The sequence below is a fragment of the Clarias gariepinus genome, chromosome 23 (genome assembly GCF_024256425.1).
Source record: "Clarias gariepinus isolate MV-2021 ecotype Netherlands chromosome 23, CGAR_prim_01v2, whole genome shotgun sequence".
Taxonomy (NCBI): Eukaryota; Metazoa; Chordata; class Actinopteri; order Siluriformes; family Clariidae; genus Clarias; species Clarias gariepinus.
This window is the reverse complement of record NC_071122.1, coordinates 8,937,348-9,224,338: the sequence shown is the minus strand read 5'-3', so window position 1 is coordinate 9,224,338 and position 286,991 is coordinate 8,937,348. Positions and strand designations below refer to the sequence as shown.

At 38.9% G+C, this 286,991-nt stretch overlaps 10 protein-coding genes across 20 annotated transcripts in view; 1 reads left to right on the top strand and 9 right to left on the bottom strand.

Annotated features, from left to right (window-relative positions):
• Positions 1–3,525: 3,525 nt before the first annotated feature.
• Positions 3,526–9,031, bottom strand: terf2ip (telomeric repeat binding factor 2, interacting protein). The gene is made up of 4 exons (XM_053483643.1): positions 9,012–9,031; positions 6,553–7,476; positions 4,734–4,855; positions 3,526–4,301 (listed from the first exon to the last, which is right to left on the bottom strand). The coding sequence occupies exons 2-4, from the start codon at positions 7,460–7,462 to the stop codon at positions 3,708–3,710; spliced, it is 1,626 nt and encodes a 541-aa protein (XP_053339618.1). The 5' UTR covers positions 7,463–7,476; positions 9,012–9,031; the 3' UTR covers positions 3,526–3,707.
• A 9,136-nt stretch (positions 9,032–18,167) lies between these two features.
• Positions 18,168–43,524, bottom strand: lmcd1 (LIM and cysteine-rich domains 1). The gene is made up of 6 exons (XM_053484551.1): positions 43,430–43,524; positions 33,251–33,339; positions 32,523–32,778; positions 29,523–29,858; positions 21,159–21,374; positions 18,168–19,993 (listed from the first exon to the last, which is right to left on the bottom strand). Exons 1-6 carry the CDS (start codon positions 43,454–43,456, stop codon positions 19,868–19,870), a joined length of 1,050 nt encoding a protein of 349 aa, XP_053340526.1. The 5' UTR covers positions 43,457–43,524; the 3' UTR covers positions 18,168–19,867.
• Positions 43,525–49,304: 5,780 nt separating this feature from the next.
• On the bottom strand, positions 49,305–58,817 carry gmppb (GDP-mannose pyrophosphorylase B). Its single transcript, XM_053484630.1, has 10 exons — positions 58,576–58,817; positions 57,600–57,828; positions 56,260–56,340; positions 56,120–56,168; positions 54,610–54,752; positions 53,765–53,923; positions 53,461–53,539; positions 53,248–53,375; positions 52,897–53,079; positions 49,305–49,738 (listed from the first exon to the last, which is right to left on the bottom strand). The coding sequence occupies exons 2-10, from the start codon at positions 57,726–57,728 to the stop codon at positions 49,607–49,609; spliced, it is 1,083 nt and encodes a 360-aa protein (XP_053340605.1). The 5' UTR covers positions 57,729–57,828; positions 58,576–58,817; the 3' UTR covers positions 49,305–49,606.
• A 5,677-nt stretch (positions 58,818–64,494) lies between these two features.
• Positions 64,495–95,463, bottom strand: ip6k1 (inositol hexakisphosphate kinase 1). 4 transcript variants are annotated; one of them, XM_053484106.1, is made up of 7 exons: positions 94,615–95,463; positions 82,333–82,488; positions 74,673–75,114; positions 71,741–71,945; positions 69,983–70,164; positions 68,426–68,601; positions 64,495–67,245 (listed from the first exon to the last, which is right to left on the bottom strand). In XM_053484106.1, the coding sequence occupies exons 2-7, from the start codon at positions 82,414–82,416 to the stop codon at positions 66,775–66,777; spliced, it is 1,560 nt and encodes a 519-aa protein (XP_053340081.1). In that variant the 5' UTR covers positions 82,417–82,488; positions 94,615–95,463; the 3' UTR covers positions 64,495–66,774. The 4 variants fall into 4 exon arrangements, with proteins under 4 accessions (XP_053340081.1, XP_053340083.1, XP_053340082.1 ...); XM_053484108.1 differs by lacking the exon at positions 94,615–95,463 and adding an exon at positions 86,265–86,470; XM_053484107.1 differs by lacking the exon at positions 82,333–82,488.
• Positions 95,464–97,481: 2,018 nt separating this feature from the next.
• ccdc66 (coiled-coil domain containing 66) lies at positions 97,482–121,377 on the top strand. Of its 3 annotated transcripts, none has more exons than XM_053484168.1 (19): positions 97,482–97,638; positions 99,487–99,545; positions 99,642–99,679; positions 99,814–100,171; positions 100,259–100,343; positions 102,310–102,416; positions 102,603–102,715; positions 104,054–104,176; positions 104,424–104,555; positions 104,687–104,910; positions 105,055–105,139; positions 112,786–112,947; positions 116,861–117,014; positions 117,105–117,197; positions 118,066–118,508; positions 118,596–118,633; positions 118,814–119,022; positions 120,288–120,409; positions 120,502–121,377. In XM_053484168.1, the coding sequence occupies exons 1-19, from the start codon at positions 97,625–97,627 to the stop codon at positions 120,559–120,561; spliced, it is 2,619 nt and encodes an 872-aa protein (XP_053340143.1). In that variant the 5' UTR covers positions 97,482–97,624; the 3' UTR covers positions 120,562–121,377. The 3 variants fall into 3 exon arrangements, with proteins under 3 accessions (XP_053340143.1, XP_053340142.1, XP_053340141.1); XM_053484167.1 differs by having other exon boundaries at positions 100,253–100,343; positions 118,817–119,022; XM_053484166.1 differs by having other exon boundaries at positions 100,253–100,343.
• Positions 121,378–121,500: 123 nt separating this feature from the next.
• On the bottom strand, positions 121,501–157,975 carry tasora (transcription activation suppressor a). 3 transcript variants are annotated; one of them, XM_053484163.1, is made up of 23 exons: positions 157,544–157,975; positions 151,683–151,828; positions 150,949–151,035; positions 147,964–148,036; positions 147,760–147,851; positions 147,518–147,649; positions 146,676–146,809; positions 146,561–146,586; positions 141,287–141,392; positions 138,408–138,511; positions 138,024–138,130; positions 137,764–137,836; positions 137,577–137,651; positions 136,341–136,940; positions 135,526–135,896; positions 130,186–130,312; positions 127,810–128,792; positions 125,772–125,894; positions 125,476–125,635; positions 125,239–125,347; positions 124,893–125,071; positions 123,052–123,204; positions 121,501–122,937 (listed from the first exon to the last, which is right to left on the bottom strand). In XM_053484163.1, exons 1-23 carry the CDS (start codon positions 157,815–157,817, stop codon positions 121,760–121,762), a joined length of 5,412 nt encoding a protein of 1,803 aa, XP_053340138.1. In that variant the 5' UTR covers positions 157,818–157,975; the 3' UTR covers positions 121,501–121,759. The 3 variants fall into 3 exon arrangements, with proteins under 3 accessions (XP_053340138.1, XP_053340139.1, XP_053340140.1); XM_053484164.1 differs by lacking the exons at positions 150,949–151,035; positions 151,683–151,828; positions 157,544–157,975 and adding an exon at positions 148,245–148,298; XM_053484165.1 differs by lacking the exons at positions 146,561–146,586; positions 146,676–146,809; positions 147,518–147,649; ... (3 more) ...; positions 151,683–151,828; positions 157,544–157,975 and adding an exon at positions 143,402–143,754.
• A 7,151-nt stretch (positions 157,976–165,126) lies between these two features.
• On the bottom strand, positions 165,127–243,215 carry arhgef3 (Rho guanine nucleotide exchange factor (GEF) 3). 3 transcript variants are annotated; one of them, XM_053484170.1, is made up of 12 exons: positions 242,931–243,215; positions 224,216–224,282; positions 206,234–206,296; positions 178,435–178,542; positions 177,000–177,170; positions 175,426–175,488; positions 174,911–175,007; positions 174,698–174,774; positions 170,465–170,722; positions 169,972–170,142; positions 167,764–167,950; positions 165,127–166,784 (listed from the first exon to the last, which is right to left on the bottom strand). In XM_053484170.1, the coding sequence occupies exons 1-12, from the start codon at positions 242,963–242,965 to the stop codon at positions 166,507–166,509; spliced, it is 1,575 nt and encodes a 524-aa protein (XP_053340145.1). In that variant the 5' UTR covers positions 242,966–243,215; the 3' UTR covers positions 165,127–166,506. The 3 variants fall into 3 exon arrangements, with proteins under 3 accessions (XP_053340145.1, XP_053340147.1, XP_053340146.1); XM_053484172.1 differs by lacking the exons at positions 224,216–224,282; positions 242,931–243,215 and adding an exon at positions 210,661–210,892; XM_053484171.1 differs by lacking the exons at positions 206,234–206,296; positions 224,216–224,282; positions 242,931–243,215 and adding an exon at positions 185,014–185,366.
• Positions 243,216–245,005: 1,790 nt separating this feature from the next.
• il17rd (interleukin 17 receptor D) lies at positions 245,006–269,549 on the bottom strand. Its single transcript, XM_053483463.1, has 13 exons — positions 269,423–269,549; positions 255,623–255,680; positions 255,016–255,141; positions 252,203–252,321; positions 251,495–251,615; positions 251,310–251,354; positions 251,046–251,197; positions 248,372–248,437; positions 248,227–248,281; positions 247,936–248,046; positions 247,198–247,382; positions 245,870–246,824; positions 245,006–245,778 (listed from the first exon to the last, which is right to left on the bottom strand). The coding sequence occupies exons 1-13, from the start codon at positions 269,528–269,530 to the stop codon at positions 245,660–245,662; spliced, it is 2,220 nt and encodes a 739-aa protein (XP_053339438.1). The 5' UTR covers positions 269,531–269,549; the 3' UTR covers positions 245,006–245,659.
• Positions 269,550–274,063: 4,514 nt separating this feature from the next.
• Positions 274,064–277,803, bottom strand: hesx1 (HESX homeobox 1). The gene is made up of 4 exons (XM_053484601.1): positions 277,686–277,803; positions 275,264–275,424; positions 274,730–274,831; positions 274,064–274,159 (listed from the first exon to the last, which is right to left on the bottom strand). Exons 1-4 carry the CDS (start codon positions 277,801–277,803, stop codon positions 274,064–274,066), a joined length of 477 nt encoding a protein of 158 aa, XP_053340576.1.
• A 2,175-nt stretch (positions 277,804–279,978) lies between these two features.
• appl1 (adaptor protein, phosphotyrosine interaction, PH domain and leucine zipper containing 1) overlaps positions 279,979–286,991 on the bottom strand; it is a 13,486-nt gene continuing 6,473 nt past the window's right edge. The window contains exons 11-22 of one of the 2 annotated variants that reach the window (XM_053484482.1): positions 286,878–286,991; positions 284,771–284,813; positions 284,618–284,674; positions 284,396–284,487; positions 284,107–284,286; positions 283,478–283,530; positions 283,204–283,378; positions 283,073–283,109; positions 282,824–282,970; positions 282,652–282,702; positions 282,466–282,555; positions 279,979–281,440 (exon numbers count right to left, since the gene is read on the bottom strand). The exon at positions 286,878–286,991 is cut by the window's right edge and continues 75 nt beyond it. In XM_053484482.1, coding sequence (XP_053340457.1) covers positions 281,291–281,440; positions 282,466–282,555; positions 282,652–282,702; positions 282,824–282,970; positions 283,073–283,109; positions 283,204–283,378; positions 283,478–283,530; positions 284,107–284,286; positions 284,396–284,487; positions 284,618–284,674; positions 284,771–284,813; positions 286,878–286,991 — 1,189 coding nt within the window. In that variant the 3' untranslated portion in view covers positions 279,979–281,290. The remainder of the gene's footprint in view (positions 281,441–282,465; positions 282,556–282,651; positions 282,703–282,823; positions 282,971–283,072; positions 283,110–283,203; positions 283,379–283,477; positions 283,531–284,106; positions 284,287–284,395; positions 284,488–284,617; positions 284,675–284,770; positions 284,814–286,877) is intronic. The other variant, XM_053484483.1, reaches the window with a different exon arrangement.

The following is a 286,991-nucleotide window of genomic DNA, read 5'->3' as shown; positions in this document are numbered from 1 at the left end:
TACCTTGTGTCTCTTGGGATAGGCTTCAGTCCCCCAGCGACCCTGTACACAGGATAAGGCAGTAAGGACAATAAGTGAGCGAGTGACTATAATTTGTGTAATGGCATTTTTTAAAATATATATTTAGCTAAAATTATTAGGCAAAATAATGTGTTAAAGGTCCAAAAAAAAATTCATATGCATTTTTAATGAATGTGTCCGAAGGACTTGCGGTTCCAAAGATGAAACCCCTGCATACGAATGCACTCCCTTACGAATTTTTACCTTAAAAATTAAAATTTTGCAGAAATTTTTCCTCGACATACAAAGAACTTTCAGCATACCAATGAACAAATAAAACGCAAGTTAAGTTGTGCGTAGGTCCGGAAACTATTTAAAACTTGTTTGCATCAGTGAAAAGCCAAAAGCGAGTTTATGAACATGAAGTGAGCACATACCACCATGGGCCCCAAGAAAGTTAGCAAGGACGGTACCAAGAACAAAAGGGAGCCACTTTCAGTGTTAAGAAAGAAATCACTAAAAATGCAGCCGGTGACACGAGGTATCATAAATTACAGTTAAGTAAGGTGTAATGTTTGTTTAGCTTATATAGTATTACTTTATTTTTCTGACTTTTATAAAAGTTTTTATTGTTTTTATATGTTAAGAATTGTTAATATTCATAATATCTTTGGGCTACTGGAACAAATGATCTTCATTTACTGTACATTATTTCTTATGGGAATTAGAAATCATTTAATGCCACAATGCCATTCAACTACCTGCTGATAGCGGTGCAGTTGGATTCCTTATTTTAACGATGCTCATAAATTTCAGTTTATGAAAAAAATCTGAGAAGATAAAGCAGCTCCTGCTCTTTGGTTTTTAGGAGCTATCAGGGAAACACTATGGAATTTTTTCTGCTATTAAACAAAAAGAAAAGTTCTTGATGCTCATAAATCGACCCAACCAGAAACCGTGGATTACTGCGGAAGTGCGTGCACTTCTGAGGACCAGAGACTCTGCCTTCAAAGCGGGAGACAAGGTGGCCCTCAGAACAGCAAGGGCCAAACTTTCTCGGGCCATCAGAGAGGCAAAGCGCGCACACGCCCAGAGAATCCACAAACACTTCAGGGACAGCGGCGACACACGGCGCATGTGGCAGGGTTTACAAGCCATCACTCACTACAGGACGACATCAACTGCCTGTGACAGTGACGGCTCCCTTCCAGATGCGCTGAATAACTTCTATGCTCGGTTTGACAGGCAGAACGACGTGGCGGCGAGAAAGACCACCCCTTCTCCGAATGACCAGGTGCTGTGTCTCACTACAGCTGAGGTGAGGAAAACTCTACGCAGAGTCAACCCACGTAAAGCTGCTGGACCAGACAACATCCCAGGCAGAGTGCTCAGAGAATGTGCTGAACAGCTGGCAGATGTTCTCACCGACATCTTCAACATCTCTCTGAGCAGCGCCGTCGTTCCCACGTGCTTCAAGGCCACCACCATCGTCCCCGTGCCCAAGAAGTCTACTGTGTCCTGTCTCAATGACTACCGTCCCATTGCACTCACACCCACTATCATGAAGTGCTTTGAGCGGCTCGTCATGAGACACATCAAGACCCTGCTGCCCTCCTCACTGGACCCACTGCAGTTTGCGTATCGTCCTAACCGCTCAACGGACGATGCCATCTCCACTACACTACATCTTGCCCTCACATACTTGGACAAGAGAGACACATATGTTCGAATGCTGTACATAGATTTCAGCTCAGCATTCAACACTATCATCCCCCAACAACTGATTGGGAAGCTGAACCTGTTGGGCCTGAACACCTCCCTCTGCAACTGGATCCTGGACTTTCTGACCGGTAGGCCTCAGTCAGTACGGATCGGAAACTGCACCTCCAGCACCACCACACTGAGCACTGGGGCCCCACAAGGCTGCGTGCTCAGTCCCCTGCTGTTCACACTGCTGACTCACGACTGTGTAGCAACACACAGTTCGAACCACATCATTAAGTTCGCTGATGACACGACCGTGGTGGGTCTCATTAGCAAGAACGACGAGTCAGCATACAGGGAGGAAGTGCAGAGGCTAACGGACTGGTGTAAAGACAACAACCTGTCTCTAAATGTTGACAAGACAAAGGAGATGGTTGTTGACTTTAGGAGGACACGAGGCGACCATTCTCCGCTGAGCATCAACGGCTCCTCTGTGGGAATCGTCGAAAACATCAAATTCCTGGGTGTCCACCTAGAGAAGGACCTCAGCTGGTCCCTCAACACCAGCTCCCTACACAAGAAAGCCCAACAGCGTCTCTTCTTTCTGAGAAGACTGAGAAAGGCCCAGCTTCCACCACCGATCCTGACGACCTTCTATAGAGGAACTATCGAGAGCATTCTGAGCGGCTGCATCACTGTCTGGTTTGGGAATTGTGCCATATCGGATCGCAAAACCCTACAGCGGATAGTGAGGACAGCGGAGAAGATCATCGGGGTCTCTCTCCCCTCTATTGAAGACATCTACACCACACGCTGCATCCGCAAAGCCACCAGCATTGTGGCTGATCGGACACACCCCTCTCACACACACTTCACACTCCTGCCATCTGGAAAAAGGTACCGAAGCATTCGGGCACACACATCCAGACTGTGCAACAGCTTTTTTCCACAAGCCATCCGTCTCCTCAACAAAAAGGGACTGGACTGATAAACACACACACACACACACACACACACACACACACTAACACAAACATTATCACACAGCTTAACTCAACTACCTCAAAATATTGGGACTGGACTGACTAATCAACACAAGTGCAGACACACTGACCTACACCAACAAACTGTTTATCTTTTTGCACAACGATCATTACACCAACTACACCACTACACCAACAAACTGTTTATCTTTTTGCACAACGATCACTACTGGACTAATTTTGCACTAATTCCTCTTGCTGCTGTTTTTAAAGAATGTTTACGTTTACCCACTACCTCAACACAATATTTTATGTTCTGTAACTGTTACGTTTAACACCATATTTTTACGTTCTGTTATGTCGTGGTTGCGCACTGTCACTTTGTTGTTGCTTTTGTTTGCACATTTGCACGTGCACTTTATGTTGTCTGTTAAAATAGTTATACTTAGCTAGTTAGTTTTTTTGTTAATTTATGTTGTAATTTATGTTAGGTCTCTCTGTCCTGTCTCTGCTAGCCAGCTAACTAGGCCTCTTGGTTAGCTAGTTTAGTGTCTCTGTTAATTTATGTTGTAGATTTATGTTGCATGTAGCACCTTGGTCCTGGAGGAACGTTGTTTCGTTTCACTGTGTACTAACTGTATATGGTTGTAATGACAATAAAGCCTACTTGAACTACTTGAACTTGAAATCTCAGTTTTCTTTCATCTTGAATTTATAAATAATTTTATTAGTGTAGTAGGTTTAACTTGTTTTTGCAAAGAGCAAAAACTGTCAGGAACAACAGTGCGAATAAAATGCAATTTATTTCATAGCTTCATAAAGATGCCAACACTTTGAGATCATAAAATATATTTTATTATCCTGTTTTCAAAACAGTCATTAAAAGGCACTAAAAACATTTGTTCACAACAGATTCGGATGATAATGCTAGCAATACAAGAGAAAATGTGGTCTATAGCACACGACAATGGCTGAAATATACTAGTTCATGTTTTTTATGTAGTAGTTCATCTTTTTATTTTACAAGTCTGCTTTTAGAAAACCCGCTCTCTTGGACACTCGCTCGGCTCCATATTTCTCCTGAAGCATCTCACGATCAGCTGAGTCACCTGAAAGAAGCATTTGGTCGTCATGCCGAGTCCAGATTGGCCCATAGACTTCAAGATCGCATCCTTCAAGCAAATACGAAAGTGCCAGAGTGACATCACCGCTGGCCTTTAAGAGCGCCTTCATGACCTCAACCAAGTCTTTCTTAGATTCCTGCATCAACCTAACTACATGCTGCTTTGTCTCTAATAGGCTCTGGGAAGGCTGATCTTCCTTGGATGGCTGGCTGAGCTCTTCCTGGGACTCCTGCTGGAAGAGGAACATGTGAGTGTCGGACGTTACGGGTAGAGCGGCGCTGCTGGGACCCGGCTCATCGTCTTCTGGCTCTGGGGTGTTCCTCTGGTTTTGTGTAGCTGGTGCACACCCTTCTGTGTTATTTGGATGCTCTGAATTTAACTCATGTTCCCTTACAGCTCTTTCACGTGCTGCCATGAACTGAGACTCGTCTGTATCTGAGGTATTAATGGATAATGACTGACTCAGAGGCTGGTCTTCTTGACTTCCAATCTGTAAAAGAAGGTTAAAAATTATGTAGAATGTTAAAAATTATGTTAATTATGTAGCACAAGTTACTCTGTGAATTCAGGAATATCTCCGAATGAGAAATAATTTGCAAAGAAGAAGAAAGAAAAATGCATTGAATGCATTTTGGCTACAAAATGCATTCAAAAGCTGTGACATGTGTAATAGGAAGAGCTACCAAATACCTTTACACAATTAGTACATTTTCATAAGTATTTACCAACATTGACAGGACTTGACCCCTCACAAAAAAATCATTAATGAATAAATAAATATATATATATATATATATATATATATATATATATATATATATTCTTAAATATAAATATAAATATATCTTCTTTATGTACTGTATTCAGTGAAGCTTGAATAATAAAATCTTAGTATTTATTTTTAAACAGAAGTTAGTTATACCACTTGAGAGGCTTCGAATTCTCTTGCGGCTCTTTCAAGGATGCCAAGCTTCCTCCTGCAGGGTGAAGAGGGTGTGAGCGAGTTTTGCTTCTTGCTGGGTGTCGACATCTGATTGTTTGGTCCTGAATGCAAAAATGAATCAATAAATACATTTAAAGTTATAATGAAATATAAAGAAATGTAGAGAGTATAAAAAGAAAACACAAGCACTGAATCTGAGATTAAAGAAATTTTAGCATTTTTTAATCTAGTCTCCAGCCATGACATGTACAGTAGAGAGTGTGTGTGTGTGTGTGTGTGTGTGTGTGTGTACTGTACGATCACTGCAGCTATAAATCACACTTCACTTCAGTCAGGAAACCGAAGTAACTTCTTTATCCAAACTCAGATGTTTGGTGGATGTTTAAAAGTGTTCATATACTTCCAGGAATTTCTTAGGAGACCACCCAATACAATATTTTCACAATATCCAGGTGCCAATTGGATTTGTATCACATTCTGTAAAAATCGCGATTCTATATTAAATTGTTTTCTAAAATATTGTTATAATTCTAAATAAACTTGGCAAACTTGTAATTAGTTTGGCGGTACATGATGTCGATAAATAAAAATAAATAAATAGAAAATAATAAAAATGGCGATACGTAACTAAATCATTTTTTACTGTAAAAATATACACTATATTGCCAAAATTATTCGTCCATCTGCTTTCACATGGTTCTTCCACACCAAACTTACTCATCTATGTCTTTATGGACCTTTCTCTGTGCACTGGTGCACCGTCATGTTGAAACAGGAAGGGGCCATCCCCAAACTCTTCCCTTAAAGTTGGGAGCATGAACTTTTCCAAAATGTCTTGGTATGCTGAAGCATTAAGAGCTTCTTTCACTGAAAATAAGGGGCGAGCCCAATTTCTGAAAAACAACCTCACATCGTAATCTCACTTCACCAAACTTTACACTTGGCACAATGCAGTCAGACAAGAACTCAGACCTGTCCATCGGACTGGCACATAAAGAAGCGCGATTCGTCACTCCAGAGAACATGTATCCACTGCTCTAGAGTCCAGTAGCGACATGCTTTAACATCCTAAGCCTCTCTATGCACTGTACTTAAGCTAATCTGAAGGCCACAAAGTTTGGATGTCTGTAGCTATATGTAGCTTCACAAATGTTTGTAAAAGGGGTCTGATTGCCTTAATTTTATACCCCTCCAACCATGGAAGTCAGTGGAACACCTGATTTCAATTATTTGGATGGGTAAATGAATACTTTTGACAATAAAAGTATGGAACATTTATTAATATTTAATCCTTTAAATAGTGTCGTACTATGTCACCATCTTATCATAGTTACATAGGGTGAAGTTTAATTATGGGGGAAGAAATTTAAATACTTTGAAACCGCAATGCCTGGGTCCAGCCACTAGATGGCTAAAAAAAAATAATAAAAAAATAAACCTTATCTTGTATCTGATTTCTTACTGTTTCTAGACTAATAAAAGGGTGTTTGTAACACAATGAGATGAAATTTCATTTAAAATTTTCTTCCATCTTTGTCCAGTAATTTCAGCTAATATAGTGACAGAGGACTAAGAGAATTGTCCGACCACACAGAATATTATTTGAGTCTAATATTAACTGCTTGGATTTGTAGCATTACCATGTCATATCTTATTTGCAAAAAAAAAAATTAAGTAAAAATTAAACAGTTTAAGTTATGCTTCTTGTTTATTACCTAAAAATTGATTCAATCGACTCACTACCACTGCTTGCACCGTCCAATGTTTCGTCAAATTAAGATATATAATAAGTTATTACCAGATGATGTGGCCTCCGCTGGTGCATCTGTGTCCATCCTGGCTCTTTTGGGTGAGACCTCATGCTGTTCGATATCATGCTGTCGCGCTTTCTCAGGCACCGACTCATCGCCATAAGCGTCTTTCCTCGCCTCACCCGTCTGGCTCTTTTCTGCACCAGGATCTTCAGAATTCCTCGTTTCTTCATGTGAAGGTTGGAGGTCTGCTTGATCTGTCGATCCTCCCTCAGGCTCAGAGCTGATCTGTGTAGAGTCTGATTCAGAAGACGAAACTAACACCGCTTTTTTTTTAGACGTCTTCTTTGGCGTAGACCGAAAGATATTCTCCTCAGAAGAGGAGCTCTCTTTTAACAGGCTACCTTTCTTTTTATTCTCAGGCGAATTCTGCTCTAAGTTGTGCTGCAGGTGCTTTAGAAACCGGTCCTTCATGGACTGCCAACTGTGACCCGTGATGCCCTGATGCTCCATCTGCTGCCAGATCCGGTTGCCTTTCGCTTCTTTTCGATGGTTGGATATGAATTTTAAAATGGCTGTGTCATCTTCAAGGGAGTAGCCCATGCGTCCAGTACTGTGCTGTTTCCGTGATGCAGCCCTCGTCTGGACGGGCTGTACATTGCTTAACCTGTAGCTTTCAATGTCTAACTGCTGGCTCTGTGAGACACAGTCGTATACATACTGGGTGGAGATGTAGAAATGGCCAGCAGCTTTTACAGCATCAGTGATGTCACCAGGATCGGCTAATAAAATGGCGTTTGGCTCCTGGGTCCGACAGAGAACGCCTCCCCCATTCGATATTAAAGGTTGAAGCTGTACTTTGCTGGGACCGGGCCTTATAAAGAAACGCATAGGTTCACCTTTAATGTTCAGAAATAAAACCGCTGCTGCAGCAGAAGATTCTTTTTTAACAGACATTGTTCACTTAAAATCTGAAAATAAAGATGAATAATAAAGATTACTGTGATTACTGATTACAAAATTTTAAATATATACAAGGTGCATCCACCTTAAACCTATGATTGTGCAGAATAACAGAACACAGTTATGAGAGTAAAAACTCCCTCTATTTCTCAATATAACCCCCCTGTACACTAATGCACTTATCTCAGTTTCACTAGTTCTTGGATACCATTAAGATAAAAATGTTTTCTCAGTATATTTTCCTCAGTTTTCTCACAATGGCCTCTCCCAGGAACTCTTTTAAGAGCCCAATCATGTAAAAATGGCTGGGAGTGAGGTCAGGACTGTAATCCTGTAATGTGTAAGTGGTGTTGGTGAATAATTGTGTGTACAGTTCCCACAGACAGAAGCATCTCTTTCACAAGTTGTTAATGTCGATTTTTCAGGGATCAGGCGTTCCATTTGCTGAATGTTCACAGGAATGACTGCAGCGAGGGCACCCAAGTGGCGCAGTGGTAAAGTGCTCACCCCATCATTCGATCATAGTCTTCGGCCCTCCCTGACTGAACGGTGGTAGTAGCCTTAATGTGGAGGAATTAGATACGACTAAATAAGGACGAAAATCGCCCCTCCTCCCAAAAAAAAAAGAAGAAGAAATGACTGATGTGGGCTACGAGACATCCCGGTCGGGATCATCACTCACAGACATACGGCACTGTTCAAATGTTTTACTGTGGCTAAGAGTCTCATTATTGTACTGTGCTTGAAGGCTTTAAATGTCAATCTAGAAATATCTCAAGTACCGGTTTGACTTGAACATCGTCTTTTCCTGTCTTGTAACCAAACTAATCACGACTATTTAAACTCTTGAAAGTTAAAAAACGAGACCAAATATATATAATCTGAAAGAAACTGTTATGAGACAGGACAACTGCTTCTGCAAAACGATTGGATGCCAAGACTCACTCTCATCTCTGATTGGTTAAATTTTCAGCGTGTGAAACGTGAGCCAATTAACACCAGAGTAAAAGGTGGTACCTAAACTCTGGCGGTGTTTTAGCACAGTGTAGCTACCACTGTCTCACAAATATTCACTCAGTCAGTCTTAAACGCTGTCACGCATCATTTAAGTTTATTTCCTTTCTTTTTAAATAAAACAATCACGTGGTGTGTTAAAATTGTGCTGTAAACGTTACTAGGTCTGACTTTTTGAAGCAACATCACCTTTTTTACCACGTCGTGTGCTAAAAGCCTTTGTTCACTTCCTCGACTTTTCACCTCAGTAAAATATTAGCATTAGCTGAAACACAACGAGGTGTAAAAATGCCTTTGTTACGTGACCAGATACGCACCTCACAAGATTTAAATTCAAATTTAAACTCGCGCGAGAGAATTACAGTATTTAGCTGTAGACCTTAAACCAAGCGTACCCTAATGAATATAAAACATCCTACAATAATGCTGACTACGACTTTCAACGCTAAGGTCACACAGAATAACTCGTTTCTGGCTTGAAATTTCAAAACCACATAGTTTCCATAGTAGCTGAATAAGGTTACCTTACCTACGTTTTTTTATATATTCCGTGTGGGGAGGTGTGAAACAAGAAATAAAAAAATTCTAAAAATTAAAGTCCTAACACAACGCTGTGTGTTAATCAATACATTAATAAAAAAAAAACATAAAATATTACTTTTATTGCACGGTAAATTTGAAATATTTAAACGTTTAATTAATTTATTTATATGCACATCCTATAGTGTAAAACAGTGGGTGTAGTGATATATTGAATTTAATATTGTGGAAGTGAAGACTCTTATTGTGCCTTTAAGAGGAGGAAAGATAGTGACGTGGTTTGTTCTTAGCTTCAATTTTTAAGACCGCGAAAATTTAGCGCCAAAAATGTCATATAAATTTAAATTACCTTTTATAAATAATTCAAGACTTTGTAATAGTGCCAAAGTACGCCACCATACTACCATAACTACAAAAGGCGATGCTGACGTCTCCATACTGCTTTGGAACGGTACACTTGTCGACATGCAATGCCTTGGTTTAGCCGCTAGATGGCGAACAATGATCGTTTTAACTTTGTTCTTTATATTATTTCATTTGGATCCTTATGTTTCATACACGGAATCAGTCTCAGGATATTTTCAATTTTTTTTAATGTTTTTTTTATGTATGTGGCCAAAAGTTTTGAGAACGACACAAACATTTCTTTTCACAAAGTCTGCTGTGTCTGTGTTTTAAAATCTTTTTTTGTCAGATGTAACTGTGGTATAAAGAAGTATAATTACAAGAAAGTAAAAGATTTTTGTTGAAAATTACATTAGGTTTATGCACATTTTTACTAATAAATAAATAGATAAATAAATAACTAATTTAATTTTATGCCTTTGCCGTGGTACGCCACTATGTTACCATAGTTACAAAAAGGGACGTTGTCGTTGCCTTACTCCTTTATATTTGTTCACCTGCAATACTTTGGTTTAGCCGCTAGATGGCAATGATTGTTTTAACCTCACTGGGCATCCTCTTTCATTTAACAAAAGATAAAGCAAAACTACTAAAGAGTTTATCAGACATCCCTTAGTTTACACACAGCTCACAGTCCTCTGGCCTAGAAAAAAACATATTAATAAGTACAATGTATATTGGACCACAATTTTAACCAAACGCTGGTGACAGATCGCTTCACTTCTAAAAATTTAGGATCAATACGTGAGACATTGGATTATAAAGTCTTAAACAAATTCTGCACTACAACATTTATAATATAAACTTTTAATAATGCATTGGAACAACTAGGAGTGACCAAATTAGCACACACTTAGGAGCATGGGAGTAGCTGTTATATGTGCATACAGGGTTTTTGTTTGTCCTTAGTGGGAAGGAAACCACAAGACATAGGGAGAACATGCCGTATGAGTCTGCACACAGACATTAACCCAAGCTCAGACTCGAACCTGGGACTCCTGAGCCCTGACGCAACCATGTTACTCTTTGTGCCAGAGTACAACCTCATGCATAAACTCTACCTAAACTTTATCATTCTAGCATTGAACTGGTCTGAAAGCTTAAGCTGCGTTCACGTGACTAGGCTTCTTGCACAAATCTAATCTTTCTTTCTTGACAGTTCACATTTCATCATTGTGATTGGCATCTGGTATTAACAACATATTAAATAAAATTGCTTAAATATAATTAATTTGTCCTGAACGGGTTCCTTAAAGTTCCATGTCCAGAACAGAATTTTATACACCAGCACCACATTTAAAACCTTCTTTACTTCTACCCTGCATTTTTAAAATCCCAGCAGAATTTATTAAATAATGTAATTCAGAGCCACAGTCCAAATATTTATACTTGGGTTTTGAGTCTGAGCCTTCAATAACACCACACTTTCAGCCTCTTCAACCTCACTGAGTGCTGGTTCTTTACAAAACACAACAGTCTAAGCCTAACTTCTCCAGCTGGACTAGCGATCATGTTCGGACTCTGAAATCTCTCAGTCACAGCGCAGACAATGTTGACCATTATGTGGGCTTGTTGCTGTTGGCCGTGTTCTCACCAGGCTTGAGTTAGGCTGACTGAGAATGGCGCAGTGACCCTAAAGTCATGTGACTTTTTTTTTTTTTTTTAGCTTTACAGCAACACAGGTAATAAATTGTGAGTTTTGTGGTAGCAGTAGGTGTGATGTTTATGTTGGAAATCATATTATGTAGCTTTCAACAGTTTTTTTTTCGTACATCAGACCGTGGCTTGCAACAACAAGAACTGGATTAAATAGATATTAAAGATGATCTGGGAATAATGTTAAATTTAATGTTAAACATACAGTACCTTAATAAATCCCAGAACATAATCCGCCATGATGGATACATATACAGCTTAAATAGGATTCATATTAATGTAAATCCTGAACTGTTTAAAAAAAATAATGGATATAAATAATGGGCGCTTGATCCTTAATCCGCTCTCGTCAAGCCAACCAGGGAGAGTGCTTGGGCTTTCAAACTATGTTCAATCCAAGCTCATGTCAATTGCATCCAGTCTAACATACTTGGACGAACACCCTATCTGCTCTCTTCCACATACAGTAAATGCATAAGCTCCAGACTCACATGATTGGCTAGTGCTGCTGTGATTGACAGGAAAGGTCAATAGCAAGGTCAGTATGTGCTCTTTTGATCTCTATCCTTAGACGACTGATTCATTGTTGGCAATCTGACTGAATCTGGACCTACTGCCCTGATTATCGTTAATAATTCAAACCAGTATTTGTGCTAAAATTGCTTGTGAATTAAGGGGTAAAAATGATTGACATATGCAAAAGACTTTAAGCACAGTATGATGAGGCTCAAATCTGCAGGAAACATTTAAATGGTAAAAATGTTTTAAAGAAGCCCGTATGTCTGAGAACGACGATCCCGGCTGAGGTGGATCTGAGCCCAGCGCAGTCCTTCCCACAAACATTCAGCAAATGTGGAATGCCTGATGCTTGAAAATCGACAGATAACTTATCACCAACTTGCAGAAGAGACACATCTGTTTGTAGGAACTGTACAGACAATCACTCACGAACACCACTTGAACATTAAAGGAAGTCATCTGGGAGTTCTTGCCACATCCCCCGTACAGTCATGACCTTACTCCAAGCCACTTTTACATGTTTGGGAAAATAAAGGAGTTCCTGGGAGGTCAATATTTTAAGGGATCCGGTGTACTGAGAAAATTTTTACCTTGATGGTATCCAAGCAGTTTTAAAACACTGGGATAAGTGTAGCAGGGGATTATATAGAGAAATAACCGGATTTACTCTCATAACTGTGTTATGTTATTCTGCACAATTGAAAGTCCCAGTTTGATGTGAACGCCATTCGTACATTTAATTCTGTGGGACATCTGCTAAACAATCAAGAGTGTAAACATTCACCTCTTCACTTTCTCTTATACATAACAAGATAAAAAAGCACAACATCCTCTGATTTTCCATCAAGGAAAATAATTATAATTATATAATATAATATACTGCGATGGATTGGCACCCTGTCCAGGGTGATGGATTGGCGATGGATTGGCACCCTGTCCAGGGTCTGCCTCATGCCCTAAGTCTCCTGGGATAGGCTCCAGGCCCCCCGCAACCCTGAATACAGGATTAAGCGGTAATGATGATGAGTAAGTAAGTGAGTGAGTAATATAATATATAATATTATCATCCTTGCAAAAATGGTAAATTAACATAAATGTGAAATAAACATTAGTGAAAATGAGGTAAAATCCATAAACAAATTGTCACAAAACTATAGAAACAATAACGTATGCGGATGATGACGTTAATTGTCTGAGCTGCTGTTATAGAAAACTAATCAACACCTTATGACAATTCAAGAGCGATGTGGTATATATTAAATGCTGCTTACTAATTTCTGCACTAGAAAGCATTTTATCATACAGCTCCAAAGCCCTCATGCCCTCACATCCCCTCATACAAAACTCACTTTTAACTAGTTTAACAAGTTATTATAGTTAATTGCGTACATGCTCATTGCATTGTGCTGTTTCCCTAAAAATAACCAAAATCTCAATCATATCTCGTTATCATTTTCCACCCCAGAAGCTTTTTCTGATGATGATAAAATAGGCAAGGAATGTATGAAAATAGTTGGGATATTTACAGGACTTGTGTAAACACTCAAGTTTCTCCTCGCCGTTCAGCTTTTCCTCAAATAGAAATGTGGTCGAAGGACGGATCAAGGTTTTGCTCAGTGCTTCTAGCCAACTCCTGTGAAATCACAAATTCTTCGGTCTTAATGTCTTTATGGGCTGGTAGTAAAAATGCAACACTCGGCCAAACAACACACGCACACACACGGAGAGAATGAAGCCTGTCTGATTTAACCCTTTGTTCTAACCGTGTTTACTTATAGCACAGAAGCTTTAAATGTAAAAAAGGAAGTCTTTACATACAGTCAGTATGTGCACACTTCGTGTTTTAAAGGTACTCAAGCGATTTAATTTTAAATTTAAATGATCTATAATTCCTGATGCAAAGTTCATGTCACCAGCATAATCTCTGGATGATACAGTATAACATAATATACATGGTGGCCCAAAAATCCAGATCCATATACAAAAAAAGGTATTTCAAAGGATAAACTATAGCAAGTGCTTAGTTTGTCTATGTGGGCCTTGTGTATATGCTGAATATAAGAATGTTCAACATTTTATAAAGTATAATTAATGTTGCTGTTAAATGAAGAGATACTGTAGAGACTAGGGTGCATTTTTTGATTTGATACGTTTTATGCTGGATGTCCTTCCTGAAGCACCCCTTCCCAATTTATCCAGGCTTGGACCAAGATTTTAGGGTGTACTGACTTTTGCAACCTGTTATCTATGAGGTGCGGATATGTACCTTAAATGTGTTTTACAAAAGGACAGATAATGTTCACGAGTCAAAAATTGTAACCACTAAAATCTTGACTGTTCGAATAGCTACTGATTGCCTTTTTTGTTCATGCAGTCATCCATCCATCCATTTGTATAACTGTTTATCTATCGAATCATTCAGCCATATGACCATTCATTCATTCATTCATTCATTCATCCATCCATATACCTATCCATCCATCCATTAATTCATCCATCCATCCATCCATCCATTTGTATACCTGTTTACCTATCCATCTATCCATCCACTCATCCATTTAACTATTCCACCATTCATCCAATAACGATCACTCTATCTCAGTGCTGCCCAGTACACTGGTCCTGGAAAACCCCTTGCCCTGCACATTCTAGCATTTTCTCAGCTCCCTAATTTCAGCTGTTTTAACAACCTTTTCTGACAATAAAAAATGTGCAGGACAGGGGTCCTCCAGGACCAGCGTTGGAAACCACTGATCTATATCACCAGGCTTCCATCCATTCAAACACATACAGTGCATTCGGAAAGTTTTCCGCATTTTGCTACTGTATGTTAAAGCCTTATTTCAAAATGGATAAAAAAAAAATCATTATTTTTCTCAAAATTCTACAAACAATATCCCATAATGACAATGTGAAAGAAGTTTGTTTGAAATCTTTGCACATTTATTTAAAAAAAATAAATAACTGTGGGACCTTATATAGACAGGTGTGTGTCTTTTCATATCATGTCCAATATCTGAATTAACCCCAGGTGGACTCCAATCGAGTTGTAGAGACATGTCAAGGATGATTAGGGAAAACAGGATGCGCCTGAGCTCTTATGTATTATGAATACTTATTTACATGTGATTTTTTTGTATTAAATTTTTAATAAATTTGTAAAGATGTTTTGTTATTGTTTGTAGAATTTTGAGAAAAATGATGAATTTAATCCAGAAGGCTATAACATAAAATGTGTAGTGCCATGAATTCTATTCAGATACACTGTTTCTATCCATCCCACCATCCCACCATCCCTTCAACTCACCATCCATCCATCCTTCTGTTTTTTATTTTATGATATTTATTCTGCACTGAAATGTTCTTTAGGGCCATGATGTACTGTCATTGCCTTTGATATGTTTTTTTTAATCCATCTAAAGATTTATGCGTCTCTATAAATAGATCCAAGACTTGCTTTGGTCTGCGGACAACATCAACCATAAAGTTGGACCACACATAAAGATGGAAATTCAACCTCATGAAACAACAGATGATTTCTATCCCATTTCCTAAACAGGTGTTGAGATCACAAGATGTTGAGAGGTGTTGAGAGTGGTGTTGAGAGTTGGCAAGATGACCCATTGTGTCTGATCAAAGTTAGCACTCAAATATAAAACTACATCTCATTATTTTCTTACCAGTCCATGTTGTTACTCAGCAGGCTGAACAAGTTTGCTAATGAGAAGTGCGTATGTCTGCTAAGGACAAAACATCTGGAGAAGAAACATGTTCAAGCTGGCAGTGACAGAAACGGTCACGTAGATCAGTTTTTTATGCGTGTTTATCTTAATAACAACATCTGTCAGGACAGGATCGTGGACCGGATGAGGTCATTAAACTAAAATGTCATTTGTCTTGTGTCTTTTCTCACCTTTAGAGAAGAAATAACAGTGCTGTTGATTCTCCATTTAAAGGCGGTCATGATTAACGCAGCTTTGACGGTGCTTTCTACAATCTTTATAATAATGTGTTTGTTATAATACTATACCGTTTCTGTAGTAACAAGTCATTAACAAAGGTTTATTTATTATGAAAGGAGTCCTGGTGTGTGAGTGTCTAACTAATTTGTTCAACATTCTAAGTCTTAATGATTTAAAGTCTCCATGATTTTTGGGTTTCTCTGTAACAAGACTTGCTACTAATTTATATATTTATTTAAAAAAAAGAAAGAAATAAAGTGAGATTGCTATGCTATGAGACTGTTTACGACTTGTTACATGACACAATCTTTGATGGACATTTTATACCATTAAATGAAACTATAATTAAAAATGACAGTATAAGTTATTATATATTATATATATTATGATATCATTCCTTAATAAACAAACCAAAGATATTATCATTTGTGCAATATGCTGTGCAATAAAAGGATTAACCTAATGGGGTGTGTTGTTATAGGAAAGTAATCAATGATTTAATTAATTTCTTCATTTAAAGAATTATTTAACATTTATATATGCCTAGAAAACTACGAAAATTAAAAAATAAGCAATAAATAATAAAAGAAAGTCAAAATGTATTTCATGGTATTTATTCAAAAGTCAAGAAAATACATTTAAAAATAAAGGCATGGTCAGCCAGATCAACATCTTGAGACATTTTTAATTGGTCAAGTGCAAAAGTTTATATACCCTTAGGACAAAATATGAAAGAAAGGCAAAATAAAAGTAATAGTATAATAAATATGCAAATAGTACAATTAAAATATTAACAGTGAAAACAGTTAAAATATACCAGTTTAATGTTTTTATTTGATACAATAAAATATTCTTTAATACATTTGTTTTTTATTCTTGTATCTATTGTTTCTCGAATCAGCTTCTGTATCCACTCAGAAGCAAATGTAGTATTGTGGATAAATAGTAAAATGGGAATACATTAGTGTTTTTCCTCATTTAAAAGCCACGAGGGGATGCAAACTTTTGCACTTGACTGAAATGAGGGGAAAAAAAGAGAAAAGGAAAAATTCCCCAATCAACTGCTGCATAAATGCTTTGCATCATATAATGCCGTTTTAAAACAAACAACACAAATCATTCCCTCAGACACAAACACTGCTTTTAGATTTATACATGAACAGAATCTTTAAAAAGCTTAAGATTTAATCTTCAACAGTTAAAAAGAAGAAATTTGAGAATAGCAAACACTCTAAAGCATAATTTCAGTTAGTGTCCTTTATCCACTTTCCACTTCAAGCTCAGCCTTCCAGTTGATTTATTCAATGTAAGTCCATTAAGGTAATATCAAAGTAATTCATCACCAGTTTATGATAACAATGTTTCCAAAAATATGCAACTACTTCCCATTCCAGAAGTAATAAAATCATTTAAAAGGTAATAAACCTATTATACCACCTATATATATCATGCCCAAGACATCTTTTTATCCTGCTTTACTTCAATTTACAAAGTAAACATTCCAGTTCGAAATATCTTTTTCTACGTTTTTAACTAGCCTATATTCTTATACACATCTTCATAAATTAAGCACTACGCACATTTCTCCTTTTTAGAAGGTGAAGGCAAGTTTCTTATTTTCACATCATTAATAAATACAAACGCAAACAATCCTTAGTATCCAAACCTCTCTGGTTTCAAAGATCTTCCGTTTCGAGATGCCATTAGGGACTCGTGCACTAGATCATTTTGAAAGAAAAATAATCACACAACGTCACGTCTTCACGGCTACATGCATTAATCTTCCCTATAGGAAATTTAATATTCATAATAAAATAAGCACATTTACAGAAACTGGCACACTTTCACATATAAAGGCATTTATTTTCTCTATAAAAGCTTAACTGAAACATCTGTATAAACATTTAAAACAACGGCAAAATGATACCGCGTTACATTACTGCCAGAAAACCAAACCACTTGGATTGGATGCAGTTTCAGGCCAGGACTGCTGTTTAAGCCTGGTGTTGCAGAAATCTGATGCATTTTATATCTTAGAGAGAAATCAACATAGTTGGCAGGAAAACAACACAGACTTCCTTTAAAACACAGAGTTATAGTTTTTCCACTTTACATACAATATTAAAACCATTGAAAATATTCCATAATTTAAAGTTGTCCCTTTATATTAAAGGCATAGTTCAGGCTTGTTTCAAGTCTGTCTTAAATCAAAATTGAGCTGCATATACAAGAAGTACATTACAATAGGGTTTGGATGTTATAATGTTTTCCGCTCTGCATACACAAGTTTATACAACACAAGTAATCAGGAGCAAATTCCTCAACCGTCGTTCTGTGCAAAAAAATGCATTTCAATGATTGCATGCATGATTATGCAAATTATCATTTATTTAGTACAAATATAACTCTTTTTATAGCTAAACAGACTTAACCATATGTTTCATCCTGGGGACAAAAAAAGAGAATTTGTACTAAACATACTTGATTTAGTTCAGTAGGGATGCAACTGAACGAGTATCTCAGCTGGAATTTGGAATGCATTCTTGCACGGAACAAGGGTTGAGGAATTTGGCTCAGATTACTTACATTGTATTAACGACAAACTTCACAGTCAGTGTGCAGAGCAGGAATATTTATAACAACCAGGACCTATTGTAATGTATTTATATGCACCTCAATTTTAATTTAAGACTGAGTTAAAAAAATAGAAAAGTTGAAAAGTTGAAAAGAGCGATCCCTTTAAGTGTCCTTTAGTACTATACAGTTGATGATGTACTTAAAGCTGCCACATGTTGCATAGTTGCATGGCATGGTTGTTAGTAGCAGATGGTACGATTTGAGCTTTTCAGAAGGCGCTGATCTCCTGGGATTTTATGCTCAACCATCTGTACTCTTTAAACAGAACTGGAAAAGAATCTCAACGCACACATCATGCATTAAGGCAAATGAGCTACAACCAAAGAAGACCACATTGTGTTCCACTTCTGCCAGCCAAGAAAAGTAATTTGAGGCTATACAGGGTGGGTATGGGTTCACCGAAACTGGAACATGAAGGGATCTTCTTCTTCTATTGTACCCCACGGTTCAAAGTGTCAGATGCTTTTCTGCTCACTGTGGTTGTAAAGAGTGATTAGTTGAGTTACTATAGACTTGCTGATTAGTTAATGACATGTATGAGCATAGAGTATATCATCTTAAATAAAAATGTTAAGAGATGTACCCAAATTCCGCCCAAATATTTAACTAGTACTTTAACATATATAAATCTAAAACAAGTGCTTCAGTTTAATAATTTGCACTTACATAAAGTCCGGGGTAATTATTTACATAATACTTAAGGACACTTAGTATAAAGTGGGGCCAGACACATCGCTTCACACTCCTCCACCATTAGAACCAATAAGTGACAGGGCTATGAAATATTTACAAACACACTTGCATTAAACACCCTCACGCGTAGGCCGCTTTCACTCCGTGAACTCTTTACCCATGTGTCTATACGAGACAGGATCTGTTTTATCTCTGACAACACCAGCAAATGGCTGCATGTGAAACTCCCGCTCACACAGCTAAGCTGGCAGAAAGGAAGCTGGAACGTTTCCCTTTCACGTCCAGAACCACCGCCTCGCACAGTTAGCGCTAATCATTTTCTTCATCTCTTTCCTTGCTTCTCTCACCCAGTGAAGATAAAGAAATAACAACGGTGTCACTTCATGCTTTGAGCTCATGTTCTTATCGATGTGTTAAACCCTCATTCTTTTATCTGTGAGTCATCTACAGTACGTGCTCTGCGTTAACCAGACGTACAATGCAAAACGCTCACAGGCCTAAAGGTCCATCCTGTTCATCACATCAGCTCCGTTCTCAGCCAAGTTGCACCCATGACCGCGTTAGAGAATGACGTGACACGTTAGTGCAGTATGGCTTTTCTCTAAACAGTAGGGCGTGGGTCGCTCTGTTTTCTAATCATCAGTAATGTACTAAAACCGCCGTTTTGAAGCTTTGGAGAAAAAAAGAAAGCCATTTTATTACAAACACTCACTTTCTGCTAAAGAAAAGTTGACTCTTTTTAAACATAGACATACGTTTTTACTTAGATATAACTGCCACCAATGTTTAATGTAATGGTGTGACGTCATTTTCTATTTCTATTTCTAATTCATATATAGTAGGGAAATACAGTCTGGATGGCACATCAAGGGTGGGAAAAACTTGCAACAACAACAAAAAAAAAAAACAATGCCATGAATCCAAACTGGCCTTCTGCTTCCACGCAGCAAACCGAATCGATGGCTCGGCGCTTTCATTTTTGGGGTTTCTTGGTGCAGCCGCACTGAACGCGGAGATTCTGGCCACACTGCCAGCAGCAGAAATGCTCTTTATGCCAGGTCTGGCCATTTTCCTGATGGCATGTCTCTGAGAAGATCAGCTACATGAGCACGACAGCAAGAACAAGAAAGAAAGAAAGAAAGAAAGAGGGAAATATAGAGGTTAGGATTTCACTTTTGTCAGATTTCTAGTCTTAGGTTAAAGGTCTTCAAAGTTCACTGTCTTTATCTCAATCTGCAACATCTGGGTAAACAAGACAGCGAATCTCATAATGATAAAAAAAAATGGAGTCAAGTGGTAACAATCAAAATCAAACAGCTTCTCATTCCAACCCAAATATGGGGACAAAACTTAACGAATTGAAAATTGCTCATTTTAAAATGCTTGCATGAAAGGCTTAGGTTTATATTCACTCTTACTGGAAGTTAGCTCCACCCCTTTTGGAAAGAGGCGTGTTCAGCTGCACTCCCATATCCTAAAATGGCTCGCGTGAGGCTTTTTGATTGTGAAGAATAACAGAGCACAGTTCTGAGAGTAAAACCCCCCCTTTATTTCTCTATATAATCCCCGGCTACACTAATGCATTTATCCCAGAGTTTCACTAGTGTTTGCGGCCATGACCGGCCTGCCTGCTTCAGGTCTGTAGCCTCCTAGAAACTCAAACATGTGGAAATGGCTTGGATCGAGGTCAGGGCTTTACAGAAGAGGTTGCAATAACTCCCAGCCGAGTTCCTGTAATGTGCAAGTGGTTTTGGTGAATGATTGTGAGTACAGTTCCCACCGACAGATGCATCTTTCCCTTGACTTGGCGACAAGTTATCTGTCGATTTTCAAGGATCAGGCGTTACATTCAATGAATGTTGACGGGAACGACTGCACTGGGCTCCAGGATCGTCATTCGCAGACGTACGGGCTACTACATCATTCGGATTTGTTTACTGCAGTCTTATAGAACTGGGTCTGAAATATTCTTCTGTAAATGTCAATGCCTTCATTCACAAGAAAATTCAATCACAAGCCATACTGTAGGTTTGATCTACCGCCCACCCCTACCCCACCCCACCCCACCCCTTATTTTCCTATGTGTTAAGTTTTAAAGACCTACTACTGAGGGCTAACTTGGGTTTTTAACATTTATTTTGTAAATACGGCCATATATAGCAGCATGACTAAAAGCAAGTGCTAGTATCTGAGAAATGTATTATGGGTAAATATTGTTATCATTCGTGTGATTAGGGTTCAATGCGTCTGAAATACATGATTACCTCATCGCAACCGGGACAGCGCGGCTTTAGACTCTGGCAGTAATGCCGGCCACAGAGCAGCGTCTCTTTCCTCCAGAAGTACACCAGATCAACCAGCGCCTCGCCACACTCCGCACACACAAAACAGGTGGGGTGCCAGAGGCGCTCGTATCCCGCTCTCTCGGCATACACGACGGGACTGTCCGGGGCTGCCAACTGCCCGCAGCCGCTACAGTGCTGCAGAGGGGGGGAAAAAAAGAAAGCTGGAAAACAGGCAGACATATACAATTTAAGAGCACACAGCACAGGAGGCACCTAGCTGACTACTACAATTAAATAATGAAAAACTGGCGTGTGGGTTAATCAGCATTATTTTCTGTACTTCCACTTGGCTTTGGAGAAGAGTTGTTAAAGTGTATATTTGAAAGGTTAAATTAGGTCCTCATCCAAATTTCCTGGGAGGATAATCAAAGCCACATTGTCAGGCTAAAATCCCACATGCCCCAAACAGAGCATTCCTGTTATGATAAAAACACAAATCAAGCACAGATGTTCTTCGAGATGTAATTATTTTCAGATTCGAACTGACTCCTCACGAAGGAAAAAAAAAAATCCTTCCTTAAATAAAAGGTTAAAAGAGGAAGACGTCGAAAAAAAACGTGATGCACCGATGAAATTCTGTGTATCTATAATAAATCAAGTAGGAAGGTCTTCAGATTTGTACAGTAACACATGAGTGAGGGTTTATGGGTGTGCGTGGACACATTGTTCTGCTCTTGTACTCTATGTGGTCCTGCAATTAGTTAATGTGCATCGTAAAAGCCAGTTTATTGATGAAGGATGACACACCTTCCTAACTCTTTCTAATAGATAGAACTTATTCTCATTCAAAATCTAAAGCCTGCATCATTCTGTTGTGGGTTGAATTGTAGATTTAAACTAGTTAAATTGCTCAAACTAAATGATTCCAGTCAGGATAAATGAAAAAGTTACACCCATGGTCGCTTTCTATTTATCAAGCCTACTGTGACACATGGAACTGTGCTTCATTTCTTCGACTTCCCAGACTGTTCTCTGTTTCTTGTTGCTTCATAATTCTGTAAATGGGTTCCTGCAACACTGCTCCCTTTGTCAGGATTCACTAAAGCTTGGGACTCACCTGTCACCACCCGATACGATATTATCACGGTACCTACGGTAGCTGTACAGTAGGTGTACCTATCCTACCTAGGTGTATCACAGTTTTCTAAATATCCCAATTCGATATTAAATATTTCCCAGGTTTTGTTACAATTTTAAACCTTTAAAAAAATATAACGATGAATTAAATGAAGCCCGGTCCTTATAATATTTGTTCTCACTTAAAAACCAAGCGCAGCATTTAGACAATATAAAATAACTTCAAATACAAGCGTTTAACAAAGACTAAACAGGATGAAAATGTATAGATAGTTCAGAGTGTACCACCTTAATTGCCTCCTTGACAGTGAGCGCACGGGTACACCGGGATTCTGACGCACAGAATTGTTTTTTTGTTGTTGTTTTTTTTATATAGGCAGATCAGAGACTCTGATCGCACACAATTGTTTATAATATAATGCCATAAAAACACGTTTCTATTGCACCCTTTGGAAGCTCAGTGCTCAGTACAGAATCAGTGATATCTGAGGCTAATTGGCTGATCAGCAGTCTTAGGCACTTAAACAGAAAAACCAGTCAGTTCTGTTCATCTCTATTATAAAAAAATCGAATATAAAGTCGTGAATATGCTGATATGTGAATCACCAAACCAAAAAAAAAACTCAATTCATAACTCGATCGATTTTCTTCCCATCTCTAGCATGAACGACTTTTATCCTTTTTTTATTTTTTATCCAAATGCGATGAGCGATCTCTTTCAAGAGCCCACATCCACAGGGAAGAGGGAAACAAAGAACAGTCTGATGAAAATAAAAATGAGGTGAATCATATGTCATGGCCTTAGGTGTATCTGAGCTGTTGTGGTTTACTTGTGACGAGTCAGCACGATTACTGTACAGCATTCAGTATCATGTCTGGAATAGCAATCTGCCGAGCCGCTCAGCTGGAATTTCGTGCTGAATGTTTGTTTTTCTCTTGTGCGAAAAGATTGGCTCTGATTGGATCAGTCTCAGATTTCCATTAAAAAAAACAACCTTTGTGCAAACGCCACTTGAATGTTTCTGGAAATCCAGAAGCATCACAGCTTACTTATGTATGTCTCTCATAAAGAACCTTAGAGAACCCCCTCAGCACTGCCATCATTTACTGTACATCAAATCAGACAAAACTGTGGCGACAACAACACCAGCACTGAACTCAAGCTTGTGCATCCAGTGTTCCTTTTGCATGTGTTTTGAATAACACTCGATCTACACAGGAAACCTCAATTAACCTTGAACGTTTTATTTGTTCGCTCTGTCGTAAAACATGACCTCACAAACACGTAATTCCCTAAAGCGAAGAATCTGAGCATGGGCAGGAAACAAACGGGAATACCATGCAGCATTTAAGATTCAAGACAAAGAACCACTGAGATTTTTACAAGCCTATAAATGCACCCTAGCAAGGCAAACCTAAGACCCACACTAATTTAGACAAAAACTGTAAAGGGTAAATCACTATCTTCTGTCTGGGCGAAAACTAAAAAAATCATGTTTAATGAACCCTTTTGACTGTAAAGATCAGATCGTAGATCACTTTAGGCGTAGACCCTGGGCATACTCTGCAGCAGTTCTAAGATAATACTTTTAAACTGGAGGAGCGGTGTAGTAGCTCAGTGAATTACTGTTAAATCATTGTTTTAGGCTAAATTAACACCATAAGGGTTAGAGTTCAAATCCCAAGCAATGAGCAACTGCACGCACGCACACGCTGTATTCTTGGATCGTATCCTACATCAATTGTAAAGCAAACTGTCTGCCAAGACGTGCTGAGCAAATCCTACCTTGGAATTTAAAAAAACAAAGTTTTGAATTGAGAAATAGAGGGGAAAAAAAGGGAGGATAATTATGCCATTAAGTCCCTATGCATAAATCTGGGTTTAGCTAGTTCCAGGCAGACCAGCACTTCTGTAATGAGATTATAACAGTTAGGGATGGTGGAATTTGTTGCATGAGTTCTCTGGGCACTATTCAGCAATCATTCTCTCTTTAAAACAGAAGATTTGCTTACACAGCAACAGGCATTATTAGCACAAGATACACAAAACCAGATATTTCCATCGATAAGCCAACATTAAGTGAAGTCTAGAATTTGTCACAATAACTTGGGGACATGAGCCGTGTGGTCATAAGAAAACCACTAGTCAGTAAGAAGCATAACCATTAAACTACTGACCTTATTCCAGAGCACTGATGCATCAAAGTGAAAAGGGAAGTACATGAAACGATGCACACATGGAGTCAGTCTTATGATATGTGGTTGCTTCAGTTGGTCAGGTCTAGAATGTGATGTGGCAATAAAATGAAGTCAACTGATGACCTGAATGTACTAAATGACCAGGGTATCACATCTATGGAGTTTTTCTTCCCTGATAGCACAGGCATATTCCAGAACTCAAATTGTGAAAGAGTGGTTCTGGGAGCATGAGGAATCCTTTTCAAAAGTGAAATGACCAGCACATTGTGTGTCGCAATCAAAGCTAAAGTCGTAAAATGAAATATTAAAGTATGTGACTTTATTTTTGGCCAGGCAGCACAGAAGTAAATTTAAAGCACGTAGCAAGTTAGTGTGCCTCTACACTTTAGAAAACATCTGGTTAACCCGGCTACAAGTTCTCTTTTTATTTTACTTTCACACTGCAAAAAATTTATCTTAGCAAGTAAAAATGTATTGAATATATTTGCATTCTTTACTTTCTTAAAATAAGAAGCACTCAGGTAGACTACATCTTGTGTCGACGTTGTAATCTGAAAGAGATCAGTGACTGCAAAGTATTGGTAGGGGAGAGTGTAGGCAGACACCACAGGGTGGTAGTGTGTAAAATGACCCTGGTGGTGAGGAAGGTGAAGAGGACAAAGGCAGAGCAGAGGACAAAGTGGTGGAAGTTGAAAAAGGAGTAATGTTGTGTAGTCTTCAGGCAGGAATTGAGACAGGCTATGGGTGGTCAGGAGGTGCTTCCAGTTGACTGGACAACTACAGCTAAGGTGATCAGGGAGACAGCTAGGGACAGAAATGTACTGACAGATGCCTAGAGAGTAATGAAATGAGTACTTTGAGGAGTTGATGAATGAGGAAATTGAAAGAGAATAGAAGAGTAGAAGTTGTGACTGATGTGGAGCAGGAAGTAGCAAAAATCACTAAGAGTGAGGTGAGGAGGGTGTTAAAGAAGATGAAGAGTGGAAAGGCTGTTGGTCTTGATGACATACCTGTGGAGGTATGGAAGTGCTTAGGCGAGGTTGCAGTAGAGTTTCTGACTAGTTTGTTGAACAAGATCTTGGAGAGTGAGAGGATTCCAGGGGAATGGAGGAGAAGTGTATTAGTGCCGATATTTAAGAACAAGGGAGATGTGCAGAGCTGTGGCAATTACAGAGGCATAATGTTAAAGGGGTCATACAGCACTACATGCACTATTTTAAGCTGTTTGGACTGAACTGTGTGTTAGGAGAGTGCGTACACAACCACTCTACGATGATAAAGAGCCGCCCAGTGGTTTTCTTTTCGTTTATTACAGTAACATCCCCCTTCTGAAATCAGGCCAATCGCAAAAGCCTTGCCTTGTGACGCCACACCACAAGAGGGCGTTCCTACACAAGTTGATTGACACTGGTGTATTAGCAAAAACCCGCCCCGAGTGAGAAGACGCTGTCGGCCATTGTTTTTTCGCCGCTGGAGCAAAATGACGCCTAAGCGAGTGTTGTGTACAGTTGTTGGGTGTAATAGCGAACACAGCAGTCGTCATTCACTACCTAGGGTTAGTGACCTAGGGTACCTACCTAGGGTTAGGTATCTGAGCCACTGAGGAGGCAGTGGCTGAATTTAGTTTTTAAAGCTAACGTCCCCGCTGATTTACCTAAATGCATTCATGTTTGCGATAATCATTTTTCACCAGACTGCTTTATAAACGCGGGTCAATATAAAGCAGGTTTTACTAGGAAGCTGCTCCTAAAAATCGGATCTGTACTAACGCTTCGTGTTCCTGCTTCATCTTCACCAGGCTCAGTGAGTAATTCCTTTTACTATGACTCTTTGCAGATCGCCTTTTCTAATAATCACGATGAATGTGAAGTGTAAGTTAACTTATACTCTCATAGAACATGGTTATGGCTTCTTCTCTGTGTACATCCGTCTCTATATAATCCCTAATCGCACGTTTATAATAAACAATGCATTAAGGTGATTGTCTAGTTGCAAACTGTGTACGTAGTCGGAAAACTATATTATGCTTACCTCTGTTACGTTAGATGGTTTATAACGATGTCTGTCGAAGATTAAGAAGTCATGTAAACACATCAGTAAACACATCGTGTCCGTATCTCTCTCAGTAAGCTTCTCTGCTTTTGTTGTTGTTGCTCGCGGCAGCGCAACAGCCCGTTAATTCATGCACATGCAGTGATGAGAAGGACAAATCGAGTCGATCATGTCCATTCTTTTAATTTCTGCGTTGTCAGGCGATATTACAAACTTCCGCGTAGGTTCCGTATTTAAATCAAACCAAAAACGACTGAAGAAAACAGACGGGCTCTATAATCCATAGTTTTCCAGTTTGGACTGCATTACCCACAAAGCACTGTGTTGTGGCAATGCTTTGTGGGTAATGCAGTCCGAAGCATTGCCCGCACTGGACTACACTTCCGTGGCTATACCCCACGTGTCACGCCCCACAGAACGGTGGGGGGGGGGGGGCGGGCTCAGCAGAGGTCATGAGCATTTAAATTAGCATGTACTGAAACAGGTTGCTGAGAACAGAGCTAGTTTTTACCAGGTAAAAGTAGTGGTTTTTTTACACAATCCTTTTGAATTTTTAATTAACGTATAATACAAACTTTTCATTAGGACCCTAAAGATCATATTAACAATTAATGAAAAATATAATGTGTAGGACCTTAAATGAGCCATACAATAAAGCTTTGGGAATATGGTTTTATGCCTAGAAAGAGTACAACGGATACAGTATTTGCTTTGAAGATGCTGATGGAGAAGTACAGAAAAGGTAATTGCATTGTGTCTTTGTAGATTTAGAGAAAGCGTTTGACAGGGTGCCAAGAGAGGAGCTGTGGTGTTGTATGAGGAAGTCTGGAGTGGCAGAGAAGTATGGTAGAGTGGTGCAGGACATGTATGAGAGCTGTAAGACAGTGGTGAGATGTGCTGTAGGTGTGACAGAAGAGTTTAAGGTGGAGGTGTGTCTGCATCAAGGATTGGCTCTAAGCCCCTTTTTGTTTGCTCTGGTGATGGACAGGATGACAGATGAGGTTAGATAGGAGTCTCCATGGACTATAATGTTTGCAGATGACATTGTGCTTTGTAGCTTGAGCAGGGAACAGGTGGAGCAAAATCTAGAAAATTGCTAAGGTTAGCCATAGCAAGACAGAATACATGTGTGTGAATGAGAGAAACCTAAGTGGAACGGGGAGGCTACACGAAGCAGAGGTAAAGGAGTGCAGGACTTAAAGTACTTAGGGTCAACTGTCCAGAGCAATGGAGAGTGTGGAAAGGAGGTGAAGAGGCCGGTACAGGCAGGTTGGAATGGGTGGAGAAAAGTGTAAGGTGTGTTGTGCGACAAAAGAGATTCAGCGAGAATGAAAGGAAAGGTGTACAGGACAGTGGTGAGACCAGCGATGCTCTACGGCTTAGAGACAGTGGCACTGAAGAAAAGACAGGAGGCAGAGCTGGAGGTAGCAGAGCTGAAGATGTTGAGGTTCTTCTTGGGAGTGACAAGGATGGATAGGATCAAGAATGAGTTTATCAGAGAGACAACCCACGTTAGAAGTTTTGGAGATAAAGTTAGAGAGGCCAGATTGAGGTGGTTTGGACATAACAAAATTATTATTAATAAAGCTGCATGGTTAACTTTCCATCTGGTCAAACAATAGTGAGCTTGACAAGCTGTTACTCAGACTAAAATATCAGCTACAACTACGACCAGATACGTACTTGTTCATTTAGTCATTACTTTGTCCAGCAAATACATTATAAATCTACAGTAAAAGTGATATTAAATCGTAACATAATGTATGATATCATATATCCTAAAAGTGTTTCATGGTTTTGCTAATTATAACATTTATTACATTAATTATGTTTTCTTAATTATAAAATAATAACAATATGAATAAACACACAACTGTGAAGCATAACTAGCAGCACTAGAAGGCGAGAGCAATTCAATCAATAAATCAATCAAATCAAAAGGCAGTCAGAATGTACCCGGTTCCAGTCTCTGATTGGCTGATATTGTCCCTCCTCCAGTCTGTGATTGACTGGAGCTTAAGTGAAAAGTTTATTCATTCTGAAGCAAAGGTTTTTGTTTTGCAAGTAAGTTTTTAACCTACAAACTTGATATTTACTTGCAGTGTAAGACGTACAATATGCTTTCCAATAAAGGTTAATTATTTGTATTAAAAGGACACAATTAATTACTTTTTGTGAACTGTTGTGTTAGTTTTCCTTACTAATATAATATAGTGTTTGTGTAAAGCTCAGGGACGTCCTGTTACGGTAATTGTGTAAAAGACGAGCAGCTACTGTACAATCTCAGTGTGCCAGATGAACCTGCTTTCAGGAAGAACACGTACAACACACACACACCTGATTACACACACACTTAAGTGACCAGTTTAATTAAAACCTATTTTCAATGTTGATTAAAAACTAAAACATCCCATGACTTTTTCAAAATGTCCTGATACCCTTTATTTTCCCAATACTTTTCCAGGTCTGCAAAACATAAATTATAAATTCCTGGATTTTTCCAGGATTTTCATGACCCTACAAACCCCTTCATAGACGCATTATCTATTTTCGCATCTAAAAAGCATGTGGCGGAAACTTTAAGCTCTAATTTTAATTCCCAGAGCATCACAGTTAATTCCCAGAACACCACAGTCTCACATGGCTGAGAGAAATATTGGCTGTAAATGTTCTTAAAACGCTGACACTGGATGTTTAATGAGAGAGAAAGAGACAGAGAGAGAGAGAGAAACAGAGAGAGAGAGAGAGAGAGAGAGAGAGGGAGAGGGAGAGGGATTGATGAAGATAAATGATAAATGTTTGGAAACTTGCTGTCCAAAAATCTTGAACAAATTAAGAGTTTTCCAGTCTTTCCAGAATGACAAATTAGCATTTTTTTCCTACTGGCATGGAAGAAAAATAAAAGAACCAGTCTTCCTGTGCGTGTGTGTTTTTGTGTGTGTCAGTCAAACTTACATATTCACCCTTCTTGCCATTCTCTTCCAGTGTGCCGTTGGTGGTGGGTTCTGGGTTTGGCTGTTCTTTCTCATTCTTCTGTTTTCCACTACTGTCTTTAGACATTCCTCCCTCTCCTGGCAGCGCTACCTCCCCGACTCCCAACGCCTCCTCCTTATAACTTTGTACAAACTGAGCCATGGCTTTGACTTCAGCCTCCGACAAGCTGTGGCACTGTGATGGGTCCTGATCGTAGGCTGGGAGCTGCCTCATCAACTGCCTGCGCCTGTGCAGCGCCCCTTCCGTGCCAGCCACGGGCCTCCTTTCCTCTGGGAGAAGTTCCATATACTGCATGGCCTGGTCCATGAAGAGAAAATATATTAGATTCGCTCATGAAAAACCTTTCAATCCTGGAGTTGTAAAAGCTTTACAAGCCACATCGTACAAAATTCCTGAAAGATCAAGCTAAATGTATTAGCTAGTAATGATAAAAATAAAAAAAAGAGGGACTATTATAAAAATAAAAATAAATGAGACAAGCTAGCTGTTCATACAGGAGACCCAGCATCCTTACTTTTAAGAGTTTAAGAGACATTAAACAGCCAATATATGACAAATTTTTTAAAACGAGCTTCTTGGTAGATTTAGAAAAAAAGTTCAAGGGGCCAAATACAGATCCTTGAGGAAGCCCAGGACAGCCACTCTATTCTTCAAGTCCTAAAAAATGGACTTTTTGGTTTAATGGTTTACCAAACTCCTATATAGAAATAACAACAACTTGGCAGGCTAAAGGAAACAAATGCAAGAGATGGGTTGAGCATAATCCAGCCTGAAGAGAACTCAGAGAAGGGAGGGAGCAGAAGAGAATTTAAACTGTCAAAAATCCCCTCTTTCAGTCTGAGTTATAATGTGCAATGAGTGCTTGTTTTTCTTGTGTCCACATGCTGTAGTTTAAGTCCTGATCATGTGCCTTTGTTTTGCTTCCATTCCGATCCCTAGCCTTCTTTTATCACTCTTTTGTTTCCTTCATTTGTGCGCGCATTCTGTGTGCAGTCTAATAAATTAGTTTTTTTATACCCTGCTCTCTAAATCCCTCTTTGTGAAATCTTGCCAGTTGTATTGTTCATTTCTGATCCTCCTTAGATACATCCTACATGTGTATTTACTTCTGGAGTTGAATTTTAACTCTTTTCTATTGCAGAGAATAAATCGTAGTTTTAATTTTCATTCTCCTTATCAGAAATCTAAGTATGGTCACCCAGTTCATAAGTAGATAAGAACATTTTAGTTTACAGTAGTTCCATGCTAGTCTCCTACACTGCTTAACTGGACAAAATTGTCGAGCGAACGAAAAAAAAAATCATGATTCATTCAAGTATCTGTTTGTCAGTAGTTGAAAACCATTGTTTACCTAAGAGAGACTAAGATTGCTTACTCAGCAGCAGGCTTCCTAGCCTACAGTAGTTCTTGCCAACAGACTACTTTGTGGCCTAACTGTAAAGGAACACTTTAGTGGAGGAAATTTAGCAGCCGCCTTAGAATAAGTGGATAATTTGCATCCGTTTAGCCAGTTGGACAGCTACACACAAACATTGGTTTTCTATATGTTAATTCGAAACAGGTGGCAATTCACTGTGCTTCTCTACGCTTTACGCTAAACTCCCGAGGCCACGGGCTGTGCCACGGTCGTCGCCTGGCATCGTAAACTTCTAAAGCCATCTTAAAAGCGACCGCAGATATTCCTAAACCCACTAAAAGAAAACATGCCCGCTCTGTATAGAGCCTGTTTAAGTAGAACAATAGCGCTACAGTTCTTTAAGTACTTTAGAAGACGGGTGCAATGAACTCGGAGAGACAATCCTAATTACTGCAACAAAAGCCACGGCACAGCACGAAGTAAGACAAAAGTCACCCTGAAGCGGTCATTAAGGCAAGCCTGGTTCAGATTCACACTCCTTAAACCACTGGAAAAACATGTTGATAGAACTTGTAGTCCTGTACAGACCTTCTCATCTGTCTCGAATAGGCAAACCATAATTCCAAGCTCCACCGCAGCGTACCTGCCAGACTCACTTTAGAAAACAAAAGCTCCCTACTACACGCTAGGTTTCCGGAGGTTCTCAGATGGCTGAGAAAAACAGGCAGCCATCCCCCTTGAGAAATGAACGTTCCTTGCTTCGGCACACAGCGGACACGCTCGCTGGCAGCCCAGAGCGGAACAGTAAAGCCAAAGGCTTATTTCCAGATCGCCACCCCACCCAAAAACTAAAGCCACATACGGTGCCTCTGGCAGGACTAATCACTGCATTAAAGTCGACTGGAACGCCAGAGAAGTCTGGCCAGGGCGAATTAAAGCTCTGTATAAGAATAGGTGCAGGCAGTGACAGAGAGTGATCGCGATGGAGAAAAGGTCAGGCTCGTTCCCGCATTTTAGAGTGCCAGATTATTCCAATGATCAGCAGATATCATTCTGTTCCCCTGATACCAAACAACTACCATTCGTTCTGGTCAAGTGAAACCCAACAACTTGTTATTCAGCCAGAGGACGATGTGTATAATAAAATAAAGGTTCACAGGGAACAGTTGTAGCCTCAAACACGCTATTAGATTTCTTCTCTCGAACGATGAAAATACTGGATAATCATATAGTGCAATCAGTACTGCTTTGAATATGAACTCTGAAAGAATGGAGCATGCTTACCAGAAGCTTCAAGGAAAAAAATCCAGGAAACCAACAGGAAAAAGTCCAAAATATTTTATGAATGTACCAATCAGAAAGCTCATCTTTCCCATACAGAATTTATTCAAAGGAAGGCATGAATGGTCTTGAGTCTATGCAAACTAGGCGTATAACTAGGCACTCCTATAGAAAGAGTTCCTTATGGGTTCTTTAGAAAGTTCTTGGGTTTCTTAAAGTGTTTGTCTAGGAGCTCTGTCCAACTACATGTCTACATTTCCTCCACTTAAACTTGGTGTAACTCTTAATCTGCGTCAATATAAAACCTTTTGATAATTTCTCACCAGTTTTTGAGTCAGGCCAGGTGGGGCCCAGTCATATGTGATGGTGTTAAAGGTGGGGTCTTTGCGAGACACCACAGGGTTGGTGATGATCATGCGGTTGCGTTTGTAGACCCTCAGGCCTTCTCCACCTTTCACTTTGGCGGTCAGGTGGGCATATTTGGAATATGCTAATAATTGGCCCATTTTATGGTCATCCTGGAGGTCTGAGCTGGGTGCATGGTCTTCTTGGCTGCAGCGACACTGAGTGCAAGCTTTTCTAAAGAAAGACAAATATTGAAATTGTTAGCATTGTAAAAAGAAAGAAAAAACAAAAAGCTGCCCTGGCTTGATAAAGGATGTTTAAAAAAAAACAAAAAAAAAACATGATTTGTTACTATGAATTTGTGGGCCTGGAAAGCACATTGCTATCAAAGCTTGGATCAATCAACAAAATGCATTTGTATTATGAACAGCTTAAATAATGTGCACTTAGCGGCGCTCTGTATATATCATATCAAGTGCAAAGCCCTTTAAAAAACAATACAGCGAGCTTCGACCCATCTGCCTATTTGCTACAAATCATCTTTCAGGCTTAAGGAAATGTAAACAGAGACGCCCACAACGGCTACAACACGCAAGTGGTGAGGCGAGCGGAGCATTCCCCAAACATCAAGGGAAAAGGAGAATGGAGGGTTAGAGAGCCTCATGTCCTCGTTTTCTTTACGTTTTTAGCAGAGAGAGTAAATCACCTCCAGGAATGTGGCTGGAATCCAGAGCAGATCCCTTTACATGTCAGACACGCCGCACCCTTTCCCGCTGGCGGCTGCCCCACTGACATCTGGGAGAAAAAAGACAAAGGCAAAAAATGAGAGAGAGAGAGAGAGAGAGAGAAAATGAGAATTCAGAGAATAAAGGAAAAACCATTTTGTGAGTTTCAGGGTCTCAACACTAGAAATACTGATATTAATTAGATTTGAATTTCATGGTTTATCAAACTCCTCTGGTAAAGCAATGAATTCTCCACATATAAATGTAAATAAATCATGCCGTCAGTTTGCATTAAAGATGAGCTCTGGCTTTTTTCGTCTTTGAATGTTATGAGTTATGAAAGTGTTGAATGATAGCCTATAATTACTGCAGTACAAGAGGGTAATAATTTTCATCCGTGATATGTTTACAAAATCCAAACAGCACACATAATGGGGGCTCTATATTTCTTTTACACTGTCCATGTGGCATTTGTTGTACAGTGCTAGGTTAATTTCAGTCGGACTAAACCGCTACTATATGGATCTTTAGGAGACTTAAAGGAGCAGTTTATAATACTTAAAGCCAGGAGCCTGTGAAAGTAAACTGCGCAGTGAAATGCAATGGAACCTTATTATTATTTCACGCAAGAAGCTTCACCCTAGTGCTCAGTATTGTGATGAAGTGAAAATTCTACCTTAGTTAGGATTAATAAATGGTTAGGTGTCATAGTTCAATAACTAAGTTTGTATGGTAGATATATTAACTATTAACGGTGAGATTTAATTTTCCAAATAATGGATTGAAATGGATGGAGTCATGTGACTACACGTGCAATAGTAGGTTTTTTATGTAAAATGTTACAACTGGGCAAGATTACATCGATTTGAGGTTCTGAATGTTGTTTTAAATCATTTTTAATTAACCGCCCGGTCCTACAGTACGGCATGCTATACATAAAAAACGACACGTTTCTTATAGGTGATGTTTAGGCTCATTTCAGGGCCAGAAAACCTTTAATGTAAACCAAAAACGGTATGCACAAATTTGCTGCGAGTTTAGATACACTTTGAAAAGTTACATACTACACCTTTAATAATAATGCAGCAACACAGACACGGTATAACATGGATTCACACTGGTGCAGACAAACATGCCGTCACACTTTGATGAAAGTCCCTTCAAGTACATGATTTACCAAGTCTCCCATAACTCTGACTGTGTGTATTAGCCAGCCAGAAAGAAATGGCTAAAGTAAGCCTTCCAAACGCAGGACAAGTACACACTCGTCCTATTCACTTCTACAAAGGTAATTATATGTTCCACAGCACATATCTGTGAAAACAATACAACTTCCTGAAACCTTATTCCAGGTTTTGCTTCTCCTTCTTTTAAAACACGTTTTAAGTTTGACTGGGTTTGATGTGTGTTACAGCAGAGTAATCAATAACTGGACTGGACTCTGACACTAAAGGACATGGTTGATGATTCATGCCTTAAAACCAAAAAAAGATTTTTTGTCCCCCCACAGATAAAGAACAGCACACAATACAGGACTTAAGCAGCGTCGCCTTGCACCTCCAGGGTCCGGGTTCAGTTCCTGCCTCAGGGTCTGTGTGCATGGAGTGTGCATCTTCTCCCTGTGCTTGGTGGGTTTCCTCCAGGTGCTCCGGTTTCCGCCAATTGGCGTTCCCAAATTGCCCATAGTGTGTCAAAAAGCGTGTGAGTGTGTGTATGTGTGTGCCCTGCGATGGATTGGCACCCTAACCAGTGTGTACCCTGTCTCATAACCCAAGTCTTTTGGGATTGGCTCCAGGCCTCCCGTGACCCTGTATACAGAATAATACATTATAGACGATGAGTGAGCGAGTGAGTGAGTAACACTTGCATATGAGGACTGTTTATTTAACGAAATAGTTAATATTATGCAAAATCTAACATAATCCCATTCCAACCATATACTTGGGCAGGTACAGCGACAATTCAGTTTGTTAAATGTCAATGAATTCCGACACATACTGCAAAATGTCATCGACTAGCCGAGACTAATTTGCTTTTTAAATTCAGCTCCTCTGGTGTTTTTACTGGGCCTAAGATTGATGTAGTTAATAGTAAGAGAAGCCACCAAGTTCAATATTGTTCATGGATAAATAATCACATCTGACCCTTTAAGTCAATTGTTTTTCAACAGATTTGCCAAAGAATATATCGCACTGCTAAAAACACTACTCGTACTACAAGAAGAGAATTTTTTGTCTTCATTCAAAAGGCTTGTGTGCACATGATTGTCTTGAGCCATGTCTATTAAGGCGAGTGCAATGCGTAAACCAGAGGATGTCTCCAGCTACAGTGCTGTGAAAAAGGATTTCAGATTTTTTTTTTTTTTTTTTTTGCACATTTAGCACATTTAAATGATTTAGATCATCAAAAAAAATGTATTACACATAGGTAACCGGAGTGAATACTAAATGACGTTTTCATTTATTGAGGAAAAAAAGGCGGTCCAAACCTGCCTGGCCCCTATGCGAAAAGGTAATTTCTCCCTCTTGTTAAATCATGAATGATCTGTGATTAACCACATTTTTTTCACAGCACTATTTATTAACCTTGCGGCTGCAATGCAAATTTAAACGACTGTAAACAAGTCTTAAGTTATAATTTTGTATACTTCATTCATGGCTCTCACAACCTTCTGGGCAAGAGTACAGGCACTTAACTGCTGATCTACCCCAAAAATAGCACCTATGTTCTAGAATGACACTCCATTGTCCAGAAAAGGCGAGTATATGAGAGGACAGGTATGAGCAATGTAATGAGGACATGGGAATGTGAGATATGCAGCAACAGCAGCTTAGAACAACTCTCTCAGGAACCCATTTGTCAAATGGTCACTCGGTCAACACACACAAAAAAAAAGCCCACAGTCAATACATCACACCATGGCGCGAGTGTAAGATTTATACTGCAGAGACTTCGGCTTAAGCCCTGTGATTAATTGTCAGGTAAAATAATAATAATAATCACATCATAAATAGAACGTGAACAAAACAACACAGCGCGTAACCATGGCACTAAAGCCTTATATAAAAAAAGCAGGCATCATTATCTCAGGATTCCAGCATCCTCATGTAACAAGTCAGTGTTACTAACTCGTCTCGCACCGACTCGGCACACTTTCAGCCCTGTGACATGTAGTAATGGATGACTCCTGAACCGCTACAGTATGTTGTTTAGTTCGGAGGTTCAGGTTTCCACTAAAGTACACAGGTCAAGTGGATATTCATCACCCAGAATTACTCACAAGTACAACAAAGAAGCTAAATGACTCCAGACTCCGTCTCCGTATCCACAATAATCCAATAACAAAGTCATTATTCATCAGTCATACATGAGATTTATTCTGAATGAACCTCACAAATAATATAATAAATAAATATTATTATAATACTCCGTGCAGGCAGTTCATTCACACTGAACGCGTCATTGAATAAAAGCCAAAAGTCTTATTTAGAACTTGTCAAGTCCTTTAACATCATAATTTTAGTAACTTTTAGACTTATCATCCAAATGGACTTTTTTTTTATAAATTTGGAATTCATCAAATAGAGCACAGATATTTTAAACAACAGAATTTTTTCATATTGCAGTTTTTATTTAATCTGGTTTAATGCCGGATGCTGTTCCCGTTGCAACCCACCCATTTCTCCACACTGGCACTGTGGATACGCTTCATCTCTATACAGCATACAATATGCCATTTGGAGACATTATAATACTTAAATAAGAGGCTTTGATGCAGATCCTAAAGGTTACATAACTGTAGATTTAAGAAACATAACCTAAATTGCCAAAAAGTAAAAATATTTAACTCTGCATATGTAAATATGGAGATCGAAACAGTATTAAGACACTGAAATGTTTTTTTTGCCAACAGTCAAGCAGCCGCTTGTATCTGAAATGTTCCACATCCAGCTCAGCCGTAAACCCCTCAGTATCCTGTGAGCAGGCAAACCGTCTGTCCGAGTGTTGTTCCAGACAGTAGAAAATTAAACAGAGAGAAAGCCTGAGTCAGAAGGTTGATGGTTGAGTCTAACAGAAGTCATGGCGAGCCCGGGGGACCAGAAAGCACACAAATACCGGGACTAATGGGATCTGAGCAATAATGCAGGAAAATTAGCAGATCATTGACTTGAAAAAAGTAAACACAAATACGTCATAACCCAAAATACCCTAAATGGAAATGTTAAAAAAGGACTCCACAAACTACTTAAACAGAAATATGTATCAAAGCATTTTGAAGACCTTTTGTAAACGTGATATGGCGAATACCATGATGGCTGGTGAATGATAGCTAAATCTAATACTAGGTATATCCTTTAAAATCCACATAAACATCTGTTTATTTGTACATTTGGTTTTAAAGTATTACTCAAGCTACCTATAATTAATTGTGTATTAACACAAGCATAACATAGCTACAAGATCATGGCTGTTTGCTAATGGACTAGCAAACTGCTTTGCCAGCACCTAGCATGCTAGTTATCGGACAAAGAGGAAAATCAATGCAGTCGTGTAGTGCGATTCTTTTGTGTAGCAAAACTGGGTCCAAAATAGATTTTTAAAATTATTTAGACATTTAAATATTTTTGCAATTTATGTGAAAAAAATGTCCCTTAATAATACTACAGGTGGTGCTTTCTAAACTATTTACTTGTTGACAAGCAGCACAGCGTCCTGTGAGGTACAAGCAAAGTATTTAAAGTGCCCCTATTATGCCATTTTAAAGGTTGCTATTATTGCTTAATGAGTCTCTCGAAACAGGTTTACATGTATGCAAGGTCAAAAAATACTTAAGTTTTTTCCAAAAATAGATTTAATTTTACCCCATTTCTAAATGATTCGTAAACGACTCGTGTGAAGCAGTTTGAAAATTTAAGTCTGTCTAATCCCCTCCTTTCCGTGAGCCCTCGCTGCTGTGATTGGTCAGATGGTGCGGTCCTTTATGATCGGTCTACCGCTACAGCGTGTGTCGGAAAAAGAAACGTCCATGACCATAACTGAACGACGGCTCTGGAGACCCATCACTACATAGAAAAGATGGCATCGGTTTTACCCTATTAATTTGAGTCTGACGATGAAACGGTTGAAGTGGCACATCGACAAGAAACATTTCACAAGCACGACTGGAGCAGGACGTTTCTCGGTGGTAAGTGTCATATGTTGACAAGAGTGAGGTAACGTTAATTGTAAGATGTGATAGCATAGTCATTGTAATATTTGTTTAGGAGCACATGTGAAAATTGTACTGTTTGTGGGCGAGCAAGTTGTTCGCGACGTTAGCGGACATTATGCAAATATGTTATTTATCCGTAACAGAAAAAGATTCAAATTGCTAACGACTCGTTTGGGCAAATGTGAGCCGACTCTTTTTTTTCGTGCACTGTCGGCATCACAACTTTGCAAGGTTGAGTTTATGTTCACATACAGCTACATGACACACTGCATGAAAGATCATATTTCAAAATGCATAATAGGGGCACTTTAATATGTTTGTTTAGAATTGTAACAAACTATATTAAATTTTAGACAGAATTGTACGGAATCGGGATATTTATTAAATTGTGATTCTTATAAAATAGCAATACAGATACCTAGTACACACATTTTCTGTATCATAACATATGTATAACATATACAGTGGTGTGAAAAACTATTTGCCCCCTTCCTGATTTCTTATTCTTTTGCATGTTTGTCACACTTAAAAGTTTCTGATCATCAAACACATTTAACTATTAGTCAAAGATAACACAAGTAAACACAAAATGCAGTTTTTAAATGATGGTTTTTATTATTTAGGGAGAAAAAAAATCCAAACCTACATGGCCCTGTGTGAAAAAGTAATTGCCCCCTGAACCTAATAACTGGTTGGGCCACCCTTAGCAGCAATAAATGCAATCAAGCGTTTGCGATAACTTGCAACGAGTCTTTTACAGAGCTCTGGAGGAATTTTGGCCCACTCATCTTTGCAGAATTGTTGTAATTCAGCTTTATTTGAGGGTTTTCTAGCATGAACCGCCTTTTTAAGGTCATGCCACAACATCTCAATAGGATTCAGGACAGAACTTTGACTGGGCCACTCCAAAGTCTTCATTTTGTTTTTCTTCAGCCATTCAGAGGTGGATTTGCTGGTGTGTTTTGGGTCATTGTCCTGCTGCAGCACCCAAGATCGCTTCAGCTTGAGTTGACGAACAGATGGCCGGACATTCTCCTTCAGGATTTTTTGGTAGACAGTAGAATTCATGGTTCCATCTATCACAGCAAGCCTTCCAGGTCCTGAAGCAGCAAAACAACCCCAGACCATCACACTACCACCACCATATTTTACTGTTGGTATGATGTTCTTTTTCTGAAATGCTGTGTTACTTTTACGCCAGATGTAACGGGACACGCACCTTCCAAAAAGTTAAACTTTTGTCTCGTCGGTCCACAAGGTATTTTCCCAAAAGTCTTGGCAATCAATGAGATGTTTTTTAGCAAAATTGAGACGAGCCTTAATGTTCTTTTTGCTTAAGCGGTTTGCGCCTTGGAAATCTGCCATGCAGGCCGTTTTTGCCCAGTCTCTTTCTTATGGTGAAGTCGTAAACACTGACCTTAATTGAGGCAAGTGAGGCCTGCAGTTCTTTAGATGTTGTCCTGGGGTCTTCTGTGGCCTCTCGGATGAGTTGTCTCTGCGCTCTTGGGGTAATTTTGGTCGGCTGGCCACTCCTGGGAAGGTTCACCACTGTTCCATGTTTTTGCCATTTGTGGATAATGGCTCTCACTGTGGTTCGCTGGAGTCCCAAAGCTTTAGAAATGGCTTTATAACCTTTACCAGACTGATAGATCTCAATTACTTTTGTTCTCATTTGTTCCTGAATTTCTTTGGATCTTGGCATGATGTCTAGCTTTTGAGGTGCTTTTGGTCTACTTCTCTGTGTCAGGTAGCTCCTATTTAAGTGATTTCTTGATTGAAACAGGTGTGGCAGTAATCAGGCCTGGGGGTGACTACAGAAATTGAACTCAGGTGTGATAAACCACAGTTAAGTTATTTTTTAACAAGGGGGGCAATCACTTTTTCACACAGGGCCATGTAGGTTTGGATTTTTTTTCTCCCTAAATAATAAAAACCATCATTTAAAAACTGCATTTTGTATTCAATTATGTTATCTTTGACTAATAGTTAAATGTGTTTGATGATCAGAAACATTTTGTGTGACAAACATGCAAAAGAATAAGAAATCAGGAAGGGGGCAAATAGTTTTTCACACCACTGTATATACAGTATATATATATATATATATATATATATATATAGAGAGAGAGAGAGAGAGAGAGAGAGAAAATATATAATCAGCACCAATACTGGGTTCTGGGTTTTGGCCAAAAGGGTTTGGTTTAATGGTCCAGGGAGGGAACAAAATACCAAATATATATACCAGAAATATATATACCAGAAATATATATGATCTTATTTGGACTCAAACATCATAGAGTCCTATAGGTTGATGATTATGGAGAGATAAGACTAAAGTGGTGATAAAACAAACTAACTAACTAACATAACTACCTACAGAATTGGCATATGTTAAAGCCTGAGCTCACTCTCTATCCACTTTAATAGGAACACCTGCTTATTTATGCTGTTGTCCAATCGTGTGGCAGAATATGTATAAAAATCATACAGATACCAGCCAGGAGCTTTAGTTAATGTTCACATTAAACATCAGAATGAAGAACAAAATGTGCTCTTTGTGACTTGAACACAAAAAAAATGGTGTGCGGAGGGTCTGCAGCCTAAAACACCTTGTTGATGGGAGAAGAGTGACCAGATGGTCTGAGGCGAGCGAACATACAGTATATAGTAACTCCATCACTCTGTGGTGAGTAGGAAAGCATTTCAGCATTAAGAAAACTCCAAACCTTCTGATTGATGAGCCAAAAACAGTAATGATACATCAAGGCATGGATTCCACTAGACCTCTGATCGTGTGCTGTCGTATTTCCACAAATAAATACACACAAATACTTTTTCTCTATACTCTTCATTTATCCCGTACAGGGTTGTGGAAAGCCTGGAGCCTATCCCAGGAGACTGAGGGTACTAGGCATGGTACACCCTTGATGTGGCGCCAATAAATCACAGGGCGCACAAGTACACACACAATCTGGGCAATTTAAAAACACGAAATTAGTGTAATTTGCAAGTCTTTGGATTGTGGGAGGAACCCGAGAGGAAACGCACTCTCACTGACGAGAACGTGCAAACTCCACACACACACACAGACCTGGGACGGGAATTGAATCTTAAACCCCAAAGGTGCAAGGCCACAGTGCTAACCACTACCCCACCATGTCACCAGGACAAATACATATTTAGAAACAATTTTCTGATCATATTTGTAACTAAATGATCCTGATATAAGAATTTCATAAAACAACAACTATAAAATACTGTTCCTACATTGAGAAAAGAAAAAGTTATTTTATTACGTCCTATAAGCACCTGAATAAAGTTTAAGATTCTTTAGGCCTCTTTATTGCACATGCTCCAAGCTCTGGAACTCTAACGTGCAGCCGACATTAATGACTCTTTATGTAGCCTCTGGTGTGTGGCTATTAAGTGCCGGCCACTTTTCTTTCACCTGACTCTCTTGACAGGCCAATTAAAATAGTTTCCAACATTTCACTAGCACCTTTCTGAAATTCCCTTCCTGTGCATTGTGTGTTGTACCAGTGTGACTCAGCCTTCTGTTTGGGCACTGCTTCCAGCAGAGAAGAATGCTGATCATTCACATTTTCACAGACAAATTTAGAGAACTCGTTAGGATACAAAAGTCACTTTCATACTAAAGCTAGCAGAATTTTGCAGCCTAAGGATAGGAAATCATTCGGTGTATATATAATATATATATATACACACACATGTATGTATGCATATATACTATATGTATATACATGTGTGTGTGTACACCAAAACTATTCAGCACAGCAGGAGCCTTTTTCCTAATTCAATCACAGTCACAAATAGCTCACCAGGATCATCTGTTGTTTTATTATTGCATATTAAACTTACTTTAAACTGAACATTGGCTCACTTCGAGTACTAAATTCCTAAAACATATCAATAAAAATGATCAATAAAATTCTCCACATCTGCTACAGAAACATCAACATGTTTATTTATATAGTTATTACACCCTGATTCATATCTACAAATCCTGTAATGTTCATACACTCATGCATCACAATTTCCTTACTATAATGTAATGCACAGTTAATAATGTAATGTCAGTGTTGTTTGCACAGTCCCACACATCTAGACTTTTTTTAATAGTTGTTATTTAAGCTGTACAGTGTGTATTGTGTGTATATATATACCTATACCTTATACAGTAGATACTATTATTATATACGTAAGATGTATATGCATGAGTTGTGCATGTTTTGCAAATAATATGCCCATATGGTTTGTTTTGCTTCAAAGCCATGAGCAGCCAAAATTCCTTGTACACATACTTTGGCATAAAATTTTATTTTGATGAATGTAATTAAACTGGAGAGGTTAAATTAGGGGTTTAGTAATGCACATGCAACACAATGCGATAATTCAAATGTGATCCAGAGCGTTATATAAAACATTATTACAACCTGATTTATATCTACAAACTACAAATACTGTAGTGTTCATTCACTCATGCTTAACAAGTTCTTCACTATAATGTGACACATGTTGTGCACTCCTACTGTATACCTTGCTCGAAAGTCACGAGCAGCCAGAATTCCTTACTTGTGTTAACAGACTTGAGCAATAAATCTTATTTTGATAAATGGGTGAAAGATGTGGAATTAGGAGTTTAGTATGTGCATGCAACTTTTTATAAAGTTACAATAGCACATGGCAATTTATAATAAAATATTATATATCATTTAATTATTATAAATAAAAACATACACCCAAGAAAGTTTTTGCACCATACATAATAATATAATATGAAGTACAAATAAGTGCTGTTTATGGCATTTTTATGATTAAAAACTTTATGAACAATACTTTTAATGAGAGAGAGAGAGAGAGAGAGAGACAGAGAGAGAGAGAGAGACAGAGAGAGAGAGAGAGAGAGAGAGAGAACACAGATTCTCACCTTCTGTATCCCGGAAATCATATCCATTTTGTTGAAGGATCGTTATTTCTAAAGTCCAGACAATCTCAAGTGAGTGAAGTCTCTGTGGTCCAGAGCACTCTGTGTCTCCATGTGCTTCACACAGCTCTATTTAAACTGAATAGGGTCTGCTGGGAATCCCTCGCGCACTCCGCCCACCAATCACAGCGATCGGAACGCCGGCCAGCCAATCAGAGACGTCGCACACTTCCGGTATTAAACGAGGGGCGACGTCCGAAAATTGCGTCCTACCTTACTTAAAAAAGTGAGTAAGTGAAGCTAGTATGCCAAGAATTTGTCCATACGCACGGCTACATAATTCAAAGGAACATAATTAAATTTTAAAGTGCTAATTAGTACGTTTATGTAGGACACGAGCTCTCTGGTAACCATGGTAACCCATCGAGGCGTATTGTTGTATACTACTTAGTATGCGAGTACGCTACCGTGATAGCCCTTCAGGCACGCCCCTCCTCCAAAAGAGAAAGACATGACATCAGCCACGACCATGAATGTACGATATAAGCGTGGAGGAATGTACGACTCACATTCTTTTGTCATCAGTTACCTCCTGAACCGAGGGGAGGATGTTTCCTGTGTTCCAACTCAACACTTTCCTTTTGCCTTTTTATGGAAGCAGCCAGGCACAATGCGTTAAAAGCAGGAGAAATGAGTCCACTTGAGTTATTTTTAGGATCACAAAATACAAGATGAATTGGAACTTAGGTGCAGGTTACGAATCCGTGGTCTAGACTTCATAATAAATGAGAATTATTCAGAGGTCTGATGGCTGTAAAGCCAAACTGGCAAATAAACTCCAGTGATTTATGGCTTGTCAGGGGTTGTGATGTAATTAAGGATTTAAACACATTTGGGGCAATGTTGCTGTGGAACATTAATCAACGACAAGCTGGAATGTATCGTGTTTCTTTTCCCATAATGAACTGGACTGTTTTCCAATAACAGCATACCTCACTGGGTTTAATCCGGATATGACAATTCTGTGTTGATATGCATGGCATGCAGGTTTTTTTATTGCAATCTGAAGTGTATGGCATGAGGGTCAGCACCTTCAAATCCATGATTCGTGACCCTGAACCAGGAGACTCAGTCAAAAAGGGGTAGGTTGACCCCTTCAGGACAGCACGGTGGCTTAGTCACCTTGCACTTCCGGGTTCCGGGTTTGATTCCTGTCCTCGGGTGTCTATGTGTTTGTTCTCTCCATGCTTGGTAGGTTTCCTCTGGGTGCCCTGGTTTCCTCCCACAATCCAAAGACATGCAGATTAAGTGAACTGCCCATATTACCAATATCGTGTGAATGGGTGTGTGAGTGTGTGTGTGTGTCCTGCGATAGATTGGCACCCTGTCCAGGGTGTATCCTGCCTCGTACCCAAAGTCTCCTGGGATAGGCTCCAGGCCCCCCGCTACCCTGTATACAGGAGTGTTCACTTGAAAGTGAGATCTTGCCTCAAGTAAAGGGTTTTAGGTATCTCAGGTCCTTAAACATGAGTGAGGGTAAATTGTCATGAGTAAGAGGCTGACAGATGGATTGGTGCAGCAGTTGTGGTGAAGAGATGGCCAGGTCAAAAAGTGACTCAGTCAATATACATTTCAACCCTCACATAATGGTCACAAGCACTGGGTAGTGACTAAAAGAAGGAGGACGTGGATACAAAAGGCCCAAAAGAGTTCCTTTGCAGGGTGGAAAAGACAAGGTGAGAAGCTCAGACATTTGGGAGGAGCTCAAGTTTAAGCCGCTGCTCCTCCACATTGAGCAAGTTGAGGTGGTCTAGGCATCTGATAAGGATGCCTCCACGACGCCTATCTAGGGAGGTGTTAGGCATGAACAACAGACCAGAGAAGAGATATAATCTCTTCATCTAGTCATGAGAGTACCTGGGTGTCCCTGTGTGTGAGCTGGAGGGAGTGGTTAGAGAGATGGAAGTCCGGGCATCTCTCCCGAATAAGCAGTTGTAAACGAATGGATAGATGTATCATACTTTTTAGCTGTTTGTGAAATGCTTATTTCTCAAGTTACAGCACCTAATACAGTCCTTCCATTTTCCTACTTTTTCTAAAATTTCTAACAAAAGAAAAAACTGCTTAAATTACAGTTAAACTGGAAATCTGGAAGTTGAGTCATGTCATCTGGGCGTCTTTCCAGATAACCTCACTTGGATGACTGAGAATCTTCACAGACATTTAAACTGGAATATGTAAACTCCATCCTGAAGACATGATTAAAAAAATATACTTTGTTATAAGATGCTGACACTAGAGACTCCTTTCATAATATTACACACACATCTTATTACAGGTCCTCCATATCAACATCATAAGAACCCAACAGTGTGAACTTAGTGGAGCTGGGGCTTAAACCGGTGACTCTATAATAAGTAACCCACAGCATTAAGGCACTGAGCTTTCACTACAGCACCAAAACTTTATTCAATAACAATAAATTTTGTTTTGTTTATTATTAGCCTTAGATTATGTGGGGTTATCCATGTGAGTGGTTGTTCTTCTAAAAAAAAGGTACTGTGATAAAAGTTTGTTTAGTATGAGCATTTCTGAATAAGAGTCCTGAGAGAATAGTGTTTATGATTACCAAAGATTTTTTTTTCTAAATTCATTCACACATACTTGAGTTACATGTCAAGGAATATGATCAAGTTCAAGTTGAAATTTACAGTGATGTCACAGAGCAGTAAATTTAGTGACTCACATGTGACTTGTGGAGCAGATCTGAGAAAACTTTAACAGTGTAAACAAGCCAAAGGACTGTAATAACTAATGATTCTTGGGAAAAAGTGACTTCTATTGTCAAAGTTAGGTGGCTCACAGCTTTTACCTTATTTTTTGCTTTTTACAAGGGGCAGTCACACTGACTTGTGAATGTAAATTATTGACAGAAGACTTCAAGCCTGTACAGTCCTGGCCTCGCTCTAAGCCATTTCTATATGTTTGGGCTATTAAAAGTGTTCCTGGCAAGCCAGCGTTTTAGTAATGAAGCAGGCAATCCGATCATGTCTTCAACGTACTGAGAAAACTTTCTACCTTCATGGTATCCAAGCACTAGTGAAACTTTGGAATTGGTGCATTAGTGCAGCAGCGGATTATGTAGAGAACTTAAAAGAGAGTTTTTACTCCAAGAACCGTGTTCTGTTATTGTGCAAAATCAACAGTCCCAGTTTGACTTGAACTCTCCTTATATATAGCTTAACGTCATACTGTGTCCTAAACTATAAGCAAGTCTCAGTCAAAAAGTGCTTTTCCTTAAATTTAAAGTGTAAACGTGGAAAATCCTTCAACAACATTTGTTAAATTGATTCACATCCACCTACCCAATTAATTGCTGGCGAAGAATGAAACGTGATCAAGAGTAATCAACTTCATTCATAACACCATTATAAAGTTCATTATTTTTCAATAGCCACATGTCCCAAAGTAAATAAAAAAAAAAAGAGTAATAAAGTAGAAGGCATTTTACATTTAATTTGTTTCTAGTTACATTTAATAATGTGGAAAGTCTGCTAAACAAGTTTATTTCCATTTTAGCTGGTCCTTGCCTTTACCAGCCTCTGTTTTTTTATATATTTAAAGTTAACAAGACAAAAAATTGGATTGTCAGGTTACTACAGTAATAAAGAACAGTGTAAATCCTCTGTCCATGTGAAACTTAAAAATTACAGCTTTAGCTCTGACACTGGCGACTTCTTTAAAACATTTGGTAGAAAACATCTTATCAGTAATTATATATTTTTTAAACATCTACTTTGGTGTAGGTTGCTACAATTTACTATAATACTCCAAAATCCTCTGATTTGTCAAAACTGTTAAGTTTCCGATTAATCCAAATAGATAAATGATTGTACTGTGGTGTAAACTACAATTAACACTGTATACGAGTCTCTCTGATGTGTTTAAGAATAGCCTGCTTCTGCACTGTCTGGCAACACTGTAGTAGCTTTAAGTTTCTGTTCATGCTTGTACAGTCTCCCGTGGTTAACCAGTAACTGGCCAAATTTTTATTATTTGTTTTAAATGGGGTAACGCTTCAGAAACGCTGAAGCTGAGGAATTTATTTTCATTGAAACTTGATTTAAAAAAAATCTTCTCTATAGCTAATTTAATAAGCTCATAAGTCGTAAGCCAATCGGCCATTATTTTGTTTCTACAGGTTTGTAAATGAGCCATGAGTGTGTAAAATCAAGGGCCCTATCTTAAATGACGTGTCTACTCGCAATACAATGTACTACCTAAGGTGCACAGGTTTAATATTTCATTCCCTCCTGTAGTAAATGTGGAAGCTTCTTGGGATTTAGCTACTGATTTATGTAAACGTCAATATTACTGGCTCTTTTTCCGTCTTTCTCAGGAAGTGGGTCCAATAAGGCTTCCATCCAAAACAGTCTCAGGTTTTGACTAATACGCTGCTCTCTGGTTAATGGCTTTTATAGGACTCCTGACTGCCTTTAACACAACATGGCACAACAGAGCACAGACACATTTCCAGGCTTATGAGGTGCACATTGATGTATTTTACCCTGACGAAGACTTAATACCTGACATGTGGCAAGCATGAGCAAGATCGTTAATCTGACAGAGAAAGAAAGACCAGACTGATTGCTTGTATTATTTATATTAATTCTGATTTTAAAAAAAAGGTCATTAAAAGTGTTCTTATTATCCGGGCTGACATTTTAGTGGTAGCGCTCAAATACTTACATTGTCAGTTCGAGTTAACACGATGCATTCCAGTATTTGTTCATTACAATCTCGCAAACAGAGTGCATACATGATTCATAATGTGGAACAGAGATGAGCTTGGCTAAAACAACCATGCAGCATGATTTTCCTTTTTTAGCTGCTGCTTGTGAAAGACTCATGAATTTTTTTAAACCTTTAAACATTTCTTCAACCTAATCTCTACCTACTATGTCCGGACATTTATTTATTTGCCCATATTTTCTCCACTGCATTATAATTTTTTTAATGGATTTTGCACTTTTTGCAGTTCATTTTACTGTATTTGTTTACCATCACTTATAATGATGTCTAAGGGATACAGTAGTTGTTGAGTTCTTTCAAAAAACGTTTTATGCAAACGTTTATTTTTTTAAAGCAACCCAAATGACCTTTTACACTTTTGCTCAAGTGATATAATTTTTTTTTTTTAATGATCGCTCATCCTAAGGTGTTTAAAAGGTATGCAGTTTTATATTGGTATGATACACTATATGACTGAAAGTACGTGGACACCATCATACAGCAATATTAGTCCAAACTGTTGCACTTCAAACACCAGTGCTCTAGCTCACCATTGCCCTCCACTTCAAACACCATTTCTATATCACTTTTTTTTTCATTTCCTTTTGTGTCCGAGTAATCACACATCTCCAATCTCTAGTGGGAAAAAATAAACGACCGAAGGTTACGTTTTATTGCCCAGTAAAGCAGGGGCAATATTACTGCCAATGCTTTTAAAATGGGATGTCTGCGACTCGACAGTGTCCACATAATTTTTACTATATAGTGCATGCTCAAATACACTATAGACTTCAATTATAAGTGAATTTTCAGTAAATGTTCTGGTCGTTTGTTTTTTTCTTTATGCAGTATTAGAATCTGTATATGTATGTAATAATATAATACACACATACTGTACTACGTGCAGTGGATAGAGATGAGGTTGAAATACGACGGGATATTCCTTTAGCCTGTATTGAGTGGGTACTATGGCACTGAATTGTAAGCTTCACTCAGCTACTACATGTCTCGTACCATACATACACACTGCACAGGCAAACGTATTATCCTAAATCATCAGTAAGGAAAAAGACAAAATGAAGAAATATGAAGTTGCATAAGGGACGCCAGTTTTCCCATTTTTAAGGCAATGTGACATTTGATCCATCCTTCACTTGATCATATCATATACACAGGGCTGTTTCTTTAGGAACTCTAGAGTAACTTTCATTAAATACACGGACATCGCCGCCTCTCCTTTACAATACTTACATGATATTTATTATTACCCTCCTGTGTTTTTTTTTGTTTTGTTTTTTTTGTCCATGCTAAAATTCCACGACGCCCCATACGGCTAGCGCTCCCCTGATACACTCTCAAGAAGTACAAAAATGTACATGTATGCGATTTCTACATGATGATGCGGGGCTCAGGCACAGAGTCTGTGATCGACTTGTGGGGCAGAACGTTCGCGCCATTGATGTAAAGCTCGTCGCTGACGATCACATCCTCACCCAGAACGGACACATTCTCCATCCGCACCTGAAAGAGAAACAGGACAGAATAAAGTCACAACCAAATACGAGAGCTTCTTCAATAAGATCAAGTTGTCATTGTGCGATTCAGCATGTCGAAGTGTATAAATTCAACTCTGAACTGAGCTGAACTGATCTCTTTTGAACCGAGAGCCAACTAAAGTCATAAAAAAAAAAAGGCTTTTCTTCCTTTTTTAGATGCCAGTTTACACCAGCTCCAGTGCTCACACTCTGGCAGCCAATACACTCTCAGGTTAATTAACACAAGCCTTCTTTGTCTCAAAAGCTTTAGATCTCTGCGTGAGAGTAAAGGTCATCGGTTCCTCTAATATTTTGTTTCTGTTGCGTTTACTTTCATCTTGCAACCAACTGATACACCTTCAAAATCTCTCGGAGCTCTGTGGCGTTTCATACTTCTGTAGCTCTTCTCAATTCGCTTCAGAAGAACAATCTATAAAAATCTTGTGACAACTACATTTATCCGACCCATATCAGACACATTAGCTAATGAGTGCACAAGGATCGAGCGGCCCTTTACCCCATATGTATGCAGAAACCCGTCTATCTAATGCCTCTCTAAGGTCGGTTTACAAGGTCAGCTTCCACAAACACCTCTTCCTCTGGCTCAAAGCCTGTTGAAAGCATTGTTATGTCACATGGCCTATCCCATAATGATCTTAAAATAGAGAATGAGGTGATAACACAGGCAACGGGAGGCTATTATTAGCATGAGGCAGGTGGAGTACATAATTTAAACACAACAGAGGACAAGTTAAGACCATCAGGTTGGTGCTGCTCCTGCTCACATCCAAACTGACATCAGGATCTTTTAACACCACATAAGAGACATAACGCTGACTGCGAGCCTCAATGTGACTGATATCTTTTGGTTATAGGATAATCCTGGTTAAATAAATAAATAAATAAATACACTTCTATGTATTACGAATCTACTCAAATCTTCGATAGTAAATGCTTACTTTATACATATACCAACATCATGCTTTTACCAATTTTTTGGAATTAAACTTAAAACATATTTTAAAATAATTGAAAAGTTATAGTACAATTTCCAAAAATTGATTTGAAAGTTCAGTGTAATTTCCAATCCACATATATTTAAACTTCATCTTTCAATTTATTTTTGCCTTTTTTTAAGAAATATGCTTGAAATAATCATTGTAACAATGTACAGAAACCATACATTAAAAAAAATTTAAATAAACTGCAGTATCAGTATACTTAGTTAAGTTTAAGAGTATTTATTCATGATTATATTTCAGCGCACTACTCTCTCGCTAATCGTTTTTTTTTTTTGTTTGTTTTTTTAACATGTTTTTTTGTTGTTGTTTTTTTCCTCTACGCAGATCTCCTCTAGAGCAGTGATGTTTTGGGGCTGTCGCTGGGCAACACAGACTTTCAACTTCCTCCAAAGATTTTCAATGGGGTTGAAATCTTGCCACTCCTTTGTTGCCCAGGCGCTGTGTTTGGGATCATACCTAATGCTAAAAGACCCAGCCAAGTTTCATCTTCAATGCCCTTGCTGATGGAAGGAGGTTTTCACTCGAAATCTCACGATAAATGGCCCCATTCATTCTTTCATTTACACAGATCATTCGTCCTGGTCCCTTTGCAGAAAAACAGACCTAAAGTATGAGGTTTCCACCCCCATGCTTCACAGTAGGTATGGTGTTCTTAGGATGCAACTCAGCATTCTTTCTCCTCCAAACACGAAGTTCTATTTTGGTTTCATCTGACCATATGACATTCTCCCAATCCTCTTTTGGATCATCCAAATGCTCTCTAGCAAACTTCAAATGTACAATGTACTGGCTTAAGCAGGGGGACACGTCTGGAACTGCAGGATTTGAGTCCCTGGCGGCGCAGTGTGTTACTGATTGTAGTCTTTGTTACTTTGGTCCCAGCTCTCTGCAGGTCGTTCACTAGGTCCTCCCATGTGGTTCTGGGATTTTTGCTCACAGTTCTTGTGATTATTTTGACCCCACAGGGTGAGATCTTGTGTGGAACCCCAGATCAAGGGAGATTATCAGTGGTCTTGTATGTCTTTCATTTTCTAACAATTGCTCCCACAGTTGATTTCTCCACACCAAGCTGCTTACCTATTGCAGATTCAGTCTTCCCAGCCTGGTGCAGGCCTACAATTTTGTTTCTGGTGTCCTTTGACTGCTTTTTGGTCTTGGCCATAGTGGAGTTTAGAGTGTGACTGTTTGAGGTTGTAGACAAGTGTCTTTTATACTGATAATAGATGCCATTTATACAGAAAACGAGTGGAGGACAGAGGAGCCTCTTAAAGAAGGGAGTTACAGGTCTGTGAGAGCCAGAAATCTTGCTTGTTTGTAGGTGACCAAATACTTATTTTGCTTATAAATTACCCAATTAATTAATTAATTAATTAATTAATTAATTAAACAATTGTGTTTTTCTGCCTTTGCTTTTTCTTATTTTGTCTCTCATAGTTGAGGTATACCCATGATAACAATTACAGGCCTATCTCATCTTTTTAAGTGGGAGAACTTGCAGAATCGGTGGCTGACTAAATACTTTTTTGCCCCACTGTACACTGCCATATAGACATTATGTGTACCAAGTAAACTTGAAGTTGTTCCACTTTATCACATAAAAGTACACTTCATACACTTAAAATTATATTTTTGTATAATTTAATTACAACTTATATACACTTAGTAAAAAAAAAAGTTCTTGCTAGGCTTTAAAATACTCAGCATACTTTTTTTTTTCCCTGAGATTTTATGGCCACAAGCTTCAGAATCCTGATGTTCGAATTATGTAAATAAAAGACAAAATCTTGCGTCATTAAAAAAAAAATTCTATGTTTGCGGTTAAGCTCATAAATTTAAAGTTAAAGGTCACCTAGATAAAGTCTGGGTGAACCAAAAGTCTCGTGCCCTTTTCTTTCAGTGAATCCACTCCCACTATAATCACCATAGCAATAGTTAAAAAAAATTGAGAAGGTTACGACTAAACAGTTAACGCTGGCAAGAAACATAAGCAGCCTAATGGAGCAAAATACACCCTGTTTCAGACATGATGCGTAGGTGTATTTTTCCAAGATGGCATTAGTCATCAATCCCCACAGACTCTGATAGCAGCAGAGCACTGTGGAGTTACAGTACGAGTCCTCACCCACTGTCCTACGGAAGAGCTCCAGCCCACGATGGATGACTCGAGCCAAGAGTGTGAACGGATGTGAGCTCCCTTCAGCACGGTGCAGCGTTTGATCCTCACGCCGTCCTCCAGCACCACCCCAGCGCCAATGGTCACGTTCGGCCCGATTGTACAGTTCTCCCCGATCACCGCTGTTGGGTCCTGTACAACAAAGCGCTCATTTATAAACTCCTTAGTTGTGTTTTCTTTTTTTTTTTTTTGCAAAATGTTTCAAAATAATGCAAAATACATTTCTCAAAATAATGAGGTCATGCCGCCACCTAGTGGACAATGTATTTCCAAAATTAAGGCCGTGTGCGTGTTTCTTACCACTAACACGTTGCCGAGAAAGCCGGGTCCTGTGTGCAGCCTCTCAGGAGCGTTCTGTCTGACAGACTGGAGGTACATGCACATGCCGGTCAGGAAGTCTTTAGGCTGACCGATGTCCATCCAGAAGCCTGGTGTACATAGGGAATATGGATTAAGCAGAAAGCAGTGTACATAAATGTTAAAAAGATGTGAAGTGGGTGTGAGCTGATGTACCTTGAAGCTCCATAGCATAAAGCTGTCCCTCCTCAGCCATAACTGGGAAAATCTCCTTCTCAATAGAGGTGGGTCGCAACTATGGGAATTCACGGAGAGTGAAATTATCTTTTATATTCTTTTATACAATGGAAATTTAACTTAATGTCCTTTATATAAACAAGTGCATTCGTTAACAAAAAACAAACAAACAAAAAAACCTACTATTATAGAAAATGTATCAACACCTTCCACCTGATCAGACTGGGCAGTTTAACACCACTGGAGTATAATAATAATCATCCGTGCCGGGTTTCATTCTGACCTGTATTCTCCTCAGCATGCTCGGGCTGAAGATGTACATTCCGGCGTTGATCTTGTTGGAGACGAAGACCTGTGGCTTCTCGACGAACCGGTGAATGCGGCCGGTCTCTCCCTCGTACACCACTACACCGTACTTCGACGGCTCCTCCACTTTAGTTACCTGTCATATTAAGCCATCGTATGTCAATGGGTTAGCTTTGGATATAACATCTGACGTTTTTAACTCATAATTTCATAAGCTATTTAGATAGCTGTTCATGATATAAAATATTCAAATACCGAATAAAAAAAATATGGCAGTTGACCAATGTTATAAAATATACAGTATAGTGTAAAATGTTCATTTTTTAAATCTTCATATAGAGGAAGATAGATAGATAGATAAACACACAATAAGGAAATATAAAATAATAAAGCTAAGTGGAAACAAATTAATAAATACAAACATCAAATAAACAAAGAGGTAAATAAATTTCTTGGTCAGATATTAGAATTTATACGATAATCTGTTATTACTAGTTTATTACTGGCTATTTTCAAAACAGGTGACCGTTTACAAAACATTTTAGCACCTTGTTTTGGTGTGTGTGTGCGCGCAAGAAAAGAGGACTTCCTAGAACTATCACGATGCAATTTGTTACTTCAAATTCACAGTCAACCATTAAAAATAAAATGTTAAACAATAAACAATAAAATGTTAAACATCCTGGAGGTCAAAGAGAGTTCGTTTACTTGGAGCTCAAGAGCATTTGAAAAAAAATATGCGAGGTTTTGCAGCTGCGAGCTTAAGTTTAAAAGCTTACGAGCCACCTATGTCTTTGAAACTCTGGGCTGAATGTGACTTACGACAATGGTGCCTTCGTTCCCGTGGCTCTTGTGGAACTTCAGCATGTCCTCGAAAGGGAAGTCACAGATCACATCGCTGTTGAGCACAAAAAAAGGCTCGTCACTGTCTGTCAGCAGCTCGCGAGCCAGAGCGAGAGGACCAGCTGAAGGAGAACAGAACAGCAGATGCAAAAAAATAAGTGTTATTCTCAGTAATGCACAAAAATCCATGTATTAGTCATTCTTTTATTTTTCAATATATAATCAACTTGTTTCAAAGATGTTCCACAGACTTTATTAAATATAACTCTAAACTAGTATAGCATGTTTCAATTTATAATAACAAAAAAATGTTGTAAAATTGCGATTCTGTAAGTATTGTGATTTTAAAAAATGTGCAAAATTTCGACAACACAAAACAATACAATACAAGTGTCTAACTGAGCAGTAGTATTTATGTAATTATGTTCTAAACATGAGCATAATCATTTAATCCCACAACATCGGATGAGAAATAGTGCACCTCCCATAGGATTATAAAGAAACATTTTACCACCACAAACGCCTGCAAAGTCTCAAAACTCAACTTGAAAGTAAGTGAACGGGTTAATTGGCTGAAAGCACACCGGCGTGTGCGGCTTCTAATTCACGGCCGATCACCAGCCATGGTCAATCAAACTGAAAACCAGCCAATTCTGGTCACCAGCTGATTTGACCGGTTCATTTTCATAGTACAGTGAAACCTCAGAATACGAGTAACTCAGTTTATAAAATTTTGACTTGGAAAACGAGCATTGTCTTGGTTTACAAGCACCGATCATTATGTATCATGCAAGCGCTTCTTGATTTGACACCGAGCGTCACGTGATCACAACTGAGCCAACGTTTTTTTCTCTCTCTTGTGCTGCAGGTAATTTTCTCCCCTGCTGGGTCTTTGTGCTTGTCTCTTACTGGTATAATCAACATCCGTGTGTGTGTGTGTGTTTTTTTCTTTCTCTTGCGCTGCAAAGTGTGTGTGTTATGCGTGTGCGTAATTTGACACCGCGCCGGTTCGCACACACTCTCTATCTCGTTGTTAGTGTGTCAGTGTTTGAGTGTGTATGTGCGCGCGTAATTTGACACCGCGCCGGTTCACACTCTCTCTCTCTCGCCTTTAATGTGTTTGTGTGTGTGTGTGTGTGTGTGTGAAACAGAGAGGGGGTGCTTTACTCACACACAACAGGCACGGTGTCAAATTACGCGCGCACACACACATAAGACACACTCAGCAGCGCATTTTTACTTTTTTTAAGGTAACGTGCAGGTTAATTCGTTTTATTTTTAGTTTATGTTTTGTGTTAATTATTTTTATGTATTTATTTTTTTGGGGGCTGTGGAATGAATCATTTTAATTTCCATTATTTCTTATGCGAAAATGTGCTTTGATTTACGAGTGTTTTGGAATACGAGCCTGCTTTCGGGAACAAATTATGCTCGTAATCCGAGGTTCCACTGTATTGAGTGCAAGGCTCACAAGAGAGAGTTTACCTACCTGTCCCCAGCGGCTCCTTTTCATGTGAAAGAGAGATTTTAATTCCAAGCTGTGGAAGAAAGTACAGTGTGTTGAGAGATTTAGTGACAATATCAATAGCACAGTAAAAACATATAAACAGACCAAACATAGCGTCTTACTCTCTGTTCCTGCGCTTTCATCTCTCTCTCCAGAAGGTCTGACATGTAGCTGACGGCCAGAATGACATGCCGCACCCCGGCCTGTACGCACACAAAAAGAGACAACCGTTCAAACGTGAATTTGATCCACATGAATGTGACCAGAATGCAGCATTGGACCCCTTTATTGAGGAGATCATACAAATCAGAAAGAAAAAAGTGAACAAGTCCCCGCTACTCTTTTTATTCATATGAATAATATGATTAATAATCAGGCATTGGGCTGTAAGGAGAACTTATACTGGAGTTAATAGACATATGTTTCCTTGCTAGGCATACTCAATTCCAGAATAAACGTTTTCAGGTGCCAAGTCATCTACGTGAGGGCACATTAGGAACTGATATGAGGTTAAATATTTAATATATGTATTTAATTTTTTTTTTGTATTTTCCATGTGCCCTCCAGCATATCGAGTGATGAATACTCCCCACCCTGGATATATATCCGTAATTTCTGTGGCAGTTACTTAAGGGGTTGAGTTGCTAACTCGAAGCCCGATTGTGATGCCTACAGGTAATTTGGGAATGCAAATGGGCCTAACCTTCATTTCTTTGGACTGTGCAAGGGAACCTGAGTCCCCAGAGCAAACCCACCAAGAACGGGAAAAACATGCAATGTTTATGCACACAGACCCCGAGGTGGAAGTTGAAACTTTGACCCTGGACGACAGTGCTAACCGATAATTCACTGTGCCGGCATGTATTATTGGGCATATTATATTTACTGTGTTTATTTTCATGATTACTAGTGCATCATAAAAATGTACTGAAGATGAAAATTTCAATCGTAGTCTGTGCATCACATGGGTGCTCAGTGGTTAAGGCATTGGACTACGGCTCGGAAGGTCCCAGGTTCAAACCCCACAACCACCAAGTTGCCACTGTTGGGCCCTTGAGCAAGGCCCTTAACCCTCAACTGCTCAGATGTGTAATGAGATAAAAATGTAAGTCGCTCTGGATAAGAGCGTCTGCCAAATGCCTAAATGTAAATGTAAATGTAAATGCTATCAGTTGATTCACTCCCTACAATGTTAATCATGACGATTACCATGATTCAATGTGCATTCTTAGCCTTCTACAGGAAAGTAAGGCTGATGTGTAACCACAATTAAAGCTGATAATGTACCAGATGAACCTAATGTTTGTGTTGGACCAAATGTCACACCAAGGCTGAAATAAGCTTGTTAATCACTGTCAGTCCAGGGCGGTCTGAGATGGTGTGCCATGGCTATTGTTTGGCCTAAGAGGCTGCAAATATGATAAAAAAAGCATTTGTGTTGTGTTGTAAAACATGCACTGACCTTGACCAATGCTTCCACTTGATGAAGCAGGATGGGTTTGTTGCAGAACTCCACCAGAGGCTTGGGCACGCTGAGCGTGAGAGGCCGTAACCTCGTGCCGTAGCCTCCGACAAGAATCAGAGCTTTCATTATGAATGGGTAAAGAATGGGCAAAAGAATGTAGCGGTCAAATGTAGTCTGAATGAGTCGTGATGCACAGCAGCATCAGGTCCGACAGGTATAACCGCACCTGCAGGGAAACAATAAGGAGAGTCAACGATACAAACATTCTATTACACCTTTCGGTAGTCACAAATATATTTTAAAAAATTAATTAATAAATAAATAAAAAGTTTGAAACAGGTGATCCCAATCCAAAGAACACAAGGAGTTTACAATACTATGACACAGGCATTAAACATTACAAATAAGACAGTAGAGAAAAACATTAACAATATAAAAAACTTGCTATGAAGTAAAGTGAATAATACACACAACTATTGCTTTGTAAGGGAAAAGATATTAAAACTTTGTTTAGAGTGCATCAGTGGTTAGAAACCAAATTGAGAAACACACCCTACGTTTGTGCCCTACACCGAAACCGGAAGTGATAGTCATGTAGTGCACTACACTGTAAAAAGGAATATATTGGGGATTCAACCTTCTGAACTGAAAAAATACATACAAACTGCAGTGAAAGTGAAACTAATAATTAACGGACAAATAAGGAACAAAAAATACTGTATTTATATTAAATAAAAAATAAATTCAAAACAGGTGACAGTTTTGAATTAATACTTTGCTAGACAGTCCATGAATGAAGCTGTATTAGCATCCTACGATGCTAAACTGTCCAACTATACAGCGTCTAACCATAAACAAACTGGTTTTATAATAACCAAAAAACCTTAAACGCGAGTTTGGATTTCTGTAGTTATCAACTACAGAAAATAAATGTTTATAAAGAAGCTATTAGTCAGAGACTCGTCTCACTCACCGGCTCAGTGTAATGTCACACAGGCTAGCAGCCCTAATGTGGTGGAACTTGTAGACCTGGTCAGACTTTAGAGAAAAGAAATGTCTATGAGTTGTATCTCTGTAACTTGAACAGAACACTTGCTGCACCCGGGACACACCCGGATCTCCGACCAATTTACTCCAACAACAAACAGGTTTTTATTCAATGAATAAGCGCCGAGTTTCCTCCAGGATCCAGGCGAGTGGGCGTGGCACTGTGACGTCATCCGTGTCGTCGAAGTTCAGTTGGTCATCGGAGGATACCATTATCTCACAGGGCACGCGCTCACTCAGAACATAACTCGAGTCAAGTCATATGCAATACACACACACATACAGTAGAGACAAAGAGAGAGAGAGAGAGAGATTATATGCACAACTGGAAATTTCACATTTTTCTACTTGTGACTAAACATAATTGTTGTTTTTATATTTTTATTTTATATTCCTTTTTTGAATGTTTTATTTTTATACCCTTATTTATTTAATATTTTTTATTTGAATACTTTATTCATTTTTAGGTCATAGGCGGTCATACAAGCATTTCACTGCATATCATATTGTGTATGACTATGTGACAAATAAAATTTAAAATTAAATATATAGACAGTTATATGTAAAGTACTATTTAAAAATTTGGACACACCTTCTTGTTTAATTGTTTTTATTTTTATTTTAAAAAATGCACATGAATACTAAAGACATTAAAATTATGACAGAACAAATATGCACCTCCAGGGTCAGGGTTCGATTCCCGGCCAGGCTCGATTCCCGTCTCTGTGTGCATGGAGTTTGCATGCTTTCCCCAAGCTTGGTGGGTTTCCTCCCACAGTCCAAAGACATGTACTGTAGGTTAGGCTAATTGGCGTTCCCAATTTTCCCGTAGTGTGTGAATGGGCATGCGAGTGTGTGTATGTGTGTGTGCCCTGCGATGGATTGGCACCCTGTCCAAGGTGTACCCTGCCATGTGCCTTAAGCCTTCTGGGATAGGCTCCAGGTATCCCCGCAACCCTGAATACAGGATAAAGCGGTATAGACCAGTGAGGGCAGTGGGCAACATCATCTGCAATGAAAACTGGACTATCAGCCTGAGGTCATAGCTACTGAAACCCTGGATCAGACATTATATTATTCACACTCAAGTTACATTAACAAATTCTGTGAGACACACTGTTTTATCAACCCTTTCCTTTCAAGACTACTGTCTCTCTAGTCACTGTTGTGCAGGTGTGAATGTGTTACATCAGTTCATTTGTAACTGTGATGCGAGAAAAAATGGATGCGCTGCTTGTGATTTGCAAGAAAAGAAAAGCAGCATGCAGTGATTCGTGATTTATGCGAGATGAGTACTGAAATAAGGCACAGAAGAGCATAAAAAGAAACATTTGGATATCTAAAAACCAAATTTGGACCTCTAAAAAGTTTCTTAAAGATAATCATTATTTGTGATAAGACATAGATTAATCACTACCGAACATAAAGTAATGGCAAAGTATGGAACAAAAACATCCTAGTGTGCTGACCAAGAAAAAGATCAAAAGTCAACCATCAGCCGGAAAATTGATTAGGGTTAGTTTTATAGGATTCTTAAAGGTCAGTATTGAAACATTAACAGGAAAAAGGTTCAACAATCAACAGTGCTCGTTACGGGGAGATGCTTATACGTAGAAGGGCTGGAGCATAAACTTAGTTTAAAAAGCAGAGGACTGATATCCAAAAGCGTTGTTATATTGGTCCCCTGGAGCCCTACAAGGCTCTGATGAAGTGAAGACAGCAGGATATACAGTGGTGTGAAAAACTATTTGCCCCCTTCCTGATTTCTTATTCTTTTGCATGTTTGTCATACTTAAATGTTTCTGATCATCAAACACATTTAACTATTAGTCAAAGATAACACAAGTAAACACAAAATGCAGTTTTTAAATGATGGTTTTTATTATTTAGGGAGAAAAAAAATCCAAACTTACATGGCCCTGTGTGAAAAAGTAATTGCCCCCTGAACCTAATAACTGATTGGGCCACCCTTAGCAGCAATAACTGCAATCAAGTGTTTGCGATAACTTGCAACGAGTCTTTTACAGAGCTCTGGAGGAATTTTGGCCCACTCATCTTTGCAGAATTGTTGTAATTCAGCTTTATTTGAGAGTTTTCTAGCATGAACCGCCTTTTTAAGGTCATGCCACAACATCTCAATAGGATTCAGGTCAGGACTTTGACTGGGCCACTCCAAAGTCTTCATTTTGTTTTTCTTCAGCCATTCAGAGGTGGATTTGCTGGTGTGTTTTGGGTCATTGTCCTGCTGCAGCACCCAAGATCGCTTCAGCTTGAGTTGACGAACAGATGGCCGGACATTCTCCTTCAGGATTTTTTGGTAGACAGTAGAATTCATGGTTCCATCTATCACAGCAAGCCTTCCAGGTCCTGAAGCAGCAAAACAACCCCAGACCATCACACTACCACCCCCATATTTTACTGTTGGTATGGTGTTCTTTTTCTGAAATGCTGTGTTACTTTTACGCCAGATGTAACGGGACACGCACCTTCCAAAAAGTTAAACTTTTGTCTCGTCGGTCCACAAGGTATTTTCCCAAAAGTCTTGGCAATCATTGAGATGTTTTTTAGCAAAATTGAGACGAGCCTTGATGTTCTTTTTGCTTAAGTGGTTTGCGCCTTGGAAATCTGCCATGCAGGCCGTTTTTGCCCAGTCTCTTTCTTTTGGTGGAGTCGTGAACACTGACCTTAATTGAGGCAAGTGAGGCCTGCAGTTCTTTAGTTGTTGTCCTGGGGTCTTTTGTGGCCTCTCGGATGAGTTGTCTCTGCGCTCTTGGGGTAATTTTGGTCGGCTGGCCACTCCTGGGAAGGTTCACCACTGTTCCATGTTTTTGCCATTTGTGGATGATGGCTCTCACTGTGGTTCGCTGGAGTCCCAAGGCTTTGGAAATGGCTTTATAACCTTTACCAGCCTGATAGATCTCAATTACTTTTGTTCTCATTTTTTTCTGAATTTCTTTGGATCTTGGCATAATGTCTAGCTTTTGAGGTGCTTTTGGTCTACTTCTCTGTGTCAGGTAGCTCCTATTTAAGTGATTTTTTGATTGAAACAGGTGTGGCAGTAATCAGGCCTGGGGGTGACTACAGAAATTGAACTTTTAACTGTGATAAACCACAGTTAAGTTATTTTTTAACAAGGGGGGGCAATTACTTTTTCACACAGGGCCATGTAGATTTGGAGTTTTTTTTCTCCCTTAATAACATAATCTTCATTTAAAAACTGCATTTTGTGTTCAATTATGTTATCTTTGACTAATAGTTAACGGTTTTTGATGAGCAGAAACATTTAAGTGTGACAAACATGCAAAAGAATAAGAAATCAGGAAGGGGGCAAATAGTTTTTCACACCACTGTACATGGCCTAACACATTTTTAATGAGGGAATATGAATACGCGTGGTGACAGACAAAGTGTACTAAAAAACAAGGTTATGTCGAAAGTCGAAAAATGATCTTCTAAAAATAAATTAAAATCAATTCTACAGCTATAATTTGTGCGCATATTTTTTGACTCAACCTCGTATGTGTAAAAGTTTATATATTTTTTGTGTTTTTACTAATTGACCTATGTTGCATTAAAATTACTAAAAACTGCAACATGGCTATTTAGGGGACTTTTATGTATTTAACCAAAAAAGCACCCCTTTTACTTTTCATAATGGTCTGATCCATAGCCCTGATTTGGCCGCGCCCCATTCGTCCTTCCTCTCGACCAATCACAGCAGAACAACGTGGCCAGGAAGTAAAAACACGCAGTCTCTGTCTTTAAACAGCACTAGTGTGTTAAAAAATATAGAGCATCTTTTATTATCTGTAGCCTGAGCTCGCGCAAGTGTGTGCAATAGAATGCGACACGCGCCCTACCCATAAACCCCTGCTACTGTATCCAGCGACTTGCTTTATGGATCAACTTTTTTTTTTTTTTTTTGCGCTCCTAGTGGTACAGTGATAGTGATTAAATTCTAATAACGTTAAAAACATCATGTCACAAAGTGCCACCAGTATGTCAGGACATGCTACATCCAGTAAAACTCCACTGTATCCACCATTCAGTATTGAGAAACTAGGGCAAAATGTTTTTACTGGGAGGAAACTCTCAAGGGTAGGAAAAGTGATAGAACACCCCTAAAGTCATGCAAATTTTAAAACAATTACTTTTATGTGATTATTTTTTTTCCTTTACCTTTTGTAGTGCAAAAAAAAAAACATTTTATGCATCTTATTTCACATATGCAGGAAATATTTTAGTTAAGGCATTAACATCTGAAGACTAATATTGTTGCAGAAGACTGTTGAGTTTTGATATATATTTCCCAGAAAAAGATTAATATTTAGACACTTAGTTTTCACCATAAACCTTTGATTAATTTATATTATTTCGTGAGTCCGATTGGTTAAAAGAGATATGTTTTCTGTCACAGCTACTCTGACAATATTCCCTTCAGCTTTACAATAATTCATGGTAAATATACACATACAGTACCTAATCAAATGTTTGGACACACCTCCTAATTCCATACTCTTTCCTGATTTTTATGTCTTTCTACACTGTAAAACAATGCTGGAGGCATCCAAAATAGGCGATAATCTTCTTTGAACAGTTTATTGAGATCCTGGGATGGTCTTCATGAGAGCCAATTCCATCATGGCACTGGTTCTCACAGCCACGTCACAAGTCACATTTGCTGTATGTAATGGCGTTTTATGAGAACGAAGTATAAATAAAATTTTCAAATTTTTGTATATATTACATTTATGGCATTTGGCAGACAGTCTGATCCAGAGTGACTTTCAGAAGCGCATTTAGTTCTTTTTGAATTAATGAATTATATTCATGTTATATAGAATATTATATAATAAAAAATAAAAAAAATTTGTGGGGAATTGAATTGCATACTCCTCTTAACCAAATTCTAACACTACACAAGTACAAACAATGTTATTTCATCAGAAAACAATTAATCTATAAGAACAGAAATTCTGTTTGGCCAGTGTTTGCCGGTCTTTTTACGTCATCAACTTTTATGTCATACTGTGAGCATGTCACAGGTATTCCTCACCAACTGGTAATAGTAGGCAGCATCCTCATCAACTTGTATGTCACACTATAAGGTTATATCTTCATTTGATTACCAGATCATCATTAGGTGGAAAGAGGAACTGCTAATCAAAATACACAGGATGGGACTTGGAAGGAACGTCATTAAAAATATACAGTGCGTTCTGTTCCTTCCCTTGCACTCAAACAAGTAAAGATGTATGCAGGCAGAGCTCTAGGGGATGGTAAAGTCTTTCATAAGATGTTTGTTTAAAATGTATGCAAGTGAAGCAACAGTCTGGACTGTCTAATCCATCCATGCAGTTGTTCTGAAAGATTAAACTAAATTATAAATGCAAAGGGACATTCCTAATGTAGACCAAAAAAAAGTGTAATTGTCAGCAAATTTTTATTTTAGAACAGGAAACACTTGGGTGTGGTTAAAGTAACAATTTCTCTGGCTGCATCATACCACCTCATACTCAACTGTTTTATTACTTACATAAGGAGGTTCAGGGTACTTTATCTAAACCCAAACTGGATCATGATTAGAGCCATAATATTCTTCCATAATAAGATGTCCAGGAAACCCTATTTAACTCTAAAAGCACATTCTTAAATAATGTGCAAATGTTCTAGAGTTGGACAGAAATCAAGCCTCTTGTTACATTTCCAGTGTTTATCAGTAATCCCCATTTCTTTACATCAAGACTATTTGCATATTTCAAGACTAAATTATTTCAGTGATAAAAACCGGCTTGTTATTTACCGCTTGGTTCCCATGTGCGAAGAAATAAAGGACACTAAACCATTTTCTTAAAAAAATGATTTATAACTCACATTCAAAGATGTCATATATATTTTTTTTTTCTTAAAAAAATATCCATCCATGCAACAACAACAAAGGGAGAAATACATAGTTTTTTGAGGGAGGGTAATACAGTTCTCTCTCTACACATACAATCTCGCATCTATGGACAGACTAAAAACATCCACCACAGAGGAGACCTGTTTATGATTTCTTCCCAACACGAAAGACGTTTTTTGTTCACGAAAGACGTTCTCCTGCCCTGGCACAGAACAGATTCTCTGTTAAATGTTAGAGAAGCCAGGAATCGCACTCATCCGGCAGCGGGGTAACGATTCGTGACGTATTTTTAAACCTTCATATCCTGGTCAGCTCTCGAACACTAAAAGGCTGGACAAACAGAAACCCTGGGTAAGTATTTACACATGTGTAGGAGAGCTGAGCATTGTTTTGTAACCATGACGCTGAAGAAATCGAGATGTGTCTATAAATCCTGGATTGCTTTTTGTTACGCGAGTCTGCACAGCAAAACGGTCAGTTATTTCTATATTATATACTGTCTGTGCATACATATATACATATACATATGTGTGTGTGTATATATATATATATATATATATATAAATAACACACACATATATACATATGGAGATATGTAGGTCACAATTTATGCTTCACACTCGGACAAATGCTGATGAAACTGTTTCAGTGTGTGTTTTGCTATTACATGTGCTGAGTACATTCTGAACTCCAAGAGGTTGGGACGGAGCAGATTCCTGTGACATCCAGAGCAAGACGAATAGAATAATCTAATCTATTCTAGACTCTGTAGTGATGACCGCTCTTTTTTGATACAAATAACATACAAAAAGGCGGGACTTCTATAAAGTTCAGGGGTTACAATAGAACACCAACACGACACTGATGATCTCTGCATGTGCAGGACAACGCATTGCATCTGATAACACAGAGATGACAATCTAGATGAAGTAGAGTCTGTCTGTGGTGTGCCAGAGAGGGAAAAGGAAAAAAAAAGAAAGAAAGGAAAGACGATGGCTATAGTTCCGTCTAAACACAGTACATCCTACTCGAGTGGTGATGAGAGAAGGAGCGAGGACACGACGAGCAAAAGGGGAGGAGAAGGTGGTGTCTCTAATCATGTTGCTACATGTGCTAATGGACGGTTTGCTCTGAATGTGATATCGGGGTTGTTTATAAACAAACAGTCCTAAAAACCAGGAATAAAACCGTAAGGGTGAAGGTGAGGGGAGATTGAAGAACCATGCTGGGTGCTTTTAGAGCACAATCCAAATCTACAGTGCAAAAAGACAAGGAGGATCTCTTTCAGAATAAGCATAGTTAAAAAAATTAGGCATAAAGACGACGTCTACGGATATACACACACTGTCCTACAGACTAGCCTAGGACACGTAGTACTACCATAAACCAGAACAGAAAGGAATATTACAAAAAACTAAAAGAAAAAAAGGAAATGAAAAGAAAGGCAAAATAAAATGAATAAAAATGCAATGCTGTCTCTAACTGAAGTGGATAACTGCAGAAATTATACAATTTCCAAATAAAAATATATATATATTTAAAAAAAGCATGTGACCTTAAACAGGAATTGTTTTAGTTTGCACAGCTAGGTTGTGAATGGTGACAGATACTACAAGGTGAGCATCACCTTATAATTTTTCTAATTTTTCATCAAGGTGGGCTGGTAAGCCTCCCACCTTTATTTTACAGTAAAGCTTTTATAACTGCTCCCTTTTCTGAGCCCCTGTGGGAATACTGCAGCGAGGAATTATTCCCCGAACTTACTATCCCTGACACACACCGCTCCACTGACCCGATAATGTAAAGCCGACCTGACCCTGGACTTGCCCTGAGCTTTGGCTGCTTACTCCTATCTTGCTGCGAAACCTCAGAGGGCCACATGGTGGCGACGAATCCACAGGACATACAAAGTGCCCCCCCCCCCACCCAGGCTCCAGTTTCACGGAGCCATTTCTGTTCAGGGGGTGTGAGTAAAGACTCAGCCAGAGGTCACCTCCAGTTTCCCTCCCCCCATGTGAAAAGCGTCATGCTCTGGGTGCTGATGGCTGTATGACGCAGAGGCTGTGTCTCCCTGCTTGCAGCTTGTCTCACATAAACATCAGTTTTGCCCCGCCACCGTGTAGACGGTCCAGAAATAACTGAGGATGAGACAGGAAGTGGAGTTCATTTAAAAAAAAAAAAAGAAGAAAAAAAAAAAATGCCGAGGCAAAAGATCCGTTTTGGCTACGGGTTCTCTTCGCGGATTCTTTCGAGTATGTTGACGAGGCTCTCGAGTCCGAACATGTAGCCCCGGTCGGGCCCGTCATGCACCATCTGGTCATCCCGAAAGCCTTTGAAGGTGCTGTGGGCAAAGTCTATCATGCGCACGTCAACGTTTGGGGCAGGAGGTGGGTCCAAGGGTGGGGAATGGCCCCCTGTGGTGATCTCCTTTTCGGAGGGTGCCTCGACTCGCTCAGGTTCCTTGCCTTCATAGATGATGAGTAGAGAGCTGGAGTAGAAGCGGTATGAGGCTTGGCGCTCGAGGACGCCTTTGAGGCTGCGCAGCTTCCTCAGGATGGGTTCAAAAAGGTCCTGCCGCAGCTCGGCACCATTGTGCATGTACTGGTAAAGTGCTTGGCGGAAGCCCTCGATCGACAGACCTCGACCGTAGTACTTGTTGCGGCACAGATAGTGGCCAGTGTCCATCTGGTACACCTGGGACAAACAAAAAAATAGAAAGGCAAAAGTAATTTTAGGTCCGTTTATATGTTCCGTACGCGATATTAACGTAAATTCTGAATGTCCTTTTTCTCCCCCCACATCGGAATAATCTTATTTAATCAAAACAACCGACAGAATTAGTGCACTAACCCAATTCATTATGTATGTTGGTTAAGCAGGATATTGCATAACAAAGAGCATGGTGAATTCTACATAATGCCCAAACTCATCCACTGACACACAGAGACTCTGATAAGCTCCTGCGAGAGTTAATTAACTATGTGCAATTAGGTCACAATTATTATTGTACAATATTTTTTCTCAAAACACATTAAGTATGTGACTGTCACAGTCTTTATCATAGTTCTTACAGACGTCTGCCAAATTTATAGCATTTATTATTATTATTATTTTTTAAACCAGCCCTAATTATGACACCATCGTTCTTGGAGGTCACGTTCGGTGTTCAGACGTCAGGCTTGTATGCCCGTTCATCAATCAATATGGCCACGTGAAGCAGGGCAATAATTTGCTCAGGTTGTTTTGATCTGGTTCGTTGACTGCAAACAGTTATCAGAGCTCGACGCTGCATCAGTCAGAGTAAAACGGCTATTCCCAGCCAGACGGAAGCGAACAGCTTTAATGGGAGCCACTTCGCTCAGCCTAGCACAGCCTCATTCCTCACTTCACAGCCCCCTTGTCATGGATCTAGAATTAGGAAGCAGGAAGGCCATTAATGAAAGCCACTTCCTGCTTGAAAGCTTGACCAAAGGACCAGAGTGAACTCAACCAAGGCAGCGGGTATAACTTTAAATGCTGCGTGTGCACTTTAAACAGGATATGCGCTCTTTGTGGAGCTACATAAAAAAAAAAAAGGAGAGGGAGGGGGAATGATTAGCTAAAAACACACTCTGATGTTCCGAATCTTGTAATTGATTGTGTACATTTAACACCAGCTTAGGGACGTCAAAAAGCAGTGTGACAAAAAAAAACACGTTATGTGACTAGGTTATATTTGAACATCATATAATAATATAAAATATTTAAAATTCGAACATTACATTAAAATATGCACAAAAGAAATAAAACCAGGTGCAGGAATGTGTGTCCATACAGATGTAGAAAGCTCCTCGGTCATCTACACAATCACATCACGTAGACAAGACGCCTTTACCTGCATCCCACACACACGCACGCCCAGAGTGGCAGACGTGCTCTGCTCGCACTTCTTCATCTGACGAGCGGCCTTCTCCTCGGACGCGTCGTCGCCGTGCTGCCGCGTGCCCATCTTCAGGTCCAGGATGCAGGGGTAGCTGAAGTGATGTACTACATTTTCAAGGAGCAAAAACTCTACGGACAATCGGTCAAGGAACACTTTTAACAATTAAATCCATAAAAAAGGAAATTCAGCCGATTTGTCTGCTTAGTAAACAAGAAGTTTGTTTGTTTGTATTAGGGTTTATCAGCTTCACAGGCTAGTTTATGGCAGATACATATTAAACACTCAACCAAATCAATCTAATATTAAGTTATAAAAATAGGGTATTTAAATGTAAAATAAATAAATAGTGGATAAATAATAATAATATATTGACTTGGCCCGAAGAGCAGGATTTTACACAAATGTTTTTAGATGCACCACTTCTAGAAATTGTAAAACCTTTTTTTTTCTTCTTTAAACCACCTTTAATATGTATGTATGTACTAAGAATTTTGACCCTGATTTCTGAGTTTTGCAGCATAAACAAGTCATTGTTAACCCACTGCTCCAATAGCCTAAAGCTTCATTTAGAAAGGAGAACAAACCGACACCCATTTTGGACCACCAGTTTAATATGTCAGATTTCTGGGGCAGTCTGAATAAATTAAGCACCCTACCGCTAAATCCCACAGGAGGCTTTTAGAGCGAGCAAAAAACTGTTCATATAATTCTGTTCAACCCCATCTTTTCAACACTTGAATAGACTTGAATAGAATGAGCCAAGTGGAAAATCTTGGGGAAAATCTCTAGTTTCTGCAGCTGTATCGGACACATTATGTTTGCTTCACCTCTACAGTCAGCCCGGAACACATGAACTTGGATCACTAAGCTCGCAGCCAACTTCACGGACAGAGACAGAAAGCTTAGTCTTGTTCCTTTTTTTCCTCCTGTCGTCTTATTTTATTAGTGATTGCATTGCTAGAACATAGGGGCATGATATTTTAGAGAAAAACTGAATAATCTCTCACAGTGTCTCAAACATCTGGAACAGAGTTTGTTATGGAAACTACTGTGACCCAATTCCGCACAAAAAACAAGTCCATCTAAACGAGAGTTTCACCTTCAGCTGGTTGTCCTCACCCCTTTTTTCCACCAACGCAGCGACGTGTCTGGGAACCAGAGAAACCTTTTAAGAAGCAGCTCTTGTAGCCAGCTGTGTTCAGTCAAACTGTTATGTATTCAGCTGTGAGAGTTTTACTACTGAGTGGCGTAGAATAAAAAAAAAAAAAAAAAAGATCATGTAGAAGTCAAGTTACAAGAGCTTTTGATTTCCGAGAAAATACTTTCTGAAACAAACCTAAATCTTTCTTCATCTATGCATGTCATAAAGCGAACAATTATGTGCAAGAGATCTTCAAGCGATGAGCAGCATTCTTCACTTCTGTTGCCACTGAATGATTTCTTGTTGTAATGAAGCTGAACCATACCTTTGTCATAAGCATAAGCAAAGAACAAGACTTTAAAGGATACTGTAGAGCTTCCTGTCCTTGGATTCAGAGCGCATGCGGCTGAGCTGCTGCTTGTGGCAGCGCAGACTCCAGGGGTTGTGGCTGATTTTTTCCGAGCTCAGGCCGCTGTTGCTATCCAGCATTTGGAAGGGCACATCAGAGTAGATCTGCAAGTCTAGGCGTGGACTTTTAAGCTCTTGCAGACTAAAGACACACAAAAAGAGAAACAGTTATTCACAGCACAAGCTTGCTGTAGGCAAGACGTTAGGACAACAGCTAACTGAGTCCCTGGGTATCATGTTGCCTTATGGACCATGTTTGGATTTTTTAGAAGACATCGAGCATTTAAACGAGGATCAGAACAAGATGTTCAGTCATGTCCAATAATCCTGATTTCTACGTGTGACAATATTAATATAACAAACTCTACGTTATTTGGGGTGTAGATCATTTGCCAAGACCCTATTGTTCCTCTTGCAGCAGTCACTGAGCCCTGACCTCAACACTACTGAATGATTGAGGTAAATTAGGGCATTTTCACATTAGGTACAATTGATTTGGACCATGCCCAGGATTGCGCATTAACACTTCCTGATACAGCAGGTGGCAGTATGCACCCACTTGGTTCGTGGGCTTGCCATTAAACACAAGAAAAGGGGAATGAAAAAGATAACGTCTCCACTATACCCATTATTGAAAAAAATAAATAAATAAATAAAAAATAAAAAAGTAAGAGTAATGCTTTTGCATGCCTCCCTACTTTATTAGCTATGGCTGCAAAGGTCAAAGGATAAGACTGGTGCGTGCTGCGTCCACACAGAGATTTCAGAAGAGACAGACAGCACTGATGTCATGTCTAACCAGTGTATCAATCCGGGTAGACTGTAACATTCTCGAGACCACCTGTTCAAACAGACGCGCACATGGTTCCCTGAGCGCAGGACGATTGGGTTCTCACTGATAAAATGAACCAGACTTAGGAGTCAAGTGTTCTCAGAAACTATCCCAGTTAAAAAAAATAAAATAAAAAAATAAAAAACACGCCCTTAGAAACACAAGCTTTTTCACTGGACATCAGTTCTAACCTCACTAACGCTCTTGTAGCTAAATGAACACAAATTCTGACAGCCATGCTAAAAAAAATAATGTGGAAGAGTGGAGCTTATTAAAACACCAAGAGAGGCACTTTATCTGGAATTGGATGTTTAAAAAGACATTAATGTTGAAATTAATGTCATGATCACATGGCCACAAACTTCTACATACAATTTATTATGCATATAAAGACGACCGGTTTTCGATGACAGAACTGCTTTACAGGAAGGAAAAACAGTCTGAACAGAGGGAACAAAACAATTCGGTTTTGGGTGACATTAATTTGATCATACGTGATCCACGTTACATCACCCAACTAATTTCCTAAAGACAATACATGGCGTGAAATGAGGCTCGCATAGGTATCGTATAACCACTAGTAAAAACAGTATGAGATAATCCACTATTATTAGCAGTGACTGCATTCAATGCTTATTTCTTATTTAAAGTGGCATCTCTATGTACGATACGATGTAAATTAACACCGTTTTAAATGAACATCCTTAACTCTGTGCACAAATCCCAAGTATTGATTTACAGGACATTCGTTTTGCTCTGCACTTCTCTGGCTTGGGTAATCAATAAGAGAAAGGCAGCGAAAAGTGCAATAAAAGTGCAATGACGGTTTAGTTGAGCTGTCAGCTCTCGGACGATACTCTGCTCGAGTGATAAGATAAAGGCTTACTTGTCATTGCTATCACTTTCATGGGGCGCCCTTTCCTCTTTATGCTCGCTGCTAGAGCGATGCAGGCTGCGGCGCGAGTGTTTCCGCCGCGGTTGGTCCCGTTCAGGCAGCTCTTCGTGGTCTGTGCATTCGCTCTCCACATAAGGGTACGCTACCAGGTTAATGTAGCCGTCCAGGTCACCTTCAAAACACACCAGGACCACACCTGCATGAAAATGTATCATATTAGCTTAATTCAACAATGATTAGTCATTTATAATCTAATGCAATTGTAAGATTTTATCTTAGATGGAGGGGGGCATTAATCTATGCCCGTACAGCACAAAAAAACAACAACAACAAAACAACAAAAGAAATCAGCCTTTCCCACGGTGTTCCAACACTAACACTAAGTATTTAAGACATAACACATGCTCTGGGTTTCAGGAAGACTGACAACATTTGGAGAATGTCAGTGTGACTGAGTGCGTTTGCAAAGCGGTTTGCGTCAGCAGTCGGAAAGGAGAGAAGCTCGGGTGTGGAACATGATAGGGAGGGAGAGAGCGGAAGGTGCTACGAGGGAACAGACCATGCATCATCCAGCTGACTCGCAGCCTTTTTAGCTCCGTGATCCCTCCTTGGTGATGTCATCCCAGTTACTGGAGCTAATGAATAAAGACAATGCTGATGTCAGAGCTGAGCAGCCTATATTGGGGACAGTGTGCGTATGTCTGTGTTACATGTAGCAACCGCATCTGTTTACGAGGTGGGGAAACAAAGCTTCTGTAGCACGCTGTACTAATACAGGAAGGGTTCTGTTTAAGAGGCATTAACGATTCAGTGTTGGATTGTATTTAAGAGACTTTAAAAGATACAGTGAATTCACTGTACAGTGAACTTCAACTTCACACACTTCGGTCATATGGTTTATTTTAAGCACTACGGGGATCAAAGAGGGCCAAGTCTTTCCACATTAGAAAACCAAACGTGACATGTGGTGCAAATTCTTGCTTTGAAGCGGAGAATAATTTTGGAGCTTTCATCACCTCCTGTGGATGCTTTTAGCAATATAGTTTAGTGTTCAACTTCTTTTTTTAAATACAGTAGCCAGAAACAGAGTAATAAATAATACAAAAATATCTGAAAAACACTTGGCCGCATTTCCGTATTAGGGTTGATGTTTCCTTAAATGTAAGATGTGTAATTAAATCCAGCAGCAATATCAGCGTTGTGATCTACATTTCTGCCTACACACTGTTGACACATAGTTCTGAGGTCTTGAACCATCCTCCCAAGAGTGTGGTAATTTTTTAATGAGGGACTACAATAGCTTGTTGACAGATGGACAAAGTGTATTGAAAAGCAAGGAGATTCTGTAAAAAAAAAAAAAAATTTATGTATTCCTTTCTATTAGTTAACCAAAACAAATTTTATAGTCAAAGTGCAGATGATTTTTTTTTACTCACCCTTGTATAATGTTATAGGGGGAAAAAAGTGTGTGTGTGTGTGTGTGTGAGGCTACAAAAAATGAATCAAAATGTGTTCAGATCAGATGCCTTTGAAACGGGGTCATTTCACAATGACTTCAGCCATTGTTTGCACCACTGTTGTCCCTCCTCGAACCACAACCTCTGTGTATCTATTTATAGCACTTTACACCATTTTACACATACCTTTAAGGTTTGAGGGTGATTCTTCCAAGCGTGCCATCATGCGTAAACAATGTCGAGCCTGTAGCCCCCGTAGAACGGCCTATTTTTAAACTGGCTGTGTGGCCACCCACTGCAAGCTGCAAGGGGACAAATTCTCCCCAACGGAAAAATTCAGCCTTACTCGAGCACTTGACTGAAAATAGATGCCAGGACTTTAAGGTGTATGTGTTGTTTTACTCCAATCAGTGCTCAAGGTGAGCGTTAGTTCATGATGGAGACATGTTGTTTATCTTGTGCGGTAACTTTTGGGGCGAAGTAGAGACATGAGGCAGGTGTTGGACAGGCACTGAGAGACGTGCTTTAAACAATGTCACGTACGTTTCCGTGTTAAGAAGAAACAGTTGGCAGAGGAAGTTTCCAAATCTAATAATACGGGGTGTAGAAGGTAATGGCCTGGATTTAGTTTGAACACAAACAATGGGAACCTATGATCAGTGAGAACAAATGAGCTGGAAAGAAACTTAATCCTGTGTTTCTAGGAAACTGGTATTTAAAAACGTAAAGCATGTACATCTGGGATTCAAAGAGGGAAAAAACTAAAAAAACAAAAAAAAAAAAAACAATCCATGCTTTATATATTTATTCATTTTATTTATCCCATAATACATGTTATGCAGCATACCCAGTTTTTATGTCAAACTGCTTGAATTATATATAAAAAAATAAAACTAAATTATTTAAATGTCCATTTAATTTCATTGAACTGAATCTACTGACCATGTCGTGCTCTATACGTTATACCTCATGTAGAGATGTATACAGTAAGTATAGGGTCTATATTAAACATAGTGGTGCCCTCATGAACCTGTCACGAGGATGACACTGCACATGAACGTCTCTGTGAAACACTACATTACGTAAGCTCTGGATGAGTCTGGCAGTTACCTCGGGTGAATTTCATCAGGTTCGAGTAATCAGCCCTCATGTGCTGCTTTGTCTCAGCTGCTCTGATGCTGGATGTCAAAACATCTCCATGCAGAGCACCTGGCCCTTGTGCTCTGTTTGCTGTGGTTGCTAAAGCAGAACACCATCAGCCGTAACAAATCATAATGAGGAAGTGGGCTGAAATCTGGATTAATGGCTGTGACAAAACTGCCCTTGATCCCATCTGCCTGTTGAACATCCTGTTTAAGAGGAAGCGCTTTGTACCCTGCAGACGGGCTGTTTGAGATTTTCAGGTTGCAGCATATCTCTGGATCGAATTTTTAACTCGGATGCAGGCAAAATGATAAATAAAATACCTTTGTATTCTGGTGTAAACTCCTTCATCTCAGGCGGCAGGGACTCATAAAAGCGCTGCTCACGGCTGATGAGTGGCTTGCACACGGTGTGGTCATCGTAGCGCATCATGCTGCTGTGGCCGCCCACCTGGTGGACGAAAGGTTCGAGTGGCACCCCACCACCGCGCCTACCATGTCCATGCCCCTGACCCTGGCCCGTGTCCGATGCGTTGTGGTGTTTGCCCGTCTCCATTGTGTGCGGGACGCACATGGCGCTGACCGGCCGCGTGCTGCTAGGGGCATGGGCTCGGGCGCGCAAGCCAGGCGAGCGTGGATCACACTGGGGCGGCGGCTGGGAGCGCACGCTGCCGCCGGGAGGGGGAGGAGCCAGCCCGCCGGCCACACCCACCAGCCAACTGATCCCGGCGCCTAGAGCGTTTGGACACGCCCTTACCGCTGTCTCCTGAAAGAGTGAGAGACAGAGAATTAGTTCATAAATAAACATCACCACGCCAACAGAACACACATACACACAAAACAGATCGCAAAAGATCCAGCAAACAAAAATCACAGCCAAATACACAAAAGACTTACATAAACATAAAATTGTATACGCATGTCAAACAGCAACACAGGCCACTCAGCCCAGAAGCTTTATTACATTAATTTGCTCCTCATCAAAAGCACAAGCTGTCCATCAACCCAAACGTCGGGCATCAAATCATCCCAGCAACGCCCTGGATCCAATCAGGAAAACCTTTTTAATCAAACCAAAAATGTGATGCTCCCCATGCAGGTGATCTACAACTTTCATCATTGGTTAAAAAAATAAGTAGAGACAATTGGCACAGACAGAATAAATAAAAAACGATAAAATTCCGCAAAATACAAACGGATGTTTTATGATAGAAACATTCAGTCAAATTCTCTTTAAAAAAATATTCATGCAAAGTTCATGTTCGAAAAAATATTTATGCAAAGTTTAAATTCATGTTTTTGTTACATGGGCAATACACTCCTGTTTTGGTGGTGCATCGTGTCATATTCGAATTTATCAGTAATCCTCATTAAACTAAATACTGTTATGATGGCTGAGAAACTGTGATCGCCCACCACTGATAAATCTGATATACTAAAAAAGGCAAACACAGATTACCCCGTTTCACATTTGCACATGGACAGCGAATAACTGCAATGAACCGATCGAGCCATATGTGGAATTGCATTCCAGATATTTGCAATTAAGCCTCAGTGCCAGTATTAGTGGCTCCAACAGCAACGGGCACAAGTTGACCCGTCACACCTGGCTCCTCTATTCCACACGACATTGGCATTCCACTCAAAAACAGTGCACCATGTGCTCACCATGTACTCGGACCAGGTTCCAGTCAAACATGTTTAATGGAGGCAAATATGAAGAGCGTGATTGGAGAGAATAAATAAAACAAAACAAAAAAACAGGAACTGAATCCTTGTAAATTCATTAACTTACGACACTGACTGGAATGAAAGACAGGTGGGCTAAAAAGAATTGAATAAAAAAAAAGGGGTTATGAATTTGCACACAAGGCTCTGTGAGAGACAGGTTAATGTGTAAAGGATGTAATGATGACAGGAACACATTGAAGTGATGACCTTGAGAAGCACCTCAAACGATTGCTAATAAGACTGAGAGGTTTAAAATGATCGATCTTTACATATTTAAGCAATTAGTGCAAATTCACGAGAAACCCAAAACAATACTACTACTAAATTCTGTGAACTCAGTAAACGCTTCTAATAATAAATAATAATTCACTCTCTCAGATGCTCCCAATTCTGCCTTTTTATGTAAAGAATCCAAAGGAATTTTTGCCACGAACTTTGCTGGCAAACATGGAGGTGGGAGTGAATCTCAGCAGCAATTGGTTGATTAAACTATACTTGACATTACAAACTGTGAAACATCAGGTATGTAAAGTTCCTACTCGAGTCTACTTGAATGGGCGTTTAAAAAAACTGTTAAAGCCTCATTAAAAGTGTGCATTTTAAATGCTTGATATCCAGCCACTATGCTAAAAAAAATGAAAAAAAGAGGTGAGGTGGCTGGGAGTTTCACAAATCCATATGACAAATAAGGCACATAGCTTGGTTAGAGAAGAAGCGCTTCCTTGAGTGCATTAAATTATTGTTTGTATTTAAATCCGGGGAGAAAACAACTGCGAGAGTAAGACTGGACTGGGGGGTTAACTTTAAGCACAGCAGTATTGTGGATTTACACTGTGGTTGCTTGGCCATAGTGTCTTCATTAGTGACAAGTGTTTTACCTTCATAAGAAAAAAAATATATATATACACACACTAGTCACTGTAAGAGAATAAATCTTGAGTCCAAATAAAGAATGTCTGATACCGAGCCTGGAACAGGAGCAACTTCTTGTTTGTTTCCTTTTTCCCCCCAGATATTATTAATCTTATCAGTAATAAAAATGATCATGATTGTACATCAAAGCAACATGATGCCTTTTATCTTATTTTAAAAAAAATTCCATCTAGGCCTATATTATAAAAATAATAATATCTAAAGAAAAATAATCAGCAAAAAACAAATGTTGTTGCATAGAATAAAAGTTACAAAGCCAAAGAAACCCAGAATTTTCCCAACACACACACATACACACACACACACACACACACACACACACACACACACACACACACACACACACACACACACACACAGCATATCTTGTCACGGTCAAACAGCACAACACAATCTAATTGGCAAAGTGCTGGAATTAGATTGAACAGAAGAGCTGTAACAAGAGAAAGGTGACTTTGACTCGAATCAAAATTCCCAGCACGGTTAAACCATTACTACTGAAATAAAAGTCAGGTTAACAACTGATTTAATCAAGGTTAGCATTACACAAACAATGCAAGCATCCAATCTTATTCCATCACGACAAATACAAGGCTGGACAAATAATGCCTTTATTAGCTAGCACACCTGACAGACCCTAAGAAAAAAATGGCAGCTAATTTAAAGTTATTTAGCTGGCTAAATGCATCATTATTATTTTTTTTTTAAAAGCCTGACGAGTGTATTTCCTCCTGATGCGTTTGTTTATAATAAGGGAATGCATCTCTGCTTTGTGGTGGCATTTTGTTTCCACATACCTGTAGTTTCTAAATGTGCCTAGCTTTGAAATACCAAAATAAACAATAGTTTATTTATTTATTTTTTTTAAATGCCAAAAGTATGTTAACAACAACAGACAACAAACAATCTCAGCAGTTGTGTGTATGTTATAAACATCCCATTAATGGTTTAGTTTCCCCTTTTGGGAAGGCTTTCCACTACATTTTAGAGCTTTGCATTACAGATTATTTCAATGGTATACAATCAACTGTCAACTTTGATCAACTGTCCCCTCATGCCTTTTTTTGTACAACACTATGGTCATGGTCATACACGTTTGGATCTTTTAGCTCTAGTGACAACATACAAAGACATTTATGAGAGGTCCACAATAAGTGTGATGATCAAGTGTCAATGTCTTTCAGCTATCCTATGCAATTGACCTGCAAAAAAAACACTTAAATAGCCTCAGCATCACCAAGATGACACTGCTGGACCCTTGAGCAAGGCTATTAACCCTCAGTTTCCGAGGTGCAGAAGCATAACTGATCCTAATCTCTGGTCCGAGTAAGAAGCTAGGACATGTAAACACAGGGAATATCATGGTCCCGTAATGTACATGACGACGACAGTCCAATTCAGTCCAATGTAACTGCCACTGGCATCTAAACAGTCCGCTACCATCAGATGATTTGTACAATTTTATGGTGTTTCCAACATTAAAAAGAGTCATCCGAGGAGCTGAGCACAATTCTGGAGCAACGGTTGCCTAGCAAGGTTTTTCTTTTGGCATAACACTGAGGTTACTTTGCCTGCATCAATGGAAGCTGCTTAGTGTATGCCAACTCTGACAAAATAACCGAGGAACTTGCTGAAGATGGAAAACAAAATAAATAAAAAAAAACTGTCTGGAGAGCATTAACAGAAGCTACAATTTCTAAATCATCAAAAGTCTCTCAGCCTGGGTCTACTTCCTTTACAACAAATGTTAGGGAAACACAGCACAATGTTTCCAGGCTCTTCAGGAACACTCTTGAATGTAAGAATTGTTGGAGTGCAAACTTGGGGTGGGCCTTCCTCTACAGTCCTCACAGAAAAACAGTTGACCTCTCAGTTAAGCCACGATTATGGTGGCTTTATTTAGCACAATGCTTCTTGGGAGTACTGCTGGCCTAATATGTCCTAATTGTTTTTTCCTCCCTTAAGCACACCTGGTCCAACCAATCAGATAATTCATGGGGACTCCCTAAGGCTTAGTCCACAACAATAGGGCTGGATTTGGACAAAATAAATAAATAAATAAATAAACCATGAAAAAATGTTTATTGACCGCCTCTTTCTGAAGTGGACGTTTTCACAACATGCTGTGGATAAGCTTCTGGAAAACATTGACATCTGTCTGTCATGTATGGAGTGACCTCAAGGACGTGGGTCGCATACAAAGTGCTCATGTCTAACACACCATTTTTGGTTGCACCAATTTTGGACTAGGCCTAACTCTATTCAAATCAATTTCATTCTACAAAGGACGATGTCACGATGTAAGCAGCTTTACAGGAATAAATTCTGGATATAAATGAAAAAATTAAGACATGTACTGACTGATAAATGTTAAGCAATTCAGTTAGTCTTCAGCAAACATACCAGAGGCAAAGACATTTGTATCAAATGTGGTCCAATGCCATCTTGACAGTTTCTAAGTGAAACCATCATCAGCAGTTACCAGGCAAACCATACGAGTATCAAATAACTCAATAAAAGCCGGCTACAGCAGGTAAAGGTTAAAAAAATGGCAAGACAAGGGTACAGTCTAGGACTTTTTGGGAACCAACAAATTATAAAGTTAAATCAGACTCTGAACTTTTACAGTAGTCCTGACATGAGAGAGAGTGTCATTGTAAAGTAATCACAAATCAGAGTAGCATGGCTGTTTCGTCTTGGTGTCAGCATGGGGGGAAAAAAATCATGTTGTGTAAATACGTCTATTAGAACTAATGGAGCTGTATGTTATAGGCACAATTCCATCAGAAACGTACGACCAACAACAGCTTCAAGCTTGTGACACGTGACTGGAGATCAAATCATTGAATTGTGTTTGCACGCAAGAGCTTCTTTACCTACTTGAATAAACACTACTTATTTTAAAATTCTTAAAATAAGAATCTCATTAGATACTATTTTTAAATGTTTTGAGTAGAACTAATTTAATTTATTATTAAAGCAACTGTCAGGGACGTTGCACGATAATTCTTGTTATCCTCAATGGTGAAAAACTTAAAATATAAAAAGGCCTGGCCAAACCATTTCTTTGCTCTTGCACTTTGTGGCTGGAGGATCCCTGGAAGCAAAATCAATAGACAAGAGTTACACAAACCACAAAAATGAGCACTGTGTGTGACGGTTTTTAAAACATCTTTTTGCGGATGATGGATTCTGTTGTGGTAGAATGGCCTGTTTCATCCAAGAACAGATCCATTTCTGTATACATGCTACACTACACATAGAAAGGGTTAAAGGAGCTAACAATGGAAGCGTAATTCACTGCTCTCATTAGGAATCACTAGCGGGGATTGATATCCTTTATCACTAAAGAACAATCTTCATTATTCCCTCTGAAAGCCTCTCTATTTAATGTGACTGAAAAGCACACCCTTACAACAAGCAATGCAAATGTTATTCACAAGCATGCTAATCTGACAAACCTCAACAAAAAGAACAATCGATGTTCGTTAAAAGCAGGCGCAATGGAAATTTCAATAAAATCGATTAATCTGCCATTCGTTTAGACTACAATGAGATGCACGACTATTGTGCTGAAATCAGGGTCACTCCTCTCCACTTTCTACGTCCATAGTCCACGCTCTCATAATAATTAGTTGCTAATCAGAATCGCTGATGTTCATGACACCATGCGGAGGTTCATACACAGGCAGAACAATGCAACGCGAAAAAATAGGGGACCCTGTTCATTCCCAAATCCATCATCAACCCTCATTCAGGTCTGTGATCAAAACATCATAGTTGTAAGATCTAAGTGTGCATTTACTGATGCTGAGTAAAAGACAAATAAACATATAAACCTCCTTATAAATTCTGAAAAACATGTTTTTAACAAGACTAAAGGAGCAGATGGGATTTCACACACTGGGGCAAATCGGATGCCCTTGGGTGCATTCTCCAAACTTGACCCAAATACATCTTTGGAAAAGGCTGGGAAAATGTTGTTGCCCAAAAGAAAAGCCAACTATAAATATTTAGTATGAACGCCAGGCAAATTAAAAATAAATAAATAAATAAATGAAAAATCTCTTTGGCACTCATTACACACAAATTGTTACTACATAGAACTTTGAAGAAAGAGTTTAAATAGAAACATAACCAGGGTTTAAAAGCAAACAGTCTTGCCCGGCTTGAGGGTTTCGAGTGACACATTCTCCTCCTCACTTAATCTTTTACAAGTTGGACCGCGTGTGTACTCCTATGAGTGACTAGCGCAAGAGGAACCCCCCCACCCCTCAACTCGCAAGCCGGACTCCTACCCATCAACACTTTCATCTGTGATATCTTCATCAGAACAAGTCCATATGGAGAATCATACACTTGGCCACTCTATGGGGAGCCAGCGAATACCGAATCAAGTGACGGACACTGACGAGAGAAAAGCTGTTGGCTCAGGATAGGAGCATGGCGCAAACTCAAACATTTACTTACTTCAAGGTGTATTAGGCAATATTAGTCGGGCTTTAGTAGTTAAGTTCAAAGGACAGCTGAATAATTATTTTTTTTTAGATAGTCCTTGGTGCAGCAGCAAAGGTCCAGTGATGTTGGCGGACATTTTGCAACAACTCCAAAAACCTCCTCACCCAAACTGCAACCTTGAAACACACTTAACACAAAGTACTCAGTCTGAAGCACACCTGATCCTCAGGGTCCTTTCACATTAGGACATGATTTGTACTGGGCCATGCCCAGGAATGATTGCTGCGCCCTCCCTTTGCCCTCAATATTCTGCGTTCACATTATTAATTTTCTCCATACATGGATACGTGTGCAAATTTCATATTTCACCCTCTCATACAGCATACAGAAGTACGCACCTTGTTGGTTTTTGAGCCACCAACAAGGACGTCAATCTTCATGTTATGCCTAATATTATTAATATTTATCAAGAGCAATATTCATGCCCACATTCCCAAAGGATGGGACTGGCGCATGCAAATATTTTGGAGGAGACAGACAGCACTGATGACGTTGTGTCCACTTCCACTTTCAGGTGTGATTGGCTTCCACGTTTGTTCCTGCAGGTGGAATGATCGTTTTCTCAATGATCAAAATGAACCAGACCTGGGAGTCGTGTGTTCTTAGAAACGATTCCGGGGCCCTAATGCGAGTAGTACTTCGTTGCTCCTTGAACCTACCTCCCATTGACATACATGCACACAAAGCTATGCCCACTGAAACTACATGGGTCACAGTAGTCCGTCCAACCTCTGAATAGCTGAGTTAATACAATATAAACACGCAAAAACTCAGGTCATACTGCAAGAACGATCAAGAGTACCATCGCTGTCTTGAGAGCCTGAAGAGAGCCTGATGTCAGAGTCTGAAACTGATAAACTACTCCTGCTGTGATTCCTCTTGTCATCCAGAGCTTCCTGATGGAACCGCTGTGTGAATCCGTATGGCTGGTCAGACATGGAGGTCTTTCAGACTGCACCTTCCAGAAACAAAACCATGTATCTCAGTTTCTTAAGTGAATATTATTTAAAAATATATTAATAAATGAAATAAAAAAAAAAATCTGAAAACAAGAGCACCATATCAGTGCATATTTCAGGCAGAAAAAAAAACCAATGCAACAAGGCTACAAATAAAAAGTGGGAAGGAGGAGGGTGGGGCTTCTGGTCGGGTGGTGACGTTAGTATCCGCTGATCCTAGTAGGAGCTGTCAATCATTCCACACTGATAAGTGCATTATTTCTTCTGATATTTTTATTAAGGATAAAATAAAATAAAAAATGATTTTTTTCAAAAGCAGAAATAAATTTTATGCTAAAATCTATTTGCGAATTGAGAACAGGGATCATGTCTGCATTTGCACGGAAATAAAACATGGAGAAACAACCTCAGGAGCAACGTGGGGAGTGCAACTGGAGAAATCAGCATTTGTTCAGGCAGCACCCACTCAGGTATGACTCATTATCCTTGCATCACAACCTACTGAGTGAAGAACAGGCCGGCATACAGAAATGGAAGTAGTGGGAGGTTTAAATGTATAGATGTCATCCTCATCACCAAGCAATGAATATCTTTTCAGATTAACAGGCCTTACTAAATACAAATCCTTATTATGCAATTATGGTGGAAATTACCATCTCTCACAAGGATTTAAAAACTATTTTCAATACCACGTATAAGAAACGTGATCAGCGACGAGACGGGTCTTGCAAGAAAAAGGAACGTGTACTTCCTTGGCCTCCGAAACTTAATCAATACGACTTGTGTGTGATAACAGAAGCATTTTAATAAAGTGCCGCTCTATCGACTGGCCGAAATGAAAAACAGTCGAGGAGGTGAAACATCCTGCTTTTCTCTAAATAACACACGGAACTCTCGGCCAAGCTTTGGCCAAATGTGTTGTTCACACAATTGGTAAACACAAGCAGGCCTGGCGAACGTTCAGTGCTAAAATAGAAACATGGCCACATGTGATTTCAGTTTAATGGACCACTATCATTAGAGCATAAAATCCTTCAAACGCACCGTGTGAGCAGAGGAAGGGCCATTACGCTGAATTACATGAGACCATGTGTTCTTTCTATTTAGAGGACCGACATCCCTTGCCCTAAAGTGACTTCAGTGAGCGAGTCACCATATTCCTTCAAACATCTGGTACAACAGCCTTCTAGGCTCAGGATAAAAACAAACACACATGTTGACCGAGTGCCAGACTTTAGCAGTGTGTAAGGAACTAGACTTCGCCTATTTTCGCTCGTAGAAATAGCCTTAGTGCAGATGTTGTGTTTAACATTTATGTACTTTATGCCTGTTTTTAAATGTAGAACTTTCTGACCACTCTAATTCTTCATAATGGAATGAATGTTTTAGAAATCCCATAGTATATACTGCAAGGTTTAGAAGGCCAAAAAAAAAAACCACCACCACAACAGAACAGTCAGATGCTCATTGTTTCTTGAAATATGGACTGTTTTACTAAAGTGAGACTTGATAATAAATATAAAGCTACAGCTAAAGGTATACAGGTCCAGTGTGTGTGCTAGCTGGCCATATTCAAGTTCTCCATTGATTATCTGGTCTGATAAACACATCTAACAAAACATGCAGAGCCCAGCCAAAAAAAAAAAAAAAAAAAAAACTTGCCATTTTAGAAGGAGGCAAATTATTGGCCTGCATCAAACAAGGAAACCAACTAAGGAGATCTGAAATTATTGAAAGCGGAACTGGTTAAAAAACCCTTGAATACACAAAAAAAAAAAAAAAACTGGACGGATAGTGCTGAACTGTAAACTTTGTAAAAGAAATGTGGTCCCAAAAAATAAATAAATAAATAAATCATGACTGAGATCACTTGATGAAGTTGCATATTTAAAAAAATAAATAAATAAATCAGAGCCATGTTTAATAGTGAATGTAGGAGCATTTCAATATACTGTGCATAGAATTAAATCTTATGCGTGTGCAACTTTTTTTAAGCTGGGAACTGTAGATTTAAATGACATTAGGCGTTACCCTACTGCATTCTTCTCTTAAGTGACCTGGACACAATTCGGTGTCCAGGTCAAAGTTTATTTTAATAAACGTGTATGCACCAAAACACTAGATTTTGTTTACATTAGAGAAATTACTTGAGCCAGACATTAAGAAGTGGCTGCATTTTTACCAGTCAACGGTTTACAGCTATTTTTGGCTCACTCATTGTGTCCGGCTCACCTTGTGTGGTTCCTGGGTGAGAAGAGTAACCAAATTCTTGTGTGCTGGTGGAAACAGTGACAACATGGACGGTGGGTTAAAGTGGTGCCTGCCTACTTGTTTCCCCACTGTTAAGAATGTTACCTAGATCTAAGTAGAACAACTTATAACACTCTTTAAGATGCACTTAGCATTTGACACACAACATCTTCTGTTAAATTTGGCAAAAAAAAGCTTTCCGGTAAAAAATAAAATAAAAATTCAAACAAGTCTCATACGGTCATACTCTCATCACTGTCCGGTAGCTTCCAAGCCAAAACACCATTTAATGCACTTGCTCTTACAATATTGTTTATTCATGACTGACCTTGCTCCTTGTATCACCATCATGTATCACCATCATGTGCTTTATCAGCTCCTACATGTTGGCAAATATATCATAGGTTTAACCTCGAAGCCTACAATAAAAACGTTTAGAAATATTGTGTCTCCATAACGATGCAATAAATAAGCCAAGCTGAAAGTTAGTCTAAACAGTCAGTATGTTGCCACAATCCAAACACTTTACTTTGACACCCGGTCACATTCTCTAAACCATGTGTTTAAATGGCATCCTTGGCATGCACTATACGAGAGACAGGCCCTCTGGAACATCACTCGCGTCTCAGAAATGACCTGATGGCCCGAGAGGAAGCTTGGCACAAAAGACATTAATCTCTGCTTTGCGTCTTAAGATTTACAAACATGCTTTAACGTGGATAGGACACAGAAAATTGGATTTGGCACTTACGTCACCTGACTATTACAGCACAAGGTAGCTTAGTGGCTATTTTGAGTAGAAGGAGCTCTTTTCCAAGAAGCACCCCTTTTATCCCAGATTTCGGTAAAAATAAATAAAAGTTTTCCAGGAGCATGGGACACTGCATTCCATGGAATTAAAACCTTTATTTTTTTATAATTAATGTATGAAACTTCAAGAATGTCTGTAAATCATCTGTAAGATGTTCGGCTAATTATGAAATGCAGAAGGTGTTTTTAAGAACCAAGAGGAAATACTAACCAAAAACACACAACATGTGCTACTTTTAAAGGGCTGTTAGATGAGCCACCTCGATCACTCTGATTTGCATCATGTGTAGGAGATGTAAATGACCTAAACCACAGCCAATGCTTCAATGACCATAAACTGCAAGCAGATCACGTTACCTCGCACTATTTGCAGACTTGAAAGACTAAGCAATACAGACCTTGGTTTAAAAGTATATTTCAGAAATGACTAATCAGGAAGTTGCTTGCTTGCTTCATGCTCAAATAAAACAAAATTCAGAGGGGAGGGGAAAAATAAAATAAAATAAAAAGTTTAACCTAAACCATCACATGGAACACTCACAGTGCAAAGTACAAGTTATGGAATATGTAGAATATTAGATGGGAAAAATGAGAAATCAACAATGAATTATTCATAACCATACTCCAAGCTCAACATCAATAAAAATAAAAAAATAAAGGAATGATTTAAAAGCATATTAAAAACAGGATTTCCCTCTCTTCTTTCAGCACTTACAGGGTGTGTGGTTAAATCCAGCTGCAGTCTTTCCCAAACACTGCATTCTCGTTCCTCCAGTAAGGATGCAGCGAGACGTTGCGCTCCCCAGTCCAGTGTGGTTTGCCAGCGCTGCCTACTTGCTTCTCGTCTAAGGGATAAGCGGGGTAATTTAAGGCTTGCTGCGAGCAAGGGTGAGCGTGCGAGATGGCTTTCAGGAGGGATCCTATAACACCGGTGCTAAATTATCTTAAAAACCCATCTGGCTTCAGATCTCTTCAACACAAAGTCAGGGCCCCTTGCAGGCCTTGGTAGACAGTGAAAGTGAAGCTGAGAGTTCCTGAGACTGTACTGGCTGCTCAAACAGAATAACATAGTGGGAGTGGTTTAGACAAAAGGGAGGAGAGGGGAGAGAAAGAGAGAGAGAGAGAGCAGCGGCTTGAACTGAATGAAGTTAGTAGACAGATACGAGTGGGACTCTGATGAGCTCTCTAAGCCTCTTTCCTGTGGTGACCATTCTGTTTTGCGTGCAGCGGTGTTAGATTAGAGTGCCTGAGCGCCTCTCTGATTACCAGCTATGCCGCATTATAGAGCTAAGTATAGTTCTGACAATCAAGTGCAAATCAGACTGCCGTCAAAGCGGTCAAACGGTCGGTCAGATGGAGACAAGAGATCGCAGAGTGTGTTTTTGTTGTCACTACTTTTCTACTTGCCAAAGACATGAGCAAAACCTTTCAGGCACCCACTGCCATGTGCTGATAAGGGGGGAAAAAAGGATGAAAATGCCCAAGTCCCCAAAAAACACCCAGGTGTATACTGTTGGCAAGTTAGAAAAAAACCCTGCCGGTACTGTATACTTAACTAGCAAGTGCACACTATATTTCACTTACCCCAAGTGTTGCATCGTATCCAAGTTTTTTTATTTTCCAGTTGAATATATACCCAAATGATCACATGCACTTCAACACACAAGACAGCAATTGGCCAAGTGCCACCATCAGTTTATAAACAGTAGGGATAGGAATCACCAGTCACCCCCCGATACGATATCAAGAGTTTATTATTTAACAAAAATTTCATTAAACAAACAAACAAAACAAAAAAAGCTATCTTTTATCTTTTTACCCGGCACGGGATGAAAATAAGTAAATAGTTCAGAGTGTACCACCTGTAAGATTATAAAGGAAGATTATAAAGATTATAAAGTTCCGATGTTTTACCGCCCCAAATGCCTCGAAAAATCGCAAAGCTCAACTTGATTGTGAGCACGCTGGCACATGCAGCTAATTTTGATTGCGGCCAATTTTCACTGGCCGGCCTACCGGTTCATCTCCATAATAAATGGATATTACAAACCGGTTTTGGAGTCAGTGTAGCGATACGTGAATCATCACACAAAAGAATCCCATTTTTCAGCTACGGGATGTGACTCAGAAAAACATATCAGGCTTGACTATGTGGTTTCTGACACTGTCATGTCGACTGAGGGAGATTGCTTTTGCATAGAAAAGGTAAGTACATGGCACTCGATTTAAGTCTGGGGAGGAAGTCTGACCTTTTAATAGGACAACAATCCTATCGATGGCATCCTTGCCAAAACTACACTGGTGTAGATTGTGCTAATTCAGAGACCTTACCAGGTTAGAATGTCCCAGCTGCACACTTGACTACATTTGGTAGCTTGAATTCTTTTAAGAAGTTATTTACGATAAGGACGTTAACCTGACACAGAATGTTGTCAGGTGTGTACATAACAAGGCTGTGCTAAATCCGTTTAACACTAAATCAGCTGTTACCGCACAAGGCGACGTCCACCATTTACGCCACCTTTATAAATATTACAACAAAAAAAAAGAAAGAAAAAGAAAATGGGGGCGAGACCACAAGGCACATGAAACAAAACAACACCACTAACCCTAGCCACTTCCCATGCTTGCATCCTAACCACAGCCTGTCAAGAAGATTGAGAGAAGACGATCGACCAAAAAGCTGATAAATTTTCATGATGCGTTTCTGTTACAAAAAGCCCAAATAGGCAATCAGGCATCGCTGTGGATATGAGGAGTAGCTGCTTAACAACTTCCTGCAAGCAACTGTTTTTCTCCAAATATGAAGTAGTTGGATGAAGGAGCAAGGGAAACCTGGTCTGTTTAAACTTAACACATCCCAGGTTTTAAACGTTGCAGAGAGCAGAGAATTAAGCAGGTATGCAAGCATGGAAGACATTAAATTATGCAACACCGCTGGCTTTAGACACTCGTTCATTGTTGAAGGAAAATATTTGGGCTGGACGCTGTGCTGGGAGGTATGCAGTCATGTTTAAAGGAGGGATCCATCTGCAACTATTTCCCCTGGACAATGTTTATTACATCATGTTCCAGTAGACATAGCTCCAAAATTATTGGCACACTTTGGAAAGACGGGAAATGAAGGAATGCCTTCACGTATTAAGTCCCAAGTATTACAGAAGACGTCTCTGTCGTGTGCCACGCAGAGTGTTATGGCAGAGGTTCGGTTTTGTTATATTTATTATTATCATCTTGTTATTATAGCTTATGTAATAAGCTTTGGAACAGTTTCTGAGTCAATCATTCGTCCCTAAATCACTCTCGAGCTCCCGGCAACTCAGCGGAACCCTCATAAGAACACAACCTGCCATGAACCAGAGATAAACCAACAAGTGACTATAAACAGAGTCATGCTGCCTCAGCACTGAAGATGCACAACAACAATAGTGGTGGCCAAGAAGCCAACGACTACATGGCTGCTATCAGGTGACTGTTCCAACAGCTATACATGACAACATCCCAGCCAAAATCGGACCACAAAGGTCATCCTGTCAACAAAAGGAGAACAAATAAAAACAGAGGGCTCTGGGGAATGCTTGATGCACACCCATGAGCAGGAAACAGTTCACAGCTGGTAGTAAGGCGGTAAGAAAAAAAGGACAGCAGGGTTGAGGCAATGACACCAACTAGAGGATGAACATTTTCAGCATGCTAGCCATTGTATAAGATCACAAAGGTCTCCAGGCATGTCATGACCGTGACACAAATGTTTAATCGGCATGGATGTGATGGTAGGTCACTGTTTAATCCACAGCTCAACAAAATTCTTATCACCTTACAACATGTAGTTAAAAAACAAAATTTTGCTGAAATGCCACATTTGTCCATTTTCTCTAAAGTTTTTGTAACTACACTCTAATATTAAGTTGCATTATCCTACAGGAGAATGTCCGCAATACAGCCGTTTGGCTACAGCCGGAAACACAACGTATGAATTTATTCTGTTTCAGCTCATGCATGAATTTACAGGTGAAACTCAAAAAATTTCACGGCACTCGTGTCAGAGATTTTAGTAGGTTCCTAACATTTGGGGATAAGATCACAAGACGCGGCGGTAACTGTAAATCATTTTGTGTCATGTATGATGTATACAGCTGTAACTCGATAACATAGAATATCGTGCAAAAGTTCATTTATTTCAGTAATGCAGTAAGGTGAAACTAATATACGAGATAGAAACATTACATGCAAAGCAACATAGTTGAAGCAGTGATTTGTAATAATTGCGATGATTATGGCTTACAGCTCATTAAAACACCAAACCCACGATCTCAAAAAATTAGAATATTACATGCAATTAATGAAACAAGGATTGTACATAGAACATATCGGACCTCTGAAAAGTATAAGTACATATGTCCTCAGTATTTGGTTTGGGCCCCTTTAACAGCAATTACTGGCATTGAAGCTATCAGCATGTGGCACTGCTGAGGTGTTATAGAAGAGCAGGATGCTTCAATTGCGGCCTTCAGCTCTTCTGCATTGTTTGGTCTCATGTCTCTCCTCTTTCTCTTGGCAGTGCCCCATAGATTTTCTATGAGGTTCATCGGTCTGTGTGTGGTGGCTCTTGATGCACTGACTCCCGCCTCAGACCACTCCTTGTGAAAGTCCCTAACACTTTTAAATGGCCTTTTTCTGACAATCCTCTCCAGGCCTTGGTCATCTCTGCTGCTTGTGCACCTTTTTCTTCCACACAACTTTCTATTGATGTGTTTTGATACAGCACTTTGGGAGCATCAAACTTCTTTTGCAATTACCTTAGGGAGGCTTTCCCTCCTTATGGAGGATGTCAACGATGGTTTTAGCAGTCTTTCCATTGATTGTGCTTCCTACTGAACCAGACTGAGAGACCATTTAAAGGCTCAAGAACCCTTTTCAGGTGTTATGGCTTAATTAGGTGATTAGAGTGGGACACTGAGCCTAGAATATTGAACCTTTTTACAATATTTTAATTTTCTGAGATTTTCATGAGCTGTAAGCCATAGTCATCTCAATTATGACAAATCACGGTTTGAACTATCTTTCTCTGCATGTAATGAGTCTATCTCAAATATTACTTTCACCTTTTCAGTTGCATTACTTAATTAAATTAACTTTTGCACGAAATTTCTAATTTTCGAGTTTCACCTGTATATATCATACGTGACACAAAACAGAGTTACAGTTACCACCACGTCTTGTGATCTCATCCCCAAATGTTAGGAACTTACTAACATTCCTAACACGAGTTACTTTCTGTTATCACTAGTGTCACTATGTGAACCATTTCAGAAATAATAAACCACGACAGGAATGACAACACTCTTTTAAAGAGCAGGTTGTGACGATTCACCAAACATGGTGCTCATCTGACAAGTTTAGTCCTGAATGTCTGATTTGCTATAAAGATGCAATTTGGGGAGGGGAGCTGAGGATGTGGAAATGCAGCTAACCTATATATATATATATATATATATATATATATATATATATACACACACACACACACACACACAATATAGTGAATATTGTACCGTTTGCATTTGTGACCCTCTTCCAAACATTAAACTTCCCGAGAAGTGAGGGTTTATTTAGAAAATAATACGACTTGCTAAAAAAAAAAAATAATAATAATAATTAAAAAAAACACTCCTCATTCAGAAATATCACTGCCTGTCTGGACGCCATGATGTAGGTTTTTTTTTTTTTTTTTTTTTTTGCTTATCAAGTAAAAAATATTTTTAATCTAGTGAGTTTTATCTAATATTTTTTATTATATGAAATAAATAAACAAGTCAAATAAGGTGCATTTCTACATATATTTGACTAATTTTAAAATTAAATTTCTTCTTCTAATGGGAGATCATTTTGCCTATTCCTAGAAATAAATGCCAAAATTTAGCTGCCAAGAAAACAAGAAATGTGTGCTTAATTTATTTTACTAAATCTATAAAACTTAATGAAATATGTTTTAACACAGGCAGTAATCATACAATTAAATGTAGAAAAAAAGACAGAAACCACAAAGTTGTTTCAGGAACAAAATGTCTGCTTTACATGTGTTCTGCCTATGCTCAGTGTTCCCCATCTGACTCAGCTCTTCGACATGTATCCTTGTGTTGTCATTGAGAGTTCATGGCACTTGGCCACCTTCTAAATCCATTCGGAGACACACGGTCTGTCCCGTACGCCTTTAGACGGTTATGGTGAACGATTCTGGAGTGAGAACAAGCTTTAAAAATAAACATCAATTAAGCGATGATGAATTAACCGGGATATCATCCACTCCTGATATTAGTAGGTCAGAGTAGTATGTAGTACAATACCCACGAGAAGTTAATTTTTTGACACAAAATAAGTTAGGAGGAGAAATGCCATTGAATGTTTGGGATTCAGAATCAGGAAAATTTAAGTGAGGATTAAATATCCTGCGGTGTACATACTAGATGAAAATGTTAGCATTATCGCTCATATAACTTGCTTGCTATTGGCCACTACTATTACTGAGCTGCAATTTTATTCCTAAACGTGAAGTTTTAAGGTCACTATACAGCAAAACAGAATGAGTATCTGCTTAAGGCTCTAAATGTCAAAGCGTTATTTCAATAGCTTTTTAATAAGCTTTATGTGCTCAAACAAGAGACACACTGTCATGTGTGCATATCGCTCCTGTTTCTCATGGAGAACATAACTTGCACATGAGAACCAGGAAGAGTAAAGGCTAACCTGTGGTCAGAGCCATGTGAATTCAGGTAGCCCGTTTTCCTTTTATCACATATAGCACCATAGCAGCTATAAAAACATGTTATCTTATCAGCCTTAAATTTGCTCTCAATTAGAACAAGGCAAAAAATAGAAGCTACCATGGCACGTTATCAGGTAAATCATAACGTTTCCCATAATCAATGATGATATGCTTTTTTTTTCACTTAGCATCTGCAGGGGGGTAAGTTCTGTGTGCATGGAGTTTCCATGTTCTTCCCCATGCATGTTGGGGAATGTAATTTGCGTTCCCAAATTGGCTGTAGTGTGTGACCACGGTGCAATAGATTGGCACTTCATGCCTGAAGTCTTCTGAGATAGGCTTCAGGATTCCTGTGACTCTGTACAGGATAAGCAGTGTATAAAATGAATGAATAGAGCATCTGTTAGACAAGTGGAAATGATGAACTGGGAACAAGCTGTTGCTATAGAAATGGTAACATCAAAAATAACAACTGCTGTCTGAGCTGCTGGTTTAAAAGATAAACCAACAGCTTTCGGCAATATCATCATACCTGCACGCTTTAGTGTGTTTAAAGGACGCAAAGCAAATCCATATGAAACATTTCTTATGATTTTAAATAAAAGGAAAGATGTATAGATTAAAGTTAGAGTACATCATATGCCAGAGGCAATGATTATCTTGTGTTAATAATAAAAATAAATAAAATCCTACTCCTTTATCATAAACATCTCTGGATTTTGGAACAGCAGTGTGTCTGTATTTCTGTGCCTTACCTCCTCATGAACCCTGTCTGAACCGGAGTCATCCATACTGCACTGGCTCACTAAGTTAATCAACAAACACATACACCTACATGGAAACAAAACAAGCCTGGGTTTGGGGTAAAAGTTGCTAATTCAGTCACTGGTTATCTCCTAATCTCAGCGACCTCAGCCACATCCTCAACAGCCTGATACGTAGGAGGATGAGTAAAAAAGTATACGCTGTCCGGTTATTAAAACTTCTGTTGGCCGCACTGTGTCATGAGAGCTTTCCGCTCTAAGCTGCTGTCTCCCCAGTCACTGCTGTGCAGGTGTGAACGTACTGCATTAGTTTGTTTGTAACTGCAGTTTGAGCAAAAAAGGATGCACGAAATAAAAACAGCAGGGAAGGATCCATGGATTCGTGACATGGATTCATTACTACGGGCCTAAGAGAAAACAACAAAGTATGTAAAGAAAATATTCTCAATCACCGGCCGAGAAGTTGAAAAGTCAACTATCAGCTGAAAAATTCATCAATGCACTCAGGATTGAAGAGTAAACTTCAGATTAAATGCAGAGGACTGCTATCCAAAAGTGTTGTAATCTTGCACAACCAAACGCTTCTGCCCACACGGTTGACACTCTGCAAAAACTGTTTTGCGGTGATAAAGCATCTTCATCTCGCTCTATCTGGCTTTCACCTGTTTGTTCCCCTGAAAGCAGCTCTACATTGACAAACGTTCACTTCGGATGAAGTAGTGAAAACAGCGGTGCGTTCATGGTTCGCAGCTCAGCCTAAAACAGGTTTTTAATGAGGAAATACAAAAGCTTGCTGACAGATGGACAAAGTGTATTAAAAAGCAAGGAAATTTTGTTGATTTTTTATTGTATAAAAAAAAGCCAGATGTATAATTTTTGACTCAACCTCCTACATCCATAAGGTTACAACGTGTCTAAACCTACAGATCTCACACACATGTTCTGGGGCAAAAATAGCACAACTAGATCAGCCAACACGTTCAAAAACAAACAAACAAACCAAAAAACAGTACAGTTGTAAAAACATCCTAACCCTTACCTGAGGATTGATTTTCTTTTATTTATTAAAATCCTAAATATAGCTCCGCTAATAAAAAAATAAACCTGATGAGTAAATAACATCACGTATTACATTAGATTATTACGCACGGCGGTGACAAGGGAAACACAACAGTACAAGCGACGAAACATTTGCAATAACAGGCATTAGTTCAGGGAACGCAATTCATGACTATAACTCCATATTTTAAAGTAATAAATCGCATGAATTTACTTGCGTACCGTTTAAAATATTTTTTCCACTAACTTAATTAGCACAGCGACAGCTGTCAGCTAAACACACACACACACACATTTTAATAGCAGTTCGACTCCATAAACAAAAATAAAATAAGAGATTTATGGCGAAAAAAATAATATAAAAAAACACCACATACAAATTGCTAAATGACGTTAAGTTAACGAATAATAATCTGCTAGCATTAGCTCTGGCTAATGCTAACCCCCAATAGCTAGCTAGCAAAATATATACTTACAAGTTGACGTTGGTATTTCCTTCTTTAGTGGTAAATATGTTCAAGGTCCAAAAATAAAAATAATAATAAAATAAAACAGGAGGTTTAATTGAGATTTGGTCCGAGTGAAGTGCCGTGAAACCCGGTGTTTTGCTAATGCTAACGCTAATACAATATAAGCTAGGACCTACATGATACACTAGCGTTCTTAAAACACCTCAACACGTAAAGCTAAACAGCCCTGACATACTTAAAATATAATTAATATTAAGACAAAACAACTTGAATTTGGTTTCCTTAATTCCTTGAGTGTAGCCAGCTAGCTTGCTTAGCTAGCGATACTGAGCAAAAATAAATACATAAATAAATAAATAACCGTGTTTCCGGTGCAAGGAAAAGAAAAACATAACTGTAATCAGCTAAAATGTATATCTAAGTAAAACAAACTGACGAGTACAATGACTCAAAGAAACCAGGTCCAGCTAATCATCATAGCAACCTGATTAGCTCATTAAGTTAGCTGCAATGGTTCACATCGAGTTATTTTTAACCAGAGAAGTGACAGTTACTATCATAACCAGACCTGCCGCTCATTAGCGTATTAGCATTAGCTTTAGCATATGCGGTTCTGTCCTCCTGCTCCTCCCAAGTGCTTCAGGTTACACACTAACCTCAGACTCATACAGTAATGCATCTCAGATATATATTTATTTGCCTATAAACCAGCTACGAAAACTAATAACTCCTGTTTCCTCTGAACGATTTCCTAGCATCCGGCTTTGGTTAAAAAGTAAAATCCCTGAAATGTGTAACTCCCTATAAGCAGTGCAGCCCTGGAGCTCCAGGAGTCCTGACAGTGGAGCTACATCATCCCCTCCTCCTGCAGCAGAGTGTGAAGTGGGGGCCGGCTCGGGGTTTTACTGCCCCGCTTCTCTGCTAGCTCCACTCCTCATGAGAGAGCCACTGCTGCCATCCTCTGGGGCATTTAATCTCTCATACAACACCGTGCACTCCTGCTCTCTCAATCTCAACACTGTCTTCCTGCAGATAGGTTTATTGATTGACTGACTGACTGACTGACTGACTGACAGACAGACAGATAGATAGATAGATAGATAGATACTGCTGTATATAGACACAGATAGGCAGACAGACAGAGAGAAAGGTAGAAATAGTGTCCCAGGCTCAGGCTGGACAGCCCTCTAACAGCCTGCTCACTTAAAAAAAAAAACTATATTTTATACTCTATATTCTATCTATATCGTTTTTTTAGCATTCCACATTTTTCCACCTCAAATCTCTTGTTATCTGGAGTGTGTTACTATTTAAATGTAAAAAAAAAAAAAAAAAAAACCCGTCTGAAACCATTTGAAGCCAATTAATTTCCTTTTAGAGAGATGGCGTGTAATTGACGACAGCGGCCGGTAGGTGGAAATAAAACGCTGACTGACAAAATGAAACTGCTAACAGAGACAACGGCTTCATTCCAAATCACATATACTGTACTACATAGGCTGTCTACATTACAGTGCGAGTACTTTCTACGTACAAGTGATGGCTAAATGAAGCCACATGAAGCTTTATTTAAGGGCTCACTGTACTTGACATCCAATGGTGAAATTTTGTGCAGCAAATAGATCCTACAGCCATGTTCAAAAGTTACTACCCCCCCCCTTTCAATTCATGTGTTTTTGTGTAAAACATGATACAAATCATCTAAACATATAATTTTTTTTCACTGTGCCATTAGTTATTTAACAAAATTAAGCCTAAAAGAAAAAAAAATCATGTGGGCAATACTGAGCACTGACCATGATTCAATAGCATCATAGGATCACCATTAGCAGCGATAACTAGAAGTGATTGTTTCTTGTTTCTTTATCAGTGTCTCACATCGTTGTAGAGGAATTTTCCATTCTTCTTCACATCATTGCTTTTCTCTTAGTGTCCTACCACAGCAATTCAATTGGGTTGAGGACTGGACTAGGCCATTGCAAAACCATGATCCTTTCAGATTATTGTCCTTCTACATGACAGTGTTTCACTGAAGTTTTAGCCTTAGACAGATTAAGCATTAATGCCCAAACATTAAGGCCAAACAAATTCCCCCTAGTCTCATCTGTCTATAGGACATGGTTCCGAAATCCTCGGGGTTTGTTCAGATGTAGTTCTGCGACCCTCAGACATAACTGCCTAGTGCCTGAGACACATTATGATCAGTAATTTAATTTATGTTTTATCACAAATACACAGAATTAAAAGAGTGGGTAATAACTTTAGAACATATACATACACACATGCATACATACTGCATCCATCTGTCTGTCTGTCTGCCTGCCTATTTCTCTCTCTCTCTCTCTCTCTGGATCTCTTCTACTCGACACAGGCTACTCAGGAATGTCAAATGTTTACTGTTTCTCCTCCCACTACCTAAACTACAAAAGTACTGAAATGTGTTACGTTGTTGTGTTTGTCACTCTCTAGCTATTTGTTTGCACATGTGCACGTGCACTTTGTTTTCTATTGTTGTCTCTTTTTGTGCACAGAAGTAGTTTTAGGTTAACTTAAATAAAAAAAAATGTAAATCTGTCATATTTGAGCTAGTCGGCGAGCAAGAGAGTAGAAATAAATCCTTTATATATAAAATAATTCTAACATTAAGTCTCTTAGTTAGCCAGCTGGTTCCGGTAGAGTTGTGTTGTGACTGTATGTATGTAGCACCTTGGTCCAGGAGGAACGTTGTTCCGTTTCACCGTGTACTGAACTGTACTATATGGCTGGAATGACGATAAAAGCCGACTTGACTGGACCTGAGAATCATACAGAACAACACTGCGTAGTGCGCGTGCGCATTAAGGGGTAACGCGCTATTTGGGATTGAGCTCGCGCGACGGTTATCCAAACACCCCGGCGTAGGCTGCCGTTAGCAACCGAAATAACGACGCGACACGGTAGACAACCAAGACCGTCTGAATGCGGTGTTTATAGATATCACCGCGTCCTTTATAAAGCTCAGTGTGTGCAGGAGTGAATGATGAATCTGGGGTGAGTGTGTTTACCGTGTTTAAGGTGTTTGGTTTGACGGTATTTAAGATGCTGCTCGCTAGCTTACTGTCGAGCAACGGCGTCGCATTCAGGGCTTTTATTATATAACAGCTGATTTTACCGAATTAAATGTCCTAAACGAATCTTTTCCATTAAACACACTGCCTATTTAAAATGTTTATGTGTGGTTAGTAGGAGCGGAGTTAGGTAGTTTAGTGTTAAGCTGGTGGAGGAGTCACAGCAATCTGAATCTAACTTTATATATTATAGATTAGATTATAGATCCAACATACAGTTACTGTTTGGAAATATAGATAAGTTTAAGTTAATAGTTGTTTGAGCCACATGACTGATAAATGTCTAACTATGTACAGTATATTAATTGCTATTATCATGTTTTATTAATTTTTATAATACACTATATACTGTAACAGTTGCCATAACATTATGACCACCCTCTTAATATTAAGCAGGTTCCCCTTCTGCCGCCAAACAGCATGGACTTCACCAGACTTTTAAAGGTTTGCTGTCTGTCACCAAATAGTCAGGGGCAAGTTCTTAAAAGTTGCGAGGTGAGGTCTCCATGGATCTGAGTCTTTTTCCGATCCTAGTATCGCTTAATCTGAGTAGGATCTGCAGAATTTGGAGGCCGAGTCAACGCCTTAAACTTGTTGTGTTCCTCAAACTACTTTTGCAGTCTGTCAGGGTGCATTATACTGATGAACCATGCCAATAATGTTTCCATGAAGGGTTGTACTTGATCAGCAACAATGCTTAGGTAGGTGGCACGTGTCAAAGTAACAGCCAGATGGTTGGCCAGACCCAAGGTTTCCCAGCAGAACATTACACAGAGCGTCACACTGCCTCGCCCATAATGCATCCTAGTGATATGTCTTCCCCACAAGGCCATTCTAGACGCTTTTGGCAGTAGGCACAGGTCAGCATGGGCATCATGACTGGTTTGCAGCTACGCAGCCCCATATGTAACAAACTGCCATGCACTTTGTGTTCTGGCTCCTTTTTATTTGAACCAGCATTAACTATTTTAGCTACAATAGCTTTTCTATTAGATCAGGCCACCCTTCGCTCCCCACTTATATAAATGATTCTTACCTACTTACGACCATATCACCGGTTTTCCTTCTTTGAATAATTTTGGTATGTTTTGGAATTGCTCTGATCCTGTTGTCTTGCAACCACAATTTGGCCCCTGCCAGGTGCCACTGAATCGAGATATTCAGTGTTACTCAAATCACCCGTCAGAGGTCATAATGTTATGGCTGGTTGGTGTATAACTCTGTTATGTAAAAATATCCTTCCATCGTGCCTCTTAACATTGTCAGATCATAATTATTTATTATATCTATAATATTTTAGCAAGCATAGTTGACATGTAAAGTATAAAAATTTACCTAAGCTTTTATATTTTGTCATTTATGTCTATTTTCATTCCCTGTTAAGTCTTTTTTTTTTTTTTTTTTTCTTTTTTTTTTTTTATCTGAACAGGTTTTTCTGTAAAGTTTGTGATTAGGACCCTCCCACCATGTCTCCTAGAGATAATGTTTGTTTTGTGGATGTACTGAGCAGATATTATCCTGAGCTTCGTATGTTTTTGTTCAGGGAACGTTTTAGCATGATCTTAACTAAATCTTAATTATTCTCACAAAGCAGCTTGCAAGAAATGCTTAAGATCATGAATGAGCAAGCCAGATGTAAGAGTGGCAGGGAAAACCTTTGTCAGCCTTCATGATAAGGATGTGCATATTGTGCATAAGTGTCTTTAATTATACAATTAAGGTGTCTCCAGTTTAGATTATTTACTCATCCTGATTGTTGTGTTTGTTACAGTGATGGCCTGATGTTTGAACTTGAGAATGGGAAGCCCAAGCTTGTATTGGCCCATTGTGGTAAATAAATAATAATTTTAATAATGCGCTTTAAATGTGTGCACAGTTATCTAAAGAGTATTTTAATGCCTGTGCATTTTTCTCTTCCCACAACAGGTGGGTCAAAATCCAGTAATAAAATGGGATTTTGTCAAGTAAGTATGTGGTGCATTATTTATTTTTATTTAGATTATTTATTTTTTCTTCTTGCAAATTAATTCCAATAGGGACTTTTAAAACATCTTTGCAGAACTCATGCAGTCTAAATAATGTTTGTCGTTGTCACCAGGTGACTCAGAAGAACAGACTACAGAAAACTGCACCAACTCCCAAACCAGGACCTAAAGAAGAGGAAAGATGGCAAAGAGACAGGAAGTGCAGAGGTACCGAAGGTGTGAATCACGCTGAAAACGGCAGCAAAAAGACCAAAACCAAGAGCAGAATGGATCGCTGCAGCGTCATTGGGGTGGACAGGGTGCAGTCGGACAGCAAAACCAAGTCTACCAACGAGACGTCCAATGTCATCAAGAAGACTATAAAGGAGAGCTTAGTGTGTTTAACTCAGGAACAACTTCAGCAGCTTCTGGACAGCATCAAGTCATCAGAGCAAAAAGTCCAAGATCATACTTCAGCTCACATCCAGAATGGTGAGTGTGTAAGTCGGTGGCTTTTATGTATTGTCCTGAATGTAGCTTTGTGTGTGTGTGTAATCCAGCTCTGTGCTACAGGAGCAGCTACAAAAGAGGAAGAAATTGAAACAGTGACTAGTGAACATGGCAGGGACCAACAACTAAACTCGCAAGAAAAAGATGAGGAAACGTAAGTAATGCGTTCAGTATCACGTGATGCAGATCTGAACTGATTTCACCACAACAGCAACATAGCGACAGCTTAATCAGTGTGACATTGACTGCATGACGCAGTCACACTTAAAAATCTCTTTTTAAACAGTTTTATAACTGTATTTGTTAATATTTAATAAAAGTTCATGTATTGGAGTGTAAAAGCCACAAGAAACACTTACTCATCTTCTATACCGCTTTATCCTCTATCCTGTCTGGAAATGGCAGAATTGACGAATTTTGACATGACATGGAGTCAGTTTACTCTCTCTTTCTTATCCTATTAACGCTTTTTCTGTACAGCAGTGGTTGGCAATCATTTTGCACCACGGACTAACTTTATGTAAAACTATTTTTCACAGACCGCCCCACTGCACGCTCGTAAAAAGGAAAATAAAGTGCATTGTAAATATAGCTTACCATAATAAAAAAGTGTGAGCCCTTGGTTTGTTTCCATGAGATGGTCTAGGGGTGATAAGAGACAGTGACACCTGAAGTGTATTCCTTATGCCCAGTCTGCAGCATAATTTAATTTTCATTGCAGGGAACCCTGTTTCACAAAGAAAATGGGTTGTTGGAAATGGAAGCAGGGTTTTCAGAGCTTTTGTGGCTATCAACGGATATTCCACCTTGATTTTATTCCTAGTTGTCTAGTTATAGTTATAGTTGTCTCAAACATACTTTTAAGGCCAGATCTATTATGGAGAGCAGGCTTGGAGCATGTGACTCACCTGTTGCGATTAACCCATAATTTAGGTAGGACTCTAAATTATTTTTATTTTAAATGCAGCTATTTGTTGGCAGTCTGAGTCCCATCATTGGTTATGTTCCCTTTTTCAAATAAGCTCTCCAGAAACATTTGTTGTTTACCTCTTTTTTTTTTATTAGACGTAGCTTATAACATCAGGTTAATTTTATTAGGCAGTCTGTTGGGAAGTGTGGGCAAGAGGTACAGACGGAAGCAAACTGAAGATCATCTGATACTTTCTTCAACATAAAACACTATGGAGATTGATAGTCAATGAAATGGAAAAGCATAAATAAATAAATTTTATATATATATATATATATAGCCCGGTACCTGGCCCCAGCCAGGTGGTACCACTGGTGTACAGAGTTACGGGAGGTCTCGACTCTAGGTGTAGAACACCCTGGACTGTGGGATAAAACCGGATAAAACCCATTAAGCACGGGGGAGAAAACACCAATTTAGCACACAAAGACCATGAGGCAGGACTCTAACCCGTTGCGAGGCTCCAGTGGCAACCAAGTTCAAGTAGGCTTTATTGTCATTACAACCATATACAGTTAGTACACAGTGAAACGAAACAACGTTCCTCCAGGACCAAGGTGCTACATGCAACATAAATTTACAACATAAATTAACAGAAACACTAAACTAGCTAAACAAGAGGGTTAGTTAGCTGGCTAGCAGAGACAGGACAGAAAGACCTAACATAAATTACAACATAAGTTAACAAAGACTAACTAGCTAAGTATAACTACAGGTTTTATAGACAACATAAAGTGCACGTGCAAATGTGCAAACAAGAGCAACAACAAAGTGACAGTGCGCAATCACGACATAACAGAACATAAAATATGCTGTTGAGGTAGTGGGTAAACATAAACATTCCTTTACACAGCAGCAAGAATTGAGGAATTAGTGCAAAAAGTAGTCCAGTAATGATCATTGTGCAAAAGGGATAAACAGTAAAGCATTTACAGGTTGGTGTGTACAATAATTTGGTGGTGTAGATAGTGTTGCTCTTGTGTTGATTAGTCAGTCCAGTCCCAATATTTTAAGGTAGTTGAGTTCAGCTGAGTGATAATGTGTGTGTGTGTGTGTGTGTGTGTGTTTATCAGTCCAGTCCCTTTTTGTTTGTTTAACCAAAATTTTAAACGGTAGTGTACATTTACCCTTGTCTTTTGTCTTGTAACAGAACCCTGAGTGAATCCAGCCCAGCAGGTCTGTTCAGCACTTTGGGAGAAGGAGAGCAGAACAGAGACAGGCTCAAGGCTAAAAAAGCACAATGGAGAAGAGAGCTAGGTATTAAAGTGGGGTAGTGTCTGATTGCACAATCTCTACGTGAGGCCTTTGTGTAGAGACTGACGAGTCATTTAATATTAATTATTGCTTTGTACAGAAAGTTAAGTGATAAAGATTGACCGCTTGCTGTTGTAGTGGTTCAGATGGTGAGATGTGGTACAGTGCTTGTTTTCTGTTCATGTACAGATGAGCAGATGGTACTGAAAAAGCAACAGAAAGAGCACACAGATGTTCTGGCTCATTCTGAGCAACGAAGAGGTACACAGGCTAGAGCAACATCAAGTGACCAGCCATCAGGGGTAAGCCACTATACATAACCTTTATTTTTTTCCAGAGACATAAAATGTGAGATATATTGAACATGTGGTCATACTCCAGCAGAACAGAGTATTTAGCCATAATTTTGTATACTTTATGTATTTATATAAATATTTTTGCACAGAACATTAACATTAACTTTAAAAATGTTGGTATATTACTGTGATCTAAGAGGAATAAAACACTGTGGGATGTGATATTAATAGAAAATACTCAATTTCAGGGTGCTAATGCTTTACACAAGCTCTACAGCACACCCCACTGTTTTATATTCTGTACAGAACTCCTTAAGGAGTTACGGTTAAGTGAATGCCTATTTCATACTAGGCGTGCCGTTAATTTTATTCACAAACACGTTTTTAAAAAAAATTTACACGACCATCTGTTAAATTTTGGAATTAACTAAAATGTTTACGTGTTACTATAAACGGTTTGAAATAAAGGTGTGAGATCTGGTTTATTATATAGACTTTAATTGCACATTCATAAGCGCATATTAAAAAATATATATATATAATAATATATAAAAAAACATGTGATGAAACAAAGCCTGTTACCTCAAGCTCGGCTCAATACACCAGTAAAAAATGCGTTTAAACTAGTTCAGTAGTTTTTATGTAAAGCTTGCAAAAACAGACAACATTTAATCCCCCCTCAAAATTTTTTTTTTTTTTACAAATATTTTCAATGTATAGACAAGCCAACTTTTGGATTGTTTTTATATGCAAAAATATAATTAAATGTTGGAAATTATTCATATTGGTTATATTTTTTGGATGTGGTTTGAAGGAATCATCGATATAAGATCAAGGCCAAAATAAAATAGGCCTGAATGTTATGATGTTGCATACTGTAAGTTTCTCGAAACAATGCCATGGGTAACCAATGTGTAATCAAACCTGAAGGTGGTCCAGTGAAATATTACAGTGTGCCACTTTATTTGTCCAGGCACTGTATTTTCCCCAAATAAAAATACAAAAAAGTTGATAATTGATGGGCCAAATTGAAACTTTACCTAAATCCCATAGACTTTACAATGGACTTCATATGAAAAAAGCAGAGAGGCTGAACAGACCTGACACTGAGTATTCAAATGGGATATTTTATCATGCAGTGTCTGTTGTCCTAAAGTCAAGCAAACATTATACAATATAACAAGGAGAATGGACACACAAGTTGTGCATACAAAAGCGTATTGCCAATCGGGTATAAACATTATATAAACATGATTATGTAAAAAAAAAAAAAAAAAAAACTCTTTGAAAATGTTATCATGATGATGAAATAATTGTGATCTAAGTTAATCTTTGTCTAAATAGGTTGAAGAGGACAGATTAAAACAAAATGGCACAGAAATCACATATAACCAGCCTTCAGCTTCTCAGACACACAGCAACACAAAGGCTCTTCCTGCTGCCATTCGCTCTGCCTTTGTGCTGGGGGTAATGTTTGTTTATTTTACGTCTCTGCTAGGCAACATCAATTGAAAGTATACCACAATGTCACACCTATTGATGTAGACTTTCCCTTTCAGACATGTTTGCAATTAGTTATGTAAAAATGTATTATAGGATTTTATTTTATTAATTTCCAGGTAGATCAAAACACCAGGTTAGTTTTCAATTAGTCCTAAGTGGAACCATAAGCCCTGCCAAAGTACCTGTCATGTTGTATTTGATAACTGGTTAGGAAGCTGCACCACTGGAGCAGGCGTTCAGTGATGAGAAGAAAGAGCAGCAGAGACGCTGGCTGCAGGACTTGGAGCAGCAGAGAGAGGAAACCAGGCTGCGCAGGAAGTTGGAGAAACAGACCCAGAACCAGGTACTTTCCTCCAGACACTGCAGTTAGTCACCTCCTGGGATTGAGTTATTCCACTATGTGTACATGTATTCTACATATATGCTCGTTGTTGTTTGACTGCTGTAACAACGCATCGAGTTTCCTCCTCTCAGGCAGAGGATCATGAGCGCTGGGCCATGCACTTTGACTCATTTCAGCGGCGTCTCCCGGCACAGCCTCCTCCCACTGGAGAGCTCGATATAGGCAGCTCCCTCTCCCATCACCATGCCCCCTCTCAGGCTCTGTCCACTGCCTGGGAGGCCATGAGCACATGTGGAGGGGACAGTATGGGTAGAGCCAGTGTGGACAACACTCAGGGCTTTCAGCCAAAGACCAGGTAAACAATGAGAATTTGTAAACATGTTTACATGCATGCTAATTATATACATCTCGGATTTCTTCTTCAATTGGTCATATACAAAAATTTGACAAGCAAAAACAAAATGGAAAAAAAGGACTGTAAGGACTGTTCTTCCTGCAGCTACCTGCGTACCATGACGGCACTTTTAGATCCGGCCCAGATTGAAGAGAGAGAGAGGAAACGTCTGAAACAGCTCGAACATCAGGTAGGTTTAAGTAGAAACTACTCCTCTCATCACAAGGGGGCTATTCATGCAAACTAGTGCTGCACAAATAATTGCATAAAAATCGCAATATGGACCTGTGCAATTATTTAATCGCAAAAAGGCTGCAATTTATAGCAGATAATCCATGCATAGTCAGTAATTTATATAGAATGTACAGGGGTGATTCCATCTCAAATCAACCAGAGGGTTCCACCACATGATCACAGATTTTGCTGATTTTTACACCAATTGTTGATATTGCCATGAAAATAAAAAACCCCAATTTTTTTGTCCCAACTCCCACTCGTTAAAAAATGGCAGCTATCTCAATTTTTGGCCTCAAAGTGCTTCAAGACATGCCCCTTTTTGAAATCCTCTTTTCCTTGATAACTCACTTGCTATATGTCATATGGAGATGAAACTGGGTATATTTATGTAAGTTTTTATGTAGATTCAGATTCTGCAATCGGAATTTGGCTATCTGCTGTGGTTATGGAGATATTTCTGAAAAACCATTTTTTGGGGGTACCCCTTTTCGACCCCCCAGAACCCAAGGTCTGCATGTATATATGTTACTCAAAAAAATAGGGGTTACTTCACATCACCTTATCTTGAAAATAAATAAAAACCAGGGGTGTGTTATGCCCTGTTTTATAGAAATCATCAAAAATCAATTGTCCAGGTTTTGCAACATTAAATGATTTGACACACAGAAATGTACTGCAATATCTGTAGAATACTTAATGCATAAGTAAAAGTTACCTCAAGTTCTTCTGTAATGCATGTCTAGTCAAAGACTGATAATGACGTTATTCATGTCTCTACACTAAAAGGACTAATCACAGTTTTTTTTCATCACCCTGGGTATCTGATTCTGAAAGAACAAAGCCCACAAAAATGAGTTCAGGGAATAAGACGAAAAGGTACATGTACAGTGGTTAATCAATCGGAATGTAGGTCCTACCGTCGTCGTGCTCGGCGGTACCGTTTGGCTTTGTGCGTTTGCTGGCTTTTACCGTTGAGTGGCGCTATATAACTACAGGCTGACGCCTCATGCCTTAGTTCATTCTCTGCTGGATTAATGAGACACAGAGTTTTAGAACTGCAAGTAGTAGCGGATAAAATCAAGTAAAACATTGTAGTTAAACAAATTTATAATCACAGAACTAAAATGACGATACAAATGTAGAATTTAAATTAAATTAAATCTTATTAGGATCAAATTTAAACAAAATAAATGTTAACACAGTGAGCCTTTAAATTTTATCACGTGTAATTAGAAAAGACGCGTGTAGGGTTTTGTGTCGTCTTATATCTTGTGTTCTTTAAATTTATAGTAGATTTATTAACTAAAATAAATTACCATAAAAATTATAACATTGTCAGGACGTTCTACTGCGTCAGCTGATGTTGGTCGTTCAGCCCCGCTTGTGTTTGTGCGTTATTATAAGAATGAAATGCAGTAGACTGTTATGATCTGTAACGGATTCGACCCATGTTGCACGGGCGGCACCATAAAGCACGGACACGAGGCGAGGTATTACGGGAAAAGGGTAATTTATTTAGGTAAAATGGGGAAGGAAAGTGTTGAAGGAGGGAGAAAGGAAAGAAAGGGATAAAGATTGTGCATGTGCAGTTCCGGGGGCTGTGCCACACTGGCATGCGGGCACACAGCTGACGATAAGTGTTGGTGCGAGTGGCAGAACTGAGCACGCGGAGGCAGCGCTCCTGCACGCTCCCTCGTGACGGCGCTTCTCCCGCTGTCGATGGCCGGCGCGAGTTCTCGCTGACGCAAAAACCTAACCACACTTTTCCTCTTCGGCAGCGGGGCTGCGAGGGCGGGCACGGTGCGGGAGTGTAGATGCCGCGGGAGCTCGCGCAGCTCTTTCTCGCGCTGTCCTCAGCGCAGAGATCAAAGGGCGGAATTCTAGTGCCCTTGTTTAAAGCGCCTGGGCCGCGTCACATCTCCCCACTGACATGCTTCTTTTATATTCTCCATTACATCACGTACTTCCCAGACCTCAGACAAACCTCCGCGCCTTGCTTTTATAATGCGGAGCAAGCCCGAGATCATATTAACGTTAATTATCGCCAGCCGGCACAAATAGGCGGCTCCCGTCCCTTTGCCGCCTATTCAGGGAGCCTACGGAGTGAGGGAGTAGTTATAGTAGATTTGGGCGTACACCCATCACACGCGCACGCCGTGGCAGATCATCATAATTGTCCTAAACTTGTATTTCATAAGGTTTTCCGAGCGGTGGTACAGCGCAACGGGGGTTATTATTTACTATTAAACATTAAACGAATTTACAAAACTTAATGCGTGCGATTAAGCGCTGATTCTACGTAGGAAAGTAAAGAAGAGGATCCTGATGCTCAACATTCCGGAGACCAAACCCCATTTAAATTAAATTAACAAATATTGCATGTAAATAACAATAGCCCACGTTTAAAAAAGCATTTTTATTTAGATTATAAAAAAATAATTCTGCATCTGTTTTAGGTGTTCCAGCTGCCACTGTTCTAAAATTCAAATTAAATTAAATCTTATTAGGATCAAATTTAAGCACAATAAATGTTAACACAGTGAGCCTTTAGATTTTATCACTTGTAATTAGAAAAAAAAGTGTGTATGGATTTGTGTCATCTTATTTGTTTGTGTTCTTTAAATTTATAGTAGATTTATTAACTGAAATAAATGACCATAAAATTAAAACAGTGTTAGTACGTTCTACTGCGTCAGCAGATGTCGGTCTTTCAGCCCCTCTTGTGTTTTTGCGTTATTATAAGAATGAAATGCAGGAGACTGTTATGATTTGTAACGGGTTCGACCCATGTTACTCAAACAACTCAGTTCAGGTGTAAGTAAATGGATAGAAAGTAATTGTCTGTGCTGTTTGGGGGAGGGACGTGCTAATGATTTGGTCGGCTCTGTGTGTGTGTGTGTGTGAGAGAGAGAGGGGTGTCGCGGTCGTTTTCAGTGAAACAAAGGCTCAGCTGAAAAATGTTAGGCACATCAGTCACTTAACCCCCAATAAAAGGTATTTGAGTGTTATGATAGTTGTAATATAACAGATGCGCACTGAATACTAAACCTAAACCAGGCACGGAGATTATTGAACCAAGATAGCCCCCATACCTGTTTAAAAAAAAAATACCAAAGAATATTATTGTGTATAGACTGATTAAAAACAATGCAATTTATGCTATCATAAGGAAAATAACAAGTTCTTCCATTCCAATGATTAAAAAAGGTAACAATGTCAACTTTAGAATCTAGAATCCAGGAGATTAAAATTACACAAATTGAAATCACTGAAAGTCAGCCTCAGATTCAAGAGGTTTTTAAAGTGGGGAGAAGTGCATTTCAGTTCCTCTGAATGTATAGGTGAGAACAGCCGATTCACACCTGGGGAGGGTGAATAATTTGTATTTGAATGTTGTCTGGCATTGTAAAGCACTATAGTGACACTAAAAGAACAACCCAGGATTAATAGGAATTCTTATACTGCATAAACATTATTTAGCACAAAAAAATTTCTCGCGCTCGGGAAAACTATGCGTGCGGTTGAGCGCTTTTTAGACTATAGGAAATTCAATCGGAGCGTTTTTATTTAGACTATTAAAAAAATAACCTGCGTCTATTTTTAGGCGTGCCAGCTGCCACTTTTTAGTTAGAAGTTTTCAATACAAAGCTTATAATGCCCACATGACATGACGGAATAAGGCACGGCTGGTGATGATTGGGCTTTGTTGGGTTACAGTGGATTTTACTACGCGGTGTGAGTGCAATGGCCATCCGTCTGCTCGCGCTGACTCTGCTCTCCGCGGATGGCCAGACCGCCCCCCTCCCTCCTCTCGCTCCTTTGAAGTCCGTGGGGCGCGTTCCATTTGCCCTGCTTGCATGCCGCACTTCCGCGTTGTTGCACGCGCGCTGCATACACAGCGCGTAGTAAAATCCACTTTAACCCAACAAACCCCGAGTATTTTATAGCGCGGGGTGCAAGCCCAGGCAACGATAGCAACGATAGCTCACCAGTCATGTGTAATTCTGCGGTCCCGCTGCTTCGCATGTCTGAAGGGGAGGCCGCCTAACTAGTGAGCGAGGAGCGATATTGATTTGGGCGCACGCCGTGACAGGCTGAAAAAACTATGTCAGATTAATGTGCAAAAACTATATAATAAAACTATATAAGACTACATGCCTTTATAAGACTCAACTTTTATTTAAGCGCACTCAATAACGAAAAAACGTTGTGATTTTGTAAGTGTTGTGATTTTGTAAGCTGCGCTGCTCTGTATTGTTTTTGGTGAACTTGAGCGCGTCAGAAAATGAACGCAAACGTTTTTTTAAATGGTCAGAGTCAGTCTGCTTGCTGTTTTCCCGACGCGTTCATAATCATTAGTCTACTTCTGCCGGTGCGCTCTGGAAAACTCCATGCATGCGGCTGAGCGCTGATTAAAACTATGGAGTAAATTAAAGAGGAGAATTACGATGCCGAATCGAAGTCCTGAGCCCAAACCTCATTTTAAATTAAATGTTAAAATAAATATTATAAGTAAAAAAACAATAGCCCATGTTTAGGAACCGTTTATAAATTCTTTCCGACATGAGTTGGCCCGGTGTTATGAGCAAAGCGCCGGGAGATTTCCTGAAGCTCCGAAATCACTGGGCATGTTTTCTAAATAGCCGCTATCTTTAATAACTGATGGAGGTTTTGAGCTGTATACACACGCATTCCTGCCTAAACAACTCTAAAAACTACACCTGTAACACAATAAACAGTAATATTTCAAACATTCTGCAGGCTGATATTTGGAGAAAGGAAAGAATAATGAATAAACCAGTTGTTGGGTCAAAATAACCCAACCAGGTGTTCATTTGTAAACTACATCTCATATGATCCAACATGAGCAACCCAACAATGTGTTTAAAGTACCTGAAATAATCCAGAACTTAAATAACAATAAACCGATACAGAGATACGCTGTATAACGGTCAATGTTGTATTTACGGCAACGAGCGAAAATGTCACTTTGCGCCACCTGGCGGCCATTTTACGAATTACTTTGAAATGCAACTGATTTATTTTGGCCGCTGACGTTTTTACGCGGCGGTGAGCGCGACGGTAATAACCATTCCAATTGATCAACTACTGTACATGTACGAGACCTGTCAAGTTGCAGTGACACAAATAATATCAACTAGGAAAGGCATGCACTTTGTAGCTACCAAAGTCATTTTGATAGTAAATGCCTCCACAAATTAAAAAAATATATATATATAATTCTTGTACTGGCTGGCTGCACCATCTGAGAAGTAATGCACATTATTTAAATTTGGTAAAAGAACTTTCAGTGGATTTATGAGAACCTTAATAAACTTGTGAACAACAATAGCATTGTGTTCCCTTTCATTACTGACAACACAAAAACTTTTGCAACTTAGTGAACCATCGTTTTCACTACCACCCCTATAGTAAACCACGAAAGGATGCAGAATCACCTGGGATGTATCCCAATGAAAACCTTGAACAGCATCCTGACAAATAAAAAATACCATTCTGCAAAATCCATGAGGATAACGGCCTCCTTTCCAATGGGAAGTTTCTTTTTCAGCTCTTTCAAATAAGCAGCTTGGGCCTTGGCTGTATAGTGATGAGCTGTGCAGGAGTCACATTTTTCACAAAGTCTCATAATGAAATCCACTGCTTGAACTGAACAGTGTCATCTGGGTCCAAATCAGCATTTTCAAATATACCATCAAGATTAGGGCTGGGCCATATTATACCTTTCACTGTAATACCGGTACAATGTTAGGCAATGATAAGAAAATGAAATATCGCAATAGAATATGGGTAAAACACGCATGTGCAGTGCCTTTGTTTCCAAACGCTTATGGCGGAAAAAGCTTGGCGGCGGCGGAGAATAAGAAAGGCGAAAGTGGATCGTTGAATGAAACAGATGAACCAGAATTGGTTTGTAAGAATCGTGCAACTTCAGTCGTGTGGAATTTGCATTTGCCCGGTAAAAATGTATATAGCTTTTATGCACATACAAACAGCTGCTTTGTCTTGTGTCAATCATATTGTCAGTTATATCATTATCGCAAATTTTCAAATATATATCGTGATAAATATTTTTGGCCATGTTGCCCTGCCCTAATCAAGATAATCAGATAGTTTTGATTCAGGGGTCACTGCTCACACCTGTGCAACATATAGTCACGAGAATCCAAAGAACAGACAAGCTTTGCCATCAAGTCTTTGTAATCAGATTGTGATTAAGATAACAAACTACATTGGAAAGCTTCAGTTAATAAATTAACATAAATGAAACACACTCACCTGCTTTTGTTTTTCTGCACTTAATTAGCACCAAGAAAAAGATGATGCAATCACCAAGTTCCTTGAGTGGGAGGTCACTCATGGAGTTGGTTGGAGATAATTCAACTTTCTGATCAGTATGAACCTGAATGGTTCAGTTACAGGATACTGTTTGACAGTGATACATGTATCTTACATAGACCACCATAAAATGACACATTTACTGGTAGATAAGGCCTATTGTGTACATCCATGTACATTCTCTGTATATAAAATGTGTATCAAATCGTAAAACATTTGCAAAACCTGGACAATTGTTTTTTAATGATTTCTATAAAACAGGGCATAACACACCCCTGGTTTTTATTTATTTTCAAGATAAGGTGATGTGAAGTAACCCCTATTTTTTTGAGTAACATATATACATGCAGACCTTGGGTTCTGGGGGGTCGAAAAGGGGTACCCCCAAAAAATGGTTTTTCAGAAATATCTCCATAACCACAGCAGATAGCCAAATTCCGATTGCAGAATCTGAATCTACATAAAAACTTCATCTCCATATGACATATAGCAAGTGAGTTATCAAGGAAAAGAGGATTTCAAAAAGGGGCGTGGCATGTCTTGAAGCACTTTGAGGCCAAAAATTGAGATAGCTGCCATTTTTTTAACGAGTGGGAGTTGGGACAAAAAAATTGGGGGTTTTTATTTTCATGGCAATATCAACAATTGGTGAAAAAGTCAGCAAAATCTGAGAGGTGATGGTGGAAAATTTCTCTTTCATTGGTTGATTTGAGATGGAATTACTCACAGATAAAAAACCAAAAGTATATTTAATAGTTCTGTATCTCAGTTTGCAATATGTTGAATTTTTGACCAGAGCATGCAACCCTAATGCAAACATTTCTAACAAGAGTTTAATCATATATAATTTTTAATACTGTTAGGAGGGGAGGAAAATATTTCTAAATGAAAGCCCGTTCACACTTTGGGTACAGTCTTTGTTCTGCATTTTCTTTGATGCATAAGTAATTAAAAAAAATTCCAAGTTGTTCATCAGTAAAGGTAAAGTGCTGTCTATGTAATCAACCACCATGTGACCCCTCTCTGACATTAAGATGTTCAATATTAGTGTTATTGTTGAGAGTACATATAAAGTTCTTTCTTCAGTAAAATATGACCATGACAGAAGCAGGCTCAAATGAAGCTTGTGGCCATATACTATATGTAGTGTGTAAACACACACTACACGATCACTAAACTAATTACAAATTGTGAATTATAATTAATATGGGTGGAATTTTTTCCCTTTATTCATACTAGCGAGATATCGAGGCTCAGGTAGAGGAGCGAAGGCGACAAAAAGAAAAAGAAGAAGCGGCTCTAAAGGCCATGGAGCAGGAGGAAGAACGCAGAGTCGCTAGAGAGAGCGAACGTCTGCAGCAGCAGTACCAGAGAGACACTCAGCTTCAGAGACAGAAAGAGGTACAAAAGCCAGTGCTTTTATTTGAGAGCAAAAACTCTGATTGTTGTTGTTGCCTGTTCACCAATATAAGCCAGTCAACTCGAGAATTATTACCATTCTCTGAAAGAATGTACAAAATTTGGACCAAATTTTTTAGCACCCCCAAAAACTATTAATCTTTTAATAGTCTTTAAATTAATTCTTAATTTGATTTTTTTTTTTTTTTTATCCAGGGTAGGTCAAGCTGTAAAATTCAGCAGCAACGTCTTTGTGAACAATCTAGAAATTTTTTTTGTAAAATAAGAATATGTTCTATTTGAGCTTTTATTGTTAGTTTTAAAGCCTTTTTTAAAAAAGAAATCAAAATATTACATATTCTATATTGAAAATATGAGGATTTAAGCTTTAGGCCCATCTTGTATAATTAGTATAAAAATATACATATATAAAGGTATTAATATCAACAATAACGGTTTAATGTCGGCATGTTAATTGCAGAGGAACTATATATATATATATATATATATATATATATATATATATACAGTGGTGTGAAAAACTATTTGCCCCCTTCCTGATTTCTTATTCTTTTGCATGTTTGTCACACTTAAATGTTTCTGATCATCAAACACATTTAACTATTAGTCAAAGATAACACAAGTAAACACAAAATGCAGTTTTTAAATGATGGTTTTTATTATTTAGGGAGAAAAAAAATCCAAACTTACATGGCCCTGTGTGAAAAAGTAATTGCCCCCTGAACCTAATAACTGATTGGGCCACCCTTAGCAGCAATAACTGCAATCAAGTGTTTGCGATAACTTGCAACGAGTCTTTTACAGCGCCCTGGAGGAATTTTGGCCCACTCATCTTTGCAGAATTGTTGTAATTCAGCTTTATTTGAGAGTTTTCTAGCATGAACCGCCTTTTTAAGGTCATGCCACAACATCTCAATAGGATTCAGGTCAGGACTTTGACTGGGCCACTCCAAAGTCTTCATTTTGTTTTTCTTCAGCCATTCAGAGGTGGATTTGCTGGTGTGTTTTGGGTCATTGTCCTGCTGCAGCACCCAAGATCGCTTCAGCTTGAGTTGACGAACAGATGGCCGGACATTCTCCTTCAGGATTTTTTGGTAGACAGTAGAATTCATGGTTCCATCTATCACAGCAAGCCTTCCAGGTCCTGAAGCAGCAAAACAACCCCAGACCATCACACTACCACCCCCATATTTTACTGTTGGTATGGTGTTCTTTTTCTGAAATGCTGTGTTACTTTTACGCCAGATGTAACGGGACACGCACCTTCCAAAAAGTTCAACTTTTGTCTCGTCGGTCCACAGGGTATTTTCCCAAAAGTCTTGGCAATCATTGAGATGTTTTTTAGCAAAATTGAGACGAGCCTTGATGTTCTTTTTGCTTAAAAGTGGTTTGCGCCTTGGAAATCTGCCATGCAGGCCGTTTTTGCCCAGTCTCTTTCTTTTGGTGGAGTCGTGAACACTGACCTTAATTGAGGCAAGTGAGGCCTGCAGTTCTTTAGATGTTGTCCTGGGGTCTTCTGTGGCCTCTCGGATGAGTTGTCTCTGCGCTCTTGGGGTAATTTTGGTCGGCCGGCCACTCCTGGGAAGGTTCAACACTGTTTCATGTTTTTGCCATTTGTGGATAATGGCTCTCACTGTGGTTCGCTGGAGTCCCAAGGCTTTGGAAATGGCTTTATAACCTTTACCAGCCTGATAGATCTCAATTACTTTTGTTCTCATTTTTTTCTGAATTTCTTTGGATCTTGGCATAATGTCTAGCTTTTGAGGTGCTTTTGGTCTACTTCTCTGTGTCAGGTAGCTCCTATTTAAGTGATTTTTTGATTGAAACAGGTGTGGCAGTAATCAGGCCTGGGAGTGACTACAGAAATTGAACTTTTAACTGTGATAAACCACAGTTAAGTTATTTTTTAACAAGGGGGGGCAATTACTTTTTCACACAGGGCCATGTAGATTTGGAGTTTTTTTTCTCACTTAATAACATAATCTTCATTTAAAAACTGCATTTTGTGTTCAATTATGTTATCTTTGACTAATAGTTAACGGTTTTTGATGAGCAGAAACATTTAAGTGTGACAAACATGCAAAAGAATAAGAAATCAGGAAGGGGCAAATAGTTTTTCACACCACTGTATATATATATATATAATATATATATATATATATATATAAGGAAACATTCGGTATTATATATGTAATTTCATTTATTCCTATGTGTATGGTGATGTTTCTGTATTTTTGTCAAAAATTTATATTTTATCAGGCAGTCCTAGTCTGGCATTTCTAGTTTCCAGTGTGGCAACAAAGTTGCTTTTTGATCCTTCAGGCACTGAACAAAAGAAAGGATCAATATCGTTCTATGCTTTTTGTTGGTGTTTTTGTGATGATCCCTAAATCATTTGTTGCGCCGTAGAGAATAATGGTTTATGCTTTTAAACATGTATAATTTAGGGCGGATGTAGCTTAAAGACAATGTAGAGAGGAAATATATCTGGGTATCTTATTTGTGGGTTTATTTACGCAGCTATTGAATTCGGAGATGCGAATATAAAACTAACTTTACTGCGGACACAAACAGGTGTTATGCGCTAAAATGCCACCCTGCCACGGATTGCCCCCCTACATAATCTCTATCAAATATTATATTGGGACATACATTCAAAGGTTTATTATTATCAAATATATTATTACTATTATAATTAACCCTAGGCACGTGACAGCTGTCAAGACAATTAATACAAATCCTCAAAAATAATTATTTTATGGCACATTTATTTTGCAGGGGTTTGTCAATGTACAAATAACAAATAATTTATTACAAATTACACTAAATAAATATTGTTTGTGGTAAAAAATTACAGGAAACGATTTTTATTATAAAATAAGCAATATAAAAATATACTTGTAAATGAAGAAAATATATAATTTATATATTTTTTTCCCCCTATACAATTTTTTTTTATATTGCTTACTTTATAATTAAATTTGTTTGTTATAATTTGGCAATCCGTGGCCGCATTTTAGAGCATAACACCGGGTCAGTAGCGTACTGTATGTAGTGAGCATAATAACGTCAATGGGTACATTTGTTATATGGACCACAAAAAAAACAGGTGATTCAGCATCATCAGCCTAATCAACCAAAAAGCCAGCCGAAAGGAATCATCATGAAGCCTATGTTGCGCTTGGATTCATGGTGGGGATGGTGGGGCAGAGGAGAGACCTGTGTGTGTTTTGTGTCTTAAACCGCTGGCAGCAGACAGTACAAGACCAAACAAAGTAGGAAGACACTTAGAGACAACACACCCCAGTCACGTTAATAAGCCACTCTACTTCTTTGAATGTAAGCTTTAGATAAGTGACAAAGTAAGTGTATTTTATCTGTTTTGAACTTGGTGTTATTTATCTTATTGGTTTAGAAATTCATATTTCAATAAATAGTACACTTGGCCGTTTTTGTTATCATTTTGTTGACAAGTGGGGCTTGAAAATTCGCCCACCCCCTTAAGTGGGGAATGACAGAAAATGTTTGAGAACCACTGGGTTAGTTGATGTAAGGTATCAAATCTAACTATTTGGTGCCATCTTCATAAACACAAGCTGTCTAAAAGAGTTTCTCTGCAGTATGTATTTTTGAGAGCAACCTGGAAGTGTTATTGGAACCACACCTGGAACTGTTTTTATTTTTTATTTATTTATTTATTTATTTTTTTTAGCCCAGTTTACAAGACCTTAAAACCCATTGTAAAATTTGAACGCTTATTTGTTTAGTTTATTTTTATAAAGGGTGCGAATAATTCTGAAGTGATATGTACAGCATTCCATATTTTCTATGTTGTTCAAGTACAGATTTCTTTGTCATATTTTCACATGCTGACCTTTTGTTCATTGTGCTTTAGGAGTTACAGTCCCGCAAAACACAGGATCTGTATCAGAGTATGCAGAGGGCATCAGAGGAAGCACAGAAGGACAAACACCTACAGAGGATTAAAAACCTGGTGAAGAAAGGCCATGATGTTTCTAATCTGTTGCAGAGAGAGACTACCTCACAGGGTAGAGAAAAAAAACTTAATTACCTTTTCTACTCATGTTAAAAGTCAATTTCCATACTCACAAAAGTCAAACATTGTCAAACTTTTACAGCACTCATTGGGCAAGGGACAGAGAGTTTGACTACACTGGACACGATAACAGAGGCTGCACAGAAAGCCTGGAAAGACACTGCGGTTCAGACAGGTAACCTATTTTACTTGTATAAAGCAAATCATTTTGCCAAAAATGACAAATTCACAAAAACGTGACCAAATTTGCTTCTTTTTTCTTGCGCTGGCACAAAAACAAGAATATTGCTATAATTAAAAGCTTGTTGCTACCAATCTATTAAAATTTAAATAATTCTGACATAAACAGCCTAAGATAATGTTATCTTTACCAAAAAAAAACAAAAAAACAAAGAACAACCCCCAAGAGCTGCAGTTGTGGACTTGCCCTGACCCAGTTGTCCAGTCCTCACATTTTGGCCCTTGCCAAAGTCACTCTAATCCTTATACTTGAACTTACTGCTTCCAGGGTAGATACAGTTAGAATATCTTGTATGTAATAGCACCTGGAAGTGGGTGGGATCTATTAAGCAGCAAGCTACCTTTTTTTTTTTTTTTGAGAAATTGATTTGTTGCAAACTGAAAAAAAATGGGCAAGCGTAAAGATTTGAGTGACTTTAACAAGGGCATAGTTGTGATGGCTGGAGGACTGAGTCAGAGCAAATTTTGAAAAATTTGAGTACAAATTGCTGAACATGTTAATGTTGGTTCCAAAAGAAAGATGCAAAAAAAAAAAAAAGAAAAAAGTTCTTATTTTGGGAAAGCCTACTCAATATTAGGCTGGTGGACATAATGGTATGGCTGATATTTTATATACTGTACAGCCAGTGCAAAACTTAAACGAGCAACCTTCAGACAAGACAAATCTTACAGAATGATTGTCAACTAAATAAAATACCCGCCACACAAGAAGGACCATGGCACATACATGCAGGTATAATTTCTTCTAAACCTAATCCTGTAATCTGTCATCTTTTTTGTTGAACATTTGTGTCTAAAATTAGACATAAATCCAGCTCTCTCTCCTGAGACCAGCAGAGGATTTCAAGCTGCAGTCGAATACAAAGCTCCTCCTAACATTAAAAGATCCAAACGTGAAGGCAGACTAGACGAAAAGAACGGTGGAAAAGAGAACATGTGCATACCCATCAAAGGACCAGATCCTTACGAAGCCTACGCCCGAACAGACAGAACCCATGAACAGCAGCAGCCCCTCAGGAGACCAGAGTGGAACACGCACAGGCCCGGGAAGGCGTTTGTTCCTGCGTCAGAGCGTTACCCTCCTGCCCTACAGAGGAACAGGCAGGAGAACAGGATGCGCAGGCAGATGGAGCTCATGACCCTGGTGGAGAGAAACACGATTTCTAGAACGGCACAGCATGCAGTCCCTCCACAATCTGAAAATCCATCTCATCTTCAACGCCACTTGTACTTAGCTCAGCAGAAAGTAAGCAACATTGGTGTCCCTGGCTAGATCAGTGGAGTCATCATAATGTACAGGAAGGTGTTTGATTTAATCTGATGTTTGTTTTAGGATGAGGATTCGCATAGAGTACCGTCTGCCAGTCAAAGGTACGTTATCACTCCTCACTCACATTCCTGCCCTATTCAGTAGTTTATAAAACAAGTAGAGGAGTTAATTACTTAGCCATGCAAAATTTTGAATTGTGGAACTTTTAAGGCAAAAGCAAACGTCAAAGATAGTTATATGTAATATGGGCTTTCCTTGGATCATCTCATGTCTGTCTGTAGCAGAGTTCCCTCACCACCCGTCCCTGCAGTGAAGCACAGGCTCGGGCTTCATCCTCCTTCCCAAGCAGAAGAACAGGCAGGAAGCCACGGATGGCCTTCATCACCTGATTACGTACCATATGTGCGCACAAATGAGGTTTACCACCTCGATCCTCTTGCCCCGATCTCCAGACCCACCACACACGAAGGACAACGGCACATACGTGCAGGTATAGACTGTGTAGGAAGGAGTGCTAGGCAAACTACACTGATTATATACTTGAGTAAAATGGATATAGTGGTGTAAATGTAAAAAGCATTCACCAATAAATCTATTCAAGTAAAATACAAATAGGTGGAAACTGTACATTAGTACAGTAAAGAAATAAATGTTCTCAATTACCTTGCATCTTTGGTGGGAAGTAAGGAATAAAACACAGGGGCTGGTTTTTGCATGAAAACTAACTGATGTAAACTGACGTGAAGAGTTCTTATTACTACCACACTGAAGTTGATTGGCTTAAAATCAAGTTCCTTCTTGATATCTTATTTAAATTACAACAATAATATTAATGAAAAAAAAATTCATGCAATTTATGGAACGTTTTTTTAAGTGCATATAATTCCTCTTATGCAGTAACAGCTCAAATATTTCTCCAATTTCTGATTAGAGATTCCAACTTAATTGTTCATATGGTTTGCGTTGACAAGTATTTAATCAGAATATAACTTAAAAAATGCACACTGGTTCTACCTACTGTGAAGCATTTAATATGCCAAAAATACAACGTTACACCCAAGCAGTGTGTATGCTTCCCATCTTTTACCGCCTTCTGTGTTACTGTATGATTGGTTACAAGAACTCAGTCTCACCTATGATTGGCATGTAATATGCGAGCTCATCAGTGCTCTTTCCTGCATCAAAGATCTTTTTCTAAATGAGTTTAGTGATTTATGAACGAAAGCAAAACATCATGGGCTAAAGAAGTTAAAGGAAATGTTTGTTCTGAAGTCATTCCATTATGCATTTTTATTCTGATTGGGCCATTATTAGTAGACCAGGTCCATGTAAATGAAGGTATGGATTGGTTACCAATTAGTTTTAAGTATAATAAATTAATAAAAAATATAACTAATTAACAAGTTAATGTAAAGCTTGTATTTATGAGAAGTTATTTCCTCTTAAGCCTTTTTACTTAATTTGTATAAGAAAAATTTGGTCTATTACAGAGAAACCAGAAAGTTCAAAGGCTTCTCCATGATCCATGTATATTATATATAAAATATGGGGAAACGTTTTTTAACAACCTTATAAAAATGTTAAATGAACATGCAGTTGTGTGTAGTGTTATAGAAACAATAAGCCTATTAATACAATGCGCTATCAGAGCTGCTGTTATAGTTCATACAGAACAGGTTCTGACTGATTAGATCTAAAAATGTGATGGTATTCAGGTATACTTTGCATTGACTTAAAAGTACCTGTGCTATTTAGACATGAACAGCAGCAGACAGCACACCCCCGCGGTACAGCGGGATCCCCTCCTACACCCCGAGCTGCTCAAGAGCACAGAGAGACAGCAGGCTATTCTCAAGGGCTTGTCCGACCTCAGACAGGTATTTTTATTTATTATTATTTTTTTATCCAGCACATAATCACCGTGTATCGCTTACCTGCTGATGACGACTGCATGTGCGTCTTTTTCCAGGGTCTGCTTCTAAAACGGAGAGAGCTAGAAACCAGTCTAAGCCCTTTACTTCAGGAGTAAAGCAGAACTGAATTACCAGCTTTCCAGCCACAATAAGGAGAACCACAAAAGCACTGACAGCAGGATACACTCCAGCACTTTACTGTCCACAGTGAACACATACTGTAGCAGGGAGCATTTAATTTCAACAGCAGTCAGACTCCTACCACAAGCCACACACGCACTGTTCATTGACTCTGATTTGTTTTTAAGAAAAAAATGTTTCTGGAGGCCCTAAAGGTATGGTATTCCCCTTTCCCTCCATGTTGATGTACTGAATATAGCAATTATGATTGTAGTTGAAGTATTATTTATTGGGTTGCTCTTTACGATTGTGTTTACTTGAACTGCATTTACAACCTGACAGTGTGAATTTCTCATCATGTTCAACCAGGTACTTTAAGGTTTTAAATGTGAATTAAAGTATTTTTGACTTTGGTAAAGTTCAGGTATTGCTTTGAGCAAAGCACAAAAAAAAAGCATATTATATATAAAATATGCATATGTCTTTAGAAGGGGCAGGGGCAATTTCTAAACTTTGTAAGAGATTTAATTTCCTGACCCTGCAGTTTAACCATCTCCAGAGGTTTACTTAACATAAACTGGCTGGCTCTACAATAGTAGTAGTTTAAGAAGCTACTATACTGTATATACCCAAAACAAGTCCAAACCAGTTCCAGCTTTGTATTACAATCACTGATTTACTGTTCTCAAATTTTAGTTATTTGTCAGGCATTTTAAGCATTTAATGAGACAATTCCAAGTAAAACTTGTAAAGTGGGAAATGCAAATGATGGGAGTCAGTCACTTACGCATTCAACACTAGAGGAACTTAAATCCGAAAGTAGCCAATCAAATAATGAGCCCGTTTTGGTGATAGGGGAAGATACCCAGACTGAAAACTTGATTAAACCCCACACACTCACAAGGATCATACATAGAAGGCAGAACAAATGTTAATCAGCTGCTACAACTGTTTTAATGCACTTGTTTCTTCAGTTTAAAAAGGATAACATTAAAAGCAGGGCTGTAATTGCCTGTAGTGTTTTCCAAAAAGAAACATAAACCAGACAATTTAACAAAATATTTAAATACAAATATAGGAGTCTATACAAAATTACTTGAACATCCACTAGTGAAGATTTCACTTTTTTTCAGTCAGGGAATGTAAAAAAAAAAAAAAAAAGTTTCAAAATATAGCTATGTAAATAGCACTGGGTCACCAGCCGCCATAACCCCCTCTATGGGGAGGATGTCCGCCGCCTTGAAATGCAGGTTTCCCATTCCAGGCGTAGCTCTGGATGAACTGAGTCCGGTGAACTTGACCTAGACCTGGCTGTCCCCACATGTTTGGAACTGTCCCTTGTGCCAAACTGTTCCAGGCCATGTTGCTGCTAGGTATAAGGCTTTGTAGGCCTGAATGTGTGAAGGTGTTGGCCACCGAGCTGTTCACTATTGGGGATCTGAGGCCAATCGTGCTGTTCTGAGAACCTTGAGCAGCAGGCCACAAACTACCGCTCTGCAGCATTCTGTCCATCGCCACTAAAGTATTCATTCCATAAGGCGAACGTCCAGGCACTGGATGTTTTCCACTTCGGCGGTTCCTGCTAGTCACAGTATTGTCCCCAGCCCTTGCACTGGATGAGGTTGTAGGGGACATCAGGTGTTTTGTAGCTCCCTGTTCTGATGTCTTTATTTCCTGATTCAAGTCCCTCTCTGTACCACTGATATTCGTATTTATTAAAGGTTCAGCAGCGATGTCTGTGTCAGTTGTGTGATTCCAGGTAGGTTCAGTGTCAGTAAGAGTATTACTCGGATGCCCCATAATGACCGAAGCTGGCTCAGCCACATCATCTCGTGTTTCAGAGCCGACCCGATCTTGAGCTTGTGACATGACGCGTTCTGGGGCGCGTACAGTTTCTGCATGAATTTGTTCTCTTTGTCCGACTCCCGCCATTTGACTCAAAGCCTGTAGAGCAGCAGCTCCTTTAGCAGCTTGAAATAAAGAAACGACCAGATTCGAATGACTGTCGTCATCCAAACGTCCCTGAGGAACAGGAGAATGTCCATCGCTCTGTCTGCAGAAGCTTTGATTAGTGATATTGAAAGATCCTGGCGATGACTGGCCTGTGCAGGAACTTGCTTGCATCCGTGCATTTCTGAAATGGGAAATTACATCTCTGAGAGCTTTAAAGTCTAATTCGCTTGGTGTTCCAGTGGTGGGTGATGGTGAAGTATCTATCGTCACTTTGTCTCTTATCGGCTGGTCTGGTATGTCAGGGTCTGGGTCAGTTATAGGACCAGGATGTAGGTCTGTACAGACAGAGGGTCTTTTATCATGGGCAGATGACCTTTCAGTGGAAACTTCAGAGCTTAGTCCCATGTCCTCTTCCCTCACTAAGAGCAAAAGGAAAATTACACATTAAATACAAAACAGTAATCTTAGCAAGTTTTAATTATTTATGAATGCTTAAGCATAGATGTTTTTTTTTTTTTTTACTGTTTACTTACATATTGGGGATGTGGAACAGATATGTACATCAGAGGACACTGGTTTGTCACCTGCATCACCGATCAGACTGGCCATACTATACAGGATGTCATCAATGCTTGCAATAACAATGCCACTGTTAGAATACTGTGGAAACATCTCAAAGTGACGCTCTGTTAAACAAAATGAGGCACAAGCACGAGTTAGAGGTGGGCGATATGGAACAAAAAAGGTTATTTTCTAGGCAGTCCCTTCACTGAGAATGCTCTTTCATGTATTATTTAATTAATAATACCTTAATAAAAAAGTAAACTCTTTATAAAACAGGTTGTGTAACAGAACATTAAACTACATAAACAGTATTCTTTCATACTGTATCTCATTTAAAAACACCTTAATATACTGATCAAAAAGTTGATATACTGCTCACCCTAACAGGAGTTATACTAATTATTACACAAAAACCAAAAAGAACAAACCTAAATAACTGTGCAGCATAAATGTCTATAGTGCATGATTACACTGCCTGGCCAAAAAAAGTCACACTCTCATTCAGTAAACCTTTATCTTTGATTACAGTACAAAATGTGGTTGTCCTGTTCCCAAATCTGCTCTTACACAATCTTGGGCCATCAGGGGGGAAAAAAAAACATAGATGTGATACGCTGGTCATTCAGTACGTTTAGGGTCATCAGCTTGACCCTAAACCTGACCAGCTGAAACAACCCAAGATCATAACACTTCCTCCAAAGGATTGTACAAGGGGCACTGTGCATGTATGCTTCCTAGCGTAAAAAAAAAAAAAACATTAACAAGTGCTTTTCTTATAAAATGCTCTGACATTTACTATTAATAATGGCTGTTTTCTCCCCCTCAACGTTAATCCAGGTTTTGATAACGTGTTCTTGAATCAGAACAATTTCGAATCCTGGTAGTTGTTTTCTTTGCTCGAAGCAGCCCAATCATTTAACCCTTCAGAAATAGTGATTTTAAAAAAGCATTTTAACCAGTGAGTGTACAATATATGGTTTATTATGAGAGTACTACATGACAGTAATTGACCAAAGTTGATTATGGCTGGGCAGATACTTTATAATTTTGTTTGGAGCAACTGATTCAGGGCTAAAATCAGTCAGCTCAATCAGTGTATTTTTTTTATTTGCAGTGTGAGTAGGGCCCTGGTATCCAATTAATCACCCAGACATCTGGCTTCCCAGACAACAGGATGAATTCCGGGCCTGTCCGAAATTTGGTTGGCCGTTTTGCACTGTAAGCAGGTTCATCTGATTTTCGAGTTCCAAATGTGCCTCTCAATTCTCACTGCAGACAGACCATACTCCCTGTGTTCTCTTTCTTTTTTTTTTTTTTTTTGTATAATGTAAAACAGCTAAACAGAACTCTGCATTTTATTCATCTATTTATTTATTTATTTTTTTTTTTTTTACATTTTGGGGTTCTGGATCATGCGGTCTGAGCACGGAGGAGGTCGCAGATTATTATAATGCAAGTTAACAGGTCATACACAAGCAATAAAAGTGTCTGCCTGGCCTAAGGGGATCCATATGAAAGAGTCACTCACTTATCTATACTGCTTTATCACACAGAGGTCACGAGGGGCCTGGAGACTTAGGGCACGAGGCGAACACGCACGCACGCACTCTATCTCTATCTGGATATCTTTGAAGTTCAGGAGGAACCAGGAGTACCCAGAGGAAACCCACCAAGTACAGGAAGAACACGCAAACTCCATGCACACAGTCCCAAGATGGGAATCGACCCCCGGATCCTGGAGGTGCGAGGCGCCCATATGATAAAAGAGTCTGTAATGTAATGTTGTAAAATAATCTGCAAGCACAATCACCTGTGAGATATATTATATGACGCTGTCGGATGTTCTGAGCCTGAAGCTTCACCAGACAGTCCAGGTCAGGAGCTTGGTGTGATGGAGCATCGCACTCATGATAGGACAGAAACTCAACTATTTGTTTCTTGTGGTAGGTCTTGAGGAGGTTCAGAATGTTCAGGGCTTCATCTGTACATCTGAAAACACACGTATTGTTGAGAAACGATGAAGTGTGAAATATTCTCTTATCTACAAATGCTGAGAAAAACTAAGTCAAATCTATATCTACTGACACTAAAGATGGTGTGCATATTTTACAAAGAAACCCATCAGTTCATTATTTACAACATTTAGAACAACAAACCTGCTTTGCTCTTTGACCTTTTTGTGAGTTTTACAATGCACCCGCCATCTCCATGGACTTTCAGGTGTGTTGAGCTCCTCAAGATAGTGAAGAAGAGCCTGAAGCCTCTCTATTAAAGGAAAGAAAGTCCATCACACAAAATCAATGGAAACTTGCAAGCCAGTTAAGGTAAAGATTTTCAACCTCTTTTTTAAAAAAAGATTTTTTTTTTATTACATTTTCAAATAAAATCCTCACCTTGTGAGATGAAGTCAGGATTGAGGACGAATTCGTCAGACACGATGAAGCCGCCAGAAACAAACAGTTCGTTGTAGGTGTTATTTTTGATGTCGTCAACACTGTCTACTCCAGCAAAATTTACTGATGGCAGCTTCTTAAGAGACACTAATGCAGGAATCTATATGAACAAATCCCAAGAACAGAAAGTGTAAATTGTAACTAAAACAAGCAAATAAACTCTGACAATGAACAACATAGACAGAATTTGTTTACATTTTTTTTCAGGCAAGACAAATAAAGAAAGTTGATCATACGCTATGGATGTGTGCAGCAATGTCTACATTCTGGATGACTATTTGGAGTTTGTCTTGACTGTCTTTTTTCTCAAGAAAGGTCTGAGGATCACATTCCGTCTGGCCAAGCTTCGTGTAATACTCCTGTAAAAAAAAAAAAAAATAATAATAATAAATTGCAACAGTTCATTTAAACTGAGCTACCAATTTATTACAACAAATGAAAATTAAGCGAAATTTAAAGAGACATTATGTGGTTTAAAAATAAATGCCTAATGAAACATTGTGACTTTTCCAGAAAACCAACCAACATGATTAAATAGTGACACTGAATACCTTTCAATGTTTAAGCTTTAGTGTTTCGCTCATGGCGTTATGAATAGGACTCGTCAATGGTGCTTCACATTAGCACATCTGACTAGAGCCACAGACATCAGTGGGGAGAATATACATTTCTCCTTGTTAAAGTTCAGATTTTTGAGTTTCTTTTTCTAAAATGCAAGCCATGTTGTAACTAAAAAAGGTAAATAGAATGAAAACCCGAGTTAAAGCATCACTTGTTTATGGACTTAGTCTGTACAGTGTTTCCCAAAGCTAAGTGTGGGATTGTAAAGGTACTGCATGTGGGCTTCAAGGGGTCATTTACACCAAAAGTAACTGCTACTGCTAGTAATAATAGGAATAATTAATAATATTATTAAAAGTAGTAGTATTAAAAGTAAATAAAATTGTGAAAATGCATTTAAAATTATCATAAAACTTTTATTATAAAATCTTCACATTACACTGAAATTCTTCAGAGGTAGTGGTAGCTCAGAAGGTTAAAGCACTGAGTTACTGATTGGAAGGTTGGCAGTTCAAGCGCCAGCTTTACCAAGTTGCTATTGCTGGAACCGTGAGCAAGGCCTCTTGGCCGACCTGTAACCTGTTTCATGGCTGACCTCTGACCCTGTGCCCTGACCCCAGCTACGCTAGGATATGCAAAAAAAGAATTTCACTGTGAAGTAATGTATATGTGACAAAATAAGGCTTAATGTAAAAATGTAATCAAATTTAATGAAATAAATATGTACAGAAATACGTCATGTTTTCACGTTCGAACCAGCGATCCCCGGATGATGGGGCGAGCGCTTTACCACTGCGCCACTCGGAGGCCTGATTTTTAATTGGACCAGGATATCCTTGAGATTAATGCCATTCTCTAGCCCTACAGCTAGGCTCTGGTTCAGTTACACCTTAAATTATAAAGTGTGTGTGATAGTTTTGGCATTACTGCCTTGCTGTCTGCGTGCATTTAGTTTGCATGTTCTTGCTTGGTGGGTTTCCTCCCACAGGCCAAAGACATGCAGATTAGGCTAACTGACATTCCAAAACGCCTCGTAGTCTGTGAACGAGTGTCTGTGTGTGCATGCGCGCCTAGTGAGGGATTGTAGGATGTACCCTAAAAATCTCCAAGGACAGGCTCCAGGTCCCTGTGTATACAGGAGAAGCAGTATAGATTATTTTTTTGTTTTTAGACTTAACCCTTTTTCGTTGCGATTTTTGCTTATTTGTTGTATATAATCTATGGAACTGGCCAATGTAACGAGACAATTTCTCTTAGGGACTACTAAAGTACTCTATGAATCTCATTAGTTGCCTTTTTATCCAATTTATTTGTAAATCACAGAATTAAATGGGATAATAAAAAGAGACTGTAACAGCGGGTCTTTTATAGAAGCCAGCATGGTTGATTTTTTACATTTAGGGCATTTGGCAGATGTGACTTAGATTTATCTAGTTACATATATTAAGTATTAAGAGCCTTGACCAACAGTTGCAGCTTGGTAGTGCTGGGGTTTGACCCTGAGACCTTCTGTAATCAGTAGTCCAATGCTTTAACCAATGAGCTACCCCTACCACCTTTGTTCATCAGCTCACCTCACTAGTCAGTTTTCAAACACTGAGTGTTAGGTTTTTACGTAAAACCAAACGTAATATCACGTAATATAAAAAACTTAACATCTCAGTAGATATAAAATTATTAGTACAATTAAGCGTTTGACATTACAGGTTGTACCTTTATTTCCCAGCAAACATCGCTCTTCTCATCCACACAGTGGATGTAGAAGTGGTTGTTCTTCTGTACGTCCCTTATGATCTGCGCGAGGTTGGTGATCACCTCAGGCTGCAGCTGACTGATAATGTTGCTGATGGCGGCCGGAGCCGGTTCTATAGGTGTGGTCACGTCGTTGTTTGTAACTTTGCTGTTTACCGTGCTCTCTCTTGCGTCCGAGGTCATCCGGCTGCTAATGTCTGAAGTCTCGCCGTGGTGAGATTCAAGCATCACGACGACGCTGCTCTCTGCCTGCTTTAACCCGTTCATCGACTGTACATCGTGCACAGGTTGCTGGTGGTCTTCTCTCTGGCTCCGAGGATGAAAAGCAGACGCAGGTTGCCCTGCTGCGACCGAGCTGGGAGAGTGAGCAGGTGCATTAATGAGCGGAGAAGATGAGACGGGGAGAACTTCAGGAGCTGAAGAAGAAACCACCGTCACCCTATCCTGTCCATTTCTCCAGTTATCTAAAAAAGCACTTGCGCTATCTCGGAACGAGTTAACGTAGTTGTTTATGGGAATCGGAGTGATGAAATGTGAAATGTACTCGGAGAAAGGTACCAAGGGAGTCTGGGGTGGATGCTGCAGCGTTTGGGAATTAGAAGAGGGAATGTAGTACACATGCTCTTCTCGCAGCAGATCCTCGACTTCGGAGGAGAAGAGAGAGAGTTGCTCATCAAGCATGCAGTCGACCCAGCCGATTGATGCCATTTTCTGCTCCTGACTATCTGGTTGAACTATCGGATCATCAGAAACAGCCATGTCCTGATCCTCCACTGAGTTGATCTCTGGCTCAGCCTCCATGTTACTACTGCTGTCAGGCTGATGAGGAGGTGCGGCGTCCTGCGTCTCGGGACCGGTGTGAGTCGACACTGTGGGGCTCTGAATGAAACGAGGATCCTCGATATTTCTGTCCCTTCTGTGGCTGTATCTCTCGGTCTTCAGACCTATGCGAGCATTAGAGCGTTAACGGTCAGTTCAAAACTGTTTGAATTTAGAGAAACCTTATAAAATCTCCTGGATGTTAGGCCAACATATATCGGCTGCATGTGTACACGGTTATTGCTTTAATCTGTCTACAAAACTTATGCACAATATACGATAAAGTACCAGTCAAAAGTTTGGATTTACTTTTTACATTCTAGAAGGATACTGGAGATTTTCAAAACTATGAAATAAAACATATGGCAATAAGTTATTACTATTAAGTAACAGCAAGGAGAGTTCTTTAAGACCCAGTTCTTGCAAGAACAGTATTGCCAAGTGCTTCTGCAAAACCCATCAGGCACTATGATGAATATGGCTCTCATAAAGACCTTCCCAGGAAAACAAGACTAAAACTTACCTCTGCTGCAGAGGAGAAGTTCATTTAAAGTTACCAGCCTCAAAAATCACCAATTAACAAACAGCACCTCAGATTAGAGCCATTATGAAGACTTTATATAGATTATAAGTAGCAGATACATCTCAACATTAACTGTTCAAAGGAGATTATTTAGCATATTTTGGACGCCTTCTGCCTTGCTTTACTACCCTTTGCTTTAGTGTAGAAAGCAATAGAAATCAGTAACGAACATGGGATTAGAAGGTGTGTCCAAACTTTTGAATGGTAATGTACATCTAAACAGCTCATTTCTGACAACTTGCAACCAAAACTTACCACTCATGCACCTATATGGCCAAATTGTAGACACCTGACCATCACATCCCATTCCCGTTGCTGTTATAATAGCTGGCACTCTTCTGGGAAGGCTTTCCACTAGTTTTTGGAGCATGGCTACAGTCAGTTTGTGCTCGAGAGCTTTAATGAGACCAGTTCTTCCACTTCAACCTTGATAAACATTATCTTGTGCAGAGGTGCACGGTCATGCTGGAAAATGGAAACTACAACATGTACAGACATTCTGTACACCTTGAGAACCATTTACGAGTGTGATGGTCAGGTGTTCACCTTCCTTTGGCCATAAAGTCCAAGTAATATCTGGAGCCCTATGTTACAATCGTCTGCATCAATACTAATAACCTAGTCACTGATTTGTGCTTCTGGAGGGGTATATAAAATTTTAATTGTGTGCGCACACATCTAAGAGATGCCACTCCTTTATGAAAGCACTAAGTTTTATATACAAATCAAAACGCTCGTTCTCAAAATCAGCGGTGGAGAATTGTAAGTAATTGCGCAGACTAATTTTGCTAACTAAGTTAACTCAGGGAAAAAACTTTTTTTATGGGCCTGTACCTCTATGTCTACATAAAACATTAGTTTTTTCAATGAACATATGATGCAAGACTTATTGTTTTATTAAGTCCTGATTAAGACACTCAATATTTTTTTTATACCTGTTATGGGAATAAGCACCCAGGGGATTGATCTCTCTCCAGGCTGGTTGTCAGTGCGCTGCTGTGTGTTGCTATCAGAGCATGGACTGAAAGCTTCCAGGCTACTCAAGCTGCCAGCAGTTTCTTCCTAAAATTAAAAACGCCAGTCAGTTCAAAAGGAATTAGAATAAAGATCCAAGCTCGAGGAGGTGTACAGTATTAGGGTGAGGGTGATGGTGGTGTCACGGTGTACGACTGCATGCTATGAACGCTGATGCATTTCTGCCTACCCAATAAAGATGCACAATTTGAGCAAAATCTATCATTCTCACAATAAAACCCGTACTACCCTGATCTTCATTTTTCCACACTGGGGGACATGACTGTACCTAAAAACTTCGCCTCCGTGATCTACCAATATTGTGGACGCTACAGTGTTATTGCTGTTGCATTAGTAAAAATTTTTCATTATTTTTTTGCTCAGCTCCAGACGTTTAAAGCAAACTGACATGGTAAGAGATGGTATGGAAAAATCATTCTTAAAAGTGTATTTCTATAAAAGTATGTATATGTATTTCAATTACAAGGTCTGATCTTAATACCATATTTGACCACATTTTTATTCTAGTTGATCTTACCATGACCACAAACCCCTATACACATCTTGTATATTTCCTGAATATAATATTAATTCTATATTCAGCTGTATATAATTACGAGCAAGTTAATGCGTGTTAGGGATGAGAATCACCTCCCGATATTACAACATCTTTGTGCCGATTAGATTATTATAGTGTGATTCTGTATCACAATTTTATAAATATAAATTTTTCCCTGGTTTCGTTAAAATAAACAAAATAAATAAAAAAAGACCTTGAAAAAAAGTTGTCATAACACAAAGGTTTAAAACCTTAGCTTTATTTACTAGCTTTACAACTGAACCGAACATGAGTATTTAAATATGTCACTCCTTACACAGTAGGTATGAATGCCAACCAGAATGCCTATTACCGCTGCAGCAAAAATCACAGCAAGCAAAATAAATCAGGTGAGTGTATGTTTGAGTTGCATTTCAAATTCATTTATGAAATGACTGCCAGGTGGGGCAAATGGGCATTTGGCAAACTAAAACTAGAACCAACACCAATAGAGCAAACTTTCAGAATAGAAAAGTTGAATAAATGTTTCAAATATTAAACAGGAAATTATAAAAGATAATAAAAAAAATGTAACCAATAAAAATAAAAAAATCTTAACGGTGTAAAAAGTTTTACAACCGGTAACAAAGAGAAAGACAAAGCCGTATTTTTAATCTAATATTAGAAACGTCGGCGTCTAAAAGTGGTCCTCGGCAAGCGTAGAAATTCATTCACTCGGTCCTTGATCTGCTTCTTGTCTTTGTTTGTCAAAGCGGAAAACTTCTGGGCCACGGTCGCCATAACAAAATGCCTCAAGTTCTTGGGAAGACCACGTTTGCCTCTGGAACCATCCCAGTTTGTTTTGGATGCCCATTCTTTATAGACGGCCTGCGGTACCACGGTGCGGAACACCAAGCAACCAAGCCGATCTGGCCGCCCTCGACTCAGAATCATCAGTGATTCAAGGTGCTCTGCGGTGGGAGGAGTAAACTGAAGTTCGGGATGGCAACCCGTGTTGGATGTTGTGGCAGAAGCCGCATCCCCACTAGCAGTACGCCCGGTCGATGAAAGACAGGCTGTTATTGCTTTCTGCGCCTCTCTAAGATGCGTCATAACAGCAGAGTGCGACTCAACGAGTCCTTTGTGGGTAGCTTGCAGATCAGCAAGTGCTGCGTTTGCTTTTGCGCGTGCCTCTTTGCAGACTTGCAACTCACTCCTAAGGGCCTCCCTCTCTTCAACATGGGCCGCCTCGCAATCACGCAGCTGCTGTTTCAGCTCCTCGAGCTCTGCGTCAAGCTTCACCAGCTCAGGTCTCAAGTCCGCCACAGTCTGTCTTTGGCGTTTAACTCCTTTATACGGGGTAGTTGCCTATATTAGAATAAAGTATATGTTAATACAAATCTGTGTGTGGTTAAGTATCGTGAGTCAACTTCGTGTCCCCATCTGCCCTGCCCCGCCCCCCAAAAAACTTGGACAACTTTGTGCTTTGTGCGCACAGTGTGCTTACTCGACATCACAGCGTTTATTACCAAACAAAAAAAAAAAAAAAATACGCTGCTCAATTTTATTCCTTTTACTTACATCTTTGTATAATAATAAATATTAGGGCACTACTCAAATGGAATGGTTTAAACTGACATACAATATGCGCTGATTTAGAGATGGTAAAAGTGTGTGGGTCCAATGTCATTGGTCTTAAAAAGGGGGAGGGTCCCGTCCCACCAACATACAATGGTTTCAATGCTGGACGATGTCTCTAAATGTTAGTCTGTAACATTTTTTGAGCTCGAGTTTTCTGCCACACTGTCGACCATGATGAAGATTTCCCCTGAGATAAGCATCAGGATCAGGTCTCTGTGGACAGCAGGACACCTGTTCTCTGACACCAGGACATTCTTGAAACAGTCAGGTGTTCACGTCTCCGACAATACAGTCAGACAACATCAAGTCGTTCTCTTCGCCTGTTTCCTGCAACTAAAACACCAACTGTATTGAAAGTGATCAGATAGGCTATGTTAGTATTTGTTTCGTATAAAGACTAGACTGTGGGTTTATCGGACATTGAGTAAAATGCAATTTTTATTTTTATAGTGCTGTGCCTCATTGAAGAAACAAGGATGATGAACGGTCAGTTAATCAGACTTTAAATGAGCTTCAGACTCGACTGTAATTGAAAATATCAATTAGCACTATTCAAAGGTCCATAAAGAAACTTGGATGAACTTGTAGCAAACCCCAGCAAGCGCCTATAATAATTATAGCAACTATACATTATATTTTATATTTAAGAAAATTTATTTATTTATTTGGTTGATTGTTTTTTTGGTTGGTTTGTTTAGCACAGACCCTATGATTCGGGACAACAACGCAGCCCTGCGTCTTAGGCAAGTTCAGCAGGGGATGGCTGTCATAGGGACCTCTGGCAATAAAATCTTAGATTAAACAACTGTGGCTTTAGAGCGCTTTGCATTGTTGTTATACAATAAATACAAAAGTAAATAAATTTATTTTTTCTTAAAAGGGTCGGCACGTAGCGAAACCTGAGGCCAAACATCCCGTAAAATTTTACTTTGGGGCACCATATCCCGTCAGGGACCAGGACCAATAGTTGTCTTGAACGTTTAGTTCTATAAAAATGTGTTGTTGATGTCGTGGATGACTTGGTACTGGGCCGCACAGAATTTTTTTTTACATATAATATATATTTGATTTTAATTCTACTTTATTGACTATCGGAGACTGCACAGGCCACTTATTTTGAAGAATTGTCTGATTAATATATGCTCTATATAATAAATGTGGCCTTAAAAGTGTGTTTGCTATAAATGCATCCATTTCAAACAACCCATTTTCGTGAGATGAAGTTGTCTGCAGTTGCAGCAACGAAACATGCAATTACAGAGTAGACTGGACATGAGGAATACTCCTCGGGTGTCACTGCCCCCCCAACCCAACCCACTCACTCCTATATGTGAATGTCTCATCACAAGGAAACAAGCTCAGAGCTCACATGGATTCTGTGTTATGGTATGTTGTATATTATGCTTTGTTTTAAATGTGTGATAACTTGTAACAAAGCATAAAAAAGGCTGTGTAAGACAGTGAAAAACTGTAACGTAAAACTGGTCCGTGGTGCAAAAAAGGTTGAAGAACACTGCTATCACCAATGAGCCAAAACATACAGCCGGGAGACAGTGTATTGCTGAGGAGGGGACCAACTGGGTGAAGACATCAGCTGAGTACTTACTTTGTTTCTTACGCCCTGTGTTCCGTTATTTTAGATGAACTCGTTTTAATTTGTATTCCGTACATGCAGTTCTCCCGATCTCAACCCCATCAAAATGTGTTGGCACGTGCTGGAGGAGTTTTTCAGATAAGAGGCTAATACCCCTATCTCACCTATGCTGTTTGACTCGCGGTGAGATGCAATGTTAGGCACCCACCGTGAGGGACCGCCGGGGTTCCATGAAGTTCTGCAAGGTCTGTGCGCTTCTGCGAGGACCGTCAAGAAATTTAAATGTTTACTTTTCCGCATGTAAAGATGGAAACAATCACAACGCCAAAACCTGCAGTGAATAATCTTTGAATAATTGATAAACCGTCCTTACAGCCACCACGCGAAACCGTATAGGTGAGATAGGGGTAAAAGCCACGGAATAAAGATGAGCTTCTTCAGGCCATTGAGACGTTCTAGAGAAATCGCTTGACCAAAACTGTGTGCAGTAAGTCTTCAAAAAGTTTTTCCGGTGGTAGTACAACGCAACAGGAGTGCTATCGGAATGTAGAAATGTAATAAAAAAATTTAAAAAAAATCAATATTAGAGAAAATTATGATACTACTACTGCATTTCATTATTATAATAAGAACGCAAAATGTAGCACGTCTTAATGTTTCAATTTCATGGGCATTTTGTTTATTTCAGTTATTAAATCTACTGCAAATGAAAAGAACACAAAATGTATAAGATGACACAAAATCCTACACAGGTAGTTTCCTAATAATACATAATATAATCTAAAGACTCACTCTGTTAACATTTACTTAAATTCGATCCTAAGATTAAATTTTTTTTCTTTAAATTTATACTGTAATTTTTGTATTGTGGTTATGAATTTGTTCAATTACAATATTTCACTTAAAATTATCCCAGCTTCCACATGGAGCTTTTAATCCTTGAGAGAGTGAACTAAGGCCTGAGGCTTCAGTCTATAATTACATAGCGCAACCTAGCGGTAAAGCCTGCAAGTGCACAACCCTAACGCCGTTGCCGCGAAAACGATTATTCTGGTTGAGTACCTAGTAATCTGTAGCATTAGTTTTCTCAGTCTTAGAAATCAAGTACAGCATTTGAACAATGCTAACTGACTTTACATACCATAAAATTTAACTTAAAAATTTTAAAATTAAATTAAACAAAAAAGCTTCTATTATTTCTGAGCAGCACGCATCTCTTTCGTCAGTGATGATAATTATTTCTAAAACTATTTTTGCAAATAATTCGCTTCAGTTGGATGGATCCCACTACAGGAGAATCCACTACAGAATGCCAGTGTAAACAGTATCGAGTGTCCCGTCTGTTGGATTATAAAGAAACGGTGATGTTTTGAGACCAGTGTAACTGTGTGTAATGAGCGGGTTTAGAGACTAATTCGTGTCTCTAATTCGTGTCTCTTAGTGAGATCAGGTCCATGTAGAGAATCTGAGAACAGAACAATACGATACCTCAAGATCACGTTTTCCGTTCCCTCGTGCTTCTTGATCTTCCTCATCCGTAAATCGATTCCGGAGGTCTGTGTCGCAGTTAGTGGGGAGTCCCAGGCTGGTCATGCTGTCCTGTAGAGCTCTCTCAGGGTCTTTACTGCTCTTTCCATCTGTGCTAGTCCTGGACGAGCTGCGTAGTGTTCTTGATGTCTTGTTAGCCAACGCTGCCCGAGTGTTGTCCTTCCTTGAGTCTGTATCCTGAGTGGTTTTGTTGAGCTTGTCCAGTAACTCCACAAGCTTCTGTGACTCCTGACTCTTGTCCTTCCTGAGGTCTGTGTCTTGAAGGCCAATGCTGGTCAGCACATCAGTCAGAGACGTGCATGAGTTCTCAGCTTAAAAAAAAAAAAAAAAAAAAAAAGAGGGGAGCGATTATATATTATATATATTTATTCGACCTGTTCTCAAAGTCTCTGAGTACCAGCTAGAATCAATCTTTAAGTATTACTCAATTAAAACAGAAAATGCCAGTCTTTGACAGTAGTATATTACATTATATACGTGTGGGTTTACCCTATTCTGACAAAAATTATAGCAATTAACACATGCCAAGTTTATACTTGCTGTTAAATGCAAAAACAAGAAATCATATGGGGTAAATAAATGCGCATAGAGAGCATCAAAAAGAGCCAATCAGAGACAGCTGTTTTGAGACAGCTGACAGATGCAGGTTTTCAATGTGCAACACCTCGAGTGCATTCCATTTCCTCTCATTAACTGCATCATCAATTTCATCATGACTAATATTAACACTATTCAACCCACGTGTTTCCACCTACCTTCGGCTTCTCCGTTGCTGGGCGCGGCCATCCTCGAACACTTTGCACTTACATTCTGTGCATCTTCCTCCGACTTCCTCTTTAAGCCATGAGTGTCCAGTCTCACTTCATTCAACTTGGCTTCTTTTGTCTTATTTGTATGAAGCAGCTTTGAACCTTTATTCGTTCCCTCTGGCTTGCCATGATCCTCTGAGGAGTCTACGGTCTCGGGATCCGTACTATACTCAGGAACACACCTGAATTTCTCTGTAATGTTCTTGGCTTTTTGAACAGGCAAAGTGAACAGACCTGGGCTAAAAAAGTACGAACGGACGTAGCCTTCCCAGTTGAATTTCTGCCTTGGAGCGGGAAATACTTTCTCCCTGTCGTCCAGTTTGACGTCGTAGTCGAGTCGGACTCGCTGGATGGGTTTGGATTCCTGAAGGCTGCTGAGGTACTCGTGAACCAGCTGCTCCACTCCGGCACTCAGGTTAGGCGGGGGGTTACAGCGCACTTTGCTGAGAGCGTAGTGGTATGCTGGGAGGAAGCTGTTCAGCTGGGGCATTACAGTGTCCTGGGGCACTTGGGTCAAGGGCGTGAGTGGAGTTCGGGGCTCAGGGGCTTAAAAAACAAAGAATATTCATAAAATTGACAAATGTCACACATTTTATTCAAATTACTGTATAACTATAAGCATCAATGTGTGGGTATTGCAAAAATAAAGTAAATTACCCTAACCAAGTGGTAAAATGTGGTATACCAAACGAACAGCTTTTCACAAGAACAAAAAGATTCTCGTAAGTCCTACATAATTTAATATTCTTATTTAATTCTGCTCAATTGCAAGTTTATGCAACAATCCTGAGAACAGCATGATTTGACTGGCTTGTGTAAAGTAGGCGATTTGCTGTCAATCACAAAAAACATCATTTATTTAAAAGGTCCCTTTATTAAAGTTATATTGGGTCTTAAAGCTGAAAACTAATTAATGCAGCTGAACTAACACTCAGTAACACATTTTTATACATTCAATTGTCCATTTTAGATTAAAAGTCAAGTGATTATTACAGATAACTAGATGCACACAAAGGACGTGAAGTTATCACAGGGAAAAAGATAAAAGAAGAGTTTGGTCTTTGAGACACATTATCGCACCCGTACTTGACATTAGTGTTCCAAGAGTACTAGAGAGATGTCTTTAATATACACAAGAGTTTACTCAACAATTAGGATTTACCTCTGGGGTTAAATACTTACAGAATTTCGACACATCCCGGGCATGGGGATAGATGAACAGAGCTTGACAAGACGTTTTCCAACCTGACCTGCGTTCTTAAAACATTAATAGCAATAGCAGGATTAAAAAAAAAATTCTTCTTATATTATGCACATATTTTTGGGAGGTAAAAAAAACAGTGTGTGTCAGTTAGAAAAGGCAGCGTACCATTTGAGTTGGACAGTTGTTCAGAAGAAAGAAGGAAGAGAAAACTTTTGTCGTTCACCATGTTAACCAACACCTGCACAAAAATAAAAACAGATTAGGGACAAAAATTTAATTTTGCATAAACAACCACCAAAAATACACAAACTGGAAAACAGTTAGGCATTAAAATATGGTTATACAAATTACAAAAACAAATGGTTTAATCAGTTCCGGGTTAAATTAAATATTTTTGCACGTAGCATCAAAAGACCGACACGTACCAACCCCTTTCTTTCAAGTTCCTGAAACAACTCAGTCAGGCCCTCCCCAGGTTTGTTTTTCTCCGCCATGACCTCAAACAGACTGCAGTGCATTCCACTCTTGAACACTGCACACAACAAACACCATGAAAATCTGACTAATATCTCATATTTGCCAGGGATTTCTTGTGCTCTAAGCAGCTACAACACCAATAAAACTTTATTGGACTTTACTTTGCTTGGTTTGGTCAGCATTTCTACATACTCATGCTTTTTTTATTCTAAAATAATTATCAGTCATCCATACACACAAGAGTCAATATACGTTATAAACAGACTTAGACAACACCTCTTGTCGTGAGCACCTGCGTTACAAATTTCGATGGTAAGGACTGAACAGTTTACCTTCGTGGCTGCCGGAGTAAATATCCCAGGAGAACAGTGTAGGTGGAATTAACTGTTTTACATGGTCGAATCTCATGACATTACCAATCTCCAGCCTGTCTGGTCTGCAAGATTAATAACAAGATTGTTTAAACATGTGGGAGTATGTAAATCAACAAAAAAAGGAAAAAAAAAAATTCTAATCCAGAGGTATTAGACATAGAGCCCAGGGCCTGAAACTAGCTGTATTATAGTTTAAATCTGGCTCAAAAATATATTTAGTCGTGCGAAATAATTTCAAATTAAATGTTATCTCTTCAGTGTAAACACATTTAAAAGGAGAACAGGAGACTCGACGTGTTCTTGGTCGAATCAACTGATTTTGGTGAGCTTGAAATTAAACAAATACTGTGAGTCTAAGTCCCATATTGACTAAGCATTTCTGAGTAGAAAATTTTGTGGCCCGAAAATTTTTTTAGAGTGACGCAATTTTGGTGCTACTTTTACAAGTAAGATTAAGAGCAATTCATCAACATTCTTAAAATAGAAAATCACTCTGACCTCCACAAGAACTTAGGAGAACTCCGGAGTTGTCCTAAATGGTTACAAGGAGTAGTGAGGAAATGACGTTTACAAAGGAGAGACGTTTTGGCAATATTGAGTGACACAAAAATAAGTTTGGACAAAAAACAGACTATATATACACACACACACACATATATATATATATATATATATATATATATATATATTCTGTTATAAGCTATTTAAAAAATTTTTTTACTTTTCTTTTTATCTTTTACGTTTTTTTTTTTGTTTCTTTTTTTTTTACACTCCCTGGGGGTATGCATGGCAAGCTACTTGTCAGATAACTCGTCTACTCACACTTTTTATCTCCATTGGCAAGAGTAGGGCAGAATTTACCTTTAATTATTTCCTTTTCTTTCCATTTCACTACATTTTCTTTTAATTACTTATTTATATTTTACATCTTCCTTAAACTTTTTCTTTATATATTTTACTAAACTTTCTTCCAGTTTCGCTTTGTTCCCAGTCATTTTAATAAGATTATGACTAAGGTTGGGTACCGAAAACCGGTGCCAATACGACACCGGTACCTGTATAACCGGTATGTACCGGACTGAAACAGAACGCGAATTTCCGTGCGTCATTTCGGTGCCACTTTAATGCCTGAACTGTCGATTGACATTTGTTCTCTGGGTTCATATATTTTTGTAGATTAAAAGTTTATTAGGTTAAATAAAAAAAAATTAAAGCACTAATCATCAGTAAATGAGAGACCATCAAAGATGTGTGTGAAAGCAGCAGCTAATGTTACACTTGCTCTGACGGCAGCAGGCGGTCTACCGCTATCTTAGCTTGCTAAATTAAACTTTCGTTAAAATGCCTAAAACTAAACGATCGAAAGTGTGCCTATATTTCACAAGAAAGGATTCCGACACCGCTACGTGCAGCAAATGTTTTACAGCAGTTGCGTGTAAGGGGGAAACATGTCAAATCTAATGAAACATTAGAGGGCACACTTAAAAGCAGAGGGATGCACCATGTTTGACAGCTTGTGGACAACAGCTGGCACTATCGGTGAGGATGAACCCAGCCTCAGTCATACCAACCGTAGCAAAAGAAGGAGTCCACCGATTATGATGAGGACTGCAGCCTTTCCGCAGGTTAGTAGTAGGATATTGTAATGTTAATCACAAAATGCAAATCTTGCATTCATGCTAACAAATGGTCAAACGATTTGTAAAATACTAATGTAACATGGATTTTCTTTATGACTTTCCAGCTAGCATTAGCAGTACTACAATAGTATTTGTATATTCATATATACTTTAAACTTTTAATATATTGTTCAATTTTAAGCATTAAATGTTTTGTTCAATAAAAATGTATTCTTGAGTCATCCACCATCATTTTGTGGCTTTTGTAAAGTATCGGTTCAGGCACTGTTTTGGCACTGGTACCGTTTTAAAAGTATCGATTTGGCCCCGGTATCGATAAATCCTAATTATAACAGTCCTATACGGTTCTATTATAAGGGTTTGAAACAGTGGTGATTGGAGCAGTCTGATTAGGATAACCGAGTTAGGCATAAAGCTTTCATACAACTGGTCGATTTCAACATTTTGATTTTCCATAATTAAAGACAAAAAAAAAAAGATTTTTTTTAAAAAAGTCAGAACTACAATACCCACTATAATGTGAAGTCTACTTTGTGTCTCTCAGTGTCATAAACAGTGACATGTCACGCTTACCTAGGAGAGGTCCTACTCCTCACTGAAAATAAGAGCTGGAAGCTTTATAAATAACTTGTGTCCTATTCAGAGCTAGGGGTATTTTTAGTCCCAAATTAATTTTGTGTGTGATTCCTATAAGTAATTGAGATGTTTAGTAAACACGGGCCCTGGACTCGTAACTATGTCATTTATGAACTCAAAGTGTCTAAACTATTATGTCGGATGCCTCGGCTGACTGAAAAATATATATATTTATGTTCATCTAAACAACAATCTCCCTAAATGCATGAATTGTAAAGGGAATTTTATGGTGTAAACAGGTTAATATGTGTAGAAGGTTTAAGGATCCAAAGCAAATACTAGTATACACATCATAGAATAATTTGCAAGTTATAAAAAGGTAATAAGTGCTGCATTGATGACGGTTATTGTGAGCAGCCATTTTGGTTTGACATTAATTGCTGACCTCAGGAGGTAAAGAGCTGATTTTCCATATTAGAATCTGGAGAGTTTACACCACAGCCAGAGATGGAAAATTCTGAGTTTCAAATGGAGCACAAGTTATCATGTGTTCCGTTAACATAAGTGACACCTCTGGACTAATTGTTTAAATAAAAAGCTGCTGTAAAAGAAGAAACTCACATCTTGAAAGGAAGAAAGGGCTGAGAAACGGAATGGAGGCTTGCTTGATACGCTTCCTTTCCTCTGTTTAAAAAGTGTCCTTTCCAGACAGTGTAGCCACATCTTTCTAAAAAGGGAAAAACAAAGTGACAGATTATTCAGTTAAATTTAAAACTGATCATCTTTCTCAAGTGATTGCTATTCATCTTCAATTCTGTCTGCAAAGCTAAATGTTTCTGATTATACAGATCTGTTTAAAACACTTTAATTTAGTAGGCTATTTAGTAAAACTGTTTCAGGTTGCTAGGAAGCATAAAGATTGGACTCTGGAGCAATGGAATTAGGTCATGTGGTCTGTTGAGGGTAATAGGAGCGTAAGGGTAGAAGTGCATAATGGCCACTGTAAAAGCAGTCTTACGGCCTGAGGTTGCTACATTTGCTCAGGTCTAACCTCAGCAACGTTATGTGACAATAAAATGAAGTCAGCTGATGACCTGAATATACTAAATTACCAGGTTATCACATCTATGGAGTTTTTGTTCCCTGATGGCACGCCATATTCCAAGACTCAGATTGTGAAAGAATAGCTCATGAGGAATCATTTTTACACATGTAATCTTTGTGTGTATGATGTATAGGCAGGCAGTGTAAAGTAAAGTAAAACTGCAATGTAATGTAGAGTGAAATTCTCTCTTTGCATATCATGTTAGAAAGCTGGGGTCAGAAAGCAGGGTCAGCTATGACACAGCACCGCTGGAGCAGATAGGGTACAAAAGTGGCAACTTGGTGGAGCTGGGGCTTGAACTGCTGACCTTCCACTCATCAACTCAGAGCTCCAACCCTCTGGGCTACCACAGCCCCCACCTTTTTAAAAGAAAAACATGCAGAGCATGCACCATGGAAATAAGAATAGGCAAATCTAGAATATGGCCTGAATGTAAAAAAAAACAGGACAAAACTGCAGAGTTGGGGGTAAAACTCGGTTGCTAAGTTAGACCACTGGAAACTGAGCCACTCGATGCTTTTTTTTTTAACAGAACATCGTGCGCTTCAAGTCATCCACCATGTAGGACATTTCAAAGAAACTGTCTACAAAGGGCTAGAGGAATTATCAAAGATATCCCTCACACCAATCATGGACTGCTCACCATTCTCCCATTGGGCAGGTGCTACAGGGGCCACAGCACCCGCACAAACAGCCTGAAATAAATGGAGCTGCTTTCAGGGGAACAAACAGGTGAAAGTCAGGGGGAGCAAAATCAGGACACTATCACCTTAAAACAAAGTTTTCTGCCGAGTGTTGACAGTGTAGCCAGAAGTGTGTGGACATGCATTGCCGTGCAAAATTACAACACCCTTGGATAGCAATCCTCGGTGTCTAATTTAAAGTTTAGGCTTTGGTTCTTTAAAAAGCATCTTAATATAACAAGCACTGTTGATTGCTGAACTTCTTTCCTGATAATATTCCAATTCTGGCCCCTGAGATTCTGCAGCACTGATTAACTTTCCAGCTGATGGGTGACCTTTGAACTTTTTCTTCGTCTGCGATTGAGGACACTTCCTTACCATACTCTGCCGTTTATGCTCAGGCTGCAGTGATGAAACTATGTCTCATCACCAGTGACGATTCTCCTTAAGAAACTTTCACCTTTCTTAGAGCATCGGTTCAAATTTTGTTTTCAGATATCCAAACACTTCTGAAAAAAAAATCACGATCCTCTTCTTTTTTGCAAATCACAAGTGGAGAAACCATTTAAACTGCAGTTACAAATGAACTGATGTAACGCGTTCAGACCTGCACAGAAGTGACTGGGGAGAGAGTAGCCTCGAACATAAGGCGTTGATAAGACGGTGCCTCCAACAGAAGGTTTAATAATACCGAAGGGCATCGATCCTGCTCAACAGTGGCACAATGGATCACTTTAACCACCAAGTGACCACAGGAAAACCCACTGCATTCTCAGAGCCATCGACACTATGGTTACTATGGTTACTATCCTCCCAACAACAAGTGTTTTTCTTGTCGTGTGTTGTTTTTATCACCACACTGTGATGTATTTACACCATTATCCTGAGGAAACCTCATCTCGATCAGATATGTACTCGCTGTAGAGAGAAATGGCGACTAAAACTCACTAAACCTGGAGAGCTGGATGGGCGGGAGAGTCGGCCAGCTCAGGTTAGCTTTTAAACTAGCACGGACCCCCGCGCGCTTCCCGCGTTTCTGCTTCCTCTCACACCGCTTACGGCGCCTCTTCCCCGGGACACGCGGACCAGGCGACGCGGAGGCCTGCAGGCCTCGATCCCGCAGCAAGCCGAGAGCGCGCAGCCTCTCCAGCACATGATGGGGCAGCCTGGCTGCTGGGTGCTCTCTATACTGTAGCAGCGTCTGACGATTATACACACGAACAGCGGCGGCAGCCATGCTCCAAAATAATAATGATCATTAAAAAAAAAAAAAAGAAAGAAAAAAAGAATAATAATCGGGCTAAAAAAAACAACCAAACAAAAACAAAACCAGCACTATTTTGAATCCGAAAGCGCCACAGTGTGCCGTCATGTTCTTCTTGATTTTTGTTTTGTTTTGTGAGTTGCAAACCAACTTAAAGGTGCATTACCGCCACCTACTGGACTGAAGTGTGGAGCAGTACAAAGGGGAAAAAAAAGGCTCGCGTGCACTTGCATCTAACCACACAGGAAATTAACTTTTCATTAAGTAAACAAATGAAGAGCTTCATGTTCCTAATATACTTGTTTTGGAAATAAACAAAGTCTCAGGTTGGAATGTGTCATATACAGTATAATATACTCTCCCAGAAAATATATCTCCTTTGAACAGTTGATATTGATGTGTCTGCTGCTTCATAACGGCTTTAATCTGAGGTGCTGTTTGTTAACTGGTGATTTCTGAGGCTGGTGACTCTAAATGAGCTTCTCCTCTGCAGCAGAGATATGTTCTGTTCTTGCTTTCCTGGGAAGGTTTTCATGAGAGCAACTTTCATCGTGGTGCTTCATGTGTTTTGCAAAAGCACCTGACACAATACTGTTCTTGCAAAAATTATTCCAAACAACCGACCTTTGTGTATTAAAATACCAACGACTGTTGACATTGTTGTTACTCAATTACCTAATGCAATATTATTTTATGGTAAAAAAAAAAAAAAGGTTTAGTATTGTTCTAAAATGTAGACAATACAGTGTTTCCCCACACAGAGTACACATCCGTGGGCCAGTAATTAACTATTAATCAAAAAGGTGATTATGTGTCCATATACTGATGAGATGGCGAGAAACTGAAAGGACATATTCTAATCAGATGATGTGCACTGCTTCTTTAAAAGCTTATATCGATTTAATTCTTTCCTCATTCTTCAACTGACTCATGTGTAATGCATTTGAGCCTTTTCCTAGATGATTAAGTGTTTGATTATGTATGGCATGGACAATCCTAAAGCAGGTAATAACTACTTCTCTTCGGTTTCTGCCCATTTTTATAAAAATATTATAAAGATGCCTTCCTATGACAATGATATCCCAATATTCTTAGTACACTTTCTGCATTGGACTCCTTATTATAGTTTTGGCCTTGGACAAGGTGGTATCAAAAGGTTTCGTGACTAGTTTTGTAACATGCCAACAGATGGCAGCACATCATCATGGACAGCAAGTTAGATCAAAGAGCGAACATGAAATTCTGCATGAAACTGGGCAAATCTGCCACTGAGACGTTTGGCATGATTCGGCAAGCATAGAGCAATGCTGCAATCATTCCTTCCAGGTTTTCTGAGTTGCACACGTGCTTCAAGGTCCTCACTGGAAGACGACGAGAGATTAGGAAGACCTTTAATGCGCTCAACCCCCGAAAATGTCAATACCATTCAGGAAATTGTTCACGATGATCGTCAGAGAACAATCCACAACATTGCTTTTATTGTTCTTCCGGGAACAGAAGGCACATCACATTGATGTCTGCCAAGAACTCGGTCAGCGAGACATGTCCTGTGGAGGATCATTACGGGTGGCGAAACATGGGTGTATGGGTACGACCCTGAGACGAAGCAAAAGTCTTCAAAGTAGAAGAGCCGGTCATTTCCATGACCAAAAAAGGCAAGGCAGGTCACCAGCTCGACCAAGTGTGTGCTCATTGTCTTGAGCCAGACTGTCAATAGCGGATTCTACTGCCACGTATTAAGGTTAATAAACAAACAAACAAACAAAAAGACCTGTAAAACCTGAAAATCGGCTTGTGTTGTAAGAGATTGTTAGGGGATATATCTCATTCCTTCTATCCCTACAGGAAAGAAGCACAAAAACCCTTGTTATATTACCTGTAAGTATATAATGTATGTCAAACACAATACCTTGCACTGTATGAGATTATACCTGGAGCTGATGTTTGTACTTCATTAGAATTTTCTAATGCAATTAATACATGACTGCTTATTTTCCTCTATTCACAGCAGGGCCACCACTATGTACTAACTGTATAAACAAGAAGGAAGTGATGTTCTCTTTAATGATCTACCATCTTAGTCCTCACCACAGAGTACAAACAGCGTTACCAGAGTGGTGAAATGACAACAATCATTACTTTGATATCAGCGAAACCACAGAGATTATTGTCGACTACAGAAAGATGCAACCAAATAAATGTTGCATACACTACTATTTTGTTGGCTTGCCTTAGGCTTTGATTACTTTAATTTCAATAACCCTATGCAATGTAATAAACATTTATTTATAACCAGAGTTGGAAAAACCTATATCAGTCAAATCACTTCATAAACTTTTCACCAGAATGGGCAAAAAGTGATTTAAAAATCTTCAGTTTATGTGTGAAAACGATTCCTCCCGCTCCCAGAACCACTCTTACACAACTTGAGTCGTGGAATATGCCTGTGCCATCAAGGAAGAAAAAACTCCATAGATGTGATAAGCTATTAGGTTGGGTTAAGGAATTATTGCACGCGAATATATATTAAATCAATGCAATACTTATGCAAACAAAGTCGCATGTCAGGGTTAGAAGTTCCTCCGTGTGCACAGTCACAGACAATATTTTTTTATATTTCTGTCTGCAATATTTATAGGGACACTATTCCACTGACACTAAGGATAAGTCTTGTCTTCTCTTGTGCAATAAATTCATCATATTGTAATGTCTATTTAAATTGTTTTTTTTGTGCTACTACTTTATCTCCTTTTTATACTCTACCATGTGTGTACTATAGCTGTGCAATCATAACCAACACAATGTGCACATGACAAACTTAAAAGACGTAAGCAGACCAATACCTGTTCCTGATGGCATGCTGTTAGACCTAAGAAAGAAAAAAAGAAACAAAAAAAAGGATGTAACAAATACCAGCTTGATAAACCAGACAATAAGTTATTAGTTAAAGCGAGATACCTTTGCAGAGGCGAGGCTTTGGGCCCCGATGTTATAGCTTCTTTGGATTTGAATTGAAAAGACACCACAGCGTATGGACATGCATGCCTTGGTCTAGACGCAGGCTCAAAATCCACATATTCATAGAAATATTGCTGTTAAAAAATAAAAAGCTAAATTAACTGAAGACATTCATTAAAATGATTAGAACACTTTAAATGCAAAAAATATACAGAGCTATAATATAGAAACTGCACACACACAATTTTGCTTGAATATGAGGGATGTTCAAGTCAAACCGGGACTTTTGATGGTGCAAAACAACAAAAGACAGGTGTGAGGTGTGAAAATTAACTATTTTTATTTCTCTACATAATCCCCCACTACACTAATGCACTTTTCCTCGCGATTCACTAATGCTTGGAAACCATCAAGGCAGAAAAAAAATTTCTCAGTACACCGGAGACATAAAATATTGGTCTCCTTTACTGGTCCGAAAACGTGGAAATGGCTTGGAGTGAGGTCAGGACTGTATGGAGGATGCGGGAATAACTCTCAGCCGAGTTCCTGTAATGTTCAAGTGGTGTTTGTGAATGACTCCGTGCACAGATTCCACATACAGACGCTTCTCTTCTGTAATCTCTTCTGCAGTGAGCATACAAAACGTTTGCAACAATTAAATGTTTAACTAAGAGTCTCATTACCATACTGTGCTTGAGGTTTTCTGTAAATTGTTTTATGGCTTCATTCATTGAGACGTTTCATCTCAGCTCCTGGTTTGACTTAAACACCCCTCACATTTCTTTTCAGTTACACACAGAGCATCAAACTAAACACAAAGACAAAATGTATTGTTTTTATACCTGAGTATACTCGAATGCCTTGTAAGATGTCAGGGATGTCACTCTATTGGCATTCTTAGAGAAATGGCTGTCAAATTTAGGCGTAGGGTCCAAACCTCTTACCATGTTCTCATGTATGCTCTTTACTTTACCCTAAAAACAACAATACAACAAGTTTCTTTTTTACTAACGTGTTTATGAGCCAACACATTTTACGTGTTTATGGGCCATAAAACCTGGACATGAAATGTTTGGGTAGTTACTTTTATCACTTTAAAGATGATTATCTCTCCGACAAAGCCAGGCTCAATGGGACTGCTTTGTAGCAAATCAGAGAACTGGCACAAGTAAACACCTAAAGATAAAGAAGTGATTAAGTGAGTATACGCTTACTTAAGTCAGTCAGTCAATTGTCATATTGACTTGAAGTGTAATCATATAAACATTTTCAAATACTCAAATGTTACCTTTAGTAGAATATCCCAAAAAGTTCATCCAGCTGTTCCCGGCTGATAAACCTTTTTCACTAACCAGAAGTACCTGAAAATAACATTAAGATACAATTAAAGTTTGTTTTTAAACAAATCCAGGGCATTAAAGCAAGTAGATTATTTTAAAGTAGATTATTAAATCCGGTACATAGCTGTTCATACCATTACTTTTACTTAAAATTTTTATTTTATAGACTTCAGGCAGATATCTATTTACTACAAAAGTTTAACTGAATACAGTCCAAAGACATACACACATGCATACGAACAGAGAAAATTTTCAGAGAGTAGTTTTCAGGTGCTCCAATGTAGGAAACTAAAAGATATAATTGAAAGAGGGAGTTCTGACCAAATAACAGACAAAACTTCTATTTATATAGATGTAAATTATAAAGGAACTGAAACCAATAGATTCGCCTATGCTCGACTAAAGAGCAAAAACTTTCCGTTCCTTAAGAAGCATCAAGGGGATCTCAAACCCTTTACTTACTTGTTATGGCAGCATGGACCACCCCTACAATTTAGTGTATATTAAGTACTTTTTAATGTCAAAGTCTGAGATTTAGCTGTTCGAAACAAAGCAATCAATAAATATTGTGCTCAAAATTAGAAAAGATTTGAAAATTATGATTTATAGTTCTACGTGTAAAGAAAGCAGAAACATGTTAGGCATGACAGAGGTGGAAACCAGAATCAAAATGAATAAAAATGTACAGCATAAACTGCCTGAAATTAAAGTTGCCAAATGTAAGCCAGAGGAGTTACTACCAGAGCAGGCAATTAGATCATCAAAACCGAAGAGGACACCCCCACACCTCCCTTTGCATTGCTCTGATGTCGGGTGATGTTTTACATTTAGGTCCTGTCTGTTTTCCGTTTGAATAAAATTTGTGAATTCCCGAAAGCTTCATGCTGTACATGCTTGTGTTTGTGAAAAGTTTGGCCATTGTGTCCTTAACCTCCATACCAGGATTTAAACTTTCCTGGGCAGACAGGAAGAAGAAGAAAAGTGGTAAGAAGAAAAGTGGTGGGATTGCTGTGTATGTGAATGAGAGATGGTGTAACGTGACGGAGCGCCTTTGCCATCCAGATATTGAACTTAGCTGAGGGTATACGCCCATATTATTTACAGAGGGAATTCTCCTCTGCCATTTAATCTGTGCTTACATTCCACCGACGGCTGACCCGACAGTAGCATGCCACTGTTGCCAGGTTACAGTGTGAACACCCCGAGGCATTCGTGGCTATTACTAGTGACTTTAATTGTGTCAATCTGGACTCGACATTACCAACTTTCTACCAGTTTGTTGACTGTCCCACACGGGAAAACAGGACACTGGATCTTGTATATGCTAACACCAAAGACGCATACAAAGCCATGGCTCTTCCCCCACTCGGCAATTCTGATCACAATCAGGTCTCGTTAACACCTTTGTATGTCTTAACAGTTCAAAGGCAGCCTATCTCCACAAGGAATATTAGAAGACAGGGAGCCAGGGAGACCCTGCAGGGCTGCTTTGAGCATACGTATTGGAATGTGCTGTGTAAACTACACGAGGAAGAGATTACCAAAATCACAGGCTGTGTTACTGTCCATATCAACTTCTGCTACGACACCATTATCCCTTCAACAATGGTACACTTATCCCAACAACAAGCCTTGGATCACCAGCGACTTAAAAAAAAAAAAAAAAAACTGTTAGACAACAAGAAAAGAGCCTTTAGGTCTGGTGACAAGGATGAACTGAAAAGGATACAGCGGGAACTGAGGGTAAGGCTGAGGGAGACCAAGGACTCCTATCGACAAAAGCTGGAGAGTAAACTTCAGCATAACATCAGAGATGAATAGATAGGAATTAAGCAGAGCACTGGCTTAAATGTTAAAGACAATCAGGAAGGCGACAGCCTGGTCGGAGCAATTCAACAGGTGTAGCACAGGACCCCCGGCTGGGCCGTTTTACACAGGATCAGTCTTCACACCCTCATCACCATCAGCTGTGAGCAACTGCTAAGCACCCCTTCTCACAACCCCCCACCAGAATCCCCCACTGAAACCAGTACACCACCTTCACTGACCGTGAGCAACTGCTTCATGCTATTCTTCTTGCCATCCAAGTAAGAAGAAAGCTGGAAAAACTCAACCAAGACTATAGGCCCTGATGATATTAGCCCCAGGAATCTAACATCTTGTGCTGCTAAGCTGCCTGGTATCCTGCAATACATCTTTAAACAGAGTCTGATACAGGAAAGAATACCAGTGCTATGGAAAACATCTTGTGTAGTACTGATACCTTTGAAGGCCATCACTTCTGGTCTCAAGAACTTCAGACCAGTTACACTGACGTCACAAATCATGAAACTGTTTGAGCGCCTAGTTGTGCCACACCTACGTAGGACCACTGATAAAACCTTCCCTGGTCCCAATACCATTTCCGTATACATATTATTCCCAATACACCAGCCTCATGTATTGATGGGTGATGCGGTCATATACCTATTGCAGTGGGCTCACTCTTTCCTGGATGGCTGTAATGGTCCATTTTTTGTATTTCCCCAGTGCCTTTAATACAATACAACCATTTTTACTCAGTGAGAAACTGCCCAGGATGGGTGTCGGCACATCCATTGTGTCCTGAGTAGCTAAATAACTGTTAGATGGGCCCCAGTTTGGGAGGTTGGGTAATTCCCTGTCTGATGTGGTGGTCAGTAACACATGAGAACCTCAGGGAACTGTTCTTTCTCCATTCTATCCTGTTATCTCACTTTATACACTCATACGACATATACACTGACAATTTGCACATTTTATCTCCTTTTCTTATTTTGAAACTGCCAGTTTGCACTCTGTTTTTTCTATAGCGTACATGCAATACTGTATTAATTTATATAAGGGACATGCATATATACCAGGTATATACAAGGTTCTTTAGGGAGGCAATATCTGTGAGGTAACAGACTTACCTTGTCAGTAAGCAGGAAACAGAAAGTCTCCGCCAGTTCTTTGTCAGTGCGTCCATCCTGCTTCAGCTCCTTTCTCTTTTCAATGAACTGCATAGAAACATTGTGACATTTCACACCAACACTCCACACATACTAAAATGGACAAATCACTTCCCTGGAACAGTCAGATTACCATGTCTGGACTTCTGTTTTTTATTGTATTCGCCAGTCAGTTAATTCAGTAGGCTGCGATTTAAAGCCTCAGTTCAGGTATTTTACAGGCCCTTACCTTACACTGATGTTAGCTCAAACAACCCGTGCTTCGTCTCATGGTGGCACTTCACGTTACTGCTTATTATTACTTTGTTTACAGACCGTATGAGACAAACTGATTTTAAACCATCCCCATAAAGAATAAACATATAACGATCTGCCCATTAATCTTTCAAAGTTTGATCTTCCACAATATGCCACACCATGTCTATACATGGTCAACTATTGCATTGATGGAATCCGTGCAATCTGCTCTCACTAGGCTCTCGAATTAGAGAGCTTCAAACGTTAGTTCGAACTTGTTTTCTTAATCCTAAAAATATACTTTTTAACATATACATTTATTATTAGCCATAATTTATATTATCCACTACACAAGTTATTATGAACTTATCGTTACTACTAAAATAAATTAACGCCTTCTGACCAATCAGATGTCCGAAATCACTGACAAAAACAAATTGATTAGCAAGTAAGCTTACTTCTTTCTCTAGAGGCTCGTTGTGGATGAGGCGAGGTTTGGAGTACACAAAGTTCGCTTTTGAGGCAGGATCTTTGTAGCTAGAGGTGATTATGTTGAGGATTTCGGAAAACTCTCTGGACTCCGAGGACAAGTACTGGAACAGAGCTGAGGACAGAGACAAGACATTCAGTTAGCAGACCGTAGTGGGGAAATGATTTCTCTGAACTACTTTAGAGCAAAAACAGCCCCTGAATGTATTAGTGTGATAAAAAATCTTCCACATTATTCATTTTGCTTGGTAAAATAAATATATTTAAGCTGATAGTGTTTCTATTTGCAAACTTTAGAGCTGGACAAGGCTTAAGCTACTATGTAGAGTAATCTAGTATGATTCTCAATACAAAATTAGGTATGATGCAAATGATCAGCTTCAGTTAACTTCAGTTCCTGTCTGCGCCGTGTCACCATCCACCCAAACTTAGAAATGAAAGAAAAGGCAACAGCTTGTGCTTTCCTAAGTGCACATACAAGCACACGCCTTTAGTTTCAATTACAATACACATTATTATACACATTGATCTGCTACAACACATTTATGTAGCGGCCGTACAGAGATCTTGTATTGATGACAGTACGATAAAGTTTTCTCCAGACCATATACTAATTACTGGTAACAGGGTTATGTTGTGAAAATGTTGGCGTCATATATGGTGTCCCATCAGGGAAGAAACACTCCATAGTTGTGATCCCCTTATTGTTTAGTACATTCAGGTCATCAGCTGACTTCATTTTATTGCCATCAAGCTGCTGAGTCTAGTCCTAAAGCAATCCCAGACCCTAACACTGATGGGTGCATGAGCTTTCCTCCTCACCCGGATTGGCATCGCTATGAAATAGGCTCAATCTGGACTCATCAGATCACATGACTTTTTATAAGTTTAATCTTTATGCTCTTTAACAAATTGAACCCTTTTTTGAGGAGCCTCACTAACAAGAGGTTTCTTATGGCCGCATAGCTGTTTAGTCCGAATCCTCAGAGTTCTCATCATACTTTGTGTGGAAATGCTCTTACTTTCACCATTAAGCATGGCTGTGATTTTTACTGTCGATTTTTTTATGCTTCCACGTCAAGCATTTAACTGATTTCCAACCACCTTCATTTTTTTAACCATTGCTTCTGGGAGGTTGATGGTTCAGTGCTATCCTTCCATCCAGGATTTATAATAATGCACTGAACAGTTCCAATAAATTAAGCAAACTCTAGCTTTTTTTCTAGCTCTAACTTGACAGAATGCATCTTCCTCCATAATTGTTTAAGAATTGAGAAGCCACCAACTATTGGTCTGGGTCAAATTAACTGTTGCCAGCTGAAACATATCACTGCAGTAATTATCCGATTAAAAGGCTCATACACATTTGTTTATTTAAAACCAAACAGTGACTCTTTCTTTAGCCAGACAAAGCACATCAGTACCAAATTTTACACTCAATATAGACTTTTTTTTTGACCTAATAAACACATTTCTTGGTAACTTCAGTATCATCTATATATTTATACTCATAAAAACCCTGACGTTCTTCACCTTTCTCTCAATAAAGCAAAAGATATCTTTGTAATTATTTAGTTTAATTAAATTCATCCTGAACTGACCCCATTTTCTTCCTTATAGAAATATGATGTGCTTTTTTATCAAGATTATAAATATGGCCACATGTAAGAACCACAAAAATCTCTGCATGTGTTAAGTCAATGTTTTAACCAAGTTCCTCGTCATAAAATCAGGAGGCTTATCAGTCATCAGATCACACAGCTGTGTGGGTGTAGATCACAATCTGACCACAAACGCCTGAAGTGTCTCAAACATAGGAAGTCCCTCAAACCTTTCTTTTACTGTTCAAGTACATCCTGTTCAAACTACATGAACCGTTTAACGCACCAGACCCCTGTGGTCGATTAAACTGCAACTGAAATAAGATCCTCAAAAAAAAAAAAAAAAAAAAAAAAAAAAGTACCGTAGTATGCAAAAATTTAAGATACCATACAGCTTATACAAGAACGGTATCGGGACAGGAAGTGAACATGCACTTAAGATTTCACAGTCCTGTCGTCTAACCAGGGCTGAATAATTCTGAATAAAAATTTAATTTCTAGATTGACAGAAAACTAAATTGCTTTTAAGAAGCAGTTGAAAATTATTAATGTTTCATCAAGTTTCTTTGAATAATCCAATAACAAAGGCAACATCCATGCTGTTCACAAAGCCTTAAACATTAATGCTCTGATAAACTCAAACATTCAAGGCACATCACAACTGAGCCCCTTAAAAAACATAGAAAAAAGAAAAGAAAAACTAAATAAAAACTCTGAACAACCTCAGAAGGAACATCCCATTGAAGTCTACCAAGAACTCGGGCAGCATGCCATGGATGACCCGTCCTTCATGCTTTCGACATTGTGCATTCAGAATTAATTCTCATCAATTTATTAAGTGACTGGTTAGAAGAACTCTGTCTCGTCTAATATTGATTAGAAACCTAAGGCATGAAGGCGGGATCAAAAAGCATTTTTTAATTCAGTTTAACAGACCCAATTGTATACAAGTCAGGCCTTTTCTGTTTTTTTGTTCTAAATATTTGTAGGATTTTTTTTCCCTCCACATATGCTATTTATTTTTCTTTAGTCTCCCTTAACCTTTTAAGTGCGGCAAATTGTACCAAAGTATCATTTGTAACCACAATTTCGGTAAGCGACAATAAACCTACATGGCTATTTAGAGCTTATGGGGTTATACAGTATGTACACATTTAGATCAATCAATATATGGAATATATGTGCTTGTTAATCTATAACACTGACTATACAGATCACTGTTCGAAGTAAATATATACATCATTTGTGACCGTGAGCTAGCTTGGTGTTAGCAAAAAACAAGCATAAATTGTTTTCCCCTTAATACTTCTGAAGATGAACGTGCACAAGTCAAAAATGACATATTTCTGAGCTCAGACATGTTTACGGCATAACTCCGATTCAGCATAATACAAGCTAAGCATTCAGAACCCATCAGATGTTCGCTATGCTGTGAACGTGCTCCAGCTTGCGTTCTTGGTCTATGACCAGGTTTTATGCTAACGTTCGGCTGCTTGGAGACAACTCAATTTAACTGTTTTTTTTACTCAATCCTGAATAGAAAACCTTGCACATGTCAACAGAACAATGGCTGTCTCCCAATACTTTCCCCTACGGACATTTTCCCTAGGGCAATCCATGTTTCTATCCCAAGAGCTATGCTGAATCTTCAGTGAAGCTTTTTAAATGAGCCCTCAGAGGATCGTTGTAATTGTGAGCTTTAGAAGCAAAGGACAGACTAAACCCCACCTTTATCTGCAACCATCCAATGGTAGCTTAGCAACTGTATCCATATACGCAGGGCTCCATCAAGCTTTTCGAATCTACCATATGCCACAACATGTCTGTGATTATAACTTGGGAAAACCACTGAAGCTCGAAGATCGCTGGTCCCTCATGAGTTTTTGCTTCATTAACTTCATTTAAGCCACAGAGCTGTAAAAATCTTTAACTTAATAGGCCAGAAGATAGGCGTTTATTTTCACGGCTTCGGCAGTAGTTAAAAAAAAAACCCACGGGTTTACAATAAATGCGCACGAAACAGCCGATTCACAGGAACTTCTATACCACACATTACTTATTACATTAATAATACATTCATCGTTAATTCTTCCTTGAAAATGAACATGATCTTCGACATTGTTTGGACCCTTAAATATAGTAATAACGCAAGTGTGCTTCCCACTACAGCAATAAAAACCCAATCCATTAATCATCAATAAACATTCATTCCTTCTACAGATTTTCTCTCTTATAACTGAGTAACAATCCAGAGAAATCAACATCGTGAAGACTTCCTGCGAGAGAAAACGGTACTGTGCAAAAGTCTCATGCACTGTATTATCTGTAGTACAAATGTTAATATATGTTTATCGTGCCTGTATTATATACAAAACCATTCACAATTTCCAAACCTAACCTAATGTATAAATAAATAACATCAAGAATATTTGCATAACTGTAAAAAAAAAAAAAAAGAAAAAAAAAAAAAAAAGGAAGATACTTAATGACAGGAAGGTCTGGAAACATCAGATGGGTACGGAATATAAAAACCAAAACCTAATGTAGGCTCCTGGGTTTTGCATGAGAAATAAAAAAGAGCAAGTGTGACCTACGTTACCAAATGAACTCTGGCATATTTTCCAGCACGCTTAGTAAGACCTAACAGCTGTTTTACTTACAGTACTGTGGAAAATCTTGTGCACATAATTTTTTTTAAGTGGCTTTAAAAAAAATATTTTTACATAAAGAATTATATAAAAGGTAACTTTTTAAAGAATAGTAAAATACAAAAACCCAAACAATATCTGCTGTGAAAATACTTTGTTTAAAATTTAAAATATGTAAATACAGATTTGTGCAGTTTTTATAAGTAAAAGCTGTTAGGTTTTACTGAGCATGCTGGAGAATACGAGTTCTTCTAACTAACGGTCACACTCGCTCCTTTCCATTTTCATGCAAAACCCAGGAGAGTTCATTAGTGGGGGGGGGGTTTGTTTTTAGTTTTTTTTGTTTCCATTTGAAATCTGGTCCATCGTGCAATGTGTCACTTTCTTTACCGACATGCAAACATCATTCTGTAAATGTTATTTATTCATTTTTAAGTTATGTTGGAAATCGTGAATGATTTTGTACATAATGCAAATATGATAAACATGTATAACAATTTGTACTGAAGATAATACAGTGCCTAATAATTTTACACAATAGCCTATCATTTATATATTGAACAGCGAAAATGAAAAAACACATTTGAAAAAAGATTATGCATCGCAATTTTTTGTCTGGCAATTCACACATCACCACACTGACTGCAAAATTGACTTTTTGTTTTGTAATTTATATATGTTTGCATTTAAGGAGGTTAAATTTTGCCATTCTCTTTTGAATCCTGCAACTGTTGTGTAAATGGTTCAGAACACATTGGCAGGCAGCACAGCGGGGCGGGGCGGGGGGGGGGGGGCCTTTTTTGAATCAGAATATTTGTAAAAAATCGGTAAGTCAGATCGGCAGGTATCACGATGATATGTCAGGTGATCCATGATGATTCCCATCCTTAATATATGTACATTTTAAAGCAAGATGTTTTAGACTACAAAATATCACAATTTTCCAAGACTGCCATAACCGCAGTGTAAATCAGCTTAAGTCAAAACTATTTCACTTTTACTCTTTCCGCTAAGGCTCGTTTGGAGTTTTGTTGCATTGCATTGTTTTATGCATCATGCTATTTTTCTGCCACATTGTTTGTGCCGGTCATGTTCAACAGCTCAACACCAGGCCCAGATGTCACTGAAGGTAAACCTGCCCAGGTGTAGATGGGTGTGGCATGACACCTGGAGACCTCGCGGGCGAGGAACGAACAAACCACATCCGTCTCCCTCACCCGAACCGGTTTTTCGAGTTGCAATATACAACACGAATCAATTTTTCTCTTTTTTTTTTTTTTTGGACATATCGATTACCTGTCACCTGTCTGATCTGCAAATCTATCAGGTGAAATCTATCAGGTGTCTAAGGTACAATGAGTGCCATAGCAACCCGTGTGACCTCAATCCACCCACCTGGATGAGTTACACCTACGGTATAGTCAAAGTTAGCGAGTTATTTCACGTCACTACGTCACATTGCGTCACAGTCGCTCTTTTTAACCGAACCCCCACGTGACAGCCTCCATGTTTGTTTCAGAGGTTCCGAAAAAAAACAAAAAAAAACAAACCCCGTGAACAAAACGGCAAAATGTAAAGCACCTCTCTTTTCTTTGTTCCTCCTCGGGATGTGAAAATTGAGCCGCGGCGGCTCCTCGGCCGGTCTGTGAGCCGTATGAGAGGACCCGCGCTTCGTGTCCGAGCCTTTACCGCTCGGCGCGTCCCGACATTCCGCCGCTGGCTCTTCTTCCTCCTCGCACTCGGATGATCTCGGTTCGCCATCTTGACTCGGCGCGTTCGCGGCGCGCGACAGCTCGTGCGGGTTTCCGGCGCGAACCAGCGCTCGGTCTGCAGCTCTGCCACCGTGACACTCCATATCGAGGCTACTTCTCTATCTCGGGCTCTCGGTCTGAGGTCATCTGTGTGTGCTGCACAGCTCCAGCGTGTCTTCCCGCGAAACAAACACACGATTCTCCCGCATTCTCTCAACACGCACCCGCCATAACGTTGGTGTCAGGTGACGTCACTCGAGGGGACCTAACCGCCCCCTGGTGGTTGCACAGTGCTGCTGCATTAAATACCCGGACAACAATAAGCACACGCCTGATGTGAATGTCATTATTAACAAGTTCCCAACATTTTACAATATTTGATTGTAAAACTTTCTCTTATTTCTAAAATTGCATGCATATATATATATATATATATATATATATATATATATATATATATATTTGTATTTTTGGCATGTACATTGAGAGGATTTATGCCTACAGTTAAAAATCAAACAAGTAACTTAATCAAATCATAATGATAAAATTAAATCATATAATTTATATCTATATCTATCTATCTATCTATCTATCTATATATATATATGGAGACCTCGCGGGCGAGGAACGAACAAACCACATCCGTCTCCCTCACCCGAACCGGTTTTTCGAGTTGCAATATACAACACGAATCAATTTTTCTCTTTTTTTTTTTTTTTTGGACATATCGATTACCTGTCACCTGTCTGATCTGCAAATCTATCAGGTGAAATCTATCAGGTGTCTAAGGTACAATGAGTGCCATAGCAACCCGTGTGACCTCAATCCACCCACCTGGATGAGTTACACCTACGGTATAGTCAAAGTTAGCGAGTTATTTCACGTCACTACGTCACATTGCGTCACAGTCGCTCTTTTTAACCGAACCCCCACGTGACAGCCTCCATGTTTGTTTCAGAGGTTCCGAAAAAAAAACACACATCCGTCTCCGTCTCATTAATATACAGAATTTATATATATATATATATATATATATATATATATATATATATATAATTTATATATATATATATATATATATATATATATAGAGAGAGAGAGATAGATATAGATATATAGATATAGATATAAATTATATGATTTATTTTATCATTATGATTTGATTAATTTTTCAAAAATCAAACAAGTAAGGATGTCAAGACAAGGGAGTGGATTTAATTTATATAAATTTAATCCACTCCCTTGTCTTGACATCCTTACTTGTTTAATTTTTTTACTGTAGGCATAAATCCTCTCAATGTACATGCCAAATATATACATTTAGAATTTAACATCTCGCATATATTTTTACATTATACCTTTATACAATGTTTATTTATTATTATATGTTGTATTTTAGTTTTTTACCTCAAAGAATGTTTTTAGAGTTTGACCCTCAGTCCTAAAATACAGCATGGCATGTATATTCAGGTTGTGTTTTGAAAGATTTTATTACATTTTTATTTTTAAATGCACAATATAAACAATAAGACATAATTATAGTAATATACCTATAGTATATGATGGAAATACAATTTAAGATCACTTGATTGTAAGAATACAATACAATGTTAATAACAACAACAACAATAATAATAATAATAATAATAATAATAATAATCTCACTTCTATATTACTTTGCAGGTGGGCCCTGAGCCTTACACATGAGACTACAGGCATGAGGCACGGGGTGAAAACAAAAGTAGAAGTTCTACACAAGTAGAAAACAAAATTTATAATTATCATTACAATGTGCTTTTACATTTTATATGGCCTTTATTTTCTTTTTTAAACTGATAAAACGTTTTTAATGAAATCAAACAAAATAATAAGAATAAGAGTAAATTAATGTTAATATCTATTTTTAAATAATTATGAATAAAAAAAATGTGTGATATAAATATGTTATGTTTTGTTAGTGTGATTCAATTTGTTGCATGTTTGATATAAGTTCTATTTAATGCATTGTAAACACAATAATAATAATATAGTTGCAAGAAACGATAAGCGGGCACGAGCACTTTTCGTTGTTACCGCCCTGGTGCACCGCACAACTTGGAAACGTCATACAGTACACTATATAGGGCTGATGTCACCTTGGGCCCAAAGTATTTTTTAAGTGCGTTAGTGTCTTTGTTTGTTTGTTTGTGGGTGTGTGTGTGTGTGTGTGTGTGTGTGTGTGTGTGTGTGATGGATGAATGTTTGTTCATGTTTGTATGTGTGGTGTCTGTGCGTTAATATTTGTGATGTGTGTGTGTGTGTGTGTGTGTGTGTGTGTGTGTGTGTGTGTGTGTGTGAGAGAGAGAGAGAGAGATGTGAGTATGTGAGCGTTAACATCTGCGACGTGTACGTGTGTAGAATAGGGGGAATTTTTATTTTAATACCTACAAAAAGTTGCAAATGCTGGAAAAAAAGCATAACACTATGATTTTACTTAGTGTTGTCATTTAATGTGATGTCACTCAGTGTAATGCCATACAGAAAGTTATCATCCAGTTTAAGGCAACATCACGGCTGACCTTTTAGAGATATTAAAAAACCCTCTACAAGTTTGCATTCTCATTTGCTTTAGATCACATAGGCCTGGTTTGGTAGTGATTGTATAAATTCCCTAGGAAGAGTGTTTCAAGATTCAATAGGTGCGTTTTGCAAATGACCAAAAAAAACTGACTTTATGTTCAATTGATCTCATGACTTGCAATGCGAAAGTTGTTCATTTCAATAAGCTTTAAATGTGTATCAGGTTTCATGTGCATATGTGCAAGTGTGCATAAGCTATGCAGCAAAATCTTGTGTGAGATCCCCAAACTCTTGGGCATCCTAATGTAAGCATATTCCAACCTGTTTGCCAATTTTCATGAGTTTGTAAACATGTTAATACTCCCAAATGGTGTAAAAAAAGAATCCTTAGGAAAACAATAGGGCCTTTCACACACTATAGCATAGGGCTGATGTCATAGTGCTTGGGTGCTAATCACACACTATGATGACATAGGGCTGACGTCATAGTGCCTGGGCCCTAAATAAGAAGCAGGCAGAAAAAGAAGAAGAAGAAGAATATTTTGATTAAAGTTAATTTAATTTACTTTTATTCATATAGCGCTTTTAACAATGGTCATTGTCACAAATCAGCTTTACAGAATCATAAATTGGAGAAATGAGTATGAAATGTGTGAGAAAATATGTATAAATCAAAATAATATTAATAATAATAATAATAATTATAATTATTATTATTATTATATTACATTTTGTGTATAATAATAATAATTTCTCTCTAAAGCACTTTGCATAATGATAAATAATAAAAATGCATAGTTTTAATTATTATTATTATTATTATTAATAATAATAATAATAATAATAATAACAATAATAACAACAGGTAGGTGAACACAATGGCTCTGCTGGTTGTGTGGATCCGAGCTCCCCCCCTGAGATCTCTGCCTCCTCATGGGGACAAACCATGGCAGGATGAGCTCAGATGAGCCGCAGCGCCATATGTTTTTTTTCCTCATGTTGATTCTGATTGCTTCCTAGCCACAAAAGATATCCCAGCGGCCTTTTTATGATCAAGGTCACCTGAGTGGGAGAGGTTGAAGTGCAGTAGGAAAAGCTGTGCGATTTAGACACATCTCTCGACGTATCAGTATTTTGTTCATCTAAGGTCAAGGATATTATTCCATTACGTGTGTTACTGGAGCAGCTTCATACACTGCATGTCAGTGACACTTTTCATCAACTCACTTAGATTTATTTTTAACAACAGGTGAACAAATAGTGTTGACAAAGACCTTACTCCACTGAGGCTGGCCTTTATTGTTCCCTGCGGCACTAATTAACTTCTAACACACACACACGTGGACACACACACACACATACACACACACATACACACGCCAGAAAAACAATGAAGTCTGATGCAAACTCCCTTCTACTTACTTCCTTCCCTTTATAGCAGACTAACATGTTCATTAACAAGCAGACGTGCAAGAATTAACATAGAGCAGTTTGCAAACTTTACATCCTCCTTAACAACAAACATTCCCTTTCCGATCCCAGCCTCGTACCCTGCTTATTGCTTTATATATAGTACATCCTTAATTTAGGTATAAATTCTGAATACTTATAAAAAAACATTATTATTTCAGCAAATAAGTTATGGCAAGATTTTCAACCTTATGCCATTAAGCACACATGTACCTGGCCACAAGAGGGCAACAAAAGCTTAGTCCACTATGGTAATGAGTCGTTCATTCAACAATTAGAATTGGAATTAGAATTTCTGTCTATTAAGAAAATAAAATTTACAAGCACACAAATAATGTGTTTCACATTGAACACTGCAAGTCAAGTACAATACCAAAGAAAAAACACAAGTAATCTGGCATGGTCCTCATACACACATCAATCAGCCGTAACGTTACCATGCAAAACATGAAGCCCACTACAGTATGATGAAGTGCCACTTGTGCCAATGTGGTGGTTCTGTAGAGCTTCTAAGGCTGTGGTGTGGTGTCTGGCACCAGGACATTAGCACTCGAACCTTTGGGTGCTGTACTGTGGGTTGCAGGGTGAGGATCAGACCAAATGGATCAGACAGCAGGCTGTGATGCACTGAGTGTTCAGATCCATTCCTTTTTCTGACCAGCATTGACGTTTTTAGCGATTTGTGCTGCAGCGGCTATAGGTATATAGGTATATAGTTGATCTGGGTTATTCACTTCATCTGTCATGGGATCACTTTCTACCTCAATGGTTGTTCCTGCAATAATGCAATAATCCCTTTTGAACAGTTAATGTTATGGTTTATCTGTCACTCATGATCGGTAAAGCCTTCATAATGGGTCTAATCCGAGGTGTGCAAGAAAATTTGCAAGTAAACCCAAACTTTTGAGCAGTAGTGTATACATACTGTACATGTGAATGCAATATATATATATATATATATATATATATATATATATATATATATATATATATATACATTTGGCTTTAAAGACCTTTATTCTGCTATAAAGGACTTTAGACTGCATCCTTAACTAAATTACAAAATGCAACAATGAAAAAAAAATCGAACAATAATTTGTTTCTGAATCATCCAACACTACTCTATTGTATATCTTACATACGATGAACTTGAGGACGAGGAAAAGACCTGATTTGCCTTGAGCATAATGGCACAATGATAAAGATAACACTGGGGTAACTCCGCTCACACCACAGTGCTCCTGAATTCTTAAAGCTAATTGAATGAATTTTCTATACCCAGCATCTTTAAATGAATGCACTGGGTGAAACAGGTTACTGCTTTTTATGGTAACGGCTCATTCGCATGGTCTTCCATGGCTTCCTATATTTTAAGTGCCATCATAAGCAGATTTAAACCATTTACGTCATTTAACAAAGAGCAAACACTTGTTGAGTTGTTGATATGATGGAAAGTGACTTATGGAAGGTGGTTGATGTGCTAGAGGTTTATAAATGTTTTTTTTTCCGGTCAACAGTATCTATGCAGGGTTCGATTACGAAAAATGCAAGATGGATTGCAAACTGTAAACATCAGGCGAATTGAAATTCCTAACACATACAAGCAGGCATCAGTTCAGCTCAAAAGTATGACTGTTATGGTTAAAGGCCTTACCTGGATCTGATTAGTTCATTTTAAAATATTTAGCTGTTGCCAGGGCACCAGAAGGAGGACCATTTCTGTGAGCGATCATACATTATTCAGCAGCTAATTAACAGTGGCACATTTCTGAGGTTCCACCTTTTTTTAAACCAGGATTTTCTTTTATTAGCAAGAACCTTTCGGGATAGTTTTTGTGTAAAACGAGCTGAACGTCTTATGTAAGTTGTTCTTGTTCGCAATTAATATCTGATTGTGTCAAAATTTGGAAGAAAAAGTCAGGGGGTCTATGTATTACATTTTACAGAGTTTGAAGTATTAAAACGAATAAAAGTATCTAATAAACACTGAAATGGTTTATAACTTGTGTTGTTCGTTTAAACGTCATGTCTCAAACAAAGCGGTCATTTTTTTCCTGCCACTCCACACACCCGTCCAGTAGGTGGTGATGTTACCCCAACTGCCCAAAAAGCTCAAAGAAGAAGTGATTCTCTTATAGAACCAGACTATTATGTCCCATCCGAACGGGATTAGTATTGTCCAGGGACCTTGCGTTATTTTAGAAATGACTCCCTCACATCAGATTTTCGTGTGGATAAGCGAAGTCTGTGATTTTACTCCAATTTACTGACTTATCCCCCGCATATGATGTCAACATAAAAACATTTGTCATTATAGGTCTAGCTGTATGATATAACCAGAAGACTGTTCCTTACCACATGCTGCTTTCACTCTTCTGAGAAGTTTTAGCTTACTCTTACTGCACGTTGTATTGTTGTATGGTGTATAGTGATATGACCCAGCACCCAAAATACTTTCAAAGCTCTCCATTCATCGTGCACACAGGAAACAAAGACCTTAAACGACCTGCCAAATATTTTAGAGCATTTAACGCTAGTAAGTTTACTAGTGTAAATCAATTCTGACTCAAAAACTCACCCATTGATTCAGTGAATCATATTAACCATAAATAAATAAATAAATTATTCAATCATAATTATTATGCACTGCCCTGTTCGAATGTAATTTGTGTGCATGTTTTAAAAAAAAAAGTACTTTAAGGATGAGGTGTGAGAGCGAAATCTTTGCTCTCATCGTGAACTTGGCCATTTCACTTTGATAAGATTTTTATTTCAAGGCGCCTTCAGTGGTATGCTTTATAACAAAGATGATGTAGTAACATTTTTTTTTCGCATGCAAATGTTTCAGAAAGGGGTGCTTTGTAGTTTGACAATTTTTTTTTTTAATGATAAACAGAAAAAAATGGGGGGGGGGGGTTAGAACTGTTATAAATGATCCCCTCTAGACATAACAGGTTGAAAAATATATATGCTGTTCTTTAATTTAAAGGGACATATTATTACTAATATTATTATTATTATGTCTAGAAAATGCACTTTTTTAAAGGGATATGGTGGAAAAAGATCATCAGGGAAGCCAGAAGCCAAGATCTGAGTGGAAGACTTGCATTAACTTGTTACAAAGGGGTACACTAAGGTACCTTTAATCACTAAAATTGAAATAGCTGTGGTATAAAAATAAACTGCTTGTAGACATGCTGTTAAAAAAAAAAAAAAAAATTTCACGCTACCCTATCTTTATTTCCCAATAACAGCACATCCGAAGTGTTTTAAGTGTTTTATTCCTTACATACTCTGGATCTGAATCAGGGCGATAACGATCGTGTACCATAAAGACTTTTAGTCTTTATGGTAAAAGTAAGAGTCAGAGGAAAGAAACCAGAGTGTTTCAACTCATTTATTTGGTACTCATGACACACTTTCCAGCTTTCCATCAGTATACACACATACTGTGATAACTTTACTCGTCACATGATCACATATCCCTCCATATGGCTTTGCTTCCATTGCCTCAAACTGCGTCTTTCTGTATAAACTCTATTTCGCTCACCTGCAGTAACACTTTTCCTCTTCTATGAGCACTTAAAATAAAAGAACAGCATAGTTAGGTCAAGTGAAAAATTAGCTATAAATAAACACACTACTGCATAAATTTTAATACATTTCTTTAAAAAAAAAAAGGGGGGGGGGGACAAGAAAAATAATAAATTGGTAAAAACATTATACTGTATTTGAAATAATTTCTCTGGTGGCGATGCCTTTTCCCCAAGACGACGAGAGCCCACAGGTCAACTCACACAGGGTTAAAACACCTTTTTGGCAATGCTTTTCCTAGGCACACACACCAAAATACATATACACACTACACTTGGAAAAAGACAAGTTGTGCTGAGCTGCATGGCACAAGTGATTACGACTTTACACCAAGTGAGAGCATCGGCTACAGTTATTCTTTTTTTTTTTTTTTTATTATATGGTTACCTGATTAAAATTCTTTTTTTGTTGCCAAGAAGGCCAAGATTTTTAATTATCAAAGTGCTTTAAATCTCCATTGTCTGGTGGGACACCGCTTACCTAATTAACCCTGGTCTTTGTGGGAGACAGCATGATGGCTACAGCTTTGAGTGAATTAACATATAAACTGCTTTTCTGTACAACACAGGTTTATCTGTCAAGATACATACACATACACGAGACGTGTAGAAACACGCTCATCACCGAGCTGCATGCTTTTGGCTTTGTTCTCCTCTTGTCTTGCTTTTGTGATCTCGAGAACTTGATTTGTCTCGAGTAAGTGTAGAAACCTCCGTATAGGCTTTAAAACACTGTAAACCACCAAAACTCCGCTTCTTGATTGTCATGAAAACATTCCTCTGGTCGTTTTGTCTGGGTGGCTACTGTAGACATAACACAGTACATAAATATAATACATCAATCAATTAATATGGAATCTTTTCTCTCCTCAGAGGGCTGCTTTTCATTCTCGCTACGAGGAATGATAAACTCAGCGAGTCCCCTTCACCTCTTCCGAGTCCTGTTCAGACGACAGGGAAACCTGACACAGTTTCACAGTTGGAAGTGCGACAGAGTGCGCCACTGACGATAGAAAGAGACATGAAAATTAAAGTAGTGGTGGAAAATGTAGTGCTCTCTCTACTCTGTGGCTAGTACAGACGGCTTTCTCCATGACAATACTGTACAGGTTGGCTTGGTGAGTGGAGATGACTGCGGGTGACCGGTCACGTTACGGCGACAGTGCGGCGTTCACACGTGCGTGTGCTCCATCAGTTGCGTTCCAACCTCAGCAGTGGGATCGCTAGTGTCCATGCTACAGTCTGAGGAGTCGCTGTCGGTTTGGTCCATGCGCTCCTCGGTTTTGTCCTGAGCGGGAGCCGAGTGCTGGAAAGGCTGAGAGCCGGTCGCTACTTTCGCCTGCCGTATGCAGTTCAGCCACTGTTGCTTGTTGAAGGCATCACTGGCTTGAAAGCAGTGGGACTGGAGCTGACCTCCGCTCCGGAACGTCACCCGGAAAAAGTTCTTGGCTGGTAAAGGAAGGAACGGAAGTGTTTGTTATAAGGGAGTTTGAAGAAAACCATCACTTTAAACTTATGAGACTCTACTGTTGTACTCAACTTTTTATTATCACCTGAAAAGTATGAACTTAATTAATTTCATTAAACATAAAAACATTTGGCCAAAGAATCATATCCAACAGTCCTCATATGAGGATCATCCAAGGACAGATAGATGATAGAGTTGGGAGAAAATGTCAATTCATATGAGGACATGCGAGTCTGTTCCAATCATGGATGGTTTGCTGATTCCAGCTCTAAGAATTTCTCTCCAATGAAAAGAACGTGTTAAAAGATTGTTTTAGAAAATGCACATACTTGAACATTTAGCTCTAAGAATGTTATTATGCAAACAGCGTGTTATATCTGAGTGCATGTTATTTAAACCTTTAGTACAGTGCAAAAGTCTTGACCCCCCCTCATTTCTTTATATCAAATTAAATTCAATAAATGGGAACAAATGTTGTACTGTGACAAGCACCTAAACATACAATATAAAATTTGGTCGTTTATGTAACAACCTCAGCAGCCACCTAATTTTCCCCTCTTGTCTGTTTCAACCACTCGGCATTCAGTGTCACCAGTAGACTAATCACCGGCCTGATCATTTGTCATCACTTGCACCTGTTCATGCCCTAAAGTTAGAAGATGTTTTAAATTCCCTCAAATATTCAACACAAGCCTCCGTTTACAGATTTTTTAAAAAGTCTGGAGACCATTCCTTTCATATTTTGAGGACAGATTCATTCCAAAACACTAATTGCAAGCTCCCCTCCTAGCGCCCTTTAAAATTTTTTTTTTTTTTAATTGATGTGATTGTTGTGCACGTTTTGGAATGGAAACTCCATTAAAAGGATACGTCTACTACCTCTAGAAAGTGTTTTATGCTTGAATGATTAATAGGTCACTGTGAGGCTTAACAAACAAAAATCATTCATTTGAAACTCACTCCTCTCAGTGTTGCTGAAAGCCCCTCTGATTGATCCGCCTACACGGATCTCGCCATCCTGCAGGTCCTCCCACTCAAGATCCCGCACCGGGATGGGCTGCCGGTAGAGCTGATAGCAGAGCTGCTCGTTATGCGTGATGGCCCGTGTGATCACCAGGACGTCCTGGAACAGGAACACGTGGAGCTTCTGTATGAAGAACGAAAAGAGAAGAAATAGCTGTTACTGAAGTGCAAGTGAATCTCGCCGTACTTGTTCTCCTCATATTAATAGGAAAAATGTCAACATCATGGAAATGCTAATGACCAGACCAAGCTAGATGGAAAAGCAGCGAATTAAGTATTATAAATATTTCGCTTGATATTTTCCCACCAGCGAAAGTGCCTTGCGATTAGCTGAGCTACTTAACATACTTGAAATAATCCCTAGAAGAGGATAATGCATGTGTGTATGTCTGAGGCTAGCTTCACGGAAGTCTGTTTAATAAATATTTCAGGGTTGTGACTGTGGAAATTACGTAACCCCCGAGTTATCATGAAAGTAATGCAGAGCCCAGAGGTGAATTTGTCCACCGTCAATATTTCCATTTCGATAAATACTCTTCATGCTATTTTGGTCCATTTTGTTCCCACAAGCGTGAGTGTAATACGGACCGAATATGATGCTTGACCATGAAAGGAAGTAGACGTGTGTGTGTGTGTGTGGTGTGTGCATGCATGTGCGTGTGTATGCATGAGTGTGTTTAGATGAAGAAAACTGATACACAACCTGGCTCTGACTTATAGTCGGGGGTTTAGAGGAAACAGAGGACTTGACTTGACTTCTACCTTGTACAACCTTAGCATCACTGCTGTGTGATGAACGCACTCTTCACATTATCACATATTTGAAAGCATTTCTTAAATAGCACTAGAGCTGGACCTGGTAAGAACATTCTGACCCAAGCAGATTAAAATAAAACAGTGTACCGAGCCGTTTTCCTTCCTGTATGGTGCTCGTACTTTACTGGTTCATTGTTTAAAACCCAGTCAAGTTTCTCGACATGAAAGGCAAAACCGCCGTGTCTGCTCCTTGACCGCATTTTGATTAATGGCCTTTTGGGGGTTTATGTTTTCCTGTGATTAGCGTGTTTCCACAGAACTGCCCTCTTATTTTTTTTTCTGAGCGGACACAATTACGATGGAGGTCTCTTATTGGAAAAGAAAAGAAAGCCTTCGGATCAAACGTAAAGCAGAAACGAGATGAGCGACACGTGACGGGGAGCTTCCAATTAGCACGTAAAGAAAGTAAACAACTCTACTTAGATTACATAGTGAGTGAGGGCGAGATCACCCACGAGCCTGGGATACATTCTGAGGGTAATAACCAAACTAATTACTCAATACTGAAATGTTCAAAATTGATAAATGTCTACAAAAGAGACTACAACGAATTGGAGTTCATCATTAAATCCATCAGAGTAATAAACATCTAATACATAAGATTAGCAAATTACAGACTCAATTATTTTTCAAAATGAAGAACTACAAGTGATATTCAAGTCAAACCAGGACTTCTGATCAGGCAGAATAACAGAACACAGTTGAGAGTAAAAGCTCCCTTTATTTCTCGATAAAATTCCCTGCTACACTAATGCACTAGTGCTTGGATACCATCAAGGTAGAAAGTTTTCAGTATACCAAAGCCTGTCTCACGTCTGAAACGCCGGCCTCCCAGGAACTCCTTTAATGGCCCAAACATGTGGAAATGGCTTGGAGCGAAGTAAAAGCTGTACAGGGGATGTGGAAATATCTCCACTGATGGTGTGTACAGTTCACACAGACAGATGCATCTCAGGATCAGATGTTCCACTCGCTGAATGTTCATGGGAATGACTGCAGTGGGCCCCGAGCCACCTGGGCGGAGATCGTTGTTCACAGCCTTCTTTAAAACATTTGCACCATTCAAAGGTTTTTACTGAATCTCATCACAATCGGTTTCACGCATTCATTCACGATAAATTTCAGCACTGGTATGATTCGAACACCACGCGTGATAAAATTTTATTTTTAACAGATTATCTTTGTGGTCAATCTAACACTAAAAATGTGGAGTCCATAACCTTCGGGAAAAACGCGACTCAAAATGATTAACTCTGAAAATGAAGAACAAATCTTGCCAGGGTGTGATGGACAAGTGAACAGGCTCATATAAAGGTGTACAACACTCACAGCTCCTCTGTTGTTCTTTAGCTCTCCGTGGCAGCTGAGAATGCGAGAGCTGTCGATCAGCAGGTCTCTCTGGCTCTCCTCCAGGTAGAGCAGACGCTCTTTGTAATAGTGGCACTCCGACTCGCCCGTCTTGATGTTGATCTCCGCCACGATGCTTTGGATCATGTTGATCTGAGAAGAAAAAACACATTGGTTTGGATAATGGCTATAAAAGAGCCATGGAATAAACACAGGAGGAAAAACATTCGGAGAGAGGTTAGGCAAATTGGTGTTTTAAACCTGCCCATAGTGTGTGTGTGAGTGTGTGTGTCCTGAGATGGATCGGCACGCTGTTCAGGGTGTACACCTCTTAGCGCTCCTCCTGTGACCTTTTACATGTAATTGGAAATTCTTACACATGTATATATATATATTTCCTAGATCATGTCATTTGCAATGAAAAACTCCACAGTTTGACATTTATTCATTTTCCACATGGACCGTTTCTACTTACAGCCTCGTCCAGATGCTGCCGGTCCGGGTGGTCGTTAGGTGTGTGTTTGAGAATCTCACGCAGCAGCAGTGGATATTTGACAAGCCGGCTGCGCGGGATGTCCAGAAAGTTCCACAGGTCCAGCTTGCGACTGAAGGGCGACTCCAAACAACGCTGCAGGAAGTCGTGTACCCGGTGGTCCTGCTTTTTATGGTCCAGTAAGGCTTTCGCGGCCACCTGGTTACTGCAGTAGATGTTGTAGGAGTCTAGACAGGGCAGCTGGATAGGAGAGAGAAAAAAAAATTCAGTGGATAAAGTAATAAAATCCAGGTTTTCTCTCCAAAGCTGGCATCTGTTGCTTCTAAAGAGCGATCGTGGATGTAATTTGATTTGCACCTATTCAAGGCATTGCATGTTCATAGCTTTCAAATTGTGGTGGTTTGTTTATCGTTCCAGAGATCGAGGCGGGTGCAGAGTTTAAAAAGACAAAAACTATTTTTTTTTGTCTTCATGCCATCTGGAGTGGAAACCGAGAGCCCGAAAAACATGTGCAGGTTAGATAACTAGCCTTTGGCTAAGTTTGAGTATTAAAGCAGACCTTGCAGCTGCACCTCCCCTCTCCTCTCCTGTCCCGTCTTCTCTATAAGCCCAGACCTGTCTCCTACAAAGTTCGGAAAAAATGCTACCACACCAGTGTGATGAGATAATAACCAGAGAGCGGCACTCAGAAAGAAATGCCTTCAGCTGGCTTATAATCAGTCAGAGTTATGGGAACAGCTGTGCATTCCTACAGCAGGTAAAAGGACACAGTTTAAGTGAAGAGAGAGAGAGAAAAAAAAGAGGACATTTTAACAATTGTCCAGGAACAGGTGGATCAATATCAGATCAATCCTTGCAAACTGCAATTTGTACACGTGGTCGTCTCCGGCTGGATGCATGACTCATATACTTTTTGCTGTTTATTATTTTCCAATAACAGCGGAAGTAATTTATTCTTTCCGTATATAATATACACACGCGCGATACACACATAATTAATCTATTGCAAGTGTAATAAAAAAAGATTTCCTGATATAAAATTCCACTAAACAAGCTGGAAAAGAAACACTGCTCTAGACTGAGGCCACCCTGCATGTGTGAGAAAGTAAAAGCTTCTTCTGAGGTGAAGCAGCATTGAGAAATGTTTACACAGTTAGGCAATATGCACTTGATGGATTTTCCCAGTCCTGCTGTGGAAACCCTTCTCGGACAGATGAGGCTTGAAGGAAATAGTCTGAGGTAACAGCTACATTCTTTAGACCGTCCTTGTCTGGCATGTATTGTTCTCTTTTAGGAGTAAACAGGAAAGGACAGCCGTGCGGGACAGAATCAAATACCTTTACGAACAAGTGATGAAAGAAATGCACGACACGGACAAATCATAAACTGAAGCCTAGGCTGGGAAAAGGTTATCTGAACAAATAAATACATGGAAAGGAAGCAGAATGCAACAGGGAAAAGAGACACGACATGACACGAAGTCATGCAATATATAAATAGGAACATGACAGGGGTGCAAAAACTTAATCATCAAGCAATCCAAATTTTAGCAATGAAAGCCATTAACCCTAAACGGCATTATCTAATAAACTGCTCTATGTTGCATGGTCCATGGACTGGATTTGCATATGAAACCCTGATAGGCTCTTATATTTTATGATGTAATAACAGTGTTTCAAATAAACTTAGAGAATGAGCACAAGGAAGAAAGTAGTTAATGGGTTTCTTAAGAGTGTCGAGACTAGAAACGAAGATTTAAAGGAACATGAGGAAGACCAAGCCCAGTAGGTGGCGGTAATCCATCATAGTGGATGCCAACTGCTGGTACACACCAAGAAGACAAGACAATTAGCACCTTTAAAATCTGAAACAATATCTAAATAAAGAAGTACTGTGTAGTACTTTGTGTGATTTCAGAAGCATGCCCTAAGGATGGACTCAAACATACCAGATAATATGGATGGCAATCACCAGGGACCATAAGTTACGATGATATCAAGATGGGTGATAATAGGTGCCAATTAATACGAAATAATTCAGAATATTGCAGTTCTGTACGTACCGCGATTTCTCACAATTCAAAACAAACCTCTGCAAATAATTTACTCGCCACCTGTAGGATTAGAGAGGAACTGCAACATCTTATCACCTCAAATGCAAACGTCTAAAAATGTCAAATTAGTTTGTAAAAAATTATTTTGAATCATTGTGACAATACATGAAAAGGATCACGATACATGAATGAACCTTACATCTCTACCAGATAATGTATTGCATGCAAGATTAGATTTTTGATCACAACTGCAACAAAACGCTTTTACAAGGCATTTCTTTAAAGTAATGTGTTTGAGCTTTGGCTCGTTCCCTTTTTAATTGTTTATTGTCTTGCAAACTGGTCCAGAAAATGTCCCACGTAGGACAGGTTATACATAAATAAATTTTATACATAAATAAATATTCAACAATCACTCACTGTTAATATCCTTATATCCTGATCCTGATATCCTAGGAACAACCCATGCATTAAACCAGCCTCTTTGTTTTAGACCAAAAGCAAGACAAACTAATATTTTTTTTGGCTACTTATCTCGTTTCATTTCCTAATGGAGCAATTGGAGAACAGTCAAATAAACCAGCTAGACACAGCAGGTCTGTCTAGCATCATGTTCGAAAACTGAACGTAAAAAAGGCGCTTGTTGCTCAACAGCTTAAAAACAAAAAAAAAGTCCAATATGTTTTCCTTTAGTACACATAAATGCAAACAGACCTGAGGCTTTGAATAGCAACATTGGACGGAGCTGTCGAGTGAGATTAATAAAGCGGAGCTCTGAAAGCAGTAACCCCCTCACCACCCCCTCACCCCCCAGCTCTCATCCTTTCAACCCCACACACTGTTCGCTATCAAAAAGTTTTTAGGTCGCCGGTTAAAAGGACATCGGAGATTGTGATGCTTGGACGACCTGGATGATATGTAAACTCTGCGAATCACGTTTCACCGGAGTACTGACGTAGGGTCAAAAGTGCTCTCTGGATCTGCTGTGGTTTTAAGACAGAGCTAACGCACAAAGCTGACTGTATAACTCATGAGAGCATTCCGAGTTCTTCATGATGGCGTGATAAGCCTGAATAAATAAGCATCTCTGAGTGCTAAGAAACCACCACACTTTTGTCCTCCCATACACTTGTTATTTGGAGTGCTTCAAGTTGCTACTCCTCCAGCCGAAAGCCAAGCCAAGAAACACGATGTTACTGGCCGTACCAAGATGAAATACAGTCAGGTTCTGATATCAGGGTAGTAAATGGCCAGTATCTGATCTAGCCTGTGTGCTTGGGTGTAAATAATGCCATTATTAGCTCACATAAGTCAAAGAGAGTTGCAAGTTGTTATTTATACATATCTACATCTAGTCACACTAGACATGCAAGACATGATTTAAGTGATTTTGAATGTGTCGTGGTTGTTAGTGCCAGACAGGCTGGTCTGAGCTGATCTATGTTCCAAAAAAAAAAGTGCTGATCTACTGGGATTTTCATGATCAGGAATCCCTCTAGGATTTACATAGAATGGTTGGAAAACGAGAAAATATTCTGTGAGTGGCATTTCTCTAACAAAAAATGCCTTGTTGGTGCAAGGGATCATCATAGAAGAATGGCCAGACTGGTTCGAGCTGATAGAAAGGCAACAAAATAATGTCTTGTTATAAATGTTGTATCTTGAAGAGCATCTCTGACTGCACAACACAACAGCCTTGAAGCAGATGGGCTACAGGAGCACAAGACCATACCAGGTGCCAACTGATGCCACGGGAAACCAAGGCTACAAGTCACATCAGCTCAGCAAAATTTTTTTTAAATGTTGCCTGGACTGCTGAGTCTCGATTTCTGCTGCGACATTCGGATCAGAATTTGGCGTGAACATGAAAGCATGGATCCATGCTGCCTTGTAAGTGTTACCAAAGTGTACATAATGGACTGGCTGGTGGTAAATTAAGTCACGACCTGCTCTGACCATTTTTACGACATGCATATATTTTAAATACTCATTTCACATAACTGTCATGGCTCCCTTTATTTGACATAACTGTCGTGGAAACAGTGTGTACAGAGTTCCTGCTCCCTTTCCTTCTTAATACTTTGCTCATAAACACTGGTGTTACAGCCAAGTGGGTCAGAAGAAAAGAACACAAACCACACAACTCTACTTGTACAACTTACCCAGTTGACTAAAATGTGTCCCACGTGGTCTGTAGAGCCATCAGGTTTCCTGGCTTCTCGCAGTCGACTCAGCAGATCTACACGGCCAGACAGGAAGAGCAAAATGATGTCCAGCTTAGTGCTAAGCCTTGACTAAAATGTGAAGGGTGTACAAAAATAACAACACACCCTAAGCTATGACAGTTATATTAGGTAAAAAATCTTAAATCTTACCTTCGTGCATTGGGATGAGAGAATCCAGGGTGCCGAATATCTGATTGAGCTCGTGTTCCGTCATAATGCAGAGCTTCAGCATGGGGTCGTGGTAAGCCTGCGATTACATCACATAATCATTAGCCAGCGTCCACTTGGAAAAGCACTTTCGAGCTGTCTTTGGAGCAGGGGCAGAATTATGAAACATGACCCAGAAAAAGGGTCATCGTGTACTTAAGATAAACATCAAGCGACATTAAGGGAAAGTGCGAGCCCCAAATGTGACCCGAAAAAGATGTGATGAAATGTACAAGAAAATCCGCTCCGTCTTTATAGACTAGTATATTAGAGGTGTAAGTGCTCTTGTGTGCTTGCTCAAATCTCATTCTTCCCCCTCAACCCCCCTGTGAAGAGTGTGCCTCTGTGAGCTGAGGAGTAACCGGAGCCGAGGTTCCCACAGAGGGGGTTTAACTCGGTGTTTATACGGTGCATGAAGTGAGGAGGAAAAGGCCACTAATTGGAAAAGCAGAGCTAACCTTTTTGGCCAGCTTGAGGTCTTCAATCAGGTCCTGCTCTCCTTGAGTCAGCTCAAAAATGGCCTAAAGGAGAAAAAAGAACGAGAGGTAAGCTGGGTAATGGTTTTCAGAACTAAAAATAAAGCGTAGAAAGTTTGCAAATGATTTAAGTAGCACTTTCGATAATGTTGATGTATATACAGTACATAGTGCATTAAAAAGGAATATTTTTACAAGTCTTTCGTGTTTTAATTTTGATGATTACAGCTTACAGCTCAAGAAAAACCAAAGCACAGTATCTTAAAATAGAATATTTCATCAAATTCACAAATTCGAGTAAATTGCTATTAATAGGTTTATCTCTCAGTTCAATGTACGGAACCACAATCACAGGGAAGACTGCTGACTAGACAGGTTGTCTGACAGGACGATCATCGACACCCTCCACAAGATGGTTGAGTCACAGAAGGTCATCCCTGAAAGAGCTGGCAGCTTTCAGAGGAAAGTTGACTGGAAGGGAAAAGCGTGGTAGGAAAAGGCGGCAGCACTTAGTACCAGCCCACAGTGCAACAACTACCACGATATTACTGCGTTTGATTGGCCAGCCAACTCGCTTGAACTGAAACCCATGGAGAATTTATGAGGTTGATTGTCAAAAGGGAAGATGGGAAACACCTGACTCAACACAATACAGATGAGCTGGGCGCCGCTATTAAAGCAACCGTGTCATTTCGGTATCATAAATTATTGAACTTTTTATTGATCTTAGAAAGTAATCAAAAAATTTTAAGATCCTGGCTTTTGATTTTCATGAGCCGTAAGCCATAATCATTAATATAAAAAAAATAAATAAAAAAAAGGCTTAAAATATTTTAATGAATCAAAAATCTGTTTCACTTTTTGAATAAAAAAAAAGGCAGCACAGAAGTCGTATAATTATACGATTAATAAGAAAATAAGAAAATATATCACAATTTATGACTGCTTTATATATTTCTATATACAAAGTGTGGGAAGAAACCCCACAGGACCCTCTCGACCTTTGAAACACACAATATTTCCCCCTGCAGACAGCTGCTCCCTGTTATCCACACCGCATCCCTGAGACTTTGAAGTTTGTGCGGACACAGAAAAAGGAAGAGACTTGATCTGGAATGAAATTGGGGGGACGTGAAGAGGGAGAGGGGAGGCGGAGTGGGGGTGACACGAACAGGCCTCCCATGTTTCAACCAGGACTAATTTTTACTACCAAAATAACAGAGGCTACCGCAGTTTCAACTGCATGTGTGGAAAAGTTCAAGGAACACAAGGGAGCAATGAGGAGACGTTTCTGAAAGCTCGATGTCCTCCCCCACACACTTCAACAACTGCTCGGTTTCAGCCTGCCGTGTGTTTTCCACGTGAACTTGCAGGGTATAATTTGTACAGGGGATTAGCGAACTGGAACTCTGTTGTGTCAGTGGTGGCCTCCAGGGTCTACCGTGGGGTTTGTGCAGTTCTGCTTTGTCTGCGTTTTATATCTGATTACATTTAAAAACCAGCACGTCTAATAGTTATAAGGAAACGGCTATTTTGAACAAATACAGCTGTCTTACCTCCTGCCTTTTTATCTCTTTAGAGGACAGCATCTGTCCTAGTCCTACATCAAAGGTCTCACTCCACAGCTTGCTGTCTCTGCGCTTAGTGTTGGCCGCTGGTGCCTGTCTGCTCCATGGACGAGGAGGCATAATCTCGGTCCTGCTTTCACTTCGGAAGCTGATGGAGCGCTGCAAGGGCAGGTTGAATGAAAAGAGAGAAAGAGAGATCTAAAAATGTGGAATTACACATGGGTTTCGCTTCACTTTATCTACCTTTCGGTTAATATATCAACAGGGATTAGTGTTACAACATCCAATGTACAACAGAAGAACATGGCCTGATGTTTTGCAAAATTCCAGATGGATTCTTTGCTTTTAGCAGCTTGGGTAACTCAGTAAGTTTAGTCCAAGCCAGTACAGACTGCGAACAAAAACACAAATCTGCACAAAAAAAAAAAAAAAAAAAACACCAACACAGCTCTCTCTCTCAAAAAAAAAGACAGATAGCACGGAGATCAAGGCTGAATGTTTTTTTTCTAGTTGATAAACAGACTGCCGCATCAAGCACCATAACAACTATTGCAATCAAGGAATAAATGCCTCTCTGTGATTTGGTTCGAATTTAACTTTCCTTGCCAGTCTGCTACAAACGTCTATCAAAACACAGTGGCCGCTTCCTCCGTCCTCACAGAACAATGGCACGAGTGAGGAGCTGGCGGGAGCCAGACGGAGCGCAAACACGGGAAAACCCGTGATGAATCGTCGGCCTGTTCTCAGCGCTCTGGTCACGCCGAGACTCTCTCCACATCCAGACGGGCTAAACCAACCTTGGGCCTGTCTCATTTCCTGTCCCGGGCACTGGGCCTAGACTTCCCACTTCTGTCGTCTCTTTCTCCCTCACCTCTCAGAGCCAGATGGGCCGTGGCATGCCTAGCTTCCCCACAGCCCCTACTCAATCACACTGCAACAGCTGCTACCATGAGACTGGCTCGAGGGCTTAAAGCATAGCTCAGCTACAGAAACTTAAAAAATGAGCCAGACGCTTTGATTGATAAAAAAAACAACAACACAATTTTAATTTGCAATAATAATAATAACAATAAAAACCAAACGAGTAGACGAACAGTCCTGGTGTCGTACTTGAGTAGAAAAAGCATATCTGCTCACAATTATTATTAATTATGTAAAGATTTACCAATAATACTAGTGAAGACCAACATTGCAAATGTAGTCTTTGGCCTGAGACACTAGGCAAGGGCAAATTTGGACCATCTTGAGCTCGGGTCACTGTCTGGCTTAAACGGTCTTCCTTTAATAAAGCCACACCCCGCAAAGAATGGCCGAGCTGAAGGGAAAATCTGGGACATAATCTAACTTTGAGCAACTCTTAACGTATTATGTCATCCTGTAGTGTACTTGTAGTGCGTGCACTATGCATAAACACATGCAGTACCTGCAGCGTCTGTCCGATACGTTTCAGCGGAGCAGCCTTCACCGGCGGGATGAGGTTAGCCAGCGATGTGACCCGACTCAGAGGCTTCGCTCGCTTGTTGCTAGGCTCCTGCAAACACACATAGCAATATAGTAAGAAAATAAAATGTCACCACACACTCTTTCTCTTTCAAACACACCCGGTGCTACATGGAGACCACTGACTGTACCGAATTTTTTATGCTCAAAGATATGAGATGTTAATTAGCCCAAATAGTGTCCGAGATAAACGACTGGTGATTTTGGTGCAGGAAGCTGAAGAGATTCCAGACACATCACGCCAATCAGAAATCACTGCTCAATGTGGCAGGCATCTCTGTTTCATCGCTGATTTTGAGACACAGTAAGCACAGAACCACAATCTTCGCATTATTTTCATTAATCACATCATTTCATATTACTCTCAGTGCTCAGAATGTGTTAACTGATTCATCTTCTAGCATTAAAATCACAGGTTTCACATTAATGCACTCGTTATCTTGTTATATTATGAGTAATTTATGCCCAAATCCCCTAAACTGACCTCACTTACTCATTCACAAACACTCACGTACGCACTCGCTTGCACTCACTCGCCTTACACTCGCACACGCTCGCTCACTCACAAAAACATGTCTCTACATTAACGCCTCAGTGCCTAACTTTTACTCTTTCTCATAGCAACAAAATCACCCTTGGTGACAAAACTATTTATAGAAATTGCTTTGTTATACTGTGCAATATTACTGCAGCTCTTAGATCAGAAGAATCGTATCTGCATGTCCGCAAGTCTTCAATCAACATTTAAAAGCATGTTCAACTCTTATAGAGCAGATCACAGATATCAGTTACAACAGACCCTCATGACTGATTTTTGTATATATACATATATATTTCTAATGACGTTTGCAAGCAATATATAAAAAATAATAATAATAAAGAGCTCTGATTTGGAGCGTGTGCAATATCATTATGCAGGGCTTTTGAAATGCGACATGACATCCAGTTCTTATATACATTTATAGCATTTGGCAGAATTTCTTACTCTGGGCGACTTACTTGATTTATTTCATTTATTATAAACTAAGCAGCTGAAGGTTAAGAGCCTGGCTCAAGGATCCAGCAAGGGCAGCGTTGTTGCTGGGATTTGAATTCATGACCTCACAATCGTTTGCTGGACGACTTGCTAAATCACAAACCCATTCAAAAAAACCAGTGCAGCAAAATAAACTGAACTGAAAGCTTCAATCAGCAGCTCATTACTAAAAGTTTGGCAACACGATGACGTAAAACTGAAACGCAGATAAACCGTGTCGCAATATATTGAGCCAGCATGAATCACTATATCTTGTTAACACTTTAATTAGAGCACTTACTCAATTTAATCAACCTTTTTTGTGGTCGATTTAATTAGTTGAATCACTGATTGAGTTTTGGATTCAGGTAAACAAATAAATATACATCAAAAGATTGAAAAATGACAAATTCCTTGGAAATATACCAGCTTTAGCAGAAAATGGAAACTGTTCGCATCTTCTACACATGAGAAAATACATATGAATCAAAATGATCAGATGTGCATGTACATGCATCTTAGCGAAACAGTCAACCCAACAGAATGAAGATGAGCCTCAACACGGATATCCGCCCGACACGAGATGCAAATCACGCTACCTTTAACACGCAGCCAACATGACTCCGTACATAGTATTCAGAAGATTAATCGTCGATGTACACACACACACAAACACAGGTCCAGTCGTAACTCGCGTCGAGCACTAAATCCTGACCGGGTTGTTTGCTTTAGCCTCAGTCTTTACACACAACTGCTATCTTTGTTTTCTTATATGCAACTGATTAATGAACATCATGTAACATGGAAAGGTCTGTTATGATGCAAGCAGCGATAGACAGTAAATCTCTGAGCATCACCTTATAGACCTCCATGCTTACAGGGTGAAGGTCAACGCTGGGATCCTCATCATCGTCCTAATGTAACAGGAGACTCGATTATTGGTATCTGGTGATTCCCATCCTGAGTAATTATCAAGAGGATGTTTGTCAATACTCGTTTAGAACTTCAAAGGTTATTAAATAAACCTAAAGTAATGACAAATTACATAAATTCCTGTCCATCTTCACATAATCTGTAATAAGTTACCACATTTTGCAGTTAGATAATTACTCAGGATGGGAATCACCAGATATTACATAAATTCACCAGGAATTTATGTAATTTGTTATTACTTTAGGTTTCTTTAATAACCTTTGAAGTTCTAAACGAGTATTGACAAACATCCTCTTGATAATTATTTCTGCCATTGTTTTCCTTATTGTGCCAAAATAATAACCACTATCTGGTTTCTCGAAATCATATAGTGTAGAGATTTTAAGCATGTGTGCAGTAAAAGAACAAGCAAACAGATTTCAATTTAGAAAAAATGCTTCATAAAGTTTGATTTGATTTCATATTATGTGCATTTTCCATGGAACCACTTCAACTTTGACACAAAAACAGATGTTTAGCATTCACATTTCCTATAAATTTCCACTAATTTCAACAAAATGAGCTCATTTGATCATTTAAAAAGGGCATGTTTGCAAGAAGATGTAGCTCAATCTGTGTTTTCCACTTATCTGAAACGTCCCATCCTTTTTCCTGTCTGACTCACTCTTTCAATGGGGTGACACAGGGAGTGCTCAGATACCAACAAGAGTCCTGAAATAGAACACGATGCGTAGACTGTACTTAGGATACCCCATTGTTAAGCAATTCATCTGAGTGATTAAGTGTCACCCCACACACACACACACACACACACCCACCCACCCACGCACCAGATAATCTTTCCAGATAAGCTTGCTTTTCATCAGAATTTAAATCGGTGACAAAGCTTACAGTACATGAGATTACATTAATTACACTTGAAATTATTTCCACAAACACACTTGGCCTTTCAATCTCCTGCTTACATTAAAAGGTCCCAAATCTTCTATTACTTTAACAAGATAATGCATTTTTTCATTCCTCAAACTTTCTTTGTTTCACTCAGAATGCACTGTTTATTGTCTACGTAAATAAGCTACTGATGAGCCAAACCTTCCCAGAGATTAGCAGAGCTGAGCAACGAGCTGGCAGGGGGTATCTTCTACAAGAGGGCATAAATCCTGTACTTGAGTAAAAGCAGAGATTCCCTACAGCAAATATTATTAGGTAAAAGTCCTCCATTTAGCTGTCAAACTGAGTAAAAGTACACAAGTACTCACCTTATTTACTTTTGTAAGTATCTACAGGGCTTCTTAAAGCTCACAGAAATCTTTTAAATTAAAATAGCGATTTATTCTGTATACAGGGGGCCTGAAGACCATTCTAGGAGACTTAGGGCATGAAGCAGGGTACACCCTGAATAGAGTGCCAATCCATCTTTGTATTTGTGTTTGTTGCACACACAAACAAACACAAATACAAAACGCGCAACTTGGAAACACCAATGGACCTAATCTGCATGTCTTTGCACTGTAGGAGGAGTCTGGGACCCACCAAGCACGGGGAGAACATGCAAACACCATGCAGACCCGGGGCGGGACTCGAACCCTTGACCGTGGAGGTGCGAGGCCACAGCACTAACCACTACGCCACCCTGCCACTAAGTTAAGCACAAATACGTACAAGCGGTAGAGTTACCGCTAACTATTAAAAAAATGACAGCGCTTGAGTGACTTCAAAACTCACTTTGCAGTTTGTCTCTTGTAGCAATCGCTACTGTTGCTAACATGTTGCTATAGACACGCAACAGAGGCTAAAATTTAATAAAGTCTTTATACAACTTATCTATGATCGGATAACATAAATGAAGGCTCAGCCATGCTGACGTTTCGCCGTGCTCCGAGTCACACACGCTAGCGTGAATGTAGTAAATAGTAGTCTTGAAGTTAGGAAGAAACCTGCACCACACTCTAGGTTCCTGGTAAATTTAACAGTTCGGCACGATGCCACAACCACAAAAAACGAGGGAAAAGGACACAACCAACCACGACGATTATACTCTTACGAGCGCACAGTAACTCTTCCACAGCAAGACACTTGTGGAATGCTGCCTTGACCTGAGTTTTAATGCCCACCATAAAACTCCCCAAAAACCAAAGGAACTCCTCGTATTAACGCACGTGTGGTCAAACCGGACTTGTGTCCTGAGGAGTATTCGCCTAATGCCTCCACATTAAAAAACAAGGAAAAAAAAAACAAAACCTTCATCAAGTCAAACAAAGCAGGAGTTTGGCGCACGAATGGGGTTTAAAAGCATTTTGTATGGTTACATGGATCACAGACGCGCTACCATGTGTTTTTTCAGAAGAGGTTTGGTCTGGCAACGATGGTCTTAACATGAAAGCTTGATGACTTTTTTTTCTGCTGAAAGAGGCAGTTCAGTTCTGTGTGGGAACAGATGAATCATAGCAGCAGCTGGGTGGAACCAAACCTGCTATTAGCCAGTAACTGGGAATAAACTTTAATTTTCACACATATTTTCAAGAGATGAAAATATATCAACAGCTGACGACGAGGAAAGTACAATTTAGAGCAAACACGTCAACGTGTTTAAGTGAATGATGAATAGGTGAAGCAGTTTCCACTGCTGAGTAATGAGGAAGTCTGTTTATTCACAAGTTTCAGTCAGGGCTATATCGAGTTCTGCGGCTTCCCTTGCGATATGTGAATAGATCCGATTCTGCAAGGTCTGATAAACACCTGGGGAAACTGAACACACGAACAGCTAGTTGCTCAGTCATCACCCAGTGGAGGCTGATCTGCCATTGTGGTACGCAACAAAGCCGGGTACAGAGCGCCGCACTATGACTCAACATATTTTTGCATCTGTCCCAGGTGCATTCTTAATCACCACTTACACCACAGTGAGGTCTGTTTCATAAATCTGATTGGATGGAGACTTGCAGAGATCTTAAGTTGTGCAATAGCTGATTATGGTGACGTTTTCTGCGAGGAGAAGTTTATTCAGCATTTAAGGAAGGAGTCTCCAGTGTCGGTTCTTTGTAAGAGCTAGATGGAAAGCGACAACTTTTCCAAGCATGTCAGGCTCTGCGGTTTCTCAGTAATTTGAGAAGCAGTATTATTTTGTCTTGTAAGCTTGAAGGCAAAGAAACAAAGGTTATAGCAGAATGAACATGTAAATAACTCGAAGTCATTTCTGTTTATCAGTTTTATAAATAGATTTTCTTAAAATACAAAGACTTCATGTCCCTTCATAAGTAGAATCTGTATAAATTTTGAGATACACAAGTAGCTGACATTAGAACATTTTGTAGTTGAACAAGGCCAGGGTATATATAATGGAAGGGTCCTTTTTTTTTAGTTTTTTAATTAATGATGAAAATCTGATCTCTTTGCTGCTATATCAGATACACGCACGGCCCTGTTAACATAAACCCTGTGTTCATATCTTTCATCAGAAGGATCAATTCATCAAATGACCTTTTCACTCATTCAGCTGTTGTTCAAGCCTTTAAACTAAATGATGACCCTGTGGGCTGTGAAATCAATGTTACTGCAAGACACACACACACACACACACACACACACACACACACAGAGCGCTTGACTTTGAAAAGTTTACAACCCATTCTTTGGTGGCAGGCCGGCTCTTTAGTGTAAAATGATCCACTGATCAGAGGGTCCCCCTGTGAAGGCCTCCGTCGGCGCACTCTGAAGTGATCCAACGACAAACTCACATGTTCAAACAGACGTGAGAAAGCTGGGACTGCCCTGTTCACCAGCCCTATTCATCTACAAACACATCCACACACAGTAGCGCACACACATGCACGCACGCGCTCCTGAGTCAGAGCTTAATTTGAATGCATGGCTTTGTTTCTTGTGTCATATCCTTCGACCAGTCTTTGGTTTATGAAAGCCCTTATCACACCGGGTGATATCTCTAACCTAATCTGCTGACTGATCAATAATCAGTCAATCCGTCAATCCATCGTCAATCAATCACTCAGCTGTACATGGCGCAGGCTGAGCATGTCAGATGATCAGGTTATGACAAACCTTCCAGGTCAGTATGTGGCTTTGAAACAGCTCTGACCTAAGGATGGCCTCTCAACTCCAGCTCACTGTAAAACCTCAATCCCACATGAAAAAAAACAAACATCTGCAACAGACTGAGCTCACCCAAGCTCTTTTAAGCGGAACAGGCAGAAATAATTCCTGATGTCATGTCGATGTTAGACTAAATCTGATGCATAACAAACTTAACAAAACAATGCATCAAATCTAAGCACCAAATCTTATAACTCAACATAATTATTTCCCAAAACGCTGATCAGGCATAAAATCAGACATATATACAGATATCAGACGCATGGGTTTAAAGAGCTTATGTGTATTAATCTTTCTCAGGTATGAACGCATTTATGCAATTACGTGCACAATCATAGAGCACGCATGACCATGCACGATGCAAACCAAAAACAAACTAAATGCATGCAAACAAATCCTTAGAAGTCAATTGATAAATCGCGTGCATTTCGATTTCACCCCCACCTCGGCTTCTTTGCTCGCGCTGCTCACGGTCTGCACCTCGAGCGAGCAGTTCGTTCTCTTCACCACCAGGTAAAACGGGTAATCCTTGGCCACCATGCTGTTGCTCTCGGTTTCCGCGCCACACGGAGCGGCGGCTGGTTGAGGATGAGGATGATGAGGAGGATAATCGCAAGCCGACCTTCCAGCCACTGTGCCTGCCAGATCTACGCACGAGCGCTCCTGTGCACACACACCAGCCACGAGAGCATCCCTCGCGCATACGCGCTGCTGTTGCTGCTGCCGCGCCGCAACCGCTCGCGACTGCAATAGTGACTGCCGGGAGTGAGAGCGCGAGAGCTGTGGCGCGTGCGCGTCAGATTGGAGCGCGACAGAGAGAGCGCGCGCGCGAGAGCAGTTAAAAACTCCTCCTAGTGGGTGCGCGAGCGCGCTGTTGCCACTTATTCTCTCTCTCTCTCTCTCTCTCTCCCCCTTCTCTTTCTTTGTGTGTGTGTGTGTGTGTGTAAAAGAAGCCTTCAAATAAATATGATTTCATTATGATAGATATCTGTGTAGCCAAAATGAATCATCTAAAAAATGAATATGAGTCAATATGAGTAAAAATGTGTCTAACAAACTAGAAGAAAGCTATATAAGAACTACACGGAGGACGATTTAACACCTCAAAATAAAGTATTTGCAGACTGTTGACAGGGTGGGACGTGGATCGTCATGCAAGATCACGAAACACTTGTATAGCAGTCCTCTGCGCTTAATCCAAAGTTTAGGCTTCAGCTCTTCAATAAGTATCTCTATCTCTACTGTAACATGCACTGTTGCTTTTTGAACCTTTTTCCTAATAATATTACAATACTGGCCCGTGAGAATCCAAGAAAACTGTAAGCATTGATTATTTTTCCAACTGATGATTGTCTTCTGAACCTTTTCTTGGTCTGCGATTGAAGATGTTTCTGTTTCATACTCTGCCATTTACTAAATCCATGTCTCGTTACCAATAAGGATTCTCTTTTAGAAACGTTCACCTTCCTAAGAGCATCAGTTCAAATTTTGTTTGCAGATATCCAAACACTTTCCACGAAACTGCATACAGTACAAGTCTTCGATAAGAAACGACTCCAGGTACGCCCACAGACCACAAAAAAACTAAATCACTGCACGCTAATCTTTTTTTATGCAAACCTTTTCATTGCAACTTATATTTAGCTCATTTATACATCTGGGTATTTGAGGGTTAGGGGTGTGGCTCAAGAGGGCAACAGTGGCGGCTTGGTGGTCCCAGTGCCCATGACCACTGAGTTACCACTGCCCAGAGAACACTCATCTCAAACAGATCAGCTTCTAAATTTCTGTACTTTGAATGCAGAGTTTGCTTTAAGCACTACTTAATTATGCTGAATGTTCTCAATGGTTAAACATCAACAAAAGTAGTTCGTACTAGGTGGTGCTGTGGCCTTATTAGGTTTCCTTAATCCAGCATCCAGTGTCAGTCAGTGTGATGTCAAACGGTTAAAACACTCAGTCAAAATGACCAAATATAAACAGTAGCCCAGATGTTCCACATGTAGCTGTAACTGTTTGCCACACACATGTAGCTGTAGTGTCCTGATTGTACTATATTAGCTTTTGTTTTTAGCAGAAACGATTCAACCCACCATTTCAATTTCCACTGTTAAACCGACACAGACTGTTTGGACTAGAGCATACACACATCTTCCGGCTGCAGAGTCTAATAACTTCAGTGTGTGCAAGATGAAGAGACAGAAGGAGGGAAAAGAAATAAAACTGGTTTAATTCATTTATTTAACGTTTTGCATTTTCTACCCCCTAAGAACTATGTGTTCGCTGCCCTGGGGCAAAACTCAACTCTGTGTCAGTCGGGGTGCTTTTTTACAATTTGTTAATTGTTTGGAGAGATTGAAACAATCTCTTTCCCCAGATACACTCATTTATAGGAGCTCCTGCTCCAGTTGCCAGGAGCAGGAAATCGGTCAGAGTTTTAAGAGCCTTTGTTCTGGCTCAAGGTTCCTGCCATTGTGCAGCCATCAGGCGTGGGGAAGTGTGCAGTACTTGGCCAGGAGTGTGTATGAGGACGTCAGGCCGTTGTCTGGTACCCATAGGCAGCATGATGAGTATTAACAGCCAGCTCTGACCAGCTTTGGACCTAACATGATGACAAAAGAGAATTATGGACCACCAGGAAATTTGCAGATTCTCGGGCTGTGATACGTACTGGTATTTAATCTGAAACAGCTTCTACGTTTATTTAAAAAAAAAAAAAAAAAAAGCATATATGATTCATAATTACCTTGCTGCATTCCTTGCTTTGGCTTTTAGTAAAAATACTCCATTATGGGCAAACTTAACCACACTGACAAAAATCCCCTCAACAGGAATTGCTGAACTTGTTACTTTGCTGATTTCCATTACAGAGGGAAAAAAAAGCTGCATAGTGGTTATATCCTGTGGTCGAGGTTTGGGTTCCATACAGAACCTCGCATTTCTGTTGCGTCACCTTTCACTTTCCAGTCAGACGTACAGCTGAGCTGTATATGTGTGTGTGTGTGTGTGTGTGTGTGTGTGTGTGTGTGTGTGTGTGTTTGTGGCTAAGTGGAAATTGAGCAACAGTATCTAAAATTACATGACGTTGCTGTAGAGTTGTCATTGTAACAAACCTTGTTTATGCTTCTTTAGAAGTGCAAAGAAACGAACTTGCCGGAAGCATGGTGTATTAAAAGTTCAATGAGGGTCTGGGTTATTTACTTGCTTTTCCTCTCATCTTCTTTGCAAAGTCCCTTTTCTAATTCATGTATAGTACATATAAAGTCAAGTACAGTATATTAAAAAACAAAGAAAGAGGTACACAAATACATGTGCATCTTCTCAGGCTTTGTGCGATAATTGGAAAAATATTAAGATAATTGTACTTTATAAGTGGTAGTTTTTGGTCTGCTGTCAGAATTTATTCTGAAACAAATGAAGAAAAAGATGTACACAATCTAAAGACAGCATAACATAATACACTAAAAGTACACTTTAAAATGTATTAACATATACTGTATTATTGACGTCATTAGCTGATTTAACCCCATGATCAGACTTACTTAATATTATATCCGGTCTTTGAAACACAAAAATGAAACCAAGCTGAACAATCATAAATTCAAAGCCTGAATCTTCTCTTTGACCAAAGTCAGGTTTGTTTTCTAGTGACTTGAGTATTGCTAACCTTGAGCTTCCTCATGTGGAAGCGGTTCTGTTTTTAATAGCAGTGTTGTAATGGAAGTGGTCACTGGTTTAATTAATGACATTCCTTTGCTCCTGAACGTAAAACCTTGTGGTTTGTCTGCTCTTCTAAATAAACTATATGTTATATGCATGAACCAATAGTGAAAGTTGGGTAAAAAGAAAATAAATAAATAAAATGAAATACCAACATACAAAATTATACTTGGCTGAAAATGATGAGTTTAATGTGATTAAAACTTATTTGTTTAAATAAGTAGATAACTATTTGAACTGAGTTACATAAGGGTCTGGTGTAAATATAACATACGTTTCAGATCTCCAATGGAGAACTGTGGGCTCAGTAGGTGAATGTGGGTCCGCAATAGGAAATTAAAATCAACTTAGCAGTGATGCAAGCTGGTGTCAATTTGATCTAGGAAGGGTTTTCCACTGCACCGGACTAATAGTCAAAGTGCTTGCTTCGTGATCTGGTCAAATCGAAATGCTCCAGTGGTTAGAGCACAGTGTGTGTGTGTGTGGTGCGTGTACCGGAGGCAGAAAAAGGTCCGTGTAGAGGGGGGTTCAATTGGAAAAAAACAAATCCTTAAGGACATTAATTAGAGGCACAGCATGCATGGAAGTTACATTTAAGTCCGTGTGATCAAGTTACATTCTGGCTTTGTGCGTGGAGGAGTAATGTGGGGATATGCCCCATATGTGGGCTATATACACAAACAAGGCCCGAAACCTCAAACTTTTATTACATGCTTCATTACTTCAACTGGATAAAGGTCAAATTCTGACCTTTTTGGAAAACATGGGTTAATGTTATTTATGCCTCTGTATACAGCCGGTGTAAAATGTTATACCAAAAAAAGCATTTAAAAAAAAATCTACTTCTTATGTAGTATCTAGTTTGGGTTTAAAATCGATCTCTTCAAACACAGAACTGTCAGATGAAATACTCCATTCCTCCCTAACAATCATTAAAACCCCTAGATTTATAGTCATTCCTAATAGATTTAAATGTGTTTCTGCTTTCCTGTAATGGAAGTATAATGGAATGTTTTATCCCTAAAGGCTTACTTACTTTTAATTTGGTGATAATCATCTAACTATGGAAGAAACTCCTACTGGTAAAGTGGCAGTTCAGATGTTAATAAGCAAATACTTAAGAGCCTTTCATAGGATAATTACCACAGTGATTAATATGTTTCTACTGGCAACATGTTTTTAGCTCTAACTGATGCAGTGAGTAGCTTAATTTCTTAAACAACCATGACAGAAGGCGTATCACACTGTCGTAAAAAAAAAAAAAAAAAGTTTGGAAAGGTTAAAATATTGTTCTGCATCAAGGAGATTGCTTAACTACTAGTTAAGAGCTGTCCAACACATTCATCAAAACCGTTAAGGACAGGATTGGGACTAAACAGCCGTGAGAAAACCACTTGTTAGTGAGACTAATCAGAAATAAAGACTTCAGTTTGCTAGGGAGCATAAACAATGGACTTGAGATGGAAAAATATCATGTGGTCTGAGGAGATCAGATCGACCCTATTCCAGAGTGATACAGTAGGTGACATGCATCCTGACACAGGATAAGAAGGGAAGCCCATGAAGTGATACGCCCCTCATGCATAGTGGCCACTTTACAAGCCTCTGTAGGCAGTGTTATGGTGTGGTGTCGCTTCAGTCGGTCAGGTCTAGGCCCAGCAAACTTTATGTGGCAATAAAATGTCCTGAATGACCACATCTTTCACTATAGGAATCCTTTTCTCACATAAACTGGCCAATGATAAAGTTGATTAGTTAGATATGATGAAGTTAGATATTACTAATCATTCTTAAGCATAGGTCAGATGGTCTTGTTAAGGGAAGTAAAATATTCCTTATAGAGGCTCTCCTTTTTCGTCTGATTAAAGAAGGCCCTGTTTGAGAAGGTATTTATAGTTTGAGTCCACATGTTCTCTTAGTGAGATGATCACTAATACAAGGTTCTTTTGACTGTTTAGCTTTATTCTATGATGAAACATTTCTATTCTGATCGCATTAGTCTCTTCCAGCATGACTCCGCCCCATCCACCGGACATGAAGGTTTACTGAACAATTCAACACAGGTAAACACATCTAACAGCTACACGTTAGAAAGATATTCCCAACTGAAGTCTCAAGTATCTCCAGTTCCAGAGCTATGTACGCCCGTAGTGTTCCCAGCCACTTTCTGTTCATATTTCCTTTAATTTGTCACACGGTGGTTGACTGATCATGGAACCCTACTGGGAGAAACATCCCTAAGGAAGAGGTGTGCTTGACTTACATGGCAAGCAACATAAACAATTCAAAGAGGTTGGCATCTGCTTTGTGTCTAAAGAAACCCGTAGAGTGCTTGGATTGCTTTCTAATAATAGTCTGCCTCAAAGCCTGGGTGGTCTATGATGTTTGATTTCTAGTCGAAACTGGCCTATTAAAAGTCTAATCACTAAAACAGCCAGTGTCCAATGCATGCCACTATAAAATATTCCATTTCTGAAATTTTGTTTTTCACCTCTGTTTAGACTTTCTTAATACATTTTAAATGAAATGTATTAATAATTTTAATGAAGCATGACAAACTCAGCAAACTTGGCAAGATACCACACAAACAGAGACTACCAGTTTCTTGTAATTGTGATGCACTGAGAAAGAAAGGTTGGTTTGCTAAGAGTCTTTTCTTATTTATTTTCCAGAGCGTAAATCGTAGGTGGACTGTCGATTCAATCTGATAAATTTTAGCGCACTTTGAGTTTTGAGTCGATTCAATAGCAATAATGTTTGTTGTCTGATTGGCCTCGAGCAGCTATAGTTCTACTAGAATACTAGAAATATTAACAGATATATACTGTAACAATATGAACATTTAAATGTTGTACATGTTCTATTGCACCAACAGCCCATGAAATCCTATAAGATAGAATATAAATATTTTGCAAAAAGCTAGTATATTTTCAAGGAATTTGTTAACTTCAGACCATTTAATGTATGTAAAAAAAATGGTAAAAGCCTAAATTCTCATTATAAAAATGTTCTTTTTTAGAATTAAAAACTGACCAACAAAAGATTGATTACATTCTGCCTAAAATACACAACGCTAGCAGTAAAACACCAACTCTATTTCGTGTCATGCCATTTCATGACTTTGTCTCTCCAATAGTCTGTCGTGTTTTATACCTCACCTAATCTTATTCCTAACTGCAATCATGCAACAGAGTTGTGCTTTATTGCACACGGTTACACATACAAATCAACTGACTCTGCATAGACTGTGACAAGAACAACAACGCAATTGCAGTACAGGAGCTTGTCCACATGTCCACATGTCCACATTCTTGTGACTCATTTTTATTTCCCGGAGCTCACTGTTTAACGTTATTTTCTCAATAACAATAACACAATTTTCCTAAAGCCATAGAGACAGATGTACACTCCTACAGAGTTCAGTGTGCTTTACATCATAGCAAGGATTTATTACTTACTGGTTTTCCAGTAAAGACTGGTTTAAATAAGACGTCCCAACTTTTGTTTGGACACTAATAAATGACCACATGGTCCAGGAGGAAGTGACTTCAATCGCAACAAAGACAAGAACATTGAAGTGAGGTTGTTTAAGGTATTAAACGTTGAAAAGCCATCCCCAGCGGCTCTCAAGTGGTTCCCATAAGCTCTTCATGTCTCATTCAGATGACCTCTGAACTTCCTTTATTTACATAAATGCACCACTTAAACTATTTACCTCATATACAGGGTCCGTATGATTCAAAAGCTTATTACATACCATGTCTGACAGATCTTAAGTTAGACACTGATGTAGATAACTTTGATGTGGACATAAGAGCGAGTCAGAGACCCTCGGGGGTACGCTCAGACCCACAGGGACGAGTGTGTGTTAATTTGTCCCGTTCTGACAGCACCTGCGGCGTTAACCTTCTCGGACAGGCAGGATCAAGACCTTTCCTTGAACGTCTATGTAGATGAATTCAACGATCCTGATGTTTTATTAGGTCTCATAATAGAAAGTTCATTATCTGCCTCTAACCTTTGAAGCTTGTTCTAATAACCCGGTTATCATTATATGGATGAATAAGTTTTTTTAAAGGCTCAAAGGGATGTAATTACAGCCAGCTGCGCAGACCAGCTGAAAACAATAGGTTACATAAAGATAACTTATCAAAACACCATGGATATTATGATGCACTGATGAATGATACAATTTCAGTATCAGCGTATAATCTGAAACCCTTGTCCTTTATTTTGCACAATCAGTGCCTATAAAACATGATCAGAAACTGGAGAAAACCTAAAACATAAATGCAAGACAAGTACAGTGCTGTAGAAGTGGTCAGAACGTGTTTACCACAAGTGGGACTTGTATGGACGATGCAACAAATATTTCTGCAGAAGAAGCTGCAAGACCCGGCGCACATGGACGATGCGTTCCTCCAAAGAATTACTGAATATTAAAATATCAGTCAGGTAGACAAACAAAGAGATTGAGGGTCACCTGAAGAACCTCATTTGGAAAACTACAGAAAACAGCAGGTGCAATGGTTATAATAAAGGATTTGTTTTAAATAGGAATCAGGATTTGAAAACGAAATGCATCGGTTTAAGGAAACTATTGATTTGATAAGGCTTTTTCTAAGGAGGTGTATATTTCACAATTAAAAAAAAAAAAAAAAGAGTCTCCAGTGTTAGAACTCTGTAACTACACTGAGACAGAGGTTTTTTTTTTTTATTCTCTTGAAACTGGCTTTATGAAAGAATAAAAAACTTTTTATAACTGTATGTGATGATAGCACCTTACAAACATTGCCTCATACTAAATATTACTGTAAATTTACAAATTATTAATAATATTATTTTTAAAGTTAGTTTTAAGTTTTAGGAAATTGTTATGGTAGATTAAAAGAAAGAAAAAAATAAAGCGAGTTAAAATTAAAATAAAAAGACTATAGCTAGCTGTACCATTGAAAAAGTACAAAATACATTATACAATTTTTTTTAAACTTAAATAATTAATCAAACTTTTAACAAGCAGAAAATGATATTTTTCACTGTTAAATTCCCAGTGCATAAGCTTGAATTAAAAAAATGCTACACCCAAGTATAACCAGGAAATGGGGTTATCAGTTATTTAGTTGCCATGACAACAAAAACTCCATTAACATATGTTGTGAATGTTTAAAAAATTATTTAGGGATTTTTTTGAGCAATAATTAATATCCGTGCAATTAATAAATTTACTAATTAATTAATAAATTAATATATGCATCTCATATAATCTGATGTTGAAGAATTAGTTGTAATAGCGGCGGTAGCTTTAAAAAAAAAGAACAACAACAAAACAGCAGAAGCTCAAGCAAGAGCACTCCCACTGTGTAAGAGAAAAGGGGGTATAAGAGAGAAGTGGCACTTGACCTTCACTTTGTTTGATCTTAAAAGAAGTAGCGATCTGTTATAACCTGCTGGAGCTAGCCGCGGTTAAAACATGGCCTGATGACGCCAGCCATACATTTTCTTTAAAAGAATGAAAAAACAGCAAAACATACTTTTGATGTATCAAAAAAAAGAAGCTTGTGGGCTTCAAACCTGTGACGTAGAGCAATCCTGATCATTACTCGCTTACAGCTTTTACTGGACTTGGTAATAATAAAATCACTCCTATTAAAAAAGGCATGGTGCATTAAACAACCAAGAAGTAGAATAAAGAATCTTATAAAGAATTAATATGAATAGAAGATTCAATTATATGCAAAATGATAAAAGTTTTACTGCATTTTACTATTGAGTAATAAAAATTAAACAATCCTATACAGGAAATGTTAAAGACATAATCATACAATATCAAAAACATTATAATGTAATCTTAATTTTGATGACTCGTCCTGTACTAGTCTTTTGTTCATCCAATTAAACGCTCTCTACAGATGTCCCTCCCACTGGGGTGTGTGTGTTTCTCTACAGTAGCAGCTAGTTAACGGCAAAAAAATGGCCTGTTTTGTTGCTGTGCATCTCCCTGCACATTCGGACAAAAAAGGTTTGCAAGTTGGAGCTTTTTACCAACTTAGGGCTGGAATGAAGATGCTTTGGCAGACAGATACTGAGCAGAAGAAAGCAATAGTCTGGGGACCACGCGGCTCCAAAATCACCGTCATCTATTATGAAGTGGACAGGCGTGGGTTAAATAAGGTGCTGAAAAATCCTCCACAGGTGCCAAAAATATCTATAAATAAATAAAAACCTTTGGTAAAACGTTTCTGTATTAACAAGCTCTCTAATCTACTATCAGGTTTTTACAAAAAGTAAACATATGGACTGGAATCACAGTTCTTGAGCCACTTTATGGGGTATTTTATTGTTGTCCAGCTGGTCACGCAGGAAGAGTTTGGGATCAATATCCTTTAAAAATGTTTCTGAGGTTCTTTTCAAAGGCCATCGTGAAATGTCAGCAGTCTGGTCAAATTTGGGTCAGCAGGACTGAGTTGTGTCACGTCGCTTGCTCTTATCTCGTACCTCTCACCTCTACGGCATCTTGTTGTTCTACTGGATGAACACTTGTCTAGCTAAGAGATGGAGTGTTTGACACTGAGAGGCCTGCTTCTATAGGCATGCATACATCATCCGGCTTTTAGCCAGATATTAATTCCAACAAGCGTTGGACACTGTGGAAGACAGAGTGAATTTAGACAAGACTATTTATACGAGAGCGTAAAATTTATTATCTGCATTAGCTGGGCTTGACATGATATAAAAAGGGGAATAAAAGGGAGGAGATAAAAGACTCTTAGTGATATCTGGAAGTACCCTGGACATAATAACTCTCAGGCTCAGTGTATACTATAGTAAATTGAATACTTTAGAAGTTTTAATAAAGATTTATATTAGAAATACGCTGCAGAATAAATTGTGGCAAGTGGGTATTAGGCATTTTGGTATTAAGTTTGTGAAGCACAATGAGACGGTGTGAAAAAATTCCTGCAACAAGTTGAGTACTTAACATTCTCAGTAATGTGGATTTTAGTGTTGCACTATTTGCTTACAAATCTTACAGCATCGTATTTAATGGAATCGAAGATGCATTTAGTGTTGTTGAAACACCAAAAAACAAATGCCTCTTAAAAAGATTTTTCTTAAGCCGGAAGTTTGTATTGCAAAACACATTTTCCCATAGGAAATAATGTAAATGCAGATAATCCGCTCTAGCCACCCAAAAGTATTACCAATATTAACAATTTCCAACACTACAAATATAAAAACAATCAAAACACTTGGAAAAGACATGCAAATTAAGTAAAAGATTAAATCAATACACACTTAACCTTAATAATTACATGAACATTATTTCTCATGGCTTCGAGATAACAAAGTGGCGGATCGTTCTGCCGGTGCACTCGGGCCGCAATACACCTGTGCATCCAGGCCAAGCGATTTGACTTCAAAATAAAAGCTGTCGAGCTCAGTGATTTTGCTCGCCTCTGCCACAGACAATTGTGTTGCATATGAAAGCATGGGAAATTGGAAGTGTGGCGTAAGAGCGTGTGAAGATGACTAATTGTGCGAGTCACACTGCGTGAGCGCTGCCAGCTTTGGCTATTCCGACATGTTATTTTCAAGGGAACTTTTAGCTTGTTCAAACTGAACAAAGCCATCGGCTAACTAACATTAGCTCCTTGCCAAGCTTCAATAAAGAAACAGCGAATGAAAGTTCAGTGAGGTCGTTAACAATAATAAGCCTTGCTTGATTTGCTTCAAGATAGAGGACTTCCCGTTTCCTTAACAACAAGACGGGCTGCGCTTAAAAAGTTTAATCAAGTGCTGTTTTTAAATATAAAATTGTTAGTGTTGACACAGTGCTCTGGTAGAAAACACGAATAAAAATATTCATAACTTTTGGGATGGTTCCAGTGACTCTGCTTCCTCACAACATGCTGTCGTTGATTGTTTTCCTTTAACAGCACGTGTTCTATTCCTTTCATGATGCATCATATGAGCTCCTAAGGATCTTGTTTTATTTTATTTTATTTTATTTTATTGCGTTGACTACTGCTTAAAGGTCTCACTCCGTTCCAAAGCTATTTTATAGATTACTGAGTATGGAAAAAATGTCATCCTTGCTCAAGGGTGCTTTCATTTAAAGGAAACACTAGAAAAAATATCTAAACATATTTTAAATGATGTGCTGCACTTAAATAGTGACTCAATTGAAAATAAACGGCAGGGATTATATTAGAGCATGATTTATTGGTCTGCTCTGTGTCTCGCGATGGCAGCGTCTGCATTTCTTGGCTGATACTGAAGATGAGTGTGTGTGTGTGCACAGCGTCATTTAGGAGAAGACACAAGAACACAGATTACAATGGATGCATAGCAAAAGAGTTAGCTCTGCGGCACTGATGTCAGTAATCGTCAGAAGTGTTAGTCAGGTAGGAATAATAATAATAAAAAAAAAAAAAACTCAGACACATGCACACCTTCTGGCAGGGCTCCTGGTGTTTAGATTGCAGTCTGCTTCCCCCGGGGGGTGTGATGAGTAACGTGGTGAAACCCTCTCACTATTGCACGCTAGGTCAAGGAACGCACTGAAAGACACGCTGCAAGCTGATGATTTCAAAGCCGGCCTTTTCCACTCTGCACTCAGACTACAAGTTTTACGATTGACCTGAACATGACTGAGTGGAATAAATCTAACGTAAGATCCTGACAAATGAAGCGAGCTCTGTGTGAAATACAGACCAGTCACAACATGTTGTTTTTAAACCTTAAACAACAAAATTTCATTTTGCTTTCTATTCGTCACACATATAACCTGAAATCAACTTAAAGCAAGTCTTTAATGCCAATTGTTTAAATAATATATTAAAACTAAATACGTGATAATATTGCAGCATGTTTTTTTTTTTATAACATATTTCTGATAAGGTACCGACCACCTTCTTTTGAATGATAGTCAATGGGGAAATAATAATAATAATAAAAAAAAATAATAATTTGGATACTTTTAAAAATCATGGTATAAGAATAGCTGAGAATGGCATAAGGGTTTCAGATTACACAGATTATTGGCATGTTCTGGCAACCCTGGCAAATATAAAGCAGTGTGAGAGACTGTAAGAGCGTGTGAAAATACGATCAATACTGTATTGCACGTGAGAAAGTGTGAATATATGATTTGTGCACATGCAATTAACTGATTTTTTCAATCAGTTTATCACTTTTTCACACAATAATGGTAAAACTTTGCAACTAATCTGGGCAATCCCCACGGATCATTGATCAACTCCGTTACACCACTACTGGATAGATTCGTCTACAAATGTAAACAGAATGCAGTCATCTGCAATTACAGTGTGAGTGCAGTAGTCACTGATGACCCCCTTATGCTTAATCATGTGCCACTCCTTTTTCCTTTTGACACCATTCCTGTTACGCTTCTGAGAATTACAGTATTCGCACCGAACGGAGGGCCCACACCCACCTTTTTTATTAGTATTATTCTTTTTTTTAGGAAGACCACCTCTGACGCACCTGTCCTGAAATAGAGCTCGTACGAGAGCAGAGAAAACACAAGGTTGCTTTTTTTTTCTGGCTGGCAGCGAATCAAGATGCTTTATTTCTGACGTGTTTAACAATGCTCTTGACTTGACCATGAGTGTTCCAAATCATTAAGTGGACCTGAACATACTGTACCAACAAAGCATACACAATAGGAAGATGTTTCCCAGAGGACAACCTCCGGAGAAGAGATTTCATAACCGCTGTTATGGTTTTAAAAACTTAAGCAGACTGCGTGCATTCGATCGACTCTTCCAGATTCAGCTCGGTTATATTTTTAAATCACTTTTAGCAACAAACATTACATTAACAAAATACATTTAAACATAAAATCTTCATTTTAATGCATCCCTGATGAGTAAAGCCATTTTTGCCTTCAAATGACCCAAAGAAAATATATATTTAAATGTTGGATTCATTTTCCAATGTCACCAACAGGAGGCTTTTTCCCTCTATGATGTGCATCAGCTAAATAAAACATTTATTTAATAGCAGTAATCAACTAAAGCAATTAAAAAGTAAATAAATGCACCCATTTAACTGAACTATTAGGATGATATCAGTCATACTGGTTTTAACATCACATTAGAAAGGTTAACAGAAAACATTTTAAAATGAAATTAATATTAGAGTGGGCTAAAATACTAGTAAAGTAATTTTAGATAAGCCAGAATAAGTAATTTTGACCTGCCAATTTTTCAAAATGTATACTATAATTATTAATAATAATAATAATAAATAATATTCCATTATATATACATTTCAGTTTCATCATGAAAGTAAAAAAAAAAAAGAACTTAAAAAAAAACCCTTTAATTTCAATACCTCCATAATACCTTATTAAATACCTCCAAAATAAAATGTTTCACCTGCCTTTAACGAGCACAATGATGAATACAATAAATAACTTGATGCGTGATACGTCAGTTCCTCCTTAAACAGTAAGTGGAAAATTACAGGCGGTAAAAAACACCACTCCCCCTCTTTGTGCTTCAACAAGCAATCAATCGCACATATGGTCAGGATTAAAAGGGAATACTTCATTCTGTGCAGATGTATTGTTTTTTTTTTTTTTTTAGGACAAATCAGTTAATATGGAAATTAGTTTCCTGTCCACATCAATACCTTACTCAGAGCACTAACAGTGTGAACAGCCTGTGCAGTGCAACCTCAGTGAGGATCTTATAAATATTTAAAACCTATTAAATAGAATTTCTGAGCAATGCAAATGTGCCAAAAGCAAAGATCGGTCCTTTTTTTTTTGAAAAGCACGGTTTACACCGCATTTACACTAGAAAGGCACAAGTAGATCGTGTTGTCATTTGTGGGTGTGTATTTGTTCAGCAGAGCAAGGTACAAGTACACTTATTCAGTAGAGGTACCATCATTCTGTCTTTCTGGTATATCACACTTGATGTGTCTTCATATTGTCTCTTTAGACATTTAATAATGAGAGTTTGTGGAACAGGATAAAATTAAACCACTATTCACATTTATGCAGAGGCAGACAGTAAAGTTGTCATCGAGAAACCGAAGACGTTTCCAACCAGCAGAGCCATATGATTGGTCCACGGAATCAATTGAGGCAACTGATTGATGCCTTAGTGAGGAATGTCTCTAATCTTATATCAGTTGGCACCATGTTGCACACATACTGTATATAGAAAGTAAATGGGTGCCAGTCATATATTTTTTTTTCACTTACTTTAAAAAAATAAACTTTTTACTGGGTATGAAGTCCATCCGTTTGTAGATGATGTACCGAATCATAATTAACTCAATCCTTCTAAAGAATTCTTGTTGTTGAGGTCTAAATAATGACTGGATGCACATGCTATGCCAATCCTTCATCACAGCCAAGGGTTAGTTGCATTGACCCATGACGCCACACCACTATACAAGCACCACTATAAGGGAAAGTTATGTTGGCAATAACCCCAACACTAATTCCATGTTTTTGGACGGTGTGGAGAAACCGGAGTAAATTTCCGGAGTAGCTTTTGTGTGCAATGGCAGCTCAAACACCAAGGAGGTGCAAACTGCCTCCAGCTATATAGGAGAGTGAAAATATGCAAGTGTGCCCGAGAACGGGGACCAAAAACAATGTGAACAATGGAGTAAATGGCCAAATAAACAAAAAATCCCTGACTTTCTCTGTTCCTGCCTGTGCACCCACTACATCATATGCCATCGATAAAAAGACAGGATCAACCAGGGAATGTTTTTAGGTACAGTCATCCCAGGCACAGATCACCATCCCACATCACCATATACAGGTCAGTATTCAGTCATCATCATTAGATGATGCTAGCAAAGCACAGCTAACAAATTTTTGGTGTTATCCAAGTTTCCAGTGTAAATCAGGGTGGTTACATGAGTTCACCTGGTTATGTTATGAAAAAGGTCAAATTATGGCTACGAAAAAATTAGATTTGGCTCCTAAAGATTTTGGGTTTCTTGCATATACAGTACTGAAAGTTATTACAGTAGGTAAAGAGTTGCTTAATATTTCCAGCTTGTAAAAATAATAATAATAGTAATAATAATAATAATAGTACTACTAATAATAATACTACTAATAATAGTACTAATAATAATAGTAATGATAAACTTTTTCAATTCTAAAACAAAAACAAATAATGTAAATACTTAGGAAAAACATGGACTTGGCAGCACTAAGGCGCAGCTGGAATGTTTCGATGAGTAATATCAGTGTAAACATTGCGAAACGTGATGATGCATGGTGTGGCTACACAATATAAAATAAACAAATTTATAAATGTAATTTTCTAAGTAATCATTGGTGAAGAAACTCCCATGAAGCAAACGGTGACTCCTAAACTGTGGTTGGTCTCCGTTTCCACTTAACGTTCGCTCCAGTCAGGACCGTTTTACAGGCTGTCATCCCGCTGCACATTATAAATAGTCTTAATTGCGCATAATAGTCCTAATCTCCAGGGATAAACAAAATCCTATTTTAGGCACAGTTATTTCTCACCTAGTTCATTCTGGCTACTTTTAGAGTTTAAATACTGTACACGTGTCATTCTGACGAGTTATTTCCGTTAAATCACTACCCCTGTACCATTACAGCCATGTCGTGTAGCTATTAATCTGGATGACATAGCTCTATCTGGCCCTGACTGAGCTCAGCTCAAAAAAAACACAAGCCTCCTACAATCAGATGCGAATTTAATCAGAAGTGAAGTCTCTTGGTCACGGTTAAGGCCAGGTTAATACCAACAAGATGAAAAAACTAAAAAACATCAAACAACTTTTTTTTTTTTTTTACCAGTAAATAAATACAAATTACAAAACCAGTATTAACCAGAGGAACAGATGACATGTGGGTTCCACATGTTAAAAAAAAATAAAGAAAAGGTTGTTTGATGTTTTTCTGTTTCATCACCATATTTAGACACTTTCGCAGTAAATGCTTTAGCATGACTACCTATTTTAGATAAATAGCCTTAACCCCAGTTTAAGCACTTCGAGTACCAAATTATGACATCAGAACAACTAATTAGTGTCTAATCCCAAGTCAAAGAACTAAACTTTATCACCTGAGAAAACAGATGATCTCTGATTACCATCAAATCCACAGATATGTGAATTACACATCTCTTACTACATAGCCTGCGTGCTTCGTTCTATCCTCAGTTCACACGAGACCTCCAGATGTGGCTGAAAGACACCTGAGAATATTTAATGCAAGAAATCAACAAGGCAATCTGATTTTTTTTTTCTTGTTTTGCTTTGTGGCCAAGTCGAGTGTGGAGGATGAAATTCAGCACGGCTGACAGCAATGCAGGTGGGAGACTGTTCAATGACTCCTTCACCTTTGGCTTTCATGCAGGCAGAGCAGCGGTACAGCTCAACAGCTGTTCTGCATAATTTTTGATACCGATACATTCAATCGTATAATAACAGTAGCTATGATTACTAGTAATTATCGAAGTACACGGGGAAAGCTCATGCTTCCAAGAAGAAAGTAAGTAATAAGTTCAATACAAACATTGTTCCCCCGCTTGTGCCAACGTTGTCTTAGGCAGGATTTCAGAAGACATTTCCATGCATCTGTCTCATTTCTTGCAATTAACTTAACAGGCTCGTTCTGCTGTAATGAATGCGCCGATAGACGCTCCAGCTGCTTTGGCATTTGTAAAAGGCCAATGATAGTGATCGATATCTTGTTTTCTCTCATCTGTGGGTTCGCAAGTGGCCATGTGCGAAACAAGAGAACTGGCCCACTTTCCCAGCTTGGTTTTGGCAGCACTGAACTGGCTTTGTCGACATCAGCAAGGCTCCACATTGTGCTCTAGACCGGGTCACTGATCCAGCTGAACACATGCCAAACAAGCACGTGGCTCTGCTCCTTCCTCCCCCGCACCGACTCAGAGCTCACCTCGGCTCAGCTTAAAGAAGTCTGACACTCAGGTACTTTTACTGTCAGGGAAATAGGGTGAGATCATACCAGATGCCAGATACCAGGTGATGCTCATTTAGCATGCATTTTGGCTTGAGGTTTAGTCAGCAAGAGCTCATGATACTAATAAAAAGCAACGTATCGACACCGATGCTGGTAGCGGGAATAGATCTACTCGTAAAAATGACGAATATCAGATACTGCCCTGTATCGTAGGCTTTAATGAGCAATGCTGCATAGATTTAGAATTGGAAATTCACAATAAATGTTCAAAGCAAACTTGTTATCAGTGAAAATATCAAGAGAAGTTACTATAGCATTTTCCTACATTAACATTACAACTAATCTCATAAAACTATGTATTTTGTTTAACCATTAACACTCAAGCAGCATGTATCCGTGCCAGCAGCATGACAATAATTGATGAAAAAACACACATCAAAGTGAGGATTTGAGTTTCCAGATATGTTAGATAGAAACAAAGTAAGTAAGTTTTTTTTTATGATGTCTTTTACGCACAGTTCTCTAGTGATCCAGCAGTAAGCACCGGATTTCGAGTCCATCATTTTGGTATTAATACTGTTTTGAAGTCGTTCCTGCATTTGTCAGGGGCATTCGTTCAACGTTATCCTGACGTCATTTAGTCAACGTTGTTCCAACATCATTCCATCAAAGTGATTGTAAGTTTCAAAAGCATCCAACATCTATAATGTTTAATTTCACCACAACCAAAATTTCTTACTGGGCAGTCGTAAGCCATCATAGTAAAACGGTTTGTATCAAATGCAGTCCAAAGCCATCTTATGAATCGTGTTTTATTTTTCCTCCTGTGTTTTTTTTTTTTTTCAATGCATTCGCTTCTTTACACATTTTTCACAGGATGGAGAAATCCTGTGTAAGTCATACACTATCGGTCGGCTGGAATTTGGCACAACAAGACCTTTAACCTTCAACGACAACAACCAATCAATAAACTCCTTTCACTAACCTGTATTTTTGAGCCATCTGCCTGTGCTACTGCATTAATACCTATTGTTAACCTGAATAAATCCAAAACTTACTAACAAATTTTGTAGTGACACAAGTGACACATATAGATTGTAATCATGATTAATGATGATATTTACTGTCCTAATGTAGAATAAAGTGACTTAACATGGTTCCTTTCAACTTTCAACTTTTTTACATTTTGTTTGCTGATCTTTTGAAGTTTTATGACATTTATCGTCTTTTTTATTTAATTCCTCTAAACATTATTTAAATCAGAATTTAGATCATAGTGATGTGAAGTCCTAAATCCTTTTATTTTATTTTTATCTTTATTACTCCCTATCCCTATTGTGTCAAGATACAAAAGAAGGTGACAACCCAAGGAAAAGAAAGGGAAAAAAAAAATACAAAAAAAGTTCACTGATGAATCATGACCATGTTGTAAAAGGAGTTTCGTCCGAGTCATTTATACCGGGTAAAGGAGGAGTACAGTAACGTGCAAACAATAGCCAGTCCCATCCTGGCTCCCTGCACTTATCATGACACTGTAAACTTTCCCCGTCTCTAAGACTGCACTCGGAAGAGCTGCTCCAGTATAAGAAATACTCTTCCAGCCTCAAGTGTTCCTGTGAAACCATCAGGCTTTACGTAACCACTAACAATAAAACGCAAGAGTGAGTGTGGAAATTAAACAAAACCATCATTATTTCAATTGATTCAATTGAAATAAAAAGCAAAGCATTAACATAGTTTTTTATCTATCCAAAGCAATAAAAAGATCCAGAGATGACGCAGAGAAAGTGCGATTTATAATAATGTGATGAACAGTAACATAGATCGATAAATAGATAAACAAATAGTCGGACAGACAGACAAGCAGGCAGACAGACAGACAGACAGACAGACAGACAGACAGACAGACAGACAGGTTGATATTTCGCTAGACACACACCCAGGGAAACACAGAGAGACAGAAATGATTCCATGTTTTTTATCTGTACATATAATCCTACGTACACAATTAGGATGAATTTAAGAGTGCAGCCCTAAACAGTAACTCAATTTCTACAACAGAATGTTTATTTGCAATGACAAATAATATAATACTTCAAGTATAATAATAATAATTATATAACGCTGTTGTATATTTAGTAGGTCATTAAACTAGACCAGATGGATATTGAGATGTATATATAGGTAGTTTTTTTTTTCTTTGTCACATCTCCCTCCTCAGGAGTTTAATCAAAACTAGTGCACTAGTCTTAAACACATAATTAGTGGTGATGTGAAAACACACTGGACGTCCTCCAGTAAAGCCATGAAACTAAACTCCATCAGCATGAGCTAGATTAAAACAAATAAACAAATAAATCAAAACAGAGACCCTATTTCGTTTGAATTCTTGGAATCATTACACTAAAGTAATCTATGCAGGGTGCACACACAAACACACACACACACACACACACACGTCTGTTTGTGAAAAACTCATTTATAACTCTAGAGTTAAAATAAATAATTCTAGAGAAATGCCCAGTTGTTTTTGTAGAAACTTTCTAAACCAGAAGTGATATTTAACTTCATGTAGTTACACATTAATACTGACACTGTCAAAATGCTCCAGGTGCAACAGCTTAACACAATAGCAATAAATAAATAAATAAATAAACATATAATCATATGACATCACGAATACTTTACAGTAACGTGCCATTTAGTAAACGACCTTGGCGAAACAGACAGGAAGGGAAGTAGGCTTGCAAATTGCTTGACCTTTTGGGAAATTAGACTCGACATATGTCGCGTAATAGCTAAAGTGTTGGAAGTCATTTCGTGCAGGATATAGAGTGTAAGACTAATAGTGCTCTAGGTTCTCTTTTTCCTGGAGTGTCATGACATCCAACGAACTAGAGAAAGAGGTATAGACATGTGCCGGGAGTTACTACTGCATGTACTGGATGATCAACAGATCTGTGTGTGGTGAAGTCTGGGAGTCCATGCAAATTCAGTTTGAAATTTTTGCGAGCAATAAAAAGAAAACAGCCAGTTATAAATAAATAAACAAGTAAAAAAATAAAAATAAAAAATACAGTATTTATACATTAATATCCTCTTTAGAATTTTCAGTCGTATTTGTAATAATGTTCAGACATCAAGAATCAGTAATAATGTTACTATACACCTAGTAATGTGCAAATAATACTGTATGTTAAATGTTCATTAATCATGTAATAAAACATTTGGAGGCATGATATGTGCTATAATTACTTGGATGTTGGCGGATATCCATCCTACATATTACTCTTGGCCACCTCTATACCTTTATATACACCTCTTGGCTGGCTCACCAAAATATGCTCCAACTCCAATGATATTATATATTTATCAAACAAAACATCATACCTTTTTTCATACTCAAGGTTCTGTACCGTGCACACACAGTCAAATGCCATGTAGCAGAAACATGCGTAAAGTGTGCATGCGTATAAAGCCGATGACTACTCATAAGTGGCATGATTGTGTAAAATGATGGACAATAACTGTTATACAATACAGTACAAAAAGGCCGCTCCTGCATTGGGTGACCTTTGGTTTTACGAAATAATTATACAAGTAAACCTCTAAAATGAGCACAATACGCAAAACCTGTTACAAGAGCTATGCGTAAAATTGTTAATCCTAGTTCTGCTTTGACAGCTATGCCATTTTTGTAATTTAATATATAATAATTAATATATTTGTATATATAGTAATAAATAATTCAATATAAACATTTTAATATATATTTGGTGCTTATGCGAAAATCCTAGTTGATGTACGTATGTGTAATGTACTCCGGGTACAGTAATAGTGAATGGTGGCGGTTGTGATTGTCAGGAAACAAATAGATAATTGATTTGTTTACCCAAACCAAGGATCATTAATGAAATGTGATCACCATCCCTATTAATAACCCAAATCTTGTTTATTAAAAAGAGCACTGCACAGACTTACGTTGATGTCCAGACTGCAGAGACTGAGCGAGTCCACATCCCTTTTCCTTTGCTTTCGCTTTTTCTGTGAAAACAAGACAAAAAAAGTGCAGCACCATTAAACACAACTCAAATTCTGAAAAGTGTGAATGGAGACTCGTGATTGTTATTCTCTGACAGACACATTATTTCCTACACGCTGTGATATCCACCCACATACAAAGCACGACTGAAGCAGATTTCAGCTTTTAAGTAGTATTTACGACAAGAGTTCACTCACTAAGGTTCAAATGCTTACCCACAATACACTGTTATGTAACAGGAGTTTGCGTAAATGACAGCTAATGAGAACTGATTATATGCAAACCATGACAGAAAAACACATTTAAAAAAAAAAAAAAAAATCAACAGACAAAAACACTTTAATTAATACATAAACCTACTGAGTACATAAAGCTTTAGATAAATATGTACAGATTGGGCACTTGTGGAACATTTGGCAACCTTTCAGAACCATGACGTATTCGTGTTAAGGGTCGACTGTAAATTTTAATGACTGCCCACCTTTTTTTAAGACCCCCCCCCCATCAGGACAGACTCTAAACCGGTTGCTATTTTGATCGTTAATAGAGCCGTTTATTTAAATTGATACCATCCGCTGTTTTCCTTGTCTTGGAATTTTGAACAGCGCAAGGATCTATTGTTATTGTTGGTCCTTAACTGTTTATTCTCCATGACAACCAGCGTCTGAATAGAGCTTAATTCCGGGATCCTGCTACTGCTCGAGCCAAACAGCTATACCGAGGTCAGCCTGACGAAAAAAACAATGGCACACGTGAAGCAAAGAAAGCCGGTTCGAACTCCTGACATAAATGCAATGTATTTCACATGCATGGGCTGTAGAAGCTGGACCAACAATAATTCCAGGAAATGCATGATTGTATACTTGGAGTTCAACAACAACTCAGACGCATTGTAAGCAGACAGCTTAGTTCTGGGCTTGTAAAGTTCATGACATTATCAATGTCCACAGATGGTACGAATCAGGTCACATGACCAGAAAAAAAAAGGTTGCTTCACTTCTTGTCTTTTACCTACTCAAGACAGGAAGTGTTTGCTTTGATTCAAGCTGCAAAGCTGCATGGAACATGCTGCATGCTCCTCATTTACATACTTAAAGCAACATACTCAAAATGAAACCAAATAGTGGTTTTAGGCAACGGATGTCATCAAAGATCAGTGAACCAAAAACGTTAACCTGTGCATGAGGCAGAGAATCACTGGTTACTCAACATAAGTGAGCGTGACCTGAAGCGTAAAGCCATGCCATCATTCAGACCTGCACAAGAACACATTGAAGGGTCCTACACTTCCAGGTGGATTACAAATGAAACACTACACATTCCAGTCTTGTAAGCTCACGCTCATCACAGTGCAGGTGTGAGACGACGAGAGCTGATTAAAAAGCATGCGGTCTGTAAAAACACGTCTTGGTTTTGCGCATCTTTGAGATTCAATATTTGATTCGTGACTCTGCTCTTACGCATCGGTGTTCGCTAAAGCCAGGAGCGTCTCTGTGATTCCCAGCTCTTCCCTTGCCACCCACTGGTAGCTCACGCACAAGCGCTCAAACATAGCAGCCAAACTCTCTAGCCAGAGGGAAAGACTGCAAGACTGGAATCAAGTGGGGCTGCGGAGGCTCAACCCTAATGAACGACTTCCATTTAGACAAACACGCATTCCTCTAAAGAGCTTGAGGGATGTGGCCCTGCTCCCAGAGATCAGTTTCAAGAATCCTCCGTATATACAGGTCGCCTCCCACAGCCTTTTAACGCTCGTGCACCTCCGTTTTTTATCGAGACCAGATGGATTTGAACTGTAAATGACTTGGGGTATAAAGTCAACTAATGGGACTCCTGCAATTTTAATGGAACATGGATCATCCATAAACATAAGGCTTTGTAAAAAAAAAAAAAAAAAAAAAAAAAAAAGGGTATAAGAGGAAATCTAATACATTTCCAGTAAGCAGTAGGCTTTTTCCTTTTTTGTAAAAGTAACCAATCATAAATTTAAAACACACACACAGTTCAGTGCTGTTGCTAGATTATAAAGATGGCACCAGGTTTCCGCTTACCCAGATTTGTATGTTTCTTTAAAGGCTTTAATCATGGAGGTAAAGAAGGCAAGGCCTAAACAGGTGTAGCAATCTCCTCTACAAACCATTTCTCACAGTATGGGGAGTTCTTTTAAACCAGTACTGCATAGCTTTCGAAAAAACATTTGAGGCTGCTCGCCAAAAAAAAAAAAAAAAAAGCCTTTGTTTTGATGCGGGCACACTTTTTTTTTTTTTTTTTTTTTTAAGAATTGAACAGTTTGGTCCGGTTAAACAATTTATTACTTTCTAATTGGACAAGGCAGCGGCAATCCATGAGTGGGGATATCCTGACAAGGCCCACTCGGACTCACTCCATGTTGGATAAACTTCAACCGTTAAATTAGAGGCAGTAAACATTCCAGTTACTCAGAGAGAGCTAGCCGGATTACAGGCAGCGATTTCAAAACATTACATTTAACAATTGTCGAGTCAGAAAATGATTTAGGGGAATGTGTGACTTGTGTGAAACACAAATTAATGAGCAAACAGTTACCAACTGATACGGTAAAAATGTTAAATATAATGTTAAAAAAAGTTTAACATTTAGCTTAAAATTTAATTCAATGAAATGCTCAATTTTACTCAGCAGCATGTACTGTACTGTATCTCCATAATCAAACTCAGCAAATTATTCACTCCTACTACATGGAATAAAAAGGTGTGAATAGTTTAGAGTGTACCACCTGCAGGAATATGTATAAAGAAGCTGTAATGTTTTCTTGCCTTAAATACCTCCAAAGTTTCGAAAGCCCATGTGACAATGAGCACGTTGTTGAGCAGTTTGCGGACACGCAGGCGCACACAGATTATAAGGATAATAATGGCATGTGCGGCTTCTAATGCACGTAATTAACTAGACTTATTTGCACTTGTGATGTTTGGAGACTGGTGTAAGCGTGTGCAATGAGTGGGTTTCAAGACAAATTATTCAAGAATAATTTTGAAAAAAAGTCAAACCAAGGCTTTTAAATGCGCGCAACTTTTGATACTGTAAAGCAATTAAAAATGCGTTTCAGGTGCACAACTCAGAATCGGTTATATCCAGGGCTGATCAGTAATGGCCAATCCAGGGGAAAAAAATAAACAATTCCGGTCACTGACACAAAAAGTAAAAAAACTATTTTGGTGATTAAAAGGTGATACATTTTACAAAATTCCACGAAATTCCATAAAAAAAAAAATAAAAATCAAGAGTTAAATCTGAATCGATTTTTTTTCTCCCATCTCTAGAAAACATTAACTCAATTAAGGTCCCTATGTAATGTAAAAAGTATTTGTTCGTTGCTTGGTAACACTCTAAACCCTGTATGAACAATTTTTAAATATAAAAACACAATTTGGTATCTTCAAACACATTTTTTAAGTAGTAGAACTGTTGTATTAAAGCAATATGAAATGCGTGCACTTGGGGTTATTACAGTATATCCTCAGGGTACAGCCCTGATTACATTTGGGACAGACCAGTGCACTAATATACTGTAAGCTTCAGTCATTTATGGAAAAAAAAAAAAGTTTTGTGTTGATTTGGTTGGGGGGCGTGATGAGGCCACCAGCTGTGGTCCCCTGGAGGAAGCATGTTAGCCTCTGCCCTCTCTGGTTGGTAGCTGTCACTGATGTGGAAGTGGCCTAATAAGACGGGTGGGAATTAGGCATGAGTAAGTGCAAGTGTACACTGCAAGTGTATTATAGACATGGAGTCTTGATTTAACTTTGACATAGTTTTATCTTTGGCAGTCATTTGTTGTCCTGATTCTGCTGGACAGCGTTCACCGCGCACCTGATTGGCAAGAAAATTTGGATTTTAAGCTAAAAAATCTAGACATACTGTAATGTCAGCATGTAGAAATATATAGTGGTAAAGCAGAAGTGTTAGAGTAGCTGGTAGTGTTGTCACCCTACGGGCCCAGGATCCCAATAAATACGTCATTTTAAAATAAAAAAAATGTTTAAACTTTAACATTTTGTCGTAATATTAAGAAAGAAAGAAAGAAAGAAAGAAAGAAAGAAAGAAAGTACATCCCAGCTGCCAGCGAACAATGAAGCTGTTCACTTGTAGCTAAATTATTTCAGCTCCAGACAGCAGGATTGTTCAGACACCTCAGCAGCGGTTTCCCCCCACAAAAGGTAATGAAAGTTCATGTGGTTTTGATGTAAAACTGACAGAAAATCCTTCAGCGCTAATAAAGATGGGAGAAACTAATATGTTTTTAACATTAAGTAGCCTTAACAGTACATATAAATCACTAAAAGCATTGCTAACTCATTTCTTACTACTGCAGTGAGTCTACACTCACCTTGTGATGCACAAAAAGACAGCACCCCATCATCAGGAACTACTGCAATCTTCCTCACTGCAATAATCACAACCACCAATTCAGTGTATTTCCACAACGGAGCCTCAGTTTTAAGCCGAGTCTTAAAGCCAGTGCAGTCGTCACCCATTAGCCAGCCAAGTACGCAGAGAGGCAGGAGGCAGTGTCTGAAAGGGTGTCTGAGAGCACACAAAGGAGACGGGCCCTGTGCGCAGCAAACAGGATGTGCGAGAGGGGAAGCTGCTATATTGGGGTAAAGTCACACTCCCAGACAACCTTACCGGTTTTGTTTGGGCGAGTGGCGTCAAAGTGCTCTTTGGTCAGGGAAAGGCATCCTGAAACAGAGGGAGATTTTCTCCTTCAAATGACAGCAGTGTTTAAATTCAATGGTATTTTTGGAATGTAAACCTTTATTATAGATCATCATTATACTGTAAATATACTGTATTTGTTAGATTTTGCTAAAAATGTACCTATACTTGATATTATGGGAAAAAACACCCTGAAATGTTTTAATTATTAAAAAAAAAAAAAAAAATTATGTTGTTTTCTATTTTTATTAGATTATAATCAAGATCTTTTATTTTTATTAGGTAATGGGGTATAACTGTATGGGAAAATTCCCAGTTTGGTATAAACTGTGGTTTTGAATCCATGATTCATTATGTTTTCAGCACAGTTTCTTTTCATTTCGTTTATGAATTTTCCTTGTAAACATGTAAACTTGTACAAACTTGAAAACTGGCCATAATTTCCTGAATGCATAAGGAATGCACATAAAAGCACATACCTTCTTTAAAAAAAAAAAAAAAAAAAAGAAGTTATATAAGAGTACCAGCACTATCTATAGCAAATATTCCAAACTAACGGTTATTTTAAATAAGGGATATTTACTCGATATTTGAATCATTATTTGCGCCCCATGAAACCTTCAATTATAACAAAGTAAATGGGCAGCAGGTCTTTCATGACATTAAAATGCCACAGAAACACAAGTGAACTTGGTGGTATTCTTTCAGAAAGAATATATTTTATACTAGCATTAGTATGAAAATAGAGTTTTTAGAAATAGTTAAAGCTAAAAATAAGCTAATCAGCTCTAAAGTAAATCAGTCCTTATTATTTCAGGTTAAAGCCAACATATATTTTTGCATTTTATTTCTCTGTGTTAACTTGAGAAATAAAATTTTATACGGTTGAGTATCTTACGCCTTGTTTCGCCAAGTTGTATTTCTTTCGTCGGCAGCCAAATACACTTCCTGTTTAAGGTAGATTATTACATCTGGCACATAACTGTGAACAACATCACTTTTACGCAAAACTTTCATTTTTCAGATTCATTTTTTTCCTTATTTTGAGTAAGCCATGCTGCGTCTATACAATAATAATAATAATAATAATAATAATAATAATTTAACTTTCTCAGGCAATCCCAACATGTTACTCCAAATAATCCAGACTACACTGCAGGTATAATACTCATATAGTACACATTTGTTTTTTGCATTTGCTAGTGTTTGTGAGAACAGGAAACTGGGAAATCCCTGTGAAACACACTTCCTGGAAACAAACTGGCTTCCTGTTAGCACTTCCTGCATAAGGGCGACATGTTAGTTTATCTGATTATCAGCTGTACAGATGAACGTGCGCACAAATTAGAAGTCGTTCAAATAACACCATCGATACTACACACTAGCAGCTAGTGGTTTGTGGCAGTTAGTGTGGCTGACTAGAAAAACTGTAAATCTTTGCAACAGGTGTGAATGGAGCGTTTTACAGCATCAGGACTCCGGTAAATGTGTGCTCTAAAATTACTGAAACAGAATTCAGACTTTAGGATTTATAACTTTGGGTCATCCTCGGGGCAGAATGTCAGTCTTTCTGCGATGTTAAGACACTAAAATATCAAAGTGGAGGAGGACAGTGTTGGGGGGAAAAAAGTACAAACTAAGCCAGCGGGGAAATGGAACGGTTCTGAGTCGAAACATGTTTCTGTTGGTTGAACCCTGCAGAGGTGTAGAAGGGTAATAACCTCTAGAAGCTAGCACGAGCACAGAGAGGAGCTGCACATTCTGAATGCTTATTACAGCCTGCTGACAGTCACATGTAGCTCAGGAATTGCCTGTGGAGAGGCTTTTCATCACTTCTCGTGACAGGTACTTTATATGCAGGTGAAAAAAAAATGCTGCGTTTTGGCAAATATATTTACAATTGAAAGTTAAATATTAATTATTTTCCTGCCGACATAATCCCTGAGATATGATACGCTTTTGTGCGACTTCTTAACATCACATTTCAATAACAAATGACACACCTGTATGATTTAAAACAAGGCTGGTCTTGTGGAGAAAAATTCGAAATAATGTTATTATAAGCATTCGTTAAAGCTCAGATCTTAATCTATCCTTCATGTTTGTCCGAACTACTGTCACTACCCTTTCATCAGAGTACACTGGACCTTCGTCCTACATAATGGATTTCTAGCAAGAATACTAGAAAGAACCACCCATGCTTTTCTGCTACCTATACAGTACCTTTAATAGAGTTACTGTACGAGTTACTGTAGCCTTAATGGACCAGCCGGGACATTTCCATTTTATATACAAAAACAAAGCATCTTTGCATAACTGCCACTCACTAAATGTTTTTTGTTGTTTGCACCATTTCATGCATTCTCAGCAGTTTCAGAAATACTCAAATCATCCATCTAGTTTGGGCCAAAACACACAAAAAGTGAGGACAAAAAAAAAAAAAAAAATCCTTTTTCCATTTTGTATTGGTCAGGTTTTAAATAGGCAAATCAGATTTTCTCCAACTGTATAGTAACTACATATTCTAGGAGACGCTCTCATGTCAACGCTCAAAATTTCAAGTTATGCCCAGTTCCGCCTTTCTCCACTCACCATATTAAAGAGCTACAGTACAAGGCCTTGTTAGCGGTTAGCGACTAACCACTAGCGACTAACCTAGCGATGTTTGTCTCTCAGGAAAGACTAAATTAGCTGTTAATTATTAACCTCACCATTTTCCTAACTTAGTTCCCTTGTATAGCTAAATATTGAGGATTTCATCATAAATTAATGTTTTTACATATATTTTGTTTTTTAGAAATGTGGATTGGAACAGCCTGAAAAAAAAGAAAAAGAAAAAAAAACACAGGTGGGGTTAGAGTTTTATAAGGTCTCAAGTATGGCCATTTTTTTTATCCCTACATTCTGATTGGCTAGGAAAATTCACTTTCTTAAAGGGGCATTTGAGAGTAATTTATTTACAGCTACAGACACTGAAACATTGTGTTTGGAGAAGGAGCGAAACTGAAAGAAAACCAAGCATGGCAGAGTGCATGATCCGAGTTGTCTACAGACACAAAATCAATAGACAAATTTTGGAGCCCCCTAAGACTCCTTTTTAAACAGGTTAATATACGTGAGCTTAAATCCTGATTTTGATATGAACATTCACTAAAGTGCTTGCGTTATATCTGCATATTTTTTGCACTGACTTGCTGATTGAATAACTGCATGAAAATAAAGCATAGCCAGAGTGGCTAATTGGGAGGTCTGGTAGCACTCACGTTAGGCCGATTAACTATTGTGCCAACGCTGGCAGCCAGAAACAAAGCACTTTAGTTGGCACATTATATGGTGAATCGTCTAGTCTGGCAACTCCGGGGGAGAATCTGAAGATATCTATTCTGGAGGGTTACACAGTACAGGACAGAACATGAAAAGGATAGAGGTGGACCATAGAAACTTGAGGTAGACCTAGAAACTAGGACCTGTTCCTCTTGCAGAAATTGTGCTGCTTGTGTTTCTCTCACAGTACAATCTACTCACCTATGTCTACAAGGGAATTAGACTTACATACAAGTTTTTCTTGACACTTTCAATCATTTAATTTGCTTGTGAGAGAAGCATCTCAAACACTGAACTTTATAAACATCAGGCTTAGAAGCTCTGACTCAAGAACACTTGGAGGGTTATGCTAAGAAGAAGATCCTCATGTCTTTAAATGGCGACACAGTAATTAACAAAGTTGCCGAAACCAGTGCTCTGCTTGAGCGGTTGGTGATACTATAGGACTAGGCCATTACCAGGTATCTTGTGTGTAAACCAAAACTTACAAAAGGTAGGTTTAGTATTATATAAAGTTTTTGTTGTTGTTGTTGTTAAAACATGAGTAATAAAAAATTACAAATAGGCTGGTCTTGTTTATAAAACTCCCAAGATGAAAATTGTTCCCACTCCGGCCATGATGTAAAGGTAAACCAGTGTTCACCATAAAGCAAACTGTCACTGTATAACCAATATATTTTATCTGCATAATCCCCAAAAAGGTAAAATATGGCATAATATTTCCAGATGTGTGATGGCCATAACAATTACGGGTCTAAAATCTAAATCCAAATTTTATCTAGACAGAATAAACTGTAACTGTAACCTAACCCTGGTAATACTTATACCACCTTTTCATTGCATCAAGGCCTTCTGTTTTGGACATAACCTAAATACAACCAAGGTTACTCTACCATAACTGTTTAATTAAAACTATGGCACATTTTTTCTATAGAAATCCTATAAATACATCTTACTCTGAGATGCTTATATTTTAAGGTGGGCCAAGCCAATCAGAGTATAACCAATAATTCTGAAGACCATCGTCAGCTCAGTGTACATTAGATATAAGCCACTCCACATGCATACGAGGCTAAGACCATAACTACCTAAGTGGTTTATTTGTCAGATTGTGCAACCTAACTCTATATTTACCCATATTTAAATTTTTGGTCATTTTGTTTTTGAACACAATGAAAAATTATGCCCTAAAGCTTTATTTGCAACTTTTCCACAATTCCATATGGCAGCCATCTTGGCGATTGCTTTGGTTGTACTCCACATGAAATCTACATTGTTTTACTTAGCCAATTATCGGTTTGATTGGGGGCTACGCAATCATTTCCAGGTGTGGAAGCATCAACAAAGTACCCACGCTGCCTCTGTTTTCAAATACGAACAACATGTCCTGGAAGTATGAGATGGAGACCAGTGAGTTCCAGTCACGAAAGGTAGATGAAACTTCTCATTTCCTGTCTAAACTCTGATAAGAAAGTCATCTTGCCATCAAGAGGTGTAATATGATATCTGAATCCAAAGCGTGGAAGAAACAGCCTGATGCCCCAGTGTTTGATTTAAGGTAAATAATTTAGGGTACATAATTAAACCCTGATGAGAAAATGCAATCACTGCATGCAAGTAAAACAAAACTCTTGAATTTACAATCCAAGCAACAAAAAGATGTACAGATTTTTGGCATTTTTTTTTTTTACATCAATACAGTTGACATTTTAATATGGTCAATGGATAAACAGCAATTATTCAAAATCTTGTTTGTTTCTGGTATCTAGAACTGTATTTGTTTAACTGGCTTCACAGTCCTTTACTATGCCTTGCACTGTGCCTCTACTGGGAAATCACACTCATGACTTACACGGGACTTTATCACAGTGCACCGACAGCTAGGTTCATACGAGGTGAATCTCCCGGCATTTCATTATGATAACTAGCCTCGTTTCAAGCATGGCTTCCAGAATCTACACGTCTTCTGAGTCAGATAAATGAAAAGTGAATTTGTATGAAAATGACAACAACAAAAAAAACAACTAAATTTTAATGCATTCATAGGATGCAAATCAGCCATCACAGAGCCACGAATGTTAAGTTTATTTTAGTTCAAAGGTATTCAGTTTAAGACTACAGAGCACATAATTCAAATTCTGTCAGGGATGCGTCTTCTTTTTCATCTGCCTTAGACTCCAGCAAGTGCTTACATGAAATCCTGGCAAGAGGAAATCATGATTTGTTTTGGTGTTTCTATGTTCAGCAGTCTCGACTGGTCTTATCTCCAGCTCGGGCCTTTGTTAAAGATAGCACTAATTCCATACCAGTCACAGCAACTTGGCTGCTAATTCACAACACGGATGACAAAGTGCTCTTGCCTTTGATGGAAAGCCAGACAGGAGGATCGAATGGACGACGTTCATAAAGGATCAGATGAAAAAGCTGGTCCTGGGACTGCCTGTTACAGCCCTCGTATGTGAGAGACGACTGCCAAGAAATGTTCTGATCAGAAGAAAGGAAACTTACAAAACTCACCGACCCAGACCGAACTAATCCTACCGCTGCTGATTGGCCATCTGTAGCGACGACTAAGATCTTTGGAGTTGATGGCATGTTTTAGATATTGAACACGTTACTAAACAGTTTAAAAGTCAGTTAGAGATATTCTGAGAATGAACAGAATGTTTTCTTTGTATGCCTGGACTAACTGCATATTTACTCAAATCTAAAAAGCTTTAGGAACTTTAAATGGCACCATGAATCAGCTTTCACTGGAACAATTTCAAAAAATATCTAGCAGATCTTCTCATTTATCCCTTAATGCAAATCCAAACAATACTTCAGGTAAGCATCAATGAACAAGCTCTGCTGTTGGGCACAGAAATGATGACCGATTTTCATGTTGAGGACGGCGACAGAGAAGGTGCTCTGATACTAGCACGCTTGTGTTAGCGACAGGATGAAGATTTACATGTAGCGGCAACTGAAAAGTAGAAGCTAACAAAAACTGTATGGGATTTTAAAAGTGAACATGATTGCAAATTCAAGTCATAAAACCCCTTTTTTCTCAAGGCTTTAAAAAAAACCCACATTTTTACCTCATAAAATGTTGGCAAAGTTCTCTTCTGGAACATTTTAACGAAACCATTTTCGCTTTCATCCATGCGCACCTAATTTATTGACATAAAAAGACTAAGAAACTTTCCAGGCAAACTTGCATTCTCCAGTGTGTAAACAGTTCAGCCTATGTTAACTCGTCTTATAGTCTAATCATTTTTTTCCACTCAATGCTATGACAGTCTGCCTTTCTTTTCTATGCTCTCATCAAACTCATCAAAAATAGTGTATTGAAGCCGTCAGATCAATTCCTTAACAAAGCAGCCAACAATTAATTTTCTTTTAAAAAGTCACTACGTCCTTAAAAAAAAAAAAAAAGTATTTCATATTCGTTCTTTTGATCGTTTGGGGTTCTTAGCTGTCTAAACAGACTCTACTACTTAAAAACATTCTAATAAATATTTCCAACGGGTCAAACTGGAGAATATTTGTAGTTAACTCTAGTTTTAACAGTTATGCAACATATCTGTAATACATCTTGCTTCCATTCTGTTTTACGCCTTCATTGTACAGAAATTTCATTATAAAAAGTCCCATAAGTTCTTCATACGGTATATATGTATAAACATGCCATTGAGCCAATAGAGTGTGCTAGTAGTTGGACTTCACAGGCATTTAAATCGTACTAATGTTTGAAATACATGACAGACATACAGTCTATTACAAAAATGCCTTCCGCAATGACTAGCCCATCATCTTGAGTTTCAGAAATGTGATGTGATGAAATGATTTGAAAAACGTCTATACATTTCTAGAATATACCCATGAAAGCTTAGAGCAGTGATTAGATCCTGAATGTTGATGCATTACATTTAATAAAGAAGGTCAGACAGGGAGACCATGTCGAAGGGGTTGATAGATGAAGGAAGGGAATATGGGTTTAAATTCAATCCATTTTCCAGTGGTGGAGGATTATTTACTGCCAATTTATCATGTTCTTTATCCTTGAGCATAGACTTCCAGCCACCACTCCTCAGACTGGTACCAGGCCGTAGCTTGTATAAAGAAAAAGCCTGAAGTGAAGTGCAAGGCAGCAAAATGAAACTGTATTAAGACTAACAGCTGGAGCAATCAAGCTTCTTCTTAATACATATGAGGTTGTTTATGAGAATAACGCAGGAAGCAGCACTACTTCAATTATATGAATGATTCATGTTTGATGCTATCTGGTTGCTACGGTCCAAAACAGGGTCGCATATTAGGGAAAAAATTACCATTCTTTTAATATACAGAATATACTGACTTATTTTTGTCTACAGCACCAACAGAGCCATGCAAACACAACGACTTTAATTTTATAGGCTGGAAGGAGTCCAGTCAAATTCTTCTCATTTAGCATCTGAGACCCAAATCAGTGCGTCCAATGCAAGAGGAAGTCAAGAACTGGTCTCATGAGACATGCAACCTTCACAAAAATACACAGCAGATTGTAAACCGCTAGTGCCAGTGTGTCTGCAAGCTTCCATATCTATCAAACATCAGCCACAACTAACATCTGATCGAACATGAAGATCGAGTGTCAAGTTTGTGCTAGGTAGGAATAGTTGTAGAAACAAAAATGGCAAGATAAACCTGTGCAATATTTTCTGCTATGTGGTGAAAACAAGCTTCCACCACGTAAAAATATTCTGCTTGTTGTAATGACAAGGTGATATTTAAGGCATAAACCACAAAGCGCTGTCAATGCTCTATGCCCTATGCTAATGACAGCAACGAGATGCACTGATAGCTTTTAATGCCGTGCCTTTGAAATGCTACGTCTCCGGCTGACATTTCTCAAATGTCATTAAGAATATAGGGAGAAAATATTAAACAGGGCAAACATGTTTAAGGGGGACTCAAGCTCCTTCAAGCCTGGAGTCTCGTATATTGTCTGCTGACTTCTAAAGAAATACTTTGTACGTGTTTCTACAGGTTGCAGTCAGACGTGGTTATAAATTCCTAGAAATATGGCCTTATTTAAATGTCCATAAAGACTTACTCACCTCGTGGTCCTGCTGCATAGTCAGAATTAATGACTTTAGTTGGTTAATTGAATTTACTCTGGTTTTCACAAGACAAATTGTGTATTTTTTGTAGTACGTAATCAATAATTCGCATCTCCTAAAATGCCACCTGCAGGAAACATAGAAGAAATGTTTGCAGTTGGCAAGGTAACGTATTTATACTTTAAAAAAATTTATTCAAGTTATTTAGCATAATTGGGTTTTTTTTCCCTCACAAATGACTTTAAATCATTCTGGGAAATTCCCTAGATAAAAATCACAAGAACGTTGATCTTGTGTTGGCCGTGGGTTTATTGATGTAAAAATAACAGATAATTACACTCTTAGAAAAAGGATCACTTTAGGAATTCTTTTTTCAAGCCACATTGTTTAATTCAGTTTTTTTTTTTTTGTCAGATCATATTTGTCTTGGAGGTTCGCATTCATAATTACAAGTGACTTTCATCTGACACTAACATGGATGCATCTGTTCTCTGAAACGGCCCCCATGCGAACGTCGATATAACTTTGATCTGTGAACTTCTCAAACACTTCTCTCTGCAGGTTTCCTCCAGTTTTGCTTGGATAAACTCATTGCTCCAAATTTCACTTTCCCCCACTGACTATGTTCAAGACAAATTGTGTCTCTTGTGCAATATGTAAATAATAATTAGCATCACCTAAAATGTCACCTGTACAAAATATAAGAGAAAAAATGTTTGCAGTTGGCAAAGGTCACCCATATACATACATGCATACATACATACATGCCAGGTCGGTGCCAGGCCCTGGGTGTGTTTATATTGGCAGCCATAGGCAGCAGACTCTGAGAGTGTGTCTGAGAAGGTTGAGAACGTCAGAGTGATTTGTTGATGGAGTGAAATACATAGAATACAGCCAGGGTTAAAAAATGACAACATTATATGCTGATCTGAGATCCTGGTGTTAAGCAAGAATCATACCTGGGGTGAAGGAAGGGTGGGGCAAGCTGTTTTATCCTGTAGATCAGTTTAAAGGAGAACTAAATAGTGATTTCAGTCCATAATTGGAGATTACAGGAGTAAGCCATTCCTTCATGTTCTGAATGAGTTCAGTGCTTACAGTGTTAATGTACCGCACAAATTCAAACGAGAGCTGCTGAACGCTCCTAGGAGTTTAAATGGCTCTGACATCAGAACAACAATGCTAATGTTCAGCCTTAACTACAGCATAAAAAGGTTAAACCCATCAACATTAAAACCATCTAGTTTTAGGGTTCCCCTTGTTCCACCCGGGTGGCTTTGTGCCCATGATTCTGTCACCAGTTTACTAGTGTATAGTTGGTGATCAATGTTGTTTAATTCACCTGGTTATAATGTTGTAGCTGATTGTGTACTTTCCGAACTCATTTCTTTTGAAATTTAATAGCACTTTCACACATGCGCCTTTTAGACAGTTCAAACTCACACACTGGTGTGTTTTCCCCCTAGGTGCAGAAAGTCTTGGTGTGTTTCCCAGCAATCTTAAATGTGGTTGTGGTTAGAAAATTATTTAAGGTTAAAGTTTTCAAATTTGCCCCAAATGCTCGAGTCTGCATTAGATTGAGTCAAGGCCTGCAGTACTTCCAAAACTACATGTCACTTCTACTAAAGGTATATATCAGTCCAGATGACGTCTTGGATCCCTCAACATCTTTATATCTCCAAATGTTTCTTATGTTTCTTCGATACATTACTCCATAGCTCTTTCAGTTTGAAAAATGAACTAATTATTGAAAACATTCAAGATTCAACAATCGTTATTCGGAAGACCAAAAACCCAGAACACGGGCTTTCAAACATTTTTTCCGGTTTTACCAAGCCATCCAAAATAGTTGATGAGTCTAAGGAGCTATGAGGACTGTCCTGAGAACCAGTGCCCCAAAGAATGTTTATGTCTTCTGTGTGAACGTCCTTAAGCCTGGAAGAAACACTGAAATGTGAAAGAATGCTTAATGTTTATTTCATTACTGTGTCTTTACATGATGCATAGATATGATTTGGATAAATATTCTCAACATCAACTGGGGCATCTGTAAAATAAATAAATAATTGAATAATTTAGATCATTCCTGGGGTTACATAATAAACCCAAGCACAGTCGACATGTTATCAGCTCCACGAAATAAATATATACAAGACCTTGTGCATGACGTGAAGAGATAAGAGTGATAAAACTGCCACAACATTAAACACAGAAGCGTTCTTTCTAGATAGACTTCTTATCTTGTAAATCTAGGAAATTGTCTTTTTTGGGTTTTCTTAGAACAAACATTTCCGTAATGACTGTTAAGCCAGACTTCTCATTTCCCTCTCGTTTATCTTTGAAAAACCTCTTACTGCACAGGCATTCTTTACACTTTCAGTAATCGCTGTCGTTGTATCAGGCGCATTTCTAACTGCAGGACTCCAAGCAGTCCTTTAATCTACCTTTGCTCTTTCAGATACTAAGTCATAACCTGGCACAAATTTCACAGCGAGTCAATCATAACCTTGGGCGCGGGTCCAAGTAGCTCCACTCTCGATCTACTTAGGAGAAAGAAGTCAGCGTAGCACTCCTGGTATCTTCCGAGATACTAAAAGTACCCAAATGACAAAAAGGTCTTAAACCAATTAAAAAAAAAACTGCTGGTGTTTTTTTTTTTTTTTTCCTTTTTTTAAATAGCTATGCTCTACTCAATAGCACACTGAATTTATTGGTCAATCCAGAGCAGGCAGATAAGAGTTTATGCTACTCTTAGATCCGTAACGATGACATACAAAGTGACTACTGTCTTTTACTTCCAAAAGCCTGGCTAGTAAACAGTGTGCAATTGACACCGCTCATTATTTCCTGCGCCAGCTCAAGGGAGAGCATGAACTGCTCAATACTTTACATAACACAGTGTAACAGGAAACTAATCTTTTCCCCCCTCAGTGACCTATTTTAGGATTAAAGCCTTGGAAAATAGGAATGTAAATGACAACTATACATAGATGCTGTCCAAAGATGTGTGTTTGCCTCCTGCCTGTTATTCCTGTTACAGACACGTCCTCGTCTTCTCTGCTCAGGAACACACCGCGTGAATCTGCTGCAAATTATGTGAAAGAACTGTGAAAGAACCCATCAAATCTGGAAGTGGAACGAAGTCAGATGCTAACGGTTTTACAATTTGTATAGAAATCCCAGCTACGTTTAATAGTCAGAGTAATATATTATTCCCACATAATAAGTATATTATCTGGGGACCTCGTGTGATTTAGAAATTACCGCGTCACATTTGAGTTCCGTGTGGCGCAATCGCACGGGATAAGCGAAGCCTGCGATTTGACTCTAATTTACTGACTTATCTCCCGGATATACAAGTGTGTGTCTGTTAAAAGTGTTTTGCGATGAAAATAGGAGGGGAGTGTGTGTGTGTATGTGTATGAAGACTGTGTGTAAGACAGAGAAAGAATTTATGGATGTTCGTTAGATAGATTAAAAAATATATAGCGTATTTATCGTGCCCTGTGTCATTTATATTTCACCGGATAAAATCTAATAGCTCGAGCTGTACTCTTGATTTATCTGTAATACATTAACCTTGAATTATGCCATAAATCTCCTTGTTTAATTGTGCACTATTTTGATTTTATTTGGAAATGTCATTATAGGTCCAGAGTGTTTACTCTATACATGCTTCTATACATTTCATCCATCGCTTTCTAATCATTCTTTAAACTTTCGCTCTTCTGATGGTTTCCAGCTTTCTCTTTCTGCACATTCTATTGTTGTATGGTGTATAGTGATATGACCCGGCACTCTAAATACTTCCAAAGCACTGTAACGCAGCCCCGGTTCTACGTGGGATATGGATAAAAAGAAGAAACAAAAACCTTGAAAAATTGATATACGACTCCTCCAAATGCTGATTCGCACAGGACTAATATTATCACAGGATCTTTGTGTTCGGCAAAATATCGTAGATAATTTCACAGGAGGTCTCCAGGTAATACAAGTCCCATGCGAATTAGACATAAGTGTATGTTTACATACAATAAAACAGGGGACTAAACAGGTGTGTGTCCATAAGAAAACCACTTGTTAGTTAGACTCATAAGAAAAAAAATTCTTAAATTTGCTAGTGAGCATAAAGATTGGACTTTTGAAGCAACGTAAAAAGATGTGGTCTGATAAGTCCATCTGCGCGCCAGGGTAAAAAGGGACTATGCTTCCATCATGCATAGTCCCCACTGTACAAGTGTCTAAAGACAGTGTTATGATCTAGGGTTGCTTCAGTTGGTCAGGTCTAGGCTCACCAACGTAATGTGGCAAAAAATTAAGTCAGTTGATGACCTGCATGTACTGAATGACCAGGGTATCACATCTAAGGCGTGTTCCTCATCTTACGGCATGGGAATATTCCAGGACTCAAGTTGTGAATGAACTGGCCAACACATTGTAAAGAAATCTTAGTGTCTGCAACTTTTTTTGACAAATCAGCAAGAATAGGTTTATATATGAACATGGCCTGGATTTCATCCATCAATCTTTATTCTTCATTCAGAATTGCTGAGGATCTGGAGACGGGACACTGGGCACCTTGGATGGTATGGTACTTATTGTGGTTCCATCCCTTTCATACACTTAAGGGTAATTTAATGTCGCTAGCACTTAGGGCACGTTTTTGAGAAGGCTAGAAGAAATAAATACAGACAGAGATGGAATTTGTGAAACTTAAACAGACCTGAGAAAAAACCTAAGCTCAGGATCAAGATCTGTAGCCAAATTAGATGTTAAGCACTCTTTGCACACCACTATAAATATCTCAGAACTCACCCCTGTAAATATCCACGCCTCTGTTGCCGAGAAGAGAGAGAAGGAGCTCTTTCTTTGTAGCGTCGGCCTACAAAAGGGTACAGACAAAACAGGATGTCAAGTCAGCACATGTTTTGGATCACATTAGCTTCACCATTTAGGATCACAACCTGACCAAATACGACAACAGAAATCCTCAATCGTTCTGCTTAAAGAAGCACTTTAGCCTCGGCGAGCCACCGACACTAGTGCCATTAGCATGCGCCTTTGATCCTGATGGACACACAGGAGGTCCTACTGTCTGCAGGGTTGAAGGGCACGTGGGCTACATCAAAAGCCACGAACACGATCTGTGTGTTTACATGTACAAAGGCCGCAAGTCCGCAGAAATTAAAGTGGGGTTAGAGAAGAGCTTGGTGCAGACGTTTGATGTTATAGGGGATGATCTTGGCCCGTCTGGAAAGCATCTGAAATAAAAGTCAGTGTGGGCTTGACTCAATAACATTTCCTGAAATAATAGACATGAGTATAGACAAACTAAGTTCCATCACTATTCAGTCATATTACCAAAGATGAGAGTTTATCTTTTGCTATGATTAAACAGGAGGAGGTGTCCAGATACAGTTATGACTGTCTTTTTTTTTTCCCCCTGAGATAACGGTGCAGAAATAATCTCAGAATTTTCCCTTGGTGTGTGTGTGTGTGTGGAGTGCATCTGAGTGTAGGTATAAAATGCACAAGGCAACAGGAAAATGTGTTTCTTTGCTTGGTCACTGTAAATTATGACGGGTCGATTCTATCACAGCCCTGCTGACCGCTTGATCCTGTTTGGTCAGAAGATGTTGATTTATTTTCTATACACACCAGATATGACCCAAAATATTACAGGTTGATTGCTAATGTCCTCATTCGAATATGTTATTGTTTCCATAGTAACAGCTCATTCCCCAGGACTTTTATTGCTTGTCTAATGTGACTAATTGTTGATAAGGTGAGGTGTTCTGTTTATTTGACATGGAATGCAGGAAGGAGTCTTTTCAGACATGAAAAAGTCTTCAGCAAAGACGAATGTGTGCTTTCCTTTTTTTTTTTTTTCTCCATATCTCCAATTAACCCCTTTAAGAGACAAGGTTGCCTCCAGGGAACATGAACAGTTCTTGCTGGCTGCAGAATAAAATCTTAGTGAATTCTTCATGAAGAGGGTCAGGGGTAGCTCAGTGGTTAAGGCATTGGACTACGGTTCGGAAGATCCCAAGTTCAAACCCCACAACCATCAAGTTGCCACTGTTGGGCCCTTGAGCAAGGCCCTTAACCCTTAAATGCTCAGATGTATAATGAGATAAAAATGTAAGTCGCTCTGGATAAGAGCGTCTGACTAATGCCTAAATGTAAGAGCTGAAATACCAAACCTCTATAAACAAATGTCTATGTTTTCTCTTTTAAAAATTATCCCTTTATTTGTTTGTTTTTCTTAAAAAATTTTTTAACCAAGATCAAAATGTGAACATAAAATGGAATCACAATATAGCTCATAACTTACTTAAAAACTATTAAATAACTATATAAGTACTCAAGACTTATATAGTTATTTATAAGAAGTAGGGCAGTAGTGGCTCAGGTCGTTAAGGATCTAAATTACTCAAAGGAGGATTTCAGGGTTCCGACCTGACCACTGCTGGATTGCCACTGTTGGGCTTCTGGGCACGGCCCTTAACCCTATGCCCATATATAACACCCAGCAACTAGAGATGCAGGGCATTCTTAGTGCCAATCCAGCACCTGGAGAAATGGGCGGGTCGCACATCTGGCATAAAACGTCTGCCAGTAACTTGTAGATTGAAGAACTGATGTGGTTACCCAGAGAAATGGAAAAAGCCAGGAAGAAAGAAAAAAAGGAATGACTTTCTAGCTGCTGTTACATAAGTGAATACTACCTTAAAATATGACAAAGAATGAATAAAAAGTACAACGAGTGTGTTTTAATGAATAAAAACCGTAAAGGTTAGCACAATCACTGATTAAATAAGGAATAAAACACTTTAAATTATTGCAAAGTAAATAACTTTGGGGCGATAACCCCAGGGGGGTAATTTCATGTCACCTGCATCATTTCCCTGTCGCAAAGAGTTCCTTACAAAACGTCTAAGCTTATTTCATTACCTCTTATACACACTTTCACCTCACTCTGATCTTCCACACAGTTATCTGCTAGTAACTAGTGGTGAACAACTATCACGCAATACTTGGACTTGATTACAGAAATCTGTTGTCACACAAACAGCTGGCGTGTAAACGAAAGAAAGTGCTGTTTCGCCGTGTTTTGAAATACTTAAAAGGCATACAATCTTTATCTGTCGTACGCTGTGTTTACAGGCCACGCAACAGGGTAAGGACATAGAGCACTATCCACATCCACCGGGATAAACGGCATCCCTTCATGCCTGACAAGCAACAAGAACTTTTTCTCGGCACTCACTTTATTTAAGAAATAAATAAATAAATAAGTAAATAAATAAATAAATAAATAAATAGATCCCAGTTCATTGATTACATGTTTCTAGTCACGCAGTCTGACCTCTGGCTCTTTCTCTAGCACCTGGGATCGATCCGTCAATCGACGCAGTCCAGACAGCGTGTTTACTACCATGAATATTATCGTCGGATTATTCCAGACTTTGACTAATGTTTAAAGTGATGACGGAGCGTGTCACTCGTGGTCTACTCCGCTCCTCAGGCCTCTGCAAATACACAACATGTTTAAGGAATGCCTAAGAGACATGACATTTTTCTGGAAGCACAAGAAGGACATGGAAAAACATATCCAACTAGCAAGTAGAAAACAATCTTAATTTCCGTACAACTGCTGTTAGGTTTCTTCTTGGTGCAAGCTACAGCAATTTTAGTTTAAATCGGTATTTATTTGCTTTTTCAACAGCAGTAGGGTTAAACTCACTTTTTGGCATCATTTAATTACATAACACTTTCTAATATCCTATTTTTATCATTGTTACCAGTCGGAGTGTTTTCATAGTCTGACACACACACGCACAGATTGCAGTAAGCTCACGGCCCTCAGCCTTCTACCTTCTAAAAACACAACCACTGTGGCTTGCTAATCCCAGCAGGAGCTTTGTTTAAGTTCACATTCCGCCCGAGGAGAATCAGTCGGCCTGTTTATCAGTGTTTGAGGAAGCCCCCCCGCTGAGCCACGGCGCATTATCCCAGCCCCCACACCCCCCCCTTCCTGACGGAGTTCTTCTGTAGAACTTAAGCTGTTTATCCCAACCCTTTGTGTGGCAAACCAACTAACATCATCTGACTCTTTTCTCCTGTTACATCAAACAGACAACAGACGCTATGAGTTAAATATCACAGATTTGAAAACATTACTACTCCATAGCCCATTTTTACTATTAAATGATATTAATAAAACAACGTTTGATTCCTCTTTCAAGGTCACATTTATAACGTAAGACAAAAAAAAAAAAAAAAAAAAAAAAAGGACAGAAGCTTTACATGATCAGGGCTGAGGGGGAAAAAAATAACTAGATCACTAGGGTGAGGGGTGAGATGAAAATACCATGTCACAGGTGAGGGGTGAGGGGTGAGGGGTGAGGTGGAAAATCCCTCCAACTAAACCAACCTTTATACACAGAACGGGCAGCCTGAAATACTCTTCTTGCATCTGTAACATTTTGCCTGGTGCCTTTGTCTCAACAGATTTCTCCGCTTTCAATAATAAACACTGTCTTGTTGAGCCCTTGCTTTCTGTCCAGGTTAATCCATGAAGAGAGTATGTTGATATGAAATCAAATCATGAGTGATGCACGGAAAATATCCCAAGGAAAATTGACCAACTTTGAGTTTTAGGCAAAAAGGGAAAAATATGTTTAAACAAAACAATATTTTGTCCTTAAAAAAATTGGATTTTTCCCCTTATGGGAAAAATGGAAGATGGAAGAATTAAGTACATATGCATAAACGTTTGATGAGAAGATCTGAACATGATGGTTGCACTTGACTCGCAATATGCTGTCCAAGCCCCTAATTTTAAAATGCTTTTGATTGTGCAGAAAAACAGAACACAGTGGGTGTTTAATAAACTCCCTTTATTTCTGTATATAATCCCCTGCTATACTAATGCACTTATCCCAGCGTTTCACTAGTGCTTGCATACAAATCAAGATAGACAGTTTTCTCAGTACACCGGAGTCATGATCCGCCTGCTTCACACCTGAAACGCTGGCCTCCCGGGAACTCCTTTATTGGCCTAAACATGGCTTGGAGCGAGGTCATGACTGTACGGAGAACATGGCAATAACTTGGTCCTACAAAAACAGAACACCTTTCGTGATCAAACCAGGTAGATTCCATTCGCCGAATGTTTACGGAAACGACCGCAGTGAGCTCCAAGCCACCATGCCCGGGATCGTCATTTACAGAAATACAGCCTTCTTTAAAACATTTTCACTTTTCCCATGTTTTACTGCGGCTTAGAGTCTCACCACTGTAAATGTCAATCAGTTATACACCTTAAGTCAAAAGAAATGTCATCACAAAGTGGGTCCAAATGCAACTTTCCCAATTGTTTAAGTGATCTCCAGTCATGATTTCTTTTTTAAGCCACATTTCTTGCAAGAAGTTGGAAGTTTACAACTCTACGTCTAGAGCTCAATAATGAACTGGATGGTTCTTAACCAAATTTAATCAATTCGAAACTGCTTAGTTGTTTTCTTTGCTTGATGCAGACCAATAATTTGACCCTGTATAATTTTTTGGACAGGCAGTGGGTTTATTATTTAGTTTTTAAAGTTGTTAGCATACTAGAGCCTGTACAGAATTGTTTTTAGAATTTATTTTAAGAACCTATGTTTAGAACCCAGGACGACCTCAGGGATACCTGAGAACATTATTTGGACGATTATCAGGACAATTTATTTATTACTTGTTGCAGTAAAACTTTGTCCACAGACACAGTAATATAAAGAAAAACCATGATACAAAAAATCCGTTAGCTGAGCTAACACTCTACAGATTAGCAGGTCATTATACACTGCTTGCTGGTGTTGTGTTAGAGCCCTGCTGCCATTGTGAAATCCTGATTTATTGCCCTGCAATTGCTGAAACGCAGATCAATAATTAAACCAAAGGTGTTGCTCACTACGGGCTGTCGCGTTTGCCAATTCACGCAGTGTCGATTTGCACTAAGCTGTTATCTCTGAGACACCCCGTCTTCCCCCGGTGTCTCGTGATGAAGCTGTCTCTTCCTCCTTTATCTGCAGAATCCTCTTTCCCGCAACCTTTAAAGGTCACGATCTGGAGCACTGGGTTTGATATCTATACGCTGACCAGAGACCAGAAAGAGGATGGTGATGTTTGATAAATTGCATACTTAGATAGCCAGTATTGGGGCACACACAAATTCACAATCTCCAACTCTCTTCCTTTCCCATTTTCATTTCCTGAACCTTTTTCCCACTTGGTGTAAAAGTTATCACTACAGTGCAGAAGTAAATAAATTGATGATCCATGTCTCCGCCCTTATAAAAGGACAATAGTTTCAACACATTTCCCTGAACTGAGGGCTTCTCGTGCCTGGCTTCCAGTGTTCCAGGGCTAGGCTTCCGATCCACTGTGATAAATAGACCTTTACTTTAAAAAAAAAAAAAAAAAAAAAAACATCCCTGGCCTAACCTTTTAAAGTGAGAAACAGAAAAAATAAATGTGTTCCGATAACATTAGGACAACCTGGAAATGTATGCACATGAATCATCGCAAGCTGAGGCCTGATGATCTGGACTGAAAACCCATCGTAAATCTGGGGCTCATCCTTGTAATCAGATCACAGCACTGAACGAGCATGTGGACAAAACAGGATCTGGACCAGTGTTCCGTGGCTTGAGCACGGTTTCCTCCGAGCAGAACAATGGAGTCGATATTAAAGCAGCAGCGACTCAAGCTCCTGTCCCAGACCCCACTGAGACTCCCGAGCTCAGGAAATGACCATAAATGGACTGATCCGCCTCCGGCCTGCGCTGTAAACACCGAAGTCTAATATGCACTTGCAGGCCACACTGCGTGCTGCTCTACCCACTTACCTTTGTGCACTCGGGCTTTTATTTTTGGTTTGGCTGAGGTGCTGTACAGTATAATCACCTCTGGAGTGTAGGAGGCTAATGCACGATATCACCCACTCGAGCCGGAGTTGGTTTGCCCTGTGCACTCGGGAGACATACTAATCCATTTGAATAAGGATTCATAAAATAACCACCACACACTGGCGGAGATAATGAAAAGAAAAATAATGACATTTGAGTTTTGTTTTATTTGGAAAGGGAGAACAGGACGAATCCTCGTTCAGGTTCTGACATTACAATGGCTTGTTTTCGCTCATCAAAGTGAACTCATTCTTGGAATAAACACTTTTCACTTATTCACTCTTAAATCAAGAGTCCCCCTAGTGGTTATCTTTAGCTGCCGTCTCAAGGAATAGTGTTGACGAATTAAATCGTACACCTTACTTTGGAACATTCTGTTCCAAACCATGTTTTTTTTTTTTTACAGAACTCATGCATTTCCCAGGAATAAAGTAAAAAAAAAAAAAAAAAAACATGCTAATAAATCTTGTGCTTTCATGACAGGCTGCGTGAGAAATATTCCTGGACGGAATACCCGTCAAGAAGTGTCAGGAAAAAAAAAAGAGGGTGACCAGACGTCCTGTGTTTTCATGACAAAACGTTTGCAAATTCATAACATTTTCTTAGAAAATGCGCAACATATTTGAGATGTTTCCTTCGTTACTGCAACATGACAGACTGACATACCCGTGACATACAGGAGGACGTTCACTCCCCAAATATTGTGTTGCTTCCTCACACAAATATTCACCCTCAAATATGGGCCTTTAGAATTTTGTCTAACAATATTTCTAAAAGTATGACTTTATTACAAAACCGGGCTGTAGCTCTACTGTTGAAGGACATGAAAGCAGAACCCGGGTTTGAGATGAGAGCAATGAGAGCAACCATGTGTGTGTGTGTGTATGTATGTTTTAATTTCAGTCAGAAAAAGTCAGCAGAGATTAAGCGAGCTGTCCTGTAATTACACACTCGGCTCATGAGAAAGGCGTCTGTGCCTCGAGCGTGCTGTAAACACTGCCACATGTGAGATCAGCTCACAGAGCAACAGGAGCTTATTATACTCTTACAGTCCCGATACGTTTCTATTCAATATACACTGCGTGTGTTTACTATCGATATTACGTCCTAGCTGAAGACAGATACAGCAGAGGAGCTCGACCTAAAAAACTATTTATCAGCTTATTGTTGTGCTGGAGATAAACATTAAGATCTGGAACATTGTTAATTAAGGCTGCAAGAATAACAGGAATATTATTTTAGTGATGAATTAAGTGATAGTCAAGGGGTAAGCTTTGGATTCGCCTGCATACTTTATATAGTCTTTTCTTTGGATCTGGCTAGTTGAAATGCAGGTAAGTCCTTCCGCAAGCTAACGGATTCTTCGAGCAAATCCGTTTCATGATTTTATGATGGTTTGACAAGCAGGCATTTCAACTTCTAATTGGTTTCATTCCATCAAGAAAAGTTCTAAAAATGGTGAATATAAACAGGGGAGTCCTTTTCACTATGGGAAACTGACTCCATAGCTTTGGAGTTGGCTTTGGGGGGGGGGGTCACACACTGCTATTTTGGGAGGAATCGACACGCTCTTATTTTTTTTAGGCAGAAAGTCAATTTTTTGGGGGAGAAAGACACCTCTTTTTTTTTTCTTGTTTTTTTTTTTTTTGGTAACCGACTCTTTTGGGGAAGTGATCCAATATTTTTTGGAGGGGGAAACAGACACTTTTTTTGGCCGAAGCAACTCTATTGCTAGACAGAGTTTTTTTGGGCCCACCTTTTTTTTTTTATTGTGGTGATGGTGGGGGGCTCTGTTTTTAGGGGAAGCAACTCATATCGAACTCTCTTTGAGAACTGACCATTTTTAGGTTTAGAGTCTTTTGCGGGACAGACTTTTTTTTTTTTTTTTTAAGAAAAAAGTTTTTTTGGTGGGGATTATTTTTGAAAAAAATTTTCTGGCTTAGGGGGGCTTGACTGTTTTTGGAGGGGGACCCTATTTGTTTTTAAGAACAGGCTCTTTTTAGAGGAAATTTGGGGTACTTGTGGTGTAAAGCGAAACAGCATGCTTCACATGCGACTAAACTAATTAGCGATGCATTTTTTATTGGCCAGATATTTTTTTATAATTTAAGAACGGCTCAAAGATTTACAATGTTGTTATTGTACTGTACTAATTCTGAATTATAGGATTAATCCTTTAAGTTTGATTATAAACTATATATCTTGTGCTTCGTTTTTTAATGAGTCCGTTACAGCAGTTGCTGTGTGCATGTAGTGTTTGCAGTGCGGTGTGAAAGTAATTACTGTTTTGCACTTTTCACTCTACACTTTCAACTGTGGTTTTAAAACACCATAAAGCTGTTTCCTGAACTCTGGCCTGTTACCTGCAGAGGAAACACGCACACCCACACACACACACACACACACACACACACACACACACACACACACACAAATATACACACACCCCTATTTCCCTGCACACCTTCTCCTAAACCAAACACAAGTTGCCATGACAACAATAACAGAACCACAGTTTCGCCTCCTCCTCTTTTCTTTTTTAGTCTCTCTCAAAAGCTGCCACAAGGCTAATTAACAGCACTGAAACCCAAGAACAAAATAATCATCAGTTCTGTAATCATTCCTTTCTATATCTTGTTCATTCTGCTGGTTAACGCTTGGGGACATGATGATCTTACTCCTCTTGTGATGAGCTTTTCTTACTTGATTATTTTCGCATAAAGTGCGTCTCGGAGTGTCTCACTCAGGATTTCCACTGGGTACAGATCTATAACATCGCCTTCAGCCTTGACTACAGCGTCAGGGAACCGCATCACAGCTGGACCATGACAAGGACGCTCCTGGTGGAAATCGGAGACTTAGTCCCCTTACACCACAGCAGTTTTCCAACAGTTACAATTTTTATTTGAACCAGATGTGTACAACTGATCAACTGAGAGTTCCCAAAAACCTGGTCCCAGTTTATTTCCTGTCTAGTGATCTGTGTCTCCCTCTGTTGGACAATTTGAAAATGACAACTAAATCAAGCGAATTGAAAGTACTGAACTGAATTCTGCCAAACAGGATACGCTCAGAACTCAATCTAAACTTCATTCAATGGTATATGTGGACTAAAACTAGCACAGAGTGCCCTAAATACCCCGCATACTACCGATAATGATGATAAACCCTTCGTACTAGGACTAAATAGTTAGTAAGAACATCATACTATTAAACTATAGTGCAGCACATTGCTGAATAAATGAGTCGCCTTTAAGCACTCTCTTCCTGCTGCATTATGATGGCACGATCACATGCTCAACCCGTGTCGTGGAATTCAACACGGCACAAAGTCTGTCAACAGATCAAATGAGAAAACAGCGAGGGTGTGTGAGGAGGGCTTTACGAGGGTGTGAGATGTTCCAAGAAGAAGCTGCTTTGCTGGCACTCAAGAGCCGATGAGTATAGGGTTGGATTCTTGTGGAGGAGAAAATCGGCTGTTCGTTTGCTTTTAAGATTCACGAGGATTTAATCCGCCGAGCAGGTTTTTACACGTTGCATTCTCGGTCTGCTGATTTTTCCATTTTGAAACTCGGCACTTTTGTGAGCAGAACGGTTATGCATGACCTGTGGGGAACTGATGTTTAACTTCTCTTTTTCTGAATGTGAGACGAGGTATATAAGGGCAACTGTAGGCTGGTTTGGGTGATGGCTGTAGAACTACTTTTGGCTCTGGGTGTGTGTACGTATGTTAGTCAGTGGCCATGTGTGTGTGTGTTTTCCTATCGGTCCTGCGGGACCTGTTGCTCAGTCTTTCCAACTCCATAAACGTTCCAATAAGCAGAAAAGGAAGCCTGGGCTCACGCCCGCCCACACACACACACACACACACACACACACACACACACACACACACACACACACACACACCACACAAACGATACAGAAACAAAAAAAAAAAACAATAGGAACCAGGCAAATGTCCCCAAAAGGTCAAAACTATCCCCATCCTTGTGGGGACATTTGGTTCCCACCGACAAACGAAAAACAACCCCACATAAAATCCCAACCCCGGCGACAGACTGACACAAGACTAACCATTACATCATGCACCATGCTACTCCACCCCACGAGCTCAACTCATCTCAGTCACAACACAGTGAAGGTTTACAAATTCATCTGGAACATCTAGTTCGAAATCAGGTCCTTCTTTAGATCACAACAAATATTTAGTGCTCATGTTTCACTGAAGTTTTGCAAATTTGAAAGAAATATACAGTTCTGTGAAAACATATAAAGCCCCCTGTTATCTGTAGTACGAATTGTATTATATTATCATGTCTGCATTATTATGCACAAAATCATTTATTATTTCCGGACATACCAAAAAAAAAATGATCTATACATATAATAAAACTGTAAAGTTGGCATGTCTGTACATTGATGATATTGACTAAGATATTAGCGAAAAAATAATTCGGGGGACGTAAGATGAGTAAGAGAACAAACACATCAAGATGGATTCTGGAATTTTTGTCTTGCATCACATAAAAACTACTCAGTGAATTTTAATGGGGTTTTCACTGGTGTATTTGGCCGAGCTTGAAGTAACATATAGGCTTAGTTACATCGCAATCGGCCCACGGGAAGAGAAGATATGCTCATTTGAAATTTACATTGAAAAAGCCCTTGTATTATTAAAATAAATAAAATAAATAAAAATAGACCATAAAATCGAACACATGGCGCTGTAAATTTTTTATATGCACTTAGGAGTGTGCAATTAAAATCTACTTACTAAACCAGAGCCCAACCCTTCATTCCGCGCACTTCACTGTAAAGTAATCATTTTAGTTCATTCCAAAAATCAACAAATGCCATTGTACATGTTTTAAATCTCACTGTTAGTGTCTAATTAAATTCCATGCAAACGAAGTTTCAGGTACGTCTAGTAAATGAATAAAATTACAGAAGAATATTTGCATGCTTGTAAAGAAAGCAATATTTTACATGACAGAACTCATATTCTCCAGCATGCTCAGTAAAACCTACCAACTGTTTTACTGATAAAACTGCAGAAATCTGTATCTGTATCTAGCACTTCACACCAAATTTTCACACCAAATTTTGCTTCTGTTTATTTTAATATTCTTTAGTATGTTATGCACGGCTACTTTCACAGAAGCAGAAAATTGTTTCAAACTGCTTTCATGAAACTGACCAGGGTGTGTCACCACTGTCCCTGTTCACAAAGTCTAAATGTAGTCCATTTAGGATGTGGTAAAATAGAAGGACTCTGGTATAAACGCGCAGCAGAAATATCAGCAGTAATTAAGTCGCTTGCGCCAAAACCTTAAAGAGACACCTTGTGGAATCCATACAGGAAGTAACAATGCAACAAGTGTCTACTGAAGACATTGATTGCTTCTATTCGTTACTGAATCCTGTAAATTTTCTTTGGTTTCTAGTATAATTTTGAAGTTCTTTAGTCTCCAATCGATAAAAGTTCTAAACGAAGGGAACAATTTGTTACCCAAGATGGCCGCCCACCCCACAAGATTACACTGGATCACAGTGTGTCCTAGACTACATTACAATGTCTATCTGATATCCTTGTATTTTGTTCTCATTTGCACACTGTACCCAAAGACAAAGATGTTCTTAAAAAATCTACATACAGCACTTTTAACAGACCATATGACACCAGCAAAAAATCTTGATGAGGGCAAATAGTTGAACTTAGTTTGGACTTGGATAAGTTATCAGAACAAGGTTATGCACTGTGGTCACCTTTAATCTTTATAACCCGGCTATCAATGTTCATATGACATCCCAGATGAAATAAGGCTTTTTCAGGACAAAACATATGCGGCGTGAGGGAGAGGGGCGTATGGCAAGACGACGTAGGCAAAAATCCACCTGGTGTTAAATGACAGGCTTTTTCATCACAGCTGAGAGAGTGCATAAGCCACAGCGTTCCTGTGGGATGACAGGTGTTGGAGAGAGATAGAGACAGAGAGTGATTTAAAGATACAGACAGACAGAGAGAGAGAGAGAGAGCAGCAGCTTGCAAGTCTAATCTAAGCACAGCTGCAGATCCAAAATTACAGAAATGCCAACATCATGAATGGCATTGACAAAGTGTAGGGAGGTGGAGTTTTCGAACAAAGCCCCTCGCATAATAAGAACCTTTCTGTCCTCACCAATCCTTTGCTTCCTTCAAAGCAAAGAATTGGTTTATTAGTGCAATAAAGCATAATATGATACACATGTAACACTCAATCACTCATTCTCTATACCTATTTCTAAGCCTGAATCCTATCAAAGGAAACTCTGGGCATTAGCCAGGGTACAACCCAGTTGGAGTGCCAATCCATTGCTGGGCACACAAGCACACACTGAAGAGGCACTGGGAAACATGCGAACTGCATGCACACAGACGAGAGGCAAAGCTAGAACCTTCAGTTATGGCATGCTAACCACTATGCCACCATGCTGCATATGCAGCTCTTATTAATATAGAATAGCTTTCCATTTAGCTCAAGTCAAATAATGAATTCTTGAAGGTCACCATCAGTTATAAAGACCTCTCACAGGAAATACAACAACTTCCATAAAGCATTAACAGTAATTCGGTCCTCAATAACCCTGGTACAAGAACTCATTTTCCCTCCCAGAGTGAACCCTTAAAGAAGTTCATAATCACTACTAAAGAACAAATTTAAACCACAGGACATATATCGACCGCTTGCTAACAACTCAGCAGCGGTGGCTTTACTTGCACTTTCCTGTGAGAACTTTTCCTAAGCCTGCGCCACAAAGTCCTGCTTTCACATCCTTGTACATTTTTGCGCAGAAAGCAGGTATTGTTTTCATATAAAAGTTGTTATCTTTTAGGAACTGATACGTACAATCATTCTTAATTCCTACACAATACTTAGAAGCCATAACATTATGACCACCCACCTAAAATTGAGTAGGTCCTCCTTTTGCCATCAAACAGTAATGCTAAGAATGCAAAACTGTTCTAAACCTTTCTGTGGCAACCAGCATGAACCTTTTCCCCAATTTAAACTATAGTAGAAGTTCTATTGGATCGGACGACACCGACCAGCCTTAGTTTAGGCTTTCCTTCCTTGGATTACCCTTGGTAAATGTCCTGACCGCTGCATCCCTCAAGCGCTGCAGTTTTGGAGTTGCTCTGACCCAGTTGTCCAGCAATTACAATTCGGACCTTCTTACAGTAGATACATTTTCAATATCTCATTACAATAGTAGCTGAAAGTGGGGTTGGTTGTATTAGGCATCAAGTGAACCTTTTTTGCTGAAGTTGATGTCATGGAAGCAGAAAAATGGGCAAGTGGGAGGCCTACTTAATAATAGGCCGCTGGTCATAATGTTATGAATCTGGCACAAATGCTGGTGTTTAGTGTTCAGCGAGGTTAACTTCTTTGTGCAGGATTCTCGAGTTCTTTCACAACTATGACTTCTTAATTTTTACAGGGACATTCAAATGAAACTGGGACTTTTACAGAATAACAGAACACAGTTATGACAATAAAAACTTCCTTTATTTTTGTATATAATCCCCTGCTACACTAATGCATTTATCCCAACATTGCACTAGTGCTCGAATACCATCAAGGCAGAAAGATTTCTCAGTACGCCGGAGCCACTGCCTGTTTCACATCTGAAACACTGGCTTCCCAGGAACTCCTTTAACGGCCAAAACATGTGGAAATGGCTTGGAGTGTGATCAGGAATAAATGGGTGATGTGGCAATAACTCCCAGCTGAGTTCAGTACAGTTCCTTCAGATAGATGTACATCTTCCACAAGCTGATGACAAGTTATACCGTGATTTTCATGGATCCAGCATTTCACTCACTGTAATGTTCCCTGAAAGGACTGCAGTGGGTTCCGAGCCACTTCGACCATACTTTAAAACGTTTGCTCCATTCAAATGTTTTACTGCGGCTAAGAGTCTCATCAACAGAGTGTGCTTAAAGTATTCTGTGAAAGTCAATTGGTTATGCACCTTCATTCACCAGTAATGTCATCACAAGTCCAGATTTGGCTTGAACACCACACATACACACACACACACACAGTATACATGCATACAGAGACATTCTAGGTGTTTCCAATTATGTGGCAACAGTTTGACCTGCACATGACCGTGAAACTCAGGCGTCCATCAAAATGTTCTCTCTGATACCAGGAATTCTTTACAATTTTTTCATTTAGAAATTTAAAAACATTCCAGACATTTCCTATATGGCATTTGTTAAAACCTTCCCAGTTTCTTTTTATTAGTCATATTAGTAAAAAAGCACCAGAGAAACAGATAAACATTCAAATCTGGCAAAAAAGCACAAAACATTTACCAAACTCCCACACAAACACAAAAAATCCACCTAAATGGCATTCAAGTTCCTCTCAATCAACTTCCACCCTCAAGAGAAAGTTCCCCAAGGATTCAAATTGGGAAATCCCACCACCATTTCAATTTCTACAGAATCTACCATTGCGGTTAATTAGGATGCAAATGGTTATGCATCAGTACTTTTCTTTCTTTCTGGAGATTCCCTTTATACAACTCAACTGCCAGGAAGTAGTTCTTCTGATTTTCATCTGAATGGTATCCTATCATAATGCATTATGGGAATTTGATATTCCAGTACGAGACAATATAATATGATAAAAACAATGCACTACATACTGTACTGGACAATGTTTATATGATTTTTTATTTCTCCTTCAAAAGAGGAAATTGTGGAATCCCCATTATCTGTCCATGTGGCTTTCACTTTCATAGTGTCCCTTTGGTATTTTATTTTAACATCTGACATTTCTTTCAATTTCATACACAGAAAAAGAACACAATTCACTGTGGTGGAACTGTTAGTTAATCGTTATAAAACTTGGAATACGACTTCAATTATATAGTCACTAATAGTCTTTAGTCTGGTGGAGAATAACGTCCTGCCCACAAACTAGGCATTGATACTGGAGACTGATACGCCATAAATACTACATAAAAAAGCTTTTTAAAGAAAACTTTGCCTTTAAGGCTTAACATAACCTTACTTAACCAATTCTCAATGAACTAATTCATACAGTATCTACTCACGCTCTCGAACTCTTAAATGCACTTCTGCTATCTGTCTCATGACATTAAGATTCATGTATTTGTCAGTTTTGAAAAGTAGCATACTGAATTTGATTCTACTTTAAATCTTAATTATACCTTCTTTTTTTATTATGGTAATATTGAATTGCTATATTAATTATATAAACTACTAGATTTTTCTTTGAAATTTGTTAGATTTTTTGGCAATACGCTAATTATTAGTCTTCATTTTTTTAACTGTATAGTGTCTGCCATACAAATCCATGGCATTTAACTACAGAAACCATAACCACATAATCCACATAACAAGCACAATAAATTAAACTATAAATAATGATTCATGTGGTACAAGGTTTCTTTTTTATCTTATCTAGATACACTACCTGGCAAAAAAAAAAAAAAAAAAAAAAAAAAAAAAAATCGCCATTTTAGAAATTCAGGGTGAAATTATTAAGCTCCGTCATGTGAAGAAAACAACTTAAGAGATTTTTAAATGACTAAAACTGGGTTAAAAACCTTTCAACACATTAATAAATAAAATAAAAATGAATGAAGATTAAACACTTAAACACTTGGTAAAGTTGCATGGTATATATATATTTTTTGTTTGTTTGTTTTTTTGTTTGTTTTTGTTAAAATTAAAAGCATTTACAAACGCACAGACACACACAATGTGATAAGAACTCATAGGACTGGGATTAAACAGCTGTGTATGCATAAAAAAAACATTTGTTAGTGAGGCTAAAAAAAGGCTTCAATTTGTTATGGAGCATTAAGATACAATGGAAAAAGGTCATGTCATCTGATCCAGACTGATTCTATACCAGAGTGTGAAGAGAAGAGCATGAAGTGATGCACCCATCATGCATAGTGGCCACTGTACAAGACTCTGTATGCAGTGTTATGACCTGGGGTTGCTTCAGTTGATCAGGTGTAGACTCAGCAATGTTATGTGGCAATAAAATGAAATCAGCTAACGACCTGAATGTACTAAGTGACCAGATGTGAATGATCACATCTATGGAGTTTTCCTTCAGTGATGGCACAGATATATTTTATGACTTTGAAAGAAAAGAAAATATAAGATTGTGAAAGAGTGGTTCTGGGAGCATGACGAATCATTTTCTCACATGAACCGGCCAGTATATTGTGTGCTGTAATCAAAGCTAAAGGTGACTGAATGAAATTTTAGATTATGTGACTTTTTAAGGCCAGGCAGTGTATCTGGTGCACCGGTACCAAAAAAACTAAAACTGATGGTCCTGGCAGAAGGGCATTCAGGAGACAGAGATATGTCCAGAAAATAAATCTTCAGAGACATGAAATTCATGAAACTTCATAGAGAAAACTTCAATAATCCCACCAAGGATGAGTGCAGCGAGGAACTCCGCAGTCACAACCGGTTAAAAGATCATTTTGAACACATTCAGCTGGGATTAGTCCAGGGCTTATGAATCAGCATGCTCTGGTGCTTCTGTGCCAGCACGGGGTTCATTTTAGCTCAGGCAGAATGACAGAAAAAAATAAAAAAACAACCAAGGGAAACCCTGTACAGAGAAAAGGCCTGAAACATGCACACTTGTTGATAAGGCAACAGGTGAACAATCAGCCCAGATCACACGTGACCTTGAGGCTTACGAGCTAATCATATCTTGTGACATGGGTCAGCCTTGTGCACGAGACATATGCTGCAGGCTCTAAATATAAATGAGGGTCATTTTATTTTATATCTGCATTTAAATCAATTTGACTCTGATTCATTTGTCGTCATAAAAAATTATATCAATGATCCTTACTGTATGTATGAGCTTCGCCTTCATTTTAATGGCACCAAATTGGCTCCAGGTTTAAAGCTCTTACAACACAAAGATGATGACATGGTACCCAGACACTACTTAACGAGCACAGCTGTCTAGCAATAGACAATATGATGGTTGTTCTAGTAGACAGTTTTAAGACATTAAATGAACAACACAAACTGGGCTTTAAATACAGACATCCCACTCATCATCACTGCTAGAGACAAACGTAAGCTTAGCATTGTCTACGAGCATTTGCTGACCAGCTACATTAACCTGATAATTCATTACTCATTAATTGTATACTCATAAGTTTTCAGAAATTATAAAAAGATGAAAGGTAAAAGATATCATTACTAAAGTAAATGATGTGCATCTTTTTCAGTATGCATTTTCACATCTTCAGTGGTCACCAAAGTGAGAAGAAATACATTTTTAATTCCATTTAGAGTATGTTTTATAACTATGGTATTTCATACTTGTTAGAATGCTTTGTCTATATACTGTATAGGAAAGACATTGTGTTCAGATGAGCCTGATTGTTATGTACATTATGCATCATGAAAATCTTTGGGAATAAATTTTTGTGATATTGCACACTTTAAGTAAAGGTCTAGCACATTTCTTAGTAGTTTTGAGACTTAACACTTGATAGACTTCTGCTGAGGCCAAAGCTTAATGCATTGTTTGTATCCAATTCTTCGTATCTTTTGGGTTATTTCTAAAAGTAAGGAATATAAAAAAAAAACTTTAATCATTTTAATTGATTTAAACTTCAATTAACCATTAAATTGTTTTGTTGGTGGTCGACAAAACACTTTGATACAGGGTTAAAAACATCAAATAAGATTCAATTTGTCAAATGTACCTTACAGAACAAGAAAATGTTTTTGTTCGCATATCCCAGTTAGGAAGTTGGGGTCAGACCACAGGGTCTGCCAGGATATAGCGTCCTTGATGCTAACAGGGTCAAGGGCTCAACAGTGGCATCTTGGCGAAACTGGGGCTTAAACCCCTGACCTTCCAGTCAATAATTCAGAATAAAACCATAGTGAAGCTTGAAATTTACAATACAATACATGTTGGAACATACTGTATATAAAGGTTCTTCAGCTTTCCATGGTCAGTGAACTCACATCTGCTGAACAACCCAGTTCACAAAGAAGCGGTAATTCACAAGCTGATGCTATGTTCGCGCCAGGACACACATTGCAACCGTCTGAGCTGTAAATATGTGTGCGTATGAGCGAGGTCTGGTTCCAGAGGTCATGTGAGAAGACATGAAGAGGAAAAAGAAAGAGCAGATCTTATTCTAATAGGTTTGTGGTGCACACATGAGGCACATCCAAGTCTCCAAAACATGGTGTTGTATTAATATAACTGTTTTTGTTTGTTTTTACTGATGATGGCTAAAATTAAACTAAAATGAAGGACATATTGCTGCAGCGGTCACTTTAATTTTACTTTAAGATACAAAAAGATAATTTTTTTTTTTAAACATGACTATTTCAAAATTATTTAGATTTAGTTTGATTGCTTGATTAATTAAAAGTTTAATTATGATTGTGTGATTTAATTATGTTTATTCTCATTAGAATAAAGTTGATGTTGCAGAAACATTCAGCATGTTATTTTTAAACAAGGAAATAATAAGGTATTTGTTCTTACCCTGATACTTCATGGCTTCTGACACCAGTTTGCATGGAAGCAGGATTTGTTTTTTTTATCTTTTGAATTTGAAAAGGAAATAATTAGACATCCAGTTCAGCTCCACAAAAGAATCTGGAGGGGAAATCCTCACCACACAGACAGCCTTGTTAAATAGTTCCTGTCTAATTAAAAGTCTTTACAAACTAATAAAAGATTAGATAAAGAAAAGTGGTCATTATAAAACCCGGTAAACTGACACTGTTGTTATCCTCACAGCTGTTTTTTCCTTTCTTCACTTCTTTTCCGCAGTTGAAAACTAGACGCGTGCACCCGCCTCAACGCGCGCCGCCGACACAACAGGGCGGAGTCTTATTTGTAATCCCCGCCCACTCAGTGGGAGCCACAAACGGTTAAAATCCATCTAAAGATGTCCTGTCTGTCAACTACAAACTAAAACGAGTATGTGAATAAAGGCTCACAAATATGTCAAAGAATTAACAACAGTATTAGATTTATGTTTCAGTTTTTTTGGCTTTTATTTTTGTTTTCTTTTCCGCGTTCGCGCATGCCACAATGGGCGGGGCCGTGTCAAATAGCCACGCCCATTAAAAAGCCCAACTTAAAAGGTTGCAAAAAATAACCTAAATGATTAAACATTTATAAAAAAAAATTAAATTAATAAAACACTTGCCAATATAAAATATTACACTTACCTTAATTTTTGTTTAGTAATTGTTTACGGTGGCCTTGCACCTTCAGGGTCCGGGTTCGATTCCCACCTCGAGTCTGTGTGTGTGTGATAAAAACTATGCTGATTGATTGTGTGTGTGTGTGTGTGTGTGTGTGTGTTGGAGCGTGCCTTGCAATGAATCGGAACCCTGTCCAGGCTGTACCCCGCCTTGTCGCCAGTCTCCTGGGATAGGCTCTAGGCCTCCATGACCGTGTACAGGATAAATAGTATAGTAGATAAATTAATTAATGAATAAATTTTCCCTCAAGACCTCAAGAACAAAAAAAGAATGGGCTATCACATAAACCCTGCCCATAATATTGAAAACCATTTAATAAATTCATTTTCATGTGTATTACTACATTGGGGTACACTCACACACATACTATGTGCAACTTGGGAACACCAATAAGCCTAAACTGCATGCCCTTGTGTGTTTTCTTTGTGTGAACTACATCTGCATGAGCATATCTCTGCTTCCATCGTGTGGCAATACACTGAAATTACGAAAAAAGGAACTGTGTGGGCCTGAAAGATTACACTCCAGGCATGCAAATATAGCACCAAAAATTATTGGCACTCCTCTTATGGGTTAAACAGTTTGTATAAAACCATTTCAAATACCATTTTGCAACAAAGTTTCTCTTATGACATTGCAGTAAGACTATTGATCCTGCTAGAGAGTAAATACCAGATGAGAAATCAATCCCAGTGCTTAGGTGGACGGGTAAAAGAGTTGAAAACAAAAAGAAATTCAGATTGGAGCAGTCAATACCTGTATACTGATGAAGCACACCTATATATTCAGTGAGTTAGTGACGTGATGGCTGAGAATATGATTGGTGTACCTTAGCATAAATGAAAATCAAGTATAACAGTATATAACAACAAAATGATTTTCTCTTCAATCAGCAAAAGAACAAAGGAAGCACCGAGACCATCCCCCCCACCCACCAATTCTCTCACAGTGAGAGCAGACTGTCTACAGGCTTCTGTTGCCCAGTTATGCAAAACATCCAAAGCACGTTGGAGGTGTTGCTTTTAGACAAGTTGCGTCCTGTGTTCACGTGCAAGAGGCTACTTCTTGTTTTATTGGATTTTTTTTTTAAAAGAAAAAAAAAAAAAAGAGTCTGATCTGTCATTTATCCAAACCAGTTTCACTGAAGTAGCTACCAACCCTACAAAAACAACATCTCTGTGCAACCATGCATAACACACCAAATCACGAAATCAAACACCAAACAATCAGTCATAAAAATTTTAGTTTTATTTACATATTTCCTACATTAAAGTACTATAAAACAGTACAAAGTTCACATATATATATATATATCTATATATATATATAATGTAGAAATCCCTTCTATCATTCTAAATAAAAGCTGTACAAAAATAAACATTCTGCAAATTGACAAATCGGAATCTTGTCAGTTATTTCATTTTTCCTTTATCATCAATTAATTCATTAATTAATGCTGATTAATGAACAACTTTTGTTCTGAAACTCAAATGGTAGGTGAATGCAATGTATGCATGAATGCAATTAACTTTTAGTTTAAAAAAACAGAGAAAGACCAAAACTGACCAAAAGTAATTAAAATATTTGTGAAGTCTACTAAGAAACCATGATAAAAGTTAATACACAATCAATAAATAAAATGTTTTATAAAAGTTTGCCAAGTTCCAAATTGACAATATGGTTGTCCGCACATGCTCCTGTGCTGTAAACTCCGCCTGATGATGTGGTATAGAGCACTTGGTTACGTGATTGTTCTGATAAAACCCCGCTTTCTGTTCAACCTACTCTAATGCTTCATGCTAACGAAAAAGGCTGGACTCGAGAGTTCGCAGCTGCTTTGGTTAGACGGCGTACCCGTCCCGACGTCTCCTGATGTTTCCATGAAGAAAACCACAGGCTTCTTCATGTCTACGTGGGACACGCAGGAATTAAGGCTTGTGATGAGTCATGTGATAAACGATGCAGTAAAGTGGCGATGCGCAGCAAGGAAAACCGCCACTAGGGGGAGCCTGGTGCTACAAGTCCTTCACACGGCTCCACAATGTGATGAAGCTCTGCCTTACAGATAGTGGGTGTGGTGCAATGTAGCGAGCTAACAGCAGGCGGTTCCTCATCACCTGAAAAGACAAACAAGAATAAACAAATGTCCGATGTGAAGAAATTCCACTCGTAAGAAAAAATTCTCGTAAATTATTTTTTTTTTTTTACCTAAACCCGAGGAAGACGACACGCTTTCTGTCAAGGAAGACGAGTCCGCCAGGTCTGGTGAAAGTCCCTCCATCAGTGGGATTGACAGCTCTGAAGATGGCACTGATGAATCATAGATTCCAGAGTCTCTGGGCATTTCTGAAGGGCTCGCTGAGCCGTCTCTATGGCATAGGGTACTTGGTAACGCACCTGCCTCCTGACCTGATGATGACTGTGAGGAACTTTCCCCCATTTCCTCCTGTGCTGAACCCGATGCCACGCTGGAGAGCATGAAAGTGCCTGGATTTGGCATCGTGGGCGGGATGAGAATGTTCATGCCGGGAAGCTCGTTCTCCAAAGGCCGTTTCAGAACCACTTCGTTGAGCACGAGCCCCGAGTCGGGTTTCTCGCGCTTGTGTGGGATGGGAGCGGAAACAGGAGGCATGAGCTGCCGCTCAAACCAGTCGGGTTCATGGCTGATGTGCTGGTGCATGTTGCAGATGGCGACGTAAAGCGAGCGGCCCGCCTTGCTGCGGAAATAGTTGCGTTTGCTGACGGCGGGGATGCCGAGCTGACGCGAGTGCAGCCGCGCCAGCAGCTCAGGCAGCTGGTCCATCAGCTTGAAGCGGGGTGCTAGAGAAAGCGAGGCGGGCACGTCGCTGTCACGCGAGTAGTCGAAGTACACGGCCATGAAGCGCGAGAGGTCACCCGAGCCCTGCTGAGCCTCGCGCAGCTTCTCGCTGATCATGGCGGCGGCTACGACAAAGAGGTCGTTGCTGCTCAGGTCTGGTATAGCCAGCTCTTTGTTTTTTTCCTTCGACGTGGCCTTGCCTTTGCGGTGCTTTTTCTCTACGAAGTATTTAAATCCTTTGGAGCAAATAGTGATGAGGAAGTGAGCCTCGTCTATGTGCCGGCTCAACCATGACATCTGACCTTCCTTACAGATTTCCAGATGCTCCCACAGATCCAGAACAACCTGGATACGTAAACAAGGATACAGACATTAGGGACTGGGATTAGCTGGAACAGCACTGTTTCATTTATTTCCGGATTTAAACATGCAATTTGCATCAAAAGTTCATAGAATTTGTTGTATAAATGGTTCAGATTTATTTCCATAATAACTCTTATGATCATAGATCCAGCACACAAAATGTTTTAGGAAACATTTAATCTTATACACCAGCAGGTGGCAATCTGTACACATTTCCCTCACAACTCCTCAGTGCTTGAATTTCACAACCAACCCTAGGGCGCAAACTTTCCAGCATGCCTGTGTGACCCCTAACTATACATCTTGCTAACCATTAACCTTTTCGTAGTGAACGCAAAGCAGACCGAGAGCTCACCGAACAGCCGCAGAAGTCCTGCAGGAAGAAGGCGAAGCTCTGGATGACCGTGAGATGTTTGGGGCAGTCTTTAGTGGAGTAGCAGATGAAGACTTTGGGCCGAGGCCACGGTCTCTCTGTGCTCAAAGCGGTGGTGTGCGAGGACGTCTCGGAGATTTCTTCGTCCAGGTGGGAGTAGATGTTCTCTGCGGAGAGATTCGAGATGAAAGAGTTCAACCAGGGCTCGGGGGAAGATTCAGTGTTACTGAGGGGGCGGGTGGGTGAAAGATGTCAGTAGATTCCAGTACATTTATTATTACCATATGATGAAAAGTTCACTTGGGCTGACTGGGGAAATAAGGCTGAACGTAAATGCTGCATGCACAGTAAAATACATTCATCTTTGAAGGGACTGCATAACCACTAGACGGACAGGGTCCTAACCATAACGGCACAGAGGGCGTTAATTATCTCATGTTGGTGCTTTCCACTTTGAGATTCCTTGCACGCAACCAGCCTTACAAGGAGTTTCCTTTTGTCCGTCATGAGCAGCGCAACAGTAGAACGGTGCGAGTACAAATGCTTAGATTTCTCAAGCCATTAATCCTCATCTGTGCTGAGAGATTACCAAGATCAGATTACAGGCACAGGACAAAAGTGAGTTCTGGAGGTAAGAAGATCCTGACTAATGACGGGGAAGAGAGGAGGGTGCGTGTGTGTATGTGTGTATGTGTGTGTGGGGGTGGTGTTAATAGGCACCTTGCTGTTTCTTGCGGCACATGACTGTAAAGAGAGTGGCAAAGGCGGACATTATGACCAGAGGCACCGTGATGGCCATGGCACGGATGGGTCCAGCCCACGGAGAGTGCACTGAAACGGAACAGAAAAAAGAATTAAACGATTGATTTTATTATTTCAGCATAAATTTTTTTTTTATGGTTCACCATTCTATAAATCTTATTATTATTAAGCTGTGTTGAGTAATTACTACAGGTGCCAAAACTTTTACTAACCCTTAAGACCGTTGAGTAATTAGACGCTGTTCCTTACCTTGGCTTACATGATACTGAGCCTGTCTCCTGGTGTTATTCTGGTCATCACGGAGCTGTGGAGGAAATGCATAAAGACGACGCTGGATAAACCTACATCGATCATAGTTTCGGGTTCGGACCTCATACTGTTGTGTAAATTTTACCTCAATCACGTATGTTCCCGGAGCAACATCTTGCAGAACGCAGGTTGTTTTAGGGCCATTCAGCTCCTGTAAGATACCGACACAGATATTTCAGTTTCCAGTTAAAGAAAATATCATATATATGGAAGATTATCCAAGATAACTGAATATGTTTATTTAGGAGTTAGCACGGACGATGAAACGAATCCACCGTTTAAAACATTAACAGCAACAGAAAACACTGGAATCCCCACACAGTCCAGACGCAGGTCATATTTCACCCTATTATTGGTGCTACAATGGACGGTATGTTAAAGCAAGCATGAGGTATAGCGGTCTAGATTTCCAAGAGTGAAATCGACTCCTTTTTTAAATCATTATCCCGAGTGGGACCGAGTGTTACAGCTGTGCTTAAAGGTATGGAACAGAAACTGGAGTACTCACAAACAAAACACCCTATGGCCCAACCATGTAAAATCTAGTCACATGATCTGATCGTAAAAGCTATTCAGGTGAAAAGACAGCTTTCTCTGTAGGAAAAAAACCAAAAAAAAAAACCTGAAGGTAAAGATTTGCACAGGTCTCTAAATCCCTCGTAAGATATATACAACCGCGGAGTAAACCTGGCCAAAAAATGTCTTCTAAAAAGTTCATTTCCAGTTCCCATCACACAATCCGAGTAACAAAGTGGGGCTGGGAAAGCACTCAAGTTTTTCAGTCTTGCCAAGAGTGTACATCTCCCGCGAGGCAGGAGGAGTCGGGAGCGATCCACAGAGGTACAGGCCTGTTAGCCAACTTGCCCGACACGTCTATATATTATTCCTCCATCTGCAAAGAACATTACATGCTGCTGAATGCATTAACCCAGAACATCTCACTCCCATTTGCACTAGCCTGCGCCCTGCTCCTCTTTGTCCTCCTCCTTGGGATGATCCCAAACTAATACTCAATCATATTAGAATACCCAGACACCACACGGAGTCAAGGTTAAACATCCCTAACTGGTGTTAGCTAATTTAAAGGTCCCATATCTTACTTTTTTCTGTAAAAAGTTAACATCAGTCTCAGAGCTCCCACAAAGTGTGGGTTAACACTCCAGCTAAAATATCCCTCCGATAACGTCCTTTTTTCCGTACCACCAAGTTTTTGTTCCACTTTTGGGGAGGTATATCTTACATGACGTCATAACAGGGGGAAATCCAAGTGACTTGTTTAAGCCCAGGCCAATACAACAAGTGGATAAAGGGGGGAAAAAAAACAAACAACAAGTGAATGCGCACTGCAGATCTGTGTAATTAGCAAAAATAGTGAATTTTGCATTAAAGGTCCCCTTTAGTCTAATATTACCTCTAAAAATCTGGAAGAAAAAAAATCACTTAATATTAAAGCTTTTAATATTAAAGAGATTTTACTAAATAAATTTCCTAACATGAACTCTCAATTCGAAAGAAAGCGCCCATGTGGTTACACCTACGTTCCAATCCATTTTAGGTTGCGGCTCTTTAAGTATCGTGATCTCTTAAATATCCAGATTTGTTACAAATAGTTTGTTCAGGATGCTGTGCTGCCCGCCAATGTGTGACTAGTTTAAAGTGCTCCACCTCTAAGATTTTAGAGGAAATGCAAGATCTTACCACCTCAAATACAATCGTATGAGGTCTGTCTGAGAAGTATCCAGCCAGTGTTAGTGTAACGAGCACTGTGTGCTTGACATTGATCTAACCTGGCAGCCAAATAGAGTTCACTGTAATGCACATGCATGAACAATGACGACTTTACTGTTCTAGTCAGTGGGGCGCCATAGACTGAACATGTGTACTGTGTGCATGTCGCATTTGAAACACCTGAGCGTGTACAGTGACGAATCTGTGTTAAATTTTCCGTTAAGCCTGAACATTCCTCCGTGGAAATAATTTGGATGATTCAAAAGGGTTTCAGGGACGATGCGACCAGTGCTCGTGATACGTAATTTCCCCCCACCTTTACTTATTTTCCAAAAATGTATTTTAAACTTATAGAAGACTTGAAAATCAAGCATCAGTCATGTCACATTATTTCCCTCCTTTATTTCTATTCTTTTTCTTTAAAGAACAATCATTTGTCACATAATAGACATCGACTGAATAAATTTGTTTATTTTAGCACCCAACATGGATTTTTAGTTTTAGGCACAACCGTTCCAAGCAAAACCATAAGATAAGCAAATCCTTAACAAGCTCTCAATGGAGGAAATTACTACTAGCAATGGTTCTGGAAATATAAAAGGCTTTGAAAAGAATCCTGAAAGATCAGAATACTAGCTACTTACACCAATATTGCAAATACAGCGGGTAAGGCAAATAAGTAAGTGCTAATATTTCTCCGAGAAGACTTTTATTTCTGGAAATCTGCCAACCTGCGGACAAAAATCTGACCAATCCTGTAGTGCACACCCAAGCCAGCTGTTTTGTACGACATAAGCTTCCTGATTCTCTCTATTTTTATGAATCACAGCACTAGATAATAAACTCATTCTTTCCATTCAGGATGATCTAGCAAGATCGTTATGTTGTTAGCAGCAGATGACACTGAAACATTCACTACATGCGATCCGTCATCCGAATCTTAAAAACGCAGCGGAAATCCACTGAGCCTACAACAAACAAAAATGACACAACCCTTCGTCCTTGCTTAATCCGAGGGAAAGCGTGCTAACCGGTTTGCAGCGTTTGAGCTTGAAGTGGCTCTCCTGTCGAAGCTTGTAGTACAGGTAGTAGGTGTTGAAGCCAAAAGTGGGAGGAGCATGATCGAAAACGACATGCAGGTTGGAGCCGAGCTGCGAGACGTTCAGCGTCTTGGGCTTCCAGACTGTCGAAATTAGAGAAGGGAAAAAAAAAAAAGAAGAGAACTGAGATTTCCGAACAGGTCATGGTGCGAGATGTAGCAGACGAATGCCAGTTCTCAGGCCTGAGTTACTCACATGGCTTGCAGACGAGGTTATCCGGGCCAAGAAGCACTTCGCAACCTGTGAAAACAAGGCGAAAAGTAATTCATGACTCCCTCCTGAAATTCTTTATTGTCAAAGATCTAAAAAGAGCATGGTTTATGGGTTTGACAAGCCAACATATAGGGAGTATATATATATATAAAAAAATAAACACTCACTGTTAGTGTGCAGGAAGGAAGGGGGGAAGAAGCTGTCGTTCATGAAAGTAGGAAATGGAACTATCCGGACCATGTAGTCCGTCTCGAAGGCCAAACCAACGAACGGTTGTGAGCTCAGCTTCTGTCGAACCAATACAACACACTTTCATTAGCATCAACCTGCTCACCAATGACACTGATGGACAAAGATGGAAAAAGGTCCCACGGTCTGATGAGACCATGTGCACGTCAGGGTAAGAATGCAAGCACTGTACAAGCATTTGGAGGCAGTGTTATGATCTGGGGTTGCTTCAGTTGGTCAGGTCTAGGCTCGGCAATGTTATGTGGCAATAAAATAAAATCAGATACTGAGTGTACTGCATGACCAGTGGGAGCATGAGGAAGCGTTTTTACACAATGAGTGTAGCTTACTGTGTAATAGTAAACCTATACACAATTTGTAGAATTGGATAAAACGTATCTCATGCTCATCATTAATAAAACAACCATTTATAATATTGAAAAATAGATATAGTATATGAGGAATCAATCCCTTCAGGCTGTGGAATAACTTCCTGCTGGGTCCCATCACCTCATCCCATCTTATTTTGCCCCATCTGATTATTTTCCTCCAAAACCTTGTCTCCAAAAGACATGTCTGCTTTGAATTTAGTCAAAGGACATAATACGAACAAAAGTGCAACCTTTAATCCTTTAATTTGAACTTACGACATTCTTGAAGGAGAAATTGAGCTGTCGCGGGTCCTTGAGGATCATGTGCTGGCACTGTTTCCCCTCTGGATTCTTGTCCTCGAGGTAAATACGAAATCCCTTTACATGCTCAATACCTGCATGCAGAAACATGGCGGTCATGACATTTAGGCGTCTTTACACAGACTCTAATACTCGATCAACAATGGAAATATTAACTTGAACGGAATAAAAATGCACCATGTAAACGCCTCAATCAGAGCAGTCTGACTGTGATACTCTTTTCAACAGGTAAATTGTACCCATGTCATCACTTGATCTGACTGTTACTTTCTTGATGAAACAAATAAATTTCTTTTGGGCATGTTTGCTCAATGTTGGGTAACATTGGGAGACCATCCACTAGATCTCTGCTTGAAGAAGGAGCTCCGATTGGGTCACTTTTCACCCGTAACGCACCTAACAAATCATAGATGAGACTGAATTCTTCTAACCAACCATAGGCAGGATTTATCAAAAAAGATGAGAAGCCTATCCTAACCTCAAAGTTCAGGAGAAATATTCTTCTGTCCAGCAGGTTTAATGCTTCACTTTGTGCATGTCAAAAAAGTTTAAATGTGATTAAATGCTTTGTGGATGTGAATGCACATCTTATCAGATCATCCTGTTGGAATCTTGAATCAGGATGATTTCATGCATTGAAGAAACCAATATCGTCCATATAAATGTAGCCTACAATAACAGTAATGTCACACTGGCTTTTTAGAAAGCTCTGCACTTGGATTGCTTGGTTTCTTTTGTCTTGAGTTAACAACAGATTTCTGTGCAGAATATGTATTTGTACGTCATACACATTGGGTATTCATCACCCACAATGGAAAAAACTGTTTTTAAAGTCATGGTTGCAAACTGGGAGCGCCAAAACTAGCGTGTTTGAAAGGAATAATATTTTCTACCCAATGTAGACCAATTAAGAGGTACGTGCTATAGAATTATTCCTTATTAGTTCCTTTATGACAGAATTAACAATAAAGGTTCTGGTATACACTAGAAAAACAGTAAGCACCAAGTGTTACCTCGAGCAAGATTGCGCCAAGGGATCATTTTGTTTAAGGAGGAAGAACTGAAACTGAAAGGTAAACAATACTGTTGCCCTTTGCAAAATACTGCTTGCGTGATCCTTCAGATCGTGTCACTGATTCCGAGTCGAGCAGGGAACCTGTATCGGACAATCTTTCAAAACCATGAACGGTAAATCACAGCGCTAAGAGACGACCGTCGACCTGTAATTAAACGCGACACGTCTTTCCGCTAATCCAAACTGGAGCGCTGTCTAAACCCTTCACAAAGAACAAAATCTGCAAGTCCTTTTATACAACTCTCCCTCCTTTTCTCCTTTTATTGGCACCCCTGGAGAGGGAGACGAAGCCTTTAACACGCATACAGGACAAGTGTGCGTGCCAAGGGAGCATTCTCATGGCCTTCAACGTGTGCCAGTCTTCCTCCCTTTTAATTACATTTCTGCCTTATCAGTTGCAGCGGGAGAAGAAGAGAGAGAGGGTTGGAAGAGGACGAGAAGAGAGTTGTGGGGTGTGGGATGGATTGGGGGGGGGGGATGTAGACTGCACACATTCCATGTGGTTCCGATTACCTCGGCAGGGAGCAGAGCTGAAAGAGCCTGCTCTTCAAGGCGGCGTGTAACTCCACACCTCCACCGGCTCACAGTTACCTCCATCGCTCGGCCTCAAAAAGTCACCGGAGGCGAAGCCAAAAAAAAAAAAAAGTTGTCTGACTGGTTGAGACTCTAACTCTCATGGTGAGTTCTTTACTTGGAGCTTGGTAAGCGCTATACATGGCTTGGGAAAGAAAAAAAAAACAAACGAATAAAAATATTCAAAAGACCCCGGTCGTTTCGATTTTAACAACCCTTTATCGTTATGTTTCTTAAACATATACCCGCGTCATATCAACTCCTGATCCAGTCCAAAGGATTAACCTGAAGCAGACAACAGGGCGCATTGTGCTGCTGCTCTCAGGGAAAGGACTCGCATTACCAAGTTCAATAGTGCCTCGACAGACGGAAGCCAGGGACACCCCGGTGCTCCCTCCCCTCATCCTCCAAAATACACACACACACACGCATTCTTCAAAAAAAAAAAAAAAAGAAATCACAGGGCTCCTATGTGCAGATCTCATCTCCTGCTTGAGCAGATTTGTGAGACTGTCAGGCCTGAAGAAAAAACCTTTGAGGGGAGGAAAACCTGCGCCTTTGATCAGGACAGGCCCAGCACTCTCTTTGAAGACGAAGCCTCACTTTCAGCGTGGCTCTCCTGTCCGGTCTCTTATTTCTCCACCGCTGCCAGTCAGTCAGAGACAGAGAGAGACACAGAGACAGGTAGGCGAGAGAAATGACCCCTGTGTGCAGTCAGGCAGCTCGGACACATACTCTAAAACGCATTTGCTTTGTTATGGGTTTGTTATTCGGTATCGTCTTGTCTGGTCAGGACTTAGTACAGGAAAATACAGGCTGACGTAATACCTGTTGCAGAAGTCTGAAGTTTGAGCACCTTGAACCACATGATAAAGTCTTCTGTGTGCATCGACTACCTTAAAATTAAGTCGCCGCGAGATTAAACCGTAACCTTAAATGATGGAAAATATTTATAACTGCAAACTGCTGTCCAGGAGTGCTGGCCTTTTCTTCTTTTTTAACTCCAGTATCGATTACAGACGCACAGTATAAAGAAATACAAAGAATAACTCTTAGTTTGAAAAAAATGATTAGTGTTTGATTTGTGTGCATGTGAAAACACGGCAAAAAGGGGGCTCACCGAGGGGACTTGGCATCCAGTGGACCATCACGGCAGCCTGGTTATCACAGGACAAATGAGTGAAGCTGATGTTGTTCACTTCGTGGATGGCATGTTTCCCCCACGGGTTCCAGTTCAGAGAGCAGTCTAGGTGGGGGAGGGGGAGAGGGGGGGGGACAGAAAACAACAACAAAAAGACAAGAACATTTTTTATTGAAAGGGCATTGGTGAGATTCTTTGGCAAGCTCAAGGATGCAGCCATGCAAGCAGGCCCCTCTCCCCCCTCCTTTCTCGAACCCCTATTTCACTGCTATCGGAACTAAAGATCAGCAGGTAGAGAAAGAAAGAGGAGCAGTCATTTGTGTCGCTCACACCCCGTGCCTTCTTGTCGGAGCTGCTGCTATTGTGATGCTACTGAGGGTCGGATTTTAGGCCGTGACCGTTCCTGTGCGTGGTCGCGCACAATGGGGGCCGAGTGAGAATCGGGATTAGCTACAGGCAAAAAATGTGACTTCTTGGCATGTTTGATAGTTTAGAAAGCTGGGGAAGGGATCGGGTGAGGCTCAAGCAGGGAGCAGAAAACTGTTTTTGCGACATTCTTTTCGAAATTAAAACAATGGTGACTTACTGTCATTCCGGTAGGTGACAAGTTTGCGTCCGGTTTCGTCCGAACTAGACTGGATTCCCTGCAACAGAGAGCGAGAGCGAGAGAGAGAAATGGCACAGTTAACGAGGTTCGGCATTAATAAATCGCTTACTTTCACTCCAAACTATGTGACATGTAAACTACTCTGAGGGCATGAAGAACATTCCTTAGAGACTTGAGAAAGAAAAAAAAAAATGCCGGCGCTTCAAGTGGTGACAGCAACACTAAAGTATCCTGCAATTACAAGGCTTCTGGCTCGCACAAAACTTCGCTCAATGCACTCGGTGCCAGCTCTAGAAAAACAAGCCTGGAGTTGTGAGACTCTCTCACGCACCCGTGTTCTGTCCTCGATCCGGCTACCGGTGCAGAATCAGGCGCTGATAAGCGTGCTTTAATTTCAGGTCACTTGACTGAGGCGGTTGCGACTGGCCCGAGAACAGTGGTTCGAGGCGTGTTATCGTTCAAGTCAAAACAAAACCGGTTTGCGTGACAGGAGCTAAAACGAGACAAGAGGAAGCTATAGGCTGCGTGTCAGATCAAGACCGATGGTAAAAGGAAAAAGAAAATAAACAATGCCTCGCAGACATGAAGGCAAACAATAACCGAGGCTTCTTGGTAGAAGAAGACACTCAAGCGGTGCACTAGGATGCCTCTGAATTTCAGTGCAGGCTTTTTTTTTTTTTGGAAAGATCTTATCATCGTTATCTGGCGGCCTGATTAGAGGAAGTTGTTCAACATGACAGGAAGGGATATAGTCATTTCTTTAACACAGCTTGGAGCTTGAAAACCATTAGGAATAGTATTAAGCCTTATCACGTACACACAATTAAGCAAATCTACAACATATCCCATGTTAGTTTCGACTTAATTACAGCCATTCATTTCTCAACACAATCTGAATGTTTCAAGTGTTTATCAGAACATAATAGTATTATTATTATTATTATTAATAATAATAATAAACACACTAAAAGCTGGATAAACCTGTTTGGAGTGCACCACTGAACGTCGATCCTAACGCTCGCTCACTCCTTCCTCCACTCCTTTTCCCTTTGCAATTCCCTCAGCAGCCATCTCGGCTCTCCAAACTCCTCAATCAAGCCTGGTTTTCCTTCCATGTCCCCTGCGGGGAAACCCTTCCATCGCGCAGGAAAGACGCAAAATCAACAACATAGCTGCCAGTTTTTGGTTTGCTCAACCGAGCATCAAAAAGTTTTTGGTGGTTATAATTTGACTCGATGGCTGAGAAGCAAAACCACGAGGGGTTTAAGGAAACGTCCTTCCTAACAAACTATTTGGATACTTTAATATCATTTCATTCATGTTCTATACTCTATCCCATGCAGGGTCACAGAAGGCCTGAAGGCTATCGTATGAGATTTGAAGCACGAGGCGGAGTACACCCTGGGCACCAAGCAAACACGGGGAGAACGCACCAAACTCCACCCACACAGACCCGAGGTTGTCTATGCCACTTCAAAATCAAAAAAAGTTTCAAGTTTATATATGTTTGTATAGGTAGGAGTAATTAAAAATTATGGTGATATATAGTATAATCATTTATATTGATAACGCTTATAGGTAAAAGGCTTTAGAGTTATGATGCAACATTTTTCTTTAAACATGGTTCAAAAGTTTGTCACAATACAAATTGAATCGTCACCTTGGTATCGTGATAATATTGTATGGTATCGTATCAGATACCGGACAGTGATGTCATCAGAGCAACCGGGCTGGCTCTGTGTAAGCTCACGGGCAAGTTGTGTCATGTACTCGTGCACATCATGAGTTGTTAGTCAACATAATACAATGCACTCATAGCATAAAACTCATCTGTTAATCTGTTTTGTCTGGAAACGTTGTTAGATCTGACTTGATAGCAATCCAGTAAAGTCTAATACTGATACCTCCTTACGGTTAGGAATGATCATCACTCGTACATAAACTGTTACAGACAGTTTTTTTTTTTTTGTACATTTCTGCAAGATCAGCAATAGCAAATGCACACATGGCAATAAAAAAAAACAACACCGGACTATGAAGCAGTCCCCCATCTGGCCCACATGTTCGTTATGCATGCGCAGTGGCATCGGGACAGCGAATGAAAACAACATGGATTCGAATTGCACTAGAAAGCCTAGAGGACGTTTCAGTAACTATTACTTAACGGTGTGTTCGCCTACTTCCGAAAGATAACGCGATGAACTCCACACCCAGAGTCATTTGTTTCCCCAGGAGTAGATCCTGACCAGATGGCAGCTAAGCTCAAGTACTCAGATAACAAACGTTACTCCCGAGACCACCGTGATTGACGTCAAGAACATCCTGACTGTAGCTTAATGATGGCTGATGCTCATCTCCGTCCAGCACACAAGATTACAAAGTCATGCTCTCAGGAGGAACTGTCCCAGACTACAAGGACTAATTGGCCAAGGCCGCTTTGTATCACCGGGTCATGAAAACATTTACAGCCAGGGTGAAGATGAGAACAGCACACTAATGCCTCATTTAGCATTCCAAAATCAAGGGAAGGAGAGCGTGCTCTTGGGGCACTTTAACAGTCCTGGGGTTTATTCCACGCCATGAGCGCAGCGGGGTCCTGTGGGTCACATCGGACAGGCAGCTGCCAAGGACGCCTGAGCACACCTGCAGCCAATCAGAGGGCCCGAGGTTCTTACAACAGCCTCACACCTCAGCAGGAAGAGGTGGCAAAACACCTCCTAACAAGCCCGGCGCATTCCCCCAACACTCTTTCAGCAATCCTCCATCTGTATTTACAGCCTTCCACAACAAGCAACAACCCCCCTATGCACTTAATTTACCTTCCCTTTGTTCCTCCAAACAGGGCTGATCCTGCTGGGAAGGCAGCCTGGGCCCGAAGACCTTCGACGGCCCCTGTGATGCCCTCGCCCTCGGCACTCCTAATAGCCCTAGAAGTCATTTGGCATCCTAAAACTTTAAATGGACGGTTTGGAGTTGGAGGAAGAAATGGGTTTTGGGGGGGGGGGGGGGGGGTGGTAGAGCTGTAACTCAGGTCCATAAACTTGCAGCATCCCATGGGGCAAACGAGCAGAAATGCTGGCCGTAAGGTAAAAAGCGGGGTCAGTCACCGGTCAAACAAGAGCCGTTACACTTTATAGGGGCTTATTAAGCGAGTGTGAGAGAGAGGTAACTCTGTGGGGAAAAAAAAACTCAGCCTTTTGCTTAATGACCTGTTCATTAAAAACCAAATGAAAACACAAGCACGGGAGAAATACTGAAGACATAGAAGCAGAAAGCACTGTACACCCATTCCTATAAGTCCAACACTTTAACCAACACACACTTCAGTCAGCAGCGCTAACGTACGACGAGAGGGATTTTTTCACTGGCTGGTAAACGATTAGACGGTGCCCAAGCCGTGCAGACTCACGAGAGACGGACATGTCAGAACAGCAGCCAGAAGCAGGTGAGCCCTGATAGATGTGCGCTTCCTGTCCATGGTTCTTTCAACCAGGTGTTCCCTCTCTATCTCTCTCTCTCGGAGTTGGAATAATAACAGTAATTATAATCACATGAGAAAACAAGCTTCAAAGACGAGCGCTCATCAAAACAGTCTCTATTTCATTCTTCCTACTTCTTGGTCACACAAGCTCTAGCTATAATAGACACGCTTCCTAGCTCAGAGCCATCTCGATTCTACAAACATATCAAGCAAACATTGATAGTTTACTCATGTTGTTGTATTATTGTACTCACAAGGGGACCAACTTGCAAGGGCCTGTTTTCACCCCCCACCTCCCCACCGAACCCTCTTGTCTTTTGGCATCCAACCTCACACGTGAAGTTAATTTAACAACAACACAGCCAGCTCTTTTACAAGTGGAGATGGTTCTCTTTAAATTCCCCCATTAGCAGCAAGCCATATGGAGACAACTCCAAACGCTGAGCTTTTTTTCTCCAAAATAAAAAAGGAAGTATTTGTTTGATCCTCCAGCTCCCAAGCCCTTACCCCTTACACACACCACCATGACCTTGTTCTGAAAAGAAAAGGGGGAACAAAATGGGGGGATGCCGTTGGTGTTAAAACTTTTCCCCTCGTCAGAAAAGAAACACATACACGCTCATCTCATATTTACGGAATAAAAGACAGACCTCGCAGGGGATACTCTGGCGACACTGATTAATTATACTACAATTACTGCTAGTCTTGAAACAGGAGGTGTGTGTGGGTGTGTGTGAGGGGGGGGGGTATGGAAGTTAAAAATGAAGGGGGACTGGAGGAAACTACTAATCTAGGAGCCCTGGGGGAAAACAAGTGCTTGCTTAATTAGAAGGCAACATTTGTTGGACGCATGTGTAAAGTTCAAAATCCACCTTCCTACTCCACCGAACTCTTTAGAAAACGTAGCTGGTTTCCAAACCGGTGGGTTGGTCCCTGTCGAAAAAGAAGTGGATCAACTCCATATGCCTCACAGATGATGCACAGGATGAAATGCATACATAAAAAATAATATAGCTATAATAGCAGGTAACAGACATGCTGTTTTTTTGTTTTTTGTTTTTAATCAACCTGGATATGTAAGGATTTATTCGTAAACTGTTATTAGGAGGATTTTCACAAAAGGTGGCAGATAAATGATTAACTTGTCTACCCTGAATTTTTCTTGCCGATCCATGTATCACCAGAGTGACTAACACAACAGCAGGCAGTACAGCACCCCGTGTGGAAGGAGCAAATTATTTGCAGGTTTGTAGAAATTTAGAAATAACAATTATGGTGTGCCACATTTTGTAAAATTTTATGTTAAGTACTTTTTGTAATAAATTATTTTGTATTATTTGAATAGGTAAAGTATATATGTATAAACGCGTATAAACACGTATCGCCATATAAATTGAATAATAGGTAGGTATTATGATGTCATATCGGATGGGCCTTACTGATTTCCGCTCTTACTAAACGTCCCCAATAGGAGGCGGTCTGCTGATGCAACGGTATCATTTTTAGATTTTGCCTATTTATGCAAAACTGTATGCATCACAAATGTAAATCAGTTTTGTTGTGAACATAATTTAAAAGTCATAGAAAAAAAAAAAAAGTTAGTGCTCGCAAAATTTGGGTTTTTTTTTCGCTCCATCCCAGCACTGAATTTAAATCCGGCATTGCGATCGATACAGAGCAAAAATTCACTAAGTCATTAATCCATCCTCCCAGTGAAGCAGGAAGCTCTTGCAGCCTAACAAGTGGTTAAAGGTGAAGGCTCTCACTCTTGATCGGCTACCTTATGGTGTATGCTTTTATAATTTTCCTTTTCAGATCCTCCTGATCGGGTGATGTTAAGCTGCTCCCGCTGGGCTTGTTCCTCAGCTCTAGCAAAACAAACATTACCACAAAGCCACTTATCACTGTTTTCCTAACAAATTGGCCGAGTTTTTAGAGCAACACAGAGGGAGCAAAGTCCCGATCCGTCCCATTTGAAGCAGGAATGATAAGCCGATGAATAAAAAACTCGTCGCCACACAGGAGAAAATAATAAGAAGTAATAAGCAGAAATTTGAATGTGAGGAGCACGATCAGGTGGTTTGGCTTTTTAAACTGTTCGGGCTGAACAACCTCACTGTCTGCCTTACTGAGAATTCCCCTTTCCCCACATCCATTTCAAAGTACAAACCCTTTAAAGTTGTCTAAACCTATGGAAAGCCATGATGGAAGAAACGAAAGAAAAAACAATTATTCAGGCAGTGATTTTTTTCTTTCGTTCATATTTGTCTGTGCTGTATATACAAATACGTTTTCATTGTTTTTTGTCATCAGTTCACTTTATCATGATTCCCAAGTGTCAAATTGCTATATGATGTGAGCGTATAAATATATATATTTTTTAAAACAAAGCTGTGTGCAATGTTCCCGCTGAGATTCCCACCCACGCCCCGATCCCGGTCCTCACGACTCCAGCAGGTCCGATTAGAACAAATACGAGCACCTTTAAACATTTGGCTCGACAAACCTGACCACGAGTCTATGACCAGACCAGACATGCGGTTCTCATTATCCCCAACATGTGTCTCTCATTTGACGCCCCCTTTAAAAAAAAAAAAAAAAAAAAAAAGAAAAGGTCATTTTTTGGCACAACTGCCTTTGTGTCTTCTATCTGAGCCTTGCTAATACTCATTAATCAGCAGTTTCCTCCGTGCTATCAAATCAGGACTGCTGGCACGCTTGACTGCACAGATTCGTTTTGTGTGCCTTAAGGGGACTTGAGAGAATTACACGACTAATAGAGGAACAGGATGTCAAGAAAGACGTTGTTGTTGTTCTCCTTAAAAGAGGAAAAAAGTGACTTTTCAGCATTCTAAAAGTATACAATGAATAGCTCATCTGGAAAAGATGTGCAGAGGCAAGCGCTCGAATCCGAAGAGAACGGAAACAAATCCGAGTGTCATACAAAACTGCTATTGTTTCATTACAAACTTGTTTAATACATCTGCTCGGACTAGCCTGCCGTTTATTAAGGGCAATGAAATTCTTGCGTTCGAGCATCCCACTCGCATGCAGTTTGCTGAGTTGCATTTCCTGCGAACGCCACATGGCTGCAGGTGATCATATGGCACCAATGAGGTAAGGACCGGTTGCCCAGATCTCTGCAATTATACTCCAGTATTTAACTCGATGCCAATTGCAAACATCCTGATAACGTGGATGTAATTTCAAAACACGAAGGGTGGGGGATGGGCGTCTGGTTGAAGGAAACCGTGATGGTTTCAAGAACCCGCAGCCACGTCGATGAAAAGGAGCCGTGTTGACGTTGAGCACTCGTGTGTATCGCAGATGAGGGCCAAACAGTAGTCTTAAATTAGAGCTGATCACGTTCAGGATTTTAATCATGCTAATGTTCAGAGATGCGTTCACATACCAGAGCCTTAGTATTTTCGTAAAATTAGACACACGTTACTTTTTTATATAAAAGAAGCATGGATTTTATTAATTTTTTTTTTTTTACACTAGGATGGTCTTTCTCTCACGAGCAGAAAAAAAAAATCAAGAAAAAAGCCTTGTACACGAACTCCGGGCGGGAATTCTTTTGGAAAGACAGGACGAGAGGTCAAAGAGGTCACGTCTGATGAGGGGCTTTGCGTGGCAGGCGATCAAATGCTGCAGGGCAGTCTGGCTTCAACGTTCCCTTGCTCTGTTTTGCTTAATGCCTTTCCTGTTTCGCTCCAATCAGCATTTGTCGCAGCCAGGCCTCTTTCGAAACGCAACCATATGCTATGACATTAGCGCTGAAAAACTCTTTTTTTTTTTTTTTTTTTTTCACGAGGTGTTTCTCAAGCACAGGATAACGTGAGCTTTTTTAAAATCCTGTATAAAAATACGTTTCAAATATCCCAAGTAGCGAATAACGCTTTAAGGGGACTCGAGAGGGACATTGATGAGCATGTGAATTTCTAAAATGTATGTGTTTAACAGGCAGGGATGTTCCTCAACGGGAAACTCAGAGACCTGATTGCTTTTCCAGTTCCCTCCGTTCCGGATAGAGGTCCCCCCATGGCAGTGATACATGACCACGATCTAACCTGATGGATTGGAGGAAAAAATGTTGTCATGCTAAACATCCTCCAGATTTCACAGATCCCTGCTCGATGCCCTCTGAACCCTGGGAGGCATCCTGAATGGATTTCGGAGGCTCTCAGGGATGACCTCGGAGTCATGACGTACACGTGTGAGGGCTGACCTCGGATGCTACTAGAGAAGTGGGGAGGGGAAAAGGGGGGAAAAATCTATTTAGTTAGGCCTTGTTCACACGGGCGTTAAAATCAAGCGTTTTTCTTGCGTTCATAGCGTCCGATGAGCGCGAATCAAGCGGCGAGTGTTTTCTACACGTAGGAGTCAATGACAGTTTTCACACGAGCTTTGGTGACGTGCATTTGTCCGGCTGCGCGTTTATACAGCATTAAAAAAAAAACGTTGCATGCAGCTTTTTCTTGGCATTCAAAACCCAACGAATGCAAGGAAACCGCTTCTAGTTCGTTTTCTTCGCGTTCATTTTACGCTTCGGGGGACCGGATATATCCCATGATCCTACATGCTATACATAGGGGAATGTGAAAAGGGCAAGATAATTTTTTTTTTGTTGAAAAACGTACGTGTAAAAAAACTTCCTTTAATCCGACGTTGTGCAGTCAGAGAGTGATCCCAGTAGCGGCGGGCTTTCATATCCAGTTCCCGACACACTGCCCCCACAGGTTAACACACAAACTACAATTTGGGCTGCAGGCTGACGTTAGACAAAGACAAACCCACCCCAGTGTAGACGTCAATCGATCGCCACTACAAAAACGCAACATAAACGACTAGGATGTTCAGAGCACGTTCGTTTATCCAAAAATTTAAGCCTGTGTGAACAAGGCCTTAAGTATTGTTTGATAACTTTTGTGTAAAATGTTGCAGTTCCTCTACAATCCTAAAAAAAAAAGGTAGGGTCTAAAATAGAAGCTTGTTTAGAATTGTAACAAAAAGTTACAGAATCGCAATACAAATTGAATTGACGCCTAGATATCATGATGATATCGTATCGGGACGTCCCTGGTGATTCATGTCCATATAGTGCGATTCTTTTTTAAAACTAAGAATATGACAAATAATCAGCTAATTAATAAAAACAAGCGAACAAATGCTACAACTTAAAGAGCGATGGTTGGAATTTATAAGACGTTAAACTTTTTTGTCCTCAATGTTATTATTATTTACCAACGTATTCAAAAGGTCAAAATCTTAACAAGTTTAGCTTGAGTTTGAATTTAATCCCAGCCTTTGTTAAGTCCGTTCTTGTTTGCCTTATCTTTATGTGCATAATCGTATCCCGCTTTCTGTGTTGACTGAAATGAAGCTTATGAGAAGTGTAAACAAAGCGCTGCCCCGAAACAAGCCCAGACATGTCCCCTCGATTCAGGAAGGACATGACAGGAACTGAACCTCAAAGTTTCCTCAAAGGATTTCACTGAACCTGGATTAATTGTTCCAAGCACACACACACACACACAAAAAAAACCTTTTGAATGGAGGTTTATTATGAATAGAACCTGATGTGGACTCAGTAGACTGAGCAGAATGAGAACACATCAGGATTCAGAGGCAAGCAGCACTGCTTGATGACATTACAGAACAATAAATGTCTTCATAGGAAAGGATAAGAGCTTGTGGGATTTGGAGTCTTGGATTTCATGCTACACGAAAGCACTACAGCTCAGCGGCTTTCCAGAAACTCCTTGCGCATGAAAAAACAAAACAAAAAAAACATTGACCGGCTCACATTCTCTAATGGAAAACACGGGGCAAACAAAAGCACTCATAAATGAGACGCTACAAGAAGACATAGTCCGGCCAGACACACACCCTTGTAGAGTAACACACACAACCCAAGTTTCTGATAGCGATTCCAAGACCAAAAGATGGGATAAATTACTGAAATAATAAGAGAACTCGGAGACGTCACGGTCATGCCCAGCCTGCAGCCGAATCCTGAGTTTTGTGCTCCGTCCCCTGAAGCGCACACACTCGAACGCTATCTCGTGTCATTGCCTGAAACCTAGGCAGGAAGTTCTTCTGCATGAGATCCTTGATTAGGCCAGAGGAAAGAACAGCTAATTGATTGTAATGACTTCAATCCGTGGGCCAAAAGAAAAGCTTTGGAATAGCGTAAGCGCTCCGTATCGAGTTACGATCCCAAGGGTACGGCCTTTCCCGCATATCTCTAACGGTAAGAAGCTCCAAATCTGGGTATTAGATCGCTTTACAAACAGCTCGCTTGCTTCAAGAGGATTACTCTAATTGAATTAGACATTTTACTTACCCAGTTCAACAAATCACCGCTAAGTCTGCAGAGGATCTCTATATATAATTTATTATATGATCATAAAAAAAATCTATTAATGTATCTCCAAAATAAATTTTATTGTTTTATAAAGTTTTGTCTGCATTTAAAGTTGTAAAATATTGCTCTTCCTTTATAATCCTATAGGTGGCTCTAAACGCTAAGCTAATATTTCCAAACTAAGAACTGGAACAAAATCAGAAAAAGAAAAAAAAAAATGCCATTACAGAATCGCTATACAAATCGAATTTGCATCTAGGTATCGTGATAATATCTAGATGTCCCTGGTGATTCCAGTCCCGGCTATTTCCAGAGACTTTATTTTAAAGTTAATAAACTTTATGACTATGGTATTGTAATCTTACGACATTTCCAATCTGTTTAGAGAAAGAAAAATGAAAAAGAACCTTTACAGACCCCTAAAGAAAGACTTTGGCACTTTACAAACATAATTTCAGCCCTAATGAAACCCTGTTTTCTTCTTAAGCACACAAACTTCCTGATACAACTGACTTCAGAAGATGGGACAGGGCAAAAATTATGCGCCCTCTAAGCAGCTGGAGGAGAAAAAAAAAAAAGAACCAAACAAGCCTTTAACCAACTATTGACACCACAGAGGTGAGCAAAGAGGCCAGCCTTTTAATTCACTTTCGACATAACCTCTGATTACCGGCTACATCGCTCCATTCACGTCGAACAGCAGGACGCTTGGCTTGTCAAAGGCCGGAGCTTCAGCTGAAAGCCCCAGGACCCCACATTCAGGACTAGCCAACCAGGGATTTTCCCACCACAGTACAAGGCATGGCCTCCAAGGTTACGGAGTTGCTTGGATGGTTTTCAATGCTGCAGAATCAAACCTATCCCTCCACACACACACACACACACACACACACACACACACACACACACACACACACACACAGAGACACAAACACACTTTCTGCTCTATCCACACCCCTGAGCGCTATGAACCACTCCTCCTGTTTCACCATTCAGCAGTCAGATGGTAGGAGAATAAGAGGAGAAAACATGCAGGTTCTTTTGAAATAGGAGTGAAGAAAAAAGGAAGAAGGTGTCCCACAGGTGCACTCATGCCAGAGCTTGCTGAGGATTCAAAAGCCTGTAGTAATAAAAGGCTGTGTGTGTTTGTGTCCAAGGACAATGGAAAACTTTTTCCTTTGTGCTGTTTCAGTTGCCTTGACACGAAATGTCGATTCGGCCTCTAACGCCTAAAAGCCTTATATATTATTAGCGTTAAGAACTACCAGTCTGGCGACTTCTGATTATATATCATTTGCAGAAAAAAGTACTGGCTTTTCTTTTATTTCTTTCAATAAGCCATTAATCTTTGTTTGGAGTTCTTTCATAACTAAAGATACAAAAAAAAAAACTCTCCAAAAGACGAGTAAGGCTGGATGACTTCAAAGCCGGCGCAGGGTTTATGAGTTAATGATCTTTTTTTAAGAAATAGCAACCTTCTTACACAAAATAAATAACACTAGCTTAGCAAGACAAACGCTTAAACAGGCCTAGCACTTCTAAAAGCACACCTGAAGCAAAGCTCATGTCCACTGCATACACTAAAGAAGAAGAAGACTGAACTTGTAATTGTGTCTGTTACTGTTGCAATCATTACTCCAGTGTCTAAAGTGGTACTGATTTCTATATGGGAGGAAAAACTAAGACACAGATTTCCCCTTCATGCTCCACAGACAATAAACAGCTCATGTCTCCTTGAGCGACAATCACCAAGTTTTGCCATTGCTAAATCCCCTTGGAGGGAAAAAAGTGATTTGGAAATCTGCTCAGTATCCTGGCTGACGTTTTTTGGCGTGTTTGGTTGACATCACCTTCACATGCTGTTCCTATAACCTTACCAAATAGACAGAAGAGAGATTTTTTTTTTTGTTCTTACTGATTATGCAAGCCAGTAATATCTGCCCACTGATAAATTCTGACTTCATTTCTTTTACAGAGAAGGCTAAAATCAATCACAGCGAGGAAAACAAGAGAAAAGGGAAGGGGGGAAAAAACTCCGGCTGTTGTTAGGGCTCGGGGTGTCTGATGGAGAACCAAAGGAAAGATGCTATTGTAGAGTCTGGAAGTTTCCGGAGGTTAGGCACTTTCATCCAAAGCCAGCCAGCCCCTGCTGGGGTTCGACATGAAGGCTTCAACCTCTCTCAGCAGGAGGGGCGAGGGGGTGCATGGGATGAGCAAAGCCCCGGAATAAATGCAGCCAGATTTAAATATCCATGTTTCTTTTCTTTCTTGCAAATCAAGTTAAGGCTCATAATTTCTTCTAAAAATATATATTAAAAAGCTAAGGGTTAAAAAGTAAACCCATCACATCATAAACGATTACCTAAGATGTTTATTTATAAGGTTAAAAAGTAATAATAATAATAAAAAAAACTGCATCACTAGTAAAGCCGAACATTTTAATGCAGCCCAACACTTTTGCCCGACAGCCATTTCTTTCTGCAGCTCAACAACCTTTGAAGTGGCCGTGGAAAGAGCTGGCCTGTGGTTCGAAGGAGGAAATGCCAAAGCATGTTAATAGAGCAAACAGTCCCCTCACTTCCTATAGGAAACGGCTTCAAAGCAGCCGCAGAGGTCGGAAAAACAATGTACACAAGAGTGAGCACTAAAGTCAACGGCACTTCCGATTGGTATTTACGGGCCAGTGAATCTTAAAGCAAACTGCCAGGCACGAAAAGCAAACAAGGTGAGGAAGTCCACTCGACATCAGGTGGTAAGATCGGTAAAAGTACTGTACTGCATAAATTCTTTTTTTTTTAAAGTCATATACGCTTACAAAAATTTACAAAAAGAAATTAAATAAAAACGCATTAACGTTCCAGATCTGGTCGGGGTATAATTTAACACTGTATACTCCACATTTAAAACTCTCAACATGTCTACCACAATCTTAAACTAGACAAAAAAATAATGAACAAGAATGAAAGGTTTTCCACAATTTTAAGCAAAGTGTCTAAATCAACAAGATGTCTAAGAGAACAACAGAGGAAATCCTCACCAGTCTGTTAAGATGTACACATTTAAACACAACTAAGGCCATATAAGGTGGTGTAGTGGTTAGCACTGTCGCCTTGCACCTCCAGGGTCCGGGTTTGATTCCCCGGCCAGACTCGATTCCGTCTCTGTGTGCATGGAGTTTGCATGTTCTCCCCATGTTTGGTGGGTTTCCTCCGGGTACTCCGGTTTCCTTCTACAGTCCAAAGATATGCAGGTTAGGCTAATTGCCCGTAGTGTGTGAGTATGTGCCCTGTGATGGACCCTGCACCCTGTGTCTAGTATGAACCCTGCCTCGTGCCCTAAAACCCCTGGGATAGACTCCAGGTCCCTGCGACTCTCAATACAGAATAAAGTGGTACAGAAGATGAATGAGTGAGTAAAGACAGATAAATATCGCTCATATATTTAAGTCAAACTACGATATATATGTTAAGTCGTTTAACTGGTTCACCTTTACACTAAATTTCTTGTAGCAGATGGTCCTGAAAAGTTTTCATTTATACCTTAACGCATAACGTTAATATAGAAAAGTATATAATATTTTTTTACACAAACTGACGATTTTAGAGACATAATAATTTTTTTTTTAATTATTATTCTAGATGAAATAAACCTGAAGTTAACTACATGACGTAAGTCCATGACAGAGTCGCCTGAGAGTCAGAGTAAACCTGCTACATTCTGGAACCTTCAGCTACTTTGTGTCAAACAAACATTTGGTTTTTGAAGAAAAGCTGCTCCAATCTTTGAACTCTCCGCCTCAACAGAAACAATGTTGCGACCTGCCGCGACGTAAAAGAAACAAAATGTCCCCACGCACACGACATGTCCCTGTTCCTCTCGAGTTTAAGGATTTCAATAACTATAAACGTGTCCGCTGGTCGTGTCTCACCTTGGAGCCGCATTTCTCGTTGTTTCCTTTCCTCCCTGCGCTGGCCGCACGGACCGTGTGGTGTAAGAGTAAAACCAGAGACAGGAGCAGTGTGTGTCGCACAGCCATGTCCCAGGCTCGTCCATGAAGCGCGAATGAACAGCCAGGTCTCAGTGGAGACGCTTCATATCCGAAGTTCACCGCTCTGAAGATAGGGGGCGCTCTAGAGATGAACTCCTCCCTCTGTTTTTTTTATACTGTAGACGACACTGTACTGCAGTGTAGTCATTTCTGGTGGTTAATATCTGTAGTGTGTAAAATAATTTAGCAAGGATTGTTTATTCATTCATGTTATTGTAATTCATTCGGTGCAATCATAGGGATGGCCAGGGTCTGAAGATATGAATAGTAAAGGAGTGCAGTTACAGTTACAGTAGTATGAAGCTTGGCCCTATATAGTATTTTGCATTTTTTGCTAATTGCATTAAAGAACTCACTTATTTCATTGTCCAATGCATTATAGGCGTTACAAGCAAATCATTTGTTATATAACTCTCACTGGCATATTTGAGTACCACCCCAGTGTGAAGCATGGCCACCCACCTGGCCACCCCAGTAAGACATTATTATTATAAGTAGTAGTAGTAGTAGTAGTAGTAGTAGTATCAGTGGTAGTAGCAGCAGTACTACCGAAAGAAGTTAAAAAAAAGGAGTAGAAGTAGGGGTAATAGAAGTAAAAATAGTAATAGTAGTAGAAGTAAAATTAGAAGTAGTAGTGGTAGTAGTCCTAAAATTAGTAGTAGGAGTAGCAGTAGTAAAATTGACATTGTTGTTGTTGTTGTTGTAGTAAAGTTGCAATATTACTTGATTCAAAACAGAAATATTTGAAAAGTTAAAAGTAGAAGTAGTAAAAGTAGGCGACCTTGGGTGACCAGAAAGGTGCCTATATAAATAAAATGCATTATTTTTATTATTATTATTATTATTATTATTAAGTGAACATCTAGTGACAGATGCTCTACCCCCTGGATATATATCGAACATTTCTGTGGCAGTTATCTTAAGGGGTCGAATTGCCAGCTCGATGGCCAATTGTTATTCATATACTACAGGCAATTTGGGAATGCCAATAAGCCTAACCTGCATGTCTTTAGACTGTGGGAGGAAACCCACCAAGCATGGGGAAAACATACAAACTCCATGCCCACAGACCTGAGTCGGGAATCGAACCCTCGACCATGCTAACCACTAAGCCACAGTGCCACCAAAATTAGCTGGAGTAGTAGTATTAAAATTAGTACAGTAGTAGCAATAGTAGTTGTATAAGTAGTAGTAAAATTTAAAGTAAAATTATTATTAGTAGTAATAGTCTTAGTAGTACAAGAGTTATAATTCCACATAATTCAAAACTGAAAGCATTGAAAACAGGCTAGTTTGTCCAACAGCAAAAAAACAATATTCATCAAGACTTTTATTTAAATAATTTAGAATTTCATTGGCTAATGAGATTACATTCATCACACTACCATATTTCATATTTCAAGGTGTAGCCTAATTGCATGTTAGCTTAATTTTTTATTGTAGCTTGCTAACCCACAAACTAATGTTGCTTGTTTTTTTATGTCCTTAAGGGGTCATACTGAAGTCATAAACATATACAATAGGAAGCACAACATTCTATCAGCTTGTATTGATGTGAAATAGAATTTTGTGCCCGACTTTGGTTGAGGACTGTTTTATTTAAATATTCTACTTATACAGAAAATAGGCTCATTCACTCACAGACAAGAAAATCGCTAAAGAGTGCTAAAAATAATTTTAGTACTCCATTTATATAGATTTTATCTAGAAAGTTTAAAAGCTGTACTGTAAAAGCTAATTAACCTCTATTTGTATACCATAAATAATTCTTAAATGAACATTATATCAATGCATCCATAATTTGTTTACCTATTTATTTTGCTAAAGCATGCGACAGACACAAAAAATATTTTTTTGTGTGTCTTTTCATTCATTTATTCATCTTTCATTAAGCACTTTATCTTAATCAGGGCCATGGTACAGTAGATCTGCAGCCTATCCTAGGGACACACCCAGAATGGGACACCAGTTCATCTCAGGACACCATGCACACACACACACACACACACACACACACACGCACACAGACACTTATTTGTACCTAGGGGCGGTTTAGTATAGCCATTTTTTAGGATTGGAATTTTATCACTTAAACAATAGTGACATAAAGCTGAATAGCTTAATAGGATGAATCCTGTAAAAAAAAAAAAACTTGATAGAGCCTTATGCTTTGCATTTACCATATACATGCACTACTGTGCATTTCATAAAAACATTTCAAAAGAGCAAAAAATAAATCATCTGATTGTTCTAACTATTAAAATCAAAAACATGTGTGCATTGATCTATATTTGCAAAGATCAAAGAGCCCAAGATGAGAATCATGGGAAAGTTGTGTGTATAAGCCAACTGTCTGGGCAGGAACACCCAGTTCCTCTTTCAGGTGATCTTGTGTTACTATTGATGCGAACATGAAAAGGGTCTTCTTTATTTTTCTTTTTCAACTTGAAAGATGAGCAGAGCTCTCGCCATCCTGTCCGTGATGACATAACTTCGTACAGAAGCTACTTAATCAATAAATACGTGGCTACTGTGTGAAGAGGAAAACAATTACATTGACTCAAGCAGGCATATTCATTACAAATAAGATTTATCTCATGTATTTAGAACAATGATACAGATGAACAGTTAATAATCACAGTTAACATCAGAGTAGGGAGAAATGTGTTCCTGTGACATGGTTGGTGTTGTTGCAAAAATGGTGTGAAAAAAATGAGTACACATGCCTGGTTTGTCAGAAAAGCACGAATAGAAATCTAAGGCTACACAGGGAACAAACTGGAAATCGGAAGATTGGAAAAAGACCAGGAAATGTTTTAGCAGGAAATATCCTCAGCTGGTTTTCTGTGTTTCATCATTATAACTGATTGATGTCCGTGAGGAGATGATTACTTCAACTTTTTTTTTCCTTTTTTCACCAAAGAAGTCTCTAGTGTCAGCACTTTGTAACCCTTCTTTCACATTTCCAGACACAGAAAAGACTATAGGACAGTTTTTAATGATTATAACAAGTTTTAGGTTTTTTTTTTTGTATTAACTTACAGTACAGGTCAAAGGTTTGTCCACTAAATGCAGTATAATTACTGTAAAAAACATAATAGAAAAGATTAAGTGACATTCCTTAATAAATTAAATGGAGCTTTGGCACATGGTGTGCAGGAATGATTAACTGATAGTAAATTGAGGGTTGATTACATATAACGACATGTTCCTAAAAGTCCCTCAGTATTAAACACAGGTCATGAAATTGTAATACAATTATGTTAATAATACTGATAAGTAGGTCTGTTTTATGATTATAGTTTAAAATCCATTCATACTTGTATATGTTTAGTAGCTATTTTATCCTGATTTGTGGGTTGTCTTGGCAGAGCTTATACTGGGAACACTGGGAGTGAGATGGGAAAAGACTAAGACTACAGTGATTTTTTGGCATGTTTTCTCGATTTATGTCGAAGGAAAATAACTATGTTGAACAGTAAAAGTTAAGGGCTTTGATCGAAAATATTGAAGGATTTCAACTTGCAACCTTTGCAATCAGTCAGTTGCAAAATGTCTTAGCTGCTGCCAACTAGCTTAATCTAAGCTTTAGAGCGTCTCATAAGCGTGAGAGAGTTTGGACTAAAAGATGGTCGTTCAGGTCGGCACGGTGGTGTAATGGTTAGCACCGTTGCCTAGTCGGGGTTCGATTCCTGTCTCTGTGTGCATGTTTGCATGTTCTCCTTGTGCTTGGTGGATTTTTTCCGGATACTCCTGTTTCTTCCCACAGTCCAAAGATATGCAGGTTAGGCAAATTGGTGTCCCCAAATTTCCCGTAGTGTGTGCCCTGTGATGGATTGGCACCCTGTCCAGTGTGTACCCTGCCTTGTGCCCTAAGCCTCCTGGGATAAGCGCCAGGTCCCTGTGACCCTGAATACAGGATAAAGCGGTATAGACGATGAATGAGTGAGATGGTCCCTCAAGATTTTTTCCCCTCCTCACTATAACTTTCTCAGCACTCTGATGCCCTCTACTGTTTTTATTTAATCACTGAAACTAAATCTTCTGTTTCCTATCAAATTGTGATAAATTACTATTACTATCATTGTATTATATTAATATTAGTAAAATGCATGATTACTTCATCATTGTGTTCATTTTCCATTAGTGTTTGATCCAACGGGGTTGCAGTTCTCAACCCCTCATCGTTATTCAGCACAAATTCCAAAGCTCCTTCCCCTCCTTAAAATCCTCTTTTGTCTCGTCTAATCACCCTCAATTAGAGCAAGCAAAGTGGGACAATGGCTTTCCATGAGGCTCGTTATCTAACAATACAGCCGTCTAAGAAATCCAGAAAAGACCACATGTGGAGTGCAACAAATTCCCATACTCTGTGTGTGTGTGAGGTTAAACCACTATTTTAATTAATCAGCTGCTTTAAATGCTTTAAATGACATAAGTTATTGATTTACAATTTTAAAGTAAGTCACAATAGAATATATTATAATATGACAAGAAATCTGTTTTTCTTCTTCTGTACAATCACTGCTGGAGACCATTGATGACTTTTTTGACCATGAGGAACTGGTTCTCTCGATGTGAGCGCTTCAGTTTTGCTCTCCTATTCTGGAACCAGATCTGACAGAAGAGAGGAAAATGACCACATTTATTTCCAATAAGGATATGTGATTATATAGATATACTGTATAAAAAATACTGCATGTAAAAAAATGCACTGATTGTGAGGAGGATTCATTAATAAAGAATGGAAATCATCATATAACCTGTGAAATTGGCATTAAAGCTCATAAATCAAACGACAGGTTATTTTTATGTTCTCATTTATATTAACAGTGCAAAAGTTAGCATCCCCTATATTTCTAAAGCACTTATACAAAAGTCAGCCATAACATTACAATGCAAAACATTATGCTTAGTATTGTGTAGATTTTTCTTGTGCCATTAGGTACAGTAGCTCTGGCCCCTTGGGTCATGACTCCACACACTGTTACTAGTTTCCTGTTCTGGCTCGTCAGTTTAAAACCAAATGGTGGGCCCTTAGTTATCATGCATATTTATAACACTTTTAAAACTGAGATGGCTCTTTCATTTTGCTACAATTGCGTCTTAACTTTTACAAGTCTGGCTACACTACTACACTAAATGATCTAAGAATCCATAAAAAGCTGAATAAAGCTGTTCCAGTACCTGTATTCTGTCTTCATCGAGATGCAGTTTCTGAGCGAGCTCCTCCCGAACATCAATCCCAGGGTACGAGTTTACTTGGAATACGCTCTCAAGTATCTCAATCTGGAATCATGAATAAAAAGAGCAATTAAATGTAAATTATATAAAACCCAGGTGTAACTGATACAGTAGCTTTATGTGATACTGTTTATTGACCAAATTGCTACGACAACCATGTGATGTTTTACACCGAAAGGAGGATTAGAACTGATTTTAGTCCTGTTAAGTGCACAACGTCAATTAATCCAAATCTTAATAACTTATTAAAGCTCATAAAGGCTAATTTGTTCTACTATTATAATATTCTTTAATATTAGGACTAATTTACAGAATGAATATTTGGATTATGTTCATTAAATATCAGAGGATCTTTGGAAATAATTTTACAGTTAACATGGCATTGTAGTAAACACTATTTTTGGGTTATTGCTCAAATCTCTGACTAGTATAATATATTATTAGGATAGTATCAGTATCAGTATCTCAGTAGGTTACCTGTAAGCTGGAAAAAGCAGTTCTAGGTCTCCGTCCAATGCACCAGTTTGGTGAACGCCTACAGCTTTCAATGGATGCTTCTCTTTTCCTCTCATCCATCCCAGGGATGTCCAAGGAGCCGTCTGTTTTTACAAAGCTGTCATTTTTTGGTGGTTGTACCTCTGATAAAATAAAAAGTAAGTTGGCAGATTTTTACCTTTAACACATCTAAGTCAACTTACCAATTATCTAATGAGGACAAATTTAAGAGTATGTATGATACAGATTTCATAGTATACAGTACATGAGCAGAAACAAAAACAGTCAAAAACAGTGATAGACCTTGCCTGTGATCATGTGAAGGTGCGTCTTATGATTAAATGTCATGATACATAAATAAAGAGACATGAACTTTAGGAATAAACATTAAAGAAAGAATATCAGTATTTTCACATTAGATACACTGTCTAGCTCTAGGCAAAAAAACTTGCCACTAAAGAAGGGTCAAATTATTGAGCTGCATCAAGCAAAGAAAACACTAAGCAGATGTAAAATTACTGGAAGTTGGCTAAGAACCCTTTAACACATTATCAAAACCTAAAAGGTAAGAGAGGAAGCACATAAAGCAACGCATCATCGTGCATAGTGGCCACTGTATAAACCTCTGGAGGCAGTGTTATGATCTGAGGTTACTTCAGTTGGTCAGGTCTAAACTCAGCAACATTGATATGGCTATAAAATGAGGTCAGCTGACAACCTGAATGTACTGAATGACCAGGTTATCACAACTATAGAGTTCTTCTTCTATGGACGTTTCGAGGATATTCTTTTCTAACTCAGATTGTGAAAAAGAGGTTCTGGGAGCATGAGGAATCATTTTAACACATCAACTGGCCACAACATTGTGTGCTGTAATCAAAGCTGAAGAACACTGAATGAAATCATGTTCCTTTTTTTAATGAATTCTCATAATATTCATGCACCTTTCAACATGAAGGACAAAGTGTTTTTTCCTTAACTATAGGCAGATTATGTGAACTGAACTCACTCCATGCTTATTTTCTCACAGCAGTGTATCATATATGTACATGTAGAATATGACTTTTATTTTACATGATTTGGAATTTTATAGACGTGTACTGTATAATACGATGCTGTAAAAAAGACTTTTCCAATGATGTAAAGCAAAGATGCCTTCAAACAGTAATAAACTGAACAAAGACAATATTTGTTCAGACAAGACACCAAAAAACAATAGTCTGGAGGTGTAGTTTGTGTAATTATTAGGGCTGATAGTTTTTACTTCTTAAGAACCAAAACCAAACATCTATTATTTTTGTCTGTAAAATAGCCTATTTCTTTTATAATATGCTACTTTCTTTAATGGCATGCTACTGTAACATTGTTTTTATTTTTTAAGTAATGCAAAAGTCATAAAATAAACATCCATAACAAAAAAGGACAAGGACAGACTTTTGCAGAGTACTAGGCCAATATACTGTACAGTATGAAAATAAATCTGAAAGTAAAGATTTGGGATTTTATTAATTATTTTTTAAGTTTTACCAAATTTGCTGAGAAATTATAGTTTTCAAATTTTGAAAAGTCTCAAACAAAAAGAAAAAGGAAGCTGCAACATCTTAATTATTTAATATTTATGATTTCCAGGTCACTATTTAAATTATGGCTAATTTGGCTAAATTTCTCTTTTCTCTTGAAGCATATGTTCAAATATTTAGATGAATTTCATCTAGCACAAATCAGGGTATGTGCGCAAACTTTGTGAAGTCCATATCGACTCAAGTGCACACTCTTATTAAAGAGAATAGGGATGTACTAAATACTAATATATAAATATATATTTATATATTCATTTAAAATAAATGGAAGAGTCAAATATACAGGTATATGATAATATACAGATAAGCATGGAGTCTTTCCCTGATTTTAAAAGTAGAAAAAACAGAGACAGACAAACAAACAAGCAAACAACTTTGATTAATTGTCCTACATGATGCAATAACATTCATGTTTATATCTATCTAGAGTTTTTAGGATTATATTGGTCCATTGGTTCCATTATATGGAATTACATGTAAAAAAAGAAAAAAGAAAAAAAAAAAGTCAAAGCTTGTCATATTTCTATATATAATAATGTAATATAAAAATATAATATCCCATGAAATCTGATTATTTCTTTTAAAAGTGCTCAACTCATCAGATTCAGTCTTCTCTTATCAGAATTCTTTCTACTTTTAAGAACATCAGCAATCAACTGGGAAATACTGATTGTGAGATCTATGTAAATTCTACTAGTGTAGTGTGTTGCCCTAAAGCAGAACGGTATTATTTATAATAATAACAACAACAACAACAACAACAACAACAATAATAATAATAATAATAATAACAAAACAACAACAACAAGTGGAGTGCTGTCTACCTGTCCAGGGCCGGTGAGGGGTGTACACGGCGGTCCTCTGCTCGGGTCTCTGCAGCCCCAGGATGCGGTCTATGGTGAAGAGGGAGTGGCGGCTCTGCTGCGCGCTCACACTCGCCATATCTCTCACGAGGCAAAGAAAGACCTCCAAGCTGTCCGAGGGTGACCGGTGTTTCGGGGAAATGAGCCCGTCCTGTCCCGTGGCTGTTTAAGAACCACCCGGCTGCTTCACGTCACTGTGCAGCGTTTCCACTTGAATGGCTTTCGAGGGCTTTCGGTGGCCCCACAGGGGGGCAGCAGGTCAATGTACAGGTAAGTCTGTGTCCGACTCCCGCGCTACAGCGTGACCACGGGGTGTTATCTATTACCACACACAGAATCCCCCAAAGCTCGTTATTTCCAAAGACAAACCCCTTCTGCAGTGTCCCTTTTATTTTTACCCACCAGGTAGAAAATGAGCTCTTTTATCCATTCCCTCCTCGGCCTCCTCATTTCCCTCAGCCGGCTGAGCGGCATTATGAGGAAGCACTCAGCTCGCCACTATAATCTCATTTCTAGGCGCAGAAGTTTAAAATAAGTGTTAATAAAATAAGAAAAAGAAGGTGAAGCTATTAAAGTTAATCCTCTTAAATATTCCCCCCCTTTTCTTGGCCTCTTGTCATGCATGCAGAGGGCATCCGCGAACTAATCCGACAAGTTGCTCCTGCATTGTCTGCATTCAGCCTCTGAATCCGTCTATTCAAGTCGGCTTTAAATGAATATGCGGCTTGTTTATTTACTTGTTTACTTGAGTGCACGAGCTCCCTGCTTTATCATGGTAAAAGTTAGGACTAATTAAAAGTATTGACATGCAAACCTGAATGCAGGCCAATTAGGCTTACAGTAAAAAACAACAACTTATTAACAGTGTGAATGAACGGAGAAGATTTTTCTTATTCTTGTACCGGTATTATCAGGAGTGATGTGGTGTACATTTATTCATTTATTTATTATAATTATAATTATTTTATTATTTTACAATAATAATAATAGTAATAATAATTATTTATTTATTATTATTATTATTATTATTATTATTTTTTTTTTTTTTTTTTACAGTTTTAGACTAATGCTTTAAATCAGTCAAGGTTCAATTATGGATCCTAAATTATATTAGTAAATTATATTAGAAGGTGTAGACACACTGTACTGTGCAAAAGTCATGACTCTTCACTTTTCTATTAAAGCATGTTGAGATATTTTGATGAATTGCATCTAACACAAATCATATGCATGTGTGTGTAGGCCTATATGTATGTATGTATTACCCAAAAAAATTATACACCACATGACTCCTGATAAAAAAATTATACACACACTTTAGAAAAGAAAAATAGTATGAAGTATATTATATTAATATATTATAAATTATATATAGGACTATATATACGTATATATATATATATATATATATATATATAGTGCAACTGTCTAGGCACCCTGTGTTTTTTGGTACAATCATTGTATATCATTGTGTATCAATGTACAAGAGCAGGTACAAGAGTCAACAACACTGGGTTGTTCTGCTGCATGCTCTGTAAAACTGCATACTATAGCTGATTTCCTTATATTATTCTATAACTACACAAATTGTAACTGACATTAAAAAGTCCTTAAGTGTCATCACACCACATACTGATTTTGTTTCATTAATTACTTTTTTTTTAGATTTATAGGTATTTGTTATACCTTTTTATTTATTCGCATGTGCCTAAGACTTCTGCACAATACAACAGTATACATACTAAAGGAGAGGACAAAAGTGAAATTTAATGTTTTAATGACATTCTCAATTGTTTAAAAAACCAACAATCAAAATAAAAATATTTGTTATTGTATGCAATGAAATTGATCAAGAAAAATACATATTTAGTATGAAGTCATTTATTCTTTAAAATCTTCTGGATGCAGCAGGCCATAAAAAAGTCAAAAAGTCAGTCAAAAAGACATCTGCAGTACTCTTGCTCAATTTATGCCTGCTTGATTGCTTCCCGAAGATCACAGAAGACGGTTTAACGACTGCTACAACGGTTTTCTGTTGAGAAGGTGAACAAAGCTGTGGCTTGAATACCATTTTCACGTAGCCAGCTTTTCAATTAGCACAACTCTTTAGCCAGGCTAGAACTAATTGATGAAATTATGTGTTTTGTGCACAGGGTTTGTTATTACCATTTTGTTTTAAAACTTTTAGCCACCACTGTACTGCTTGATGGTATTACATGAGCAGTGGGGAGAAAAAAAATACAGTTTGATCCTGTAAGTTCAAAGTGTACATGTAATGTTGGTATTATTATTACATAATCTTAACACAGAGCTTAATAATATAAAATCAACCTTCTGTATAATCCTTAAAACCTTAATCAAATAAAGAAATATATTTCTTCTGTTCGCCTTCACACATTTCCACAACACCTTCTGAGTCTACCACAGAGAAGGATCATGATATAAATTATTATTATTATGAAGGACATCCATGATCCATATATGAATTATATGTCCACTAGTTGGTTGATCATTAGTCACAGCAACTGGGCGTTTTTATACATGTCTCAAGTGCACTTCACAATTTTAGGGCCATTTTGTAAAAAAAAAAAAACACATTTACATTTACACCACTTTTGACAACAAACTTTACCACAATAGAATCACACAATAACACTCCCAGAAGGACTTCTTGGTACAGAAGGATTAAGATTTAACAAACATGTGGCTTAAATGAAGTACATTTGCATTGTTATTACAGTATGTTAATTACAAAGTATGATTAGATATTAAGTGCCAGAAACCAACAAATAGTTTGTGAAAATTATGTATACAAACATATATTTATGTTGTTAAAGAAATGGCATATATTGAAATGTTGTCTAAATCCAATTGACCTTTTAAACAATGTTGTACAACTGTAAACTTTTTTATAAAAAAAAAAAAATCCCCTGAAAACTCCCACTTTTGTAACTACATATTTTCATTGCATTAACACAATATTCAATAATAATCACAGTTAATTGGGAATTTACAGGATTTCATTATATATATTTTTTTAATTTAATTAAACAAGACAGAATCTGGTTAGATTTAAAACCAATACAATTCGGTTACTGATTTAGATTTGACACAAGCTGAATTTCATGCAGGCATGTTAAAGCATAAAGTGAAATTTACAGTATTAGTACAAGTCCTTCTTTTATATAAGCTATTCACACGTGCAATTTCTTTTAAAATATAATAAACTCCCATTCATCCACGCCTACTACACTCAAGTTTTTAGTAGTACATCAACTCTTTTACACATTCATATACAACGACCAAAAAAACTGCTTAAAGTATGTTTTTGATACAAGTCAGTAATGGAAAAAAGTACAAAATACATGATTCAATACCAATAAAATAAACTCGTTAGAGCTTCTCGCAATCCACCTGCCCATAAAATGACTCTTTTCTCCCGTATTTGTGTCCTTTTTAATATTCTGCAGTCATTTTGGTGGAAAAAAAAAACTAATTTCCTTTAAAAGGAAATGTCGTTAGGATTAAGTGTTTAAGGTGAGTCCAGGTAGAGACCAACTTTACTCTCATGCATCAGATTCACCCCTTTTCCGCCCCTCATCCCCGACATCGCTGTCTTCTGATTGGCTCTTGCTGAGGACGAGAAATTGTCCATCTGTGGTTGGTGGGTTTGGACGACTAGAGGCGGCTATCAGACGGCTTTGTTCCTCCAGGTCCTGAAATTATGATATAATAATATCATAATATAGACACAGTAATTGCACAAATGCAATTTTATTTAATGTAAAAGCAAAACACATTCAGGAATCCATTCATCTATCCGTCCATTCAAGCAGTCATCGCTAAGCAACCAATGACTTTATGTCAGAGGTTATTTCTAAAGGAGTGAAGTTCCACTGCTGGAGACCCCAGCTCCTGGCAAACTACAACTGCACACAAACACACACGCACACAAACACACATGAACAAATAAAGTCATAAACTACAAACAATTTTGAAATGGCAATCAGCCTACATCGCCTGTCAAATTTGTGACACACATGCCCGGAAGCGAAATTTGACCCCCAAATATATTTAAGCGATAATTTGATTGAGTACAGTGCTGTTATTAAGTAATTACAATTAAGTACAGTACTGTGTACTGAACCACCCCTCATTTCTTCATATATTGTTTCCAAAGAGCCAGACTTTCTTGTATTTTAACGTAGCCTTGAGGAATAGTTTTCCAGGGTCCCTGAAGGACTTTTTTGGTTCTCATTTTTAGTCTAGTCCCTGTACCTGAGCAGTTTTTGGAGCAATGTTTTTTGTTTGTTAAGCCACACCTATGAACTATTCAAGCATAAAGAAACATCTAAGGTATGAGTCGGTGAGCAACAGGTTTAGATGATGACAGAAGATCAGGCCGGTGATTAGTCTACTAGTGACGCTGAATACTGAGTGGTTAGAACAGATGCGGAGGGTAATGAGATTGTTGCTGAGGTTGTTACATAAAAAACTAATTTTAAACTTGTTGCCTCACTTTCTTCTAATTTCCCCTAATTTTAAATTTTGACCATCTTAGTGAATTGAGCCAGTTAATGATCCTTGAAAAAAAGGGTCAAGGTAGCCTAGCCTATATTTTGTGTCCATATTCAAAGCATCTTAAAAATAGGAGAGAAAAGCCCAAACATGAGATCTGTGGATCACCAGGACTTGAACCAGGACTTGACATCACCACTAGAAATGAATTTTCTTTTTAAACCTTTTCAATCTGTTTCTGTTTAGTCAGCTCTTCTTGCTGCTTCTCCTTGACCTTTTCCAGCTCTCTCTGCTTCTGATTGGCTTTGCGATCCTTTAACATACAACAGATTCATAAGAATGAGATAAAATACTCTACTAGGATTTCACCGATGTCTGCTTTGCTCTATAACACAAAAATAAGGTTTACCATTTCTGAATGAAGGGCTATCTGTTTCGCCAGTCCCACACTGTCACAGATCTGACAAGAAAATAACAGATAAAGATCGAACTGTAAAAGCATGTACAGGCTTAGGTTTTACAGAAAACTACTTTAGCCATCAGGTTAAAATGGCCATTACATTTACTAATTTTCACTGTACCTTCTCTCCATCATTATTAGACTCAAAGATGTAGCAGACAGTGACAGGACGACCGTCAACTCGGCCGCCAGCCGTATGTAACACAAAGCCGAACAGACGCTTGTTGTCTTGATGCGATGCGCACATCACCACGCTGGACAGAGGGAACTGTGGAGAAACAAACAGAAGCATTGAGCTTGTAAAATATAAACTTGTCGTTCTTTGTGATACATAACCTGATCAGGTTTTAAGGCATAAAATCAGACTTACCCTTAATCTTGTGACTTGTGTTTGAGGGTCAATGAGCCTAGAAACAGTTCCAAAAAGACAAGCTTGTAATAACAAAGTCGAACAGTATGCAATTAAGTCCTTTCATCAAAATGCCAAGGAGTTGCTCTTACTTCAGGCAGTCGCACGTGACTAGCAGATGGGACTCGGTCATTCTGAAGATGTTGTGGATTGCTCGGGCTGCCAGGATCTGCCTCATCGTCTCGTAGATGACATCTGGGTTCTCTGTAGCCTTCACTTCCATGGATCCCAGGAAGCGCACAATAAAGAGCTGGTGCAGGATGGAGTCTGACAACACAGGAAGTTAGATAATATGTATAAGAGATTTTTAAGCTTTATCTTTTCTTAGGAACTGAGGTCTTTCTGGTCTGTTTATGGGATGTGTACCTTCATTGTCTCCAGACTGCACCTCTCCAGACTCTCCAAATGGGTTTGTTCTTCTTTCAGGTGATAAAAAATACAGGAGTTATTTAAAAGGTAAAAAAACAAAAAATCAGAACGCGGCAATCATTTGAGGTGCTGAGGGGATCAGTGAGTGACAAAGTGACAGATAAAATGAAATAGTACACAATGTACATCCTACAACATATTTGAATAACTATTCACAAAGACTTAACTGGAAATAATTTTCAATACGTAGAATACTTATAAAATTCTGAAAGGCCTTCTAAAGGAATTTCACTTTGTAAATTATGTGTTAGGAAAACAGAAACTGGAGAATTATGAATCACAAAAACTAATCATGTTTAATTATTTTTTTAGGTGTTTTCTAAACAGAGTTCTCTTACAGAATTATTCTTTTTTTTAATAATACAAATGATTTGGGGTTGTCAAAACAATATACACATTTACTTTAACAGTTTAAGGCTTTTTCCCTTACCTTAATACTTAATCCATTAAAAAAGGCATGAGTGATGAGATTTTGTCACAAACCTGTACAATCTGCTGCCAAACCACGAGTGATCAAAGAAAACTGTTTAATAACTTAAGTCTAGATTAAACTTAGATTCACTGACCTGCCCTGGGCAGCACCTTTAGCCTGCGGTGTGGCCTCTTCACTGACTGGGGATATGATATCGAACTGAATGGGGGTGTCTGGAGCCACCAGGGAGTCCAAAGACAGCGAGGAGAGAGCGGGAGAGTCGGAACCTGCGGAGCTCTGACTGCCAGTCCTGGCTGCTCGGGGTCGACTTTGCCTATAAACCAACAGGATTAAAAACCATTGTTACGTCTTGAATACAAAACAGTCAGGCTGACCTGAAGGAAAACAAAGCCATGTAACTGTGAGTATAAACAGATACTGACGTGCTGGGTCTAAAACTCTCATGCCGCTGCTGGAATGAAGGCGATGGCGTCACAGCCTCCAAAGCCGACTGGTTGACTCTGGCAGCAGTTTCCTGTCGATAAAGTTTCAATTATAGAGCAATGTAAAAGACACTGGATCTCGGCAGTATTACAACTTGCGATTAATGCATAAATAAATTGCAGTTATTTTCTTTAACAGAGTGATGAGTTTTTGATATGTACCTCAGGCTTCTCACTAAGATATATCCTCTTGGAGATGTTATTGATTGTTGCAATCCACTGAAAGAAAAACAAAACAAAAAGAAAAGCATTTTTTGTAGTTGTTCATCTCACATAATAAAAACCAAACAACAGGAAATATTTTCAGTGTATTACCTCTTCACAATCCTTTCTGCTATCAGCTTGTAAAATGGCATTCCTACAGGGAGAAAAAGAATTATATAAAATAATTTTTTTTTATTTATTTTTTTAAATAATATAATTTATTATAAACTATTGTTGAGCACTGGAACCAGTATAGAGAGTTTTGTTATATCTACAGGACTATGAAAAATTCTTAGTATCATAATAGATAATTATACCATGTTACCATTGGTACGAATTGTGTTATATATGTTGTTATAAGCTCCTTGGTTTTGCATGAAAATAGAATGGAGGGAGTGTGACAAAGTTGGCAGAAGAACTTATTTTCCAGCACACTCAGAGACTTCTAACTGTTTTGTATTTTCATGCAAAACCTAGAAGCCTACATTAGTTTTTTTTTGTGTGTGTTTGTTTGTAATAAATGACGCTTTTTTTTTTTACAGGCATGCAAATATTCTTATGTAATTATTAATATTATTTATTATCATATAATATGGAATAATTAGTATATACATTAATTCATAATATATAATTAATTGTCTAATAATAATAACAATAATATATAATTCCTCTATATATATATAGACTAGACACAAAAAACTGAATAATTTATCAAATAAAAAGTGTCTAATTTAGTGTAAAATAAAATTTAATTAATGGAAAAGGTATGTAAGATGTGTATAATGTTACATAAATACAGTGGAACCTCGGATTACGAGTAACGTGGTTTACGAGTGTTTTGCAAGACGAGCAACAATTTTTTATAAATTTTTACTTGAAAAACGAGCATTGTCTTAGTTAACGAGCACCGAGTATCATGTTTCACGCATGCGCTTCTTGTTTTAACAACGAGCGTTACGTCATCACAAGTGAGCCAACGGTTTTTCTCTCTCTCGCAGCAGAATTGTGGATAATCGTCTCTCCTGCTGGGTGAATACACACACGCGCTGTGTATGTGTGTGAGATGTGCGCGCGCGCACACACACACACACACACATTAACGGAGAGACCGTTTTTAAAACCATTTAAAAATTAGCAAGGAACATCGCTAGTCACACTCGCGTGAGCACATACTAACGGGATCACTACTGTAAAGTAAAAGTAAAACAACAACAACAAAAATTAAACAGCTCCTCACCTTTGAAAACAGTCGCGATAGAGAAGAGTTTGTGTGTTTATTTGGCAACCTGAGAGAAGGGGAGCTGTAAAGCCGACCTATCGTCTCCCCTGCTGGGTCTTAGTGCTTGCAGTGTTTTTGAGTGTGTGTGTTTGTGTCTGTGTAAGGCAGAGAGTTTGTGTGTTTGTTTGGCAACCTAAGAGGAGGGGGCTTTAAATGCGAGCGAGTCCTCCTTCAGCCCCCCTCCTCTCAGGTTGCCAAATAAACACACAAACTTCTCTCTGTCGCGATTGTTTTCAAAGGTAAGGAGCTGTTTAATTTGTTTTTTGTTGTTGTTGTTTTACTTACAGCAGTGATCCTGTTAGTATGCGCTCACGTGAGTGTGACTAGGAATGTTACTTGCTAATTTTTAAATGGTTTAAAAAACGGTCTATCCGTTAATGTGTGTGTGTGTGTGTGCGCACATTTTACACACATACACTCTGCATGCACAAACGAAAACCCTTATCTGTCAGGGTTTAATTTTATATTTTTTTAAGGTAAAGTACAGGTTTATTTGTTTTATTTTTACTTTATATTTTGTATTAATTATATTTATGTATTTATTTTTTGGGGCTGTAGAACGAATAATTTAAGTTTCCATTATTTCCTATGGGAAAATTAAATTTGGTTTACGAGTGTTTTGAAATACGAGCCCACTTCCGGAGCGAATTAAGCTTGTAATCCGAGGTTCCATTGTACGTTATTATTATTATAGTTATAATTATAAACAAGGCCTTTGTTAGTAAGCAAGTCAATACTTAATGTTTAAGCTCTAAAAAAATGCATAATTTATGCTGCTCCTGAATAAATCCATTGTTTAAAACAGCTTTCAAGAACAACTGATCTTAAGATCTACTAAAACACTTTCGTTTCCACTGGAGGAACTACATGAATAAAATACTAACTTATAATCTTCAAACTCCTAATGTGATATCTCAGTATTGATGTTATTACACATACTTTTTGCCATCGAAAGCAGAGATCTGGAAGCAGAAGCGCCGATCCTCACAGTCCACCGCCATGACGGAACAGTTATCTATGTCCATGACCAGCCCCCCTGCCACGTCTCCTCGA

Excerpts from the sequence above, each read along its gene's own strand:
- terf2ip (XM_053483643.1), bottom strand. The coding sequence starts at position 7,462 with ATGTCTGTTAAAAAAGAATCTTCTGCTGCAGCAGCGGTTTTATTTCTG. Across the intron at positions 4,856-6,552 it reads AGCGGAGGCCACATCATCTG|GACCAAACAATCAGATGTCG; the intron begins GTAATAACTTAT and ends TTTTGCATTCAG. Across the intron at positions 4,302-4,733 it reads AATTCGAAGCCTCTCAAGTG|ATTGGAAGTCAAGAAGACCA; the intron begins GTATAACTAACT and ends CTTCTTTTACAG.
- gmppb (XM_053484630.1), bottom strand. The coding sequence starts at position 57,728 with ATGAAAGCTCTGATTCTTGTCGGAGGCTACGGCACGAGGTTACGGCCT. Across the intron at positions 56,341-57,599 it reads AAGTGGAAGCATTGGTCAAG|GCCGGGGTGCGGCATGTCAT; the intron begins GTCAGTGCATGT and ends GTGTGCGTACAG. Across the intron at positions 53,376-53,460 it reads TTATGCTATGGAGCTTCAAG|GCTTCTGGATGGACATCGGT; the intron begins GTACATCAGCTC and ends TATGTACACCAG.
- tasora (XM_053484163.1), bottom strand. The coding sequence starts at position 157,817 with ATGGAGTGTCACGGTGGCAGAGCTGCAGACCGAGCGCTGGTTCGCGCC. Across the intron at positions 147,852-147,963 it reads TTTGGGATATTCTACTAAAG|GTGTTTACTTGTGCCAGTTC; the intron begins GTAACATTTGAG and ends CTTTATCTTTAG. Across the intron at positions 137,652-137,763 it reads ACAACTGTCCAACTCAAATG|AACGCAGGTCAGGTTGGAAA; the intron begins GTACGCTGCCTT and ends TAATGTTTTAAG.
- arhgef3 (XM_053484170.1), bottom strand. The coding sequence starts at position 242,965 with ATGCAAACTGGTGTCAGAAGCCATGAAGTATCAGG. Across the intron at positions 206,297-224,215 it reads AGGCGTGGATATTTACAGGG|AAAAAGCGAAAGCAAAGGAA; the intron begins GTGAGTTCTGAG and ends TTGTTTTCACAG. Across the intron at positions 167,951-169,971 it reads TAAAGAACAACAGAGGAGCT|AAGCTCCACGTGTTCCTGTT; the intron begins GTGAGTGTTGTA and ends TTCTTCATACAG.
- il17rd (XM_053483463.1), bottom strand. The coding sequence starts at position 269,530 with ATGGCTGTGCGACACACACTGCTCCTGTCTCTGGTTTTACTCTTACAC. Across the intron at positions 251,616-252,202 it reads ATTTCTCCTTCAAGAATGTC|AAGCTGAGCTCACAACCGTT; the intron begins GTAAGTTCAAAT and ends TTGGTTCGACAG. Across the intron at positions 246,825-247,197 it reads AGGACTTCTGCGGCTGTTCG|GTTGTTCTGGATCTGTGGGA; the intron begins GTGAGCTCTCGG and ends TTACGTATCCAG.
- ip6k1 (XM_053484106.1), bottom strand. The coding sequence starts at position 82,416 with ATGACAAGAGGAATCACAGCAGGAGTAGTTTATCAGTTTCAGACTCTG. Across the intron at positions 75,115-82,332 it reads AGGCTCTCAAGACAGCGATG|GAGACAGCGGTAAGGGCGTG; the intron begins GTACTCTTGATC and ends TCACTCTTTCAG. Across the intron at positions 67,246-68,425 it reads TGCGTGTGTGTGGGATGCAG|GTGTACCAGATGGACACTGG; the intron begins GTAAAGGCGTCT and ends TGTTTGTCCCAG.
- lmcd1 (XM_053484551.1), bottom strand. The coding sequence starts at position 43,456 with ATGGATATGATTTCCGGGATACAGAAG. Across the intron at positions 33,340-43,429 it reads TGATTTCCGGGATACAGAAG|ATGTCAGTGGGGCAGCCGCC; the intron begins GTGAGAATCTGT and ends TTTTTCTCCCAG. Across the intron at positions 32,779-33,250 it reads TTCCAGCCACATTCCTGGAG|AAAAGCTTGCACTCAGTGTC; the intron begins GTGATTTACTCT and ends GTCTTTCTTTAG.
- ccdc66 (XM_053484166.1), top strand. Across the intron at positions 104,177-104,423 it reads GCTCTGCCTTTGTGCTGGGG|GAAGCTGCACCACTGGAGCA; the intron begins GTAATGTTTGTT and ends ATAACTGGTTAG. Across the intron at positions 119,023-120,287 it reads ACAACGGCACATACGTGCAG|ACATGAACAGCAGCAGACAG; the intron begins GTATAGACTGTG and ends TGTGCTATTTAG.
- hesx1 (XM_053484601.1), bottom strand. The coding sequence starts at position 277,803 with ATGGCGAGTGTGAGCGCGCAGCAGAGCCGCCACTCCCTCTTCACCATA. Across the intron at positions 275,425-277,685 it reads CCCTCACCGGCCCTGGACAG|AGGTACAACCACCAAAAAAT; the intron begins GTAGACAGCACT and ends TTATTTTATCAG. Across the intron at positions 274,832-275,263 it reads CTGCTTTTTCCAGCTTACAG|ATTGAGATACTTGAGAGCGT; the intron begins GTAACCTACTGA and ends TCATGATTCCAG.